Source organism: Carettochelys insculpta, chromosome 8 (assembly GCF_033958435.1).
Source record: "Carettochelys insculpta isolate YL-2023 chromosome 8, ASM3395843v1, whole genome shotgun sequence".
In the NCBI taxonomy this organism is placed as follows: domain Eukaryota; kingdom Metazoa; phylum Chordata; order Testudines; family Carettochelyidae; genus Carettochelys; species Carettochelys insculpta.
The window spans coordinates 33,534,700-33,790,293 of record NC_134144.1 but is presented as its reverse complement, the minus strand read 5'-3'; the positions used below and the strand labels follow the sequence as shown (position 1 = coordinate 33,790,293).

At 43.7% G+C, this 255,594-nt stretch overlaps 2 protein-coding genes across 6 annotated transcripts; both read right to left on the bottom strand.

Annotated features, from left to right (window-relative positions):
• Positions 1-19,450: 19,450 nt before the first annotated feature.
• On the bottom strand, positions 19,451-50,609 carry CHRNA1 (cholinergic receptor nicotinic alpha 1 subunit). 4 transcript variants are annotated; one of them, XM_075002002.1, is made up of 12 exons: positions 50,229-50,609; positions 45,367-45,583; positions 42,623-43,454; positions 36,766-37,001; positions 27,727-27,872; positions 27,579-27,623; positions 27,123-27,232; positions 26,448-26,643; positions 25,063-25,300; positions 23,762-23,985; positions 21,756-21,995; positions 19,451-19,940 (listed from the first exon to the last, which is right to left on the bottom strand). In XM_075002002.1, the coding sequence occupies exons 4-12, from the start codon at positions 36,968-36,970 to the stop codon at positions 19,809-19,811; spliced, it is 1,536 nt and encodes a 511-aa protein (XP_074858103.1). In that variant the 5' UTR covers positions 36,971-37,001; positions 42,623-43,454; positions 45,367-45,583; positions 50,229-50,609; the 3' UTR covers positions 19,451-19,808. The 4 variants fall into 4 exon arrangements, with proteins under 4 accessions (XP_074858103.1, XP_074858104.1, XP_074858106.1 ...); XM_075002003.1 differs by lacking the exon at positions 42,623-43,454; XM_075002005.1 differs by lacking the exons at positions 42,623-43,454; positions 45,367-45,583 and having other exon boundaries at positions 50,229-50,525.
• Positions 50,610-52,967: 2,358 nt separating this feature from the next.
• CHN1 (chimerin 1) lies at positions 52,968-241,030 on the bottom strand. Of its 2 annotated transcripts, none has more exons than XM_075001827.1 (14): positions 240,960-241,030; positions 238,999-239,130; positions 191,902-191,940; positions 185,198-185,253; positions 166,152-166,183; positions 164,852-164,965; positions 126,231-126,519; positions 94,264-94,341; positions 74,745-74,829; positions 62,226-62,399; positions 61,285-61,362; positions 59,986-60,123; positions 57,025-57,130; positions 52,968-53,976 (listed from the first exon to the last, which is right to left on the bottom strand). In XM_075001827.1, the coding sequence occupies exons 2-14, from the start codon at positions 239,015-239,017 to the stop codon at positions 53,805-53,807; spliced, it is 1,380 nt and encodes a 459-aa protein (XP_074857928.1). In that variant the 5' UTR covers positions 239,018-239,130; positions 240,960-241,030; the 3' UTR covers positions 52,968-53,804. The 2 variants fall into 2 exon arrangements, with proteins under 2 accessions (XP_074857928.1, XP_074857927.1); XM_075001826.1 differs by lacking the exon at positions 240,960-241,030 and adding an exon at positions 239,325-239,356.
• Positions 241,031-255,594: the final 14,564 nt, after the last annotated feature.

The window sequence follows — 255,594 nt, the reverse complement described above, 5'->3', positions numbered from 1 at the left end:
TCACCTTAGTAATACTTTTCTGATTTGTCAACCTTGATTACTATTTTTGGTTCTCTGTGCCTTAATACTGATTCTGTTCTGGTATGGCTATGATCTGAAGGAGTGGGTCTGTCCCAGGAAAGCTCGTCACCTGATAACTTATTTTGTGAGTCTTTAAAGTGCTACTGGACTGCTTTTTTTGTCCTGAAAAGCTGGATTTCCTTTGGCCCAGCCCCAGTGATTTGTGGCTATATTTAACTGGCTGTCTGGAAGGGCCAGTCACTCCCCTCTGGCTTCTAACAGGCTGCTGGGGTCCAGGAGCCCACCTCCAGTTAAACACAAGGACCCCGCCCCTTCCCTAACAGGGAGTATCAAGGCAATTCACAGACCAGGGGCATCACACATTACCTCCCACTAAAAATAAATAAAAGCAGTTCACACTTTCCACCCCACACCTTTAATCTTGTTTGCAGATAGTGTTTGTTCTCACAGAATCAGACTCTTAGAATCACAGAGTTGGAAGTGACCTCAGAAGGTCAACAAGTCCAGCCCCCTCCCCCCCAAGCAGGATCAACCCCAACCAAGTCATCCCAGCCATGACTATGTCAAGTTGGGACTTAAAAACCTCTAGGGATGGAGATTCCACCACCTCTCCAGGCATGGCCTTCCAGTGCTTCACCAATCTCCTCCCAAGATATTGTCTACAAACTAGACAAGAAGAAATCAAGTGAAAGGGGGTGCCCTATTGAGGGACCAAGGGGAATAAGAGCCCTTGTTGATTCTTTTTTGAGGAGTATTCCAAAGCCCTTTCATAAGCCCTCTGCTGAGCACAGATGAGCACAGGTTGTTGGGCACCTGCTCAAGGCCATACTGCACCTCTTGTGCACTGCAATAAATCAGGAACAGAAGTTCAAGGGAAGGCATTACATGCAAAAATATGATTCAGACTATACCCTCATGCAGGCCAGGGACACAAACATTACAAATAAAGCATTGCAAAGACAGGCTGTATGAGAACTTTTTCCTGAAGCTCATCACATGTTCTGGCTAGGATTCAAAAGTGATTACCCTTATCCTGTGACTGGGGTCAACATGTAACTCCAGATACCAGAGAATGAGAGAACTAGAAGGAACCTAGAGAAGTCATCAAGTCCAGCCTGCTGCACTCATGAGAGGACCCAGCTGTGATGGGGTTTGGGGTCCCCAAACACTGCACCCTGTCTGCAGGCAGGAGTGACTCTCACTCGGCAGGTAGAACAGGAAGTTTGTTAGTCGACAGATGCACAGCTCAGAACAGAGATGCGAGTACAGCAGGCAGAGACAGTCATTCCAACCTATCATGGGGAGATGAGACTGAAGGGTGCCCCATCGAGGGTGTAGCTGCCCCCACGGCCAGGCTGGCTGCCTTCCAACTCTCTCCACCCAGCTTCTTACTGCTGCCTCCAATTCAAACCCAGCTCAGCTCCTCCCTGCCCTTTGTTCAGGTCAGAGAGGTGTTACCTGCCAGCTTAAGTTACAACTCCAGGGGGGTCATCCTTAGCCACTGTGAGCTGCTCTGCCTGTTATCCAGTCTGACTCTCTCACATGCACCCCCTACTCCATCACACCAGCTTCAGCCCTAATGGATGTGTCTCTAACCTGCTGTCAAAAGATCTCCAGTGATGGAGATTCCACAACCTCCCTAGGCAATTTATTCCACTGCTTAGCCACCCTGATAAGTGTTTCCTAATGGCCAACCTAAGCATCCTGTGGCAGGGTCAGTCTCCTTCCTGAGCCCAGGTCCTCCATTCAGTCCACTAGCCCCACCATATGAACCCCAATACCCTTGCTTGGGGCAGGGGGGCAGTCTGGGGGGAAGCCAGTCCCCACCCACACATTCCAGGTTCCAGCCCAGGGACTCTGAATGACCAGTACCAGCAAGGGCTGACTCCCTTTGCCCTTGCCTCAGCAGCTCCTCTCCCCTGGGCCACTTCCCCAGATGATTCCCCCCCCCAAGTACCTCCTTCTGCTACCGATAGCCATAGGAGCAGGTCCCCTCCTTTGTTTGGTTCCTTCCAGCTGACCAGCTCCTCACAGTCTCTGGTTGAGCTTCAGATCCTCCCCAGGATTGGGCCTCCTCTCCTTTTTTTGTAGTCTCTGGTGTCCTCCAAGTCTCCTTCCCTTTCCTCAGCCACCTTCCAAACTCTCCTAACCACCCTCCTCTTGCCCTGGGTGGAGGGCGGCTCATAAAGATAGCCCTGAGTGGGATCAGCTGGCTTTAATTGATTGAGGACAGCCTACTCCTCAGCTGCTCCCACTTTGATTGTCAGCTCCATCTCTGCTCTGTTTTTACTCCTGTCTTTTCCTCTCCTGGTCCCACCCTGCCACAATCCCTTACTGCAATTTAAGCCTATTGCTTCTTGTCCTATCATCAGAGGTTTTGGAAAATATTTTTTTCTCCCTCCTTGTAAAAACCTTTTAGACACTTGAAAGCTGTTAGGTCCCCTTTGTCTTCTCTTTTTCAGACTAAACAAAGTCCATTACTTCTATCTTCCAGTGTAGGTCATGTTTTCTAGACCTTCAGTCCTTTTTGTTGCTCTTCTCTGGACTTTTTTTTTTTTTTTTTCAGTTTATTGATATCTTTCCTGGAATGTGGCGCCAGAATTAGACAGTACTCCAGCTGAGGTCTAGTCAGCTCAGAGTAGAGCAGAATAATTGCTTTTTGTGTCTCGCTTATAACACTCCTGCTAATACATCACAGAATGATGTTTGCTTTTGTTGCACCAATCACACTGTTGATACAAATTTAGCTTGTAGTTCACTGTGACTCTTAGATCCCTTTCTGCAGGAATCCTTCCCAGACAATCATTTCCCATTCTGTATGTGTGAAACTGATTGTTCCTTCATCCTATTTACCTCAGAACATTTGTCCAAATCATTTTGAATAATAATCTTGTCCTCCCAAACACTTACACCCCCTCCCAGTCTGGCATCGTCTGCAAACTTTATAAATTTACTCTATGTCATTATCTACTCAGGGATGAAAAATGGGATAGAACCGGTCCCAAAACTGATCTCTGCAGAACCCCACTTGTTATGGCCTTCTAGCGTGAGTGTGAACCCTTGATAACTACTCTCTAGGAACAGTTATCCAACCAGTTGTGCACCCACCAAAGAGTAGATCCATCTAGGTTGTATTTCCCTAGTTTGTGAGTGAGAAGGCCGTGCAAGACTGCATCAAATGCCTTACTAATATACGCCATCTGCTACTACTCCCTTATTCATAAAGCTTGTTATCCTGTCAAAGCAAGTTATCAGGCTGATTTGACGTGAATTGTCCTTTTATAAATTCATGCTGACCATAACCTTATTATCTTCTAGATGTTTGCAAATGGATTCCTTAATTGTTTGTGCCTTTTTCTTTCTTGGTAGAGAAGTTAAGCTGACTGGTTTGTAATTCCTTGGGTGGCTGTTCTTTCCCCTCTTATAGATGGGCACTATGTTTAACAATTTCCAGTCTTCCGAAATCTCTCCCATATTCCATGACTTTCCAGAGACAATAGTTAATCTCTTAGATAGCTCCTCAGTCAGTTCCTTGAGGATGCATTTCACCAGATCCCAGCGACCTGACGACATTTAAGTTTCAAGTAATTTTTAACTTGTTCTTTTATGTTAAAATCTGATCAATGCATAATTATACATGGTAAAGCATTTTTGAGGATATTAAAACCCGCAGTTGTATATTTACCTGAAGTTAAGAGGGCTAAAAGTCTCATTTTGAGGAAACGTATTATATCTTATATGCTCTTTGTTTGTAAAGTTTCCTTTCAAGGGTAAATAAGTGATTGGGATGGTGATTGGGGCAAGAAAATTTTTGAAAAGCCTGGTATATTTTATAACTAGAAAGTGGGCAAGCAAGTTTTAAAAAAAAAAGAATGAAAAAGGCTTTAAAACTGAAGAGTGGCATTCCGTACACTCTTCATCAATAACTTCACACATGGCAGTCAAACAGAGAATGAGAATCGAGAAGAGAAAGTTACTCCACTATGTCCAGGTCACAAGGGCAAGCCAACTTTTTCCCTGTTATTATAAATGCATGGGAACTCTGACTGGATCAGACCAGTTGTGTCCAACGCTATGTCTATACTAGAGGGTTTTGTCAACCAAATCCATGGAGCATCCAGATTCCCAAGGCGTTCTGTTGACCGTAAATCGACAGAATGCAGCACTTGTCGACAGTCTTATCCCTCTCCCCATGAGGCACAACGCCACTGTCGAAAGAGATGTGTTGACAGAAAACTGGTCTGGAAGTTTCCAGGGGGCGTCTGTTGACAGACAGGGCTTCCGGGACACTGGACAGCCCTGTCTGCTGTGCTTCTGATCGGTCGCTTTGTCAAGAGAGCGCCTGTGAAGTCCGGCCACTCACTGTCGACGGGGCGAATTGTTCTTGTGATCCGCTCGGCAGTTTGGCCACATCTGTCAACAGAAGTCTTGTCAGAAGGTATCTTCCAACGAAAATTTCTGTCAACAAATCCCTGTATCTAGACATCTCCCAAGCGTTGCCCACACTAGATTCTTTGGCAGTAGGTAGAAAAAAACCCTCCCTAGTAAGGGGCTACAAGATAACCTGCTCCCCATAGTTTCTTCCTAACTCTCAGTTGTTGTGGAGAAGGCAGGGGAGGTAATGGCTTGAAGCAGGAGAGTTTATACCCTCCCACACTGGTGATTTTTTAGATTCCCTCTTCAAACTCTGGATGTACTTGTTCCCCAGATGTGAATCCTGCTGAGCTCTGGACTTCGGTGCTATTATGTGGCAATTAGTTCCTCTGGTTAAGTGAGAGTGCTACCAGCTAATGACCTCAGCCAGTTTAGCATTGCCTTGACCTTCCCAGCATATCTGGGATAGGGCTGGGGGACAGTTCCAGCCCTCCATCCAGGACTCTCTTTCAACCTCAGTCCAGGCGGTCCTATTTCTGTCCCCAGTGCTCCAGAGACAGGTATTTTCCTTGCTTGCCTCTTTTAGCTTCCAGAGCAGGCAGCAGGGGGGAGTACTGCAGCTGTGGGGGCAGCAGAGGGCAGACAGAGAAGCAGACAGCAGAAACAAACATAATTAGCAGTAGGAAGGAGATATGTACTTTTCCTCTTTTCAGCTTTACTCAGCACAGGAGTGCAAGGAGGTCAATTACCTCTCTCCACAGGAGGCCCCACACTGTATTTGGTGTCTTGCCTCAATTAACTTGTTCATGTAGAACTTGAGTTTTGATAGGCAAACAACAGGCTCTTTTTCCTTTAACCATCTTCCTCCAGTTTTCTAGAAAGAAAATTTCTGTTAATGCCTCACGGCCCAGTGCTGAGCACCAGAATGAAACGGCGCTCCAAACACAAGTTCTGGTGGCTTAGTAACTTTGTAGGGTTTATCCTGGGCTTTGCTCTTTAGCTGCTGTGGGTAGAAGGTACTCCCCATGGTTCACTGCCACCCATTTCAACCCAATACAAATTCATCATTCCCACACGCCTTGTTCCTAAAATGAATTTCCATTTATAAACGTTCCTTTGAAACAAGCCCCCTTGCTTCTAACTCAGTGTTTTTCATCTTTTTTAAAATAAAGTATCCCTTTTACAAAAAAAGAATTATAAGTACTCCCAGACTTCTCTTGTGCTCCTCTAAGGGTACGCAGAACACTGGCTGAGAAACGTGTTCCTAAGGTAATCTGAGGTCTTGAAACAAGTGTCATTTAACCTTTCCAGATTAGTAACAGAGAGGGAGCCGTGCTAGTCTATACACTGTCAAAACAAAAAAGCAGTCAAGTAGCACTTTAAAGACTAACAAAATAATTTATTAGTTGAGCTTTCGTGGGACACATGTCCCACGAAAGCTCACCTAATAAATTATTTTGTTAGTCTTTGAAGAGCTACTGGACTGCTTTTTTCTTTCCAGATTACTGTACCCTTTTCAGGAGTCAGATTTCTTTTGCATACCACCAAATCTCATCTCCCTTAAAAACTACTTACCTGCAAAAATTTAAAGCAGGGAAAGCCCGTACTGAACATGCTGGTGTTCGAAGGCAGGGTCCGCACAGCTTGGCAGCGGTTGTGTGGACAGTGTCAAGTCTGCCAGCTGCATGGTGGGCTGGGAAGTCTTGTAAAATGTAAAGCATGGAAAAAAAAATCTTTCTCGGGGGCTCCTCGCAAATCCTTTGCAGCTGGGTGGTTGTGGGGGGCACAGAGAAAGCACCGAGGAGCCCTCCAGCAGCATGATAAGTGGGGAGAGAGCCAGGAGAGTCCACCAGCCACATGGTGTGGGGAAATGGTGAGCCTGCCAGCCACATGGTGTGATAAGGCAGTCCTGGGAAATTTAAATGGCCAGGGAGCAGTGCTACAATGTTAAAGGGACAAACTTCAGTGAAATGTTCTGTGTTTCTTCTAAGTTGCCAAAAAAGATATCAGCCTCCTAACAGTGACAGAGAGAGAAAAAGCAAATACGCTCATACTGTCTGAGCACAAGGCTGGAAAATTTGCAAGAATGCTGTGTGGTGCCAGATGACTTACACCTTGCCACGCCAAGCCACCAGTGCTATCATGGTAGTGGGAATAAATTAGTCTCTCCAGAAACCTTGTGTGAAACATAAAGGAATACCTGGCTGAGACCTTCATGGAACTATCCAGAAAGGGTAAACGCACCATCCCCAGAAATATTAACAAGCTGTTCTACGGGCATAGATCCACCTTACCCCACCCACAACCTGCTTGTAGCAGTTTAAAAATATACTCACCAGAAGAGCCATCTCCAGCATTGGTGGACTCCAGAGCAACAAGCATCAATGAGAGGACTGACTCCAGCATGGGGAAGAGTTCCTGGCTGGCAGGGTCAGCTTCCTCAGGCATCTGCTGACTGGCAGCATCTTCCTCTTCATTGACCTCCACCTCCTCCTCACCCTCTCGGCTCTTGGAGGAGTCCATGCAGTTCTTGGCAACTGCGGTTGGGTCCTTCCCAAGAATGGCATTGAGCTGCTCATAAAAGTGGCATGTTTTGGGAGATGTCCCAGATCGCCCGTTGGCTTCTTTCATCTTCTGATAACTCTGCCTCAGCTCCTTGATTTTGACCTGGCATTGCTGAGCCTCCCTGGCATATCCTTTCACTATCACACCCTAGGAAATCTTCCCCTAAATGTCTGCATAGCTTTTGCTGGTTTGCAGTTTTCTCAGCAAGATTCATCACCCCACATCGACATGAGATCCTGCATCTCCTGATGGCTCCCTCCTGGGGCTGTTCCCTGAGAACTCTGATCAGAACTAGAACCCTGAGAACTCATGATGCTAGATGTGAGGGCTCCTGAGATGTGCTCCTCAGGCGTGCTATCCACACTGGTCAGAAAGAAAATGAATTCAAATCCCTAGGGTTCCTGTGCACTTGGAGAGCAGTGGATGTGAAAGTGGCCAGAACGGACACCTGTGGGGCATTGTGGGGTACCTCTGGCGACCAATAAAATCATTTTAAAGTAATGCTGTTTCCGCACTAGCATTAATTTGACATTTTAAATTCAAATTTGGCGTTACACCACCTAGGAGGGGGTGGGAGAGGACTAGAAGGTCAACCTTAGAGCCCACTAAAATTGACCTAGTGGTATTTGCAGTGAAAATAGTCATATTGTAAAATTGAACTAAGTGCCTTAGAATCGGCTTTATGCTTTAGTGTAAAGAAAACCTAGGACAATATACTAGCTGCTGCCTGTAGTGAGGTCACCTCACCAGCATGCACCTTCTGCTGGTTTCCTCAGTAATCAGGTCTTCCAGCACTAAAGCATCCCCTAATGACTGGTGTCTCACCTCCAGTTATCTGTCTTCTGCATGACTTAGACCCCACATCCCTCCCAGCTCCTGGTGCCCTTTCTTCATAAGACTGTCCTACAACAGTGCCTCAATGTTCTGGGGTCCTCCACTCCCAGGGGACCCCAATCCACTTTGCCTCAGTGATCCCCTGCTAGTTGTCATCTAGCTCCTGTCTCAAGGCAAACTGCAGTCTGAAATGGGCATTCCTCACTGGCAAGAGGGTTTGGCCCTGCTGCCTTGTATCAGGCCTGCAGCCTGGGAGCTGGGTCAGGCCAGAGCTCCCCAGCACTGCTCTCTCTGGCCGTGTCTACACGTGCACGCTACTTCGAAGTAGCGGCGCCAACTTCGAAATAGCGCCCGTCACGGCTACACGTGTTGGGCGCTATTTCGAAGTTGAAATCGACGTTAGGTGGCGAGACGTCGAAGTCGCTAACCCCATGAGGGGATGGGAATAGCGCCCTACTTCGAAGTTGAACGTCGAAGTAGGGCATGTGTAGACGATCTGCGTCCCGCACCATTGAAATAGCGGGGCCCGCCATGGTGGCCATCAGCTGAGGGGTTGAGAGACGCTCTCTTTCCAGCCCCTGTGGGGCTCTATGGTCATCGTGTGCAGCAGCCCTTAGCCCAGGGCTTCTGGCTGCTGCTGCTGCAGCTGGGGATCCATGCTGCATGCACAGGGTCTGCAACCAGTTGTTGGCTCTGTGGATCTTGTGTTGTTTAGTGCAACTGTGTCTGGGAGGGGCCCGTTAAGGGAGCGGCTTGCTGTTGAGTCCGCCCTGTGACCCTGTCTGCAGCTGTTCCTGGCTCCCTTATTTCGATGTGTGCTACTTTGGCGTGTAGACGTTCCCTCGCAGCGCCTATTTCGATGTGGTGCTGCCCAACGTCGAAGTTGAACGTCGACGTTGCCAGCCCTGGAGGACGTGTGGACGTTATTCATCGAAATAGACTATTTCGATGTCGCGTGCACGTGTAGACGTAGCCTCTCAGGTACCCTCTCTAGCTCACCAGGCAGTCACATGCCCCTCTTACTCTGCAGCTAGAACAAGAGTGCATTCAGCTCAGCCCTTGCAGCTTTTTATAAGGCCCAGCCTGGCCCTGATTGGCCAAGGGTGCGCAAGACTTTTCTGGCTTGTCTGTAACCCTCTCCCTTCTGGAGCGGGCTGCAGCATCAGCGCACTGCCCGAAAGAAACTAATTATCCCAGGAAGACTTGTAATAGAGGAATGGAGCAGCTAGTGAGGGATTTGAAGCCAGTGAAGAGAGTGATCTGATGGGAGTGGGGGGCTGAAAATGTATGAAAGGAAAGCTCTCTCCATGGCTGGTTTGAAAGAGGAGACTAGAACTGCAAGGAAAGGCAAAGCAAGGAGAGAAGAAGCAGCAGAGGGATCCTTAATGGACTAGTAAAGGCACTGGAGGGTTTTGCACGCAGGGGTTTGTTATTTTGCCATACATCAGTATGTCTCCTGTGCTGTGTTGAAGAGTAAAGTGCAATTGGTTTAGAAAGTCCTTTGCAAAGTCTATGTGGTCCTTGCTTTCACTGTCACATAGCCCCAAAGAGAGAAATAGTAACCCAGAGGGTCCACAGCTTTGGTGACAAGGCTTGGGAGAGCTGGCTCTAGTTTTGGACTGTGGTCAATTGGACCGTGGCGTCCTTATCTATCAGAATGGGGTGTTAGCTGGAAGAGCTGCATCCCAAGGAGACATCTAAGAGGCCCAGAGCCAGAACCCATTCCTAGACTGAGTACAGCCCTCATCTGTCTATGAGCATGTGGGCTCAGCGACTGAATCCAGGTACAGCAACTGTGTAAGTGTCCACCATGAAGAATTCCTCCAGGGCTGTAAAACCAGGCACAAATGCAGAGGATGCTTAGCAGTCTCAAAGCATATATTTAGGGTTTCAGGATCCCAGTGAGTTACCAAACACTGCTCAGATTCCTGCGGAACCTTATGAGTTGATGATGTATACGTGGCTATCGGGTGACCAAAATTACTCTGGCCTAAGGTCTGGGACTTGGTAGTTTAAATTCTGAACCAATATCAAAAGCAGTGCTAATGTGAGAAACCAATGACAGCTGTAAAGTTGCATATTGTAAAGAGCGCCACATCTGAAAACAAATTCCTTAGTCGTCAAATTCTCTCCCAGGCTGAGAACCAACACGATGCTGATCCGACACATACTTCCCTCTTAAAGTCCAATTATAATCCCCCTCTCCTTGAATCCAGTATTTTCAGTGCTTAATTTCAGTATGCTACTGTGCTGTCTCTTAAATGTGGAAACAGGAACTGCTTAGTCAGCAGCATCACAGGACTCAGATTACCTCTTAGGCAACCATAGCAAAGGGACAAACGCTTACGCTTCAGAGGAATGCTGAGAATGTTTGTGATACTAATATTCTAAAGCAACATGTTGCAACGTGTTCCAATTATCGACACCTGTCTTTTAATGCCTAGTATTGAATACTTCACCACCTGACAGAGCCAGAACCACTTTGGCAGGACCCGGACAAATGCTTTCAGGACCAGTAAGCTTTTCCGATCACTGGTCCCGGAGGAGTGCTCAGAAGGAAACATTTTCAACCTTTGGCGTAGCTGAGCTCATGATCAGGCTTTTAGAGCAGGCTGCTGTCATTTGCCTGCTCCTTCGCCATTGCCATTTCAACTGAGCTGAGGTACAGCTGGTGGGGGGTGGGGGAGTGTTATATAAGGCCTTCAAATTAAGCGTATTTGTCCTGCGCCTATTAAGAGCAGCAGCCCATTCCGATTGCTGCTTTCAGGCACATGCAGCAATGGAAATGTTCCTCTGGAACTCTTTAACAGATGTTTTAAAATGCAGACTGTAGTACACACCCTCACATGGACAGAGTCGTTGGTGGAGAAGATGACAGAGTTAGGGCGTCTGGAAACTTCTGAGGGCAAAATATCCAAGGCCTATTCAAAAACAATCTAAGTGCATGAGGAAAGCGTTACTGGCCATATAGTTAAAAGAGCCTTTGCAAGTAGAAGAGGAATCATACTAAAAATTCAGCTACATTAGGAAAGTTGCAGGGTGGTGCTGACCTGAGGCTATGGAAGAGTAACATCAAGAGCACATGAAGGGGTGTTACAAGCAAAGGATTAAAGGAGACACAGTTTGAAAAGCAAGAGGATGACAGCGGAAAGCGAAAATGGCTCCTCCTCCTTACCCCGCAGATCTGCACACTCTTGAGAGTCAGATAAAACAGTTGCCTACTTTTCTATACCTGTTGTTTGAGAGGTGTTGCATGATAGGTGTGTATGTACCTTGTGTGTAGCTGTTGGAGAGCTCCCCCTCAGCTATACTCCTTGGGGTAGCATGAGCACCTTCTGGTGCCTCCTGTCACCACACCCCCCCTTTGGCTTCAGGATTAGGAAGCAAGGGGAGTAAAAATCCCTTTCCTCCAAATGACATGGGAACTTCCTGTACAGCCTCCGTGAGGAGAAATGAGCTCCTGAAGTAGCATGCTCCCAAGAGAGTGATCTCTGAAGGAAGGGGAAAGGGGTTTTTAAGGAGGCACAGAGGTCAATTAAAGGGTATGTCCTGTACTAAGCTTGGTACCCCACCAGGAACCAGGAATCCAACTCTGGAAAACAAAGGCTCAGCAGATGCAGCTGCAGCCCATGAAAGCTTCTGAACTGATAAATTAAGCTTTAAGGTAACACCAGCCCCCTCACTGTTTTGCTGAAGTGGATTAACTCTGCTATCCCACTGAAGCTATCCTAAACTTATGCTAATATTTAAATACATACAAACATACTAGACTAAAAACTAACCCCACGGGCACTTTAGACACTAGAAGAGGGGAGACTTGCAGACACAAAGACTGGAGCAACAACCGTCGCTGTCAGTAGGAAGGCGCTGAGGAGGGGTCAGTGGCAGAGCAGCCTTTTATATCTGCAGGCAGTGATATGAGGCACCACAGGGTACTCACACTGCCTCAGTGGGTACTGCTGAGGCATGTACACATGTACAGTGGATGGACACGTACAGTTATTCAAGCCACTGTTCACATTAGCTCTGGCCTTAGGCTTCCACAACCTCTTGCTCTGGATGTTAATGCAGAGGAAACAGTGATGCGTGCAGGGATGACGTTAGTCCATAGTATTGGGGTGGCCAACCTGCGGCTCTTGAGCTGCATGTGGCCTTTTGAACAATGAAATGCAGCTCCCGCTTGGAGCCAAACACCAGGACTGCTGCCTGCCGCTCTGCGCCGCAGTGCCGGCTATGAGACGTGCATGGCGACGGCTCCAGTGAGTCCCAGGCATAATATGACTATTTAATGCAAACACACAATGTAATCCTTGCAGAACAATAGCACAGTAATATATTCAAAGTTGTTTTTTTTAAAGGTCAGGGCTAAATTGCACCTCTGGAAGGCCATGAAGTCGCCCAATTCATTTGACAGCAGAATCTGAAGAACATGGGGTTGTACAGGTAGAACCCAGGGCAGCATCTCCTACTGAGGATGATACACAAGGACGGCGTTAAATGTTAAGGGTCCAGGGAGATCTTGCAGGGTTGGGCATTAGGAAACATCAAAAGACCTCAATGAATGGAGCAGGTTAGAGCTGGAAGGGACTGAGACAATATATTCAGCCTCCCCAGAGTTGTTTTTCCAGGCACGCTGTTCAGAGAAGAACTGACTTTAACAAAGAGGTTGACACAGACAGGATGAAAGTTAACAGTACTTTGTTTTGGTCTGCAGATCCTGATGACAAAGCATTTGATATAATAATGCTTAAGACAGGGTAAATCAGAAAGGGCACGATACTAGAAGATCTAGATGAATATGCAAATCTAAAGCCCCAGCTAAAATCCACCCTGCAGGCCTGAGCTGACTGTCAGGACTTGAGTTCAGTGTTAAACTTCTGCTAGCCAGGAAGGATTGGTCAGCTCATTTCCCTGCCTCTGATGGAATATGCTCCTGCTTTCTGGATACAGTGAACTCCTCCCTGCCAAGGATGAGCTACAATAGAAGAGCAAATGTCATGCTTTCAGGATAGATCAGACTGCACAAAATATTTCAAACCAATTTCCTTGCAGAGGAAACTACTCGTTTGAGGGTCTATAGTCCAGTCTGCCTCTTCGGGCAGCACTAACAGGACCCTTTCCTTTAGCCTCAGTTCCCTCTAGAGACTTCTGGGGAACAAAGGATAGCTAATTCCTGTCAAGGTAAATCTTAAGAGAATTGGGGTGCCCCCTTCTTTAGTTAGTGTGAGCAGAAAGTGTTTAATCAAGCACGGAAAAAGAGTTCATTCCCCCCAGCTGCATGTACCCCCATGGCTAGCACCGCTTACGTCTGAGATGAAGCTAACTGTCTGGGGAAGCTGTGCATGCCCCCCACCGGGTTAGTCTGTCACTACGAGCTCTGTGCCCTCTGTCGGTCAAAAGAGCAAACCCTGAGGCAGTGGTACAAGCCACCAAGGGAAGGTATGGAATCACTAATGCCAGTTGCGATGAGCTGGCATTGCTTGTGCTAATATAACTGAAGATGATTGTATGGGGTCCTGGTGATGTTTGCTGCATGTACATATTGTGGTGATAGTCAGGAAATGCACCCAGGCAGGAGGAGGTGTACTCTGGTGCACATTTCTCAGCACACCTTTCAGAGACAATGCAAGAGTTTGCCAGACATGTTTCACCCAGGAATAAATCCTTCCCTGTGTAGGGGTCAAGAGACTTAGTGAGTTTTAAGGAGACTCACATCCTCAAAGCAAGAGCCAACTCTCTGAAACTGAGAACCTATAATCTGCTTTGGGAAGGTCTGGGAGAAATTAGACATGTTGGGTCCCCATCAGGAAGATGGCTTGATCAAGCTGTGATGGGTATATGGATCTTTTGCTGTTTTAAAAGCCTCCTTTTTTAAGTTTAAATGCCTTGTTCGTCCTGTTAAGAACAAACAATGCCTTAAGATGTTGACCGGTCACTGGTTTCTCTGCTGGTCACAAGGTCTTACAGGTACCCAGTTTCATCAGACCTGCTGGATAAGCACTGAACTAGATAGACTGGTTGCTCCACTGCGGTGCATGGTGTACTTTCCCTGAGGACAGGCAAAGGAAAAAGGCCTGAGACCTGTGGAGACCATATTCAGAGACCATGGAAGGTACAGCTAGCACTGTTACCACAGACTCCCAAGACCCTGCCTTCACCTTCAGTGGTGGCTTACAGGGACAAGAGGAGCAATGGTACCAGGGAGCAGGAGAATGTCCAGGTGTGATTTGGGAGTTTCCTTCCCCTTTCTCATCATTTCAGTAGGGAATGGCTGACAATGACAACACTTGGTGGCATACTGCAAACCGCGGGACTCTAGTCCAGACAGCAAACTTATGTAGTTGTGTTTTGGGGCTGTTGCTCTCCAAAACAACTCTCAGCCAGAAAACACTGAGCGTGGAGTTTGATACTGAGCCAGCAGAACTGAATGGACAGTAGGGCCTGGCGAGGAAAACATCGGGAGGGGTGAGCTACGTTTCTGCTTACACAATATTCCTTCTGTACTTGGGAGGGTATGAGATGGATCAGCCTGAGCCCTGGGCTTCCTTTGGCCCAACCAGGAAAAGGTGGTGGTGCAGGTGGTCTGAGCTTGGAAGAAGAAGCTAAGTCTGGGCTGCATCATTCTGGAATGGGGGAGGGCTGTTTGCCCTGCTGGTCAGGAGCTTATGCCAGCATGGGAAGTGGGGAACCAGATGGACAGTTGCTCTGGGTGCCTGGGGAGGGAGCACGGAGCCATACAATTGCAGATGCCCTGACTGTGCTGCTGTCTAGGCCAGCTGTGCACCTCCAAGGTCCAGCCAAGTGCCTGTCCTCCTCCACCGCGCTGCCGTAGTTCCACATTTGTCTAAGCTCTCTGTCCCTGCCAGCCTCCTCAGCTCACATCCCCAGACCTTGCCCCACTCCCCCATTCCAAACCTCTCGTTTGACAGAGATTTACACATTCAACAGGGATGAATTTAGTCCCTAGCACATTGCAAATGTCTATATAATCCAAACACACATTGCAGTTCTTGCAGAACAATAGCACATTACTACTTTCAAAATTGCTTTGTTAAAGTGGCAGCAAATTCTTTAGAATAATTGAGATAGCAACAATACCGCCCCCCCCCCGCCCCCCGGGCCTGCTCTGTTGAATGAGTACTAATTAAATTCAATCCTTTCTCTTTCACTTCTAGCTGTTAATCAGGGGAAATACACTGCCAGGAGAGAAGGTCGTGCCTAATATTGTATAACCAAAACTATATTCGTCCAAGGTTGACTTAAAAGAATGCCTAAAATAGGAAAAATATTTTGGACGTGGCTCTCTCTCACTAAAACAGCAAAACTCCATTCTACCACAAGACGGAGCTGCTGGCTAACTTATCTGAGTAGCAGCACATTGGCTTTGGTATGTCATTGTTACTCAAAATGGTGTATTTTTATTTCACTGTATTTTGACTGAATGTTATATTTAAGGCATCGCTGAAATATATTCTCCAGGGAAACACCTTCCAGTTATGTATAAAGATACTGAGCTGTGTAATGCGACTAAAGCTCCTTACTTATACAAACTTGAGAACACTTCTGAGTTCTCTGTGTATCCACAGACCAAGTACAATCTGTCAAGTGTCAAAGCAAGCTTTCTCACCCTCCCATGCCAATGTGCCTTAATCCTGACCTAGTAGAATAGGCCTAGAATTATAATTCAGTCCAAGGTTTTTTCCATGTCACAGGCCTTAAAGAAATAACTAGTATTGACAGAATTGCAGATTTGAGTAGCACATCACACACATTCTTTGCTTCTTCAACATTAACTTTGTAATCTGCTTGTTTGGGTGGTTTTCCTTGAGAAAACATATTTAAAGGAGAATAAAATTTCACAAAAATACGTACTGTGTGTAAGTTAGAGAACTCCTCCCCCCCCTTCAAATTTTGGAGAGCTCAACTTCATGCCTTACATGAACCAGTTTTCCAAAAGTGCTGAAAACCCACTCTCTGACAATCAGGCCCCTTTAGGGTATTTAAGCTCCCCCAATCCCCTATACCCACCTTGCCTCAGTGACCCACTGCCAGTCTTCGTCTAGGGGGCAAACTGCAGTCTGAAATGGGTGCTGCCTTCTGCTTCCCTGGCTGCCTCTCTAATACCCTCAGGCCTCATCTCAGGCCCTGCTTGGGGCTTACCTGGCCAGAGCTCCCCTGGCTCACCTGGACTTTTCCCCCACTCTACACACAGAGAACACTGGATTCTATGGCACAGAAGTCGAGCGTTTGCATTTAAGGCGTAATCCAGCTCCTGCTGACATGGCATGACACCCACTGACCTCACTGAGAATTGGGTCAGGCCTTCAGGGTGAGGGTTTGCAGTTTGGATTTTCAGAGGAGACCAGGAATTTTGTGGGTTTTGACTTTTGATTGTTTCACCTTAAATACATTAAAGGGGCCCGATTGTCGGAGAGCAGGTTTTCAGCACTTTTGGAAAACGGGGTGCCTATAAGGCGTGAAGTTGAGCTCTCCAGCGTTTGAAGGGGGAAGGGAGTTCTGCAGCTAGCAACACACAACAAGGTCCAAAAGGCACCCTGGCGCCTGAGGCAAGAACGTGCGTGGAGTTAAACTGCGGAGGCAGGGTACTTCAACTCATTCCTGTCTAGCAGTGGGCTCCTGCTATATGAGCCTAGAGAGCATCTGTCAAATGGAATTCAGTGTTCACAACAAAAGGTGCTGGAAATGTGGTGCTGGGGACTGCGTCTTCAAGGGCTAAACTTCCCAGACGCACAATGTGGGTAGGAAGCTGCAAAGCTTTCTATTATGCACAGGCAGTTGAAGCTGCGAGAGTCACAGAACGCAGCTGAGCTCTCACAACCACTGTAAAAACTCAGAGCTCATTCAACACAACGTACTGGCTTTCCCACTTCAGGCACATACAGCACAGCCAGCTATCGAAGCTCCTCCTCACTTACTCCAGTATGTTCCAAGCAGCCCCTCTAGAGCGGAGAGGAGCGTTCAGTTGCCTCGAACCTTCATTCTTTTGCCTTTCGGTTGAAAGCACTAATCAGAGATTTTTTTTGGGGACATGGAGGCCTTGCAGCTGGGGCTCTCAGGAACAGTACTGTGATAGCCATTTGTTTTCAGTCACAAAGGACTGGCATTGAGCATGAGCAGAAAAAGGAGGCTGCATGGCACCTTGGCCTCCTCTGCAAGCTCTGCAACTCACAACCTGGCCCTATCACCACTATTAACACCCCCACCTACAAGGGGAAGCAAATCATGGCCTGATCCCTCTCCTAGGAGCATCCTCGCCCCCAAAAAATTACAAAGCTGGACTTGCACTAGCCACCAATGGACTTGCACTAGCCACCAATGGTAATGAATAAGCCACTACTCAACTGGCCTAGGTTTCAACCAGTGACCTAAAGCTGAGAGGTTCCACAGTCCAGTGCCCTGGACTAACCTGCTCGCTCTTGCTATGGTGATATATTATTCTGACTTCAGTAACACAGGTGGGAGGAACATCAAAACACGTGCTGTGAATGGTTGATCACAAGAGACACTGGATTTCTGTCCCCTGTGCTCACACTGCTTTTGTGTTCATTTGCTGACAACATCCCAGTTAACATATGTACGTTTTAGGCCATCATTAGAGCATGTTCATAGAGAGCAAAGGCTGAGTTCAGAAATATATCTGTAGTCACAACCTACTGGTAAGAATGGCTTTCACCTAGTAAAGGAACAGAAACAATTCCTTGTGACCTGTGTGTTGAGTCAAAACAAATCACTACAGCTGGGATTTTGGATATGGGGAACATTCTATGGGCCAAGAATTTACTGGAGAAATCACAGACACCAAGAGACTAAATTCACATAGGTCACCCCATCAGCCAGTTACATGTTGGAGTATGTCAACACGGAGGATTGGGTGGTGATTGCCAACTTGAGGCAATATACATCAGCTCTGATCAAGATAGTATGCTCAAAACAGAACAGAGTGGTAGCAGTACATATGGCAGAAGGGGCTACTTGCTTTGAGTGAGTGCCTGTGGCCTAAGAGGGATACATACTTCATCACAGAACGCTAGAACTGGATGGGACCTCAAGAGGTCATTGAGTCCAGTTCTCTGGCAGGACCAAACACCATCTAGATGGTCTCCGATATGTGTCTGTCTAACCTGCTCTTAAATATCTCCAGCAATGGAGATTCCACAACCTCCCTAGGTAACTTATTCCAGTGTTAAACCACCCTGACAGTTAGGAAGTTTTTCCTAATGTCTAATCTAAGCCTCCCTTGCTGCAGTTTAAGCCCGTTGCTCCTTGTCCTATCCTCAGCGGCCAAGAAGAACAATTTTTCTCCCTCCTCCTTGTTACCCTCTTTGAGGTACTTGAAAACTGCTCTCATGTCCCCTCTAAATCTTCTGTTTCCTCAACTTTTCTAAACATTTCTACACTTTATTTTTAGTGTATTTGGTCCATCAGTGCTAGTAGGCGTATGTCAGTTCCACCTGGGAGTCACGGCCCCAGCTTGAAGTAGAGAAACATCCTTAAAAAGAAGGCTGAGGTTGGAAGCGGGAGAATGAGCTGCAGGGGAACAGGAGATGTAGGACCAGAAATATGTTATGAACATCCAGTTGTGGACACCAACTAGACACCAACCTGCCACCAAGGGAAACGCTTAAGGAAAACCTAATGGGAAACGGTATTATTGTTTGTCTTTCTGTACGTATGATGCAGAGAATTGTTTGTGCAGGAAGCTCTGTGGCTCATGGGGCCAGGGAAGGAGTCTGTGAGCAAACACTCCACACCTGTTATTTCAGCCAAAGGCGGCCGCAGCCTACTGCCACCCCTTGAGGGTTTCATAATCACCACTGACCCAGCTTCTGGCCTGCTTCCGTCAGCTTACCTTTATTTGGGATAGGGACAGAACCTTCTCTATGGAAAAAGGCGGCACATGCCCTCTGCACAGCTGCTTTACCTGTGACACTTCCCGCAGACGGCTCCAATATTCACTGTAAGCTGAGCACTTGGGCAGCCACCCAGGAGAGATTCCGATGTGGCCCAGCTGATTAGAAGAGCATCCACTGCTGTGCACAGTAGGTAGCATGCAGTTCTATCAGTGGGTACACATGTCTTGGTGCACATAACAAAATTTATTCTGTGCAAGGATGGAAAAAAATTAGCGGGGACGCTGCATGGCTCAGTGGGGACTTGGCAAGCAAGGACTTTGTGTGCAGATCATGTGCCCTGAGCGGAGCTAAATTCGACCAGCCACAACTGAAAGGAAAGTTGCCCCTTTTTGCTGAGCCAAGGAGTTTCCAGGGGCACAAGCACTTCTCACCATCTCCTGTGGTTAAAAACAATCACACTTAACAATGGAATCTTAGAGCTGGCTGCTGGTGGCACCTCTCTTGCTGATGGAAGGGTCATTTGTGACATGGCCAATCAGATTTAAAACCAGCCTGAAAGCTAAGTTTAGATATTGATCTAAAGCATCCATAAAGCATGAAGTAGCTTGGTGTGGAGCTAGTCTGCAGAATCTACGCCACTCTGCACTGGACAGGGAAAGATGGAAGGAAATATTGAGAGAGGCATCAGACACCAACAGGCGCTGAGCACATGGCTATTGCTGATGACCAATAAAGCATGAAGTGAAGAATGGGCTGCAGCTGGGGCAGAGTCTGTCCCTTAGTATGTTTCAAAGTTAAACATTTTATTTATACATTAATGTTTTTATAATTGTTAAAACAGGTCAGAACAGGGTTTACAGCCATTTCCAAAGCACTTTTGTAAGGTCAGAGACACAAATCGTTTTCTTTTGTCACACAAGAGATCACCAGGAAGTTGTTCAGAAATGCAAAGTGTGGAAAACATCATTTTAATATTTCCTTATTTGTCCCCCCAGGGAATTGATTCTTAAATGTGGAACCTTCTGATAGCTGGGAAGAACCCAACAAGTAGAACAGTGAAATATATTAAATGAAAGCCAGTGAGGTGAACAAAGATGTGCTACCCCTGTCCAGGGCGAGTATACGTTTTAGAGTTAATTTTCATCCTTGTTGATTTAATTCAATAAGACGACCAGCAAACACGGCCAACGTTCCAATAATGCAGACCAGCATGAAGATACCCAAGAGAAGATGATCAATTACCATTGCCACAAACTTCCATTCTTCTGCAGCCTGGACGTGAAAAGAAAGAGAAGACAGTAAGAACCTCCGGAAAGCTAGGTGTATGGAAGCATGAGCAAAGGAAAGCTTCTCTCTGGGTTCTAATATTAGTATGGAAGAATACTCACTTTCTTTGAAATAACAACTTAGTGATCTGCAATGCCTATGCTACCCAGACCCGCAGGTTCAAAGTAAGGGATGATTCAACTCTTTAGCATTCCTTTTTATGGAGGCCTTCAGAAGAAAGGTCCTGCGGGTTCTATAGTGATTAAAGAGAGTACTGCTGGTTTTGTCAGAGAAGAGGTTTGCTGTGGTGTTTCTTGCCAAGACTCTTGAGCACCCATCCCCCTTCCATGCAACCCTGCGCATCTGCCAGTGTGGGTCTTTCAGAGCACTAGAAACATTTGGCCACAGGCTTATTCCTGATTGTGAGGAGTTATAAATACCAAAGCTAGCCGGAAAATAAAGATTTTCAAAGTGTCTTCCAATTGGCTTTTAATGCACCTTGTGCTCCTAAATGCCTGAAATGCTTTTGAAAATGAACCTTCAAGGCCCTTTAGGCTGCACAGTGAGCCCAAAAAGCATTATGCCAATTGTGAATGTTCAAAAGCAATCACCCTATTTCCTAAAGGTTTAAGGTCATTCATAGTCCCCATTTTGTCAACCCAGCAACCTTCAGGATGCGACTCCATTTTCTACAGACCCTGGGATTTTTGTGGGGATCCAAACTCACTTCAGAGTTGTGGGGAGGACAGCGGTGCCCCAGCTGACTTTGCCACTACAAGACCCTACGGGCTAGTTGCTCTGAGCTGGCTTGTTTGCTGAACAACTTCTGTGGAAAGACAAGCAGCGTGAGAGCGAGCATAGAATAGCATGCCTTGCGTGGGACTGGGCCCACAGGTATCTCACAATCTAATCCTGCCAGTGACAATGACTCTCTGTGCCACAAGGCTTTCCCTACTTTTCTGCTGAGTTTCCCCATCTGTAAAACTGACTATTAAAGGCTGAAGCTGCTATCACCCATAACGAAATTCCTGCATCCCGATGGTGCGCTTTGGATATGACGGAGAAGTCTCTGGGGTCCCTCAAAATGGTCAGTACTGCATTAAAGTTAACATCCAAATATTAAAAACAACTTGAGACAGAAGTATAACCCAATAACCAGGCAGAAATAGTGGGGTGTAGTATGTATACGTAGCTTGCTCTAGAAGTGGGACAAAGTTAGCTTTTCCTGGGAAGTGCTGTGGAACCTTCATTTGGCTGTATACTGGAAATAGAAAAGCGTGTTCTAAAAGATGCTAATTGTGTGCCCCTCCAACAGGAATTATTTGGAACATTCAGCCCAGAACATTAAAGTGCATCAAAACTGGAATTAACATTTGCAGGTCACATATAAGATCTCTTAGGCAGTGAAATAAAACTGTTTCTATTTGCATGGAATTTTGTTCAGATTTTTTTTTTCCCCTCAGCTGTGAGTGTGCTGCAAGTTGCCTGTTATATTAGGAAAATGTCCTGTATGAAGTACATTAGAAATCTGTTTGGGAATATTGTTAATTCCCTTGAAACCATTCTAACTGCTCATGCTCACTCCTCTCTGAGTCTATGTCGTACACTTAGAAAATCTTAGCACAATTTTTTTTTGAAAGACTCAATTGTCACTTATTTATCATTCTTGACAGATTGCATCAAGGGGGAAATAGAGCACTGTGATAAGGAAGAGATTATATATTGGGGTGTGCTCGTGAGAAATGGAAAATATATTATTCATAGAAAATAATTTGTCTTTTTTTAAAAGGGAGGAATGAATTACACATAAAAATGCCTTACATTACTGGATTCTTGGTCCGATTTCATCGTTTCAGCAATGTATTTGATTCCCTCTATAGCACTTTTCACATCTGGGTTTTTGGTAAGTGGGGAATGGAAGTTGACGGTAGCAGGACATGGTTTTCCAGAGATTTCAGAAATATCAATGTCTTCTGTAAAAATCCTTTTCTCTTGTTTGTTCCTGGAGGGTCGTTTCATTGTTGAAAAAAACATAACATTTGGGATTGTGTCAATAAAGATCTGAAAAAAAATTGTATCAGTTTCAGGAAATCATTTTAGTGACAATGGCATTACAACAAACAAGAGCAGTTGAAAAGATTCTTAACTACTAACTAATCTCCTCAACTGGATTTTCTAGAAGTTTGTTCCATAAAATTATGGCACAGTCCAAGCCTTAGTCACACGTTACTTGTCTGGTATAAATCTGATGCCCTGGGGTTGACTGAAGCATATACAAAGCCTCTTACCCATTTTCAGGAAACAATTTCTTGCTGCAATGTAAAGTGTATACGCTGTTAAGAGGCTACACAAACACACACACACTGTCATTCATTCTCCCACAACTTTCTTTAAATGGGTTGAGAGGTCTTCCTGATCACACAACATGTACAGACTTAACCTTTTGAAGTCCTCATATTCTGCAAGGGATTTTCTGCTCTGCAGGGATTTGATAGAATAATATTTTTAGAAGTTCCATGAAAAAAAAAAAGACAATTTCCACTGCAAAGCACGAGCAGTTTTAAAGAGTCAGGTCCAGGCCCACCGACAGCAATTCCTGGTCTCAGCATGGCTTAGACAATGGGTCTCATTATGTGCACAAGCCACACCCACACAGCCATGATCCACCTTTTGGGAAGCGCTGGGGTGGCAGGCTGCAGGAGGGAGTTTGGCTGTGGGGTGTTAGATCTGGGCTGGGACCTAGGATAGGTGTCTGAAGTACAGGAGGAGGTGAGGGTTCAGGCTCTGGGAGGGAGCTTGGGTGTGGGCTCTAGGCTGGTACAGGAGGTTGGAGTGGGTGAGACAGGAGCTATTACTTCAGGTGGCTTCTGAAAGCCAACCCCTCTGGCAGTAGCTCTTAAGTGGGATGGGGGCTCTAGGGTTTCCTCATGCCACTGCCTTCTGGTGATTGTGATGGGGGCAGCAAGCAGAGACATCCCCCCCAGGGGGCGGCAGGAATGTGCCAACTACTTTGGGCAGTGACATGGCATAAGCGAGGGCAGGAAGCCTGCCTTAGCCCTGCTGTGCTGCTGGCAGTGGCAGCTGGGGGCCTGCAGACCCTTTCAAATCACCTAGACTCCTGGGCAATTGCCCCTTCCCCCCACATCAGTGGGCCTGGCCGGGTTTGTCTGCTTTGGGGCCCATCATACTACGTAGCTTAATGTCAGATCATGCAAGCTGGGTGATGGACAGACTAGCAGGAGTGGCTGGTCTGGATTCCCTTGAGGAAGAACTCGTGGTGACATTTTCACAACTCTGCCATGATTCTTGGTAAGGGTCTTGACCATCATTTTTGCTGGGAAGGGAGATTTCCCTCCCTGCCCAAAGGCTGTGCAGTGATGCTGTTTCGCAGAAGAGTCAGGAGGAAAACATGGACTCTTGATGGGTCCTGGCTATCAATCTCCTGAAGAAAGGGAGTTGTGATGGGAAGTCCCATTTGAGCTCTGTCCACCTGGGCAGGCAGATGGCGGATGGACTCAGGAATCATGCAACCTGATCATCTCTGGATTCGACATAGAGCAATGAAACCAACCTACCTAGTTCAGTCTCTCTGTGGTTACAGCTGCTACTTTGTCTGCCCCACCTGTCTCCCAGGTGGTGGGCTTCTCTGTGATAGGCCACCAACAAGAGACAATTTTGCCATTCAGAGGAGTGATTTTGCAGCCCAGACAGGGAGCCCTGATGCTGCCCATGCAGAGATTTATGTGGAGGGGGCAATTACATAAACCTCACATTTAAATATTCAAAGCCCTGCTGGAGCAGAGGAATTCACAAATAATCCTTCTCACCTTCCTCACCCACTGTGGCATAACGTGGGTACTTGGGGAGCGATGGTGTGTGTTGATTACAATGACGGTAATAATGATTGACGCTATGACAAACACCATGGTAAATAACATGTATTTGCCTATCAAGGGCACGGCACTAGAAGTAGAGGGAATCAGCTCCACAATGACCAGAAGGAAGACAGTCAAAGACAGCAAAACAGAGATGCTCAGAGTCATCTTCTCACCTGCCACACAGAACAAAACAACAACACTGCCATTAGTGCAGTACAGTGCCAGGGGAAGGGAAGGGGAAAAGTGTAATTTTATGTGTTGATTGGTTGCTTATGCATTTTGGATATTTGAATGTATACCTATACACCTGGGCTACTTGTATATCTCTCTGCCTTTCCAGAAATAGCAAATCTGGCTGGCCACTCATGTTCTTGTGCCTTTGTGGAAGGATCAAAAGAGGATCAAATCCCAGCATCAGGGCAGAGTTTGCCACTTGTTGTAAGTGTGTGCATGGGCTGCAGGAGTTAAGGGAGTGAACTCAGTGCTTGTGGCTTTGTGGTGGTATCCTTGCCTCCTTTGGGTGGCTTTTCTGGGGGGCGGAGGGTGGGAGAGCTGGCTGTCTGAACAAGAGAGCATATGGCCTTAAAATCAATAAGTATTTGGGACTTCCTTTAGGACAGGTCACAAGGCTGACTAAACTGGCCCACAAATCACAATGAACATTCATTTTCTTCTATTCAGTCGACTTGCATGATTTTTTTTGAAATATCCTGATAAGGCCTCTTCTAAGAGGGAAATTGAAGAAAATAAGGGGCAAATTCCTGGCATGGGTTAAAAACAAATTAAGCATCAGAAAATGGTTGCAGTGAGCAAGTGCTTTTCTCAGATTGGACAGCAGCCATGCCACAGGCAAGGAAGAGGCCAGGGTTGGATATTATATTAATTCACGCCATCACAGAAGCTAATGATCAAAACAACTGCCTAACCCAACACCCTATAGTATGGTTTCCAGTGCCATCATTTGCTTGTTTGTAATATATATATAAATTTCAAATGTGCAACACCAATCAGCCCAACCTTGATTTGAGGGAAATTAAATGGATGATTTACCCCTGATTTCCAAAGGAGCAGGACCAGGCCTACATAACAGAGTTTAAACTGTTCCACAGCTAGCTTTGCGCTGTCCATCAGTTTAGGGCCTGATCCTGACACATGCTGAGCATCTGCAATCCCACCGATGTAATTGTTAGTTATTGCACCTTTCTTTAAGAATCAGACGCTTATTACAGTAACTGAAAAAATGCACAAACCTGAGTCAGTGGGCAGATAAAACACCAACCCAGTTAAAAACGAAAAGAGCAGACAGGGGATGATGACGTTGACAATGAAGTAGAGAGGCAAGCGCTGCATGAGGAAGTGATAAGTTATATCCAAATATGGGGTATCAGGGCAGCAGGCATAGCATACAAAGTGCTTCCAGCTCCGGTAATCTTTCATCACCCACTCGCCACTCTCCATAAAGTTGCTCATATCCGGGCGATCACTCTCCTAAGAGGATAAATAGCAGATCTCAATATTAGAGCTACTGAGCAATACATTAAAACTTGGCATTGATTCACAGAGAAACCAAATTCAGTGCTGTGCTTCTGGTTTTATAAGCAAACCCACCAGCCCTTCCTTTCAATGTTACTTTTATTTTAACTTTGTGTCTTTTACACTCACATGCTTTACAAAAAGAATCAACTAGAGTCAAGTTAAAGAGAAAAAGGAATCTTCAATGCATAGGTAAAAGAGGAAGGAAGGGGTTCAATGTGGGACTGGTAGGAAATCACAGGTTATATTCAAGCCTTAGAAATAGACAAGCGAGGAGACTGAAGGGGCTCAAGCAGAGGAAGAGGACTGAATTGGCTGGAGGGTGGGCAGCTAGTCAGGGAAGCAAGTGGATACAGAATTTTAAAACCCAAGAGGGCAGTTACAAAGATGATCTAAAGAGGGCACTTAGCAGCAAGGGTGGTACAGGTTACAGAAAAAGAGAGAGAGGGAGAAAGGGACAGACAGACAAAAAAGGAGAAAGAAGGAGAAAGAGACAGACAGACAGACAAAAACAACAGAGAACGAGGAAGGGACAGATAGACAAGAAGGTGCATGACTGAGAGGACTCTGTTCCAGGAGTGAGAATGACAACACTGCTGGTATACATGTAATCAACAGCCTAGTGTCTGTCCCCTAATATGAAGCCCTAATAGTACTACAGCTAACAAAGTCAATGGAGCTGTACCAATTTGAGGAGCTCGCTGTCAGTTTTAGCCATGCCACTGACCATGAAGTCTATGCACTAAACGTGTGCAGAAGCGCTCTAGATCTGTCGTGCTGGATACTTTTTGCAGGCCTAACCTTAGGGCAAGGCGAGCAAGTGGTTGCCTTGGGTCCATGTGTCCAGTGGCTGTGCCCTGCTTTCAACATGTTGCCTTAGGCCTCACGAACTCTGTGGCCAGACCTGAATATTTGCTAGTACAAATTTTCCATCAATTTTTCCATCAATAATTAATAATTGTAGTAATTTAGCATCTGTTTATTTTTCAATCAGAGCAGTTGACAATTTACATTTAAACCTGAGACTTTAAAGAAAAAAAAAAGAATTCAGATTCAAATACACAACGTCTATTGGTAACCCCACTTAAAAGCTGTTTCATACCGGATTTATGACAACCACTGTACCATCGTACGTCCAAGTGCCCAACTTCATACTGCAGTTCTGCTGGTCAAATGGGAAATACGTGACTATAATTTCACAGTAACTTTTAAAAATTGCTGGTGGTGTCCATGTGATCTTGCCTGTGTGTTCTAAAAGAACTTTGGTAAATTGATCAATAGCAAATTCACCATCTGCACTGCAAAAGGAAAAGGAAATGTACAGTGACATAGATGGCATAAATGGCATTATATAAAACAATATCTATCTGAAGGAGACTTGGAAAGCGTACATATTGCGGAAAGGAGTTGCTCTGAGGTAACTGGGTGTAGAATTTGGCTCGTAAGAGTACAAAACTTATGGCTAAAATTCAGACCTGAAGTACCAGGGTGTAACTCCCCTGTAATTAGGGTATGAGGAGGGGTGAGTGCCAAGAATTTGGCCTTGATCTTCAAAGGACGGACAGGTTTTCTGCCCTGACCTGGACATGCTGTTACTGTCAGATCCCGTTTTAGACTTTCTCACCCTCAGTCCTTCTCACTTACTAATCTAAGAGATGCTCATCTCAGCCAATCATTTAGACATATATTGTGTTAAAATAGATACTGAAGAAATACCAAACTGACCATTCGTTCCCTTTTTCAGCTGCCGAGTTTCTGTGCCATTAGAACCACTTACTTGTTATAAAGAACAAGATCGGGGCGCCAGATTATCTCAGATGGAATACGAATTTTTTTCAACCCACCATATTCGTCTGGATTCCATTTTAGATTGACATCTGTCCATTGCTAAAAAAGAATTTTAGCCAGTGAAAACCTCTTATCAGCACGGCTGAATCTAAATCTAATATTCCAAAGATGTACTGATTGTCATACCATTGACACATAGACACAAATGTACTATATCTGTGCTTCTACCAAAGATGCTCTCTTACGTATGTTCAAACAATACATGGATTACCACAACAATTGAAAACACCTGCAGCATAAATCTGCTGTTTAAAACAGTATCAAAGCAAGACATCTGGTCACTTGGAAAGTGTCTTTTCTCAGTAGCTCTCTGTCATTCAAGGGAACTTCCAGGTTCCAGGACTACATAAAGAAATCATCAGTCAGCTCTTCCATCAGAGGTTACCTGCTTCAGACGCACATTGGTGGTTACAATCTGATTTACTTCATCCTTCAAACAACAAACAAAGTTTAGGGGAAAAACTTGGTCAGAAGAAATGTTTGATTAACTTACATAAAACCCTCACAGTTAAGAATCATCATTCATACTGTACCACATTAATGAGCTGAATAAGTTGTAGCCCAACTGTGACCACAACAGCCTCACGATGATCTTCCACAGGGCGCACTACTTTGTTATAGTTCTTGAACAAATCTTCAACGAGACGTGTTTCATGTTCAGAGCATAGGATCAGTCCAGCTACAAACCAGCAAATATATCATCAGTAAGACAGCAATCAAGTATACTGTGATCTTGGTAAGGCTAGCCAACTAATATTAATGCCATGTACCAGTTTACTGAGGGACTCTAACTGTAACAGAGTTTATTTACTATTTCATTGCTTCTTTTTACGCGCAGACCATGTCTGAGGCTGCTTCAGTCATCAAGGATGGTAAGCCACTCTTATTCTGAGTAATATTAACTTGCAAGAGTAAATATCACTTTGAACACATACAGTTCCAACCAGAAGACAAACAAACATCAAGACCTCCCACCACCAAAGTTGGAATCAGGCTTCATGGAATGCCTACCACCTACCTCACCCTTCCTTTTTGGATAGATAAACAAACTGAAGACTCATTGGCAGGCATGTCTTCCATCTTTTTTCTTGGGCTTGTCCCTAATGTGGGAGCTTTAAAGACTATGCAAAAATAAAGTTAACAAGTTTAGCTAAAAGTGCCATCTCATGGCTCATTGTTTTATTTTATTTATGTAAGCGGCTCCAAAGCTTTGCATTCTGGGAGTTGTTTGGGAGTGATTCTCAGCATGGCTGTGCATTTAAAAGACATTAACGCTACGTTCCTGCAATCTGCTCCCTGTGTACATCTGTTGACTAATCCAGCTTCATCTTCCTTTATATCTGACTCTCAAGTGCAACAGTGTGCAAGTCAGTTATTGCAAATCCACATGGAGAAGGAAAACAGGCTTTCCCTCTTAATTAAAAGACTCGTGTGACTTCAGACCAGACAGACCTAGCACATTACCTTTATCTAATGTTCATTCTATTTCCTTTTCCCATATCTTGTTCACTCCCTCTGTGCGAGCAGACACATACAAAAAGAATCTGCTTTAGAGATTATTTTGCTCCATTGGCATACCTTCACGATGACTTCCCATATCATTTTGCTGAGAGTCATAAGGGAACAGTCATCTTGCATTCTTTCTTTCATCTCTTCTCTGGAAAGTGTTTGTGAACATCTCGTTCAGGTCACAGAGAGAGCTATCAGTGGGATGTAAAAAAGGCCCTTGTATATTTTGCAAGCTCCTACCAGTTGGGAGAGGGATATCATGCAATGATAAAGCCCTTTGCTACATTGCTTATATTGTAGAAGCTGCTATTAACTGAGAGTTTTCAATACAAGTTGAACCTCTCTAATCCAGAGTTGTCTCGTCCGTCAACCTCTGTAATCCAGCATGATTTTAGTTAGCTGGATGACTACTTGTCATGGGTATGGCCAAGTTCCCTGTGGTGCCATAAAATTTGTTTTCAACCACCAGTCCTGTCCCTCAGTGCTCTGTGCTGTTATTTAGCTGTAATTTGCCCCCAAATGTCTTCTAAGAGCCGAGTAAGCAGTGGGAGTGTTAATAATGTACAAGACAATATTGACATGACATGGTCCAGCAGATTATCTTGTCCGGCACTGGTCAGGTCCAGAGAGTGCCAGTCAAGAGAGGGTCAACCCATAGCAGTGAATTTTTATGAGTCAGTTCCTTCTAGCATATTGGCTGAGACCACCCAATAAAATCAAGTGTGAAAATAGGTGAGGTGGATTGTGAGGCTGATAAAGTATTAACTAAATCCCACCATCCACAACAGACCAAACTTCGAACTGACTAATACAATATTACAAGGGCATAACACTGTTTTCTTGTACTCATGATTGCAGGTGGCTTCACAAAAGGTGAAACAAGCTCTGCAGAGCCTCCTATCTAGCTTCCAGTGATTCTTCCAGCAGCAGGAATGGGCTCAGGTAGAAGCAGAGTTAAGTCAGAGGTTCACACTTCTGAAAATCCCTTCTCTGAGCTTAGACCCCTGAACAGGTTCTTAGGGAGAAATACTGGCCCGGTGGAAGTCCACAGGAGTGTTACCATTGAATTCAATGCGGCCAGGATTACACTCTGATTCTGACTGATTTAGTCTCAGATCCTGTGAGATAATTGAGCTGGAAATCTAAAAACCCAAACTTAGCTGCTCCTGGTTCACTGCTGCTTTGTACTCAGTGAAGTATTTTTCTCTAACTGACACAACTTTTGCTGGTAAGATGTGTGGGTAGCAAAACATGGAAGTTTACATTGCGTTCTACCACAGACAAACAGCTCCTGTTTCCACTGACCGGAAGGGCAGTTTAGGGTGTCATGTTTCAGACGGTATGTTATGATTCCAGAGGCATATTTAGGTCAAGAATTACACTGGTTTCCATTAACTCAATGAACAAAATCCTTCTTATAGTTCTATTCGAACAGTGCTCGGCAGGAATATAGCCTGTAATATTTAACATAGTAAAAACATTTCAGATGACAAAATACTCAATCTCTTAGGGAGCTGTTTATTTGGAATTATTAATAGGTCCCGGCACAGCACTTGCAGCTGCCAATCAATTCAGTTTCCTTATCAGTTTTCCCCACAAATAAATGAAATGTTTGTTATCGTAGATTTCATTTCCAGCCATATTTGCTCAATATTCCCAAAGATTTTGAAGTCTTTTTAGTTCTATGCAAAGACATGACACGCTTCTGAAAAAAAAGCAAAGGTAGAAGGGAGAATGCAGCCCAAATTTTCGACACTGTGCATAGTGTTATTAAATCATCTGAAGGTTTCTGCAACAGTTCAAATGTGAGTAAGATGGTATCACTGCACTCAGAAACCATTATTTTATTAATCTGGTTTAATTTATATCACCTTTGCAAGTCCACAAAACTTTATTAACACACCCCAACATAATTCACGTTGTACACAAAGAGCAGTGGCCCACATAGTAAGCCATGAACTAAACCCAAAAATGAACCAGCTGTTGAAATGAACGTACCTGAACAAAAGAAGAGGAGGTGTGTGTAGCGGAACTTCATTGCGTGGCCTTTTGTCTCAGCGAGACACACAGATTAGTGGTGATCTCAGCGTCTTCACAGATCTAGCTGAGGAAGGCTCTGCAGCTTTCTGATAGGCAGCTTGGAAAATGTGACTGCTGAGCTATTGTTTTACACCACCTGCTTGTTGGAGAGACAGCTGGGAGCCACTGCACTAGTTCAGAAACAGGAGCACACTATATTTGCCCAGTCAAACATCTCTGATTTACAGTGGGACTATTTTTTTCCCTAAGCATAAAAAACTTCAGCTGCACATAACCCCTTTAACCTGAGTGGTTAGTTGAATTTATCATGTTTCAGCTGGGAGGAGAAAGTGATGATGGGGTCAGATCTTCTTTGATGCAGTCCTGTTCATTTACAAAGAATGTACAAAATCCTGTATCCCTGAACAAGGGTGGGATTCAAACAGCAGGAGACAGTTTCCTTGCTCAGCATTTTTCAAGCCTCTTTTCTCACTTTGCTTTCTCCAAGGGTTAGGCTAAAAAGTGCATCTCTGGCGCTTACTTTTGCTCCACCAAAGCAACACCTAGGCCAGGTCTACACTAAAGGGGAAGGTGGAATTAAGATACACAACTCCAGCTACCTTAAATACATAGCTAGAGCTGACTTACCATCATTTGAGCTTCCACGCAGCCTCCACTTCCCTTACGCGTGGTGAGAAGCAGGAGTACAGACATCGAGTCTACTGTGAGGCTCTAGCAGATGCACTAAATCAAACTCCAAACAGCCACAGCAGCATCAACCTTCTCTGCAGTGAAAAACACACTCCCCAGCTCTCTCTGCTTGCATCCAGCTCCACTGAAAGCCCTCTACCCACTTAGCTCAGGTGCTGATTGGCCTTGCATTTGGCCTGTGTTTTGGCTGGTGGCTCCTGTTGTTTATCTATCTTATTCCAAAAGAAGATTAACCGGAGATTTTTTTTTTCCCCTCAGTGTATTCTGGATTTGGGTTTTTAGCTCCCTCCTGTGTAGCATCACAGAAGGCCATGACTGGGGATGGCCACTGGGCAGAGCAGGCCAAGGGTCTGAGGTAACACTGAGCACTCCTACCCTCAGGTGGTTGCGTGGCTGTTTGGGGCTCACATGCTCAGGATACCCAACTGATTGCCAGATACTGATTTGGGGAGGCATTTTGCCATCTCCGTGTGTGAGTACAGGTCACTCGACAGGATTATTCGTTTGTATCTCACTTAATCATTTCTCTGCCCTTGTGGCGGCCTCAGGCACTGACACATCTCAATCACCTATTACCTGTCTGTGGCACAGTGTTCTTTTGTGGGTCTCATTTACTTTGGGCTCATTTCCCTTGTTGGAGTTAATGTGCTGGTGCTGGGAAGTATTCCCGGCCTGTGATACAGGAAGTCAGAGCTACTAATCTAGTGGTCCCTTTTGGTTTTAAGCTTTAATCCTCCAGCGGCTATTCTCCTCACCAGCCTCAGGGAAGTTTCACCCAACCCCCGGTATAACACTGCACAAAGATACAAGTTCCTGCTATCACTGGAACGTTGATCATGCAGCTTCAGCTATGCACATGTTGTCTGCCCCAGCATTCCTTGCATATCCAAGCCAGGAATTTGTAAGCGGCCCAGAAGATTGGAGCATGCAATGTGGCTTACTTTTCATGAAGCTCTATGAACCTAAAAACAGATTCTTTAGCTGCGGAACAAACGGTGATACATGGGGCAGGTAGCTGCAGCTTACTGGCAGAAAGTCGGGAATCTGTGTTTGAAGAGCGTTGCAAGAGTACAGTAATCCCTCAAAATGCACGATTTTTAAATATGCGTGGCCAGAAATGAAACTTCTATTTGCTGACAGAAGACAGCTAAACCTTGCCCTACTGCCACACCCACTTAGCCTCAGCCTTTAGGGCTCTGAGGCATTGGTCTGCCAGGCCCTCCACACTGCGTCCCAGATCTCAGATGGAGCCATGGACTAAGTTGCTGGTAGAGCCACCCCTACACAAGAACAACAAGAAGTCCTGGGGCACCTTATAGACGAACGGATATTTTGGAGCATAAGCTTTCGTGGGCAACAACCCACTTCGTCAGATGCATGAGTCAAGCATCTGATGAAGCGGGTCTTTGCCCCTGAAAGCTTTTGCTCCAAAATATCTGTTAGTCTATAAGGTGTCACAGGACTTCTTGTTGTTCTCGAAGATACAGACTAACACAGCTACCTCCCTGATACCCTACACGAGCTTCAGCCTTGCAAGTGAATAGAATGGAGATGGGTCTCCTTCAGGCAGGCTCTAAAGCAGAGTTTTAACTTGCCCTTGTCCGAAGTTAGGATTCCATATCTTTCTCTGAATTTGTTAATCACATCAAGACCAAATTCTGCTCTGACCCACACCCAACCCAACACTAACATTATTGAAGTAATAATAATGGTCCTTTCTGCATAAGGTTACCAGCCTAATGCAATCGATGTTAACAAGTTAACTGTTTAGTATGATTGTTAAATGTTTGTGGTGGAATGCTGGGGGATGACAGACTTTGACCAAAGACAAACTAAGAATTCATATACACACTTGCATTTATTCACTTTCTGAACTACAGTGGGAGAGGGAGGAGAAGAAATGGCACAGGTTGAACCTCTCTCCTCTGGCACCCTCGTGACTTGACCACTGCCATATGAGAGAATTTGCTGGACCATGGGAGATCAATATTGCCTATCAAATTACTAACACTTCCACTGCTTACTGGACTCTTAGAAGGCATTTAGGGGTAAATTACAGCTAAATAACAGCACAGAACACTGAGAGCCAGAACTGGTGGCTGTAAACAAACTTTATGGGACCACAGGAAACTTGGCCACACACATGATAAGTGGTGGCGTGGCTAACTAAAATCATGCTGGATTACAGATGTTGCTGGACCAGAATGCCAGATTAGAGAGGTTCAACATGTACAGAAAGATGAGGCTATAAAGGTAGCTTCAACTATGTCATTCGTGCACACGAGAACCAGAAATGAAATTGAAAAAGGAATAAAGATAATTTCAAACAGGGCAGGGAAAAGGGGTTCCTTTGTTTCCAAATCACAAGTATTACATCCAGTGCTTTAACCCAAGTTGCAGTGAATCCTTTCATATCCAGCAGCCCCAGAAGGTTGCCAGATATGCAGATATTCTGGATAATAAAGAGATATTATACCTAGTAATTCAGAACACTAAAGAACAACAGGATTAGATATTAAGAAACAAAAATGTAGACAGACTACTTTATTTACCAACAATGGTAGTGTTGTACACTGTAAACTTTTTGCTGTATTTATTTGGATTTACTTTCACTGTACTGTCCTTATGGAAAACATAACTAAAATTTACTTATGGTTAAAATGCCAGTGACTTGAGAGTTCTGGATGATAGACTGCCAGATATGAAAGACAAAGCAGCAGAAGTACAGACTAACGTGGCCACAGACAACCTCACACCCTTATGAGGATTCTCATCAACAACCACAGTCCATACCGCAGGAACACCAGTCTGGGAACTTTTCCTTGAAACAAGGCCCATTGCCAATTTTATCCACATATCTATTCTGGAGAGACCATGACTGGACCTAACCAGGTTGTTCGCAGAATCATGGGCACATTCTTGTGCTCCTCAACTAACGTCATATATGCCGTCATGTGCCAACAATGCCCAGATGCTTCGTATAGTGACAGACTTCAAACTCTCTTAGACAAAGAATTAAGGGGCATAAAACAGACATAAAAACATTCCTGATTCACAAACCTGTCAGTCAGCACTTTAATGAAGTGGACCATTCTGTTAATGACCTGAAAGTCTGCGTTTTACTGAAGAGGAATTTTCACGGCAGTTTGGAAAGAGAGGCTGCTGAACTCTCTTTTATGTTCAAATCCGACACATTAACACGTGGTTTGAACCAGTATGGGAATTTTCTAGTTCATTATAGGGGCTCTTACGCACACTTGGCTTTATCTAATTCTTGATTCCCCCCCTCTTCTGCACCTCTGCTCTCTGATTTGCTCACCTTGATAACATTTTTCTGATTTGTCAACCTTGATTACTATTTTTGGTTCTCTGTGCCTTAAATACTGAGTCTGTCTGCCCTACTAAATTATCTAATAAATTATTTTGTTAGTCTTTAAAGTGCTACTGGACTGCTTTTTTTGTTTTGACAGTATATAAACTAGCATGGCTTTATCTCTGTTACTACTTGGCTACCTCTCTGTTACTATTCAGATATGAAAGAGTTTACTGTATTTAGTTCACATGGATCTGCAATATAGTCCATCACTTACAGGGTATGTTTGTTTGTGTATATGTGTTTGTGCCTAAAAGGTTTAAGCCACTGACTATACTGTCACAAAGATGACATGGGAAAGAGCTGTGGCGTAACTATAAAAGCTTGCTTACTCCACATGTAATTGTAAACCAAGAACACTTTAACTGTGTTTAATTCAGGGTAATATGCAAAATATAACATTGCTGGGGCTAGTAGATTGTGGCACTAGCTGATAACAGATGGCAGATTGTTTGAAAAGTGATTTGTGCGTTTGCCCATGTGTTTGTTACCAGATTGCCCCTAGTTATATACAGTATGGCATACATTTTCTACTGGGAGCCATTACGTACTCATCTGGCAACTCAGTACTATCACCAGCAGGTGGCAACAGATGGTTAGAAAAGATGCAGTGGGCACATGAAAAGCACTTCAGAGACAGAGAGAAAGCTCTGCTAGTCTATATGTTATCAAAACAAAAAAGCAGTCAAGTAGCTCTTTAAAGACTAACAAAATAATTTATTAGGTGATGAGCTTTCGTGGGACAGACCCACTTCTTCAGACCATAGCCATACCAGAGCAGACACAGAGAACCAAAATAGTAATCAAGGTGGACAAATCAGAAGAAAAATGATCAAGGTGAGCAAATCAGAGAGTAGAGGGGCAGAAAGTGGGGGAGGTCAAGAATCCGATTAAGCCAAGTATGCAAAAGAGCCCGTATAATGACCCAGAAAATTCCCATCCCAGTTCAAACCATGTGTTAATGTGTTGAATTTGAATATAAAAGAGAGTTCAACAGCCTCTCTTTCAAGAGTGTTGTGAAAATTCCTCTTCAGTAAGATGCGAACTTTTAAGTCATTAACAGAGTGGCCCACTCCATTAAAATGTTGGCTGACTGGTTTGTGGATCAGGAGTGTTTTTATGTCTGTTTTGTGCCCATTTAATTCTTTGTCTAAGAGAGTTTGAAGTCTGTCCCATATACAAAACATCTGGGCATTGGTGGCACATGATGGCATATATGATGTTAGTTGAGGAACATGAGAATGTGCCCGTGATTCTTGACTAACCTGGTTAGGTCCAGTGATGGTATCTCCAGAATGGGTATGTGGACAAAGCTGGCAGCAAGCTTTGTTGCAAGGAAAAGTTCCAGGACTGGTGTTTCTGCAGTATAGACTGTGGTTGTGAGTGAGAATCCTCATAAGGTTGGGAGACTTTTTAATGGTATAGGAGTACAATCACCTGGTGCATTCTGAACAGCTTGTTTTGTGGTTTAACCAGATTGTAAAACCATTCGGGCAAGGACCATATCTTGTATGTTTCTACAACAGCAAACAAATTGCTCCCCATCCATAACTAATAAAAATCCTAAGACAGCCACAAGTTCCTTATTAGAGTATTTACAATAACAGTGTTAGGACTGTGCTTTGCCGATGGGATAAGGCACTATGGTGCTCCCAGTTCCCATTGCTATCCCTATGGCTAGCGAGGAAAACAGCACTTAAGTTGTAACAAATGTGCCAGGGCTCAAGCAACTTTTTTTTTAAACTTTCATGATTGATGTGGGAAGCACAGAGATGCCAGGCTATGAACTCCCAACGCTGCATGGGACTAGGGCATGTTCTTTAAGTGCAACAGAATTTGTGCTGCTCTCAGCTTTGCTTTTGCGCAAGGGAGTTCATTTATAAACACAGGGAGGCAGGGTGATTAGAAACAAAAATAACCCCCCCTCCCCCGCCGCCTGAAAAAAGATAGTGTCACTCACCTTCCTGTGACTCCAGTGACCACCATAAGGGTAAGGAGAACCAGGCCCTGAGCTCACCAAACCTCATTTTCCAATGAAGAGCCATGGAGGAGCCACTAACATCTATTCCAGGGTCAGCAACTTCGGCATGGGTGACAAGAATGGCATGCGAGTCGATTTTCATCAGCACACGAGGCGGGAACTCAGCCCCGCTCCTTCTCCCCATGCAGCCAGGAGGTTGCTGCAAGCCATGCCACCTGTGGATTAACAAAAGACAAGCTAATGTTACTAACCACCACTGAAACGGTAAAGCTCTGCATCTTAATTTAGTTATTAATGAAGCTGTTGTAAGTAGGACTCTTAGTGACTTTAAAAAGTATCACTGTCATTTGCACCATACATAGAGGTCAAAAGGTCAACTTTCAGCACTCTGTCTCAGAAAGGTTGCTGACCCCTGATCTAGCCAATGCTAGAGTGGAATTAAATCTGATCAACAGCTCCTTAAACTGGTCGGCAGAAGTAGCTGATGGTTCCACCACTCCCCATCAAGGGAGTGGATTACTCATTAACATACATAGTTATACGTGTGTGTGTGTGTGTGTATTCATATCCTCCTTTAGAAGTAGACTTTGTGCCAAAGCAGAGTTCTTTAAAAAAATGGACTTTTTTTTAAAAAGCACCATTACTTCATGCAAACCAGTTTTTCTTCATCTAACATTGTGACATTTATTGTAACAATGTTGAAGACAATGTCTTTTCCCCAGAATACAATATACAGCTGACATGAGGTGTAAGGAAGAGCCAGAAAGACACTACTACCTACAGCTCTGCAGGAGGGAGGAAAGGATTTGCAAATGCCAGCTTCTCTCTCTCAGAACAGGCAGCAGGTTTCTGATTCTTTGATGTGTGTTTTATGATTGACATATATCCGGTCTTGAGCTAGGTTCTTGGGTTGATATTAATTCTTTGTTTGATGATCATCATTGAGTGTGTTGTTCTGAATCAGAAGTAGGTTAGGAGTGCCTGAAAGGCTCAGCAGCAATTTGTGTGGTAGCATTTGTGTCCTACCCAAAACCAAAGAAACTTGTGGAGGGACAGGTGAATGTCCACATGGAAGTAGGTGTCCCTCATGTTGACAGCCACGACCCAAGATCTATGGGGGAGCAATAGAATAATGGATGCCATCATCTGCTTATAGAATTTTGGACTTTCTAAGAAAAGATATTCAGCACCCGAAGATTGAGAATGTGTTGATGCTTCTTTCTTTGAGGAAGTTTGGGGAGTAGCAGCCTTGTCCTGTGTAGCGAGATGGAACACGGTCTATGGTTCCCTTGAAGAGGAGATTGTCCACGTCCTGTTGGAGAATGTGTTGCTGGAAAGAACCCTCCAGGGGCCATGTGGGAGGAGGTGGGGGAGGGGGCTGATGCACTAGGAATAACAGAAATTCTGTGGAATATCCATGGTAGAAGGCCTCCAGTATCCGACTGTCCAAGGTGTTCTTGTCCCAAAAGTGAACAGCTGAGGCAAGAAGGTTCCCAAAGGCAACATGAAAAACTGTGGTGGCATTGGGGGTGATTCATGGGTCTTGACCAGCATGTCAAAACTGAGGTTTTTGTGTGCTCCTGGAAGAGGGTGGAGGAGGCGGCTGTGGTGGATACGGTCATTGAGACGGTGCCCCTCCTGCTGGCATTGGTAGTGGGCTGGATACTGAGTTGTGCTCACAAAGATTGGCTGCCTCACGGAGCCAGGGTGTATATCTCAAGGGACCATAATGTGGTCCTCAAGTTCTTCTGCACATGGAGGGATTCAGCCAGCTTGTCGTGGAACAGTTTGTTCTCCTCAAAGAGGAGGAGGTGTTTTATCATATTCTGGACCTTTCTGGGGAAACTGGACAGCTGGAGCCATGAGTCCTGGTGTATTACCCTGCATTGTGTGCGTGTGAGACGTGACATAGCAGCTATTTCCACGGCTGATTGGAGGCTCACCTTGGTGACCAGGTTCCCTTTGTCTTCCCCTGCCAGAAACTGCTGTTGTGGTCCAGTGGCAGCTTGCTCCTGAACCCTGCAAGCTGAGTGTAGATACTAAAAGCGTACTTAGCTAGTGGAGTCTGATAGCTCACGATCTGGAACTGCAGTGCCTCTGTAGAATATACTTTCCTCTCCAACAGGTCCATGTGCTTTTCCATCATGTCCAACGGGGTTGCCTTCTGTGAGGATTGGTGTGCCCGCTCTGTTGCTACATGGCTGGCGAAAGAGCTGAGGGGGTGGATGAGAAAAAGAAAATGTGCCCCCTTCTTAGGGACGAAAAGCCTCCTCCCTGCCCAGCGAGGTGTGTGGGCATAAGAGACACCAGCATGCAACACTGTCTGGGCTGGCTGAAGAATGGTTTGGGGCCCTTAAATGGCCCCTGAGCTAGGAGAATATCTCAGAGCTGGTGGCGCTGGGCCGGAACCTCTTCCAGTGGAATGCCCTGGTCTGCTGAGCAAGTCCTGGTATTAACAGTTGTTTTCCAGTGGAGAGAGAGCAGACTAAGCACCTCATCTTGGAAAGAGGAAGCAGGTGGGGGGACCCATCTGTGAGGCTGGCTCTGCAGGGAGATCCAATGGTCTCAGAGCCACATGTGCAGACAGTCACACAGCTTCCTCCATTAAGAGCTTGTGGAGGCAGACCTCCCGAGCTTTCAGGGTTTGGGGCAGGTGGGACTTGCAAATGGAGCAGAGCACTATGAGGCAAGTCTCACCAAGGCCATAAAGACAACGTTAGTGTTCACCACTCATGGAGAGTGAGTGCAGGCAGGATATGCAATTTTTAGAGCTCAGCATCTGGGGTATAGTCACTAAGGGATGTGTAAGTCCCCAAACAGGGAACGAACTTTGCCTAAGTCATCTACAATATCTACTCTAAAACTACGATCTATAACTATCTAGAGCAAATGAAGAGGGGTCACGCTCTTGGGCTACCACTACACTAGCACATTGGTGAGTTAAACTTCTGTTGGTCAGGAGTGTGAAAACAAAACACCTCAGGTCAACGTGCGTGTCACCAGCCAAAGCACCAGTGTGGACAGTGGTTATGCGGTGGGGTGGGTGACCCTCTCCTGCTGACCTAGTTGCGGCTGCCCATTGGCAGTGGTTTAATTATGCTGGTGGCAGACAACAGCTACACAGGGGACCTTACAGCGATGCAGTCCCAGCATTACGGCTGTGCCACTGTTAGGCTGGTAGAGCTCACATAGCTTTGGTAAAAACAAAGAGCGTGAAGAAAGAAGGGTGTTGACTCCGGCCAGGCCGTGGTACGAGGGGACTGGAGATGTGCCAGTGCAGTCCGTCAGTTTCACTCTTGCCTGTGAGCCGAAGGATGTGCTGTACACTTGTGGGCCGAGGGACACAGTTAAGAACCACTTCCAGACTCGGGAGCGTGACTCCCATGCACACCCACACATGGAATACAAATGGGGACTGTCATTTGAGGAAAATGTTCCATTACAAGTGTTATATTGCACAGTATCACTGGTACAATAACGTGGGCAGCTGGCTCTATAGCCAAAATAGCTAAATGGAGGAAGGGACAAGTACACAAAAATGACAAACCCCTTTCTTAACACAACAGCAGAGCAGGGAAAAGTATGGAAAAAGTTACTTGTGTAAATGTGAAGCTGCAGGGGAGGGGAGATGTACTTAATTACTAGTCACCGGTGTCCCTCTGGAAAACGACTTGAGTAAAAATACACATGCAAGTCACATCTATTGTATTTGAGTAGCCAGAAGTAAAAGCAGCTGCACTTTTACTTGAGTAACTTTATGGGTACTTTTTCCACCTGTGCACAACAGACCCAGCAGATAAGCTGCACTGCTCAATGTATGCATGTATTAATGCTCTGCTATATTCTTTTGGGTTTAGTGAAGGGATCCTTAAAGTGAGTGTTGTGATACTGCATTATGCAAATGATGAACCAGCCTTCCAATGTAGATAACCGTAATGACCTTGGACAATCCTATTTGGGTACCTGACACATTTGCTAAATTATAAAGCATCTGATACACACAAAATAGAAGCTCAAAATAAAAAATCCCAGAAACTGTAGTGAGGGGGAAAAAAGAGCTCACTTAACACTCAAAAAGTAAATCCTTCTTGGCTGCCAAGCGTATTTTTGAGAAACAATCCCTAGTTGCCTGAGGAAAAGCATTACTGGTAATTAAAGGATCCCAGAGGCCTGAACACCATTGGCTCCAATCCACTCAGATAAAGCAGATATACTCCTCAAATAGCAGCTTGTCTAACACTGTGAGCCAGATAATATGAGAGAGAGCTGAATCTATCCTTGAGACAAAATATACATGTGAGTAATGCAGAGGCATACAGAAATTAAATAGCGTCCTTAAATTCCTTGGGCAGCCTACTGGTATCTCTCCTGAGATAAACAAATTAGGAGATTCATTACTGTAAAAGTAGAACCAGCAATATTGAGTGGAGCAGTTGATGGATTTACTGTCAGAATACTTCAAAAGCTATGCTCCAGACAAGTGAGTTACAATATAGGGTCTCTGTCAATGTTATCCACATACAGCAAGGAAAGTATTGAGAGAGCAGTTTAATGGAAGGTCTTCTATGATAGGCATTACTGAGCCACAATGTTAATTGCTTAACAGTTAAAATCTTATTCTAGTTTTAGTTTTAATCATAAACTAAAGTGAACCACATTTTGTAATTAGAATGTTACATAATGCAAAGAAACATATTCAGCTCAACCTGGACCTCCAGGCATGTGCCTTACATAACAAGCAGTCCTGTAGCACCTTAAAGACTAACAAATTCATTTATTAGGTCATGCAGTGCCATGGATATGCTATGTGTGAGACCTGTGCATTACGAAACAAGCTCAGGTCCTACTGTTGTAACAATCTCCAGTAGTAACAGAAGATTGAGAAGGGATTCTAAATGTGTGACACAGATGGGATCCCTGGTACATGGGGACAAAGACCTCCTGTATGAACCTCCCAAATCCTGCTTCCCTTCATTCTGCTGCAGGCTGGGCTATCTGTGGTCATGTAAGACAGGTCCGGCTTTGCAGCACAAAGCCCAGTTCAGCTGACTATGAAGGCACTAATTTTATACCATCACTTTTCTGACCATAAGCAAACTTTAAAGATTTGAGCGTGTTAAAATAAAATTTAACAAACACACCCTGGGGCATTGTGTGTGCAGAAAATGAAGATCGGTGGTGGGGGGTAGGTCTACATGGCAGTTATTTTGAAATAACAGCTGTTGTTTTGAAATAACTTTACTAGTGTCTACACAATGCAACCACTATTTCAGCGGTTGGTTTATTTCAAAGTAGCGGTTGGTTTATTTCAAAATAGGTAAACTTTATTCCAAGAGCAATAGCGCCTATTTTGAACTAGCTATTTCAAAATAAGGGCTATTTAGAGCCTATTTCCAAATAAGCCACAGTGCATTCAATGGCTGTATTTTGAGATAGGCTTTATTGTGTGTAGATGTCTTTTCCGGACTACAGGCTGAACTCTCTAATCTGGCATGATTTTAGTTAGCTGGACAGCCATTTATCATGGGCATGGCCAAGTTTCCTGTGGTTCCCTAAAGTTTGTTCGCTGTATAGTAATGTCAATACCATTAATGCTGCCAACATATAGAGTCATAAAACCACAGAGGATAAAACAGGAAAGGTACTCACAGAACACGTAGTATAAGAACCTAAATTGAGCAGAATATTAGAACTGCAAGCTGTCTGCTTGCAAATTCAGGTGCTTCGCTCACTGTACACATTCCAGTATTTGGTCCAGTCTAGATCTAAATGTCTCTAGAAATGGCACTGTCACTGTTGCTCATGAGAGATCTTTCTGCAGTTTGACTTAACTCACCGTCACTAAGTTCCCTTTTTCATGCCATCACTAGTAATTCTTGGCGGTCACCCAATAACGAGTAGGACGTCTTCATGTCACCTTCCTAACGGTGAGTCCATTGATGGCCAATCAGCCCAATTCTGGGGCTGTAGGTCTTATCACAGATGGAGCAAGTGTTGGTAGCTGTTGGAAGGGTGTGGGGCAGTTTTTGGTGCTCTTTTCTTCTTCTCCAGCTTTCCTCATCTGCACTGTGGCAGGACCTCTCCAATTGTGTCACCCCCTCGCAGATTATCGTTCTTCATGGGAGATGGTCTTGAGCAAGGTTCGCCCATGTATCAATACCGATGCTGCACTTTTTCATGTGTGCCTTCAGCATGTCTTTGTATCATTTCTGCTGGCTCCCAATGCTCCTCTGTCATTCCTCCAACTTGGAAAACAGAATCTGCTTTGGGAGGTGCTGATGAGACATCTAAACCACACTATTTGTGAGTTACTAAGTTCATTTTCTTTCTCCGCCTTTATAAATGGACTTACTTGCCCCAATACTATTTTTTGTGACAAAGGACCAGTTTGGCTTCTTTCCCCTTATATGTTCCCTGAACAGTCTTTTTTGGCTTTCTCCTTTCCCATCTCCCGACCTGGATTCTTTTAAAAGCTCAGATCATTAAGCAAGCCTTCGGTAAGTCCATGTATTTCAAAACCTGGCCTGCAGTCCATTAGATTGTTCCAGCAACTTCTTTCTCTTAGGAAGACACAGTCAGTCATGCTGAATTATGTCACCTTAATGTAGTGGTTTTGTAATGTGGACAATGACTTAACTTGCAGGATTTGAAATCCAAAACACAGATCTCTAGGAATTAAAAGGCAATCAAATATTTTAATGATTGTGCTAATACTTCAGTGCCCCTTTCCCTATTACTAATGTAAATTAGAGCCCAGCCATCTGAATGTAAGGTACAGCTTTGTAAACGAAACACTACAAGTATATTTCAAGTGCTGAAAAGCAAGTCACTAACCACCTACTGTACATTTAATACATTTTGACAAAATGTAATGAAAAATAATCACCTTGCTGAAATGATTTTAATTAGCTTTATTATTTAAAAGAGGAAAATCATTTCAAATTAATGGATGAAGCGTGCAAAATTAAATAGAATAAATTCACATATTTCACTGCAGATGACGGTACATTCCAGAATGTGCTTTCTCCTCTGGTGTTTGGGTAACTATGTGCTTCTCAGAAACAATCTGACAGTCTTAATTATGCAGACTCCACAGATCTGAGATTATTTGTAACTAAACATATTCAGAGATTTGATCATCATCAATATTTGCGTCTAGCTGTAGTCACGGTTTGTGATTGAGGGAAAAGAGCGTGTGCTTATTTCAGGACAGAAACAAACACCTGAGCCAGAAGTCCATAGGCACAGTAGACTTCTGACTTACACATAGTTTGCATTATTGTGCAACCCCACGTAAGTCAAATTTCATGTAACTTGGAGGAGCCAGGAAACTGACCAGTGCATCACCACTGATCAGTTTCCTGTCTTCTGTGAGTGGCAGGCAGCCAAGAATCAGGCTGCCCCCACCGACAGGAGCTGGGAAACCTCTCCTGTCAGTGGCAGCTGTCAAGAGTCAGGCTGCCACTCCTGACAGGAGCTGGGAAACTGTTCCTGTTGGGGCAGCAGCCTGACTCTCACCACCCCTGACAGGAGCTGGGAAACCACTCCCGTCAGAGGTGACAGCCCAGGCAGCTGCCGCCAAAGACAGAAGCTGGGAAACTGACCAGCTCAGTAGCGCTGGTCAGTTTCCCTGTTCCTGTGAGAGGCGGGGAGTTGTTGACTGGCTCCCAGCTGCCCACCACTCACAGGAATTGGGAAACTGAGCAGCACAGCAGCTGTGTTTCAGTTTCCCAGCTCCCCTGAGTGGCAGGGCAGCCCAGAGCCAGGTGCCAGCTCCCTGCCACTCAGAGTCATGTTAACCTGACATAGGTGCAACTCGAGAGTGTGTATCTCAGGGTTCTACTGTATAGTGATTTTGGAAAAATAATCTTAATTATGCATTTACTAGATCTAAAGAAAAAAAGCATTCAAGTGGCTCTTTAAAGACTAACAAAATTGCTATGACTGTTTTTTGTTCTGATAGAATACAGACTAACATGGCTAACGCTCTGTCACTAGATCTAAAGAAGGATGTGTACACAAAGGAGACAGGCTGTGTCTACACTAGACACAGAAGTCGACCGCAGATATGCAATTTTAGCTACACCAGTTGCACAGCTAAAAATCAATGTATCTATGCTTGGCTAACTTGTCTGTCTGAATGGGGGAACATCGACAGGAGAGTTTCTCCCATTGACCTTCCTTAGCCCTTGCCAGGACTACAGGGGTTGACCCCGAGAGCTCGATTTCATGCATGTGAGAAATCAAGCCCTTGAAGATCCACCCTGAGCAGGTCAATCTTCCACAGTAGTGGAGATCAGCCCATACTAGAGAACTAACCCTCGCAACACAGTTTAGCATCTTTCCCCTTCTGGGCACAGGTGGTGTTCTAACACTAGTGGGGGGCCTTTAGGAGGAGCTACTGGGCTAATTTTATAGTCACACTTGGCTTTTTGAGGCAATACGAGTCAGTCTCCGAAGTCTGAGCACCAGCCAGGCTAGATAATTCCTATCACCCCAAGGAGGGATAGCATTTCCAGCAGCTGCAGCAACCAGGAATGTGCCCAGGGCAAGCTCAAGACCAGCTAACATGAAACCCACCTGGCTCATTGGCTGTTCATTATGGACACTCCAGTCAACGTCTGAAATTTTGTTTTCTCCAACTCCCTTTGGCTTCAATCCAGTTTTCTTCTGAGCAACTGGCGATGTTGCTGTAGATGTGCCACTGCTTTGGGAGGCTGTTGTGAAAAGTGAGGCATGCAGTCATCCCTGTCAACAGCATCAAGCTGTCAGCAACTTGGACCGGATGAGGGGCGTACTGGAGAAAGCACAGATAACCGAAGGCTGATAAAATTAGCCAAATTACTCATGTTTTCCATGCAGTTCCTGCAATCCGCTTTGAACAGATGGATTTTACACACACAGGAATTCAGAACTGAAGCTTCTTCCACTGTTTTCTCCTTGGTCCAACCACTCAAACTCTACTGAGCCAAAGAATGCAAAGGGTATAGCTGCGCACATGCTTGTGGCATGGGTAGACCAACTTGCCCTGGCTTTAACCAAGCTAATGTGGGTTACAATAGTAATGATGACATAGGCTAGCCACTCAAGGACAATCTGAGACTGTACTGAAGCCCCAGGCCTCTGTGCTGTGGAACCAGGGTTCAGTCTCAGATTGCTGGCTGGCACCCCAGGTAGATTAACGCTCACTTTGCTATGACTGTCTGTGTTAAAGGCACTTGCCACTGCTTCATTTACAGGGCCAACAGACCCAATGTGCCATTACGAGAGGCTTGCCACTGCCCCTGGAAGTGCTCGCAATGCTCCTGCCGCTGGCCATTCTATGCCGGCTGCTGCAAATCGGTTGGCTGGCTGGCTGCTCCGTTGGAAGCTGCTCCTGCAAAAGGCGATGCTGGCCAGGCTGGCTTTGAGAGCATTGAGCATTGGCAGCCTGGTGCAAGCTGTCCGAGTGGAGGGAGGAACCTGCACTCCCCAATCTATAGTTTGTGGCAGTAAAAAACAACTGAAGAGCTCATAAAAGCTGGCAAACATCATTACAATAGGAAAGCTTGAGGCGCCCGGGGGCACCACAGAGCCATAAAGATTAACCCCAAGGTGACCATCCGTCCCGTATAAGGCGGGACATTCCCGTATTTTGGGCACCAAAAAGGCAACCCTGCCTATTTCCCAGGGGGCCCTAAAAAGGCTGGAGCTCTGTCTCGCCTCCCCCAGGCTCGGGGAAGCTGGAGGAGAGCCGGTGGCTGCTGCTACTGCCTCCTCGCCACCTCCTTGAGCTCAGGGGAGCCCGGACGAGGATGGGTGCGGCAGCTGCTGCCTCCTTCCTAGCTCCACGAGCTGCCGTGGGCAGCGAACCCACCCAGGCAGCTGCCGTCCAGTTCCCAGCTCCTTATGCCTTGGGGGGAGCTCAGAGGAGCACAGGCAAGCTGCTGATTCCCTCCTGGCTCCCCAGGGCATGGAGCAGCTGGGGTGGGGGGCAGCCCTTGGCGGCCACAGATAGGGGGGGCACCCCCCATATCGCCCTGTGCCATATTTCGGATAGGGAGATATGGCCCCCCTAATTAACCCATTTATTTGGGCACATGCTTTGGTGGGCTGGACCCCACTTGGCCTGCTAAGTTTCATGGGCTGGAACCTATGACCCAATAAATGGGTTAATCTTTAAGGCACCACAAGACTTCTCGTTGTGTTTGCTGGAACAGACGAGCACAGCTACCCCACTGGGGGGGAAAAAAGGGTCCTGGCACTCAAGAGGATCTAGGACATGGCTTCCCAAACTGGGAGGGGGGTGTTGTATTCCCCTGGGGACATGAAGGAATTCCTTGGGGGGGTGGTGAGGTGATCCAGCCCTCCCCACAGTCATTCCCCCCACCCCAAGAAAGAGCCGGCCCTTGCTGCCTGCTCTCAGCTGCTGCCATTTCACATGGGCAACCCGGCACAGCTGCTATAAAGAGCAGGCAGCCAGCAAAGGCCCACATGGCACTAGCTGCCTCCTGCAAAGGTGAGTAAGCGTGGGCTGGGGAGGGGGCGGGAGGAGGATGTGTTTAGATGAGGGGCTGGCAGTGCCTGGCTTTGGAGGAAGCTCTAGTCTCAGGTCAACGGCAGATACTAGCTCAAGAGGCTCAGGAGACAAAGAGCTCGTGGCAGAAGGGGCTGAGCTGAAGCAAGCGGGGGGCATTGGTGTGATCCAGATGACACGAGCCTTTGCTGAAGGGGAGAAACCAGCTGAAGGGATGGTGCCTGCCACAGTCTCCACACTGGGGACAGGGCACTGGTTAGCCAAGCTTGGCACCATTCAGTCCTTTTACTGGTTAGGTGCTTTCCCTGTTACACTTTAGTGTTTCTGTGGCTGTTTCAGGCTCCCCTCTCCTTAGCAACCCTCCCCAAGCACCACTCGCAACACGGCAGCAGGCCAGACCCGCTGCATAATCACAGGCGCTGAAGCTGCACACTCAGGTTTGGAGGAGGAGGGGGCAGGTCCCTGCCCACGGTGGTCAGCAGTGCAGCCATCTGGTACCACGCCAGTTGCTGGAAGCCTGGCAGCGGACATATGGGCTGGGAGCCTGTCTGGCCATTCCTCAGTCCCTGAGACTACAGACGTCCAGCCTCTCTCTTATCTGACCAGTCCTGGTGACGGCCTGCAGAGGAGATGCCGTAGGTGCATTTTGCTGGTTAGGGCCAGTTGAGGCTTTAGCTCTGTGGTTGGGAGTCCTCCACGTCTCCCCTGCATGTTTTTGCTGGGCCCAGGGGTCTCTACCAATGAGGTATAGCATAAAACTTAGTTCCCCAGCCTACCCCTCGACTCGGTGCCAAGGCTGGGGCAATGCTGTGTGGTGCTGTAGTCCTGCGGCAGTGCACTGCATGAGTCCCAGGAATCTTGGGAGCAAGGGACATGAGTAGCCACATTGAGCTATGGACCAGCAGCCCAATCTCACCTCTGTCCCAGAGCAGTCAGCCACAGGAATGAGCAACCCACAGTCCTGCACCCAGTACAAGATGAGGAGCGAGCAGAAACCTTTCAGCTGACACAGGTTTGCCTGTACTGCTTCTGTTCTCTTGCAGCTGTGCAAGTCAACGTAGAACCTGCTGTGAAGCTTCAGTAGGCCAGATGGTCACTCCAGGAGCTACATGCATTCTCCGGGTGCTACCGTCAGGTTCCTAATATGGAACCCTCTCAACTCCCTCTATTTCAGGGACTCTTGCAGTTCCCCACCCACCACAAGCAATGTGTGCACCACCCTTTCAATTCCCCACCCAAACCAGGCTTCCGTGTGGTCTCTCCCTCCAGCCCAGGACCTCAGGGTGCCCCCAACCTCTCCCTCATGGAAGGGTCTCTGAGCCCTCTCCTTTCACTTCCTTCCTCCCCATTTCCCTTCTTCCTACTCTGAATCCCTGCCCACCCTGTTTCTAGTACTGCACCGCCAATTTCAAACCAACAAAAATCATGACTTTAACCCTGCAAAATCATGATGGGCCTGCAAAAATCATCAGTTTTTTTAAAAAAAGACAATACACTGTTGTTTGGAAAGGGTTTTGCCATCCCATGTATGTGTGGTCACACCCAGATTCACTGGGGAAGGGGAGTGGTGTTTGTGATTGTTTGGAGTCACCCCCAGAGTCACTGGGGAAGGTGATTGGTGTGTGTGTGTGTGAATTCTGATTCACTGGGGAAGGTGATTGGTGTGTGAGAGGGGAGAGGTATCACTCCCAGAGTCACTGGGGAAGGTGATTGGTGGGCGTGTGTGTGTGAATTCTGATTCACTGGGGAAGGTGATTGGTGTGTGAGAGGGGAGAGGTATCACTCCCAGATTCACTGGAGAGGGTGATTGGTGGGCGTGTGTGTGGGGGGGGGGAAGAGGTATTACTCCCAGATTCACTGGGGAAGGTGCTTGGTGGGCGTGTGTGTGTGGGGGGGGAGAGGTCACTCCCAGATTCACTGGGGAGGGTGATTGGTGTGGGGGGGGGGGGGGGAGAGGTCACTCCCAGATTCACTGGGGAGGGTGATTGGTGTGTGTGTGTGGGGTGGGGGGAGAGGTCACTCCCAGATTCACTGGGGAGGGTGCTTGGTGGGCGTGTGTGTGTGGGGGGGGGAGAGGTCACTCCCAGATTCACCGGGGAGGGTGATTGGTGGGTGTGTGTGTGGGGGGGGGAGAGGTATCACTCCCAGATTCACTGGGGAGGGTGATTGGTGTGTGTGTGGGGGGGGTGGGGAGGTCACTCCCAGATTCACTGGGGAGGGTGATTGGTGTGTGTGTGTGGGGGGGGGAGAGGTATCACTCCCAGATTCACTGGGGAGGGTGATTGGTGGGCGTGTGTGTGGGGGGGGGGGCGGGAGAGGTCACTCCCAGATTCACTGGGGAGGGTGATTGGTGTGTGTGTGGGGGGGGGGGAGAGGTCACTCCCAGATTCACTGGGGAGGGTGATTGGTGTGTGTGTGTGGGGGGGAGAGGTCACTCCCAGATTCACTGGGGAGGGTGATTGGTGTGTGTGTGTGGTGGGGAGAGGTATCACTCCCAGATTCACTGGGGAGGGTGATTGGTGTGTGTGTGTGGGGGGGGGAAGTATCACTCCCAGATTCACTGGGGAGGGTGATTGGTGGGCGTGTGTGTGTGGGGGGGCAGGAGAGGTCACTCCCAGATTCACTGGGGAGGGTGATTGGTGGGCGTGTGTGGGGGGGGGGGGGGCGGGAGAGGTCACTCCCAGATTCACTGGGTAGGGTGCTTGGTGGGCGTGTGTGTGGGGGGAGGGGTGTCACTCCTAGATTCACTGGGGACGGTGATTTTGGCCCACACTGCAGGAGCTCTCACTCCCCCATCTTTCCATTCCTTGCTCAAAATTTAATCCTGCCCTTCTCCAAACCACACCTGTTTGCCCACCCATCAGCTGCATCTGCCCTCCTGTCTGCCTTCTGTCAGCTATTCAGCGCACCCCCCACCCCGACTCACCTTGGTTTCTGGGAACACACACCAAGTGGGGGCTGGGGTGGTGTCTGCTCTGCCCCTTCCAGGCTAGGGAGGCAGTGCCAGGTTTTTTCACCCCTCTGTCCCTCCCCGAGATGGGTGCTGCAGTGAAGGCAGGGGCAGAGCCACCTCTTACTCACAGGGGTTACCGGGCTCTTTCTGCTCCCCACCTTCCCCGTTGCAAGGACGGCTTCAGGCTGCTGAGAGAAAGGGGGAAGACCTCTTCCTGCAGCAGCTGTGATTGGTTGCTCTGCCCTAGGAGGTGTGCAAGAAGGGTAGGCAGCCAATCAGAAGGCTCACACCTGCTAGCAAACTGGAGCTTCTTGCCTCATTGCCAAGGTAGCTTTGTCCCCGACTGACAAATATCTGTCACAAGAGAAAAAAGTCCCATGAGTCGACAACATCAATTCCCCACTCCAAACTTCCCAAGTCCCCACTTCCCTCAACATTGTCCATCTCCAAGCCCACTTTCCTCAACACACTCCTCACTGCTCCCCCCTTATGACATAGATCCAAGTCATCTGAGTTTCTTCGTTCTCCTCCACTCACTTCTCCCCATCTCTGCTTCTCCCACCACTGTTCTACCTTTTAGTTCCTGCTGTTTCTCTCTTACCATCCTGTTGCCTCTCTGGGTCCCCTCTCTCCCACATCCCTGCTTCCCTCACTATAAATATTCTCTGTAACGATCTCACCTCCTCCTCCTCCTCTTTTTTTTTTTGGTTAGAGTCCAGCCTACAGATAACGTATGTAGGCAGCATATTAATCTGCTGTCCTTGACACATGGTGGCAGGAACATGGAGCAGCAGAGAGATTGCTCTGTCTGCAGCAGAATGTAGTTTCAATCACCTGCTTTTCTGTGAATCCAGCTCTTCTGGTGTTCTGATTTGTACCAAAATAAATAGGATTGTGCCCACTGGTGCCTAGAACTTTCCCTGCAATTTTGAAACAGGTTGATTGTGGTGGTCCGAAGTTACCTTTGTACGGACTGAGAAATCCCAGTGAGTTTAGCATCAGACTTGGCTTTGGTTTCTCCATAAAATCACATCTGAATTGCAATATCTGACATCCAGGCTACGTCTACACGTGCACCCAACTTCGAAATAGCTTATTTCGATGTTGCGACATCGAAATAGGCTATTTCGATGAATAACGTCTACACGTCCTCCAGGGCTGGCAACGTCGATGTTCAACTTCGACGTTGCTCAGCCCAACATCGAAATAGGCGCAGCGAGGGAACGTCTACACGGCAAAGTAGCACACATCGAAATAAGGGAGCCAGGCACAGCTGCAGACAGGGTCACGGGGCGGACTCAACAGCAAGTCGCTCCCTTAAAGGGCCCCTCCCAGACACACTTTCATTAAACAGTGCAAGATACACAGAGCCAACAACTAGTTGCAGACCCTGTATATGCAGCACGGACCCCCAGCTGCAGCAGCAGCAGCCAGAAGCCCTGGGCTAAGGGCTGCTGCCCACGGTGACCACAGAGCCCCGCAAGGGCTGGAGAGAGAGTATCTCTCAACCCCCCAGCTGATGGCTGCCATGGAGGACCTCGCTATTTCGATGTTGCGGGACGCGGATCGTCTACACGTCCCTACTTCGATGTTGAACGTCGAAGTAGGGCGCTATTCCCATCCGCTCATGGGGTTAGCGACTTCGACGTCTCGCCGCCTAACGTCGATTTCAACTTCGAAATAGCGCCCAACACGTGTAGACGTGACGGGCGCTATTTCGAAGTTACTGCCGCTACTTCGAAGTAGCGTGCACGTGTAGACGCAGCCCCAGAGTGCACTCATTTTGTACTTATGTAAAGCAATGAATAGCAGGTCCAATATATTTCAGGAGGTGAAAACCTGGCGTCACATATTACACATGGACTAATCTGCTCTGCCATACTTTGTGACAAGAGTGAGTCAGAGACCCTACAATGAAAAGAACTGGTTTCTTTGTTTTAGGGCTGTGATTACAATAGCACAGAAAATTCCAACAATGCCAAACAAAATTCATTGGACTTCCAGTGTTACAGAAATTGCGAAAGCTGAGAAGATAGTGCTTGCAAGATTACTAAACTGAACAGGTATGACTTGGGGTGTTTACTCGCTTAGAGATATGCAGTCAGAATCTACACACGCTGTTGGATGGAATAGTATTTCTTTGACACACTCAGGTGTGTTTTTAGAGACTACAGTGTGAATATGTGGAGTGGCTCTATCATAGGGACTGCTGAAAGGCTGATAAGAAGCCATTTGTATGCATTGCTCTGCCCTAGAAAACAGATGAATTATTTATCATTTTTAGTTATTTCCCCTTCACGTGGAGAAGACGTTGCTGAAAGCAGAAGTGCCTGGGTCAGTGTTGAACAATCGAAGCCTGAAGCAAAGACTGTTAGATATATTTGTAAATAAATAATAGCCACCTATATTTGTGTAACTGTAAATTGCAATACTTGCTTGTATACAGGCAAATAACTATAAACATTTTTGGAAAAATTCAACCGAAGCTAGTTATTAATGGCACTGGATGCTTTGCAGTACTTCATTAGTGGTTTGGGTATTTTTAAGAGGTGCTGACGAGCTCTTGCAGAATGTGCTGGATGCTGATTAAAGAATTTTGCAAATAAAATAATCACCAGAGTTCAATGGGAACCTTAACAAGTGTCAGCTCAGACTCCAAACTATTTAGATTTGGAATGTCCTGCTAAAAAAATAAGAGAAATACAAATGGTCTCTTTTCAGCCAAAGGTCATTCAATATGTTATGAATGCAAAATGCCATACATAATTCATATAGCTGAACAAGAGATGAGATATCTAACAGTAAAATTTAATAAATTAATATATGCATGCCAGATAAAATACAAAATTACAATGGAAATAATAATAAATCAAACATTGTACAGTGTTGCAGCTTTTACTGAAGCCACAATAAAAGGCATGGAGAATTACTTAAAGTGACAAAGTACACATTTTGTTTCCGTTAAAAAACAAGTTACTACATGATAAAAAAAAAAAAAAAAAAAAAAAGAGAAACCAGGAAGAAATCACCCAAGAAAGTGGAAACAGAATGATAGGAAATGTCAATGTACAGCCAGAACCCCACTTCACAGAAATCGTTCTTTTTTAGTCTCAGAAACCAATTACATAGAACATAAAAGCAAATTCACAATAGCTTTACACTGAGAAACATGCTGAATTACAATCACAAACTATCCAGGACAAAGATGCTTATAAAATATGCTGCACCAGTTCTCACTTCCTCTGCAGAAAGATCTTCACCAAAACAGGGAGAACAGGAAGCGAATCATGCAATAGAGCTTTAGATTTTTTGTTTTTAAACATGATAAACACCCAGGATTACTAGTACTGCAAAATGTGTTAACCTTTTTTCAACATCAGCTGAGTGGCATGACAGAAGCAACACAAGAGTTCCTTCATTTTTATCCTGTATACATCAAAAGCTCTAGCAAATACGGAATTCAGCTACAAGAGCCAGTTAAATTACATGAAAATATTACTTCCTTCATAGAATACTGTTTCCTTTTTTAGAAAGAACAAAACAAAATATTTAAAATAAAATGTCTTCATTTTTTATAAGCATCTCCACCACCAGTCTCTGGTAACGGATATCATTCAGTGCTGCCATTGCATCTAGTTCTGGTGCTCGCATAAGGGTTGGTCCAAAAACTATGCCAAGGTTCTCTGCATTCATGAGATTTTCCTTTTCATGGAGCGTTACCCTGCAGAGGAGGAAACACAAGGCATCTCATACCAAATATTGGGTGATGACACAGTGCACATAGACATGAAAACTCCAGGGCAAAGTGGAGGAGCAAAAAGGGCATTCTTCGCCGTTTCTGAAAACTCAGTCTAATTCTTGACCTCCCCCCACCACTGTCTGATTTGCTCACCTTGATTATCTTTTTCTGATTTGTCCTCCTTGCTTACTGTTTTTGGTTCTCTGTGCCTTAAATATTGAGTCTGGTCTGGTCTGGCTATGGTCTGAAGAAGTGGGTCTGTCCCACGAAAGCTCACCGAATAAACCATTTTGCTAGTCTTTAAAGTGCTACTTGACTGCTTTTTGTTTTGAGGAGAGGCTGTTTCACAGGTCTTGTGTAACAAGAAACACAGAGGTGCTTTGGGGAGTTTCTGGCATTAGGTAAGTATATGCACGTGTGGTGTAGGAGCTGTACGTTTTCTGACCCACCATTCTTCCCTCATGCACGCAGATAACTGGTGCATCTAACCGGTATAATCTCAGTTTTTGAGTGTGTGTGGGAGACTATCCTACAAACCAGATCCTGGCTGCACAATAATGCTACTTTTGCGGTTTATAAGTGTACTGGGGACCGTTTAGGTGAAGAGGCGAAATTTGGTCTAAAGATCCTCCTTTCAGGATTGTTATAAGATTATTAAGTTAAAATTCACCACAAACGTAGTGTTCCCAGGTACAGGGTTAGGGGAAATCTGATTGGACTCACCACACTCAAACTGTTTCTCTCTCATGCATTCTATTATTTTCACATTTGAATTCATATGATGTATACATGGCAAACACGCACTAGGCCGATGTAGTACATTGGCCTGTATGAGGTGAGACGTGCCCACAGGGACAAACAATGCCCCTCCTTGCACACACAATAGTAGCAGCACCTGAAGGGAGTTCACCAGGGCTGCACTGGAGCCTTTGCAGAGGCCACCTAACAATGGTGCTAAGTCAGAGTGGGGTTATAAACTGCCAGTGCAGCTTTGCCACCATTTGTTACAACTTTCTATTGCTCACTACCTGGAGCCTAGGTTTCACCAAGTGCCTTTTCCAAAGCTCACCATCTGCTAGTGTATTTTCGTTGGGTGGACCACGGAACGTAATCACCATGTATGCAGAAACAGCAGAACATACAGATTATTCTCAGTTAATACATGGCTAAGAGGTGCAGGAACACACAGTAAATGTCTTCCTGACTTCTGGTAACTGGAATAATAATAGTAAACAAAACACTGTCTAGAGACACTAAACTCCTGCTTTGGTTTATGGCAGTTAATTGCCTTTCTCAATAAAACAAATTCAGACATGTAAATGAGTTTTTTCACAGACTGAACAAAGGACTTAACATACATTATTGCTTTACCATAAAACAAGTCTCCATAAGGATTCTCATAAATGACTAAATATCCACTGGTAAGAAGTTCGTAGGTTATAAAAACACTTATGTTCTTTCTCATTGCTGCACTATCTAATCTACCATGCTGAATAAAATCGCTTCAGGCATATACAATTGTCATCAGAATGTGATGCCTTCTTTTTTGATATATTATTCTGGTATTTCTAAAATTCTGCTTCTGGGTTTATTATTCTAAATAAAGGCTCAATGGCTAACTAGCTGAATTTTGCAACAATCCAGTAAGCTAGATTTCCTCTCTTTACAGCCCTTTTCGGTAAGTATATTAAACAACAGAAACTAAAAATAACTGAAATATTTATAAATTTGGGTTGCCCCTTCTGCCTTACATTGAGCAAATGACAGCAATGTAAGAATTTATAAAATGATTTGTTAATCATATTAGCAACAACCCCTGCAACAAAAGGATGTAAAAATTAGCTTTTAAAGTACTTTGCTACTGGTCTTCCATTCCCAAATCTGCACTAATATATTCATCTGAAGTTCCACTGAAATAAGTGGCCACTAATATATGTAGTCCAGAACATGCAAAATCAACACATCCTACAATACAACCATGTTTTCACTAAAAAGGCTTAAAGTAAAACTTTGTATAAGGTAAATAATGATTATTCACATGTTGACAATAACTATGTACCACAAACGAAAATGGACACAGTAGCGAATATACCAATTCGATTTTTTCACTCTGAAGCTTTGTATATCCTTTCACCCCAGAAGGAGACAAGTTTCTTGTTTTGTAGATATTTTGTAGATATTTGTAGTACTGTAGAAATACATGTTAGCGGTATTTGTTTTTTCCTTCCCCCTTCAAAATTACGTCCTCTTTAGTGCCTTAATATCTAAAGGCCAATGGCAGGTAGAAGGTGGGACACAGCACTGTGTTTGTGTCTGTTTAGTGCGTTCTAATCCCCTGCTCTTTTAAGGCAGATACATTTATTTGTTCATTCTGCTACAGCAAATGGCACTGGGGAGACTGTAGTGCTCTGTTTGCCCAAGGCCCAAAATACACCTTGTAATGCTTAGACCAGAGGGGGTTGAACTATGGCCTGTAGGCCAAATCTGGCCCATTGTCCCCTTCAATCCAGTCACCCTAGGGAGTATGGTCAGGACAGTCTTGCTGGGTGTGAGGAACCAGCCCAACTCTTGGGTAGAGTGATGAGTGGGGGAGCTTGTGCTCACCCCCTTTCTCTTGCAGCCTCACCTCCCACAGAGCCTGGGCAGCACGGTGACTGTACTGCCAGACCCAGCGCTCTGGATGGCAGGGCTGCAGTCCCAGCTGGACAGTGTGGCTTCAGCATTGCCAGCTCTGGTGCTCAGGATGGTGTGGTCAGGGGTTGGGGAGCAGGGGTGGGATTGAATGGGGGCAGAGGACCCAGGGGAAGTCAAGAAGGAGCAGAGGGGTCTAGATAGGGGTGCGGAGCAAGCCGCACAAGGCACAGCCGCTCCCAGCTCCACCTCTCTGCCCCTTCATACAATTTACGTACCCAATGCGGCTCTCAGGCCACAATGTTTGCTGAACCCTGGCTTACAAAGACTTGTGTATAGGCTGAAGACTGGCCTTTGTTTCAGATGAATTCATCTCATCTCTTAAAATAAACCACATACCTCTTTAAATGTGCCATGAGATATCTCAAGGTTTCACAATGTGCAGGCGGCAATAGTTTCAATGCTTCATGAAGCGTTTCCAACTGTTCATCAGGATCCGTGGTTTCTGAAATAGAAACATTTAAAATCAGTGCAGACAATGCCTGACTTCCAGCAGAAATGTACAGACACAGCAGGTTTGGGGAGCAACAGGTCTGACAGGAATCCTCATGATCTATCTATAGATTATGACAATGAACTCTGGTATTGCTTTGATCAATTTGCTTCCTTCTTTTCTTGGAAAGTCTCTTCTGGTGTGATGGGGTGATTCTACCACAACAACCTCCATATCCTTCCCAGTGCACTGTTAAGAATAATGCCTGCAGACAAGAACTGTGGTGAGTTGTGACATGTGAAATCCTGGCCTCTAGGAACTGGAGTTAGACCACCAACATGCTCCTCATATATACTGAAAAAAGGTGTCGGGAGGTAACCGTGACTGACTTGGACTAGTTTTGCACTAGTCACTTAGAGGTGAAATCCTGAATGGGATTCTGCCACCAACTTCAATGGACCTGAGCTTTCATCCTGAGAGGTCCTCTCTCTCGTTATCAATCACTTAGCAGGAGTAGGAACTTGTGTCTGTGGGAAGAGATTCACCAAGCCCTACATAAATCTTGTGGTTGTTGGGTAAGCAGACAGAGAGAAATCTTCAACAGTATGAAAGTCTGTTAGGGCAGCCAGGTTCACTTTGATGGAACTGAGGAACAGCCCCTATTTCTTAAGCTGAAGCAGCTTCCTCAGAATGAGAAGACATGGGGCAGATTCAGGAGCAGCAACAGTGGATGAAACTTGTGCAACTCTGGTGAAAACTCTTCAATTATTTCACAGTATATATTGTACCTCCACAGAGCAGCATGACTCGAGTGCCACAAACCACCCTGGGAGCATTCCTTGAGGTGAAGAACGTCCGTGTTGGGATGAGTCAGATGTCAAGTGTCCTAAGAGGTGAAATGGGCAAGAGAACCACCATTGTCTCAACCACGTTGGGGTTCTCTGAATGACTGGACTTTTCCTGCTTGTTTTTGTTTATTACTTTGAGCATGAAAGGCACTGGAGGGAAGGCATAAAACAGTCTGGGTGTCCCCGCCTCCATCCAAGGCAGGAGAATGGCATCTCTTAGTCAATTGTCACCTAAACCTCTCCTCCCTGGCATTTGCTGTTTGTGGTAAGTGGTAAAAAGCTGTAAATCTGAAAACTCCCAAAACTGAAAGATGTGGAATAGAACCCAAGCATCCAACCTCCCATGCTCCCCCACAATATTCTTTGAAGAAACATCTTCTGAGTGTGTCAGCAGTGACATTCTGTACTCCAGACAGATACACTGCTGAAATCCTGACGTGATGCTTTATGCACCAATTGCATAACTTTATGACTTTGGTGCAAAGGGAAAGGGATCTTGACCCTCCTTGCTGACTGACATAGAACAAGCAGGCCACTTTGTCTGTCATGAGTTGGACAGATTTGCTGTCTGATGAGAGGAAGGAAACGCATGCAGACATTTCTGACCATTCTGAGCTCCAGATTGATATGCAGGGTGGTCTCTTGAGATGACTATATTCCTTGTGTGTTCAGGGAGCTGAAGTGCACCCCCGACACCCAACAAAGATGTATCTGTGGTGAGTCATGGTGCTGGTTGGAGGAAAGAGGCCCCCTACTTTGTGACGAATCTTGTACCTATCTAGAGAATGCACTGTGTCTGGTGAGTAAACCATTCTGAGACACCCCTGAAAACAGTGGAGGTGTAACTTCTCATGCTGTGTCATAAAAGTGTTAAGTGGTCAGGAGACCCAGAAGTTGAAGGCAGTTTCTGACTGAGATCTGGGAGCTGTCCTGAATTGTTTTGATGACACTTGATAATGTCCAGAACCTGTCCACGGGAAGACATGTAGTCTGGTGAAGCATATAAGCTGTCACTGAGGACAGAACCTTTGAGAATACTCTGGGAGCAGAGTGGTTGACGGGAAGCTCTCAGTGCAGGAAGCAAATGCCTTTTTGAGGGGAAATCACTAGGACAGCAACGATATCCCCTTTTTTGGAGAAGCTCTGGAGGACGGCTCTCAGGATTTCTCCTTCCTAAATGACATCAGTAGTGGAAAGGGCATTGGAGGCTCTTGGAGACTAATGTCCATGGGAGTCCTGACCTGGCTTCAAAGCAGGATGAAGGGAATGTTCCATCATGAGAAGTCGAAGAGTGACTTCCCAGCTGCACTTCTGCAGCACACGTGGTTTACCCAGAGAGCAAACATACTTAGCATGCCCATCACTGACAAAAATGGCCTCTTTCTTTGAGACAGAGTGTTCCAACCCTGGTGAACTGGCATTCCCTTCACAAGGAGAATTTTCCTCAAGGGAATCTTTATAACCAGAAAATCTATCTTTTGCACATGCTAAATAAATGCTAAACTAACTAGACTAACTAGTAAACAAGAAGCTCCAAAACTATTGTGATAAGAAAGAAATGGATACACTAGTTCTGCCTGCAGCTGAGGCGGTTGAGAAGGAACCGAGGGCACCATTTGCCTGCACAGGTTGATACAGCCACAGTACAGGGAATGAGAAAAACAACAGTACATGTGTGGTCTGAATGGCTGGTATCAATGAAAATCTCCTATTGAGTGTGTCTGGAATGCAAACACATCATGAGCACAGCACCTTTAAGGATACTACTTGAAGAAAAACATATCTTTTATGTGTGATAAAAAGAAAACATTTGAGAGATGTGGAGGAGAAACTGAAATAACAATCACTTAGTACCACATTCATATTATCTATAATCCATACTTAATTCTTCTTTCATCTCAATTTATAGCACTCAAGTGAAGAGCTAAATCAGTACTTAATTAAGAACACATGTCAATAAGCAAAATAAGGAGAGAAAAAGCGGCAATGAAAAACGAGGAAACATTATTTTATACTTACTTGCAGCATCAATAAATTTTGGGTAAGCATCATATGTGATGAGCGGAATTGGCAAATCCCTGAAGTACAGTTTAAGTGCACCAGTGATAATATTGATATCTTCATACATATTCACAGAAATATCTGCTTTTTCCCCATCTGTGTACAGAAATCAGCTGACATTAATGTTTTAAAAATACAAGCATACCTCAAATAATATTAAATGGAAAAATCTAGGCAGTTTAGCAATTAAGATAAGCACAGCCACAGATTCTGGAGTATGCAAACTAGTCATTAGAAACTGTTATTTGACTGTGAATTTCACTGTTTCAGAATAAAGCCTCAACCCTTTTGTACAGAGACAAGTCCTTGTTTACCTCAGTCAGGAAAAAAAGTTATGCAAAAACCTAGGTGATTATTTTAATGGTGGCTGTGTTGTAAGAATGTGTCGCAGATCAACTATATTTGAACATATCACTTTGGCAAAACACATTTGTCAGCACTGAATGGGAAATTAGGAAAGTTTGCAAAAAAGGAAAATGTTTTTAGCACTTAGTTGCTAGGAAAGGCAAGTGCTTACCTTCTCAGAGCAGTGGTGCTATTCATTTTTGAGTTCAATGGACACTGGGCCCAAGCCTGAGAGTGTTCAGCACCCTCAGCCTATCTCGGACCATGACGAAGGCAGGTGTTAACAGGGCTTTCTTTGTGTAGGCTGAGTAGCATGCAGAGGCAAAGGGGGGTGGTTTCTAGTTGAAATTTTTGACTCAGAAAAATAACATATGGGGAGGGAGCTCACCTGATTGCTCCTATGGGGTTCTGAGGGTGGGAATGCCTTACTTCTCTCATTGCTTTTAGTGAAAGAGGAAGGATGTTTAGCTCAAGGGACCCTTACCCATTTTGGAGTGATCATTCAGGCAGAGGGCTTCATGCTGTACTGCTCTTTTAAGGTTATTCTCCATCTGAGTCGTGGTTCCTCCCAGAGGGGAGTTTGGGGGCTTACTAGTAAATCAGGGCAATAACTGAGACCATTCAATACAATCCTACCCAATGACAGAATTCCCAAGAGCCTAGCTATCACAGTCAGACACTGAAAAGTCACAAACTTAGGCAAAGGGAAAAGGGCAGCTTTGGGCAACCACAATTAAAATGGGATTTATAGGTCTTTCCAAGAAGAGGGTACCCTGCCACTTTGCATAATGACCGGCCTCACCATCTGCAGAGCCCAATAGGTAGATGGAGTCTGTGCTGAAGCACCGTTGGGCTGAACAGAACCCTTCACAAAGTGCTGGCAAAAATGACAACAGATACTAAAGCAGATACCTCTGTCAAATGCCATTTTGACATCTTCAATTAGATCACTAAAGCCTGAGACTCTGTATAGTCCTTCAGAATTAAGACCTGTTGAAAAGAATATTTTCACTTGATTAAAATTAATATTAACTTTTTATCTCTCTTAAAAGGGGCTTGTGCCTTATGAGATTCTTCATTTAAGGCAATGAGGCAATAAGGCAAGTTAGGTTTTAAAACCCGTACTAGGATTTTCATTTAGAATACAATTTCACCCGCATCCCTTGAACCCCAACCTTTGTTTCAATAGCATTGTTACGCTCAGTTCCTAATCATTTTGTGTAATCATGCTGATGATAATGATTCCCATGGGTTAAAAAACAGATTAGCCCAATTATGAGCAAATGCTTTTTAACCAGCTAATTGAGATTAACATGCTAGATGTAGAGGAAATATTTTAGAAGTGAAAACATATATTTCAGTAAAGAATGTTGAATTTGGGCTGAGATTGCTAGGAAGATGAAATATGTAATTACTGACTATTCTGTTTTTATTGTGTTAATATTTCTGATTAACACGTCACAAGAAGTACAGGCGCAGTAAGATGCACATGTCAATCAATAAGACAGGAGATCACCCACGGATGGAATTTAGCAACCATGCAGCTATGTCAAAACAATACTGGTTGCTGTGCATTATCAAACATGCATTGCTTCTGTCCAGCTCTTGTGTGTTAATTAGCCGAGTCCCTTGAGACGATAATGTCAGTAGAGATTTTATAAAAAATGACAGGTACTTGCGAATTAACAAATACCACCAAGTATGATATCAACTGTGTAGGATAACTGGCAGTCATAAAATGCCCCATCTGAAATTGTTTTGAGCAATCATAAATTCAACAAAGCCCCAAATGACCCAGATCAATCTAAAGGGATTATCATTAAAGCAACTGAAGTCCATTAACTATGTCTTACCTCTAGATTCAATTTCTCTAATACACATGTCTACTACCATTGGCCTTTTAGTGATGTGTGCTTTTACTAGCGTTGTAAGGTCACAGCTGTACACTTTTTTGACATGCTTCAGATCTGGCTTGCAGTCATTTGGGACCATTTTGGAACACTGCTTATGAACATTTAAACCGCAATCTGTGAGAAAAATGAAAAGATGGTTAACAAAATGTTGGGTGAAAATGTGCTCCAATGTTAATATAATAAAGCATTTATTACTTCTACAAGAGCTGATCCTTAAGATCGCATTCCTGTAAGGACCACTCATGCATAAGCAGTAAAGGGCTGGTGCAAATTCTGAAGAACATTTTCTAGCTGAATCCAGTCCCATTCCAAGATGCAAAAACACACCTTCCCTCTACTACAGGCTTTAACAGAAATCAACCAGTAGAAAATCAAAGGGTACAACTCTCAATTCTCTCTCAAATCGCATAGGTTTTTACAGTCATTTCAGCAGAATCCTACTGGTTCAATCCCAATTACTTTCTGTAGGACTTTTCCCTGGGGGGAGAGATCTATTACTCTGCATTGTTCTTCCACTTCTTCTTCCACTTTACGAGAGACTATTTCATGAGCTAGTCTCTTCCCCCATTCTTTATGTTTCACTAAATCTACACTACAATCCACTTTTAGTTTTTGCAGAGCTACACGCTGCAATCAAAGGCATACTGCCTCCACACTGGTGCGCACCTACACGTGGCAGTGAAAAGACTGGCAGATGGGAGGCAGCTGGCAAAGGCTTCAGCTGTTCCCCCACTTCCAGAGCCTTTTGCCTCTGCAGTGACGGCTCTGGAGCTGGGGAGCAGCTGAAACGAGGTGGAACCTTTCCCTGCTCCTTACCCCCTCGCAGAACCTTTGCCCTTTGGCGAGGAAGAGCTTCAGCAGTGGGGAACATGGCAAAGCTGTTCATTGCTGCTGGAGCCTTTCATTGTAGCGGGGAATGGCTCCACAGCGCGGAGCTGCTGGAATCTTTCCCTGCATAGGAGAAAGGCTCCTGCTGCTGTGATCTGGCAGCTTTGTCCCATCTTTCCTGCCTTCAGACCACTGCTGGAGTCTTTCCCTGCAAAGGAGAAAGGGATCAACAGTGAGAGGCTGTGGGACACTACACACCTAAAACTAGCAGTGCATATGGGAAGGCACAGGTTGGGCCAGCCGGCTTTATACCCACACGCTTCAGGTATGCTTTGACTGGCTTAATCCATGCCTATTTTGCTATTTATGTGCGTGCTATAAAGGCGACACATATGTGTGTATATTATACACTGCCACAGCAATCCTGAAGCAAAGACACACCCTTACGGTGAGACTGTGATAGCTCCTCTTAAACCCTAAGCAGGCAAGGAGAGGAGACCTCCAACCTGCTTCTTGTTACTGTGCAGCATTTGGGGGAGTTTATCATCTCACAGTGGTATTATTTCCTATCCTGATTCATAGACTGGGCTTTTGAAGGAGAAAGCCCAGGGATTTGGCAATTCCAAAATAATCCTATTTAAAGTGAATGTGGGAAGAATTTATTTTAAAAAACAATTCCATGGTTTTATGGTAAACGTTTTACAGATGAAAGTTTTTGGTCATTTTAGAGTACAATTTAATTGAAATCAGATATACAAATAAAACATTCTGTATAAAAAATGAGTTACACACAAACATCAGCATTAATGCTTCATATTTAGGGAAACCAGCAATAATACTACAAGAAATAAGGAGACAGGCTGAGCAGTGCAGTTCCTTTTACATTAATGGACTATTCTCATCCAGGGTTTGAGTCAGTAAGTCTTGTGTGATGATGTAAGACCAGCATTTTGCTTTGTCTAAAGCGTATGCTAATTCCTTTGGACTTCACTGGGGGTGCAGCTATACTAGGAACTAACTTCAAAGTTAACTTCAAAGTTAGGAGCTACTTCAAAGTAGCCTGCAGAGATTCTACATATGTTTTCCCTTACTTTGAAATAGGAAGCCCAACTCTGAAGTCCTTTCTCCATTCCCGGGAACGGAGTAGCGTCCTACTTTGAAGTAGGGTGTGTGTAGACGCTCAACTTCAAAGTTATTTTTTGCAGTGTAGACATGGCCTGGGAGTTTTATCAGAGCTCGACTGTCTTGCAGTAGCAACCCCTGGCTTGCAAGACAATATCTTGAACTTTCATAGGTAACTAGCATGGCAAATGTCACCCAGAGCCAAATCCTACAAAGTGACACGCTGAATTGCCAGAGCATAAAAGCACCAAGCCTACAGTGTTCACTCTCTTAGATCTTCATCGATCACTGTGCTTAAGTCTACCCCTGTAAGCAATTCCCTTGACATGAATTATTCCTTGATCTCAAGGTGACTGACTACTCATAAAGTTATAGTTAAACAAGTGTTAGACTTTGGAAAATCAGGTCCTGAATATTTACAGTATGCCTTCACTGTACCCTCCAAATATTTAGGGTTTATAGAGTTAATAGGGTTTCTATCTGATTATAATTGGTTTTGTTAATATCTCAATCTACAATGAATAGTTTGCAAATGACGTGACTCTCCTCTATATAAAAATAAAAGTCAGTGTTTTTTTTACTTCCAGCCGTGTCATTCATAGGCTATTGCAAAAAGAACTTTGTTTTCTTAACAGGTTTGTAAAGCTAAAGAGTTTTGTCTCTTAGAATTTATTGTGAAGTGCTCAGTCTCATGGTAATAATAAAAGTTCAACATGTCACTTTCAATCAGTCATAATTTATGAACCCGGTCCCAGAAAAAATGACTGCTGAAAAATCTGCTTTGCTCTGTAAAAGTAAGAATAGCTCTTTTCCATGAGGACAGGAAAGTGATTTTGTGATTGAGGCATAGGATGAAGAGGCAGGAATTCTGGGTTCTGCACCTACTACTGCCACAAATTTCTTGTGTGACCACAGGCAAATAATATAAAAGACAACCTCCTCCTCCACATAGACCCTGGCTGAGAAGAACTTGCCCAGTGGGACAGGAGCAAAAGACCCATGCAAGGAAGGTGGCCCTCTACATACTGCTGAGTTTTGTTCTGTTGGCTTTCCACCACTCCAGTACATGGTAGCAGGGCTGGAAAAATTACTAGGGGAGGGGACAGTGGATTGTTCAGCTCCACCAGCCACTCTCTTTCCTGGAGGGAATGGGGCACAAGGGGTTACATCTGGATGAAGCTGTGCAAATTTGCAGTATGAAACAGTTTCTGATTACATGACTGCATACTGGTTTTTTTCCCACAGGAATGCTCTCTTATTCAGTGTACACGATGGATCTGCTCTGAGGATGAATCATCAGGGCTGCCTAGTGCAGGTGGTTGTCTGTAGGACTTTGGCTACATTTATTGCAGAAGATGGAAGGTGGGTGGTGAGTGAGGTAGGGGACTGTAGAAAGAAAAAAGGATGGTTTCCTGGGTAAGGCAGTTGAATACTGCCCTGAAGAACTGGATCCTGCCTCTACCACAGAGTTCCTTTGTGTGGTGCTCGGCAAGAGACTTCTACCAGGCTTTTCAGAGGTGGTTATTATTTGTATGCTACTTATTTGATGGTTGCCCAACTTGAGACTCAAAGCTCTGAGTTCCAGAAGTGCTGAGCACTCTCAGATGCAACTGGGAATTGTGCATTGAACATATGAAGTACAATATAATACTAAATACTCTGAAAAAATCAGACTCTACTGACTCTACTCAGCACTATGGACCTTAATCACTTTGTGATTCAGCTCCACATCTGTACAATGCGGATACCTCCATCACCTCCTCTCACAGGGGTATTTAAAAATAAATTTATTAAATGTTTGTCAAACATTCACATACAGTTGCACGTCTCAGATCTGGTACTCTCTAGTTTGGCAGGACCATGGATGTTCCAGGACAAGAGAGTACTGGGCTAGGAGTATGTAACAGGGCCAGAAACAGAGACTGGTGCATCCCCTGTAGCAGAGCAGAGTGGCAACAGGAGCTCCATGCCTGTCCTGCAGGGTCAGGGGACAGAGCTGGAGTTCCCTGGTTGCCCTGCAGCAGCTGGGGGTGGGGGGACGGGGGGTTGGCAAGGTCTGGAGCCCTGTGATATCCCCGGGGAGCCCGAGCTGGGGCTGCAGGGCTGCAGCAGTGTGGGGACTACAGGGCTGTCTGGGGGAGAAGCCCTGGACCTCCCCTCCCTCCATCAAATTCTCCGACCATGCCAAACAAAGGAGGTGCAACCTGTACTTTAATGAAAATCACAGGAAAAAAACCCATGAAGAAATTAGTGCTTCAGTTTTCAGGGCAGACCTGAATAGAGTGTAGTAACTAAGGTCTGGAATGGCAAACTGAGGAACTCAGGGAAAACAAAATACAAAAAAGCAGCTTATTAAGTGAGCACCATTCATTCTGTGCCCAGAAGGAGGGATGGGTCCTGGGAAAAAAAATGTGATTATGTAACTGAAGACTATTATAAAAATCAAACACGTAAGGGAGGTGAATTAAAAGTGTACGTGCAACTTATAATTCTGGCATTTCCCAACTTTTGAGTTCTTGTCTTTGCAACCCTTATACTATTGTAATACAGTTTTTGTATGCACAATTATCATACGTACTAAAATTGCTGCAAGAGCTACTCAGAGGATACGAATATCCTTAACGATTTAAATATTAAGCAAGAGGAGAACACTTTGCAGAAACAATGTTTATATTCTTAAAGGTCTGTTTCAACTGACATCAGCAAGCTGGAAGGGCTAACTCCCATTTATGGAACTGGGTTTGTCTTGGGAGCACGCATCCACCCACACTGCTGAGAAAATAGATATTTTAGAGCTGCATTAGTGTGAGAACAGGGATAATTAATTTTTAAGTATGGAAAAATGAAAGACACTGAAGTCAATGGAAATATTTCCATTGATTTGGGTCTGCTCTCATTAACACCAGAAACATTTTAAAATTCAGCATTGTTTTTCCACCATTATACTCTTCATTTTTGACACTTCCTTGTTTCTTGTTCATCAGAATACGGATGCACGAGTTGTAAACATTCTTGAGGAATACGTAGTGCTTTAACAGAAGTTTATAAAAGGCAGAGCCTGTTACCATTTTTAGGCTTCGCAAGCTCTCTTCCCCCCGCCCCCATACATAACAAAAGTTTGGGTTTTGGTCCTTATCTGAGAATTTCTGTCAACTTTAAATGCATTTGTTTAGAATAAGAATGTTGCTGCTTCATTTAAAAAAAAGTTGAAACGTAGCAATTTTATCCTTTTATCATGGGGGGGTGGTCCCTTTCTCTGGGTTCACAATACCCGGTGGAGGCAGAATGGTATTGTTTTAGTCAGTAGGCTTTTATGTTCAGGACTTGATGAGAACTGAACTTGAAGATAGTTAGATACCAGTACAAGAATGGCTACCTGTTTGCTTCTTCAAGCAAGATAAGAGGTGTATGAGTAACATAACAGGCTGCTTTCTAACAGAGTACTGCAAAATCCCATAGCAAGCCATTGTTCAAACCTTCTGTATTCAGCTTAAATTTGAGAAGCTAGAACAAAGGGTGCTGTAAAACAATTACAAATGATTAAAACAAATTGTTGTCTTTTTTTAAAATTAATCCCAGAGTACAGCGCACACATCATCGCTGTGCCATCTTAGAATCCTTGCATTTTTAGGGGAGCCGACAGAGCTGAATCCTGAGTTGTATCCAGCACTCACTATTTCCACTGGCTTCACAGGATCAGCACTTCTGGGATCAAGCTCGAAATCCCATTTGTCTTAGCCACCTATATAGTCCCAGTGATTTCAACGGGATGAATAAGATAGTAAGTTTTAGACTGCAGAGTTTGTTTCATGCTTATGGCCAATTTCTACCTTCTCTGATGAACTAAATCCAGAGTAACTCAGTACGCTTCAGGTGATTTAATGCTGAGTTACAGTAAAGTAACAAAGGGTTCAACCCAATTCCTGTGGAGGGCCAAATCTTTCTTTCCATTGACTTCCATGGGAGACGGGTCAGGTCCGAACACGAAAAACTGACCGTTAATTTGTTAAAAGCCCCACAACTTCTCTAAAGTATGTTCTCATCAGTAAAAACAAGAATAAAGGAAAGATTTAAAGACCATGTGCGAAATCAAGGGCCCATCGAGATCAATGGCAAAACTCCCATTGATTTCAATAAGGCTATTGTAGGAGTGGATCATTTAATTGATTGGATTTGTAGTTGAATGTAGGCTCTTTTGTATGTTCTCTTAACCACGAATGGTATCTGCATGAATCTTTCTTTGCTGACCTTCCTTTGTCGTGTTTTCTTCAGGGCTGAGAACCTGTGTACAGTGCAGGAGCAAATGTAGGCTACGTCTACACGTGAACCCTACATCGAAGTAGCCTATTTCGATGTGGCGACATCGAAATAGGCTATTTTGATGAATAACGTCTACACGTCCTCCAGGGCTGGCAACGTCGATGTTCAACATCGACGTTGCGCAGCACCACATCGAAATAGGCCCTGAGAGGGAACGTCTACACGCCAAAGTAGCACACATGGAAATAAGGGTGCCAGGCACAGCTGCAGACAGGGTCACAGGGCAGACTCAACAGCAAGTCACTCCCTTAAAGGGCCCCTCCCAGACACACTTTCACTAAACAGCGCAAGATACACAGAGCTGACAACTAGTTGCAGACCCTGTGCATGCAGCATGGATCCCCAGCTGCAGCAGCAGCAGCAGCCAGAAGCCCTGGCCTACGGGCTGCTGCACACGGTGACCATAGAGCCCTGCAAGGGCTGGAGAGAGAGCGTCTCTCAACCCCCCCAGCTGATGGCCGCCATGGAGGACCCCGCTATTTCGATGTTGCGGGACGCGGATCGTCTACACGTTCCCTACTTCGACGTTCAACTTCGAAGTAGGGCGCTATTCCCATCCCCTCATGGGGTTAGCGACTTCGACTTCTCGCCGCCTAATGTCCATTTCAACTTCGAAATAGCGCCCAACACGTGTAGCCGTGACGGGCGCTATTTCGAAGTTGGCGCCGCTACTTCGAAGTAGCGTGCACGTGTAGACACGGCCGTAATGTGTTGCAATATGAAACTAGCACAATATGGAACTGTGGAAGGGGGGGGGCGGGACTTGGATGAAAACCCCCTTCCAAAAAGACAGATAGAAGTTGCATGTGTACCACCAAAAAAACAGAGGGTGAAGGAAAAGTGGCTTGACTTTGTCTTTAAGGCACAGCTCTGAGTTGTTGAAGGAACGGAGTCTTAACTGAACATAAAACTGAGTTTTAACATTGGAAATAGTGAAAAAAAAAATCTTGTTTCAAGTAATACTACACATCAACAGATTAATTGTGAAAACTTAAATGGCAGCCACCTGGTCTTCACAATTCTCTCACAGGTTTTTTGGTCTATGCGAGAAATTCCTACTGGACCACTGTTCACATCACAAAAATCACCAGCATGAGCACCTTCCTTATTTGGCAGTCTCAGGAGAAAGGTATGACAGTGTTTACCACAGATAGCTATAATCATTCTTCTTTCCATGCCAATCAATACAAGAGGTAGGGACAAACTGCATTGGAGAGATAATTATACTGTATAGGGGGCAGAGAACATAGAAGTTACCCAGGCTATATTCTGGATGGAGATAATGAGATGTGAAAAAGAATTAAGAATTCCTAATTGCTATGACACATTAGCTGGTTAGTATGGCATAATATGTATCATTGCAATTACCTTGGTCCTAGGTGGTTTTTTTTTTTTTTTTAGAAGTACTGCTTGTGGCAGCAAACTCCTTACATTACTTTTCCTTCCTCCTCCTACTTTCTGAAACGGGCGACTTTATCCTTATAAAGGGAACCCAAGAATACCTTGTACCTTGCTAAAAACAGGACTCAAAATGACTGAGTGTTCCCTGCAGTATGCATTTATAACTGGAATAAGTATTGCTTTTGTACAGCTAAGAGATTCATTGTACAATCTGAAATTGTTTTCTTGAAAAAACAACGCAGAAAAGGTACAGAATGCTATAATCAGCACAGTTGTGTCGTTAAGCATCTTCAATAAAAGTATCACACTGATCACAAGTCTCTTTCTGAGATTTACTGCAGTGACAGAGCCCAGGCTGCATGTTGGTAAGATGTATTCCGCTCAATCCCATAATTTTTAATGGGGGCATCTCCTCAGAAATGTGCTGGTTGTTGTGGGATTTGCTGTTTATGGTCTCTCAAGCCACCATCTACACTAGCCAGTACATTTGAAATTTTCAGCCCTCTTTTGAAAGAGAGCGGGGAGCATCCACACACAAAGTGCACCTGTTGGAAAGGAAATCGAAGGAATGCGCCACAGCTTTCAAACTTCCTAACCTGTAGGATAAGAGCTCCCCACTTTCGCAAGGGCCTTTTGAAAGGAAATGTGTCCTCCATGGCACCGGCCAGATGGGATGCGGACACGTGCTGGCCAGTGGCTGCAGGGCTCTACGGTTCATGCGTCTGGCAGCCCTTAAAGCCACACGGACCCAGAAACCCCATAGCGGGAAGCTGACAGTGTGCTGGGAGCAGCCATCACTGGCACTGCACCAGCACACCCCAGGGAGAACCCCCGAATGCTCCTGCAATCAATGTCCAGCAGCCAGCTCCCAGAGGAGCCGCAGGGCCTCCCCTCTGAGCGTGCTTGCAGGGGACCAGCCAGGCTCCAAAAAAGTGAGCCCCCTACTGAAAAGGGCCAGGGCTTAGGGACCTCCTGGGCCTCTGGCAGGAGGAGAAGGTCCGCAAGGAGATGGGGACCAAGCACAGCAATGCAGCTGCTTTTGCCAATCTAGCAGACAGACTGTCCTCCTGGGACACCCTGCCCACACTCCTAAGTCAGGAGCAAGGTTAAGGAGTTGCAGCAGGGCTATGCCTGGGCAAGGAACTCAGCTGGGTGGTCAGGGGCACGGCCTGCATCCTGCCCCTTCCACAGGGAGCTATGGAGCCTTCTGGGGACCAGGGACAGCTCAGCTGATGAGCCCCACCCTGAGGACAAGCAGGAGGCAGGACCCCCAGCCAGCCCCACCTTACTGGGCACGGAGTGGTCCAGCAATGAGGAGGAGCTGGTAATCGACCTCCCTCCAGGTCTTCCTGCTGCACCTCAGATAGCCAGCCATCCCCGGACCTCGGTGGTGGACCCTTTGGTAAGTACCCGACAGGGCACTGGGTGGGGGCTCCACAGCTGCCAGAGGACCACTCACATGCCCAGCAGACCTGGGCTGGACACAGCTCAGCTGGCCATGGCCCTCAGGATGCCGTAACGGCCACCAGAGACACTTACCACCCACTCCCATGGACAGCATCGCAGACTGTTCACGCAGGGAGGGGGTGGGCAGGATCCGACCTTGCAAGGAGGCCACGCCCACGGGGCTGGGGATCCCATCAGTCTCCGTGACTCCCCCAGGGCCACCCTGCCATTGGACTGAGGGCTGCTGCCCAGGGGAGGCTGTGGGTTGTAGGCCACAGAGCAGGGATTCGGGACTCACAGGCTGTCTGTCTCTTCCTTTCCATTCGTACAGCTGCACTGTCAGAGGGCTGAGAGAACCTTGTTCTGTCCGTGTTCCTGGACAGCCCACTGGAAGTGGGGGACGGCGACTGGGCAGCTCCACCAATGTCACCAGGGTGGACCTGTGCCAGGAGGGCCTAGAGGCAAAGCGTGGAGGATGTGCTCCACACTGCCTCTGTCCATCGCCAAGTGGAGGTGGCAGAGAGGCACCTTAGCCTGGAGGAGGCAGAGTTGAACTGGCAGCGGGCAGCCTGGGGCGAGTTAATGGGGACCCTGCAGGACGTGGCGAAAGTTTATGCTCCAAAGTATCTGTTAGTCTAGAAGGTGCCACAGGACTTCTTGTTTTTAAAAGACAAATTAAACCCTCATTTACACCATCAGTTACAGCAGGGCAGCCTTTCCCTTGTACAGGTCGAGCTCACTGGAACAAGGAAACAACACTGGAAGATCTTTTGATGATGCCCAAGGTGGAACAGACTCCAGCTCTCTCATTTTTAGCTGTGTTGGCTCAGGAGAGTGAGACAGGACAAAAAGCAGTACACAATATTTTTCTTCAAATAATTAAGCAAGATGCAACTTTGAATGTGGATTGTATGGTAATCTTTCCCTAGCCATCCACCAGACACACCCAACATCTTTGCTGGAGCCCTTAATCATCCCCATTTCCTCTTCATAACACCCCTGTCTTTGAGGGTTCATTTCCTGTCCAACTTCCATGTGCTGAAAATGATAGAATATGGCCTTCATTCAGAACTCATCTGTCCTGGTGAGAAGGCTTGCTGTTTATATTCACATAAGGCACTTTCTCCCCACCCACAAGCGGTTTAGTATAAGCAGCTGGCTTGGGGGCTGAGAAAACACAAATAGTTACATGCAGCTCAAGTATCTCACCACCATACATCTTGTCATTCCTCAGATAAGGTATGACAGCTATCACAAAGATTATGATCACAGGCTAATTGGCCTTGAGCATTCAAGAAGTGTAGTAATCTCTTAGTGTGCTTTATCTTGCAGTGTGCTTTATTGGTAGTATGAAATGCGATTACACGTTAAAAAAATCACTGTGTTTACTGGGTGCTATTGACATGGTAGGACAGCTTTATCAAACAGAGAATTCCCATTATGGCTGAAATTCTAAAGCCATCCAGCTTACATTTGTTCCTTTCTTATTACAATCATCTTTATACAGAGTCAAAGAGAGAAAAGGAGAAGGCAATGTCATTATTTCCCACATCCATAATACAGTCTAAGAAAAGGAAACCCCAAGGATCTTTTGGAGAAAAATCTGCATTAAAATGTAAAATGTTGTCTAGAGTACATCTTCTAGAACTGGGAGGGACCATGGGAGGTCATCTAGTCCAGTCTCCTGCCCTCTTAGTAGTTATAAAGAAAAACAGTAAAAAGAATAGTACTGTCAGTTCAATTATAAAACCTTTTTTGTTCATTCTACAGAAGTATGCATTTCACATTTATTGTCTTTATTGAACTTCCAGATCAAAGCTACTTCACATAAACTAAAAGCCTGTTATTTTTCCTAACTGCCAGCATTGCAAATTCAATATGAGATCAGAAAAAGAGAGCTGTCTATTTTCTGGCTCATGTATCATCAACTATGAAAAGTCTACTCCGAAAGTTTAGCTGACATCTCTGTTGCCGATACATGAAGCAGAATCAAATAAAGCTCCCTTTCCCAGAGCTGCACTGGCTATACGGATTTAACAAGATCAAAATGAGGGAAAACATTAATCTAATGAGTACACAACTAGAACTCTGAATAAACAGGAGGTAGGACAATTTAATAAGGAAGAGACATTTTCACAGAATATAAACTGCACGTAAACCTTCATTTGTTTCAGTTACTTCAGTAACTAATAATTTAAAACTTTACGGACATTAGAGACTGCTGACAAAAAAAAATCTGCATCCATGACCCAATAAAATATTACAAATCAAACATTTCTTATAAAACATTTTCAAGATTTTTCAGTAATAGCTTTTCTATAAACACATTTGTTTATGTTCAAGTTTCTACCATTTTCATTGATATAAAATTTGTATTATTTGCTTAAGAAAAGATTTCAGAAAGCTTCAGACAGTTAAAAAATACTTAAATTAGCTTGAAAATTCAGTCTCCAGGGCAACAAATGCAGTTCTTCATACATTCACATTTCTTTACACTATTTTTATAAAATTAGTTTCTGGAAAATCATAAGGCATGTTTTAAATAAAGCAACTTGTTCTTCCAATTACTTTGATCTTTTTCTCCTACCAAAATACTTAATTTTTTCCCGTTTCATAAATGTGGACTTATTTTATGTAATCTGTTTAGCTCCATCAGAAAGAGTAAATCGTCAAATGCACGCAGTATCTATTGGTCCAAGAATTTATAACACAGCCTTTGAGTGTTTATATGAAGTAAGGTTTCTATATGCCCCCATTTTAACCATCTTCATTTTTCTTCTTCATAACCCATTAATTTTTTTTTTCAAATTAAGATACAGCATGTGTGTGTAGTAGTGAGAAAACGCACACAAACAAGACTGAGAGTTGGGATTCCTGGGTTCTGTACCCAGCTCCCATTTTAACTCAGTGGGCAACATCTCGCAAATCACTTAATTGCTCTGTGACTCAGTTTATGCATCTGTAAAATCAATTTAAATACCTACTTTACATAGGTGTTGACGTTTAACTGTCTGTAAGCTTCATTAAGAGCCTCAAATTTCTCATGCCCACCCTCCCACCACGCACAGACTCATCCATTACAAAACAAACAACTCATTCAAGCTACTACTTCTACACGCTGATTGATTATTGTTGCCACCTCTGAATGTCTGAAGGATATTTAGATAGGCAATGGTCAATAGAAGCATGTGATACAACTATAACTAAAATGAAAGTGCATTTTTCTACTGATTTTATCCAGAGGCTCAGATCCTGAGTTCACAATTTATTATGACAGAGATAATGTGTCAAAGGTGTTACTGCATCAGGATTGTCTTAAGAAGCAAAGAATGAATCAGTTACCTGCACATTTTACTCCCTGAGCAATGAGGCCCCACATAAAGTTGGCACAATATTCACACCAGTGTGGACCCCTGAACGTGTGAACCTAGAAAACAATAGCAGAAAGAAGACATTAGATTATTTCACAGGCATAACATAAATGTGCATAAATGGGCTATAGTTCCCTTTCTTTTAAGGTAATATTTGGTTTAATTTCTGTTAAATTTATTTTGGGGCTCACCATCAAAACAAAAAATGACAGATACAAAGACAAAGCTGTAAGTGCAAGATTCTAACAGCCTTATGGAAAAATGTGAGCCTTCTATGCCAAGGGCCATCCTCAACAAAGGAGTCCGGTGCTCAGGAAATGGCTTTGCTTCATATGAACAGATCTGTCTCGTCAAGAGATGGAATCCTTAAGCCCCACCTGACCTTTATCCATCCAGCTGAGATGGTTGCATTATGCCAGCAATTGTAAAATAGCAGACAGCCACAGTTTGCTGTGCATCTCCTCCCCTTACCAGCAACACAGGTGGGTTTCAGCAATGCTCATTTGTGCTGTAAATGGAACTGAGCAGCAACTGCTTTTCAGCACAGGAAAGAGTATGTAAGGAATGTGGAGTCCCCTGATTTGGCCTAAATCAGGAAGAGCTCTGCCAGGTAAATATGTTGGTACAACACAGAAAAGAGGACTACACAATCAGAGGTTCCCCGGTTTTGTATAAAGGATTAGCCTTTTCTTCAAAACAATGTTAGATATTGGAAAACCTGCACAAATGTATTTATGAGCAGAATAGAAATTCACTTAAGCAAGAACAAATTCAAAACAAAGGAAGAAGACAATGCTGGTCTCAGCCCAAACTTGCCTGCTTATTCCAGTCCTTCAGCCACAATGACCTGCCTCTGATTTATTTTAGCAGGGCTTCCCACGTGGACAACCACAAGATTCTTAACAGAGAAAATCATTATTTTGAAAACCAATGTAAGGGACTTTGAGTGTTTCTGTACCAGATGATGCACTTAAGTGAAATCAGTAACTGATGATCACAAGCTAATGAAATTTACAGTCAAGAATAATTTAGCCTTATCTCATTCAGCTCTGTTTAGATATTGATGGGGTCATCCAACACATGTACTAAATCATAAGGAAAAGTAATAGAGATGTAGCCATGTTAGCCTGTACTCCAACAAAACAAAACAGCAGAAATGTAGTACTTTAAAGACTAACAAAATGGTTTATTCAGTGATGAGCTTTCGCGGGACAGACTCACTTCTGTCCCACGAAAGCTCATTACCAAATAAATCACTTTGTTGGTCTTTGAAGTGCTACATTTCCTCTGCTTTTGTTTTGTGTTGATCATAAGGGAGTGTATCAAAGAGAATGGTGAACCTTTTTCAGATGTGGATGCCTCAGGTTAAGAATCTAAACGAATACACAAGTGGATATAAATAATGGATCTGAAGTGGCCTAATTTTCAGAGGTGTTGAGTAGCCACAGCACCACTGACTCCAGTGGGGCAGAAATAGATCAGAATGACTCTTCCCTCACACAAGATGAGTATTCAGAGCAGCCCACTGAAGTTTAGATCAACGTTTCAGTTTTAATAAGGTGTTAACAGACTCGGAGAAAGTTGGTACCGAGAAAGAAAAATATGTAACTATTGTATTAGAGGTGTTCAGGTAAATCTAAATGCCTGTCTGAAGACTTATCCCTGAAACGTCACTGTGATTTTTTTACATAGAGTCAGGTTTGTAATGACAAGAAGATTTTTGTGGTACCTTCTTTGGTATTGTTAACCACAGGGTTAAAGTGTGATACCAGTAATCATATTTAACAATACATTACATAATGAGTGGTTCACAAGTATCCCATTGACTTCAGTGGAAGTATCACAGTCCTGCTTTGATATGTAACTAAACACACATTAAAACAAATATTGACATACAATCCATCCCACTAACCTCTTGCCTGACTGACCCTCAGCCTGTGCTTCACCATTCCTGTCTCTGTGTGGTCAAACGCCTCTGGAGGAAGCCCTTTGGACTTCCTCCACTAGCGGCACAAATTCACCGCCTCTTCCTTCAGACAACTTGGCCAACTTCACTGAATTCCTTTTCCATGGCCTCCCTTCTTGAAACCCTACCTCTTCCCCTTTCTCTGCAGAATCTGGTTGACTGCTGCAAAGCCAAGCACAATGTTATTAGTAGCTGTAATAACAATACCCACCACTGACAGAGATTTTTCACACGGTCTCCTTTAAAACATAATGACCCCTGTGATTTCTTCCTGGGGATTTCACTTTCCTCTGAACTTTATTCCTTACAATGCAATCATGCTCTGGTATTCCCCATCCAAAATGCTATATGTTGATGCTACACAGAGACTGAGTTTTTTTCAAAATAAAAATCCTGTCCAAAATGTGATTTTGTTGAAATAAAAATTTTCCAAGGAAAAAGCATGATTTTAATGATTTTCTTTGGATCAACAATTTACTTCAGCATATACAATTATAAACTTGTCATGATTTCTTTTGTCCCCTAAAATGGTTCCGTTGTTGGACTTTTCATTCCAGTTGAGAGTGGAAACTAAATTCCCCACAGGATGACGCTCCAGTTACTGCTGTTTCTCTTTCTTTCTTCCTCCCTCCCTCACCCTCCAAAATTACTGACTCTTTCTATAATTCTATCATGGATCCCTGACAAACTGACTTCTGCCTTCTCCTTTCCATTGCAACTGGCCTTGATGATGATGATGATAATAATCATCATCATCATCCTCATCAAATCTCTGGGCCTCTTTCCCATTCTAACCCCTCTTGACTTGTTTGCTGTTTCTCCCAATTATATCCTACTTCTTGACATCTTATTTTCATGACTCCATCGTCTTCCGGTCTGCCTTCAGCACCTCTTTTGGAGGGCCCTCCTTTTTTCCTGTCCCACTCCTTGTGGGAGAAGAAAAAAAACCGAGCTTTGTCACCTCCTTTTTTACCTTTGCAGTCTTTCCTTTCATACACTTCAATATCCATCCTCTTACTGATGACTCACAAATCTACTTATCTGCTACAGATCTTTCTCCTGCCATCCAGTCCAAGCTGAGGGCTGTCGCTCTGACATCTGCTGCATGAATCTTTGTCAACTTAAACATACGTGGCCTACACCGAACTTCTGATGACACATACTCTCTCCCAATTCTTGGTCACTGGAGACAAAAACAAAATCCACTTTGCCACTCAGGCCCAGCAACTTACAATCAGCTCAGATGTCTCGCTGTTTCTATCCCACACATCTAGCTGTGTCCAAATCCTGCCACCATTTTTTGTACACTACTTCTAAAAAACAAGGTTCTCTGTTTTTACAGTTGAATGTGAATGTTAACTTCCCTGAAAAATAACAGCAGCCCAGATGTCCTAATTTAAGTTATGCCTACTCCCCTATTAAAAACAATTGCCATATGCAGATTTTACTGTCTTTTTACATGTGACAGCAGAATTGAAAATCTGTGGCTCTTCACTCTAAAAAAATCTTGTTTTTATCTTGCTTTTTCAGTGATCTTTCACTGAAGGATAGTTTAGGAAGTTCTTGGAAGACAGATCTGGATTAATTGGTTGTGCCATATTTTTAGTTTATAAAATGTCAGGCTAACCTATAAAATTTGAAAGAAAAACTTAACTGACCAGTTTTAAAAGAACAAACCTACCATAAAAACAGCCTAAGTTCAACCACTGCTCCCTCCCCAAAGGCTGAGAAAATAGGAGAGCCTCCTTATCAGACCAGAGACGAAAACAAGTTTCAGAGTTGCATTTTCTCCATTAGTAAATCTTTACACTTTTATTTTTAGTTCTCCACAGTATAAATAGGGTACATTAGAAAGATGGAACTAATGTTATGGGATGTGGAAAGAGAGTTCGCTTCTGAGGTTTGCAGTATTCTTACTTTTTCTACTGAAAGCCATTTTTCAATCCATAGGAAAAAACTGCGGCATGCCAGAGATTAATAATCATATCTATTTTGGGATTTGATTTATTTTTGTATGGTATTTAATTAGTTTAATTAGAACACAAGGTAGAGCGTGTACCTCCAAGGTCAGACATTTAAAAAGTCCCAATAAATAATTTCATTAAGGGCTCTGATGACAGCATATACCACAAGCATTACATCCTCCAGCAGGTCTCACTTGCAGTGATATTTGAGGTTTTGGTAAAAATTGGTCAGCAACATACTAGTCATAAGAGTTAGCTACCTATATCTTTCTGGGATCCATCTTTCTGCATATTATCTTTTGCCCTTTGAAATTATTAGGCTGCTCTCAAGAGAGCCTCGACTATAATTTGAGAGACAAGAATGAGCCCGCATACAAACAAAATTCATGATTATCTGATAAAACAAGACGACGTGCTCAAAATTAAACAAATTAAGAAACTCTCGCTTTCAGATTTTAGCTAGCAAATTCTTTTAGCAGTTATTTTAAGCAACATTTAGAAAAAGCAAGAGGAATGCAGGAATGCAGTAAAAATGCTTCAGAAAGGTGATGTGATAGAAAAAGATTAATTGGGAGAGCCTCATCAAAGCCAGCACTGAGAAGAACAGAGATTTGGATGTGACAAGTGAGTTATGTACAGCATTTACCACTGAAGCATGTGAACCACAGTCCTAATGACTGTGCCTTGAGATGAAGAAAGTGTTCACCTATTATAAGCTGAAGCCTGTATTCATTGTGCCAGTGCCAGAGGGCATTAGTTTTCAATTCATCTTTGTCAGATGACACACATACTTTTTACATTGCAATGTAGTCTATTGTATGTACATCTCATTTAGATGTCAGTGTAAGAATAACCGTTTGTGACAAAGCCATATACTTAGCAAACACGTCACACATTAATTAAAAAAATAGCAACACAGAACAACACACAAGTGTAATTGTTGGGGCTGCAGTCTCATCAGAGTCATTAGCTAAGTGGACTGAGGTCTGGCCAGTGGTTGGAGGAGAGACCTTCAAGGAAAGGAGGGCTGAATAAGTTAATACTGAACTGATTAAGTAATGTGGCATTCGGGGGTTCTGTTCTGCTGGAGGTGCTGTTCTTCCAGCAAGGCATAAAACCATAGCCACTAACTATTCTGTGACACTGTCCGAGTACTCTGTGCCAGCGAGTCTATGGGTTTGTCTGCACAATACTTTTATTTGGTTCTGTAAATTTTAGTTCACACTGGTGTTGCGCACCAAATGGCCTGTGAGGACCCTGCTGGCAAGCACTGAAAGTTCTCTAGTGTGCCCTCATGTTGTGAAGTCCTACTACACTAAGATACTACAGAACTTCTAGTGTGTGCAGTAGGGTCCTCAGAGCCAGTTAGTTTTACCCTAGTGCAGGGTAAAATTTACGTCCTTCTGGTGCAGACTGAAGCTCTGCGTAAAGCAAACCTGGGGGTGACAATTAGCCCAGCATTCCCACATAAATTCCAATTTCAGCAACTAAATTCTGCCTACTTAAATTTCCCACACAGCTCATATTGAATACAATATTCTTCTATTTTTTACACATAAATGTATTCTATTAAATTTTAAAATATGCCAACCTCAATAATTAACTCAACCTGTAGTATGCTCACTGCCACAGTGGATTTTTCCAAGCATTGCAATATGAGAAGTCAAGCAGCTATAATTTTTGTAAGAAAAGTTCCCTTACATATATCCATAACTCGTCGGACAATGATGTTGTGCAAATGGAAAAGGTCAAGGAAACATGCCAACAAAAGATGAATCATCTCAAGTAGCAATTGGTCCAATATTCCTATATAATCTTTAAATAATGGTTTGTTATTAAATAATACCCCTAGGATGAGGGTCTCAAAGTATTTTAAAATATCAAGTAAGCAAGCCTTTCAAACCCTCTTAGGCAAGTATTACCGTCCCCATTTTTCAGGAGGAGGAGAAGGAGGCAAAGAAAAGTTAAAAGGTTATCAAGGCTGTGAGCAAATCAATAGAAGAACTGTGATTAATATACAGTACAGATATCTTCATTTGACGATATAATAGAAGTGAAGGTGATGCTATACGCTCTCAAAAGTATGCTGATTGGACTTGTGTTAACAATGGTGATAACTTCTCAGAGCTAGTCTTGAACTGTGCCAACAACTTTGTTCAGCACTTCTTGAGAGGAAGTGACAGTTTGAACTAAGTGCACCAGCATTCAAAGAGTTGGCTATAAATAGGACCTCTATCAGGTAAGGGCTTATTGTCTCGAATGTTGAGCCGGGGAACATTCCTCCAGGTCCTCACTCATAGCAAGCCAGGAGCGCTGTCATGTCTTTTTACTTCTTGTTTTGTGCTGATCATGTCAGCAGGAATGTGAACAACTGGGAATTACATTTAAATAGTGCTATAGTAGGCAAATACAGGAAGCAAAAGAAGAGAGAAAAATTTTTTTTTGGCAAATTCAACAAGAACAGTGATATTTCTTTGAGCAACAGAATAGTGGATTCTTCTTTAAATTGATATATAGAATCTGACTCACATAACCCATTTTATCACGCAGTTCACATAATGCAGTTGCAATGGAAAAATATAACAGTTAGAAACAGGAGGTGAAACCCAAGCAGGGCTCTTAGACTGGAAGCTTTGGAGCAAAAGTTATGTCAAATATTCCTCCAAAGTGGCAGATGATAAAGGACTTCACTTTGCTATGTGCTACAGCTAATTTGGAGGAAGGCATTTGATAAGAAGCTATGACACACTATATATGCACCTTGAGGTAAATGCCTAGACTGCCTCATTACAGCCTTCCTAAACTTAGCCATATAAGTGTGCTAATCAGCTCCCAAGGCGATACACATGCAAGGGCATGAAATTTAGAAATAGAGATGTGTGAAGCTGTGTGTGTCTGTGTGCAGTAGTTTGAATAAAACAGGAATATGAAGAAAAAGCTATTTTCATTTTTAAGGAAAAAAGGGCAACTTGAAACTGAGGACTGGCATGTAAAATCAGAAGTAGCAGACTAGTTTTGTGGTGCACAAAGACACTGACATGGAAAAGTTAGGGTACGTGTCCCAGTAACTGAATACTTCTGTTGCACCAAAGCCTAAACATCGGCTAAGAACAAGCTGAGTTTCAAATCAGACAAAGAATCTCTGAGAGCATCCTTGAATCCTTGAGGAACTTTTCGAAAGTTTTCTCCACTTTGGATTTATGAGAAGAGCTATTTTCACCTTTAAATGGTTTTTCAAGTTCTAAATGTCTAAAAAGTAACTTAGATCTTCAGGGGTCTCTTATCTCCGACAATGTGAAGAGAGACAAATTAAGTTTAAAAACACTATAGAGAAACTTAATTTGTTAATGAATGTTAATTTGCACGTACTGACTCCTTTAACAATATGCTAAAATAATTTCAAAAGTTTAGAGCCAGATCCACAATTCATGTAAATCAGTTTAACTATTTCCGTCAATAAAACCAGGTCAAATTACACCCTCTCAGGACCTGGCCCATATTTTCCAAACAATAAGATATGAAACCATATATGGTAGGACAGTAACCCCCACAGTATGCGCGATATTAATTTGTGCTTAGTTCACATTAACTTGAGTTAAGTGCAAACAGAAAGGGCTCCAGCCCTGCAGCTGGGGGAAGCAGGGGAGAAGCCCTGCTACAGTAGCAGTCTGTCCACTGGGTTCCTGCAGCTGGAGCTGTGGGGCTGGAGAGCTTTCTTTTTGCATTTAACTCTTGCTAATGTGAATTAAATGCAAATTGAAATCGCACATACCGGGGGATTACTGTACTAACATACAAGGCGGAACCGGGGAGAAGCCACGCCTGGCTCCCACCAGCTGCTTGGTTCCCCGCTGCCCCCTGCCACTTGTGGGACCTGGAAAACTGACCAGCACCTGGCTGGTCAGTTTCCCAGGTTCTGCTAATGGTGGGGAGACGGTCCCACCTCCCTCAACTTGAGTGAAATTTGAGTTATGTGGAGGTTGCAAGGAACATAACCCCCATGTAACTCAGGGGTCTACTGTATCAGAAGCTATAAAAATGCATTCAATGAACATTTAAAGGGTCAGCCATGAGGGTTTTTTTTTTTTTTTTTTCTGTAGACATAGCAGTTGTACTTCATCTCTCAACTGTAATAAATCTTAGACCAGGTCTATGTGAGAAATTTTTATCAGGATAATATCAGGACAGTGATTCTTCATTACATTCTTACACTAGCAGAAAGCCGGAGCATGACCGCAGTTAAACTAGCAAACAAGTGCTTTTGCTGGCACAGCTTATTTTGTTCAGGGAAGTCTCTTTTGCAGGTATAAGATGTCTCGTCCCTTCTTTGTGTAATTCTTTAAGGCCTGCTCTCCCTTCAGTGAGCCTGTGAAAGCCTGTTGCCTTCAACGTACTGGCAACAGTATTTTGCCCTTCAATGTTTAGTTCTCATGTATGGTATTATGATGACACACGTATCAGACACATGCTAGGGAACCACAGAAAGAGGTTTAATCAGCATCTCTGCTGACAAATTAAATGGAAAATGTGTCTCAGTGGAAAAACATTTTGGTTTTAAAGCGATTATATTAGCATGTACACCAGTAATTTACCATACCCATTATGCAACCAATAGTACAAGCAAGTTAAATTAACCAGTCATGCTCTGACAGACACTAAGGGCTACATCTAGACTAGAGTGAGCTGTTGACAGTAGTTGCTGTCTGAAGATATCATCCAACAAAACTTCTGCTGACAGATCGTGCCCAGACAGTGACGCATATTGACAAACAATCCGCCTGGCCGCTCTTTTGACTGAACTGCCCCCTGAACACCGTCAGACAGATTTGCATGGCCGGCAATCCAGTCCAGGAGACACGCCCTTAAAGGCCCCCCAACAGGCGCCCATTCCCTGCCCATGCTGACACTTGCCTATCTCCACGAGGGACAGCACAGCTGCTACAGCAGGGCTTCCATGCTTGCCAGGAGACACAGTGCTTTCTAGCTAGCCATGGTGCCAGAAGGTGGGGGTTGCAACCTGTGGGGTTGCACTGGCCCCACCCAGAAGGGCTTCAGCACTTGCTGCGCCTCATCACGGCCGTCCTCCTCTTCCTCTGGAGGGCAAGCCTGGCACCAGTTTTCAGGAGCACATTGTTGCTGCCACATGGGCCCGAACCATGGAGGTCATGGGGCGGTGGGAGGACCAGCAGTGGCTCCAGAACTTCCGCACGTGGAAGGACATTTTCCTGGAGCTCTGCACCTGGCTCACCCCCTGCCCTCCAGAGACAGGACGCTCGGCTGCGGCCCACCATTCCTGTGGAGAAGTGGGTTGCCATCACCCTACAGAAGCTTGCCCCTCCCCCAACAACAGCTACTGCCTGGTGGGCAACCAGTTTGGTGAGGGGAAGTCCACTGTTGGGCTCCTATTCATGCAGGTAAGGCACTCTCAGGCTGCAGGCCCTGCACGGAGGAGGGGAGGACAGGAGTGTGGGTGTCCTGCCCAAGGGGGACCCTCGGGAGGTGGGATTGGGTGTGCGAGGGGTGGGAGGGGACCATGTCATCCCACTCTACCACAGCCTGGGGGGGGCTCACATGGGCACTCCCAGAGAGCTTGGGGGAGTGGGGACAAGAAGGGACAACAGACCCCCCCCAGGGCCTAGGGGCTTCCTCCCTCAGTCCTTGACATGTGTTTTCAGTCCCTCTTGTTTGCAGCTCATGATAGCCATCAACATGCTCCTGCTGTGGAGGGTTCTGTCTGTCTGGCAGATGTGGACACTGTTGTGGCCAGATTCGCCACTCTGGGATTCCCCAAATGCTTTGGGGTTATCGACGGGACCCACATCCCGATCTGCGCCCCGGACCACAGTGTGGCCAGGTATATAAACTGAAAGGTGGACTTCTCCATGGTGCTGCAGGCCCTGGTTGACCACTTGGGCCACTTCATAGAAGTCTATGTTGGGTGGTTGGCCCGACCGTCCGACGCCCGTGTGTTCCAGAACTCGCAGCCTGTGCTGGAGGTTGGAGGCGAGCACCTTTGTCCCGCGCCAGGAGCTGGCAGTTGGAGCTGTGCACACGCACACTGTGCATTGTGGGGATACGGCCTACCCCCTCACTCCTTATGAAGCCGTACATTGGCCACCTGGACCCAAGCCAGGAACTCTCTAATGTCCAACTCAGCCAGGCCTGGATGCAGGCCAAATGCGCCTTTGGCCACCTCAAGGCGCATGTTCAGTGCCTCCTCACCCACCTTTAAGTGGCCAGCGCAATGCCCCCCAAGTTCTGGATGAATGTTGTGCCCTGTCCAACATCGTGGAGGCCAAGGGGTCAGCCTTCCTCCTGGGGTACGGGGTGGACACTGGCTGTGGCTACGAGCAGCCAGGCACCGTTCCAATTTGCCAAGCACACTGGGATGGGCTGCAGATCTACGAGGCCCTGAGGGGAAGCTTCTCACTTGGCTCCCAGTGACCTTCAGCTGGGCACCCCCAGTGGAGGCCTCAGGCCCACAGCCCTATCCCGTCCCTACCACGACCTCTCCCATTGCCCCCTCACCCCTCCCTGACACCTGCCCAATAAACATGGACTTGGGAATGCTGGTTGAATAACCTTTCCACTTAAAGAAAGATAAACGATGTGAAAATACACAGCGTAACACAAAACTATTTATAAACAGTGAGAAAACAGTGAACTATATACAGTGTGTGTGAGGCTTAGGATGGGGAATCTTGGGATGGGGTGGGGGAGCCTCTGTCCATGGAGAGGGTGGGGAGCTGCGACCCCATGGGGAATGGGACCCTGAGCAGTGTCGGCCTTGGGAAAGGATCCCCTCCTGCCATAGGTTCTGGGTCCCTGGTGGGGCTGGGTTTGGGCAGGGAGCACAGGAATGTATGGATGCAGTGGGGCTGCAGTAGGGTCTGGGTCAGCAGAGGAAGCGTAGGGAACAGGGCGTGGGCCTGGCCCTCAGCCACTGCTAAAACTCGAGGAAGCCCTGCAGGATGGCCGGCGGGGTTAGAGGTGGGGGGAGTGGTGGTGGCAGGGTCTGCGGCGACAGCAACAGGCAGCTAGGCCAACAGGTCCCACCAGACACCTGGGGCAGCATTGAAGTGGGACATCAGTTGGTCCCAGGACTGTGACTGCCACTCCTGGTCGCCCTGCAGCTGGTACTCCAAGAGGTCCGTGAGCCTCCAGAGGGTGGCAGCCTGGTGAAGGCCCCTCTAGCTGCAGGCCCGCTCTCTTGGTGGGAGGTTGTCAGCTCGCCCTGGTGCTTGCTTGGGGCTGCCTCACTCTGGTGCTGGGGGGTGGGCCTGGCTGGAGCCTGCACAGTGGGGCCTGCCACATGGTGACTCCGTGGTACAAGGGCGACTGTGCTGACTGCGGCACGCCCTCCCTCCCTCCCTCCATTTGACAGGCTAGCCGCCCAGGGGGAGTGTCTGGCCACAGAGGGGTGAGCTGGGCGCAGCCTGGACCTCCCCAGGTTCTCCTCACACATATGCGGCTTGCAGTGGTGCCCACGGGAGCGGGCGCTGACCTGCCAGAACGTGCCTGGGTGCATGCCCATGTGCCAGGACCCGCACCCCTCGGTTGTCTGGGATCAGGCTGGGGCCCGTGTGACTAGCCCACTTCCAGTCGTGGCAGGGGCTGGCCGGGCCCCATCCCCTGGGCTTGTCTGGCCTGCCATGGGTCTGGCAAGAGGCTGGCATCCAGGCCCGGGGGGTGCCTGCTGCGTCTGGGTGAGGCACACCACCTTGCAAACGGTTGCATGTGCTGGGACCGCAGAGTGACGTCCAGCCCGAGCTGGCCTGGTGACACTTGCAGCACGCCTGGTCTGTGCCCACCTCCAATGCTCTGCAGTGTGTGACGCATTGGGCACTTATTAAAGGGACCCTCGCCCAGCTCTGGGGACGTCCCAGAGACGACCTGGCTGGAGGGGCCTGATTCAAGCGCAATGAGCTGGGTGCTGCCACTCACCTTGGACTCCATCTCTGCCTCCGGCTCCAGCAAGGGTTGGGTGCTGGGCTACTCCTCCTCCTTGGGCTCCAGCTCTGGCTGCAGGGGGGGGTGCTCCTCTGCTGTGTCAAGAGGGGCAGGTGGAGGGGATAGGTCATCTGCCCCCAGGAGCGCGTGCAGCTCCCTTTAGGAAGGGGCAGGTCGCAGACCTGGATGTAGTCCTGCTGGAGCTCTTTTACTTTGGCCCACACTTGCCCCCTAGTGCAGGCAGGGTGGTCCTGTGCCGCCAGGACAATGGCCAGTGGGGGCACTGCAGTGCTTGGCTTTGGGGTTAAGGAGGGTGTGTCCCAGGGTGGCTCCTGAGATCCCTCTGGCTGGTCCCCTGAGACGGGGGGGGAGGGTCTCATGGCACCTGTGCCTCTGCCATGCTGCTGGCTGGTGCTGGAGGGAGCCGTGCAATATGCTGTTGCGCCAACACTCAGGTTCCTACCACAGAGTTCCCTGGGCTCCCTGCAGCTTTAAGAATGGCTGGAGGCAGGGACCATGGAGCTCTGCTTCCTGTGGACCAGGTATCCCCCAGCTCACCTGTGCAGTGCCCTGGAGGCCTTTTCTGTTGACAGACATTCCCCCAGAACGTCCAGACTGGCTTTGTGTTGACAGATCTTCCTGATAATACCATCCTTGCTACCATGGATCTAGAGGCTCTCTACACCAATATTCCACATGAAGATGGACTACAAGCGATTGGGAACACTATTCCGGATGTTACCATGGTAAATCTGGAGGCTGACCTATGTAACCTTATTCTCACCAATAACTATTTCCGATTTAGGGACAATTTATACCTCCAAATCAGCGGCACTGCTATGGGCACCTGCATGGCCCCAGAGTATGCTAGTGTTTTTACAGCTGACTTAGAACAATGTTTCCTCAGCTCTCTTCCCCTATTGCCCCTCCTTTACTTATGCTACATTGATGATATCTTTATCATTTGGACCCAGGGTAAAGAGACTCTTAAATTATTCCACAGAGATTTTAGCAATCTGCACCCCACCATCGATCTCCGCCTTGACTATTCCGCACAAGAGATCCATTTCCTGGACACCACAGTACAAATCACTGATGGCCAAATCAATACCACTCTCTACTGGAAACCCAGTGACCACACACTTACCTATGTGCCTCCAGCTTCCATTGGGGACACATCATAGTGAAGCCCATTAGATACAAATGCATCTACTCTAATCCTACTGACAGAGACCAAAGACATCAAGATCTCCTTGTAAAACTAAATTACTCACTGGGAGACATAAAAACAAAAAACAAAACAAAACAAAATACCACAGACTGACAGGGCCAGATGGATACCTAACAAACAGCTACTTCTAGATATGCCCAAGAAGGTCAGTAACAGAACACCACTTGTTATCACCTACAGTTCCCCAACTCAAACCCCTCCAGTGCATTATTGGCAACCTACAACCTATACTGGAACATGATGCTACACTCTCAGAGGCTCTGGGTGAGAGGCTTGTGCTGTCCTACAGAAAACCGCCTAACCTCAGCACAATTCTCACTTGCAAACACACGCCCTACCACAGAAGCACTAATCCTGGAATCTCCCTTGTAACAAACCCCATTGCCAACGCTGGCCACATATTTATTCCAGAAACACCATCACTGAACCTAACCACATCAGTTACAAGATCAGGGGCTCATATTCCTATACATCCACTGATGTTATATATGCCATCACGTGCCAGTAATACCCCTCTGCTATGTATACCAGACAGATGGGACAATCATTTTGCCAAAGAATGAATGGACACAAATCAGACTTTAGGAACATGAATACAGCAAGGTTGCGACATTTGCAAGTTCAATTACTTGGGAACATCACTTCCCTAGGGCTCCGGAGTCAGGAGTGCAGCAGCCATGGCTTCTCCGGGGCTCTGGATGGGGAGTTCTGGCACTCCGTTGCTTCTCCAGGGCTCTGGGCTGGGAGTGCCAGCAGCCGCTCATTCCCCGGGGTTCGGGGCTGAGTGTGCCACCAGCTGCCACTTCTGGCGAATTCTGACGAAGTGGGTCTTTGCCCATGAAAGCTGATGCTCCAAAATATCTGTTAGTCTATAAGTATAAGGTGCCACAGGACTTTTTGTTTTGAAGATACAGACGAACATGGCTACCTCTCCGATACTTGTCATCCAACAACAAAAAAACTCTAACGCCAGATTACAGAGGGAGACATCTGAACCGAAATTTATTCTCAAATTTGACACTTGGGGATTTGGTCTTTATAGAGGTAACAATTCCCTTATGCATTACAAAGACAGCTTCCCCATCTTTGATATCTGTAGTGATCTCAGGCAAGTCAACTTAACTTGACAGACACTTGGAGTAAGTAATTTTCTTCACCACCTTTGCCCCCACTTCCTAGCTGATTTGTCGTTTTTTTTGTTGTTGTTTTCTGCCTCTCTGTTATATACTTATCATGCCAGGTCACTTTCAGCACTATTCCCAGATAGGAAGAATCGGATCTGCTCATCACCTAATAAATTATTTTGCTAGTCTTTAAAGTGTTACATGCCTGCTTTTTTGTCTCTGCTGACAGAGGCGTTCTTCCTCGTGAGGAGCAGGATAATGCTGTCATCCAAAGTCCCTTGTTCTGTCAATTTTTTGTTGACAGAACACCTTGGGAATGTAGATGTTCTGTGGCGTTTGTTGACAAAATACCAGTTTTGTTAACAAAATCCTCTAGTGTAGATGTAGCCTAAGTAGCATAGCAATAAAGGCAACAACATGTCAAATGCCAATGCTGCACAAAAATGTTCTCAAGACATATTTCCTTTTAATTAATCACAAAACAAGACAACACCGACAGAAAAAAAAAAACCACAGGAAAACGTATATACGGTTACCACAATTCCAGCCCTGCTAGGTCATACATAAACTTCTCCTTGCTCCAGTAAAGCTCCAGCAGAAGTACAGAACTAACCTAGGTAGAAAAGTACTTTCACACCTTGAAATATTGACATTTGTGAAATATCTGCAGAATTCTCCTAGCAAGATTCACATTCCTCAAGAATCAAGAGGCCAATGGCATTACCCAAAAAACAAGTCCAGGGAGATCCAAATTATCAGTTCCCCCAGGCCTATGAAGCATCCAGAGGAGGACAAGACCTCCAAGATTAGACAATCTAACTTCCTAGCACTGTAAAATTGTTCCCTACAATATATTTGCTAGTGTTTTGTCCAGTCTGGTTTTAAATCTGCCAAGCGATGGAGCTTCGACTATATTCCCTTGGGAGATGATCCCACAGGCTAACACATCTTGCTGACAGAAAGGTTTCATGCTGTTCATCTTAAGATTTGTCTTTACTTACCTTCTTTCCATGCCTCCTAATTATACTCCCTCTCTCTATGACCCTAAATAATTTTTTCTTTCCTTGTCCTGATGTTTATGTCCCTTAACAACTATTGGAAATTATTATTCTTCCCTAACCTTGGTGGAAAAAACACATCCAACTTTCGCAGCAGGGAGAAGTGGAGTGCTGGTGAATACATCCCAGTCAGGAGACAAATGTTACCATGAAAAGATATGTGGGGGCCATGGAAGAGGAAAAATCTTTGTATTGAACAAGCATTTTAGGAATGGAGGTGATTCAGATGACAGAAAATGGGAGGGATTCTCAAAGCTGGATGCAAGCAGTCATTCCCCCGGAAAGAAATTGCATGTATCTCAAACATAACACATTCAATCTAAAAAGAATATTACATGTTTCTTTATTGCAGATGCACAAGACTAGCCTCAGTTCCATAGTCTCGGCACAGTTCTACTAATCCAATTTGTTCTTCAAACTGTGGTTCGGAATAAGTATGTGACTTAGAGATCATACAGTCCAGAAGCCCAAGTCAGTTTCTACTAAAGTGAGCTTGCCCCGTCCCAACACTGGTTTGTAGTTTGATTCTGCAGCCAGCTCAAGTCCTTCACCTTAATCTTAATTTTATTAATGGATAAGGTCTCAGCTATATTAGAAACAGCATCTCTAGCTACAAACTACCAGGACAGTTGTGCTCTCCAGGGACAGCACAGTTTACATTAATTAGAAGAGAACTTGTAACAGGTGGAGACTAATCAGTCACAGCTGCAGGATCCAACTGTGGAATGTACCTCTAGAAGAGATCAGAAAAATCTAATGTCTGACCACTTTAGGAAATACAGTAGGGTCTCAACATCCGCGAGGGTTCTGTGTTAAGAACCCTCGCAAATACTGAATTTGGCAAATATGGCATCCACGCCCACCTGGAGCCCGGCTGCCGGCGTGCCTGCCCGACACCCTGGGGCAGTGACCGCTCGCGAATACTTGAATTCGCGAACATTAAGTTTGCAAATTGTGAGACCCTACTGTACTGCACAATTGTCCTATTTGGCAAAGCTTTTCCCACTATAACCAGCATAACATCCTCAGCTTCAACTACCCCTCTCTCTTCCTGGCTTCAAATACCAAACAAAAAACAAACACTCAGAACAGGCCTGTCCTTAGCCCCCAAAAGGAAAGAAACTCATTCTATGCTACTGGGTTACAGCACAAAACTGACAAGTAGATTTTAGAAGCTACTGGGTCATGCCCATAATGTGAAATGAATCTAAATACAGAGAGGCCTTTTTATGGTCGATGGAAGGTTGGAATCATACAGATGATTCAACAAATGTCTCTGCTTTGTTTTGCCAAATGAAAAATAATACTGCATGCCAGACTACACAATAAGTGGGACAAATAGACTAAAAGCTAAATACACCAAATAATCAATACGGCCAGATCTAGTTTAAGCCACATTTATCATTTCCATTCACCTTCAAGTCTCACTATTTAATCATTGTTAAATAAAATCCCATTTTAAACATGTTTTTTGTAATTACAATGCTTGCAGTGGCTTATTTTGTTGTTAATAGTAAAGTTTATATAACCAAAACCCTGTTACTGAATGTACATACACAGTGCTACGCAACAGCTCTGACAGGCAGTAAAGAAGCCTTCCAATTCAAGTGTAAGATACGGGAGGAATCTAGAGGGAAAAATAAAACATTTCCAGGACATCTCTATCCTGGCAAAAAGTGATGTTGAGATCCCCTGCCTACCACATGGCTGGGAATAGAAGAGAAGGCTGATCCCAAGTAGTGAAAAGTGTGTGTCCTCTCTTTCCCTGGTTGGAGGATGCAAAGCGAAAAAGCTAGGGAGTGTGTGCGTGTGGCCGGGGGGACAGACTGCATTCAGTGTGGTCCATCGAGTTGCTTTATTTTGTGTAATTTATGGGTTTTGCGTTCAAACACCAAATCCTGCTCTGCGGCAAGGGTTTTACCAATGACATGGTTAGGGTATTTGCTTCCTTTCCCGAGCTGGTAAAACAGCCCACCATTCTGCTATAGTGACCTGACATATTTAGTTAGTGATTTAAAATGTTATATTTATACTTTTAGGATGACAATCTGACTGTCATATTCAGCAACAAGGGAGGGAGCCACACAATCTACCACTCACTGGTGGTATCAGAACTCTGATACAAGTTTGGAGGGTTTGCAGTTTAAAAAAGAAACAAAAATAGGTATTTTTAAAGCCATTGTAAATGGGGATCATGGGCAGCTTTTAGGCTTACCGTTCATGACAATATCCCTTTCATAGGTAAATTTACTGTCATATGCCCTCTGGTATACAAGCTCCTGTTCTTGGGAAGAATTATGTTTCTTTTTGAAATTTGCTTAATGAAAGGTACTTGATTTTAATGCCTTGATGGAAGAAATAGTATTCTTTTAATAGGTGTATTTTCTAGCAGGCGTACATTTAAGGAACAAGCAGTACAATAGTGATAATAAAATAATTTTCCTGATGGAAAGATTTTGAACTATTTACTACTTACAATCACACAGTATGTTAAAGCAGCTAGCATGCATTAAAATTTACAAAGACAACGTTACAAAAAAATCCACTTAAGAAAGGTAGACGAAGAACAATCAAACCAACTGAGTATTTTCAGAACAGAAATATGTACTATTTCATAACAGCAGCTACGAAAGAAAGCAGTGTACAAAATGAAACAACTATAGATCCATCTAGACATATTTATAAATATATAGATAGATCCATTGATAGATACTTTTATGTTTAAGCTTATATACTGCTTTCTTTCTTAGCTACTGTATGAAACAGCACATACTTCTGTTCTGAAAACATTATATAATATATACTGATTTCCCATGTACATGGGAATATGGATACTCATGGCAAATCAGCATCTTTGGGCACCTATGATTATCCTGAAAATCTAAGGCAAAGGTCTTAGTTGCAAGGCAACATTTTAAGTCACCTGTACAACCCAGGTTCTTGCAAAAATATACCATGGATTTAATTGACAAGCAACAGGATTATTCAGTACCAAATGTTCATATTACAAGCTAATTTTCTCTTTTTATATAATATTTTGTATTTTCAATTTTTAACCTATTGAAGGAGTCATGTCCAACAAAATATAGTGATCATAAATGTTTCCAATTTTTGATGGTAGAACTTGAGAGCTAGAAGACAGATTTTAAAACAATCAGATGAAGAGTGTCTGACTATTGGAACTGTAAGCAAAACATATGGAAAATGAAACAGAAATTAAGTGAATGTCATCAGATTTCTTGCTAAAAAGTCAATATTTTCCTCTTGCCCTAATATTTTACAAAACCTGGAGCAGAAACATGCCCCCCCCTGCCCACCGCGGCTACCCTAAAAAAAAAAAATCTGTTTTCCAGGCACTTCTGTTAAGTTAGTATGATAATCACTCAGATCACTTATCCAGTTTTGCATATACAGACAGCTTATTATGTGATGAAATTGGTTGCAAAAAGCTGAATTTCTAAGATTTGACATGATAATTAGCACAAGCATATACACAGTATGTTTATTGTCATGCTTGCCTCTTAATGGATGAAGGAGGAATATATTTACAAAAACACATTAGAACAATAATTAGAAGCTATAAAAAAGTGAAGGCAAATTATATTAAAATGAAGAGTAGGTGCTAGTGTCAGCCACTTTAATAATCCCTTGGTAAACCACACTCTTTTCATCAGAGTCAATACATTAACACAGGAGAAAAGCCAGAAACTAAGGGAAATGGAGACCATCTGCTCAATCCAGATGCAACAGAATATGTTTCTTATATCCAGTGCTATTTACCAGAGACAAACAGAGATAAGATCTGTTTAAGCCTCTAATCAAAGATTGAACAAAGGTATTCTGATGTCTTTGTATCACAAATAAAATTAAGCTAAAATAATAATTAGCAGATAACTTCATTCTATCTCACTGCAACTTTTCTCCCTCTACATATAGAAACAATTTTAATTACCGTAGATACCTGAGGTACAGTAAGTAGGATCTCAACAATTAAATATATTTAAGCATTCCATAATAAAAGCTCAGTTTCACGGCTGATTAGTTTTTAAAAATCTAATTGCTTTAGCTAGCAAGAACATTTTAGCTTAAGTTTTTAAGAAACCATACTGCATACATTTACTTGCATTGTGAAGCTATTCCAGAACTATAAACCATGTTCTGTACTTATAAACTGAAAAAAGTAGGATAATTTCTTACCTTGAAATTGTGTACCTTTTCATATTTTGGAATATGTTCATTTTCTTTCAGGGTTGCTCTTCTGACAAGTGATGTCAACTGTGAATAAGCAAAGAGTTTCAGAGGTTGCCAAATTGTCACAGAAGACTTCTGAGACCCCAGTTTCATTCCCAAGGCTGCTATCAATAAATCTTGTTGATGGGTCTCTTGTTTTGAGTTGTGAACTGCAGGTCTATTAGCTTTTTGCCCTGACCAAGACTCTTTGGATGGCATTTTAAAATTGACAGGAAAGAAAAATAACAAGCTGTATTGATCTGTGCTCTTTGGAGATGAATCAGAATTCAAAAAAAGAGAAAAACACTTCAGAAACCTAAACTGATCTGGAGAAAGACACGTTCATAGTGACAATAATGATGCACTTCTTATTAAAAGGCTGATGTAACTAGGCAGATTCTTCTGGCTTCTGTTTTTACAGGGTTCCTATAGGAGCTTTTAAAACTTAAAGGTCTGAATACCAATAAAACTGGAGTCACTCTTAAAGTAAGAAAGCCCAGAGTCTGTTCATCCATTTAAAATATGTCATTTAGTCAAATAATGCATTTCTAGAAGCTTTCATTCCTACTCAATTCACTGAGGTCCATTTTGAATGAAAGATGCTCACATACTGCATATAATCAGTTTCTAGCAACAGACACTCTGCTAACCTCAGTCTAGCAAGGAGGGGTGGCAGGCTGGGCTCTAGCAGCCAGGGATGGATTAGATTGGTCACATTACAAAGGCACCTAGCCAATGAATAAACAGAAATAGTATTTAAGTACTGTATTTCTTAACTCACCCACTTTACCTCCTCCCATGTAAGACTTACTTGCTGGCTCAAGGAAAAATATCAGCAGGAAGATAATGAGCAATGACTGAGTCATGCATAATTCCAAAATGGCATCTTTTTATCATTTAAAAGCAAAGGAGATGGCAATACATTTTCATGCTAAAAATACTGTGAAAAAGGTAACCCATGAGGGACTAAAGAAACAGCACTCTTTTTTCCTATGCAGGGATGCTGAAAACTGGAACCAAAGTGTATTAATGCTGAGCCTAGCAGTCAGTGCAGACTGTTTCTCATTTATGACACTATTCTCGTGTTTGTTACATAAACGTGTTTAACAACCTTAAGCCTACGGAGTCGAAGTGTCAGCTTTTTCTTCTCTGCAGTGGAGATCTCGCCACTTAAAATGTATCCAACCAGGATTAAACTACCTTTTTTCACCCAAAGATCTGGGACTGGATTTGCTGTTGCCCTGCATGTGCACACGAGCACAAAATGAGTGGAAAGGGGTGTAAAATCTGAGCAGAAGTTTAGTGTTTCACACCCATTTAGAACGGGTGTAAATGATTACAGAATGCTAAGGGCACTGGAGGAGCTGGCTGACACTGGACAATCTGTGGCTGACACTAAGCATTCAGACAACAGGCTAACAGAGAGCCCTGCATGCACAGACATGTCCAGCTTCTCGGGGTGCAATCCTCATTTCCTCTTCCTTACCCATCTAACTCTAACCCAGAAGCATTCCCTTCTCTGCAATAAGAGCGAGAGCTGACCATGTTTTATATCCCACCAGTCTATGTGTGACGCCTCAAATGGGTGTGCAAAGGCTGAGCAGAAGCTGCATGGAGCCAGCAATTGTGAGCTGTGAGAATCTTCAGAAACTTGAGCATGATTTAATGATTTCCCTCCTTGACCAATATCTCCTGCCAGGTTTGGAAAGTATTTGGAAGCTCAAAGCCAGGTTGGTTTAGATGCAGAACAGATGCTTCACCCAATGCTACTCCAAGAACATTGCTTTTGGATAGCCATGAGCCAGTATGCTGGCTACAGACATCCTTTGTAATGCAGCAGTTGGTTCCTAGACCGGCCACATAAAACAGTGCAGTTAAACTCATGCAGGGGATTGGTTAGCCAGGCTCTGAACACTGATGCCTGAATCTCTTGCTGGGATCTGTTCCTGCCATCCCTCTACAGAAAAACAACTGTCCAACTGCTGCTAGGATCGATCAGTTTTAACCATTTCTCTCTACAGTGGTATCTGGCCTCAGTTTTGACATACCTAATATGAATCCACTTCCTGTGCTCTCTTCTCTCAATCCTGGTCTGTAGAGTCACACATAGTGGAATGGATGTGGTGGGAAGGAGATGGTTCCAGGCAAGTAGCAGAGGCTGGGAGCGGCTACGACAGCACATGTGTGGAAACAGGTGGGGAAGGAGATGCTCACACAGGTGTGTGGAAGCTGATTTGGCCATACAACTCACACACACTACTTCCGAGTGCAGAAGTTGTATGATTCATCTCAGCCACACATTTCTGGTTAAGACGACATATCACAATTCCACACTAAATTACCACATCTGGCAGCCTTCACTATTAAGTAATATACAGTTAAAGCCAAAGGGCTGTTCCAGGGACATCTGTTGCAAAGGGCTCCCAGTGACAACCAGCTCAGCAATGAACAGACTTGTTCTAGGAACCAAATATAGCCACTACCACCCAAGCTTCTCTTCATTTCAATCACCCGTTTAAAAAAACCAAAAGCACAGACACTGCTCTGAACATGCACTGACCTAGCAAGAAAATAATATATTTTCCAGCACAATTCCTAGAAGAAATGAGCCAGCCATTCTTTAACAGTAAATTTGCACTCAATTATCAGAACATACTCTTGTTAGTTCTTCTAACACTATAAATAAGTTATTTAAAATTATTTTTCCTTTTTGTCCTTTGACTGTAGCTTAATGCAATTTTTTCCCATGTGTCAATTTCCTTCTTCCTATTTCTAAAGACTAATTTCTTTTCAATTACACATTAGAGTCACATTAGCAGAAATGATTTCTGGGGCCTAGAAAATTAAATCTAGTGAACACCAATAAAAGGTAAACAAAACCATCCAACAGGAAAAACCATCCAACATCACCGCCTCACTGATGTAATTATGAAAAAGGTTTGTAATCTGAAAAGTGGCTTTAAGATAAAGTAGTGTTAGAATTAAAATACATTGAGCTAGAAAAATCTACATATCCTGGGTTAAAAACCTTACATAAATTAGCTTCATGTTGTTGATTACAAGGTATTTTCTTGTGATTACACATCTATAGGTACATATATTGTACATATCTTATATCAGTATTTTTATATTGCATATGCTATATTTTTACATCCAACCAAACTATGTTAAATAAAGTTGCCAAGTCAAGCATTAAATAACTAGGAAAAATAGCATGTGATTATGAAATCAGAGACTTCTATGTATGTACACAAGACTTCAAAATTTAAATTGCACCAGAAACCTTAATTCTGGCTGTTCCTAACTGCATGTTTGGTTTGCAACCTTGGTTTTCTTTCATTGAAGTTTTTGGATGTTACTTCTTAATTTAAAAAAAAATAGAAAAAACAAAAATTCTATTATGTGAAGACATATTGACCCACAGCTTGGCTCATTAGCAGGATTCAGGCCTTTCGACCTCTACAACTATTAGGTTATCATCTTCTACAGCAGGCTAGTTAGGGAATGCTGGAGAGGCTATGAGTCCCTTGTCAGACATGGCTTGATCACCCACCCTTATCCATCCTCCCCTGCTCCCTGCCCAGCTGCCCCAGGACCTGCTGTCTCCAATACAAGCCCCACTGCTTCCCATCCCTTTTCTGCACCTGTAACCCTGTCCCTATCCAAATCTTCTGGCTCCCTGCCTCAGCTGCCCAGCTATACATGCAGTTGCACTGCCGAGGCACTAAGGGAGCTGAGGCTGTGAGGGTGGGGCAGGAACCAGTGACTAGCTGCCCTCAATCTCCATGCTGCCAAGGAGTAGGGCTGGTGCCTCCTTCTTGGAGCTTGGAGGTCAGATTGAAGGTTCTAATGGACTGGATGTAGCCTCTGGGGTCACAGTTAGTCCCCTCCGTACTCGAGTGACTAGATAAGACTCCTTACCAATGGGTTTCACGGATATTTGCGATAGGGAAGTGTTGTTTAATGGTTACAGATCCTGCTGCTCCTGTACCCTTAGTCTGCTTGTCCCCAGCCTCCTCACCAAAACTCCTGACTTTTCTTTCCTTCTGTTCCTACCCTCCTGCCACCTCTCGGCCTCTGGTCTCCCTCTCTTCCTTTCTGCCCCTCCACCAGCCCTTTCGCTCCCTCTGCTCCCATTCATCCCTGTGCTACCGTCCACCTAGTTCCCCAGCTCCTGCCAGGCTCCCCTCTGATGCTATTCTACCTTTCATCCTCTGGTCCCCTCTACCAATATAGCTCCCTCTTTGCTTCTGCAACCATGACCTCTAACTACAGTGCGTCTCTTACCAACAGACAAGCCCCTCTAACCGCTGTAAGGGAACAGTTGTGCTCTTTTTTATTTTATTTGTGAAGTCCTTTGCAAAGTTGTAGTATTTGCTACTCTTGTTTTTCTTGTGACCTGGTTTCTCTTAGTAAGATTTAATTAGGCTACACAGCTTTATTTTTGCTAGTCACAGAAACAGTAAGATCTTAGTTTACAGTGTATCATACACAGAAATGTTTTGTATGGCTTACAATGCTCTCTAATATGTCACTATCCGAGCAACTAGCAACAGACATTATAAAGCTGAACACGGTCACCATATAACTTAATGGGTATCATACATGGTACTTCCAAAACAGTAAGCCAATATATTCAGTATGTGTTGAACAGTGAAGTAAAACTACTCAGTGAGAAATTATGATAATAGCTCCTTCCTGATGTGCACATAAACTCTCCAAAACTGGAAAATGCCAAAATCAAGCTTGTGTGGGCAACCTTTCCTCTCACTCCTTGTTCATTATAACAGAGTATTCAGTATTAGGACCACATGAGTTCTCGTTCAAATACAGTATCAAACCATGTCTTCCAACCTTAGGTACACATACGTAATATCTTGCAGTTTTTGTCATTCTCATCGGTATTTTCACTCCTGTAATTCAATATTCTTTTGTTGGTTTAGACTTTATATATAATAAATTCTGTGTATGCTAAGGAATTTATTTTACCATTAGTCAGCATCTTTATTACATACTTTTTCTTTACAATCAGCAACACAGCCTCTCTTACATGTGTGTCAGGGAATGAGATTTTTAGAGAGACCTGATTCGCTATCCACTTAACCCCTTCTGCTGTTCTCACTAAATAGCTAAGTTAGTCCATGCACATATGTGCAGAAAATCTTTCCTTGCCTGCACAGTTTGTGAGTGTATTTTATTATGGCTCACTAGACATTTTCTGAAGGATAATAAATTAGTCAACTTGGTAAACCAAGCCCCAATTTTCTCCTGTACAACACTTGGCATTTGTCTTTACTGAAGGTTATCTCCATTTCAAGTAACTTATTTCCAGGCAGTTCAATTATAGGCTTGTTCCATAAAGGTTACAAAGCCTTGACTTTGGAATCTGTGACCAGTTTACTTTTTTTCACTGTCCTTGAACATGATTTTTGTGAAACTCAGAATTTCCAGAAATTTTAGCCTGGAAGGTGATATATTTAGAACATTATGAACATCTAAAAACAGGTGTTTAGAATGGAAATGATCATACAACCTCAAATACCAAGAATGTATTTGCTGTTTGTCCTGCCATAGTATCATATCTGAAGTCAGCTCCACAACAGGATTTTGCAGTTTAAAAATAAAACACAATCCTAAACTCTTGTATCAATATGTAATACATCTCTAAATACAACGCATTTCTGCAGAAAGAGCTCTTCAAAAATTAAAATATTTCCAGTTATATTGCATTAAGTGTTGCATCATGTTTACAAAACACTCTGATGATACTGAAACATATTTATTGTGTGTAACTCTGAGTTAACAGCTATATGGAAATGAATTTGCTTTTAGGGCTGGCTGAAAAATGAAAATATTGTGACAAATTTTGGGATGCCAGATATTTTCATTTTAAAGTGACTGAAATGGACCCATTGATCAGTTTTAAAAGATTTGTTCGAAAATTCAATTTTTTTGTAAAAATTTAATTTAAAAAGTGATTGGCATAGTTAACTTTTTTTCAGTCAAATATGTTGTTAATCATGTACATTTTGACACTGTTTTCCACAGATGTTTTAATAAAATTCATAAAACTTGCAACTTTTCATAAAAAATGTAGACATGTCAACATTTTTTCACAATTTTTTAAACAGGCTATTTTTGATTAAAAAAACCCTTACTAAAATATTCAGTTATGCTTTAAAGTTCAGCGTTAATTCTAAATCTCTTTCACATGTAATCCGTCAATTCAAAAATTAACAGACTCAAAACTAAGCTAAAAAACAGGAGATAAGCCATTAAAAATTGTTGTGTAGTCCTTCACTGAGTATAAAGCATGAATTATGGCTTGTGTTATTATTTTATTAATTACAGATGGAGAATATCAATGTAATAATTTAGTAAGAATTTTAGGATCATAATAATAGAAAAGATGGTTAGATTTAGAAATGAAATACATGGTAGAAGTTTTGGTTGAACACAGTTTTCATATACAATAAACACACTTCTAAAATAAAAAATAAAACCTTCACACAGTCAATTTAAAAAAATTGTAACTCCTCAGATGCAGCTTTTCAACCCTCCAATCACCAGAGCTGATGATTCAGCTCTGGGACAGGCTGATTTAGTTTGTTATTACGAACATGATTTGTTATAAATTCACGTAGGCTATGTCTAGATTGCAGAGAACTGTCGGCAAAACATATGCAAATTGTGGAACACATTTGCATATGTCCTGCAGACAGTTCCATCAGGAGAGGCTTTCCTGACATTTGGCCTGGCCACAGGGGGCCAAATGTCGGTAAAATTCCCTCTGCCAACACATCCCCGTCTTCCTTGTGGAATGAAGAAGGGATGTCAGCAGAACGCTCCTGAAGAGGCAGGCTTCTGTTGGAAGACCTCTGGGCCTGCAGTTTAGACATAACCTTAGATACAAGTTATCAAAACTGCCCTTTTGGAAATAAGTTGAAATGACAAGTTGAAAGACTGTCAAAAACAGTCCACCATGACTGTTTATTGATAATTCTAAACCAAAAACCCCTAATATTTGCTGAGCTGGAGAACAACAGACTCAGAAGGGCTGAAAGAGACGTCAAAAGAACATCAATCCAGCCCCTAACACCCAGGCAGGGCCAAGTAAACCTTATACTGTACTGAACAGTAAATGATACCAAAAAGCTCAATATGGCAAACCATTTTCTTCCTATATCATTGGATTACATGATACATAAGAAGTATTACTAATACTTCACAAGCAAGAGACAGAACCAAGGACAGAACAGGCCCACTACTTAATGAAGGGGGGAAAACAATAAGAGAAAATGTGGAAATTGCAAAAGTGCAAAGTGACTTCTTTTGTTTCATTTTTCAACAAAAAATTAATAGGTATTGGAAGTCTGAAATAGTGAATGTCAATTAAAATGAAATAGAACCTGAGGCTAAAATAGGGAAAGAATTTGTTAAAAATTACCTAGACACGTTAGAAGGTTTCAAATTGGCAGGACTAGATGAAATGCACCATGAAATAAACAAAGAGCTGACTGAGGAGATATCTGAGCCATTAGTGATTATCTTAAAAATGCATGGACAAGGGAAGAGATTTTAAAGGACTAGAAGAGGACAAATACACTACCATCTCATAAAAAGGGGAATAAGGACAACAAGGGAATTACTGAACTATCAACTTAACTTCAGTATCCAGAAAGACCATGGAACAAATAATTAAGAAATCCATTTGCTAATGGATTTGTCAAGAACAAATCACGTCAAGCAAACCTAAGAGTTTTCTTTGGCAGAGTGACTCACCTAGTGGATGACGGGAAGCACTAGACATGGTATATCTTTACTTCAGAAGGCTTTTGATACAGTCTTGCACCACTACCCCATAAACAAACTAGGGAAATACAGCCTAGGTGGAACTACCATAATGTGAGTGCATAACTGGTTGGAAAATAATTCTGAGAGAATAGTCACCCATGGCTCACTACCAAGCTAGAAAAGCATATAATTCTTCTTCAGTAACACACATACCTTTAGAAGGCCCTGGGTGACATGCCTGTTCTCTCCTACAGACAACCTCCCAACCTCATGAGGATCCTCACGAACAGCCACAGTCTATACCCCAGGAATACCAGTCCTGGAACCTTTCCCTGCAACAAAACCCGCTGCCAGCTTTGTCCACATATCTTCTCTGGAAATACTATCGCTGGACCTAACCAGGTTACTCACAGAATCACGGGCACTTTCTCATGCTCCTCTACTAACATCATATATGCCATCATGTGCCAACAATGCCCAGATGCTTTGTATATTGGACAGACTTCTAACTCCCTTAGACAAAGGGTCAATGGGCACAAAACAGACATCAAAACACTCCAGATCCACAAACCAGTTAGTCAACATTTTAATGGAATGGGGCATTCTGTCAATGACCTAAAGGTATGTGTGTTACTGAAGAAGAATTATCGCACCGTTCTGGAAAGGGAAACAGCTGAGCTGGCTTTTATATTCAAATTCGGCACATTAACACATGGTTTAAATCGTGATGGGAACTTTCTGAGTCACTATAGGGGCTCGTCTGCATACTTGGCTCAATCTAATTCTTGACCTTCCCCCCCACGCCTCCACTCTCTGATTTGCTCACCTTGATTATCTTTTTCTGATTTGTCCTCCTTGCTTACTGTTTTTGGTTCTCTGTGCCTTAAATACTGAGTCTGTTCTGGTCTGGCTATGGTCTGAAGAAGTGGGTCTGTCCCACAAAAGCTCACCTAATGGACCATTTTGCCAGTCTTTAAAGTGCTACTTGACTGCTTTTTATCTTTCTTAGATGTATTAGAAGGAACTTTGAAAACACGGCTTGAGGACTAATTCTTCCATTCTACTGTGTGCTGATAAGGCCTCAACTGTAGTACGAATACTGTGTGGCAGTTCTGGGCTCCATATTTCAGAGAAGATGTGGACAAAGTCTCTGGAGTCTTTCTTAAAATGAGTTCTAACATATGACAGCAAGACTCAGCAGAGCGTAGATTACTGCTCCTTAATACAGTCATGCTTTTAAGACGTTAATACAAAATCAATACTGTTGCTGCATAGGTGTAGGATTAATAGTAGTAAATAGTAACTTTCTTTTACACATAGTATCGCTCACTCATTCTGTGTATCTAATCGCAGGTCTAAACAAATTCCCCTGAAGACAAAATGCAATTGGTGGGTTGCTACACTAAGAGATTTGGAAATCACTACTATAGGGAATCTTTTCCAATCTTTCAGATATTTTCACAGCTCTTCTCTGATCCTTCTCCAATGTAACAACATCCTTCTTGAACTGGGGACACCAGAACCAGATGCAGTATTCCAATAGCAATTGCACAAATGCCAAATACAGAGATGACACAAGCTCCTTACCACTAACTTAGTATTTCCCGATTTATACATCCAGGGATTGTATAGGCCTTTCGACCACGATGTTGTAGTGGGAGCCTGTGTGTCCAGTATAACAGCAAATCTGCAGAGCAACTGCTTCACAGATTATATTGTGATATCCGTTAGGTATGGCCTACATCGTTTGCCCATGGATATCTGACCTGACATTTGGATGGACTGAGATACACATTCTTTGCTTGCATCCATCTTACCAAGCAGCAGTGAGTTGGCAAGCACCTGTACTGAAAGCATGACCCTTTTCACCATTCCACCAATCTGAGCGATCAGTTACTCAGTTATTCAGGTGACTGGTGATCTGAGATAAGCGAGTAGCTGAACAGTCTTTAGAAACAGGTACATAAGCATCGCCTCAAACACTGCTCCAATAAAAACAAACAGCCTTCAAAATGGAGCAGCTCCTCGCTTTCTTAGGTGAATAACCAAGGGTCCTATATTTATTCTTCATAATCTGGAAGGGCTGATACTGGGAAGAAAACACATTTTCTATGTACTTCACAGCCCAAACTACTATATAGATTCATATATAAGGGTGACCACCACAGTCCCCAAGCACCTTCCAGGAAGCAAAGCGCTAAGCAATGTTTGTTCTACCATCCTGTTCCCCGTGCATGCTTAATGCTAGAAATGGCACGATCAAAGAACTGCACACCTTGTAATTGGACTGGAAGTGGGGATGTCTCTGATTTCCTTCCTGTGGGAGGCAGGATTCATTAAAAACTTGGAATGGCCTGTGAAAAAGCTAGGTCTGAAGCACAGATGAGCATTACTGAGTTGACTTCACCCAGAGCAGAACACGGCTATGAGCTAGGGCTGTTGCTTACGGCATAGGTTGGCTTGTTTCATTACTATATCATACTCCCTTTCCCATTCACATATGTCTCACTCACCTGGTCACAAACAAAGACTATGAGATGTTTGGGTCAGAGACGGCATTTTTATGTACAGTGCCTAGCACAATGGGCACCTGGTCGAGGCTTAGAGGTGCCAGAATAATACAAAACAGTAAATAAACATTGCTTGCAGATACTGTTCTGGAAAGTTCTTACCTGTGGCAACAGCATCCTGAAAGGAGTCAAGGTTGCCACGTGACCTAAATTTACTGCCTTCACTGAGCACAGTTTGTAGCTTCTCGATCTTCATTTTCCATTTTGTCAACTTACTTTTTTGCAGTGAATTTCATTACATTTATTTATCAACAGAAGATTTACCCAGTGCTGCTTGAGCTCTTAACTCAATTTTTGTCTTTCCTCATTTGAATCATTCCTCTGTGGTGGGGTTGGCATGAGGAATTCGGTGTGCAGGCTGCCCTGTGGAGACAGGATTACCCCAGCCCTCTCCCACCTCAGCTGAGGGCCAGGTGAAAAGCACCTCTCCATGGCCATTGCAGCTCCAGTCAGGAGACGGGTGTATGTTCCCCTCCCTTCTCCCCCCCGCCCCCCCGAGGCAGTTCAGGTTCATCTGCCCCTTGTGGCCCTCAGCCAGAGCGAGGAATGCAGCAAACTGTGCACTTTCCCCTTGCTCCCTGATGAAGAGGAACAACCAACAATATCCCCATGTCAATGAGGGGGTTCAGCTCCCCCACTAGTCCTCCCTAAAGGGCAACCATGGGGTTGGAGGCTTGGGGCTGGGCAGCCCGTGGGGGGGAGGGTGCCCCCCAGCCAGCCCCCTTGCACTGATCAGGTGATTCTGTCGCTTTTCTGTATGGTTTTATGAGAAGCAATCCCATTCCAGGCACATCCCAATTTCCTGGCACAATCAAACCCTTACCTATAAGAGGAAGCTGTTTACCCAATTTGGTGGACCTAGCTCTTACATTCAGGAGAAGTTCTTGAACAGACAGACAGACAGACAAACTCTCTCAAACATATAGTAGACTTTCTTTATTCCCTTCTCTTAGCCCTTTGCCTTCTCTTCTCTGTGCAAACCTCCACTACCATGACCAACAGGCGACTGACATTTATTTTAGTGAGGCATTCCTCACTATTTGTTGGGATGCTATTCCTCAGAGCAAATTTTATCCCAGAATGTATTTTGAAGCCATTTACAAACCTCATAATGCAACATGCTCTAGCATAGACAAAACAGGCATAACATAATGAAAAGAGAAAACTGTATTTACAGTAATCTTTCATCGTATGTCCCCTTATCAGAAATATACCACATTTGGTCATCAAAAACAATCAGGGCCATAAAACAAATATACAAATTCCACCATAATTACACCTACTACTAAAAACCTTAGAAGCAAATTATGATCCATTTCTGGAGTGTTCCACAATATGCTAAGCCAGGGGCGAGTGAACTTTTAATGTCAAGCTCCACTCTTTGGCCCTGCAATTATCAGGGTCCCCACAACCTGAGGGAGGAGCACAGGAGGAATGCAGGGGTGGTACATTTGGGAAAGGAGTGTTGGGGGTTCCAGGGGGTTGCCCAAAGGGGAAGGGATGTTCAGGGAGATGACCCAAAGAGGCCATGCAGGGGACTCAGAGGGTGCACCAAAGGGGGAGGGGCACTTGAGGGAGCACACAGGGAGACTCTGGGGGCTCACCTGCATCACCACCTTCAAGGTGCTGCACTAGCTGCTCTACTGGCTGCAGAATTATAGAGCAGGGAGGTTGTGATCCCAGGCTGTGCCATGTGCGACTTGGATGGTGCAACAGCACTATCCGGCCCCTCCCCCCGAGAGCAGCACTCACTCCACATCTGCATCTCAGGAGGTGGGGGGAGAAGTCCCAGGTGCCAGAGCACTGTGGGGCCAGGCTGGCTGCCTTACCAAGCCAGGAGCTTGCTGGCTGCCCCCACTGCCTGACGCAGGGCCTCCCGGCGACACCTCCACACAGTCTAATTGGCCCAGAGGGGTCTGTTGCAGGCAGGATGCCACATTCCCTCAACAGTGGCAGTGGAGGCTGTGGGAAGGGAGGGGGGACAACAGAGGCTGTGGGAGCCAGCACAGGCCACTGGGAAGGCAGTGGAAGCTATGGGGGGGGGAAGGTGGGGCTGATCACACGACACCCTTACAAAATTTCATGCCCCCCATTTTGGTACCCTCATACTAAACCGTTTCCTTTTGTCAAGAACCCCAATAAATCTCAACTGTTTACCAGAAGTAAAATTTCTGATAGCGACAAATTTACATAGACAAATTATTAATTTAAAAACACAGTTTTTTATCTAATCTCCTCCAAAGCCATGTTCTCATAAGCAGTTTTTACATGAAAACCTTATATCTTTTTAATTAAATTTAAATTTAGTGAGAATAATTGTTTGGTCCACAAAGCTCTCTTTGATTTGAGTTAATTTGCAGTATTCATGGAATAGGAGTCTCAAAGCTGGATATAAAGTGTGCAGGCATTATGCATGTTTCTTTTTATCTCGTTAATATTTTCTTACCTCATGCATAATATTTCACATCCACATCAGCCTTCTCATGGCAGTCTGCACTGTGCCCTTTATATTAGCCTTTTTTTTGTTCTGTGTAATAATTCAATCTAGGATGATTCAATATACTTTGTAATTGAAAACTGCAGTTCATTAATTTCTAAACATCCTTTGTATTTCATGCTACATCCATTTTTTTGGCACAGCCAGTAGCCTGAATTCATCCATATTCTCTGGGGTGAGCTATGTTGCTAAGATACATGTGTTGTCACAGTTTTTTCTCTCCAACATACTTTCAGTTCGTGATCACACTTGTTTAGCATAATTAAGACTGAAAACCGCTAAACCCTCTAATGTTTGCTAAAATAATCCCGGATATAATCTCAGCAATTGAGATGAGTTTATAGTTTTAAACATATTTTTATTACAAAATATTCTGAGTTTCAGCATTGGCAGGTAACATTCCTGCAGTTAGTAATGTGATTTCATAACCATTCTGGAGTGCCTTCTTAGTCATCCAGCACTAAATAGTGCTTGAAACCATGGTGAGCCACAATATCTACTACGACCTTACCTCGGCCTTCCTCCTACATTTACTGAGAGCAGAATTCTGCACTGGTGCAGCAAAGCACTCAGTGAACTACAAGACTGGGCTCAAGATTAATTTATGGACAAGGCCAGAGTGCAGAATAAAAATAAACAAACAAATATATAAATAAATAAAAGGTCAGATTGTGCTCAAGTAACAAATCCTATTTGCTTTACATATGCACTCAGTTACACTTATATAACTGGGGGAAAATAACTGACTGTAACTGTGTTACTTCTGATTTAAGGCTGGAGTAAATGACATCAGAGGTTTATTCCAGATCTCCAGCAGTGGAACAACATTCTAAAGTCATCTCAGAAATCAATCCCTTAGGGTCATTACCACCAGTAAAAACTTCTACTATCTAATACACCAAGAGATAAAACAGAGAGGCTGTCCATGTGCTGAACAGTAGGCATGTACTTGTTAAATGTGGGCTCTACTTGAGACACAAGAAGAAAATGGCAAGATAAAAAAAAAAAAGAGGCGGAATAAAGGGAGTTGCTAATTACAGGGAGTTTCTGTACCACCACAGCTAAACAAAGCATTTACATTTGTAAAGTAGGGGAAACAAAGCAAAGACTAAACAAAGAAAGTTTCTCCCTTACAAAAACAACTGGAAAACAAACAAAGATGAAAAATATCTTCTCATGCCTGAAACTTTTAACAGGAGTCAGGTTTTATTACACTGTTCTGATGCCTTTTGTTCTCTTCTCATTCCTGCTCCCACGAAACAATCTTGGCTTTGGTAGCTAGAGCAGCTGGGTGCTTTGGGACCTTATTTGGTGGTTTCTTGGTTTCAAACTATATTACCAGGCACTAGTGAGTCTAAAAGTAGAGTAACCAATATTCTAGACTTGGAAACCCAGTCAGCCTATATCCAATATGAACGGTTCAATTCTTCCCCTCCCCCACATATTAGTCTTCTTTCCCATTCATTACCTCTTTGTCTCCTGTGTTATTCTAATAATTTTTCCTGCTCTGTGAATATTCATGAGAGGGCAGCAAACTCACTCATTTTTCTGGTTGAAGTGATGATCACTATTGATTCCCATTATGAGAGTTAGCAATTCAGAGGATGAAGAAACTATCCTCTTAAAAAGTGAACAACAGCACTTCTGCAACAAACAATAGCTCCTTTTTAAAATTGCATTATTCTGAAAATGGGCTGCCACTAACTCACTTCCCCCTCAAAGATTTGTATGAGATTAGCTAACTGATTTAGGAAAAAGTCAGCATGTACCAGAGTAGATTGTTTCTAACCAATGGTGTTTGTTTGTCTTCTTTTAATTCATCAGCACAAATCTTTCTTAAAACATGACTTTCAGATGTGGCACAGGAAACTTTTCACTTCTTGGTCCTATTGCCAATAAAAAAAATCTGGCATTTCATTAAAAATCTGTGGTAAAACATCTTTGGAAAGAATACTTGGCTCTTCTGAACATCAAGACACATCTATGTTAAAAATCCATGTTTAAAGTACCAATTTATTTTTACAACTCATCTATTAGAATTAAATTACATACCGAACCAAACAGATGTGTCTTCTACTGCTTATTCAACCAACTTATTTCCCCTTGTAATCTTATCCAGACTCTTTTTAATGATCACTTTTCCAGACGGGAAGTAAAAACAAAAATATTCCCCCTAGTCTTTCTTGTTTTTCAATCAACACATTTTAAGTGGTTGAAACTATATAAAATAGATGTGCTTATTATTGTTTTGACTCTAAGCTATAAAAACAGCTTAAGAGAATTAACCCATTGCCCAAACATAAAATATTCAGTAGCTTTTAGCATACAAACTTGCTGAGCAATGCATCTATCTTAAAATCCTCTGTGTATTACAAAATGGGGTTGTCAGTTCAGAAGGCTTTTGTCAGTTTCAAAGCACCAAGTTGCAGGTTTGAATGCCAATAGCATTGGGAATTTGAAGTGAATGAAAAGCTGTCATTTAGCATCTGAAAAAATTTAGCTTCACAAAATATACAAATATACATGATGTTATTTCATTTTACATGCACTGGTATTAAACACGTTGCTACTTGAAGCTGATTCTGAGTCATGGGAATGACTGAACGCAAATGAACCTCACTTCCATATTCACTTTACTAACTGCTTCATGTTAACCTTTCCTGCACTATGAAATCACTCCAAAACACTTCTCACCCAATGAAACATCTGCGACATGATAAAATGCATAACACTTAAGAAACCCTTCTCAACTATGTTTAGTACAGAAACAATATTACCTTTCATCTTCATACTCATCTACTCTTGCAAAGGAAAGAGAAAAGCTGCATGCTCTTTAAATGCTAATACCCCTGACTCAAACACTGAAAACCAAGAACGTACACCCAGGAATAAAGTTTAATGTGGGCATTACACATGGCAATGAACACACGAACCCTGTAGACATGCCAGTTTCTTATTCTGTACTTTGACACAATATCTATCATTAACTGAATGCAGGATATAAGTATATCCAGAATCATTTGATCATCCTGGGCCCCAATCCTGCAAACAGGGAAGTTTGTAGGCAACTTAATGCACATGACTAGACCTACTAAAAGCCAGGAATGCTGGATAATCCAGTCAGCAAGAGTCAGATTTCTCAGTCTCACAGTTCTTACAGTACTCATAAACATCAGGAGACAAACATAGGGAACATTAAAAGCTGCACAGCTCTAAATAACTGGTGTTCACATCTTCAAAGGAGGCTAGGTTTATAAGAGTTTATAACTTTCTAATTCTAACGAGAACATTTATAAAGTCTGGTATCCTTGCAGAGGGACTAAGTGTGACTAGCTTGCAGTAATAAAAGCAAGCACTTCTACGTATCCAGGTAACTAAATTGCTCTCCTGACTTTATTCAAACTCAAAAGAAAGTTTTCAACTATGAGCTTACATTAAGCATTAAGAATTCAATTTTAGAAAAATTAGTTGTGACAGTTAAAAGGGAATAAAAATAGGGCTCAGAACAGAATGGCTAAAACACCTTTACCATTGGGGTACATAATAACTCCAGTTATTACTTCCCAATACATCTAAAATTTTCATTTAGCCATTTCTGTCCAGATCACTAAAAATGGTGACAGCTTTATTTTCTTTCCACTATTACTTCTACCCAGGTACTTTACTCCCCACAGGTTTGCAAGACTGGGGTATTCAATTATGAATGGATAACTGTAATCGCACTGAATTTGCCTGCTTACCATGGCTTATATGACTGAAAGAGGGAACATGACAGACTGATTTTGAGCTCTGCATAGAAGCCTGAAGATGTGGGTACCTATGCAAGATGATTTAAAGGTAACTGGCATAAAAATACTTATTCAATTAGATGAGAAAATATTTCCACATCTTAAGCAGGAAGGAGAAAATGGTTGACAGCTTTGCACGTAAATAGATAGCCTATTAATGTGGTAAAATACAGATGAGGAATCTCTCACTATACAACTGAGGAACAATCTGATGTTAATCCTTAAAACACACAGCATTATAATCTTGGGCTTTGGGTCATGACTGTTTCAGAGAGAAAAAGCCATGAATGCCACCACTTCCTGCACTCCCTGGGTTTTCCTTGAGAGTCTCATATCCAAGTACTGACCTGACCCTGCTTAGTTTATGAGGTTAGACACTGTCACAACTCAAGATGATTATCACCAGCTATACAGTGTTACATTATAAAATCAAAGCAAGAAAACCTAAAAATAACAAAATTATACCTTTATGGTTCCCCTAACTCAAAAAGTCCAGCCTGTCTCCTGTAGAAGTGATTAGTAATAGAAGATAATTAGGACAAGCCAGATGGAAGAAGGAGGGTAAAACAGAAACATCATCTACAGCCCAGGAAAGAGCCTGACAAATAATGAAACTGACAGTTAGCAAATCAGGTACTGAGTGCCACAATCTGAGAATATTTTATGCAAGCAGGCCTATTCCATACGTAAAAATTACCATTAAATGGCACCTTTAAAAACAATGACCTAGAGACCTACTTTGTCCTAGCTAGTACTATTGGATGAATATGGCAAGATGCTGCTCTTAAAAGCCCCTCAAATAACCACTTAGAGGCCCTCTCAAATTATTTCTCCCTGAAGATTTATCTTGGTAACCTATAATTAAAATAAAAAAAGAAACAGTCAAGTAGCACTTTAAAGACTAACAAAATAATTTATTAGGTGATGAGCTTTCGTGGGACAGACCCACTTCTTCAGGCCATAGCCAGACCAGACCAGACTCAACAGTTAAGGCACAGAGAATATTAAAGTGCTATTTGACTGTTTTTTTTGTTTTGATAGTATATAGACTAGCACGGCTTTCTCTCTGTTAATAATTAAAACAGGAGATGAGCTCTTGTGCACAGCTTACAATGCCATTACATTATGGAGTGATGAGCCTCCCATAGGATCTTCTCTCCTTCACATCTCAGGAGATGCAAAGGAGAAAGCTGCTCGCTTAACCCACCAGCACCATTCTCACTCAAACTCCGCCATCGCTGTGCTCTCCTCCACCTCTGTGTGTTTGCAGTGATAAAATTCTCCTCAAGGACAACAAAAGTTTGGCCTTTGGTCAAAGAGACGTACACTTGGAAGGGAGACCCGATCCCGTCTTTTGGACGTGCTTGGGGTTTCAGGATGGGAGATCCCTTAGTGGGTATCAGGAAGCCCATTTCTTCATGGCTGACAGCTGTATTATCTTATAAGCTGGGTGCAGGAGGTGATTCTCAAACCAGCTATTATTTGGGGCAAATAACCTTACTACTTGCCTTCTCCTGCTGCATGATGAGCTTTTCTTAAGCATTATCCTCTGTAACCCTCTGTTCCAGGCAGCGTCCTCATATCTCTGAGCAAGACTCAGGTTAGGGTTATCATCCTGATCACTCATTCTCCTTCCATGGACCCAATGGTTTTGGAGGGAGGGCCTCAAGAGCAGTGCAGGGTCAAGCAGGACAAGACAGGAGAAGAAAGCAACAACAACCCTTCCTTCCCTGCTCCACCTGACAATTAACCTTTGTCTTCACTGCAGATGAATTAGGCTAGTGTGAACCACAAGAATTTGATCTGCAGAAAGCAAGAGGGATATATCAATGCCTCCTTCCTTGGCTTCTCTTGCAGCGAAGACCTGTTCTTCAGCTTTCCCACCAAATCATCCCCTTAAGCATCAGAGATATGTATATATGACACAAATTACTGAATTACTGCTTTGTGGTACACATTCTTAAAAATATACCTTCAAGGAAGGGAACAAAGTAGACTGTGGTCTCTACAGGGAGACAGTATGATGAAGCAAACATGCCTTGTGTTAGAAATACAACTGTAACTGGGCATTTACTAGAGTTTAATGTCTTGTGTAATGTATGCATGCATTTTTAACTTATGTTCTAGAAAGGCAATAATGCATGTAAAGCACAGTAGTTGCTAGCAACTTTAACATCACCTTAAGACATTACTGTGTGAGCATTACATTTGCATTCTTTGGACACGCAAACCCCTTTGTAAGATCTGACAAGTTAATTGGAATGAGGTGAGTGACTGTCTTTTAGTACACATTCTCTTAAAGTGTAGGAACAAACAGTGCCAGCTGAGCACCTAACTGGAGGGCAGGTCCACACTTTGGGAGAAAGTTGACTTAAGACATGCAACTCCAGTTCCATGAATAGCGTACCTTCAGCCAAATTTCTGCAGTGTCCCCACAACAGGAGGTCGACGGGAGAAACTCTCCGGTTGACTTTCCTTACTCCTTACGACCCCGTGGCATATTGGGGTACACTGGACAGTGACAAGCAATTTAGTGTATCCTTACTAGACCTGGTAAATTGACCCTGGGAAGATCCATCTCCAGAGCATCGATCTCTGGTCAAGTGTAGACAAGCCAGAAGTTAGCAAGGCTAAAAGGGAAGCAAGAACTCAGATTGGAAGAAGCAGAAATATTAAGGAAGCGCGGAAGTGCAATGTATTCCACAGCTGCAGATTGGCGAGTGTGACTAACTGATCCTTCCTGAGCAAGACCCACTGGCATTTCAAGGGGAGATGTTCTGCAAAGTTTTGATTATTGTAAGAAAAACATCTTTACATTTCATTTCGCAGTTTTGGCTCTTACAGCATGAACAGTCTGTGTAGTTTTGTTAATGGATCTGCTTTATTACAATGGTAGCATAAAAATAACGTAAGGAGGCAACTGCTTTAAGTTAATATCAATGGAAAATACCTCTTAGCAAGTTGTAGAAAGGATTTCTTACATATTACTTTAAAGTCTTCTTTATATTCTAAAGGTCTAAATGTCCTCACACTGGAAATCACCTATTATTCAACCTAGCCACTTACATCAGGCTTTAAATGATAATAAAATATTCTTAATGGCTGCTTATAATTAGTAGATATCTTGTTTGGGAGTGAATGGGTATTAGCCCTTTAAATGGAATCCCTCCCATAGTGCAGCTAGACGGAAGAGGCAGAGAAGATAAAAGACAATGAGACTATGGCAGCCCAAACAGGGTGAAAGAGATTGTGTAGGAACAGGTGCCTAGAAAGAACGGTCTCTTTTCCTAGAGTGAGGGACATTCTTGTTATTGACAAAGCTGTGGGGTCTTGGAAGCCTCTGTTAGAAGATGCTCTAGGCACAAATTAAATAAATTGAAGTTTTTGTCTTCCATAGAGTTATATTTTATTTATAACATACTAAATTTACAAAATGATTCTCATGGACATCCATCCATTGAGGGAACATTTGTGAGAAAAGTTGACAATCTCATCAAGTTAACCCACAGGATTCTTCAGTGCTCAACATTTTCCTACATACTGGCAGTGCTGTTTTTGTGCCAGTACTTATCGATATGGAGCACCAGCACCTTGGCAGCCCCAGTCGCAGGATTGGCTGAGTTGAGCACCGTCTCCTCTTTTGTATACAAAAAAACCTACTTCTTATTAGAAAGGGAAGCATCTGCCACTGAAGGATATTTGCATTTTTAATGGTAGTTTTGTTGCTACTAGGAAGCAGGGAACTGCAATGGAAAGAGGCTTTAACACCACACCCCACTATCCTCCCATGTCCTCCCAGGAACACTGTCTGGCAAGATTGAAGCAGTATTGGTAGAAAATATTTCTAACAACTTGTAACAATTACGATCTTCCTGTCTCTTGAGAGCATGTCCTGCCCTTGATTATTAAAGTGGTGTGCTGTCTCAGCCCCTACTGGGCTTATCCCTACTTCTGGACATCCAAAACACAAGTGCCAAAGAATGACTTCATTCATCTACAGACCTACACAAAGTGGTCTATGCTTTCACCATGTCTTCAATACAATCTATATGGGATCAACTTAAAAGCAACACGGAAGCTACAATTAGTCCATGCTCTTCACTGATTACAATTCAAATTCCAGGTCACTTTTAAGCTTCTATTTGGTAAAGAACTACCATTCATCAGGGACTGCCTCTTCCCTCCATACTCTTCCACAGAAACTTTCATCAATGATTCTGAGGAATGCTTATGTCTAGATTATAGGCATTTGTCAGCAAAAGCTTGTGTCACAAGCTACCTTATGACAAAACTTCTCTTGACCGATTGCGTCCAGACTTCAAAGCGGATTGAAAGAGCAATCTCCTCTGTTGACAGAGAGCAGCCAGACTGCTTGGCTACTCTACCGGCAAAACGACTACTTGAAACCATATCAGAGAGGGTCACAGGTCACCATTCCCTTTCAGGAGTCCCGGCAAGACATGCCCGCAAAGGGAACCCCATGACACACGTTCCCTGCCTATGCTGCAGGCGTGCCTACTTCCTCGAGGGACAGCACAGCTAGAGCAGGGCCTTGCTTCTTTCTGAGAGAGAGAGCTCATTCCAGGGAGCCATGGTGCCAGAGCAGCCCCCAGTTTTGCACTGGCTCCACACAGCAGTACTTCAGCATCTGCTGAACCTTCTAATGGATGTCAACCTCTTCTTCATGGAGGGCAAGCCTCAGACCACCTGTGAGGACCTTCCTGTGGCTGTTAAGATGGTCACACCTGCACCCCCCCCAGGTGCACTAGCAGATCTGGAGGCACTGCACCAGTTCAGAGTGTTGGAACCAGCTGGTCATGGGGCAGCCCAACGACCAGCAGTAGCTCCAGAACTTCAAAAAGTGGAAAGACACCTTCCTGGAGCTCTGTGCTTGACTTGTCCCTGCCCTCTGGAGACAGGACACCCAGCTGTGGCCCACCATCCCCATGGAGAAGCAGGTCACTGTTGCCTTCTGGAAGCTTGCAGCCCCCAACAGATATCACTTGGTGGGACAACCAGTTGGGCATAGGAAACTCCACTGTCAGGGCCCTTCTCATAAAGGTAAGGCACTCACGGGCTGCCATCCCTGCCTGGGGTGTGTGTACGTGGGGTGTCTTGCCCATGGGGAACCCTCAGGAAGCAGGGTCCGGGTCCAAGGGGGCGGGAAGGCTCCCTCCTTCAGTCCCCAATGTGTGTGTTCAGTCCTCTCCCTCTGCAGGTTGCGATGGCCACCAACACTATCCTGCTGTGGAGGGTTATCTGTATGGGAGATGCGGATGCAGTCGTGGCTAGATTCACCACTCTGGGGTTCCCAAACTGCATCAGGGCTATCATTGTTACCCACATCCCGATCCGCGTTCTGTAGCGTAATGAGCCCAAGTATATCAACTGCAAGGGCTATTTTTTGATGGTGCTGCAGGTTCTGGTCGACCACCGTGGACAGTTCACAGAAATTTACACTGGGTGGGCAGGCCAGGCACACGATGTCCATGTGTGCCGGAAGCTGGAGGTAGACACATTTGTTTCCTGCCATGAGCTGGCAGTTGGGGACGCACAGATGCCACTTTGCATCATGGGGGACACGGCCTCCCCTCTTATGCCCTGGATGATGAAGCCCTATACAGGCCAGCTGTCCTCTAGCCGGGAACTGTTCAATGCCCACCTGCGCTATGTCAGGATGCAGGATGATTGCACCTTTGGCTGCCTCCAGGCACGCTTTAGGTGCCTGCTCAGCCACCTGGATGTGGGGGAGCACAACATCCACCACGTTGTGGCAGCGTGTTGTGCCCTGCACAACATTGTGGAGGGGGAGGCCCTCCTCCCAGGGTGGCGGGGGAGGGGGAGGTCACTGGCTGTGACAGGTGTGCATATGAGCAGCTGGGCACCGCTGCCATCCACTAGGCCCATCATCAGGACAGGGTGCAGATCCATGAGGCTCTGATGGAACCTTGGGCCCACAGATCTATCCTGTTCCCACCACAACCCCTCCCTGATCCCTGCACAATGAAGAGAGATGCAGATGTGGTGAACAATTAAGTGGGTTTTACTCAACAAAAACCTCTTGTGCAAAAAACAAGCAGTGCAATTCAAACCTACTTACAACAAACAGGAGTACAGTGAACTACTTACAGTGAGGGGCGGGGGGGGCGGGTCTGGGACAGAGAGTGGGTGGTATCAGAGCTTGGATGGGGGGCTTGGACAGGGTGAGGGGACCTCAAAACACGGATGGGGAGGCTGAGGACCTCAGTATCCCCTCCCACAGTGCGTTCAGGTCCTCCGTTGGGGGTTGGGTCCAGGGGGAGGTATGGAGAAGGTGGGGCTTCAGCCAAGTCTCGAAGGGCACGGAGGTGGGCATGGCCCTCAGCCACTGGAGTAGGTCCAGCATGCCCTGCAGGATGGCAGGTGGGGGCAGTGCAGCAGGGATAGGGGGATGGGGGCAGGGGCAGTAGCCACAGGTTGCTGGGCCATCATGTCCTGCCAGATGCCTCTGGCAGCATCAAAGCAGGACACGAGCTCGTCTCAGGAGTGGGGTGCAAGAGTGCACTGCGGGTGGTCTGGATGGGAGGAGGGTGCAGGAGATGGGTGTGGGGTCTTGGTGGGAGGGGGCAGGAGCAGGGTGGAGTGGTGGGTTTGTGTGGGAGGGAAGGTATGGGGAGGCGTGGGGTGAGGACCTGGATGGGAGCGGACACAGGAGTGGTTGAGGACATGAGGTCTGGGTGAAAGGGTGCAGCTTACCTAGGCATCATCCTTGGATGCACATGGCTCTGCAACTCCTCCCCTGCTCCCAGATACTGCCTTCTGCTGCTCTGATTGGCCAGAATGCCAGCCAATCACAGCAGCAGGATAAATCCACTGGGCAGCACTGCCGAGACCACTGCTGATACCCCTCCCCTTCTCCTGGCTGGAGGAACGGAAGCAAATGACAGAGGCACAATACAGAGCTGCTCTCTCCACATCCCTTCCACCCAGCCAGCAGAGCCCACAGTCTGGGTCCAGCCCCAGCCCTGGCTGGTGAGGTGTGGGGCTCTGCACCCCTAATCCCACCATGGGCTGGATGCTGGGGAGGGGAGCCCTGAGCCTCGGTGTCTGAATCCATGAAAGCCATGGTTCAGATCCAGACTGTAGGCCACAAGGTTCCCCACCCCAGATGCAAATGAAACATGTACATTTTAGTTTTATTTTCCAAAAACTTAGTTAAGAATTGAGTTAAGGACCCAAGCAACTCCGGGTAATTCTTTTAGCTGTCAATATTTAAAAAAAAAAGTGTTGCTGGAGGGTGGCTACTCTGAGACCTTACGTAACTCCCCTTTTCACTTTTACCTGTTGTGGGACCTCAAGATCCTTCTTCGTAGCCAGTGTAACTATGTTTCTTGTAACTTTTCTCGCAGAAGTATCAGCCATTTTTATGCAAACAATAAAGGCTATTACATTTGACTTGCATCACTCTTAATCAATGTCCCTGCAACCTGAGCACTTGGGTGGCTGCCCAGGAGAGATTCAGGTGCCGCCCAACTGGTGAGCAGAGCTCTTAGAGCCACTCACAGTGGGCAGCATATGTTTCTATTGGTGGTGCACATCGACATATGCTTCAGTGCACATAAAATTTATTCTGCCCGTGGATGGGAAAAGTTAGAGGGAACGCTGCTCAGAACATCCAATTATCTGCAACTGTTTAAACTCGGTACTTCATTTCGAGACAAAGGAAAAGAAACAGCAGAGCTAAACCTTAGACTTCACTTGAATAATATTTTTAAATGCTAACACCTTAGCGAAGTAAAAATATGACTACGTTCATTTAAATCAGTGGGAAATAATTGACAATGACCTTCAAAGAGTTCAATATTTATTAATATCATGGAGCTATCCTCTAACGTGAAGTATTTAACTGAATTAATTGATCTGCTTGCAGGCCACTAACTCTACTGTGTTCTGACTCTTGACTTCCCCCGCTCCTACCGCCCCTCATCTCTTCTGATTTGCCCACCTTGATTACTGTTTTTTGGATTTGTCAACCTTGATAACTATTTTTGGTTCTCTGTGCCTTGAATATTGAGTCTGTTTTGGTAAGGCTATAGATGTGAAGAAGTGGGTCTGTCCCACGAAAGCTCATCTCCTAATAAATTATGTTGTCAGTCTTTGAAGTGCTACTGGATTGCTTTTTTGTTTTCTACTGTGATGATTACCTTCTGAAGGAGGAGTAGTTGTACTGATTTGTCAATTATTCAAGGAGTGAAGTGCAGAGGAGACTATGGCACTGTGGTACAGTGAATTATGGTTATTTTCACACGAGACCACACAGACAGAACCTTGAGTTAGAACACACTTTAAATTACAACAAAAAGTCCTGTGGCACCTTATAGACTAACAGATATTTTGGAGCATACGCTTTCGTGGGCAAAGACCCGCTTCATCAGATGCATCAGTGGATGTGGGTGACTTTGTCCTCACCCACAACTATTTCAGATTTGACGACAAATTATACCTCCAAATCACTGGCACTGCTATGGGCATCTGCATGGCCCCACATTATGCCAACATTTTTATGGCTGACCCAGAACAACGTTTTCACAGTTCTCGTCCCCTAGCGCCCCTCCTCTACCTGCGCTACATTGATGACATCTTCATCATCTGGACCCATGGGAAGGAGGCTCTTGAAGAGTTCCACCGTGATTTCAACAGTTTCCACCCCACCATCAACCTTAGCCTGGACCAGTCCACACAAGAGATTCACTTCCTGGACACTACTGTGCAGATAAGCGATGGTCACATAAATATCACCCTATACCGAATACCCACGGACCGCTATGCTTATCTACATGCCTCCAGCTTCCATCCAGGGCATACTACACAATCCATTGTTTACAGCCAGGCACTAAGGTACAACCGTATTTGTTCTGATCCATCAGACAAAGACAAACATCTATAAGACCTTAACCAAGCTTTCCTCAAACTACAATACCCACCTAAGGAAGTGAGGAAATAGATTGATAGAGCCAGACAGGTACCCAGAAGCCACCTGCTGCAAGACAGGCCTCACAAAGAAAACAAGAGAACACCACTGACCATCACGTACAGCCCCCACCTACGGCCTCTCCAGCGCATCATCAGCGATCTGCAACCCATCCCGAACAATGATCCTTCACTCTCACAGACCTTGGGATGCAGGCCTGTCCTCGCCTACAGGCAGCCTGCCAACCTTAAACAAACCCTCACCAGGCACTACAAATCACAAACCAGTGACTCTAGGCCTGGAACCAGCCCCTGCAACAGTCCTTGCTGCCAACTCTGCTCACATATCTATCAGTGACATCATCACAGGACCTAACAACAACTATACCATCAGGGGCTCTTTTACCTGCACATCTGCTAATATAATATAAGCCATCATGTGCCAGCAATGCCCCACTGAAAGTTACATTGGCCAAACTGGACAGTCTCTCTGTAAAAGAATAAATGGACATAAATCAGACATCAGGAATGGTAACATACAGAAGCCTGTGGGAGAACATTTCAATCTCCCTGGACACTCAGTGGCAGATTTAAAGGTGACAGTCCTGAAACAAAAAAATTTCAGAAATCAAATGGAGAGAGAAATCTCTGAGCTGCAATTTCTTTGCAAATTTGACTCCATTAACCACGGATTAAACAGAGACTGGGAGTGGCTTGCAGCTTACAAAAACAGTTTCCCTGCTCTGGGTGTTGATAGCTCCCCATTAGACACTGACAATGGCTCACATCCCCCTGTCTGATCTGACTTGTTTTTCCCTCTTTTGATAAGTTGATACTGGGCCATTTCTACCTTGCTGAATAGACCTTGTTAACTCTGGCCCTCCCCCTTTACTGGGACCCCCACTCTTTAAATACCCTCTGAAACCACGCCCCCCCCCACACTCATGCATCTGATGAAGCAGGTCTTTGCCCACAGAAACTTATGCTCCAAAATATCTGTTAGTCTATAAGGTGCCACAAGACTTTTTGTTGTTCTCGAAGCTACAGAATAACATGGCTACCTCTCTGACACTTTAAATTGTGTCTTTAGGCTTGTCTCTCTGTGCAAAGGGCCATAACAGCAGCATACCTATGCTGTCTGAACAGCCTATAGCTTATTTATAGAACCCTGCAAATTTGCAGATATCTGCTTTAAAACTCAGGTACCTGCATCCACGTATGTTGGTGCAAGTATCTACAGACTGAGGTGGCAGGTTTGGGTGGAGGAAGGATGCAGGCTCTTGGAGTGAGTTGGGGTGCTGGCTGCAGGCTCTGGACCGGCGTAGGGAATTGGGGGGAGAAGACGAGAGTAGGTTCTGGAAGGCAATTTAGGTGCAGGAGGGATGAGAGTGGAGTTGTGGGGATGCTTGGGTGCAGGTGGGGGTCTGGGTGCTGGTTCTGGGAGGAAATGTGGATGCAGGTGTGGACTGGGGTGCAGGCTGTGGCCTAGGGCAGGGGTCTGGGGTGCAGGCTCTGGGCAGGAATCTGGGGGGTGGAAGGGGAGAGGGAATTTGAGGAGGGCTATGGAGGTGGGGGAAAAGGGTGCAGGCTCTGGAGGGAGTGGGTTGCACAAGGATATGGGGGGCAATGTCTCTGGGGGAGGTGGCAGTCTCCAGGAGCTGCTGTCTTTGCACCCCCACCCCGGCCCTCGTGCACGTCCCCTGTGCGTCCGCTGGCAGCACAGCAGGGTTAGAGCAGCTTTTGGCCAATCACTAACTGCAGCTGCCAGCACTTGCATCCCTACGTCAGGGGGTAGGGGTCACGGGGTCTCTATGTGCTGCATCAGCTGCTGGAGCACCACTCAGAGACCCCACCCTCCCTTCCCCCACTAGGCCTAGGACTCTCCATTTTATTTTGATGCGTGAGACGTGCTTTGTGGCTGCCCTATTTCCTCTGTGCTTTTATGACAGAATGTGAAATTACAAGCCCAGTGGCTGTTCCCAAAACAGGCCGTGTGTGTCCTCGTCCTCCATTTGCTCTTCTGCAAAAATTATTTTTACTCATCATTTGTCTCATTCATGACTGCGGGCAGGCCTGTGTCACACCCCAGTGAGAATGTCCGCAGAGTCTTCAGGTGTGTAGCGATGGTTTGGGTACAAGAACGTCCCTATTTTAGACAAAGCAGCTTTTTCCTCCCTTGTGCCTTGGAGAAAACAAAGTTTTATACCTAGGAGGTGAAAAAGTAGGGAGAAGATATGAAACTGCAGAATTCAGCTTCTGAAGATGCACAGCCATAAAACACAGAGCCCAGCAGAAATTATTTTCTCCTCCATCGACTAGAATAATTCCATTCAGTGAACATTATGATAAGACCCATTCAAATAATAAAAAGAGCATCTTCTGTCATGTTTAACTTTGTACAATTTTTTTTGCATCTGTTGTCAGACTTGTCCAATTCCATTTGATTATATATTTCAGTTTGAGCAACAGGGATTTCTATCACTGAAGACAAAGACAAACTACTCAATTTATTTATAAACACATTACGGACTGAGAACATAGTTGCTTTGTACTCAGTTAAATCATTCTAATTATTATTTATATTAAGGTAAACAATGGGGAAATGTCAGTTATAAACACAGTCTTTAAATAAACAGCAGTAAGTGTTGGCATACTATAAAAATATAATAGTGTATTAAATTTTACACGTACATATTTTTAAGGGGCCCCGGAGGTTTCTAGTGCAGACAACAAATGCTTAGTTTGGTGCAGAAGGCTACGTACTGAAGCTTAACTGTGCTTCTACTACTCTGTCTTCTGCTATTACTATCTAGAAGTACCATTACATAGCAGAGACAAGGTGGGTGAGGTAACATCTTTTAAGGAAGGAAGGGTATTTTATGCTACATCTGGTCACTGATTCTTGTCCCTCACACAAGTGCTGCCGTGGGATGTGAGTGTGGCTGACTGGCTTCTCCCTTGAGGAAGTGGATAGGAAGGAAGGTTGCCATGATATGCTGTATTACCCCTTTTGACCCAAGCAGCTAATCAACCTGTGAGTCCAGGGGATACTCCACAAGGGGCTGGTAACTGATGGAATCCACAACTTGCTGTGATGAAATCTTGTTTATTTACCAGGAATGTGCAAGGTCCTGCTTGTCCAAACATAGGACATGCCACAAATAAAGTAAAAGCTTCTTATTGTACAGGCCCAAGCCAGTTTAGCAAAAATACCCCCCCTCCAGCCCCCAAAAAATCAAACCAAACCACCTTTCAGGCTTTATCCAGGGTCAGACACCATACCCAATGGCTACTACTTGGCTTTTTCATTTTTTGCCTCTATGCCTCAGTTTGTTCTCTCTCTCTCTCTTTACCCTCACACACACACTTTACTAAAAATAACACTCAGGGAACACACTCTCCCCACCCTGTATAAAACTGTGTGAATTCACATAACCCTGTTGTCTTATGTGGGGAGGTTGTGATTAATTTAGCCTGATAACTTTGCTAATGGAGGGGTGTGTTCACACATAGCAATCTTGCAAAGTTTCTTAACTCAGCCTATAATGAGGTTTCAGCTAGCTCAGAATAACTCCATAGGTGGGCAGTCACTCTGTGTTTACTGGTTCAGCTTTCAGTGAGAGTCCTGCAGGAAGTCTAAGGGTGTAGTGGGGGCATTGTCTACACACCCAGCCTCATTTTTGTAGTAACTGTGGCCATGAGTGCCAGGTGAAGTCCACACTGGAATGGCTCCGATGGATAGTATGGGGTTCTACCCCAGTTTGGTAACAGTTTTACGTGGAGCTGCAGTCTCCTTATTTATTCATGCTACAATGTGTGTTCATGTCTCACTACTTACACTGACACTGTAAAATAAAAGCCCATGGCAGCGAATCTCAGAGCCAAGTCAACTGACCAATGCTCACACCAGTAAGGGGGAAGGGTATCAGGATACGTCTATCTTCAGTTAAACACCCACAGATGAACTGTGTCAGCTAGCTCATACTTGCTGGGCACAGGTTGCAGGGCTGTAACACTGCAGTGCAGATGTCAGGGTTGGGCTCTTGGAGCTGGGGCTCTGGGATCCTTTCCCCTCATAGGGCACTAGGCTTTCCAGTGTAGACATAGGTTTGGAGACCAGGCTCTGGTGCACGGGTGAACATCGACACTGCTACTGCTAGTCTTGTAGCACAAACCCAAGCCAGTTGCCCCTGCATCCGAGATTTGCTGGTATGATTTTTGTTTTCTGGTGTGTTTTTCTTTCCTTTTTTGCAGTGTAAACTGACCCATTGTTTCTGTGTCCCCATCAGCAAGGTACCAGAACAAATAATAAGAACAGACTCAAAATCTGGGCTTCCAGCCAAGTAGGGTTGTTAAACATTTTGGAGACAAAGCAAGTTTGGCTGCTTATTAGTTCCAAACAAATGGTGTGGGATGTGGCAATTACATGACTAATCTCTCTAAGACTTTTCATCTAAAATTTCAATTTAAGAGAACTACATAATAGTGCTTCATCTATGCCATGAGAAAAAATATGTACATTTTTACTGGTGGATGTCAGATTTGCAGCATCCCTCTAAGAAAAAGAAAAACTAGTGTCCTTCCATAATAACCTTCTCTACAATCCTTAAACTGCACAAACTTTTCCAGCAAGGCAGAAAATGTTACGACAATTAAACAAAAAAATTCTATTACCTCTTTACAAAATGACTATGAAGACAGCACTTGTCTTGAACAGTGGTATGTGAAGTATGATAAAAGTGGTAAGTATGATCAATGTGGTAAGAGCTGAATTTACCAAAAAACAAAAACCAAAACCCACACAACCACCATGTGAGCTGGTGATTTCCAGAATGTCTGTTCAAAGTTTTGCCCTAAATTAAACCCTTGTGAAAGGAAAGAAACCCCAGTGCAGAAGGCCCACTCAAGACTCTGCAGCAAGCCTTGTGGGGTGTAAGTGGTGTGAGGAACCTTGTGTCAGCCTTCTGCGCTAGGACGAACTTTACCTGTAATTAACAAAAGTTTCTACTAATATTTTACATCCCCCCTTGCTAGAAACTACAGAATTCGGTGTTAATATCTTGATCTTTTGAGCTTCTGAGTCCCCTCAATTCCTACTGAGTTCATTGGAAGTGGAGAAAACCTCTTAATTACTGAACAAAAAGCTTATAAGGTTATTTAGACAGTTTATGCTATTTTACTTGCACCTGTCATTTATAAGGGCAAACGGATATTTCAGAATGTTGACCCTAGCTATTGTTTTGAAACAGTTTTCTTGTTCCCAACAAAGGAAGCCGTAAATAAGATAAATCTACTTTTATGGAATAGGCTTCACTTGGAACTAGAGATAAATTCCGGAGATATGTTCAAATGCATATTGTTTCTCTCTTATACACTGGTGAGTAAACTTTGGCGGTCAGAAATGGTTAAATAGTGCTTTTCAAATGCAGCTCCCACCAAGCACTTCACTAAAGTAGGTAAGCATTAGGATCAATTTTATAAGATATTTGAAGTAATACTGTATTTTAAACATACATTGATTATGGTCTTTCTAAATAAACAGGATGAGATAATTTTTTCCTCTAGTTGTTTATTTTAACAATTATCATTTGTTTAAAATGTATTAATATGAATTTTAAAAGCACAAGTTTCATATCTGCCATGCTAAGAAAGCTACATGGCATCTGTTCTTATGGTCTCCTATACTACATGAAAAAATTCTGCAAGAGTACCAAGTCTTAAATTTATCTTATATTGGTTCTAATATGTTTGTTTTTAAAAAAAATCTCACATTGCAGTTAGCTCTCAGTTCATAATTCAACTTTTTAAAAAGAGAGAACCTTCTTCATTGGTCTGGCTGAGGCCAAAAATAGTTCTTTAAGTTTCTGACAGGCTGAATGTAGTCATGTTTAATTTAACTTGTTAATGAACAAACTTATTTTTAAAGTGGACAAATTTACTATCATTACATGGCTAATGCTGAATAGATTATGGAATACATTTTGCGTTAAAAGGAAACTGTCTATCTAGATTTAGATATCTATCTAAGTATCAGTAGCTCATCTGGAATATCAGATGACTGACATTTGAAATAACAATAATTTCTTAAAAAAACAAAGAACTTTATGATAAAAGTTAATGAATCAGAGGCATTTGCAAAAATGCAAACATTCTCATTTAAAAACTTGGAAACCGTGTTAAAACATCTCAAAATACAATTTACTGTTATTCAAAAATATCTGATGTAACCATTTAGATTAAACTCTTATCGACATACTTAATATTCGTCAGTGAAGCTGAGTTAAAAGTATAAAATAAAAGTCTCATTTAAAAAAGTGTGTTTTAACAGTTGCTTACCCTTTTCTCTGCTATCTCATCTTCTCCTGTAGACTCTTTGCCATCATAGGTATCTCTCAGGGTTGGCATATGTTTTTTGTTTGCTGGCTCTCTGTTTAAGGTTGTATATCCTATGTGTTCATAAATTGGATTTATTGTCATCTTGGCAATATATTCTGCTGCTTTGGTTTCAATATAAAGAGTAATCAATCCATCAGTCACCAGGTCATGGATGGACTCAAAACGTTTCTCCCCAACAAAGTGTTTTCCATCGTAGTAGAGTCTGAAGTTTCTGGTTTGATTTCCAAATCTGCCTCAATGAAATGGGAAAGTATATGTATACATACACGTATATTTTTTCAAGAAAAATTAAGCAAGTGAAACCTTTGCAAACAATACAAATACCCTATCGTTTAGATCTACAGCTACGCTCTGTGGATGGTCTGAACAAGGAATATAAAATTCAACTACTATGTGCAAATCAGAAGGGTGGACTAACAACAACTGTGGACAGACAGCCAAACTAATTTCAGTCCTAAAAGGAGCTATGTGTTCTTTTATCCTGTTCAGACACCTCATTATTCTGCAGGAAAACTGAAAAATACTTGACACTGTTTAGGGATTTCTTTTGTACGGTACCTCTACAGTCTATTACTTGGCTCCCTGATATGAAAAGTTCTCATAATGGAGCCATCTATTACAGGAGATCAATACAAAGATTTGACGCAGTGCTACAGACCTCTACACTCCTGTCCTTTTGTAGGAAGAGGCCATCCAGGGTACAGTTTAGCTTTAGTGCCAATAATTACACTGCATTCGAATACTGCCAGAATCTGAGCAGAGGAGGACAGAATGGCACAAGGGCAAGCTTTCTTTGCTGCTGGCCAAATGCCAAGGACTAACTCCTTAAGCGTTTTTACAAAAGGCCTTCTGTGCTATGCTTCAAGCAAATCTTTGTAATATACAGGAAGCATAAGCCATAAGCTAACTGATGCTAGTAAGTCTACAGCCTGGCTTGAATAATACTTTGATGTAACCTTTTAATAACAATAAATGAATGTGTTGACTTCACCTGACTTCCAGCACCTTTTCAAAAATCTTCCTGAAGGCCTTGAACAATTTGCTTTCTGAAGCCAGCTGCACATGCGTGAAGAGACGCCAGTATGTTCACTTGGCAATTACCAGTGCTTGTCATACGCAGAAGATGGGGGTAAGCAGCTGTTTTCATCACTGACTCCAGTGTCAGCAGGTGCTGCTGTTTGGGGGTATTAGACTTTTTTATGTTATCTAACTGGTCATATCAATTGTAAAAACAAATTTGAAGGAGGCATTTTTATTTCTGAAAATAAAGCTGCATGTTGTTGTTTAAAAACACATGAAACAGAGATTCTCTACTAAAAGTATACCTTTTTTGAATGGAGCCTATCTAAACAGAAGACAGCACAAAACTGTATGATTAGTATCAGGTTTCAGCATATGTATTCTTCAAAAGAAGCAATTAATGTCCTTGAAAAGGTATGCCTTTCAATAACAGAATAGATGTATAATAACCGATTTTCAATTAAAATTAAGCATTTTGGTTTTCAGTTTAAACTTAACACAGGACTGTATATTCAAAAACTGTGATTTAAAGATAAAGCAGAGGTTCTTCTCACAGGAATTCACATCCTATTGACTAATAAGAAGGAATATGAACTGTGTATTAGTAGGTAGAATGTACACAATGGTGAGCCAAATGCTTCTAAGTACAAGAAGCAAAAGAAGAATTCACAAAGTGAAACCAAAAGGCAACACATTTAAAAATGTTAAAAGGAAATATTTTTACACAACATTAACCTGCACAACTCACTGCTACAAGACATTTCTGAGGGCAAGTGCTTAAGCCATTTATACTGATAAAATGCGAACAGCCACAGATACATTAAAATGGATATAATAACCTTTTAGGTATATAAACGTCAAGCCTTGAGGAGTATGCTAACCAATATTTGACAGGTCTTAGGAAAAAAAAATTATCTGTGAGAAGGCTATTTCATGACAGAGTTTCTTCTTTTCTCTAATACACTGATAGTTGGCACTGTCAGAGGGAGAATACTGAACTACAGCATCCATTGGACTTATTTGATTGTTTAGCATTATTTGTTTTGCATCAGAGTATAGTGGCAGCATTCCAGAATTAGGGCACTGGAGTACCAAGAACCAAACAGACTCAGTCTAAAAACAAATCCTATCCCAGAGAGTTCAAAATCTAGGTTATGACACAGTGTAACAGGTGGATGATTCAAACTAGGCACAATGAAATAATGATCAAGTTGAAGTACAGTGAGCAACAGCACCGTCTCACCACATGTACTGACAAGTGGTGGGGTTAACTTCTCCATTATACAAGTATATACTTAGGTGGGGGGACATTGGAGTGGATGGGGGACAAGGGGGTGGGGAGGGGGGATCTGGGGGTGAGGGTAGCTGATGGGAGGCAGAGGGGTGGGGAGGAGGGTCCTGGGGAGGTGAGGAGGTCATCAGGCCACGGGGAGCTTTGGGGACACGTGGTGCCATGGAGGTGCAAGAGGTAGTGGGATTGTTACCCACATTCTGCATGCCCCACTGTCTTGTGGGTTATCCTGGGAAGGAGCAAGGCTAAGGGAGTAAACCCTGACAGAAAATCCGGAGGACAGTCCTAAGGCGGTTCTGTGCCAACTTCTGGCATTGACCCGGCAACTCCTGCAGCTGAGCTGGTACCTGGAGGTACTCCAGCATCGCTTAACCGTGTTGAACCAACACAGGAAGTAACAGATACCGGTTATAAGCTCTTGCTCAATTGGCGTAGAGAACAAGCACCAGGGGTTGCCTTCGACGGTGGGAGAGATCGTTGCATCTCACTGGACAGTCACTGCCCACCTCAAGCTGGGCAGCCCCCAGCCAGTAGGGTACTGTCCCACCACAGTTCACCTGCCTCACTGGGTGTGTGAGGCTTTAGGTTCCCAAACCTGACAAGTGACTGAAATTTGAGCACCAGGCAAACCAATAAGAAAATCAACAAGAAAAGGAAACCATCAAAGTTTTAAGCTTGCTTGCTGGAATGTGAGGACCATGCTGACCGGTTTGACTGAAGAGCTTCAGGACATCAGCAACACCCAAAAGACCGCTGTCATCAATGAGGAACTGAAGAGGCTCCAAGTTTACATTGCTGCTCTGCAAAAGACGCGACTCGCAGATTTGGGATCGCTAAAGGAAAAGGACTACATCTTATTCTGGCAGGGTAAAGCCCATGAAGAACCCCAGGAGCATGGTGTTGGCTTCGCCATCAGAAACACCCTTCTACAAATGGTGGAATTAGTCATGGGCAGATCAGAAAGACTCCTTCAGGTCATACTTCAAACTTGCGCCGGTCCTGTCCACCTGATCAGCGCTAATGCTCCAACCCTGTACGCTGCACCGGAAGTAAAAGACAAGTTCTAGGACGTGCTTAGTGCTGCCATAGTGCAAATACCTGCTTGCGAACAACTGTACATTTTGGGTGACTTCAATGCGAGAGTTGGAGCCGATCGTGACTCATGGCCTTCCTGCTTAGGACACTTCGGTGTGGGAAAAATGAATGAAAATGGATAGCGTCTTCTCGAACTTTGCACGTACCACAATCTGTGCATCACAAACACATTTTTCCAAACCAAGCCACAGCACAGAGTGTCATGGAGACACCCATGCTTGAAACACTGGCATCAACTAGACGTGGTCATCGCTAGACGTTATAACCTCAAAAATGTCCTTCTGACACGCAGCTATCATAAGTGCTGACTGCGATACAGATCACTTGCTAGTTTGCTCCAAACTCAAGGTGAATCCCAAGAAGCTGTACCACTCAAAACCAACTGGAAGGCCCTGCATTGATGCCAGAAAGACAGCAAACTCAGAGAGAGCCGAAAAGTTTAATGTGGGTAAGTGTAAGGTAATGCACATTGGAAAAAATAACCCGAATTACACGAACAACATGATGGGGTCAAATTTAGCTACGACAGATCAAGAAAGGGATCTTGGAGTTATAGTGGATAGTTCTCTGAAGACATCCACGCAGTGTGCAGCGGCAGTTAGTAAAGCAAATAGGATGTTAGGAATTATTAAAAAAGGGATAGATAATAAGACAAAAGATATCATACTTCCCCTATATAAAACTATGGTACGCCCACATCTTGAGTAGTGTGTGCAGATGTGGTCTCCTCACCTCAAAAAAGATATATTGGCATTAGAAAAGGTTCAGAAAAGGGCGACTAAGATGATTAGGGGTTTGGAACGGGTCCCATATGGGGAGAGGCTAGAGAGACTGGGACTTTTCAGTCTGGAAAAGAGGCGATTGAGGGGCGATATGATAGAGGTATATAAAATCATGAATGGTGTGGAGAAAGTGAATATAGAAAAATTATTTACCTTTTCCCATAATACAAGAACTAGGGGACACCAAATGAAATTGATGGGTAGTAGGTTCAAAACTAATAAAAGGAAATTTTTCTTCACACAGCGCACAGTCAACCTGTGGAACTCCTTGCTGGAGGAGGCTGTGAATGCCAGGACTCTATTAGGGTTTAAAAAAGAGCTCAATAAATTTTTGCAGGTTAGGTCCATAAATGGCTATTAGCCGGGGGTAAAGTATGGTGCCCTAGCCTTCAGTACAAGGGCAGGAGATGGATGGCAGGAGATAAATCACTTGATCATTGTCTTCTGTTCTCCTTCTCCGGGGCACCTGGCATTGGCCACTGTCAGCAGATGGGATACTGGGCTGGATGGACCTTTGGTCTGACCCAGTATGGCCATTCTTATGTTCTTAAAGTTCAGAGAGACCCTCGAGGAGAATCTGCACAGCAGCCCTGGGGGTGCCGATGTGACATCCAGATGGCAGCATCTGAGGGATACAATTTACAACACAGCTTTGTCGGTGTTTGGAAGAAGAGCTAGAAACACAAATGACTGGTTCAAAGCTAACACCAATGAGATGATTCCAGACATTGAAAAGAAGCACGCTGCACTTCTGGAGTACAAATGCTCGCCGAGCCAGAGTACCCTGCAAGCACTCAGAGCAGCCAGAAAAACAGTACAGCAGACGGCCAGGCGCTGTGCCAACAACTACTGGCTCGAGCTATGCAGCAGCATCCAGACTAGTGCTGACTTCGGTAATCTCAGGGGAATGTACGAGGGCATCAAGAAGGCATTAGGACCTATCCAGAACAAAATGGCACCTCTGAAATCCAAATCTGGTGAAATCATTGCTGGACAAAGCCAAACAGATGGAGCACTGGGTCGAGCACTACTCTGAACTGTACTCACACGAGAACATTGTGGTTGATACAGCCCTCGATGCCGTCGAGCTCCTACCAGTAATAGACAAACTGGACCAGGAACCAACTGTGGATGAACTTAAGAAAGCCATCGACAGCACTGCAGTAGGAAAGGCCCCGGGACAGGATACTATACCACCAGAGGTAATCAAGTGTGCCACAGACACTCTCCTGGAACCCCTACATGAGCTACTGTGCCTGTGCTGGACAGAGGGGAGAGGTTTCACAGGATATGTGCGATGCTAACATCGTAACCTTGTATAAGAACAAAGGAGACAGAAGCGACTGCAACAATTACCGTGGAATCTCCCTCCTAAGCATCACTGGTAAACTGTTTGCTCGCGTCATCCTCGGCAGACTCCAGAAGATTGCTGAGAAGGTGTATCCCGAATCGCAGTGCGGATTCCGCACGGAGAGATCTACCATTGACATGGTCTTCTCTCTGAGGCAGCTGGAGGAGAAATGCAGGGAGCAGAGGAAGCCAGTCTATATTGCCTTCATCGACCTGACCAAGGCCTTCAACTTAGTCAGCAGGGATGGACTGTTCAAACTGCTCCACAAGGTAGGCTGTCCACCACAGTTACTTAAGATGATCCAGTCTTTCCACGAAGACATGAGGGGAACCATCCAGTATGACGGCACATTATCGGATGTTTTCAGCATCAGCAGCGGCGTCAAACAAGGATGCGTCCTTGCTCTGACATTATTCGGGATCTTCTTCGCGCTCCTCCTGAAACACGCCTTTGGATCTTCAACAGAGGGCATCTTTTTGCACACAAGATCTGATGGGAAACTGTTTAATCTTGCAAGGCTGAAAGCTAAATCTAAGGTGAGGGAAGTCCTCATCAGAGATATGCTGTTCGCAGATGACGCTGCTGCAGTGTCTCACACAGAAGACCAGCTTCAGAAACTGCTGGATCGGTTCTCCAAAGCATGCAAGGACTTCAGGCTTTCCATCAGCCTAAAGAAGACAAATGTACTTGCTCAGGACGTTGCTGAACCTCCATCAATCAGCACTGACAACTATATGTTACAGGTCATCCACGAGTTCGTTTACCTTGGGTCCACCATCACTGACACCCTGTCATTGGAGACTGAGCTAAATAGGAGGATCAGAAAAGCAGCCACAACTCTGTCCAGACTCAGCAAGACAGTGTGGAATAACATCAAGTTGTACACCCACACCAAAATGCAAGTCTACAGAGCCTGCATCCTCAGCACCCTCTTTTACGGCAGTGAGTCTTGGACCCTGTATGCCCGCCAGGAAAAGAGGCTGAACGTCTTCCACTTGCGCTGCCTCAGGCGCATCCTTGGAATATCATGGAAGGACAGAGTGTCCAACACCGCCGTCCTTGAGCAAGCTGGAATCCCAACCATGCACACCCTCCTCAGGCAGCGGCAGCTCAGCTGGCTTGGCCACGTCCACAGGATGAATGATGGAAGGATCCCAAGAGACATCCTGTATGGCGAGCTAGCCTCTGGCAAAAGACCTCACGGACACCCCTAGTTGCGCTACAAAGATGCTTGCAAGAAGGACCTCAGGGAGGCAGACATTGAGCCAGACAGCTGGGAGAAGCTGGCAGACGATCGCAGCAGATGGAGGCAGGAACTACACAAGGGCCTTCAGAAGGGTGAGATGAGGATCAGACAGTTAGCAGAGGAGAAGCGAGCTCACAGAAAGCACATTAAGGACCTGCCAGACACCCATTACACATGCAACAGATGCAGCAAGGACTGTCACTCTCGTGTGGGCCTTCACAGTCACAGTCAATGCTGCAAATGATGATCCCAAATGGAACTACGAAGGGCGCGATCCATAGTCTACGTAGACGGAAGGATGCTACTACTACTACTATTACTACTATGACTATTTAGGGCAATTCATTGGTTTCTCATAATCTCATTTTTACTGTACCACTGAAGAGTTCTGAAAGATTTTATGCAGGGCAAGACAACAACAGAGGCATGGTTAGGCTCCTGCTCTGAAGATAAGTTATGCAACTTATTAAACTATTGATAAGCACAGTGGTTGTAATTCCTAGACCTGATCATGAGATTAATTCCATCAGTGAAATCCTGAACCGCCTCCACTCCTAGAAAGTGAATGGCAAGCAAGGGTGCTCAGCATCCTGCAGCATTGGATCTCATGTGTGTTAACCTCCCATGCTCCCATTACAGTCGGTGGAAATAACACACAGGAAATTCTTTATGGTTTTAGCATTTTCCAGGAAAGGAGGTCAGAACTGAGTCCATTTCAGATATATTCAAGACCCAGAAAACAATTTATTAGGAAGTGAAGAGTTAAGACCAGTGAAGAGCTGTGCAAATCTGTAATGTATGCTCTTGCAGAGTTCAGTACAAGCTGAAGGTTACTCATCAGTCTTCTTGGCTGTCTGCTAAGGAAAGCATTACATTAATTTAATCAAGAGATGATAAAGGCTCAAGTGAGCTTTCTGGGGGCTGCCGTCACTAGGGATATCTGAAGCTTGGCAAGATTCTTCAGATGCGAGAACAAAGCTCTGACAAATACAACAATCAAATACAGAGGAAGGATGGGAGGACGTACTTTAAGGGACTGATCTTTCCATCAAAAACAGTACTTCGAAGCAAGCAACTATGAAGCTATTTTTGTAGTGTAGACATAGCCACTGTGTTGCGGATCTGTTAAGGTTACACAACACATACAACACAACAACTCAAAGGGAAATGGAAAGTTAAGGTTCCTAACATTACATATCCTCTGCGCCTTCACCCAGAGACCTTCATCTTACCACTTGACAATGGTTCATAATCTTAATTCTGCATCAGCAGTGATGTCAGCATTTCAGCATATACTTATGCAAAGTGACCCTTCATTCACAAAACAGACCATACTCTCCCTGCCCTCCACCCACTCACACTTGGGCACAGTTCAAGGGAAATACACATTTTCTTTATGAAGAGCTGAACTTCTCCAAGTTTCTAATCAGCATCAGGTGCATCCTTCTAACTCAGGAGCTCTCTCATAAGCAAGGTACTTCATAAATGGACCTTGTGTGTATTTTCGAAATTCAATCAACAGCACACTAATTTGAAAAGATGTCAAAATAAACAGTGCTTTTAGACACAAGAGGAAGTTAAGTAGCTTCCCCTTATCTGCTTCGCATACATTCCAATCTAAACCATTTCACAGGTATTCCTTCTTTACAGCATGCAGTTCCGGAGATGCATTTTTTCACAACAGTACTAGTTAGGAGACAACAAAACTTTACCATGAAAGAGCATCTGATTCTTTACATGAGGATGATGATGATTATCAAGAAGGTATTTCTGTATCTTCAACAGTCCCAGTTTTTCGTTCCCCTGGCCTTTTTTTTTAATATATATATTTTAATATATATATCCATAATATAATTATTCCAATGAATTACGACATATACTTTTTGGTGCAGGTGCAAACATTCTCAGTTAAAATTTATTTCACAGCTTTCAGACTTGCTTTACCTAGATTTATATCCTGCTTTCAATTTTTGAATGAGGACATGTATTTTAGTGTTTTATCTCATCTATTACATTACTTTCTGGTTCACTTCTACGTTATCACTGAAGGAAGTATATCATAGGTTTTGCGTTTGAATGCCCTGACACTCTCCTTGTAAAAGGAGGCCATAAACTACAGGTATTTTTTGTTCAACAAACAGAAAACAGGACATATGCGACACACTTTCTTTTAGTTAACAGTGGAACACTGAAAGCTTTGCCAAGGAAAAGAATAAAACATGGCCTTTGACATGTCATCAAAACATTCACAATTTATCTATTGCACATTTGTTTGTAAGTTGCTGAACTGAAGATAAAGCACTTTTTAAATTCGAAGTTGCTTGAAAGGTGATTTCTCTGTCTAGTCCTTTCGGCTGCTGCTGGAGCACAGAGGATAACACAATCTGGAAAAGTAGATTGAAGTGTTGGGGCAACTGTGACCATAAATACAGGAGTAAAGAGCCCTTTGCTCTCGAAAAATGTAATGCAGAATTTCAGCTACCTGCTCTTTATGCAGCAGTAACTGGTGAAATATAGGAAGGGTATTTAAAGACTGCAAAACCATCTAGATTTTCAAGGACATTCTTATCCTCTAGAAATACAGATTTTAAACTACAAATTCAATAGGATGAAACCACTCATACAACATCCCAACAGTCATCCACCCCTGCAGTATGCTTCACTGCCCTTACTTAATACATTTGGTTGAATCAAAAATGTACTTGTGTACTGCTCTAGACACATGCACTTGCATGTTTACAAAATACATACAATTACAAATTGGCATCCAGAATTAGTACCACCCCCGCACCCCGGCCCCTAGCCATATCCCTACTGATCCCTATTGTAACCTATCCTCCTCACCTAATTTCACTCCGAATAATTCAAAGCATTTTGGAAAACATACATTTTTGTTTGTATAGATGTAGGATTTGCAGTGGGGCCTGAAGGTTAGCAAACTTGGACTCAGCCTCATCAGAATGGACAACAAAGTGTGCAGCTGATTACTCTTCACTGAACATGGCTTCCTAGCAGCTCCTCCCAGTTGAATCTGGAGACTGTACACTCTAGTGCAGGAGTTTTCAAACTTCCTTGTACCACAACCTCCTTCTGACAACAAAAATGACTCCAGGAGGGGGTGGAGGGTGAAGAAAGCCCAAGCTTCTCTGAACGCCACTGTCCAGCAGGGCCCGTAACCCAACCTATGACACGTAGGCCTGAAGCCCTCGGGCCTCATCTTTACCCCTGGATCCCAGCAAGTCTAATGCCTGCAACTAGATATTCTGAAAGTCATTTAACTGGCTTTGAAATTAGTATCTTATGGGGATGAAAAGTTTACTTGCTCTGATTTTACTGTTACTAATGTTTTATGCCCCTGTGACTTCATTGATTTCATCAGCTTTACACGAACAGTAATGTGTAAAGTCCCAGTGTGCTTTCAATATATATCAGAGAGATTTGTGAAGGTGAAATTAAACCGTTAGGTGCAGACCAATGAGCTGACTACATTACCTTTCAGCAAATGCTGACTTCAAAATCTCCCAAATGTTAAAAATGCAAAAAAACAAGAGTTGAGATGTCAGTTCTCAAGCAGTTATTTGTGCTTAAACTTCCAGACTATTTAAAATACAGTAAATACCCACCTTGCATGCAGGTTGTGTTCCTGGGCCACTACATGTAAGTCATATTTCATGTAAGTCAGGATGGGGACAAAGGAGAGGCAAAGAGCTAGCCCAGAGAGTGGGGCGCCCTGATGCCTTTGGGTCCTCACGGGCTGGGGCTGCAAGTGGCGGACGGGCTCAGCAGCTGAAGCGAAGACGGTGGTGGCTCCATGTGCCCATGGGCTGGCAGAGCAGTGCTGCTCTTGGTGCTCATCCTGCTATACGCACCACACCGGTTGTGCTTCGTGGCTCCATGCACACAGTGCAGGCTGGGGCAGCGAGAGCAGCAGGGTGAGAGCCGTGAGCAGTGCTGCCGCGCCAGCCGGGGGTACACAGAGCTGCCATCATCTTCACTGTGGCTGTGAGCCCCTGAAGTTTTCAGATGGGCAGCAGCAAGCAGAAGGGGGTGTGGATGCAGCAGGACCCAGCAGGAGGGCGCAGAAGCTGGACAGTAATTGTTGATCTCAACTCACATTATTCCAAGAAAGACACAAGTTGAAAGTAGTAGTAGCTGTTGGCATCCTTCAGTCTGCATAGACTATGGATCATGCCCTTTAAAGTTTCAATTGAGGACTTCATTTACAGCGTCTATTGTGACTATGAAAACCCACACGAGAGTGATAGTCCTTGCTGCATCTCTTGCAGATGTAGTGGGTGTCTGGCAAGTCCTTATTGTGCTTTCTGTGCGCTCGCTTCTCCTCTGCTAGCTGTCTGATCCTCATCTTGCCCTTCTGAAGGCCCTTGTGTAACCCCTGCCTCCATCTGTAGTCATAACATGGGACTGGGAGGAAAGGAAGTTTCTCTCTGTGCTTGAAGCAAGGGATCCCAACTATATACACAAAACAATGGTTGTCTAAATTAGCTGTTACCACTTAAGAGATCTTGGCGTCACTGTGGATATTTCTCTGAAAACATCCACTCAATGTGCTGACAGCAGTCAAAAAAGCAAACAGAATGTTGGGAGTCATTAAGAAAGATAGATAATAAGATATTATCTGCAACACTTCCAGCAGCTTCCTTTGGCTGGGAATAGTGATCCGCAGCCAACAGGTGCTGCAAGTGGCACGTGCATGTAAATAAAGCACCAGGCCAGGGGTCAGCAACCTGCAGCTCCGGAGCCGCACGTGGCTCTTTAAGGAGCCGCATGTGGCTCTGCATGCTGCCGTCGCTGACTCCTCTTTCAGCTACCTGCCCTGCCACCACAGAAATAACATAACTAAATTGAATTGGTTTAACAGCCAGCAGGGTGGATGGCCATTAAATCAATTACATTTAGTTCCATTATTTCAGCTCAACAGGGCAGGAAGCCACCTGCGCTACAGGTGGGGGAAGTGAGCAGGAGAGCTGTGGGAGAGAGGCGCCAAGTCTGCCCCTGTTGGAGCCACACAGCCCCACCGAGGAGGCGAGGGGAGCACAAGTGGAAGGAGGCGGTGGCCATAGAGGAGCAGCAGCACCACGTGTATCTGGAGCAGCTCGTTGGCTGAGGCAAGTTAATCCTGAGGTTGGTGCGGGGGGGCAGGCATGGATTTGCGGGAGGAGGGCTGAGGTGGGTAAAGCCTACAGATGGGGGGTGGGCTTGGGGGAGAGGGGTTAAACCTGGGGATGGGGAGCAGGAAGTCTGGGGCTGAAAAAAGTTAAGTGTGGGGATGGGGGGGTGGCTTTGGGGGCTGAGGCAGGTAAAGCCTGGAGACAGGGGTAACAACTTTCTAACGGATACAAATAATTGTGCGTGCGCTGTTCCTAAAATAGAGGTGACAAAAAGTATGGTTTGACGTTATTTATTTGGATTGTCTCATAGTGACATGCATTGAGGTTCCTGAAGTATTGATTTTGTAACTGAATGTGACAAAATGGCTCTTCTCACTACATTGGTTGCAGACCCCTGTGCCAGACGAACCACATCCAGCCCACAGGCCGCTGATTGCCCACCCCCAATATTGTCTCTATATAAATCCATGATACCCCCACATCTTGAATACTGTACGCAGATGTGGTTTCCACATCTCAAAGAGAGATATTTGAATTGAAAAAGATTTAGAAAATGCAACTGAAATGATTAGGGGTATGGAATGGCTTCCAGGAGGAGAGATTAATAAGCCTGGGCCTTTTTAGCCTGGAAAAGAGATGATGAATAAACTCATGACTAGTATGGAAAAAGTAAATAAGGAAGTGCTATTTACTCCTTCTCATAAACACAAGAACTTAAAATTACCAAATGAAATTAATAGGCAGAAGGTTTGAACCTTCTCAATAAAAGGAAGTATTTTGTTCACACAACACGAAGTCAACTTCTGGAACTCCTTGCCATAAAAATGCTTCCAAGGCCAAGACAATAACAAGGGATCGGAAAAAAAATTGATGAACTCATGGAGGACGGGTCCACCAATGGCAATTAAGCAGGATGGTCAGGGATGGTGTCCCCGGACTCTGTTAGGGCTGGGAATGGACAAAAGATCACTTGATGGCTACCTGTTCTGTCCATTTCACCTAGGACACCTGATATCATTCAGTATAGACAGACCCTTTGGTCTGCCCCAGTATAGCTATTTTTAAAAGATAGGAAAGACACTGCTGTCAAAGTCCTCAGGCCCTTTTCCCACCTAGGCCCCCACTGGATAGGCGGTCCCACCAGAGACTTACTAGTAGGGTAAGAGTCTCCAGGAGCAGAGGGGTACATGTGAAGGGGTATCTCTGACTTAGGAGCAGCTGGGGACACATTAGTTCGTTCACTGCTTTGTCTGTTTGGTAATTCCCGTTTGGTTGATTATGTGGTGAATACAGAGGAGCATTAGTTCCCCTCTAGTAAATATACCCCATGCAAAGGAAAGGCTAATGCCTCATCTGGACCTCCTGGCCTTGGCAGCTCTCAGGTAGTCATGGTACACTTTGTTGTCTACTGCTCCTGGGGAAAGGGCTAAAAACCTTAAATTTTTCTTAGAGAAACATTAAGTCTACTGTAGTCCTTTGTTGTCTTACAGTAACATACCTGGAAAAGATATTTATTAGAAATGTTACTAAAATCGATCATCAATAATTTTTGAAAATTCATATTAACTCCATTTTGGTCAAGTTGGAATTATGATTTAAATTATGATTTAAAGTGTCATAACTCCAGAACCCAGTGTCCACCAAATTTCAAAATCTGCATAAAGATTCTATCTTAATCTCAGCCCTAGCTTTCTCATTTTGAGTCCTATATTAACTGTTTCTTCCTGGTAAATTTTAAGATGGTCGGGGCAAAAAAAATCAATCAATCTGAAGTGAAAACTCCATTATTTAAAATTCTTTAAAGTGCAAGTCACCAACAGCATACCGTATACCAAACAATACAATTTACTCTTCGTGCTTTCTTGATTTTGTTCTTGATAAAGTAAAAATGACCAACAATCAAAATATTTAATGAACAACAGGAATGCACTTTTGTTAAAACTGCTTATTTTTTTTTAAAAAAAGGGAACAGTAAGATAAAAACTTTTTATTGTGATAATCAATGAAATTAACAAAATATTAGTATCTATATTAACCAGCAGAGGCTGGGGACAGCTCACAGTGGACAAACTACAGAGTCAAGTAATGTGGATGTAAAAGACAGAAATAAACAGGATATACTATGATTCAAAGCCTGCCCAGAGGGGCTTTTAATGACATTTGTTTTAATACTGGTGGTGCAGGAAGCCAAAATCTTTGTGATAAAGACTTAAAATGCTTTGTTTGTGGATAACATGGAAAAGGGCTTAGGCTATACCTGAGTAATGGAATAATGGTATAATAGTACTTCAATACCTCTCTTCAATCAGAGAGCTCAAAATGCTTTGCTTCCATTTTACAGAGGAAGAAAATGAATTAAGTGGTTTGCCCATGGTTAAACTACAGGCCAGGTTCAGAGCAGAGTAGAATAACCCCCCAGTCTTGTGTCCCATGAGCTGTAGCACACTGTCCCCATGACATCACTAGTATCTGCTGCTATTCTTGTAGGTACTTTTGAGTAAGGGTAGTGAAGAGCTTCTGGTTCTGTATATTTGATGAAATTTAAAACCATACACCTAATTATTTGTATTAAATCTACTACTTATAAGAGATGGGGTATTTTTCCTACTAAATTATAACCTTGCTAAGTTATAATTATAAAGTCCAAAGTCATCCTGTAGTTCTAATGGAAAGAAAAAGGAATTCTTATATTTCTATCCTGAATTTTTATTTACTATTGTTGTGTGCTGTTTGAAAGTGGCTGTTTCCATTTCAGTTCTTTATGAGGTGAAAGCTACACATATTAGTTCATATTTACTGGAGAGCACTTGGGATGAAAGGTATCATGTTTTATATACATATTACTTAAACATTACTGACTGAAAGAAAGAGTCTAGAGTCTTTTCCCACTGTTCCCCTGGAATTGCAAAACCTAGCAGGAGTTAAAAAAGAAAAAAGCTTTGTATTATGAAGTCTCTTTGAATGATTTTTTTTAACTCACTAAATAAATGTAATGATGATAGTATTCAGAGGAACACATTAGATGTCTTAATAGGCCAAAACAGGTGCTGTGCTGATAATCAAACCAGATAAACTGCTGTTTTTATGTACCTCTCACTTATCTTCCCTTGACCCTTGTTACATAATTAAATTGTAGACGAATAGTTTAATTACTGTTTTGTGGTGCTCCATCATCTATAAAAATTTAATTCTCATAGCATGATGCCATTAAAATCGTTGTTGCATTAACAAACAGGAGAGATCAGATGATAAATGCTCATTGTAAAGTAATATGCCCATTAAAATAACCTATCCTATCAGCGATTTTTTATTTTCGGAGGACTCAGTGAAACAGAATGAATTTAAAAGATTTCATCCAGCTCGCACCCTAAAGGTGTATGTATCATGCAGAGGTAGCACACACACACACACACAAATATTTGTTACCAAATATGTTAAAGTCCATTTGGTGATTTATGAATGTTCAAAAATGGCCTTGATTTCCCTCTCTCTAACGCTGGCACCCAGCAGGAACAGTGCCATTTACTTACATCAAACTATCTAAATATAAAACAGGTATAAGTGAGAGGGAAGTTTGGCATTCCTACATTTACTGTTTACTGTACTTTTTGCACTTAAATAATTATTGTTTGATTAAAAACAACTGTGAGATGAAACAATATGGAACTCTCTCTTTTTTGAAAAAAAAAAAAAAAGTTTAAAAGGCATTGACACCTGAAGGATTTCTCTTTTGGATTATGTACAAGCAGTAAGCTTTAAAAATGGTTCTTTAAATGCATATTTATAAAGCAGCCTATTTGCAAAGGCAACAGAAGAAGGCAGCTAAAGGCCAAGCTGGAAGATGTGTGTTTAATTTGCAGCCCTCAAGATACAAGGGTGGGAGAGGGCACAACAGTGCTGATAGGAGCCAGAAAGGAACTAGAGCAGTGAGCTTCTTCAAGAAGAGAACACATCACAGAATATGGGTAACACTTCCTCTGACACTTGAGCTACTGGATTTTTACATGTTTTATATTATTTAAATTACAGAAGTGCAGGGGTGGGAAACCTGTGGCCCATGGTCCAGATCCAGCACACAGCTTGCCCAAGGCTCGGGGTTCTCCTCCTCAGCATACAGCCCATCAAAGCTGCAGAGGGCAGTGCCTGGGAGCAGGGATGTGGGGGGAAAATGGTTGGCAGGAGAGGGATTATTTTGTTCATCATCTGGTCTGTTCATGCCCTCTGAGGAATCTGCTGGAAGACAGGATACTGGGCGAGAGGGACCTTTGGCCTGACCCAGTGCAGCCACTCATATTCTTAAGCTCAGACAGAGATCAAAAATTATGGTATATCTCTTGAGTTCCAGTCCAGTTCCTTGACTATTAGACTTCCTCTCTTGCTGTTGAATGAGTTACAGCAAATAACAGTGGTACAGCAGTGACTGTAGTGAAACATGAACTATGAGCTCAGCAAGAGGCTTTGACATACTCTAGACACACTTAATCCATTCTGGGGCACCGATTAACTAGAAAACAAAACCTACTACAGCAACCAACACATCTCTATAAAAGTGCTGAACTTATAATAGTAGGAAAAAGTCTGTAATTTACAGAACAGCCAAGGATAAATTTGAAACTCTATCCAAAGGAAAACAGAACTGACAACAACAGATGGGAAGAGGAGGGAAGGAGAACAGGAACACAGCAAGAAGACATGGACCATAAGGAAAAAGCATTCCAGTCTGTGGGAGGCCCCAAGTAGCCAGTTAATTAGTCATTAAGGTTAGGAGAGGATTATCATTGTTCCTTACGCTTATAATGAGCCCACCTCAGAAGTTCATGAATTTATACAGGACAGATCAAGTACTGAAATGTTCAACATACAGGCCAAAATCTCATATAGCCCCAAATTAGCTTCCATGCAGTTCCAGAAGTGGAGAGATATGAACCATCCTGGGGTTCAACAGCAGAATTCAATGGAATGAGGAGATAAATTGTACAAAGTGTTTTTTTTACAGGCCAGGATTAAGCGCAGAAATATTTCCAGTAGGTGCAAATTCCAGAGAACACAACCTACCCTGACAATACTCAGTTCCTATGAGCTCACCCTTGGGATAATCATCCAAAGCTTTCCTGCCAAGCAATACATGCAGTTTGTAGAAAACAAGAACTGGGGGGAGCGGAAAGAGACAGGAGGAGATTTTTTAAGATAACTGGAATCCAGGCAAAGAACTGTTCTGAACATAGGGGCCAACTTCACCTCTAGGTGGTGGAAGGACTGCTTGACCCCCTCCACTTCATCTCCCCACCCCATTTTCCCAAGCCCCTGTCCCCTTCTTCCCTCCCCTGCTCCACCCCTTCCTGCCTCCACACTGGAGCATGCACCATCTCCATCCCTCCTAGAACATCATGACTACTGTGGAAAGAGCTGCTTCATGTCAGGCAGTAGGTGCTGTGAGAGAAGGGGTAGAGATCCTCATCTGGTCTACTGGCAGGCAAGAGATGCTGGGGGAAATGGGGCAGGAGTGCAGCTTAGCTGCCAATTTTTCTCAGTGGGTGCTCCAGTCCTAGAACAACCATGGAGTTGACGCGTCTGGTTCTCAAGTAATCGCATTGCAGATCATCTGTCAGCAAATTGGCAGTAAGTGCAAAGAGCAAGGCGTAGGTGTAACATACTCTCAGCAATCTAAATGGCAGACAGCTGCAATTTGTGTCAGCTGGAGCTTCCACGTAGCACTCAAGACTCCAAGAAGAGCATGCTGAATTATTCCTTTCTGGAGATAACAAAGGATATCCCCACCTGAGGAGAAATGCAGTCATGTAACCAGCAGAAGACAGAAGGCAGGTTTCTGGTCACTGCTGGTCTCATGAAAATGGCCATACTGAGTCAAACCAACGGTCTGTCTAACCCAGAATTCTGGCTTCTGACAGCGGCCAATGCCAAGTGCCCCACAGCAAATGATCAGAAGAGGTAATCATCAAGCGATCCATCCTCTGGCACCCATTCCCATTTTCTGGCAAATAAAGTGTTAGCAAAAATAACAAGCTTCTAGCCCTTGATTTATGCACCCCTGACAAATCTGTAAAACAAACTCTTAATTTTAGTAATTGAGTCATTTTACCTTGATCCATATTACTACTGTCAACCAAAGAGAAAAGAGGATCAACTTGAGATTTCCAGGCCAGATTATGTGAAAAATGTAAAATACACTATGACAGAACTGCAAGAACTTTTAGGGAACAGGACAGTACTTTGGCAGTAAGGAGAAGGAAGAAAACAGAAGACGAGAGCACCACAAGGTTAGTGTTTATAAAGCTGTAGAGAAAACAAGCACCCCGGCTAGGTATTAGAGATCTCAAACAAGCATTCACTGGGAACACAGAGAGCTGTACCATGCCACAGATCACCAAAAGCAGGCCGAGTACAGTAACACATACCATGTCTTGGCACAGCTGAACGTAGATGTGCCACCAGAGAGAAACACAAAACCACCCGCTCCTTCAAAGCCCTCCCCAATCATGCATTTGCTGTGACACCTATGAGAAATGAGCAGTCATCTTCTGCGTACATTCCAACCCCCTTCTCTTCACTGCCCCCCACTTCCTTCGGACTATTTCTCCACCTCCAGACAGGCTGTCTGGGGACAGGTCAGGGATTGGTTGTGCCTGGAAAATGGGAAGTGTTGGGAAGGGGCAGAGGGAGGTGAAAGGGAGGAGCTCAGGAGGGACATGGTACTGAGAGGGGCCACTGGGGACAGCTGCAGCACCAAGAGAGAAGCCAGCAGGCCTGGGCTCTGCCATTCTGCCTGATACAAAGATTGGGCAAGTAGTGTTCCTGCCCCAAACCCAGAGCCTGCCTGGCTCTGTGGAGAGCCTACAGGTCATAGAGGGAGCTACTAGAGGAGGGGCAGCCCCCAGACAGGCTGCAGGCCACAAGAGGGGACGTTGGATGGGGGGCAACCCCCGGAGCCTGGCTAGGGGCACCCCCAAAAAGCTCACCCCGCCCAGTCTGCAGACCACGGAGGGGGGGAGCACAGCTGGAAGGGGGATCATCCCACCAAAGCCTGCCCCCCCAACAACCTGCAAGCCATAGGGGAACAGCCCCTCAGAGCCTGCCCACTCCCAGACAGCCTGCAGGCCACAAGGGGACAGCTGGAGTGGGTAGCCCTCTGAAGCCTCCACCCAGCAGTCTGCAGGCTGCTGGGGGCAGCTGGAGATGGGGCAGCCCACCAAAGCCTGTCCTGCTCCCCTCCTCCACTACAACAGTCTACAGGAAACAGAAGGCAGCTGGAGGGGGGATAGCCCTCGGAGCCTGCTCCCCTCAGACAACCAGCAGACCGCAGGGCGGGCTAGCTGAAGGGTGGGGGTGGGAGGGGCTGCTGGAGAAGAAGCTGTCTCCTGCAGCCTGACCCTGCCGTCTGACTGCAGGGGTGCAGCTGGAGGGGGAGCAGCCCCTTGGAGCCTGGCTCCCTCCCAGACAGCCTGCAGGCTACAGGGGGGCAGTTGGAGGGGGCAGGCAACTTCAGCCTGACGCCCATGACAGTCTACAAGCCTTGATCCCCCACCACCTCTGTCTTCAGCCACCCACCCACTGCCCCTCCTCACCCCTGAAACCTTATTCCAGCCTTCAATTTTCTTCACTTTTGAAAAATACGATCATTGAAAAAAATTGTACATTTTTCATATTTTCAAAAAATTACTTCAGTTAAAGATACAAGCAATGCCGGAAACATCTGCAAGCAGCCTAGTAAAGAAGCAAACAGGTCATGCAGAAACAAGAAAGATGCTTGGAATGACATGTATCTAAGGAAATAATTTCAACTAAATGCTAGGTGCAAATTCTTGTCTCCTTGAATAGAGTTTGATCTTTCTATTCACAACTCTGTTTTGCTTTCTAAAATACTCCACTCGAGCATTCAAGAGAAGACCTAACCTTTCAGACTAAGTTATCCACTGGTAACTTAACAAACAGACTTTTTAACTGCATGGTAGAGCAGAAATGATTGAATTTGGTACTCTTCAGAGAAAAAACTCCCTTTAACCAAAGACATTTTTTGTTGCTATGGACCATAGTTAAAATATAATTCAGCCATCTCTGCAAAAGAATTTGATGCTCAGGCTTTAGAGCTAAGTGACTTCCAGTCCTCCCTTCCCTGGATTCAATCCCCCTTATGCTTCCCAGTTAGCTCTCTGACCACTGCAAAGCTATGCAGCCTTGTGTCCTGATCATGCATAGTTATTCACATACTTAAATTTTACTCACATGAGTAATCTCCCTGAAGTCAATGGAAGGTCTTGCAGGATCCCAGACTTGGAATGTCAGGATGTAATTTTAAAACATACTTTTACATTTCAAGATCAAAGTAATTGTTCTCCAAAATCTGAAAGATGTATTTGAAGCAGTGAACACGATATTCATTAGTAAAGTAAAAATGAATTCTCTAATTAATATTGGTGGCAAATCTTTAAATCCTATTCAAAATTTCATGGATTTTTTTTTAACTGTGCAGTGTATTAAAATATACTTCAAATTCCTACACAATAGCTAAAACAAGTGGAAAACCTAAAAACCAGTAAGTTTTTTGACATTTAACTTCCCTCAAGAATTACATCCCAATGCCAACTACTCTTGCATATACCCATATGTAAACAAAACTTGCAATTAATTATCACAACTAAGAGAAATACCTTTTTTTTTTTGGTTTTTTAATAAAAATCAGGCTGCAGAACCTTATTTTCATTTATTCACAATATTGAAACAATAGGACTTGTAGGAACCGAAACCATGGCAACCAACTAAACCTGCTGCAGCAGACATTGGGTAAAAAGAACATACAGTGCGACTGCACTTCAACGCCTACCACAAGTACATTCTCTCCCTATTTCCTTTTTATCCTCATCCCAATTATTAAGCAAGCTTTCAATCACAAAAAGTTACAATGGAGTGATGTCTTATTGTTATCATCATTGGCTCTAGGTTATGGGACTAAGCATGGACTTACTGGTTTGTGAAAATTTAAAAGCAGTTCTAAAACCTCTAGGAATTAATGATTAAGAAATTCCAGATCTTTTCATCCATTTGGAATATCTAATTTCCATTATACTTCATGTCATAACACTTTTATTCTTCCATACAGACTCCAAAATATATGCATAAATATGCTCCTGTTAGTAATATTTGTAAAACACAGGTAAAAATGTATTCACTTTATTATTTTCTTCTGCCCTGTGAATTCACTTCTTGAGACAATAGGGAGAACAAATATATCATAGTGGCTACATCTATACTAGCCCAAAACTTCGAAATGGCCATGTAAATGGCCATTTTGAAGTTTACTAATGAAGCGCTGAAATACATATTCTGCGCCTCATTAGCATGCCAGCAGCCGCGGCACTTCAAAATTGCTGCAGCTCACCACTGCACGGCTCGTCCAGACGGGGCTCCTTTTCGAAAGGACCCCGGCAACTTCGAAATCCCCTTATTCCTAACAGCAGATAGGAATAAGGGGATTTCGAAGTTGCCGGGGTCCTTTCGAAAAGGAGCCCCATCTGGACAAGCCACGTGGCGGTGAGCCGTGGCAATTTCGAAGTGCTGCGGCTGCCGGCATGCTAATGAGGTGCTGAATATGTATTTCAGCGCTTCATTAGTAAACTTCAAAATGGCGATTTGCATGGCCATTTCGAAGTTTTGGGCTAGTGCAGATGTAGCCACTATGATATATTTGTTCTCCCTACTGAAGTGTTTAAACAAAACTGCATTTCATAATAAATGGCTATCAAAAGATACTAGAGCTGGAACAAATAGTGAAAAAGCAAACTAATCACAAATTAGGAAAGTAATCCTCAAGACTAATTAAAATACAGTTCCCCCTATGGAAGTGGAAAGCATATTTCTGTATAGCCTCTATCCTATACGTAACATAGCTAACTGAGGAACTACATGTTTAAGCAATTATTTGGTGTGGGGGGGACTGCTGATCCACTTTCTCAATAAAGCAGGAAATAAATATTTGCTAGAAAACCTAAAACCCATATTTAATCTTGTCTTGTTTTGTCTATTTTACAGCAGTTGTGAGACTTAATTGTGAAGGGGTCTCTGGTTCTTAGATGAAAGATGCTGCTGAAGTGAGATCACTCAGTGTACAGCAGCCACTTGGACCATAAACTAAATCCACACAGGCTAGGTAGGATCACCCCAGAGCCAAGGTGATGCTGTAGAGCTGACATAAGGTAATTCTAAACATCAAGACCCTACAGCAATGAGTTTCAGAGCCCAGGTCTAAAGGCTGGTCTGTCACGGTGGTGCTAAAAAGAGTTGTGCATATGTTCCAGCCAAGGCTCTGAAGCTCAGGGAGGGGAATGGGTCACAGAGCCTGAGCTTCAGCCTGACAGGACTGTCTATTGGCACAGAATAGAAAAAGGAGGCATGCCAGGATGCCCTATACCATACTAGAAGTCCTGCGGCGCCTTATCGACTAACAGATATTTTGGAGCATAAGCTTTTGCAGGCAAAGACCTTTGCCCATGAAAGCTTATGCTCCAAAATATCTGTTAGTCGATAAGGTGCCACAGGACTTCTTGTTGTTTTTGAAGATGCAGACTAACTCAGCTACTCCTCTGCTACTATACCATACTGATTATCGCTTAATATTTTTGCCCCCATTGTTACAGGCCAGACTGAGAGTACTCCTTAGGCTACACTGGGAGCTCAAAAGGAAGAGCAAGAAGAGAGCAACATTGGGATTAGGACAACACAAAGAAGAGCCTTTGTCTATCCCCACTCCCCGCCCCCAGCTTGTATTCTATCCCTTTTGGTTGTACATGAGAACGTGATTTGTGGCTATTGTTCATTCTGTTCCCAAAGAAACACCTTTGCTAAACTGTACAACAGGCATGGACTTATTGGGGTACATGGTGTAACTTGATCAGCTTGATAAATTTTGTGCATGGGATCATATAATGATGTTGCCAGCAACAGTACTGGAGCAGACTTGACACAGTTCTGCTCTTCCCTCTACTTATCTGGAGTGATTTGGAAGGTTGCTCTAGAAAAGCTATGATTTGTACTGCTGACAGCATACTCTCTTTACACTGGGTTCAATTGCTCAGTGGGTAAAAATCTCTAGTGTGAAATGAAGTGAATCTGAACATCTCCTGTCATCCGAGTCTGACAAAGTGTGAATAAGCAGAGGAGTTAGAAACTGACTGAGAAGAGCTGTGGGTGGTCTCCTGCTCTTACCCCCCCTCCCTCTCTCTCTCTCTGCAGGGTAATCTAGTTTCACACATTTAGAAGGAAGGCAATGACTCAGATTAACACAGATGGTACAGTGCCCACCAGACTAACTAAAAGAAATGGGCAGAATTTCTATACACAAGGGACCAGATTTTTTTTTGGTACCACTTGGCACAGGATCCTGGAAAGAATGGGGCCAATGTGATGTGGAGCCATCTCCACGTTCCTCCAATCCTGTCATTGGCCAGAGGCTGTTACACCAAATTTTATACTAGTGAGATTAAGGCCCCTCAAGCAGCTCTGCTTTATGGCCACAAGCCTTAGAGGCCTATGTGGCCTGGGGATTTTCCTTACACAAGGATAATTCTCTGATCGGCCAGAGTTGCTGGTAGTTCAGCAGCTTTGCAGGATAGAAGAGATATAAAGGAGCCAAGAGACCCAAGGCCATGACTTATCTCAGTTAAAATTCTGATTAAAAATTTCTCCAAAAATATTTAAAAATGTATGTTCTGAACCCTGCAAAACGGAAACAACTTTTGATTTTCAACTTTGACAATTCCTAAAAATTTACGCTAAATTTTGCGCAGTTAGAAGGCTGGGTTACCAACCTTCAAACTGCACAAGACCAAACAAGCTTGTCTGGCTCTGACTCTCCACCCATTGCTTCTTCTCCCCCACCCTCAGGGGCAAGAGGTTGGGATGCAGAAGGGGGTGAGGGCTCTGGATGGCGATGCAGGCTATAGGGTGGTGCGGGGGCGGGCAGTGGATTAAGGGGTAGGGATGTGAGAGGGGCTTGAGGTTTGGGTTGTGTGTGTGTCCAGGGATCAGGGATTTAGGGTGCAGGAAGGGGTTCTGGGCTGTGGGGGAGGGGGTTGAAACTGATGGGTTTGGTGGACTCTGGGCTGAGGCATGGAATTGGGAGTGGGAGGGTGTACAGGTTTTTGGGTAACCAGAAATGAGGGGTGCAGGGCACATGGGTGGCTCTGGGTTGAGGCAGGGGGTTGGAGCATTGGATGTGGGCCCTGGGAGGGTGTGGGTGGGGGCTCAGGGCTGGGATCGGGTGCAGGAGGAGGTGTGTAGTGACCGCTCTGGGAGAGAGTTTGGGTGTGGGAAGAGGCTCAAGGCTGGGGCAAGGGATTGGGGTTGGGGAGTGGAACCCAGGCAGCACTTGCCTCAGGTGGCTCCCTGGAAGTGGCGATAAGTCCTTCGGCTCCTAGACAGAGGCATGGCCAAGCACCTTTGCATGGCGCATGCTGCCTCCACCCACAGGAACTACCCCACAGAGTCCACTGGTGGCCAATTCCCAGCCAAAGGGGGCTGTGGAGGCAGTGCTTGGAGCCTCCTCAGCCATCCCTCCCCATAGGAGGGAGAGGAACTTGTTGCTGCTTCCAGGAGTTGGGCAGAGACAGGCAGGGAGCCTGCCAATGTCAACCCCACCGACTGGACTTTTAATTGTCCAGTCAGCACTGCTGACCACAGCTACTGTCCCTTTTCAACCAGACAGTCCACTAAAAACCCAGACACCTGGCAATCCTAACTCTAAACAGCGCTACTCTATGCTAAATGCCCAAAACCTTCATTAAGGTTGCCCAAATAGTATTTTATGCCCTTGCAGAATGTAGAGTGAATAATTTTAAATCACTTAAAACAGAAACGAAGACAAAGTAAATGTCAAACCTGCAATACAACCTCACAGATGCTACAGAATATGTTGGGAAGAGAACACCAGAGTACAGTTGGGTCAAATTGAATATACCGCCTCATTTCCAAGGTAAACAATGGTTTCAGGTCAAGAGTAGTGAGCAGGAGCTACCTACACCTGAGCTATGCTCAAGCAAGGAGTTTACGCCACACAAACCACCCTGGACTTGCTTCACCTTTGTCCTGAGCCCCTTTCTGACATACGACCTTCAGTCTCCCTGGAGACTGTTCTGATATATGGCACCATATTGCTAATGATCCTTACAGCAAGAAGACACCCTTGAGCACCTCTGCTACGACAGTGCAAACATGAGGCATATTTGATCATTCAAGGTGCATATGCTCTTCTCTTCATATCACAGCCCTAGGTATGCCACGCTGTTCCAGCTAATCCCTACACCATTCAGAGCAGGTACTGTTAATTGAGCTAGAGTGGACACAGATAAATGCTGGAACACGACACAAATAATAGCAGGTCTTCTTAGTCCTTCCTTATAGCTTATTGCAGATTCATAGATTTTAGGGCTACAAGGGACTATTAGATCACAGAGATTTACTATGTAACAGAGGCCATAGAATTTCAGCCATTTACTGATGTATTGAGACTCATAAGCCTGTACTTGAAGCCTTCAGGAGCTGGAAACTCCACCACTTCCCTTGGTAATTTGTTAACCTTTGCAAGATCCTTTCTGACGCATTCCCAGAGACTACTGCTGGCTCTAAAGAGAGCAGAGTTAAAGCTGCATTGTGGAGGTGGCATGCATGTTAACTGTGTTCAGTTTTACAGCAGTTTAAATCTGCATTACCTGAACTTATTTCCTGGTTTTCAGGTCTGAAATTTAACCACACCCTGAATTATAGAAGAGCATGAGACATGACTGGGTAACTTCCATGCTGCCTTGAAGTTTGGAGCATTTAACTTAAAACCAAACAAACCAAGCAAACACATGCAGAACAATTTCTTATGACCTCCATGTACCTTTGACAAGCTCTCCCATTCCATTGCTTTGGGCTTGTCAGGAATGATCACACTAGTTGTGGAATGCACTGGCTGCACTTTAGGCTCTTCAATGTCTTTGCATCATCTCCTCATCTTCTGTCTATTCTGCTGAGCATCACAGCCTGGTTCTCCCTCTTAAGAGAAGCAGATGTCCACATAGGACCCACAGTTTGAGGAACTGGGGAGAGGATGCAGACTAATATTATGCAGAAACAGTGTAGAGATAGATATAGTAGGAGATGCATCTCCGAGAACTGGCAGGAACCTTGAGAGGTCATCTAGTCCAGTCCCCTGCTCCCTCTGCAGGACCAAGCGCCATCCCTGGCATCTATTTGCCCCAATCCCTAAATGGTCTCCTCAAGGATTGAGCTCACAACCCCGGTTTAGCAGGCCAATGCTCAAACCACTGAGCTTTCCCCCGCCCAAAAAAAAAAAATTAATACTAATACAGGGGCACACATATCCCATGCAGCTGGAAGGGACCTTGAGAGACCACTGAGTCCAGTCCCCTGCCTGGACCAAGCACCATGCCCAATAATTTTTTTTTCCTTTTAATCTCTTTGCGCCAGACCCCTAAATGGCCTCTTCAAGGATTGAAATCACAACCCTGGGTTTACAAGGCGAATGATCAAATGCCTGAGCTATCCCTCCCATGACTTTTTTTTTTTATATCTATCTGTCCCATATCTCTAAATGGCCCCCTCAAAGGCTGAACTCACAACACTGGGTTTAGCAGGCCAAGGCACAAACCACTGAGCTATCCCTCCCACCCCAGAGACTAACATGGAGTCCGTGGGGACCTTCTTTAAGAGGGAGGGACATGGAGCAGGGCATGAGAGGGGAAGCACTACATGGAGCAGGCTGGCAGTATGGGGTCTGCATGACGTGGGTTCCACTTACCTGTGTAGTACCCCAGGGCTGCACATGGCTCTGCAGCCTCCCACACTGCTCCAAGACACACACCCGCCGCCCCGCTGCTCTGATTGGCTGCATATCCAGGCAGCACAGTGCTGCCATTCCCTGAACTGGTGGAGAGGTACGGGGAGAGGCACACGAGCTATTTCCTGTTCCACCAGGCAGATTCTGTGGGCCTGATCCAACCTGGCTTGCCTGACTTCAGCCTGTGAAGTTCGGGGCTCCACACTCCCGACCCTGCTGTGGGCTGGATACTGGGGAGGGAAACCCCAAGCCTCTGGGTTTGGATCTAGGCAATGTTGCAGGCCAGATATGGATGGAAGGCTGGAGGTTCCTTACCCTGGTTTAAGGCTTGGGACTCAGGAAAGCTGGATTCCGTTCTCACCGTCTTTCTGTAGCACCTTGAGGAAATCATTTAGGACTTGTCTTTACTTACTCTGGGGATCGATCTCCCAGGGTTTGATTTAAAGGCTCTAGTCAGGACCTGCTAAACTGACCACTGATGGCCTCCACTGATCCCAGTGTTTGAAGAGAAAGGGAATTCAACAGGAGTGTCTCTCATGGTTCAACTATAATACGGATGCCACAGAAATTCAACCTAAGGGATATTGATCTCAGCTATGTTATTTTCATAGCTGGAGTTGCACATCTCCAGTCGACTTTCTCTGGTAATGTAGGTCTGGTATTAGTCTATCTGTGCCTCAGTTCCCACCTGTAAACTAGGGATAAAAGCACTTTCCTACCTCACCAGCATGCTGCAAGGATAAACACATTAAAGGCTGCAAGATGTCCAGACACTATGGTGCAGGGAAACCATTTTTTGCATGGATATAGGGTTTTGGGGTTGACAGAGCCAGAGCCCTGAACGTCCCCTACTACACAGCTCTTCTCACCTCACTCTTCCCTGTACTGTTCCAACTCACATACTTCCTCCCACGACTCAGACTCTCTTACTACTGCTCTGACATTGCTCCATCTCCTCCAACATTCCTTTCATCATCCCCTTTGCACTCAGGCTCCCACAACATTCATATTCTAATTGTTCTGAGCCCCCCCTAAATCTGCTGCTGGGAGCCCACCTCCTTCTTGCCACTGCATGGAGGAGCAGTGGGGAGGAGATGGGTCTGTAGGACATTTATGTACCCGCTGGATACCAAGAGGGTCAGGAGAGTAGAAATGCATACCCTGTAAAGATCAGGGTCTAGTTATGAGGAAAGGCTCTTCTCAACTGCCTCTAGCATAGGACGCTCAGAAAGGTGTCAGGTGACACACTGACCTCCATAAGATACTCTCAGCTAAACCAGAGCAATCCATGGTGACAATAGCTCTGAGACATGTGAACTGTTCTATTCATTTGGGTGACCTCCAAATACGGTAAAAAGGATAATTATGACTTTGCTGCTGCCACTCAGAGTGTTTTCTCCTCCAATAAATTCTAAAGACAAGAATGAAAGTGAAGGAGAAAACAAGAACACATTGGCGCAATCCTGAAATCAAATTTATTACTCAAATAGCAGGTTGACACTTCAGTAACGTCCCAGGATTGCCTCTTGGCTCCTGACCAACTCCTGTCCCAACCAATACAATGCAGGCCTCTTTTTTCCCAATTTTGACACTAATAACTCTGACCGAGTTATTAGATACAGACAATGTTCTCTGCCCCAACCTGAGGGCTGTAGTTCAAGTGTTATCTCTGTAAGTTTTTCATTCTTGTTCTTGTCCAGGGAATCTTCATGGGAGCTTTCAGTCTTCTTCTTCCCCATTTTGTCTCCCTAGCCACCTTGTATTCCTGTCAGAGTCCTACTGGCCTCTCAACAGCTTTCCTTTGCTTCCTTATTGACCCTTATAGAAACCAGGTATCACTCAGGAGCAAGAGCCTAGATTTCTGTGATTAAAAAAAGAAAAATAAATAAAAACCCAAAATGCTCTGATAAATAAAACAAAACCCCACATTTTTCCTCCTTTAACATGAAACATTAATCTTGAATTTCCTTAGTCACAACATATATCAGCTGAACCCATTTTTATTGGTATATTTACAATTTTTAGGCAAGTCCAAAGTCTACCATGCTTCCAACAATTATAATAAAATTAACAGAACTGCAATTTGTATTTTTACATATGCCAGATACCTCTGTCTGTATTTTGTATCTTCAGGTATTTTTAATGCACAAAAATGCTGGAAGGTCTCAGTCACAATGCACTATTGTCAAAGGCCCTGCTGTTTCAACCTCTTAATTTCAGTTTGCATTTTCCACTTTCCATATGTTCTACTATTGACTACCTTTAAACACAATCTAAAGCCTCGCTGCATATAGTGCAGAACAGCACATGACCATCAACATGACATTTTTCACTTGCCAAATGCAGTGGCATGGTCTTTAGGGGGTGAATTTTTAAGTTTTCACCACCTTTTCATAACTTTAACTACTCACATCTGCAAATTGAAGTGAAATTTGAGATCCATTAAAATCCAAACCACTACACATCACTGATCCAACCCTATACACCGGAAGCAGTATCCTTCTGTATGTCTAGCTATGTAAATTTAAAGCACATTCAAAAACCAACCATGAGAGAGTAAGCTTGTGCACAATAAGTAAGTGACATTGGCACTTCCAGTAAAATTTAGTTAACAGTTAATGTATGTTTTTATTTTAGTCAGGAAATGTAAAAACTGAAGATTCTCTATAAAAATGCAAAATTTAATGTTTTTCCACATTGAACAGATTTATAGGATCCCTACTCATGAGACTCAGCAGAGTACAGTACTGCCTAGTCTAGGCAATGGTATTCAGACTACAGATCAACAGTTTACAAAGTCACCTCCAGGCTGCAGATGAAACTGACTATTCATTCTGACATTGTAGCAATGGGCAAAAAATTAAGTGGTACCCACCAAATATCTGACGGCTTACAGGCAAAATTATCTTTACCTAGCAAGGTATGCACAGCAAAATTCCCAAAGCTGAAATAAGAGTAGACTACATTAGAGACAGTAAAAGTAACCAGAGTGACAGGGTAAGGATTAGGCTACACACTAGAGCCGTGTCTACACGTGCACGCTACTTCGAAGTAGCGGCACTAACTTCGAAATAGCGCCCGTCATGGCTACACGCGCCGGGCGCTATTTCGAAGCTAACTTCGACGTTAGGCGGCGAGACGTCGAAGTTGCTAACCCCATGAGGGGATAGGAATAGCGCCCTACTTCGACGTTCAACGTCGAAGTAGGGACCGTGTAGTCGTTGCGCGTCCCGCAACTTCGAAATAGCGGGGTCCGCCATGGCGACCATCAGCTGAGGGGTTGAGAGACGCTCTCTCTCCAGCCCCTGCGGGGCTCTATGGTCACCGTGGGCAGCAGCCCTTAGCCCAGGGCTTCTGGCTGCTGCTGCGGCAGCTGGGGATCCATGCTGCAGGCACAGGGTCTGCAACCAGTTGTCGGCTCTGTGTATTTTGTGTTGTTTAGTGCAACTGTGTCTGGGAGGGACCCTTTAAGGGAGCGGCTTGCTGTTGAGTCCGCCCTGTGACCCTGTCTGCAGCTGTGCCTGGCACCCTTATTTCGATGTGTGCTACTTTGGCATGTAGACGTTCCCGCACAGCGCCTATTTCGATGTGGTGCCGTGCAACGTCGAAGTTGAACATCGACGTTGCCAGCCCTGGAGGACGTGTAGACGTTATTCATCGAAATAGCCTATTTCGATGTTGCTACATCGAAATAAGCTATTTCAATGTAGGCTTTACGTGTACACGTAGCCTAGATGTCAGTAAGCGAAGCCCACGTCACACATAGTGCAAACACTGGTATCATATGAATATCTTCTAATAGAGAGAAAAGCTGGAACAAAGATCAAAACTCTTGCCCACAGTTGATGGAAAGAATATGCCAGCTGGTTCCCTCCTTCTAGGAAGGAAAATAAATGTTGGAAGAGTTAGGAACTCCAAGGATAGGAAACACAGTGCTGCCAAAAAGGTCTGAAGCATTCATATTGAGCTATGGCATATGAGATAGAGTCTGTGGGTTCACTTTCACACATTTCAAAGTGAGAGCAACGAACAGGATAATACGGTATCATTTGCTTCAGCAATGGAAAGCAACATCACAAGTCATTTTCCTTGTTAAACCTGGATGGCTAAGTTAATGCTTAAAATCACAGTAAAATAGCATCTGCATGTACAATGTTTAGATTTCAATGCATATGCCCGAAGTCTAGTTTCTTTAAAGTAAGCTAAGTTTAACAGTATGAATATTGCATTTAAACGGTAAGAGAGTATTTTTTGCAAGGTACTTCTAAATGACATTACCTTTACACAAATTGAGCCCAGCCATACCTCAAAAACACTCTTTAAAACTGGCACTTTATGCATATTTTCCCAAGCTGTCAGAAAAACTAAATTTCAAAGGGAGAGCTACCTTTTGCTTTTTTTTCCGTACTAAAAATCAATCAACTACATATACTTTATAGTCCCCATATATTTCTTTCAACAGGCTTTCCTACCTGGAAAAGAATAATGTCAAAATTTGGAGACACCAACATTCCTCCAAGAATCAGAGTTTAAAGCCAGAAGGGTCCACTGTATTACTTAGCCTGACCTCCTCTGTGTCCCAGACCATAATCAATTCTTAGCACCCACACACTAAACCCAACAACCAAAATCTAGTCTCCTGTATTGCAGCCCACAGGAGAATAGATTATTATGTGCCACCAGAAAAAAAGCCGCCAGGACGGAGATACATCAGAACCTTAGGCCTCCATAATAGCAGGGAAATGATTACATGAGACATATTCAGATAGTCCTGGCAAGTTACGAGCACCTACATACTAAACAGAAAAGCCAAAAAAAAAAAAAACTGAACAGATCACTGCCAATCTGTCCTGGAGTAAAATTCTCTCTCAACCCCCACGTAACCTGCATGGGGTTGGACTCAATGATCTCCTGAGGTCTCTTCCAATCCTATGATTCCATAATATTATTGAATTTCTTCCCATTTCTATTATTCCAGTCTTCAAGGTCATCCAATTCCTCTACGTAACGATGAAGCCTCCCAACTGCGTATCATCATGAATTTTCACTAGAACATTTTTTGTTCCAAGGTCATTAACAAAAATGCTGATTAAGACTGGTCCTCAAACCAATCCTTGAGGAACTTCAGTAGAGGCATTCCCAGTCTGATCAGCTTAACACACTGCCCTGTCCCCTTTAACCCATTCCTTATCTATCTGTCAGGGCTTGTACTGATCAACATCTTACCTAATTTAATCAATCATTTCCCAAGTGGTACCATATCAGATGCTTTACTGAAGTCAAATCATGGTGTTTGAGATCTACTGTACTTCCCTCATCTCAAAAAACAGTTTTCTCAATGAAAAAATTACGTTAGGCTGACACAATCTATCTTTGATAAAAACCATGTTACAATACACTCCTGATTTACATGATTTCGACTTATGCGTTTCTTGCAATAATACAAATCGAAATCATGAGTGGTAGGGAGCCATGAACCAGGCAGCAGCCTGGCTCCCTGCTGTCCTCCACTTGTGGGAGCCAGGAAAGTGACCTGCTCTGCTTCCCTGGTCAGTTTTCTGACTCCAGCGAGTGGCAGTGAGCTGGGAACCAGGCAACAGCCTGGCTCCCGGCTCCCCTCGGCTTGCAGGAACCAGCAAAGTGATCAGCACTGCTGTGTAGGTCAGTTTCCTGGCTCCAGCCAGTGGCGGGGAGCTGGGAACCAGGTGGCAGCTTGGCTCCTGGCTCCCCTCTGTTTGCAGGAGCAAGGAAGTGACCAGCACTGCTTCCCTGGTCAGTTTCCTGGCTTCAGCGAGTGGCATGGAGCTGGGAGCCAGGCAGCTCTCTGGTTCCGGGCTCCCCATTCTGCTTGCAGGAACCGGCAAAGTGACTGATGCTGCTGCATGGGTCAGTTTCCTGGCTCCAGCTAGTGACGGGGAGCTGGGAACCAGGTGGCAGCTTGGCTCCTGACTCCCCTCCATTTGCAGGAGCTGGGAAAGTGACCAGCACTGCTTCCCTGGTCAGTTACCTGGCTCCCAGGAGCCGCAGGGAGCTGGGAAAGTGACCAGTGCAGCTGTGCCTTGCTCTGGGTTCCCTGCTGCTCATGGGGACCTGAAGACAGCAGGGTCCCTCCCACACCTGGTCCCAACTTGCACAAAATTTGACTTACATGTGGTTGCCCAGGAATGTAACCTACACGTAAGTCAGAGGTCTACTGTACTGTATATCCTATTTACCATAACACTGTAATTATTCTCTCCTTCACAATTTGTGCTAAAATCCTGTATACTACTGAGGTCACACAAACAAATCTGTAATTGTCTGGATCATGTTTTTACCCTTTTGAAAATATAGATAACAAGCCATTACTCTGGAAAAAATATTACTCATTCTCAAATAAAAGAAGCTACATCAAAAATCATCAAGCAACGTGCCAAGCAACTCAGGACCTGTAAACAAAGGCACTGTGCATTTTGCAGGAGCAGAAACACAATTCAGGGACCGAATCTCTCTTCTTTCTTTTTCTTTGGATCAGCCATTCAAACAACGCGTGCATCAATTTGTTCAGTTACATGGCAGTGACTGGAAGGAGTCATGAGTGCAAGGAAAATAATAATACCATTTTATTCATTTGTGTATCAGTATAAATGTCAACGGCCGTGTCTACACTAGCCCCAAACTTCGAAATGGCCATGTAAATGGCCATTTTGAAGTTTACTAATGAAGAGCTGAAATACATATTCAGAGCCTCATCAGCATGCGGGCAGCTGCAGCACTTCAAAATTGATGCGGCTCGCCACTGCGTGGCTTGTCCCGACGGGGCTCCTTTTCGAAAGGACCCCGCCTACTTCAAAGTCCCCTTATTCCCATCTGCTCACAGGAATAAGGGGACTTTGAAGTAGCCGGGGTCCTTTTGAAAAGGAGCCCCGTCGGGCCGAGCCACATGGCGGCGAGCTGTGTCAATTTCGAAGTGCCGCGGCCGCCCGCATGCTAATGAGACGCTGAATATGTATTTCAGCGCTTCATTAGTAAACTTCGAAATGGCCATTTACATGGCCATTTCGAAGTTTGGGGCTAGTGTAGACATAGCCAATATGTGTTTCTATTAGAATTGTATTATTTCAAAGACAAATATCTTCCCTTGGTCTATTTTTAACATAAACACAGTATTTTTTAGAAAACATTTATCCCAGTATATTGCTATAAGTTATCAATATTTCAACGATATTTCTTTTTTTGCTATACAGCACTTCCATGAATTGCGGCTCTTGCAGACTCCATTATCAGTTTGCCTACAAGAGCAAAGAGGATCAGGAGAGTGAAGGATGGAGCAACATGTACATTGTGTGTTTGTGTTGCATGTTCTCCTTGTCTTCTAACATCAAGGTCCCATTCTATGACCAATGATTATGAAACATGAATATATTTTCCTGCTAGGGGACTTCAGTGCAAGGGTGGGAGCTGAACACAAAGCACAAACCAACTGTCCTGATCAATATAAGAACATAAGAATGGCCATACTGGGTCAGACCAAAGGTCCATCCAGCCCAGTATCCTGTCTGCCGACAGTGGCCAATGCCAGGTGCCCCAGAGAAGGAGAACAGAAGACAATGATCAAGTGATTTATCTTCAGCCATCCATCTCCTGCCCTTTTACTGAAGGCTAGGGTGTGATGGGGTTCTGGGGTCCCCCAAGCTCTGCACCCTGTCCGCAGGCAGGAGAGTCTCTCACTTAGCAGGAGAACAGCGGGTTTATTAGCCGACAGGACACAGCATCGTACAGAGGAGTCAGTACAGCAGGCAGAGACAGCCAGTCCAATTCATGTTGGGGAGAGGAGGCCCCGAGGGGCCCCCAGAGCCGGGGCCTTGCCCCCTCCTTTGTCTCTCTCTCCCTCAGCCCAGACTAACTGCTTCCCAACTCCCAGTTCCAATTCAAACCCCTCAGGCTCCACCTCCTCCTTTGTCTGCAGTACAAAGGTGTTACCTGGTCGTCAGGGTTACCCTCAGCAGGAGCCCCACACCCTCTGTGAGCCACACACACACACACAGGTATCCCCCACTCCATCACATCGGGCACCATACTTTACCCCTGGCTAATAGCCATTTATGGACCTAACCTGCAAAAATTTATCGAGCTCTTTTTTAAACCCTAATAGAGTCCTGGCCTTCACAGCCTCCTCCGGCAAGGAGTTCCACAGGTTGATTGTGCGCTCTGTGAAGAAAAATTTCCTTTTATTAGTTTTGAACCTACTAACCATCAATTGGGATGAATGGAAATGGTCAGAGAGTTTTGGAATTTTGTTCCTATTGACCTCTGTGTAACAAGCTCATTCTTCCAGAGAAAGGCACAACACAAAGTGTCCCAGATCTAGCCACTGGCACCAACTGGATCTTATCACAAGATACACCCAACCTTAACATCATTCTCATTACCCACAGTTATCAAAATGCTGATTATGACACAGACCACCCTCTGGTATGCAGCAAGGTCAGACTTAAATCAAAGAAAATACTCAGCTCTAAAGTAAAAGGATATCCTTGTGTTAATATCAGGGCCATAGTGGACCAGGAAAAGCCACAGCAACATACTACACTAAGCCCACATTCCAGTGTGTTGACACCAGTCATAGAGGTCAAATGCACAGTCCAAAGCAAGTACAAGAGAGACGTAAATGAAAAAAAACCTTTCAAGCACTGAGTGGCAAGAATCAAGGTAAAACAAACTGCTTGACTCTGTGCCAATGATTATTGGCGGCACTTAGTGAAAGCGTTCAATTAGCAGCTGACACAGGCAACATCAGAAACATGTATGACAGAATCAAGAAAGTCTTGGGTCCAACTTTAAAGACGACAGCCCCAGGAGTTACAGGAAAGTCTGTCTCCTTCTCTGTGGCTTTGCAGGGCTTTTTTCAACAGAAATAATGACACTGGGCTCTATGGAGTGACAGGTTTGGAAAGATCATATGGGGGATACACAGGGGGCGGCAACCAAATAGCAAGAAGAGCCATTTTTTTTCAAATTCAGTAAAAAACTCAATAGTTCAAGGGTCACAATGCATGTGACTATGAGATGGCCCTTAATAATGTCAAACCATAGTTTTCTCTAACCCCATGTTAAGAATGGCACACACACAATAATTTGTAATGTGATACATATTTACTGCAGGAGGTTCACAAACATTGTACATATTCTGTTTCCTCACACTTTACATATTTGTGTTTGTACCACTATCTTTCTGACTTTCTCTACCAAACCCACTTTAATTATGCCAATTTTACTTCAGGTTTAATTTCAATTTTTTTTCTTAAAATGTGTGTTGCCCTTCACAACAGGAATGCTGCAAGCTTCCTTTTCCTTTTCAAAATTAAGACTTTATTAGCAACACAATCAAAACACAGAAACGGAACCATATCCCACAATGCATTGCACATATTAAAGGGGGGAGTTATCCAACATTTTGAGATCTCATACCATCTGCTATTTCAATACGAGATGGGCTCATTCTTGGGCTTTTAGATGTTCACTGTTTATCAAAAATAATCAGGAGTTTGGCTTTTTTTTTTTTTTTTTTTTTTTTTTAAACTTTGCAATTATGGCATCAGAAGTCACAAAGGCCGTGTCTACACTAGCCCAAACTTCGAAATGGCCACGCAAATGGCCATTTCAAAGTTTACTAATGAAGCACTGAAATGCATATTCAGCGCTTCATTAGCATGCGGGCGGCCACGGCACTTCGAAATTCAGCTCACGGGAATAAGGGGACTTCGAAGTAGGCGGGGTCCTTTCAAAAAGGAGCCCCGTCGGGACGAGCTGCGCGGAGGCAAGGTGTGTCAATTTCGAAGTGCCGCGGCCACCCGCATGCTAATGAAGCGCTGAATATGCATTTCAGAGCTTCATTAGCAAACTTCGAAATGGCCATTTGCGTGGCCATTTCGAAGTTTGGGGCTAGTGTAGACGTAGCCAAAGAAGTCCTTAAAGAACTGCATTTGGCTCCAGAGCTGCAGGTTTCAGACCCCTGGGAATACATAACCCAGTGTTATACAGGCTTCTTATAGGCTGGCTTACTTAGAGGGGTTGGAAGTGTGGACAGAAACTGAGGCTCCAACACTGAAATATACAGGTCTGGCTAGTAGTCTCACCACTATGCTTCCTGACTGCCCTATTTGGGGTCAGGATGGCATGTTCCCTCCAGACTGGCAACCACCATCATATAGCTGGTATCTAGAAAAAGGTAGGCCCATAATCCATGTTTCGCTACTCCACTCTGCGTAACACAGCATTCAGGACTCAGTTTAATAAGGATCTAATTCAAAAACCTTTCCTTGCACTATATAACACTTGCTCAGCTGAGCTGTCCTATTGAATAGTTCTATCAGCGTCAATGTGAGTAAAGGTTACAGGACCCAAAGCTACTAAAGAAATAAAGAGAAAACACTTTACAATATCTTAGAGTGAAATTAATTAAACTCAGATTTGGGCCAGATTTGATTTCTCTTATGCAATTCAGAATCTTTTCAGCTATACATTATGGCTGTTTCTACACAGGCCACTAATACACGGAGTGAAAGATACTAATGAGGCCCGAACGCAAATTCCCTGCACCTCATTAGCATAACGTCACATGATTTGGAGTCCAGAAGACCGTTCTTCCGGACCCCAAAACACCATGTAGAAGCATGGCCTCCAGGGAGGCTTCCGGAGAAAGGGGAGAAGGGGGGTGCTTCTGGAAGTTTCAGGAAGAAGGGGCCTCGGGAAAAAGCACATCCTTCCGGAAGCGCAGCCCCCTCCCGCCCCTGGGGGCTGCGCTTCTACATGGCGTTTTGGAGTCCAGAAGAACAGTCTTCCAAACTCCAAATCATGTAACGTTATGCTAATGAGGCGCAGGGAATTTGCATCTGTGCCTCATTAGCATCTTTCGCTCTGTGTATTAGCATGCCACTTCCAAAGGAAGTGGCCTGTGTTGAAATGGCCTGTGAGAAAAAGCCTGTGTGACCACTGATATGTAAAAGCTGGTGCAGATCTGGAAAAGCCCATGCCTGCTTTTAATATGAGTAGTCACAAGGTTTACTTGTGTGCTTAAAGTTTGTGCCTAAACTGTCTTTCTGGATCTAGGCCATACTCAGTTAAATCGTGCAGAACTGAAGAGTCAGTTCTTTTCACATACTGTCTACAAGAACAAAAAATAACAAAAGCTTTAAAAGATGTTATAAAGTCATTACGTAACTACTTCAGTTTGGAAACAAACTGAGTTTTTATAATTGCACAGAGGAATTGGGCATGCATTCACACCCAGTTGGCACAACTGTTCCAGGTGAGACACTAGTTCACAGGCCAGCTAAGATGGGCACTCAGACTGCATGAGTAGTATGAGGAGTCACTGGAGGAGAGCCAGCTATCCTCCAGCAACAGATAACCAATCTTGATTCAGAGTTGGCTTAGCGTAGTCACATGAGATCAGAGGGACTTTCTAATTCTTTTCCACCTCCACTCTCAATGTCCAGATGTGGCATCTCTGGACAGAACTGAAGGACAAAGGGAGAAAAGAGGAAAAATCTATAGTAAAATAAAACTAACCATAAAACCGTAAGTCTTATGGTTATCACAGTCTTTAAAATCCAAGATATTAATCTCTCACTGAAAGATTTAAAGTACTTTGAAGATACTGCAACAGTAACCAAGTCACAAAAATACAATGACATTAAATGGTCACCATTGTAAAAAAATATTTCAGGGTATTAAATAATAGTGCATTGTTATACCATAATGATATATTTATAAATAATCTAAAATTTTTATAATAAAATAGTAAGTACCAACCTTAATGCCAAAGTGTAGGTTCCTGGTTGCCGCTGGCTTTCACGAATGAGGTAACTTCCCTCTGCAACACTTAATAATTGGTCAGCATCTTCCCTTGAGATCATGCCATGGAATCTAACAAACAAAGCTCATTTTATTATCAAAGATGTTTTCAAATACATTGATTTTTGATCTTACACCACACTTCGTTCCTTAAAAACAAACAAAAAAAACCTTGGCGTTTTAAAAGAAGCTTTCATAATATCTATGAAAGTAATTAGTAAGAATCTATTCATTATGTTAATTTCTCACTCTGCTTGGCATTTTGCCAGCATGGCTATGTGTGGCTAGGAGGTTTTAGCCTCCAAAATCATTTAATAGATAGCATGGGAATAACATTCTTTCTTCAGTCAGAGCAAGTGCATTCTTTTCATAATGTGAATATCTTACATTAGTTTAACGCATGTCCGTATTACCCACTAGCTTAATGTTCTATGCTGGGATGCTCACACTTATCAGTGCTCAGGGATAGTTCACCAGTTTGTCAGGGCTCAAGGGAGCCACTTACTCCAACTAGTAATTTGCATAAGAAAGTGCACAATTTACATATACTCATACCAAATTAAACACAAACAAAAAATTTGCTTTTATTCTCTGTACTAAACAGAACAACCTTTGCTTCACGCGGTGAAGGGGAGGACAAGGTAATACATATGATAATGTGCATGTTTATAACATATAGTATTTCAAAGGGTCTCAAAGAGATTTTACATACACGTGTGCCCATTGCAGCAGCCTCCTTTTTTGGGGTGGAAAGAGCCAACCACCCACATTATGCACAGCAGCACTACATTTTCCTAGATTAGGCAGAACTGAAGAATACTGTACCCATCTGAAACTGCAGGGGTGCTTGGAGGTGGGCAAAATGCCATACCGAAATTATAATTGGCATGAGCAGTGCAATTAACTGGTGCAAAGTTCCCTGCTGCACATGCACAACGAGCAGACTGGCAGAAACAGGGCAGAGCAGAATTTCACAGTGACCACTCAGGATGTACAAATCAAAAATGTAATGCAAGACCCCTTATGAAGTCCCACATACAGTATGTTGAGCAGCCAAAAATCGTGGGCTATTGCAGAGCACCACTTTGCGAGGCAAAATGCCAAGCAAATTAGCACTGCTAACCCACATTCCTGTGGTGTTAAACATACAGAAGAGATGAAAAAGCCATGGGGTGCCCTTGGAGCACCTTCACTCAACACCCAACACCAGCTGACACCCACTCACATTAGACTCAATTCACAGCAGCACATTACTTACTCTCTTCCATAATATTTGGGTCTGTTCTCTACCTAAGGAAAAATAAAAAGCAACATTTTCAGTATTTGACTTTCAGAAGAGATATCACAATAATGAACACCTTGCACGTAACAACATTTTTAAAAAGAGGGGAGAACATGTGTGTATCTGAAGGGGAAGGACATGACTCACTTGGCACCAGAGTATTTTTCCAATGGTTATAGTGTAAAAACAACAAACAAAGACACCTTGAATGGTGTGTCAAAAACTGCACTCTGAAACAACCTAAACTCAATGTGAGGAAGCACCCCATTTAAATGTTGAAATGGCGAGTCCCAAATCACATGCATGCTGGGGGTTTTCTAAACCACATTAGTAACGTTGCACAATTTTTTAAAATGCTAGATGCCATTGTCTTCTAGGCATACGTATGTGTGATAATCTAGAAACACATTTTTAAAAAAAATCTTCAATTGACAAGTCATCTTCCTGTTGTAAAATTTTTTGTAGTGTTGCTGTGCACTGTAAAACCACTGCTCTGTTTCTCCTTAGGTAGCTCCATTTCAGCAGTAAGTGAAATGTTATTATGTAAGTCTTGCATTTCTTGTGCACCCAGAAATTTCATATAATGTGTAATACCAACAGCACCTAGTGACTTCACCGACGTCAAGACCCTTTTATTCTAGTTACTGTAGAAACACACAGTATCAGACAGTCCCTGCCGCAAAGAGCTGACAATCTACATATGGCACAAAGGCTGTGAGAAAAGGAGTATTATTTTCCTCATTTTACAGAGGAGTCTCTGAGGTTAAGCAATTTACCCATAGTGCTAACTGCAGAGCTGGGAATTGAAACCAGCTCGCTCACGTCCCAGAGCACTGCCTTAACTATTATCCTCTTAGTGAAAGTTATGACATTTTAACTAGGACAGTCATTGATGACCCAGCTATAATCAAGCCTAAAACTGTCACAGTAGATTTCCACTTCAGTGTCAGCCTTGCATCTTTTCAGGGAAATGTCAAGCAAACTAAAATAAATATTTCACCTCGGTTGTTGTTATGGCATTTAAATGGGATTTTAAATGCCTGAGATGTCAAAAATTAAAATATGATACAGTCTATCAACAACAACCCTCCTCACAGGAAATAAAGAGCTATTCTGATCAGTTTAGAAAATTGGTATTCATTATTAAAGAGATCAATGTTTTAAAGTGTGCAATTTTCCTTTATAATCATTGGCACACACATATTAATTTAGATGTGGAAAAAAAACAAGAGCTGACTTATGTAACCACAGCCTTGCAATGTGCTTTATACCTCTGACTAGATTGCACCAGAAAAAGCCTGTACTACTGGAGAAGAAAAATTAGGTCCCTATTCTGCAAAAAAAAGCTTGATTTTAACCATATGTAGCCCCATTAATTTGAGCAGAAATACATGCCTAAAAGTTGCTCGGATCAGGTCCTAATTCCCTTCCTCCTGCCAAGCAAACTACTTCATTCTATACATTAGAAGCAAAATGAAAGGAGACAAGATGAAAGCATTAAACACATACAAACTGGCACTGAAGTTTTGTCAGAACCTTGGAGATTGTCAACACGTCAGACACCACAGCAGCGTATTGATCTAGAGAAGAACCCTGACTTTGTGTCCAGCGATGGAGGCTTTGGACCTCTAAGTTTGGGGGGTTTAAGTATTTTGTAATGCATACTACTTAACCAGGAGCTTAGATTGTATGCTTCCAATATAACTTTCATTTCAATATGAAAATTGAAGACTATAGTCAAGGGATTCTTGAGAACACGTGTTAATGTATTCGTTTTCTATGTATGTGCTCAAAGGAATTTGTCGTCTTGGCTTTGTTCTGTTCTTTCAGATGAGGCAAAAAAGTGAGTCTTACAGAGGAATCCAGGAGTGGCAGGCAGGTGGTAGTCCTACATAAACCATGAGATTTGGTGAATGAGGGCTTACTTCACCTCTTGCTTGCATGTTCGTTCTTTATGACATATTCCCTTTATTTTGCTGAACAACTGTGAAAATACCGTACCTGCAGATCAAGGATCAGGTGTTCTATATCCATCTATTTTGTTATATTCCCTCCAATTAAAGATGGAGATTACACTATATATGCTAGTTGATACCGTACTCCCTGAGCAGCTAATGAACTTGAAAATAGCTTCAAATCACATTCTTGGTACGATTTTTCTCATTTCCAGTATATTACATTTTTGAAATTGCAATGCCATTAAAAAAGGAGAATATTCCAAAGAGGTGTTCTAATTAGGAGGCCGATGAATAGGTATGCATTTTTTTCCAGTAAGACTCACCTGCTCAGTAGTACTCGGGCTTGTCTACATTTGCCCTCAGCTTTGAACGGGGGTGTTGATTGGGGCGATGGGAGATTGCTGGTGGGGTGCTGTGGTGAGTGCACAGCACTTCATTGGGCTGGTTCTCCCCCACAGCAACTTTGAAGTGTTGAACTTCAAAGTGCTGGCATTCATGTAGCTGTGGCCACAGCATTTCAGAATGCCTTTATGCCCCAAAATTTTGGGATGTAAAGGCACTTTGAAGGAGCACAGGCACTTTGAAGTTCCCGCGGCTGCTCACATGCCAGCACTTCGGAGCTGCCTGGTGGGGTGCTGTGTATTCACCGCAGCACTTTATTGGTGGTCTTCTATCGCCCTGATTGTCATGCCCCCTTTGAAGTTGGGGGCAGGTGTGGACAGGCCCTGAGTATTGCTGAGCAGGTGAGTCTTACTGTGCTCAGTGAGGACAGAGAAACAGTAACGGGAAACTTGCAAATGGCTGAGATGCTTAATGACTTCTTTGTTTCGGTCTTCACTGAGAAGTCTGAAGAAGGAATGCCTAACTAGTGAATGCTAGTGGGAAAGGGGCAGGTTTAGAAGATAAAATAAAAAAAGAACAAGTTACAAATCACTTAGGAAAGTTAATGTCTGCAAGTCACCAGGGCCTGATGAAATGCATCCTAGAATACTCAAGGAGTTGCTGGAGGAGGTATCTGAGCCATTAGCTAGCATCTTTGGAAAATCATGGCAGACAGGAGAGATTCCAGAAGACTGGAAAAAGGCAAGTATAGCGCCTGCCTTATAAAAAGGGGAATAAGAACAACGCAGGAAACTACAGACTGGTCAGTTTAACGTCTGTGCCAGGAAAGATAATGGAACAAGTAATTAAGGAAGTCATCTGCAAACACTTGGAAGGTGGTAAGCTGATGGAACAACCAGCATGGATTTGCAAAGAACAAATCATGTCAAACCAATCTGATAGCTTTCTTTGATAGGATAACAAGCCTTGTTGATAAAGGAGAAGCAGTAGATGTGTTATACTTAGATTTTAGTAAGGCATTTGATATGGTCTTGCATGATATTCTTATCAATAAATTAGGCAAATACAACTTAGATGGGGCTACTAACGTGGGTGCAAAATTGGCTGGATAACCGTATTCAGAGAGTAGTTATTAATGGTTCTCCATCCTGCTGGAAAGGTATAACAAGTGGGGTTCTGCAGAGGTCTGTATTGGGACCGGTTCTGTTCATTATCTTGATCAATGATGTAGATATTGGCATAGACAGTATGCTTATTAAGTTTGCAGATGATACCAAGCTAGGAGGGGTTGCAACTGCTTTGGAGGATAGGGTCAAAATTCAGAATGATCTGGACAAATTGGAGAAATGGTCTGAAGTAAACAGGATGAAGTTTAATGAAGAAAAATGCAAAGTGCTCCACTTAGGAAGGAACAATCAGTTTCACACATACAGAATGGGAAGCGACTCTCTAGGAAGGAGTATGGCACAAAGAGATCTAGGGGTCAGAGTGGACCACAGGTTAAATATGAGTCAACAGTGTGCTGCTGTTGCAAAAAAAGCAAACATGATTCTGGGATGCATTAACGGGTGTGTAGTGAACAAGACACGAGAAGTCATTCTTCCGCTCTACTCTGTGCTGGTTAGGCCTCAGTTGGAGTATTGTGTCCAGTCCCAGTTGCAGCATTTCAAGAAAGATGTGGAGAAATTGGAAAGGGTCCAGAAAAGAGCAACAAGAATGATCAAAGGTCTAGAGAACATGACCTATGAAGAAAGGCTGAAAGAATTGGGCTTGTTTAGTTTGGAAAAAAGAAGATTAAGAGGGGACATGACTGCAGTTTTCAGGTATCTAAAAGGGTGTCATAAAGAGGAGGGAGAAAACTTGTTCTTCTTGGCCTCTGAGGAGAGAACAAGAAGCAGTGGGCTAAAACTGCAGAAAGGAAGGTTTAGGTTGGACATTAGGAAAAACTTCCTAACTGTCAGGGTGGTCAAACACTGGAATAAATTGCCTAGGGAGGTTGTGGAATCTCCATCTCTGGAGATGTTTAAGAACAGGTTAGATAAATTTCTATCTGGGATGGTCTAGATGGTACTTGGTCCTGCCATGAGGGCAGGGGGCTGGACTCGATGACCTGTCAAGGTCCCTTCCAGTCCTAGCATTCTATGATTCTATGAAATACCATGCATAAAACTGTGTATAAATAACTTTAATAAATGTTGCTACCTATCCATGGGATTAATGGCCAAACGTAGGCTCCTTACATTGCACCTCAAGGAAATATCCAAATTACAATAAAATTTGAGTGTGTAAACAAGATAAGACCATGAAGTGGTCAAAGATTAGTGCAAAGTATCAAAGAAAATCTCAAGTGGGAGATTAACTGTAAGTTCTCAGACTTGGTGTAGGACTTTACTTTTGTTGGATGGTCAACTGAAAAAAGATATTATTTCTCTCAACCTGGGCCTGGGTGCTCCTACATTCCTTGAATCTGATTGTTACATTCCCTTTTCTTCAATTAGACTGTCTAGACTAGCGCTTTGCGTGCTAAAACTTCAGTTGCTTAGATGTGAAAAAACATCCCCTGACCTACCAAAGATTTAGTACTGAAATACACTTTATTGCCAGAGTTTGCTTCCCTTCAATAAAGCATGACTATACTGCTCATTCCATGGTGCAGCCCTGGCCACAGTGTTACATGGGCAGTATAGACATACCCTTAGACTATAAGCTTCATATGCAGGACTTATCTTTCACTGTGGATTTGAACAGCCTCTACAACGAGAACCCATTCAGGAGTGGAGATAAACTGAACCCACCTAATGTTCATAATTGTCTCTTTATAACCTCCCATGTTCTCTCATTACTCCATCTCATTAGTTGGCACCCAGAACTTTCGTAATTTAGTCGCGGATATTGACATTTAGTTAATCAGAAGTGGAAGCAGTGTTTGACTGTCCCATGATGTTTTGCAAAGTCTCTTTTGATACCACAAGGTTCCTGAAACACTATGGCTACATATATACCAGAAGCATCTGTCTACAGAAGTTACTGTTGGAAGAGATGTCCAGACTAAACTGCTGTCAACAGATCGCATCTACACATAAAAGCGAATCGATCTTCTGATCTGCTCTTACAACAAAAGGGCCCTCCCAGAGCATCTGCACTAAAGCATTGTGTGTGTAGATGCTCTGTGAGTTTTGTCTACAAAACTCTCAAGTGTAGACATAGCCATATGTTCTCTGAGTCATCCGGTATGTCATGTGTGTCATCCTGGTCAATATAGATCAGGGGATAGCTAAAGTTAGCTGCCCAAGTAATTAGACACGTTTGGTAAGTACAACTCCTCTTTCTGCTTTCCAAAATGGAGTTTCATAATGTTTGTCAAGTCTCATGTAAAGGAGCAAAATTATGCCTTCTGAGTTTGGAGGCACTTACTATCTGAGATGAAATATGTATACTGCCATAATAAAATGAAGTAGCCAAGAAAGGATGATTATTTTAATTAAATCTATGCTTGCTGAAAAGGTCAGCTCAGCTGTGCCCCATCTCCACATAATTTTGGGAACACTTAATTGAAAATTTTATTTAACATGAGGTATAAGATGTGTCCCCAACTACTACATTTTTCTAGCATCCAAATAAATGTCAGTGCTCAATTTCCTTAAATTTCAGAAATTTTTCAGAGCCATTTTGAATTGCCTTATCATTACTATAATTATAACAATGATTTGTATAGGGTTGATAAAAGCGGATTCTTGTATTAGTAAAGGTTTTTTACAGGAGGCAATATTTTTGGCCCTTTTTTTCCCTTCAACAAGATGCATCTTTGGGAAGACGAAACACAAAAGAACACATAATGACTTGATAATTTGTTTTAGCCAAAATGAAAACCCCCCAGAAATTTTCAGAAATATTTAAATGAATTATATCATCAAAAAGAAACATTTCACTGCCTTGGGCTGGATTACCAAGAGGATTTAGGCACCATGCACAAGAATGAGGTGGGATAGAGATGCTCAGAAACAGGGACTTGAACCAAAGTCTCCCTCATTCTAGGTTAAGTGGCCAGGGTGATAGCATATTAAAGCGTTGCCAGGCCAGGGGGTGGGTGGTGTGTCTCTGGCTGGTGCTACACTACCATGGTCTGTTTGGAGGGGAATGGTAATGAAGCAACTCGAAGCAAGCTCAGGAGGTGCTGACTTGCATATTCAGTTCCTCCTAAGCATAATGGCGGCCGCATGAACAAGCATCAATTTCCAGACTGACAGTGAAGATGCAGGCAGCTTCAAAATAAGTGCCCCACTTTGACATTCCCTTACTCCGTTCTAGTTCTGCAGGAGTAAGGGAATGTCAAAGTGAGGTGCTTATTTTGAAGCTGCCTGCATCTTCACTGTCAATCTGAACACTGACGTTTGTTCACGCAGCTGCCATTATGATAATGAGGTGCTGAATGTGCATACCTGTGATTCATTAGCTTGCTTTGAGTTGCTTCATTACCATGGCCCCTCCAACAGGACCATGGTAGTGTAGCAGCAGCCTCTGTCTTCTGTTGATGCTCTGCCACTTGTTATAAATAAGTAATTAAATAGTCACTGAAGCAGGGACTAGACTCCAGGTGTCCCTCACCCAGGTGAGTGCCCTAATCACCAGGCTTCAGGGGACTGTAGGATGGACCTTCTCAATCTCTTCTACTGAAGCTGTTCCATTTTTCCACTTTTTATAACATATTTGATCAGTTATTAGTCCAGAAAGAGAACGTGAAAATGACGTAATAGGTTCTGTGACTGAAACGAAATTACTTTTCGATGTGCTGGAAATTCCACAATTTTTTGCTATTTGACCCATACAGAAAGTGCTATATTTTTTGGAATTGCCAGTGAAATGAAAAAGCAGTTATCCCCACAGTTCTAATTAGTAACCCTTGCCCCCACTCCACTTTTTAAAATAAAATCAACATTTAGCCACAGTTACCACTCCGTGGTATGAGAAAAAGCATATTTCCCCTGTACTTACAATGGGAAATAACAGCAGTATCCATGTGGTATTTATTAGCAATGATTATTTGTACTGCATTTTTGTCCAGAGAGCCCAGGAAGGATCCAGACTCCATTGTGCAGACACTAACACCCAAGTTATTATGCTCCTACCTTAGCTTTGTTTCTATTTTTCCCCCTGCACTATGGTATATGGCTAATAAAACTGAAATGGGTGACTACAGAAATGGTGTAGACTTGGCATGTACCTCATACTTGACTGTGTCATTCTGAAAGGTCTTCAAAGCCTTAGATCCCTCAGGGTGAAGCTCATTCATATGAGCTCACCTTTGAGATCAGGTGTAACAGCAACTTACATTAAATACCCTCATTCACTGTGATAAAATTCTTCTTAGGTATCTGCAGAGGCTGCATTGAGACAAGGGTATACAGAGAGACTGCCCAATCAGGCTAGTTAGCAATTAGCATGGGATTAGGATGCAGTCTTGTTATGAGGTGAAAAGGGAAGTGATTTTAATTAACTCAATCTTTTCATTGGCTTGATATCCTTTCACATATGATTATTTTACATTTATTGTGAGGTGCCCTGCTGCGACAGCAAGGAGTGCCCTAAAGATAAATTCTAACTACACACAGACATTCATGTGCACTCACAATGCACACACCCACAGACCAGAGAAGCAACAACAATATGCCTTGGACAATGCACATACACTTGCATTATAATCAGAATGTGAATCAGATGAAGACTTCAAAAATTCTAAAGCATTTACAGAACTGACTCACAATGCTACAGCGTCCAGGGCTGGTTGAATTAAATCAAAAGTGATTTAAATCACAAAATAAAATAAAAAAGTAAAACAAAATAAACAGATATAAATCAAGTTACCAAAAAAACAAAGACTGACTGTATTCATCATCATCATCAACAACCATGGGTTCAGTGCCCGTTGGTGTCAGATGCCTCCCTCATTATTTCCTTCCATTTTCCCTGTCAATTGCGGAGTGGCTTAGTTTCCATAGACTAGCTCTGCATCAATCTACTATACCATCTAACCATTCTCTGTAGGGTCTGCCTCTCCTATTTGAACTGTCCATTATGCTAAATACCAGTGTCTTGATTTTTCATTCGTAGTTCATTCTGCAAGTATGACCAAATAGCTGTAATTTGTGCGTATAACTTTCTGCAGTTGGTTCTCTTTTGGCAGTATCTTCCTAGACAATTCCTCATTGGTCACCTTCTGCATCCATCCTACTCCCAGGATCTCTCTATAACAACTCATCTCGAATACCAACATTGTTCTCTTCAAATATTTTGTTATCACCCATGTCTCACATCTGTACAACATGTTGCTGAATACACACGTTTTCAAGATGCTCAGCTTCGTTCCTAAGCTAATCGCTTTGATTTTCCAGATCTTATCCATAGCCTTCAAACTCATTCTTGCTTTCGCTATTCTAGTCACTATTTCCTTCTTACAGTCCAGATTGTATGTTATATTGCTCCCCAGATACGTGAACTTCTCTACATTCTCTAGTTCAATCCCATCTATACGTATCTTCCTTCCAATTTCCTTATCTCAAATACCATTGTTTTTGTCTTACTGATGTACATAATCAGTCTGCACCACTTCCCTTCCTCGTTCAGCACTTGCACCATTTTCACTAGCTTCACCTCCTCTTTCTCAATGATAACTACATCATCGGCAACCCTCAAGCTGTTAATTCTTTCCCCGTGCACAGATATCCCTTCTACTTCTTCATTGACCTTATCTATTGTTCTTTCTAGATGCATGATGAAGATACTTGGTGATATCGGTTGTCCTTGTCTCATACCTCTACTCTTTCTAAACCAACTTCCGAACGCTCAGCATGTTCTCACCACTGCCTCTACATTGTCACTTATATCCTTCAACAATCATATCACTCTGCTATCCACTCCGTAAGACTCCAACACCGTCCAAGTCACATTCTGAGCTCTACTGTCAAATGCCTTCTGAAAAATTGATGAAGCAAGTGTAGATGTTCTTGTTCCTTTGTCAAGCCTTCTCCGCTATCAATCTTAGTGCCAATATCTGCTGGACTGTACTTCCATCTTTCCCGAACCCCACTTGCTCATCCGTTAGATGTTCTATCTGCAATCTTAGTCTCTTTCTCAGTATGGTCATCAGCACCTTGCCTAGATGACTTTTTAGGGCAACCATTCTGTAGTTCTTGCACTCCATTGTACTTCCTTTCTTATGTATTGTCACTACCACAGATCTTGTCCATTCCTTAGGTGCCTTCCCTTCTTTCCATACTAGTCGGTGTATTTTTTGAATCACATTTTCTCTGCCATATTTGATCATCTCTCCTGTGACCGTATAATTTCCAAGCCTCTTGGTGTTCTTTAGTTGTTTCACTGATCTTTCTACTCCCTCCTTCAAAATATCAGTCTTGCACTCAATGCTCAGCAGAGATCTCTCTTTCAGTTCTTCTATCAGTCTCTCTGAGACACTCGGGTCCGACGTTGCTTTGTATAGATTGGTGCAATATCTCATCCAGCACTGTACAATCTTCTCGCTGTTCACGAGCACATCTTTGTTCTCATCTTTGATCATCATCTGCTTCGCATACCACTTCCTATTGATATTCCTAATCATTTTATATGACTCCCTGGTCTTACATTCGCCATAGTAGCATTCTATATCTTCACACTGCTCCCCTAACCATTTGACCTTATGTTTTCTGGTTGCTTTCCTTACCTCATTGCATTTCACCCTATATTGGATGTTCTGCCCTCTTGGAAGCATTCCTTCTGATCTTCAGCGCTCTCTTCTCTTGCACTAACTTCAGTGTCTCCTGCATAATCCATTTCTTATTGATCTTCTCTTCTTCCGGAAGAGTCTGCTCAATTGCCTCTTCTATCACCGTGGCAATCCCTTCGACTCCCTTATCTAGGTCTTTCTCTGCGGCCACATTCCTAATCTTCTCTTCAAGTGCTGCTGTGTACGGATTCCCTATTCTTCCTCATCTAGCCTTACCACGTCTCTTCTTTTCTTAAAACGTGTCTTACACTTTCTCTTGAGTTTCGTCTTGACGTTTGCAATCACTAGACTGCATTCCAAGTCCATATCCGCTTCTTGAAAAGTTTGGCACTGCTGTACTGATGTTACCCATCTTCTTATCAAAATCATATCTAGCATATTCTTGGACTTCCCCTCATTTGATTTTCGTGTCCACTTCCTACAGTCCTTTTGTTGGAATCTCATGTTGCAGATCACCACCTTGTGCTCCATAGCAAACTGTAGTAGTTTCTTGCCTTCTTTGTTTCTTTCTCCATATCCAGACCTTTCCATGACTCTTTCCCAAACTCCTTTATCTGTTCCGACCTTCTCATTCCAATCTGCTCCAACAATCAACACATCTCTCTTTGATATCTCCTCCAGCGTCTTTGTCAAGTCTGTATAGAATAGCTCAATCTCTTCCTCCGTACTGTCCGATGTGGGTGCATACACCTGAATGACCTAGATGTTGAATGGTTTTGCTTCGAATCTCACTACCATCATTCTTGCACTCACTGGACGGTAGCCTAACAATGCTCCTCTAGCTCTTTTGCTAAGATGGAATCCAATGCCTGTCTCATGCTTCATTTTGTTCCCTGACCAAATGACTTCACAACCATGCATCTCTCCCAATGCCGTCCAACATATCCCCACCAGTCCAAGTATATTGCATCTGTATCTCTCCATCTCCTTCCAAAGCCACACTAATTTTCCAGTTGCCTACACTGTTCAGATGTTCCACATTCCAATTGATACTAGATGTATTAGCTATAATTTTCTTTTGGTAGACAACTTATTGACCCAACCCCGATCACTCACTTGGTGTCGCAGACCTTGGTTATCCGGGTGACGTCCGAGACAGCATCTTTTATCATTTAGTCGTACTGACATCAGATTTCATTTGTATTGTTGTTTCACAGTCAGCGCATTGTCACTCATCTGACCAACCCTCCTCCTTTACCCAGGCTTGGGACTGGTACGGAACCCCTTGATGCATCTTGGCGGAGTCTGACTGTATTAAAGTGTACTTAATTTTGGATTAAGCCCATTGAACTCACTGGAATTTTTTTTTGTTTTGTTTTTTAAGAAAATAAGTATAGAATGTGATTCCCTTGGAAAAGCTGAGTTATGATGAAGCAATACAGGGGCTAGATTTATCGCATCAACATTATGGTCTGTGGCCATAATGTTCCGATACACTCTGTGACAACTGGCAACTCTAGAGTTTTCTCACTGCAGCTTTCTGTATTGTATACTTGAGCAATAGATTCTAAATCTAGTTAACTAATGAAACAAGCCATAAGGATTAGCTAAACTAAACTGTCTATTCTAGCAACATCCAACACATTAAAAAGCTTGGGAATTTATTTGTCAAATCACGCTTACACTAAAAGGCAGAGAGAGAGTCTTGAGGAATGAAGCATTGCAAAGTGAAGTATTTAAGTTACTAACCAACTGATCTACTCGGCGATATCCACATCTTCATCCACATCATTTTCTCCCAATGAGCAGTTTTCCTTATGATGTTTCATCCCTGCAACTAGACCCTGCATCTTCTTGTACTACTCACATTTGACAAATTTTCCTTTTTTTTTTACCCAGGGAATCAATTTCTTCAAAACATTCCCTTATATAGCCTCTAAATACCCAGAAGCCAGGACAGATTTTGGGAATATAGGAAGCTCTGTGTGTGCACTCAATAATATCTTCCCTTTTTCCTTCTAGTCCACTCCACTGTTCCTTTCTACACTACCTTCATCCTTTCCTATATATCATCTGTTTTAAGACAATGTCTTAAACCCCTCTGCCATGCTTGGCCAAGGTTCACCACCACATAACAGAACACAAGCACAGAACAAACCCAGTCCCATCCAGCTTGTGTGTTTCTTTGTACATGTTACTTTTTTGTGTACTGAGAAATAGAAACTGAAAGCCAAGAACTTTGAAGAGGCAAAAGCTAGTAATCAGGCTAGACAGACTAGAGCTATTATTTCATTTTTTGAGACATTTTTATGAGAATGTCTCTGACGAGATCTAATTTTAACTATAATTTTTAACTGAAAGTTGAGTATATTATTGATGATTTTTAAAAAGTCAAAAAATTGAATTTAAATAAAATATTTTTAATTTTAAAAAATCATTTTATCCACCTTGGTGTTATCTGCTGCAGCCGTACTGCCCTCTCAGGTTAAAAAAAAAAAAAGGGGCAGGGGGGCTGATTCCTCAATCCTTTCACCTGGCATTTCCTCAGAGTAACTCCATTGACCTCAGCAAACCAAGTCAGTACTTTAGAATCATCTTCCAGTTACTGGGTTATTTGCTAGTAAAGTCTTTCCACATTATCTCTTGTAGCAGCATGTGCCTTTGCACCTAAAACAAACTATTTATAATGTGATTTCCAATTACTTTTTGGCAAGTACTTTTTTCCTTTAATCATTCTGCTTATTTCAACAAGCGGAATAGCATAATTAATACCATATCAAATTACATATGACTCTCTCCCCTCAACCTCTAACATTCTTTGGACTAGGATTCTCCTCCGAATGTCTATCAACATTACTTATACAGCAGAATTATTCAATTACTTAGAAAAAGATTCCGCTTCCCACCGACTCACTCATGGCTGCTAATAGAAATCCAACTGAGAAAGAGCAGGTCACAAAGCTCAGTTCTATCAGGAAAAGCTTAGACCACAGAGAAAGGTTGAACATTTTTGTACTCTCTGAATACATTCTTACTTCAGCTTTGGCTCAGCTGCACAGTATGTTCAGTACTTATAATGAAAAACACTTGTGGACATGACCCTGAAATCTACCCCTCCACCCTCACCTCACCCCCTAAAAAGCAATGCATTGATGCTACACTACAATTATTTCAATTTTACCTTTATGATGTAAAGATATCTTTAATGATGGTCATAGTTTTGAGCTGCTTACCTGAGAAATACAATTTTTAAAACAGAACAGTTTCATTTAAAGAAAATACCTAAGCCTCTTCATTTTTCAGTTTTAAACTATTTTTACTGAAAATTTCCCAGGCTTTTGAAAAAAATTATTCATTTTTTCTGATTTTTACCCTACTTTTGTATCATTCAAACACGTAACAAATAGCTTTTTATTAGGAAAATACATCGGACTGCCTTATATATATTACATATTATGATAATACGTTAGTCTGTTTATGCAAAGCTGCCTTTTGAAGCAAGCATTGTGTAATAGTCTAGAAAATACACACAATAAACAAACAGCCACACACACAAACTCTAAAACATGTTTTGCCTCTGAACATACTGAAGAATCACACACCTATCACATACACATTCTAAACTGTTAGGCTAAATCTACAGTAAGAGAAATCCTCTAAATAGCCATGTTAATGGCCATTTCGAAGAATACTAATGAGGTGCTGAAATGCATTTTCAGCACCTCATTAGCATGCTGCCTGCTGCGGCACTTCAAAATTGTCACTTTTTGCTCCCAAGCGGCTCGTCCAGATGGGGGTCCTTTTCGAAAGGACCCTCCAACTTCAAAATCACCTTATTTCTCTCTGCTGAAAGCAGCTGAGAGGAATAAGGGGATTTTGAAATGTGCGGAGTCCTTTCGAAAAGGACCCCCACGTAGCTGCGCCGACCCACACACATTCGAAAGTGGTGCTTTCGAAGTTCCTTGACTGGCAGCATGGGAATACTAATGACACACTGAATATTCAATTGAGCACCTCATTAGTATTCTTCGATATGGTCACTAGCATGGTCATTTCGAAGTTTTGGCCAAGTGTGGCCACAGCCTTAGTAGACAAGAGTTTAATGATGTGACATTAAAATGGGATGAAAAATGTTTCAGAATATAAGGAAATATTCAAAAGTGTTAAAACAACAAAAGGGATGAAGTTGAGTTTCCATACTGCAAATGGTGTGGCCTAACAATTAAATTTAAATATTTATGGGTTAATAGTTCGAAGTTTACAATAGTAAACTGATGTTCAAATAAAAACTGTTATTTGGGGATCAGAGACAGATTATTGTCTTAAACTCAGATGTGGCAGCATGTTTTGATGTGTTTTAGTTTTGCAGCATTTATCTACTGAATACCCTTTGCCCCCGATCTTTCCATCCACCAAAATAAAGCCTGATACTTATCCAGAAAAAAACATTAATAGTTTTTGCACTGATTTTCATTGGTTTTTGTTGTTATGGTAATAAATATTGATCAATTTCCCAGAAAAATAAAAACTGAAAAAAGGAGCTCTAAAATACCTTAACCACTACACTTAACAGCTCTCTTTGTGCAAGAAATTGTATCATGTACAAATCTGCTTTGTTCAACTCTAAATTCCAACATGGTTCTGAAAAATTACAGATGTGAATTTGTTATCCCATACTAAAATGTTCTGGAACCAGAACATGTTCCACTCTACAATTTATATTTTGGGACAAAGCTGTTTAAAAACCATTGAAGAGTTATACTAGCTTCTTTGAGTACTTCAGACAGGAGACACAAGAAGCGTATCAGTTTGTTGACATGGAAGGTAGATGTGGGATATAGATGTAGTGTTGCTTTATCTTTATTACAGCAGAGGTTGGTAGGCTGGGCGGGTCCTAGATGGATTTTAAGGGAACAAAGGGAAAGACCTGACTCCTTCAGGTCCAGTAAATATTCAAGAATAGTGGATAGAGGCACTGTGGTATGTGACATTTGATGGTGCTGGCACCATAATACAGAACATCATTTCTGTTTATACAGTTAGGTCTTCTTGTAGGATGAAGCAGTACAATTAAAGAAAAGAATAAAAATTAAAGAGGGTAAAGCTGAATTGGGGAAGAAGTTGAATGGGTGCTGATAATCTTTTCTCTCATTTTTAGGTGAAGGAGTCCGGACTGCTAGGACCTCCACCTACTGTCAAAGATGGTAGATAAGGAATGGAGTGAGCCATGCTATAAGCACGGTCAATGAACATCAATGGCACCAAGAGATGGCTACTGTGCATGCATGGCACAGCCAGACACTGCTAGAAAGAGTCTCTGACTGCCAGTGCAAAGATGCACTGACGCAGAATGGAGCACCCGGAGGCACAGCACTTGAAGAAGAAACACTCATCTCTGTTTAGCCTGATAGACTATAACTACAGGATTAGACCTGCAGACCCCTGCAGGTACTATATTTAAAAAAAACAACAAAAAACTACAAACTTTCTAGAGCCTGGGTTACGAACTGAGGGTGAGCACTGCTCAGTTCCAGCCTGTTTACTCTTAACCTGAACACACGTTGCAGTTTCCCACCTGCACAAAACTTAATACAACTTTAAAACTCATGTGTAAATTCAGGATAATGCTACAATACATACATCTTTGGATGAGAAAATAAAATAAGGGTAAATTGTATTGAAGTGACACTACCAGGATACTGGAAGTTCTCCCCAGAGTGAATTGGCCTGGTCTTGTCTAATTTTAAAAATAATGCAGGTGATGGATCTAATTAGAATTTGGATGAATGACCAGCTGGTGTTCTAGGTTTGCTCGACTACTGCAATGGAAATTGATGCTCAGAATGTTAATGACAGTTTATGGCTTTATATCTTTCATACCTTGCCTTGGCAGCCTAGTGGCATTGCTATTAAGGAGATCTTTGTATGACTCCTGCTTATTATCACTCATTTCCCAGGCCTTTAATGACTAACAGAAGCACCTGCCTGCAGTCAAATTGGCACGTTTGTACTCCTGACAGCTCTATTAAGCTTAACATGGCTAGAACTCCGCTACGTTATTACAGGTAACTCTTCAGTGCAGGAAGAAAAGTCCATGAAACATACAGGTTGTGCACACAAACTGCAGTTATTATTTTTTCTACTATAGGGCTTCTCCATGCAGTTACGGTTGTACTACTCTTGGATACTTCATATTTCTACATTTTAAGAAAAGAAGTTTATCCTAAAAGCTATAAATATCACTAGTAAAGTTGAGACTCTGACTACACAAAAATAAGGACATCTGAAGTTCAGGCTCCCATACTGTCTTGGCACCCTGAGTGGCACCTATTATCACAGTATCCTGACGCATCACAATATAGTCTTTTGTGACTTCATTAAAATAAATAAATGTAATAGTCTACACGATTAGCCTGTCAAGAGTGTTGATATAGTCATAAGGGCTATGTCTACTCTAGAGAGCTTTGTTGACAAAACTCGCAGAGTGTCCACACACAAAATGTGTTTTGTTGACAGTCTGTCAGCAAAACCTGGCACTTCCGCAGACAGCATTCTGCCTCTCCGCAATGAGGAATAACACTGTTGTTGACAGTGGACGCTCCGGGGATAGGGGGTGTCCTTCTGGCAAAAGACAGGGCTTCTGAGTCACCTGGCATCCTTGCCTGCTGTGCTTCTGGTTGGCTGTTTTGTTGAGAGAGCAGCTGGGCAGTCTGGCTACTCCCCATTGACAGACCAGATCTCTTCCAACAGAAACTTCTGTTGACAGATTGCTGTAATGTAGAGGTAGCTAAGATGTACAGTAGGGTCTCAACATTCGCGAGGGTTCCGTGTTGAGAACCTTCACGAATGTTGAATTTCATGAGCAGGGCAGCCTGTCGCAGAGCCCCAGGGAAGCAGCGGCTGCCGGAGCTCCTGCCCGGGGCAGTGGCGGCTGCTGGCGCTCTGTGCTCTGGAGCCCTGGGGGAAGTGGCTGCTCGGCTGCTCGTGTATAATTGAGTTTGCAAATATTAAGTTCATGAATCTTGAGACCCTACTCTATAGAATATACACTGTATGAATTTTACCCACCACTGAAACTCAAGCACCTTTGGGGAAGAAAGCAGCAATTGTTTAGCAACAGTACACAACAGTTTAGGGCAAGGAGTAAAAAAAGCACTAAGCATACAAAATAGAATTGTGTCATATTGAGTCAAAGTATAATATCCCTTACACCTGAATCCCACATTTCACTGGCTGTACTCCCAGGCTCCTGCCATATTGCCAGATTGCTCAGGAGCACTGGTCCCTTCCTACATAGCCAACATTTTCTGGCGCACATACACAGTCACTTCAAAGAAGAGTGAAAAAAATGGAAGAGTCTGTAGGCTAAGTACACCTCAGCAGCTTTTGCTGCAGCAGCTGATGTCTTTCCTCTTCAGCTGAACTGGTCAGAGAGTAGGAAGCAAGTGGAGATTACTGGAAGTAATGCAGGGAAGAAGAATACTAATGACATAGGTAACGTGATGCCCCACCTTAAGGCAGTATTTTGAGTATCTGACACCTTCTGCAGTGTTGGGGGACTGAATGGAATACAGTTGATGTAAAGCAATTTCAACAGGGCCAAAGTTTCACATCACTGGAAGCAGTTTCAAGGAGGGTAATTCTGGATGGTGGACAATGCATACACACATTTTGTATGATCATATCATAAAAAAATCTTATTATGCTGAATACGTGGAAAGGAAAAATAGAAAGGCTGAACTGGAAATAAAAACCGAGTGTAATTATTTCTGGGTGATTAACATCTCAACTTCAATATTAACGTGTAGGCTTCTGCACAAAAATAATACTAAATTAGATGTTGTTTCCTTACAGGCAAACTCATTAACAGTGCAAAATATTTTTAAAATCTAATTTTTCTTGCCGAGACATATTTCATAAAAAAATCTGTCATGCTTGATCAAGATACGGTTATATGAAAGAGCGATCAGCTATAGCTAAACATCGACTGCAAAAAGGCAAGCCTGCCAAGTTAACCATGGTAGACCAGGGTGTTTCATTAAAATGAAGGATTTGACTCCCATTAAATCTCTATTTTTTTATCTTGGAAGTTGACAGACTATTTGGAAGATCTGCAATTGGGCATTTGAAAGAGAGTACAGAGAAACCCCAGTTTAATTCAGTAAAGTAATCCTCTTTGTGATCTAAGCTATAAGCTATTAATGCTCCTGACAGCACTGTGTTCCATTATATTTTATGCTCTGTCAACATAACAAACACATTCCAAAGATTCATTTCCTCTCTCTTGTTGCATGATAAAAATGTTGCAATAAATCTGAACTATTCAATAATCTGCAATGGTTTAGTACGAACAATATTTTGTGCTATCATTTAATGATTCAAACCAACATTTCATCATTCTTAAAATTGACATTGATGTTTCCTAAGTTCCTAGATGCAGTGATAGGAATGTACTGACATGAATGTTCAATATCAGTTTAAGCACTACTATATTCCAAGCTCTACTTTCAAAATAGCTATGAAAGAAGCATTAAAGGGACACTATCACTTTAGGTCCTGATCCCGCAATCTGAGTCAGATGAGCTGACCCTCTGCATGCATGGGCATTCCTCTGTGCTTCGACAGGATTCCACAACTCCAGCATCAGGGCCTTACCTACACATTCTGTCCATTTTAGCTCTTCCTAGTAATGCTTCAGGTAAAAGACTGGGATTAGAGGAAGAATTCATTGTTCTTTCATTTTAAATAGAAAATTATGACAAAAATAATTGCTAAAGTTACTGGGTATACTCAGAGTGCAGATGTACCAGAAAGTCTTTTAAACTCTTGTTTTAAATTAAATAGATTTCCAGTTGATGGTGCCCCTTTAACATCAGAAAAGCAATGTATTTAAGTTGCCCTCTCCACAGTAATTCCATGTAATTGTTGTTTGGAAAGTACAGTGTATGGATGAATCAAGAGTTAGTAGATAATGTAAAGCTTTGAATCATTATGATACCCACCTCAAAAGTGAAGGTAATCCTTCTAGGATGAGGAGCTTCCTGTTGCAACTGATACACTAAGAGAAGGCAGAAATTAAATATATTTCAGTTTTCTGCTTAGTACAGAACAGTTTTTATAAAATTACAAATTTTATGACATTACATTTTGATTTAAAAATACGTATTAAAAGATTTTGTGCAGAAGACTACGTATTCCAAAATATTACAATTGATTCAATACTAATCAGAAGTCACTCACTATTAGAATTCATTTAACTAGTTCGGTGTTTCCCAAATGGTGTTCCAACTAAGGGTTCCTTGAGAAAATGATCAGGGGTTGGCAACCTGCGGCTCTAAGGAGCCATTTGTGGCTCTGGATGCTATCTCCGCTGACTCCTCTGCAGCTCCCTGCCCTGCCACCTCTGAAACAGTACAACTAAATTTAATTAGTTTAACAGCTGGCAGGAAAGTAGGAGGGATATGACCACTAAACCAAATGAATTTAATTCCATGCCCAGTGGTGGCATGGCAGGGAGCCACACGGAGCTCCTCATTTGCAAAGTAGCCAGAGTGTGCGCAATGCGGGCAGGGCAAGGGCTATCCTGAAGTGGAATCAGATGAGTCCTGCAGTTCCTGTGCTAGCCTCACCTTTCATTGGCTGTGACTGACCTCTCCCGTTGCCATAGGTCGGCCAATGAAATCAGGCCCTTGGGACTAGAGTCAGAGGAGCTGCAATGGCTTACATAGGTTTGTCCACCATATTGGGTTAAGTAACAGGAGAAGCTAACTCAGGTGGAGTTTGTTCAGATGGGGTTAGATTGGGGGCCTCTTTGGGTGGATGGGTTAGTCCCAGGGGCCAGTTTGGGGCTCAGAGGAGTTAAGTCATATAAGGCTGTTTTAGGGGTTCAGCAAAATTCTTTCAACTTTAAAAGGGTTCCATGGCCAAACAAAATTGGGAAACACTGAAATAGTTAATTACTGTGTAATATCTGGGCAAAGTGGAAGATGGTTAGATGCAGGCAGAAAAGAACAGAAAATCAATGCAAAATTCATTTTACAATACATCAAAAGACATTGATTTTGGAGCTTTGTTTTTCATCAACAGGATTCACAGTCAGTGATGTAAGTTTCATTTCGTACTGAAGCTATTCCAGACCTTACAGAACTTCAGAGATTTGTAGAACCAGTCCCTCTGTTTTTATGATTACTCACTAACCTTTCTGAGTAAACAAAATGCTATTTGTGGTTATGGTCATTCAGAAGGCAGTTTCCCATAATGTAACCTATTTTAAAATAGCTACAAATACAAAAATGTGTATTTTTGTTGTTATTTTTTAAAGATTGAAAGACCAAGGCATTTTTAAAAGGAAGTTATATAAAAGGTATGCTCAGAACATGCTACTGTTCAGGAAAGAAGGGGCATTCAGCTTCTTCTGAAGTATCTTGATTTGGCAAATCACCTAAAAATAAGACTGACAATATTTATTTTACGTTTACAAAATTCCAGATCTGATTAGATCTCTTTCTGAAATAGCGATTGAAAGATGTAATCCCTTAGAATTAAATTAACTTTCAAACAATAGTATTTGCAAACAACTCCGGCAACATGTGCTGTCACTTCTTTCATGCAACAAGAACATAAATTAGTTTCTTTAATAAGACTCTCTTTCATCCTGATTGGCATTTGACCGTAAGTATTTTTCTGACACATATTCATTAAGATGCTGAGAATATAAGAATCACAATGGAGAAAATGGCTAAGTGCTAGATGACAGGTAGATGTTCGCACTAGAGATCCTTGCTCCAAAAGGAGGGAAAAAGCAACATTTTTATTTCGATTTCATTAAATAACCAATTTCACCACTGTTTAAAAACTGTTTGGCACAGATATTTAAAAGGTGGTGTTCGCAAGCAGTAAAAAAGAGCAATAATGTAAAATCAACAACTTTTCACTGGAAGAACAGCAGAAAGTCTTCCCCATGATGGACTACTTCCAGTCTCCCCTATAAACATGCCATACATGAAGACACTACTCCTTTATCAAAACCCCATACTTGTGGAGAACTAGCTCAGGTATAATATGAAAAATATCAGAAAGAGAGAATGGATAACTTTAGATTTAAAAACATGAGAATGGACAGTCACAAGTCACATGCTTTCTAGAGCACTAAAAAATTTAAGCTGATCATTTCTCGCCTCACATCAGCGTTAGATTTTCTGAAGACAACTACTCCTCAAAGAGCAGTCAAGTAGCACTTTAAAGACTAGCAAAATAGTTTATTGGGTGAGCTTTCGTGGGACAGACCCACTCCTTCAGACCATAGCCAGACCAGAACAGACTCAATATTTAAGACACAGAGAACCAAAAACAGTAAGCAAGGAGGACAAATCAGAAAAAGATAATCAAGGTGAGCAAATCAGAGAGTGGAGGGGTGGGGGGGAAGGTCAAGAATTAGACTGAGCCAAGTATGCAGATGAGCCCCTATAGTGACTCAGAAAGTTCCCATCACGATTTAAACCATGTGTTAATGTGCCCAATTTCAATATAAAAGTCAGCTCGTCCACTTCTCTTTCCAAAACGGTGCGATAATTCCTCTTCAGTAACACACATACCTTTAGGTCATTGACAGAATGCCCCATTCCATTAAAATGCTGACTAACTGGTTTGTGGATCTGGAGTGTTTTGATGTCTGTTTTGTGCCCGTTGACCCTTTGTCTAAAGGAGTTAGAAGTCTGTCCAATATACAAAGCATCTGGGCATTGTTGGCACATGATGGCATATATGATGTTAGTAGAGGAGCATGAGAAAGTGCCCGTGATTCTGTGAGTAACCTGGTTAGGTCCAGTGATGGTATTTCCAGAGAAGATATGTGGACAAAGCTGGCAGCGGGCTTTGTTGCAGGGAAAGTCTTTGAGGAAACTCCTCAAAGACTAAGCATTTTATTCTTCGCAGGTCAGGAATACAGCATGTGGTGTGTCAAATTGTAAAGTGTGCTCTCTATCTTTTTCTCATAACTGCTGCAAGGGGACCAATCTGTCACTTCCTGTTTCCTTGCCATTACCATTGCTAGTGAGCTCAAAATGTGTCTATTCACTCCTCGATAGAGACAGCAACACAAGCAAATGCTATGACTGTGTGCACTTAACTCTGCTTCTGGAAAATTATGAAAAATGTAAGCTGTACCTACAAATGATGTGTGTTGCTTTAGCTATTGGGCAAGCTACCAGTGAAGCTTGAGTAGTGTAAAGGTACGACATTCAGTAAAGATCATGGCATAAAATAAAATGAACAAAAAGTCAGGGTTCATTGAGTTCAGAGAAGGTATAGTACCATGATTTATTATTAATATTTGCAACTGAAAGCAAAGCGTACAGATTATTGTGATAAATAATAGGTGAATGGCTGTTATGATTAATGATGGTTATTATTAAAGCTACAACTTTATTTTTGAACCATCATCGAGATGGCAAAAGCCTGCTTCAAGTCACTTTATGTGTAAGTGCCTTCACATTAAATGACTGGCTTGACATATGGTAAGCCACTGATGTAGTAAGTGTTGATTCAAAGTCACACACAAGGATTGCTTCTAGGTTCACAGGCAGACTGAGAGTTCCAACTGCTGCAATTATGCAACAGCTGCTGAATGGGTCGGAGATTGTTACTCACTCATTTCCTTCACATTCGACTAGCTAAAGAGAAGAATGAAGACAGCTGGGGGGGGGAACCTTTAGCATTTTTACCCCTCCTTGCTGCTTATTCTTCCTTGATTTCAACTAATTTTAAAGTAAGTTTTCAAAGGTTCTGGAAGTTGCTGAAATTTTAAGGCCCACACAGTACTGCTAACTGTCTTTAATTTATCATGAGTCTCACAGTATTAGGTGTTTTATGTAAATGCTCAATGTCTGGAAACTAGTGATTATATAAGAACCTCGGCTTGCTTTATTTCCTCCCCCCCCATGTAAGTGGTTAATAGACTTTATGGCAGCAGTGGGAAGCTTGACATTATTATTGGAGTTCATCTTCAATGCTCGGAAGCCAGATGGCAAACAAAAAGAAACTAACACTAATGTTTTGGGTGTTTTGAGACCTGACTCATAATTCTTGAATGTTTGGGATTGACAATGCTGTCTACTCAGTGCCTGTTGGAACAAAAGCATCCAGGCTCTGCAGATGCATAGGAATAAAGTGAATGTTTCAGAGGGGATGGAAATTCTCTGCATTTAGACTTAGATAATATACTTTAGAGAAGTGGTGTCCAATAAATTAGCCACTCACCCCATCTGGGGCATAGGACACTGCGCTGTGGTGAATACGGGAGTAGCCAACCCATGACTCTTGGTACCTTTAAATGTGGCTCTTCCTGAGAGCCGCAGGCGAGGAGTGCCATCCACCTTCTCTGCACACGTGCCCCACCGATTGGTGGGAAAAGCACATGGCAGTGGGAGTAGCACCAGTGGCAATGCCAGCAGCGGCCCATGCGGCAGCTCCAGTGAGTTGGGGGCACTCAGACTCATAGAACACTAGAACTGGAAGGAACCTCAAGAGGTCATTGAGCCCAGTCCCTTCATTGCAGGACCAAGCACTGTCTAGGCCATCCCTGATATCCAACTAACCTGCTCTTAAATATCTCCAGTGACGGAGATTCCACAACCTCCCTAAGCAATTTATTCTAGCGTTTAACCACCCTGACAGTTAGGAAGTTTTTCCTAATATCCAACCTAAACCTCCCTTGCTGCAGTTTAAGTCCATTGCTCCTTGTCCTATCCCGAATTGAATTAGAATGAGATGGCTGGAGGTGCATGGCTCTGGGGGAGGACACTCAGTAAGCTGGGGAGAAGGGGCTGGGGATGCCTGGCTTTGTGGGAGAGGAAGGGCATTTATTTAGCATGGGGGAGGGATGGGAGTGCCTGGCTCTATAAAGTTTTGAATAACATAATGCAGCAAATATGGAAACCACAGTCATTTTGGTATAAATGCAGTCATTTTGGAATAAATGCATTCTTTTAGATTTTTGAATTTAAGTGCCAATTTGTGGAGGTATCAGAGAGGTGGCCATGTTAGTCTGTATCTGCGAGAACAACAAGAAATCCTGTGGCACCTTATAGACTAACAGATATTTTGGAGCATAAACTTTCGTGGGCAAAGACCCACTTCATCAGATGCATGAGTGGGGTGGGGGGTTTCAGAGGGGTATTTAAAGAGTGGGGTCCCAGTAAAAGGGACGGCCAGAGCTGACAAGGTCTATTCAGCAAGGTGGAAATGGCCCATCATCAGTAGTATGTATCAAAAGAGGAAAAAACGAGTCAGATCAGACAGGCCATTGATACATACTACTGATAATGGGCATTTCCACCTTGCTGAATAGACCTTGTCAGCTCTGGCCCTCCCTTTTACTGGGACCCCACTCTTTAAATACCTTTCTGGAACTCCCCCCTCACTCATGCATCTGATGAAGTGGGTCTTTGCCCCTGAAAGCTTATGCTCCAAAATATCTGTCAGTCTATAAGGTGCCACAGGACAACTTGTGGAGGTGAACACTTTCACTATGTGAAACACTGCTTTCATGTGTCTTGTCAGTGCTGTTGCTACCACATTAAGGGCACTTACACATAAAGGCCACTTACACACACATGGCCTACCAACAATTAATAGGAGGCCCCTTGAGATGCTTGGGGGCCAAAACAAGGGCTTATTCTGTTTCTGCCTAGCGTCAGCTCTAGCTTTGGGACATGATCTAAGGACATCTATCTTCAAAAATATGTCAGAAAATGTAGCCAGACATTTTTAGAACAGTGCTGTGTCTGTGTGTGTTGTGTGGCCAAATACACATGTAGACACACATGGATACACCTGCATTGACAATCTGCTGTTAAATGAAGGCTGATTCTTTGTCCTACCACCTCCCAGACTCATCAAGTCTCATGCCTCCCTCTTATATATCCAGGCAAGGAAGCAGAAGTTACAGGTTGGGGGGCATCCTTACAGCAGTTTGTCTTTTCCTTTCCCCATGCCATCACTTCTTTTGTTCATTCACCTCAGCCTCCTCAAGCCTCAGCTACGATGAGTGTAGAAAGTAAATTCTGCTTCATGGAGGATTAAAATATTTTCAAATCTGGTTTCATCTTGATTAGGAACAACACCCACACACTTTAGCTGTTCTCAGAAGAGAATGGAGCTTTGGCTCTGCGGCAAGCACCCTGTAGCTGCAGACTCAGGACGCTCTGAAGTTCCTGTCCCAGAGCTACCTGCACAGCTGGGTTCCATCACTGAGCACTAGTGAAATGTCCTAATTTTGATAAGTCAGCTAATTCAGACTAAAAACTTTTCCAGCTCTCTCTCGTCTCACCTCCAGTGGTTAAGGCAAATGGGCCTTAAAAGGATCCCATGAGCTAGCAGGGTTTAAAATGCACTAATCTGAGTCACTGAAGCACTAATGTACTACTCCAGCAGGCCAGACCCATGAAAGTAGCCCCATTGACATTAGTGGGAACACTCCTGGGGGCAAGGTTTACTGAGCGCAACCCCAGAATGGCACAGATGCACTTTACCTTTGGGATCAAAGAGTTTGTGTCCCCAAATGAAAATGTTCCCTGCTAGCTTCATATCCTGCACCTTATTTCTTGAGCTCATAGCTTGATAAAAACTGATATTCCAATTGTTATAAAAACATTTGAAATGAAACTTTCTTGTTTCAGCATTTTTAAAAATCTGTTTGACTACTTACAGTAAGATTTCCAGACAGGTGGTCGATATTCATCAGTATCTGAAAGAATAATGACACATTTCTAAATATGATATTAGAAACAAAGTAAATCCATTTCCACAGAAGCGTTAATAAATTCAGTAAGATAACTGTACCAAAAATCTAGCCGCAGTTTATGCTAATATTATTAGCATTTTACAAGCTACAAAAAGCGGGGCAGGGAGGAAAAATGAATGAAAGTGCTAAGAGGTTTCTATTCTTTACTTAGAAATTGGTAAAGGTAGTTTTCAAAAGAAGGTGGAGGAAAAGCTATAGATTACCACATGGCAAGATGGCTAATTTACACAGAATCCTAATGCTACTATAAATATAAGTGCAAAATTGAGAAGAAAAGCCATAATGCTTTCTCTAACTATGCTTCTTTAAAAAAGTTTGTATTAGAAATCACCCATCAGCAGCCAAGCTCCCCCTTTGCCTTCGGCACCTCTTGTCTGCGGTGGCGCTGCTAAACTACTATCCCACCTCCCTCCAGTGCCTTTCACCCACCACAAAACTGCTGTTTCATGCCAATCAGAGGCTCCAGGAGAAAGGAGGAGGAGCAGAAAGACAGTGCACACAGGGGAAGGGTGGAAAGAGGCAGGGGGTGGGGCAGGGAGGTTGCGGAAAAGGGTGGGCCTGTGGCAGAGGGTGTGTGTGGTGGGGGGTGGGGGGGGAGTGTCAAGCACCAGAAGTTGGTGCCTATGACTGGGTGTATCCCTTTAAACAGTTTGTGAGCTCTCTAGTGGAGTTCATTGTATTCAAGGTTTGTTTTAAAATGCGGTGTCACAAGAGGGCCCACATACTAGGTAAAGGAATACTACATTTAATGCAGAGAGGCAGGGGAAGCGGGAGGGGGAAGAACCTGATCCCCATGGAAGGGACAGAAGCTGAGCCAGGCTGTGTGCGGCTCAGTGTTTTAAATGCAGAGCAGCAGAGGAGGTGGGAGTGGGGACAGAAGCTGAGCCATCCTTCATGCCAGTGCAGCCTTTTAAATGCAGAGCACCAGGGTGGAGGGGGAAGAGTCTACCGAGTAACTGATGAAAATTTCGGTGGTTACTCAGAGTTACCTGATAACTCACTCTAACATCTCTAAAACTCATACAGACTTTAATGCTAGCAGGATCAGGCCCTAAATTTGTGAAAGCAAGAGAACTGGAATGCATCAATCAACAGAAGCAGCAGTAACATTGTAACTTTATTCCCCTGAGATCTCTTACTTTTCAGATCTTCTAATTGCATGGATCCTTCTAATCCTCGATTTGCAATCTGATGCATAGCATATAAATTATATCAAAGAACTTTCAAAAAAACTTGCATTTCTTTTATATGGAGTACAACCTCCTGGTAGAAAAAATTACCAGATGATGTAGTAATACCACATCAGCTAGTCTCCAAATGGAAATCCTGAGAACCTAAAAAACTTTAATTATTGTCATGTACTTCGGAGTCTGTCATGAACATAAATTGGTTTTCTAGGTTCCATCTTGTTACTTGCTGACTGACAATAACCTGGGCTGTGTCTACACTTCCAATATTTCAGAAAAGCCTGGTCTCTTTCGAAAGATCCCATGGAGCTTCTACACACAAAGGCTACGTCTACACGTGAAGCCAACATCGAAATAGCTTATTTCGATGTAGCAACATCGAAATAGGCTATTTCGATGAATAACGTCTACACGTCCTCCAGGGCTGGCAACGTCGACGTTCAACTTCGACGTTGCGCGGCACCACATCGAAATAGGCGCTGCGAGGGTACGTCTACACGCCAAAGTAGCACACATCGAAATAAGGGTGCCAGGCACAGCTGCAGACAGGGTCACAGGGCGGACTCAACAGCGAGCCGCTCCCTTAAAGGGCCCCTCCCAGACACAGTTGCACTAAACAACACAAGATACACAGAGCCGACAACTGGCTGCAGACCCTGTGCCTGCAGCATGGATCCCCAGCTGCCGCAGCAGCAGCCAGAAGCCCTGGGCTAAGGGCTGCTGCCCACGGTGACCATAGAGCCCCGCAGGGGCTGGAGAAAGAGCATCTCTCAACCCCCCAGCTGATGGCCGCCATGGAGGACCCAGCAATTTCGATGTTGCGGGACGCAGATCGTCTACACGGTCCCTACTTCGACGTTGAATGTCGAAGTAGGGCGCTATTCCGATCCCCTCATGAGGTTAGCGACTTCGACGTCTCGCTGCCTAATGTCGAAGTTAACTTCGAAATAGCGCCCGACGCGTGTAGCCGCGACGGGCGCTATTTCGAAGTTAGTGCCGCTACTTCTAAGTAGCGTGCACGTGTAGACACAGCTAAAATGTGTTCTTTTGAAAGACAGTAAATGTAAAGAATGCGATGCTTCTTTCAGAGGTTATCTTCCATTTCCGGATCAGGAAGAGCGCCTTCTTCTGCACGAGTCTTTCGAAAAAAAGTGTGTTTAGACACTCCGGGGGCTCTTTTTTCAAAAGAGGAGTCCTCCATGAACCAGCCAGCTGAAGCCAATGCAATCACATCTCTATGCTCCCTGCATCTGATTGCCTTAAAGCTGCAGGGATCCAGAAACCCTGTGGTGCGAAGCTGAGAGCGTGGCTGGAGCAGGAAGGTGAGCTGCTCAGCACGATGTCTTTACAGCAACCCCCGGAGAGGACACGGTCATTTATACTCCACAATGGCCAGCAGCCAGCAGTCCTGAGACACTGAGAGTTCCCCCCAGGGAGCCAGCCAAGGGGTCACAGGAGCTTACCTAGGGCACAAGATGTAGGACCCCCTCCTGGACTGATACCAAGCTCTGGGACCTCCTGGGCCTCTGGCACAACAAGGACATGCTGAGGGAGATGACAGGCAAGAGGCAGAATGCCCTCACCTAAGCCTGGCTGGTCACCGGCTTGGCAGCTCGGGGACACCCCAACTGGAGCCAGGATCAGGTATGCTTGAAAGTAAAAGAACTCAGGCAGGGGTATGTGTGGCCCAAGGACACAGCTGGGCATTCAGAGGCAGGACCCTCCACATGCCCCTTGTACCAGGAGCTCCACAGCTTCCTCAGGGGCAAGGACACCTCCCCAGCTGCACCGTCTTTAACCTCGAGGAGGATGAGCTGGACCCCAACGCAGAGGTGGAGGTACAGCCAGAACCCTCCAGCCAGAACACCCTGCAGGAGCTGAAGCTACCCTCAGACGAAGAGGACTCAAGCAACAGGACACTGGTGATTGCCATGCCCTCAGATTTGTCCAGCCAGGCAGCATCCATCAGGGTGTCCCCAGACCTTTTCAAAGGACCCTCTGGTAAGTACCTGGCATGTTGCACACCTCTGAGTGTGGAGAGGTGGGGCCTGCCTCTGCCACAGCTGGAAGTGGGCAAGCCACAAGGCTGCCATCCCCACTCCAGACACACCACCTGGCTCATGGAAATGACTGCAGGTGTCACTCAATACCCGCTCCCACAGATAGCACTGTGAGCTGCACATGTGGGGAGGAGGGTGGACTGTGCCCAGTGTGCCCCCTACCCATGAGGGAACCCCTCAGTGCCCAGGATCCCCAGGGGTGCTGGGGCCTTCGACAGGGGAACAAGGGGTCTGCCGGGGAGCAGGAGCCCAGTGGGAGTTGGGGGGACAGACTTCAGTGCTGTGGTGCAGGATTTCCATGCTTACAGGCTGGGTGAGCCCTGTTCAGTCCATGGAGCCAAGGAGTCTACCAGTGGCGGAAGAAAGGGACCCCCCCCACCACCACCGGCACCCTGCCAGGCCCATGCCCAAAGGGCCTGGAGGCGCACTGCCTGCACAGCTGCCATCTGCCACATGACCGAAGTGGCACAGCGGAGGCTGTGAGTGCAGGTGGCTGAGCTGGCATGGTGACAGAAGCTCATGAGCCTCCGGGACATCACCAGCATCCTGAGACAGCAGGTGGACTGGTCTCCTGCCCTTGCTGCACCCCCCACCACCTCCCTCTGCACCTAAACCTGCTCCCCCGAGGCCAATTCCCCAGGTGGTGCTGCAGGCCTGCCAGCAATGGGCAATGGATGCGCCCAGCACTTCCTGCCCCGCCAGTCCCTCTTCTCGCCCTGCTGAGCCTGAGCCTGCCAAACCCCTCCCCGTGACTGTATTTCCCTGTGAGCCCAGCCCCTTCCCAGCCCTGGCAGGGACCACGAACCTGGGGTGGGAGGGGATCCCAGAACATCACAGCCTGTAGTCCCCTACCCCTCTGAGGACTAAAGCCCCCCAACTCCCTAACCCAAGCCCCCCCCTCCAAGTACAGATGCCCCCATCCCCATCCCAAACTCTACCACTGTACATAGTTACCCATTGTTCCACAATGTAAATAGCTGTTACCACCCTTTTTATTTTGCTCTAGGTTTCCTATGTTAAACAGTTAATTTTTTCACCAGCTTCTTGTCCCTCATTATTGGGGGAGGGTGGTAAGAGGTGGACGGGTGGGAGAGGTTGTGATGAAGGGAAGGTGGGGGAGTGGATGGGCAAGAGGAGTTGTAGTAATAACAGGGTGGGGCTGCGGGCCGGGGAACCCTGCCTGGGGTTCCCGGTAGGAGTCATTGGGGCCCACAGGCAAAGCTCTCCCACAGGACCTCCATGATCCACATGGTGGGCTTAGTGGTTCGGGGCAACGGCCAGCTGTTCATAGCTAAGGCCGGTGTCAGCCACCCACTCCTGAATGAAGGCCTCGTCCTTGTTCTCCACAATGTTGTGGGGGGCCCAGCATGTCCCCACAACCTGGGGGACATTGCGCAGCCCAATGTTCAGGTGCATGAAGAGGCACCTGAAATGGCCCTTCAGGCACCCAAAAGCACACTCCACCAAGTAACGCGCCTCATTGAGCTGGTTATTGAACAATTCATGGGTGGAGTTTGGGTGGCTGGAGTAAGGCTGCACGGACCAGGACCGCAGGGGTTAGGTCACATCCACCACCATGCACAATGTCATGGTGACGTTCCAGACTGGGAGCTTCCAACAGGAGATGTAGGTCCCCGCTTCCATCCTCCGACAGAGGCTGCAGTTGCGGAAGACCTAGACAGATGTCCATAAAATGTCCATTATGGTCCACCAGTTCCTGCAGCACCACCAAGTGGCCTGCGCTGTGGTCCTGGGCAAGGATGACGATGTGCATGTCATCAAGGGCAGCGAAGCAGTGGGGAAAACCCGGGACAGCAAATCCAGTGATGGCTGTGCCCAGGTCCCCAAAGCAGATGGCCCGCCGCAGCAGCATTGTGTTGATCAGCTTGACGACCTGCACGGGATGGAGAGCGAACGCACTCATGAGTGCATGATGGGGTGCCTGTGGGCCCTGGAAGTTACCCCCGAGCTTCAGCGGGTTCCCCTGATCCTCCCATCCCCCTTCTCTTCCCTCCCTGGAGACATCTGCCCCCCGCCCCACGATGCCTATTGGGGGTGGGGTGGCACATTCCCCAGGAATGAACCTTTCTGCCCCGCTCCCTCCCATCCCTGCCCCCAGTCCCCCTTGCCTGGGAGCCTCCTCCCCATGGGAGGTGTGCAACCCAAGAGTGCCTTACCTCCATGAGCACAGCCTCAACAGTCACCTTGCCCACCATGAACTGGTGTCCCATGGACTGGTAGCTGTCCAGGATGACCTGCTTCTCAGGGGGTATAGCTGGCTGCAAACGGGTGTCCTGGTGTGGGAGGGCAGGGGCCAGACAGTTGCAGAACTCTGGAAATGTCTCCTTTCTCATCCTGAAGTTCTGAAGCCAGTGGGCTTTGTCCCAGTTGCCATCACGAGCCAGTCTCATCACTTGGAGCTGCTGGGGTAGTTCCATACGTGATGGATCACTGGACGTGGAGGCGTGGCCAGGGCCCCAGGGAGTAGGGGTCCATGGCCCCGAGGAGGGGGTCTCTGCCACCAGATGAGCTGGATGGTGGCTGCGATCATCGCGGCCAACAGGCCAACCAGGGTGTGGATGAGATCCCAGCCCGGGAGCTGCTGTGGATCCATGGCTCTCTGGTATGGGCTTCTGGTTCTTGCACCAGCTCTACTGTGCTTTGTCCAGCAAAGGAGGCCTCAGCAGCATTTGCAGGGATGGAGTTTTTGGGAGGGGCCCTTTAAGGGCATGGCTGGGCAGAGCTCCCAGAAGGGCTTGCCAGCCATGCGACCCCATTTGCAGAGTTTCCTGTCTCGTTCGTTCAAAAGGGTAGCCAGGACTGTGTGGCCGCTTTCTTCCGATCCTCTTCTTGTGTGTGGATGCTATCTTTAAAAAGAAGGTTTTCTGGAAAAATCTCTTCCTTCTTTTGAAGGACTGCTGTACTGTAGACATAGCCCATTTTAAGTTATAACATTCTATAAGAAACACAGGTCTAGATTCTGTCATTTATTGCAGCTGCTTTATGCCCTGTCAGGTACCCCCTAATTTTGGTTTTGATTCGGTGGGCTACTGAACTTATAAGATGATGAGCTACCTCAACTCACAGCGCAGTTCATGCTTGTTAGTGGCATTCTGCATATTGCAAGATCTATTAAACACAACGGCCACTTCTACACGGGCAGCTTCTGTCAACAGAAGTCACTGTTGACAGAGAAATCTCGACAGAACCTCTGGACAGACTTCATCTACACACAACTTGCTCTGTCAACAGAGAACTGCCAGACTGCACTTTCCTCTGGTGACAGAACAGCAGAATGGCAGCTCTGCAAACAGGGCTGCCCAGCAACCGGAAGCCCTCTCTGTTGACAGAACTATCTATGTGGTCACTCTGTCAACACAGCAGGAGATGTTATTCCTGAACAGTCGAGTTTTCTGGGGAGAGGTATAACTCTACCAATTAAAGAGCTCACTTCTGTAGACAAACTCTCGACTTAGCACCTTAGCCTTGTAGGTGCTCTGCGAGTTTTATCGACAGACGCCATGTTCTGTCAACAGAAGGTGCCCCTGTAGACATAGTCAACCACACCTGAAAGTAGATGCCAGTGTCTTCTGCTGTACCAAAATCTTTGGTACGCAAATATCTGCTGTCACTGATTGTCTGATTCTGTCTCATTCTTCAAACCTTTCCCATTAACTTCTGTCATCTTGAAGACACAAACAGAAGGTGGTGTCTAAAAGGTGTGTGTTAATTCAAACAAATTGTTTCAGGGAAGTCCTACAGTTCATATTATTCAGGTCAGACTAGTTTACCACAACGGAACATTCAGGCCTTACAATCTACGTATCTGATTATATTTGAGACCTCTTCCGCCTTTCAGGGATCCCACCCCTGAACATGAAGATCTGTGATGTCCAACATGCTAATCATGATCCATATGCGACTATTTAGCCACTTGAGTGTGGCTAGTTGGCTTGTACAATAAATATATTTTCAGAATAATGTGGCTAGTTCACTACAGCAGTAGCCACTATGCGTCAGATGTGGTTGGACGCCATAGTCCTAGGAAATGGAACTTACCTCCTGTGGATATTTACCTTCACCCACTCCCTCACCATTCAGGAACACTTCTAAGCACTCCTAATTCAGAAATGTTTTCTACTTCAATTGCTGTCAGCTATGGATAGCAATGCTACCAAGCTTTCACTTTCCATCGTATTTGTATAGCTGTCCTTTTATGTGGCTTTTTGTGACATTTTACTTACTATACAGGATTGACATATTAATTGCTTGTATCGTGCCTCAAGTACGCTGGTATTAGGACCATTTTTAATAGTGTATTATTAAGTGAACATCTGGTTCAGACAAATGGATCCCCAAAATCCCATTATCCAAATCCCCAAAAGGTCATGCAGATGTGTTATATTGTGGTTGCCTCCTGAGTGTCCCACAAAAGCATAGAGTTCTTCAGCTGTCCAACCTATGTGTGACTGAAAGATCATCACCCATACACACATTAATGGTAACCTATTCCTAATCTTTACCATATGTTAAAGCAGTGTTAGGGGGTACATACTATGAGCGTATGAACTATGAACATATGTAACTATGAACACCATCATCATAATTCTTCGGCACTGTACTTTATGTGGAAAAAAGGCAAAACCTGAGTCTAAAAGTAATGGGCCTTTAGTTCAAGGCAACTATAACTACACTATAAGCTGGCTTTTGCCTCCTGTTGCTATTTTATAAACAACATTTGTATTAGTTTGATTTACAAATAAATGACAAGAATATGGTCCACAATATTTGTATAATATGAGCTGATTGTTAGGAAAATACAACTATGTTAGCTTGCTAAACTGTTTTTGGAGGTACAAATGCCATGTTACCATTACTGCTAAGGGCATTACATTTACAATACTGAGACGCAACACCATTTCTGCTTAAACACAAAAAAAAAAATTGTTAAAGTCAAACAACAACAGAGGTAACTTTCACATAACAATCTATAAAATTCAGAAACTGGAAGCACTGATTTATGTTCTGCAGCTGTGTACAAGTATTTTGTTTAAAAATCTGTCAGCATGGTTTACTGCCTTAACAGTAAAGTGCTACATGATTCCTTTTTGGTTTTGCTTTAACACCATTACAGTTCCCTGAGAACATTCCACATTTGAGAATGAAAAACAAAAAGGTCATTTCTATTGTATTTTTAACTATGTTCACTGACATAAAATAGTGTAGCAACAAGCATAGCACAATGACAATAATGAACAAGAGGTTTTATAATACCCACTTCTGTCTGTAACAGAATGTTGTTGTTATTAGTCCATGATAAAAATTATTCTGATACATACAAAAAAAAAAAGATGAAGTCCCAACACTACACGGACCTATTAAAATTTATTTTAAAAATTTTATCAATATGTACCAAATTTTTAAAAATGGTAAGTATTTTTGGATGCCCACTTTTTCATAGGTAAGTACTTTTTCTTTAAGTTGTCCAGTTGGATATCCAAAAATTAAGACACCCTGATAACTAATTACTTTGAAAATTCAGACTAGACACGTCCTGTTTCTTTAAGTCACAGCTCAGAGATAGAGAATTACAGCGTGCTAGAAAATTAACCCAAAGTTTGAAGTTCCCAACACCACAATAGTATTTTTAAATTAATGATGTAAACTCTACTCTATTAGTCTCTCTAAGGGTAAAAAAAAAAAAAGAAAAACCCCAAAACCAGCAGAAATGTAACACTTTAAAGACTAACAACATGATTTATTTGGTGATGAGCTTTCATGGGACAGACCCACTTCATCAGATCAATCTCATTTTCAATACAGACTGACATTTATAAGTACAGGGGACCAAAAAAAAATTGCAATAAAAATGACAAATCAAGCACATAGGACTGAAGGAGGTGGCAGAGAGATGGGAGATGTTAAGCATCCTTCCTGAGATAATGATGAGTATCACAGGAAGGGAAATAGCCCTTGTAATGCATGAGGTAGTTGGTGTCTCTGTTCACACTACGTGTTAATGTGTTCAATTTGAATATGAATTCCAATTCACAAATTTCTCCCTGTAATCTGTTTTTAAATTCTCTTTGTTCTAGGACACAAATTCTCAGGTGTTAGCAGAATGGCCCACTCCAATGAAGTGTTCACTGACTGGCTTATGTGTTTTTTCTGTTTTTTACTTCTCCTGGTGGGTAATTAAGTTTTGTGAATGCTTGGCAGAGGTCTTGAAGTTTTCAGTCTCTGTCAGTAGGATCAGAGCAGATGCAATTGTATCTAATGGCTTGACTATAAACGATGGACCGCGAGGTGTGCGCTGGATGCAAGTTGGAGACTTTGGTAAGTGTAGCAGGCAGTGGTTTTCTGGTAGAGAGTGGTGTTGATGTGGCCATCAGTGATTTGTACTGTGGTACCAAGGAAATGTATTTCTCGTATGGAAGAGTCAAGGCTGAGATTGATGGTAGGTTGCAGATTTATAAAATTTTTATTTATAAAACTTAATTACCCACCGGGAGAATTAAAAAAAAAAACAAACCCAGATTGACAGGGCCAGACGAATATCCAGAAACCAGCTACCCCAAGATAGGCCCCAGAAGATGAGTAACAGAACACCACTTGTTATCACCTATAGCCCCCAACTCAAACACTCCATTAAAAACCTACAACCTATTCTAGATCATGATGCTACACTCCAGAAGACCCTAGGAGATCAGCCGACTCTTCTATAGACAACCTCCTAACCTAAGAAAGATTCTCTCTAGCAATCACAGGTTACATCACAGGAATACTAATCCTGGAATTTTTCCTTGCAACAAACCCCGCTGCCAGCTTTTTCCATGTATTTATTCTGGGGATAAGATTACTGGAGCTAACCATGTTAGTTACAAGATCAAGGGCACATTCTCATGCACTTCGAGCAACATTATATATGCCATTATGTGCCAACAATGCCCTGCCACTATGTACATTGGACAGACTGGGCAAAACCTTGCCAAAAAATAAACGGACACAGAGCAGACATCAAAAAACTCAATACACATAAGATGGTCAGTGAACACTTCAATGGAGTGGGCCATTCTGTTAAAGACCTGAGAATTTAGAAACAGATTACAGGGAGAAATTTGTGAATTGGAATTCATCTTCAAATTCGACACATTAACACATGGTGTGAACAGAGACACCAACTACCTCATGCATTACAAGGGCTGCTTCCCTTTCTTTGCTGCTTGTAATTATCTCAGGCAGGACACTCACCATGCCCCATCTCTCTGCCACCTACTTCAGTCCTATGTACTTGATTTGTCAGTTTTTACTGTAATTTTTTTTTGGTGCTCTGTACTTATAAACGTCATTCTGTATTGGAAATGAGATTGATCTGATGAAGTGGGTCTGTCCCACGAAAGCTCATCACCAAATAATTAATTTTGTTAGTCTTTAAAGTGCTACATTTCTGCTGTTTTGTTTTGTTGGACTACAGAGACTAACACACCTACCTCTCTGTTACTAGTCTCTCTCGGGTTTTTCTATGGCTTTTATCAGGTGCAATGCCTGAGCTCTGATCTAAAGTTCTCCTAATAAGATTGAACCATTTTCTGCTAATTACACAACTTTTTCTCATGTATTTACTGTTTAATTAATATGAAAATCTGAACGTTGAACCCAGTGCTGCAAATCCTTACTGCTGGCTGCAGTCCTACGGATGACAACTGGACTCCTCAAAGTGCTACACTCATTAGTTAAAAGAGTTTTGAAGATTATGCTCATAGCACACCTTAGTCAATTTGCCACACCAACTGGAACTAGGATCACTAGACCAGCATAGTACTTAGCCACTATTACATAAGGAGCAAGAGGTCCAGTTTTTGAAATGGCAATAACTCAGAAAAAAATTATATATTTCCCTCTCCCAGGCAATTTACAACGTCTACTAAAATCTTGCTGTGATAAAGAAGGAAAATAAAGAACACAGGACATGCAAAGGCTAGGCTACTGAATTATAAAACGGGGTATTCTGAAATCATCTTACCCTAAAGTCACATTGACATCTAATAATGTGATAGCTCAGAACAGACCAGTAAGAAACAGCCATTTTGCCAAAACTGCACAAACTTTTTAGACCCTAAACATTCCAGTCATACATGTTCATAAGGTTAACACAACAGAAGAACATCATTTCACATCGATATAGCCCTTTTCACCCCACTGAGATCTCAAGACATAAGAAAGGGGGAAATATTGAAGAATACATCTGCATATTCAAAGAATGAGGAGGCTCCTCTCTACAGTTCTTGCCCCCTGCATTGGATTCCTGCTACGTAGGACCAAGAGCAGAATCAGACTTTTCCTGGAGATGAGTGTCTTTCAGAACAGATCAGCAGAAGTGTATGTGCCTTGAAGGAAAGGTGTGGTCCTGGTTGAGCACACTAGTTCCAAAGGGAATGTAATTTCTAACCACAACTCAAACCAGAACTGGAGGAACAAAGAGCCCCGAACAGCAGCAGCAGTGGCTCCACCCATTCCCACACATCATGGAGTCACAACCGTGTCAAAGATTCATGCCTTTGCCTTCTCAGTAGCAAAGGGGAAAGTGTCCAGAATTTGTCAACTCACCTGTCTTTGCTGGGCAAAGGAAACCTGGGGCCCTCCAGACAATCCCCAACACCTCCTTAGCCCTTGCAGTGTTCCTTAAACAGTGCTCTGTTCTCTTTTCCAGCCCCAGCTTCCTGCTGATCTCATAGAATCATAGGGTGAGAAGGGGCCTTAGGAGCTCCTCTAGCCCAGCCCCCTGACTACATCAGGATCAACCAGTTTCCCCTCCCACAACCTTCACCCTGTGCTTACTACTGGTTCTGCTCCCCACGGCTACAGCTACACTAGCCGAAACCTTCGAAATTGCCATGCAAATGGCCATTTCAAGGTTTACTAATGAAGCGCTGAAATACATATTCAGCACCTCATTAGCACGCGGGCGGCCGCGGCACTTCGAAATTGACGTGGCTCATCCAGACGGGGCTCCTTTTCGAAAGGACCCCGGTTACTTCGATGTCCCCTTATTCCTATCTGCTCATAGGAATAAGGGGACTTCGAAGTAGCCAGGGTCCTTTTGAAAAGGAGCCCCCTCTGGATGAGCCACGTCAATTTCGAAGTGCCGCGGCCGCCCGCGTGCTAATGAGGTGCTGAATATGTATTTCAGCGCTTCATTAGTAAACTTTGAAATGGCCATTTGCATGGCCATTTCGAAGTTTTTGGCTAGTGTAGACACGGCCCATATGAGCTCATCTTAACTCCACTGCAACCTGCCTATCCTTATACCTAACATGTTCAGCAGGTAGCCCCACCTCACTTCTTTCACAGGCTCAGCTATCCTCTCTTTTCTTCTTTGACTTGGAGATATAAGTGGAAGATTTGCCACTCTATGGTAGGCTGAGAGGCTCTACCCACATAACTGGCAAAGGCAGAATATCCACACAGAGAAAGGAGTAAGCAATAAAAACTCTGTGTTCTCTCCTGAGCCAGAGGACAATTTTGCACACCTCAATAAGGAAGAATTCATTTCATAATGTGATGGAGCAGAGGAAGGCATCTAACAAAAATACTGCAGAAGAAGTCTAACAGTAGGCACAAAATGATAGGCTGACAATGAAATCAGAAAAACATGTTAGCACTGAAAGAATGGACTCCAGTTAGAGGCAGCTATTTATGAGGAATTCATTTATAAACCACAAAATGGCATAAAAACATTTGAGGTTCTTGGACACGTAAGTGGCTCTAATTCTGACATCTAAGTATAATATTTCTTTTGTTCTTTAGCCTCCTTCTTCCCTCACTTGCACATTCTCCTTGTCTCTTTAGATAAAGGTGGCCTAACTTTAACTCTTGCAAAACTAACAGTTTGATCACATGTATCGGAACTGCTGAGACTGCTTGTTTCTGTGTATTCCTTTTATAGAAAGCATAAAAAGTGTACATGTATTTAGAAGACAGAGGAAACGTTTCACCACCCAACTGAACTTCAGTCAGCGCTAGATTGAAGCAACAGCTGTTGTATCTTTTGCCATGCAGCTAAACAATTTAGGCCAGTAAGTGATGTATAGAATATCTAACTAAACCCACACTTAATTTAGAGAAGCAGAATATAATTATGGATAACCCCCTATTCATGTAGGGACTTCAGTTTTACATTTAATATATGTCACCCCCAGCAGTGCAGTGGTCTACATCATCATACTGAAGGAATGGCTTAACACTGACTCATACAACAATGCTACCAGTCGAGTTACCAACAAATCTCCTTGAAACTGGTTTTCATCTGGTGAAATCCCATCGAAATATAGACAAGGCCTTCACTTGCTCCTACTGTGGAGTAACCCAAGTTACATCCAATTAAACTGAATGGAAAATGGAAACCAGCTCATATGGCACTTCTCCACAAATGCCAATAACAATTGCATGAGAACAAGTACTCCCTTGAAAACGATGTCATTTCCTACTGCAAGGAGACAGAGGAGAAAGACCTCACATTTGAAACATCACTAAGTATTATTTCAGAAGGCATTATGGAAGAAGGCACAGCAACTTAGAACAGCAAACTTGTTTCAAAGTGGGCTTCAGAAACACAACGGTATTAACATTTTAGGTTACAGTTTGGCTTTACCCTTGCAATATTTCACCATCGATGATGGGGTATTTAGTCCCAAGTTTTCAAACGTGATTAGTAAATTTGCATGCCTCAGCTTTTGGTTAACCAGCTAGATACACCTCACACTGGCTTGATTTCTGAGAGGGTGAGCATGCCCAAAACTGAAGCACCTAGTCTCTATTCTCTTTTGAAAACCACAGCAGAGCCAATCTTCCTAAGAAAGTAGTGGTAAGAAGGAATATGACAAATGAACACAGTCAGTTTAAGTGTATACTTTTTTTTTTTTTTTTTGGAAACAGACTCTTCAGTCTTGAAGATTTGTTTGTTGATTTGCATCTTCCAGATGTTCATGGGATGTTCAAGATATTACCTGACCTATCATAAAACAGCCAGCATTTATTTAATCATAACATTCTCAAACCAAGAAAACAGCCAAATCAAACAGGATATTTAATTTCTTCTCTGCTTTTAACAATAAGAATGCCAAAAGCATCTCAAAGATGAAACTCAACCCATCGAGAAATGTTCTCAATTGCTGTCAGGCGGGAGAAGGCAGACAGAGCCTTTAAATTCCCAGACAAAAATTAAATTTATTGAAGGTTGTACACAGGAAACATTAATATAGCATAGAGGTCTATGAACTCTACTTTCAAGGTAGACGTGAAAAAAAGTTTCTCTTTGGCTGGTGTGAAGAGTATATTATCTCTTATAATTCTGGGAGACTTGATAAGTTAAAATAAAGCATCCAGTCTATATGAAGTGCCACAAAGGGTCACAAGTCTAGCATGAAGACTTGCCTAAACCAAGAAAGATCATCTTTTCTCCAGCAGGGAATCTGTGGATCATACTCCAGCCAATTCCGGAACCCACTATGAAGTTCACTGTAGCCTAGCTTATGCTTGTCTGACAAATGTAAAAATCTTTTTTAATTCTCCAGACTCAATTTTTTCCAAAGAAGCAAGAACCTCTTTGGCATTCAGTCTCTCTGCCTTCACTATGTATCATAGAGGCACATGAAGATGAAGAGAGAAATGGCCCTCTGATGCAGTAATGCCACAGCTTTGCCTTTCAATAGGGCAGACAGGGCAAATTAGTTCTGTGAGAAACATGGGTTTCTGTTACACAGCTTTAAGAAACTTAAGACTATTCTTTTGTACCTTTCGTTTGATCTCAGAAATTACTATATGGCTTTGCTAATAAAGAAATCCCCACTTTATTTAGACATGACACACATCAATACAAAATTAACACTAGTATTTTAATTCACGAAAGCAAGGATATTAAGCATTGTGGTCCCTGTTGGCATATACAGTAATTGTTATCACTACATGAAGTGACCATACCTCCCCATCTCAAATAAAGAACAGGGATACATTGCAGTGGGGGCGGGGTTTGGCTTCTCAGATGTCTGACCAGCCTGAGCTGTGGATGGGGTTGGGAGCAGAGCAGGCAGAGGGCTGCCGCACAGGATGGCTGGGGAACAGCTAGGAGAGGACTGCAGACAGCTGCTCCCCAGGGGCTGGGAGAAGCCAGGGGACCCCAGACAGGCAAGGGGAGCTTACTGTGCAATCCAGGGACTGGACCCCGCAGGGTGCCTGGGGTGCACAGGTGGGGTGGGGCAGGGTGGTGGCATCACCGCTCCCAGGAAGCCGACAGCAGTGCCGTCCTGCCCAGGAGCAGCAGTCCCATGGCGGGGTGTTGGGGGGGCGCTGGTGCCTTCACAGATCTACCAGAGCCTGGAGGAGAGCCCTGTGCCCCAGCCCCACCCCACGGGCCCAGCCCGGGGCTCCACCGCTTCTGCCTATGCTGCCTGCCGCAATGCCAGCGGGCACTGGGATCCGGGCCCCCCTGCCAGCCTCCAGGCACCCACCAGCTTGGTGGGGCACTGCATACAGGGCAGCACTGGGAACTGCTTATGTTCGGGGGTGGCCAGGGCAGGCACGTCACAACCTGCAGCTGCCCACACAGGAAAGGCCCTGGCTCCAGCAGGGTGCACGTGCGAGGCCCTGGGCACCCTGTCAGCAGGGACCCCGGATAGTGTGTGGTCCTTGCTCTGTGTTGGGCTGGGTGCTGGTCCTCTTGAGACCTCAGCAGCTCGCTGGACTGCCAGGCGGTGCAGAGCTGCAGAAATCAGCCAGGGAGCCCTGTCTCCATAGGCCAGTGCAGTGCCCGGGACCCTCTGCCTCCCCTGCCAGGGACACAGGGCTGGACTCCTGGCTTCCCCTCACCTTGGGGAGCTGAGAAAGAGGCAGTCACCCCCACCCCCAACCCCTGCACCCCAGCATACCTCTGCCTCTGCAGGATCCTCGCTGGCTCCCGCTGCTGTGGCCGAAGCGCACTTGAGTATGTGCTCTCCAGCCAGCAAGTACGCTCGAGTGCCAGCAGGGGGCCGAATACAGGGCTATTAGCCCCTTTGTTAAAATAAATCGGGATGCCCTTCTAGGACCTGAAATACAGGGCTGTCCTGTCAAAAATGGGACATATGGTCACGCTATTACTACAACGATAACACGTTTGTGTCCCTAATGCCTTGGCCGAAGCACATGACTCTATTCAGCTCATGTCTTTCCAGAAAGTCCAATGGGAGAAACCCCTTCTCAGCAGCAATAGGAGAAGGAGGAAGAAGGAAAGATTCGTGCCCTCATCTCCATTTCTGTAATTCTGCATCCCTTACATCTGTCTGCCTGATCAAGCTTTGTGGGTAGAATACAACCACCTATGACTCTTGGCACATTCAGACTCTTTTGCCTCTAGCTTTGGTCTAGTAAGCAACACTTGGCACTCGTAAAGCATTTTTTTATAAACACTGTACATCTACGTCACTCTTGGACTTTTAAAATTAAACCAAGTTTTTGTTATCTGTGCAACAAACTAAAACCAGCTGAATGATTTCTCTTGATATGTTTCATAGAAATTCACATGTGGGATGAGCATAAGGATTTAAACGTAATTTTGGGGGAAGTTATGAGCCAGTGAAAACAGCATCTTAGATTAAAAGTGGCCTTCCAGCTACAACATGGCACTAAATCATATGCACTGCATATAAACATGTTTTTAGAGGAGTCATGCCTCAGTTATTTTTCTTCAGTGCTGCAGTTTACATCTAAGCGTGCCCTAGTTATTACTCTTCTGAACAAATGTTTGCTCTCTAAGCTGGAATACTGCAGTAAAAAGAAGTAGCAGCAATGGTGAGCTAAATGCATGAAGGCTATCTGGGCTATTTCCATTTCCCAACTAAGCTGCACAAGCCATTGCCCTGCATGAAAGAGAAAGGGCACAGCTCTTACATGCTTTGCACAGAAATGAGGCAGCTTAAAGAAGGCCACGCTTTACATCAATGGTTTTCAAACTTCGAGTCAGGACCCTGCACTGAATCACAGCACTAAAGCACTGGGTAACCTTGCTCAGCACCCAGGGACCCTTGTGGCCAGCCAAAGCTGGGTTGCAACCCACACTCGGAAAAGCACTGGGAACTGCCTAACTGTGGTGCCCACACCCAAAGCACCGGCTCTGCATTCAACCACTGGAAGCTGGGGGGTGCAGTGCCAGCAGGAAGGAGTCACACGGAGACACTTGCACACCTCCATGTAGGGGCTGGACCTGGTACTGGCCACTTCTGGGGTGCAGCACGGTTTGACTTGAAGCCTACCTCAGCACCCCTCCTGGGCAGCAGATGAGGAGCCACCAGACATGAGCCCATGCCCCAATCCCCTGCCCAAGCCCAGAGTTCTCTACCCACCCAGAGCCCCCTTCCTGTACCCCAAACCCCTCATCCCTGGCCCCGGCCCAGAGCCTACACTCCGACCCCAGAGCCCTGACTCCCTTCTAACCACCTGCCCCAGCCCAGAGCCCACTCCCACACCCTGAATCTCTCATTCCCGGTCCAACCTCAAAGGCCTCAGTCCCACATTCCAACCCTCTGCCCCAGCTCTGAACCCCCTTCCCACAGTCAGACTCCTCATTCCCAGCTTCACTGAGTGGCAGGCTTCAACAATTTTTTTTTCAACTGGATCACCAGGGGAAAAAAGTTTGAAAATCACTGCATTATGTAACTGAATCAAGCCTCAGAAAATAACATTATCCTTATCTCAGCTTCTATAACCCTTCCACTGGGTTCCAGGTGGATCCTGATCCTGCAGAAAATTGAATGTGCTCAGCTCCCATCAAAGAAAACTGGTAGAATACAGCTCCTCCTAGAGTCAGGCTAAGACTTCTACTTCTTCAGTGAATAACCGAGAGAAGTAATCTCTTTAATATTTCGTGCTTTACCACAATTGCCATCACTGTAAATGAACAGATCAAATTACAGGACTTTGTTTCCAAGTTTTCATTTCTTGATTTCCAATAAAATAAAGGGAACAGAGACTCAAGCTACAATGTCCAACTATTTTGTATATATTTATGCTTTCCCATCCCAACACTACATAGATAATCTGACAGATGAGTACAGGAGTATCTGGAAAAAGGGTTGAAGTGTTTATTATATCAATAAACTACTAAAGACAGTCTTAGAGTCACAAAAAAATTAAAATTAATTTTATTTCCAATCTAATAAGAACTGGATTTCATAGATATTAGGGTCCTCTCTTTCCCCTGCTCTGCAGCTGCAGTGAAAGCACTGCACATAAAAATACAGCTGTGCAGCTATTTTAAAATACTATGTTTTCAAAACCGCTAAAAAATCACTTTGAAAAATGAGTGCTGCAAGGGTAAAAGTGCATTGGAAACACAGAGGTAGAAAGAGGGAGAGTGCCATCTTGTGGACATTTGATGTACATAGACTTTAATCATGCTCTGTTTACAGCACTAAAGGATTTGCAATGATTAAACAGCAGAAGAGCAATTTAAAAAAGTGTCCAGTTTGTGCTTTTCCACTAGTGCATCTATAGAACACTCGCCAATGGCTACGAGATAAGTAGCAGTCTGAGCGTACCAACTACATTCATCCCTCGCTATAGGAGCACAACTGGTTCCCAGCTTTCTGCTCATAGGCGAAAACTCGTAACATGGACACTAAATTCCTATTAAAATACACATAAAAGTCTAATTGGTTCCCAAGGGCTCCTAACTCAGGGAAGGTAGTGGCAGCAGGTGGCGCTGCTTTTGAAGGGTAAGTTAACCTTGGGATGGGGAAGGTTAAAGGCTGTGGGTAGTTTGGGGCCATGAGAGGGAGGGAGGATTAAATTCTGGCAGGGGGTTTAGGCTGCGGGGCCACGGGGGGGTACAGACGGTGGGGGAGGGGGTCTGGCTGCTGCGGTTTGGGACCATGGGGCCAGCGTGGGGGTTGGGGGGAGGGGGGAGGTCAGGCTGCGGGCCCGAGGGTCCGGCAGGGGCATCTATCTGCTGGGCTGGTTACACAGCCACTGCTCGGAGCAGCGGGGCCAGCAGGGGAATCTGGCTGTAGGGCCATGGGGCCAGTTATGCTGCCACAGTAGGGGGCTGTGGGGCCATGCGCGGGGGGGGGGGGGCGGTCTGTATGCAGGGTCAGTTACACTGCTGCGGGGCTGGCTGGCGGGGGGGGTTTGTCCGTGGGGCCAGTTACGCTGCTATGGTATGGGGCCAGCAAGGGGTCAGGCTCCAGGGCTGTGGGGGGTTCAGGCTGTGGGGCCAGCACCAGCAGGGGAATCTGGCTGCAGTGGGTTGGGGCTGAGGGGCTGGCAGGGGCAGGGGGGTCAGACTACCGGGGATTGGAGCCCTGGGGAGCGGGTAATGCTCGTATTAGCAGGGGGAAGGGGGAGTTCACTCATTGAGTGAACTAGTGGAGGTATATGTGTCCCTCGTTTAAGCGAGCACTCGTAAATAAAGTACTCGTTTAATGAGGGATGAGTGAAAAGCAAACACAGCTGTATCTGTTACACTGCTCTGCCTACATCCCCCATTTTCCATATGCTTGGAGTGTATGCTCTTGAGGCAGACACAGTCTTTACTACAATGTTCAGCACAATGGAAGGGCCCAAACCCCTAACCAAGGCCTCTGAGTTTTAATGCAATACAAGTAAAACTCAGGCTTAGTACTCTCAACCAAAAGCAGATTGTATTATACATTAGTTGTATTACAATACTCCCAGAGCTTCTGATCAAAGCTACAGCTCCACTGTGATAGGATCTGCACAATGTCAGTCCCTACTTCAAAGAGTTTACAATCTAAGTAAAACACATGGATGCGGGGGCGGGGAGTGAATAAAGTAACAATCACAGGAGGACAGGAACTAGAATTTCTGTTTGAAGGAAATTTAAAAAAAAATAGCTCCAAATGGGAACAAAAAATAATAGTTCCAAATGGGAACAAAAAGAATAAAAAAAATCGTTCCAAATGGGAACAAAAAGAATAAAAAAAAAAATCATTCCAAATGGGAACAAAAAGCCAGATTTCCCAAGCTTCCACTAGGAACAAAAATTCTGAAAAATCTGATCCGAGCTCATCCAAGTGTTTTAATAACATCAAAACATTTCAGTAAGGTACTTATACCTGGTTTCGTTTTGATTCATTTTGTTTACCCTCTTACATTATATTAAACATACTAGCTAACTTATATTAAATCAATATATAGTAAGACAGCAGATCCCCGACTTATGCTGGGGCTGTGTTCCGCACCCCCGCGTAAGTCAAATTTCCCGCTTAGCGTGGTGGAGCCAGAAAACTGATGAGGGCACCAGTTCTGGTCAGTTTTCTGGCTCCAGCAGGTGGAGGAGAGCCTGGGATCAGGCGGCACCCTGGCGCCCAGGTCCCCTCCACTGGCTGGGAGCCAGGCACAACTTCTCTCCAGCTTCTCCCAGCTGTGAGAACCTCAGGAGAAGCTGCAGCAGTGTGGTTGTCTCCCCTCCAGGCTTCCTCCAGGTGGGAGAAGTGCGGGGACAGAGAGCTGCAGCAGTGCAGCTGTCTATCACCCAACTTCCCCCAGCTGAGGGAGCTGGGGGGGCAGACAGACGCTGCCGTGGGGCTTCCCCCCTGCTTCCCCCACTGGAGCCTTTTCAATTTGCGAGGTAAGGGCACATCGAAATCGCGCATAGCAGGATTACTGCTGTATTTCAATATAATGTAAAAGACAAATGAAATTAGATCTGTCGTCAAAACATTTTCAACTCTTCTGAAACAAACTGAGAAAGCCAAATGATTCCATACCACTAAATATGCCATTGAAAAAAATACATTCTTGCAAAATACTTCGTCAATATATTTTTAATAGTTCTTGTAACAACACATATTGTAGACAGCCAAGCAGCACTAGTGAAAAAACACAGGTTAGACCACTCATGCCTGTAATGCCAGAGTGGTGTTAAAACAAGTCTTTTGCAGGCCAGCTCCATAAAGTCTTAAGGGTCAACAGAGCTGTCTCTCTACATGACACATTAGATTTGCAAGCAAACCTGTTGCTAGTAGGCAGCATGCATAAGTTTCTTGCATATAAAGATTTCAAAAGGTGTGAAGTAATACTAGAAAAACAATATAATTTAAACACGAAGAACATGGTTAGATTTTTCAAACCATCTAACTGAAGCAGCTGTCACTAGGGATGCATGGGGTGCAGTCTTGGTAGGGATTAGAGGTGTTATGGTTAGGAGAGCTTTGGCAATTTAAAGTAAATGTGTCATGGTTCAGATGCCCCTCTTTTCTTCCCTTTTTAAAACAAAGTTCAGGATGGGTTACAGTAAATAGAACTTTCGCCTCTCTGCATCCCCTTTAATGTTTGTCCAAGACACAGACTGTCCACTTTATTTTGTTCCTTGTGTGATCCATTCCTCCTGAGCCTGGAGTGGAAAAAGCAGGCTGTTTGTGCCTAAAGTATGAATACTTAGCTGACCTACTGTTAACTTCACTAGCAACTCCATCAAGCAGTCACAATCTGAAAAGGTTTACAAGAAGACAATTTACTTTTTTTAAATTAATACCAACAGGGAAGACAGAAGAGGTCCTAAAAATTGAGATACATTATGGACAACTGAAGAAGTATTATGCAGTGTTATAATTTTGTTTTAGATTAAATGAATTCTTTCCCCTAAACAGAAAAGACAAACTTGTCCAACTGACATTTACAAGACACCCTAAAAAACAACAACCCCCACTCCCACACTTTCAAACTTCCCAAAATATAATCCTGGCAACCACAGCTCAAGAACCAACTTCACTGAACGGGAGGAAGGTATGTTCTATCACTGGTGGGTTTATTTTGTTGTTTGGTTTTGTTTTTTACCTACATGAATTTGGCGACATCTACACTAGAGAGTTTTGCAGACAAATCTGGGGTTTTGTAGACAAAACTTGGGAAGCATCTTCACACCAAATGTGTTTTGTTGACAGAAACTGTCAGCAAAAAAAACAGTGCAGATGTTCTGGGAGCCCCTTCATCCACAGAACAGATCAAAAGATCGATCCGCTTCTATTTGTAGATGGAATCTGTTGACAGAAGTTTTGTCTGGACATCTCTTCCAACAGTAACTTCTGTAGACAGATGCTTGTAGTGTAGACATAGCCAAAGAAATAAAGGTTTTGCCTTCACCACCCAAAAGAGGGAAGGTTGTTGCATTTTTTGCAGGGTGAGACCACGACGAAAAGGATGAGCAGTGAGATAAACAAGCATTCAACTATCCTGCCATAAAATCTAAGTGCAGACAGAGCACTGTTGGTTCACTGGAAGATAAACTAGGAAAAGTGAGTCATGAGTGCAGCTATAGTGTTGTCCTCACCTGCAGACAAAGGTTTTTATCATTAGACTGTGGTTGCAGCTTGGTCTCTCCTGTTCTCTGCCTTTACAACGGGCTTAACTACAGTCCTTGATCACAATGTAGACTGGGTGAAGTCTGATGGCCAGTGATATGCAAGAGGTCAGACTAGATAATCTAATGGTCTCCTCTGCCTTAAACCGCATAGTTTCGTTATGGTACAAACTAAAGAAAACTTGTCTCTATTTGGATTTCACAGCTAAACAGCATTAGTTGTGCAGTAACACTAGAAAAATAACCCTACACCCTAAACTCTAGACTTATTAGCAATCAAGACAGTGCCTAGGGTGCCAGGAGACTACTAAGAGCACATCCAATTTCAGTCTCTTACTATAGGTGGGGTTCCAGTTTCTAAAATATGCATCAGAAACACAACCCACAAGCTATATGCAAATAGGGGTTTACACTGATACTTTCACTGTCTGCAACAGCCACAATGATAACTCCATTCATGTTATGTCCAAGAAGAATATCCAGTAAACTCTTTCAGATCCCACATTCTATTATCCAGAACTCTCAAATAACTGGCACTATAACCATAAGTAAATTTTAGTTACATTTTCCACAAGTACAATATAGGGAAAGTAAATACAAACAAATACAGCAAATACAGTATAAGTTTACAGTGCACAATACTACTGTTGTTGGCAAATAACATACCCTGCATAAATTTTTCTTTGTTTCCTAATATCTAATCTTGTTTCTCTTTAGTGTTACGCACTGCTAGGGATACTTCTCTATTACCCTGAATATCTGGCAACCTCCCAGTTCCGGGGCTGCTGGATATGAAAGAGTTTACTGTACTGCCAAGTGACATACTTTTGGCCCCTGTAATCTGATCAGGTTGTCATACCATTAAGGATATAACCCTGAGAAGTAATCTGATTACTGTACTGTTCTCCATGGCAATGGCAGGGACAGTTAAGCTGGACAGACATGGTTTTACTTCTAAATTTCAGCTTACTTTCTTTTTAATCAGATGCTTGAACCTTCAGGAACTGAGATGTTTTCCGTGTCAGTTTGAAATTTAAGGCCTCACATGTGTGTGTACATAATGTATCAAAAAATCACCATAATGACCAATTGATTTGAGATCAGCTACAGCAGTGTCCAATGGGAATTCAAAGATCGCCACATTTGCGGTTATTGTCTTTCCACATCTGCCACAGCCCCCCTGCTCTAAATAAATGCTTCCCGTCCCCCAGCACGAGGCTCCCCCTACCCATTCTAATTTAATGCCAGCCACTCACCAGAGCCACCGCCGGATCAGCCATCCGATCCGTGGCTGAAGCCGCCATCACTGCTGCCATGCCCTTCACTCACCAAGCCCTAGGGCACATGTGCAGAGCAGGCAGACTGCACTCCCTGCGTGCGGCTCCAGGACAGGCCACACTTAAAGGTTCCAAGAGCGGCATGGGGCTCCAGAGCCAGATTCGCCACACCGCAGTGTCCTGTTCGCCACATGTGGCGAGTGCTGAACCTACTGGACACCACAGAGCTAGAAGTTCCCTAATCCACTGAATAATATAGATTGACGTAAGCTACCCTATGACTTACCAATATAAAGAACTTCATTATCATTTTACGTTTATCGTGCAACATTGTTTTGCGGTGATTTCAGTTCTACTAAATAAATAAAAGGAGGAAACAATATATTAATTCCTTCCACCATGCTGAGTAATGATGGATTTGAATGTAATGATGTTTTACAGGTCACCTTTAGTGTCACAATTTTCTAAATCTTTTTCCCTACAGCTAGTGTCTCTGTTGCACTAGCAAAGAGTAGTACTATTGCAAGAACTTCACATCATGGGAAAGAGATCAGTAGAGGTATTCTGGTCAGTGAAAAAAACAGTGCTCAGGGGCCTCTCTTGTATCATACAAGTATGTGGTCAGATTAAAGCACAAGATAAATGATTCTCCGGCAAGCAGTGTACCAGCTCTGCTGTGGAGAATGAGAGTTTCTCACTCTGCCCATCTCATCTGTCTGTGGTTCTTGTGTATATTTGTGAATGGGAAGAGCACTCATCAGGATGCATAGCACTTAGGAGGAAAAGATATGTCGCTGCAAGTGGTCGAGAAGTATGGCTAACGTACTTTGTAGAGCTAGCTGGAAAACTCATGCTTGACTGATGCTTGAATACAACCTGGAAGCCTCCCTCCTAAGTTAACTTCCACTTTTCCAAAAAAGTTGAATTCACCCCTTGTTTTTTTTTTTCCCCTCCCCATTTTCAACTAATTTCTCTGCTTCTGTTGTCAGCTGAAAGACAGACAACTCTGAGAGTAAGGTGAACTTAGATTTGGTTCTTTTGTTAAAAGGAGGAAGCATGGAGTTAGAACTGTGGTAGAGTTTTAAACACCACATTTTATGTGATTATTACATTCCAGCTGCACCTGCACATCCTACAAAAGGCTCGGACCCTTTTGCGATGGGCAGCGTACAAACCCATGACGAGCTGTAGTCCTTGCCCTGAAAAACTTGCAATCTAAAGAGAAAAGAGGAACACCAACACCCAGCTCTCACACAGCACTTTTCAATAGTAGATCTCAAAGTACTTTACAAAGGAGATCAGTCTGATTGGCTTCATTTTACACGACAGTGAAGTACAGAGAGGGGAAATGACTTGGCAAAGGTCACTCAATACACCAGGGCAGTCTCAGCAGTCCTAGTCAGTCTAATAAGTTACCAGAAATAAGACCTCTCCATATAAAAAATTCATTCTGCATTTTGAACTCCATTTTTGATCCTTATAAATAACTCCTCCCCAACTGCACTCAGCAGTATGGTCTGTGCTTCAGAAACGCATACAAAACTGTAGCATCTGGTGGATCAAAACCACAGCTTGATATTAAATAGTGCTCTGGCATAGAAAAGTGAATAGAGTTTTCTGGGACATTGCAGCAACAGTGAAGCACACAAAGGTTAGGGAAAGGAAGTTGCCATACTTTGTGACGGTGCCTCTGCGGATGTACTGGCTTGCTATGCAGAATCAGGGTAAAAAATTAACACAACTCCAAATTAAACTGCATTATCTCCTAGACAGGCCCCTCTGTAGTTGCTGCTGCACAGTCATGACAGAAGGGAGGAATAACCCAATACAGCCAGTGTACTTTACATCCAAGAATTAAAATATCAACAGACCAAGCCTGAAAACGAAAACAATCAATATATCTTTAGAAAAATGGTCTTCAGACGTCTCTGTGGAACTCTATGGTTCGTGCAAAGGGGGTGGACAATACCTAGGTCTCTAGTGTGGGACTTAGAAGACCTGGATTCTCTGTCTCACTGTCCCCTGGCATACTGGGCAATGTTAGGCAAATCTTTTTGCATTCCTGTGGCTCAGTTTCCCCATCTGTAAAACGGGTATAAGAGCCATACTGGAAAGCTCTGTGAGCTAACTGTTATTATGGTCAGCTTTGTGAAATATCTAAGTGTAGCGCAGAGGGTTTTACAAAGGGACTTGTACAATGTTTTCACACTACTTTATAAAAAGTGCAATATATGGAAAAATAGAAGTGAGTTAGAGGCTAATTTCTTCTGCTGTTTCTCAGTTTGACCTGGGGGCTTTTTATAACCTGTAGTATTAATAGATATTACAAATAGAGTGCTCTGATGCATCATTAGTTAGCGCTAGTGATGCTCTGGTGCACACTGCAGAGTCAGTCATTAACAATTCTGTTTTAAAGGTTGGTTTAGGCTACTATCTCAGTTCCCAGGTATAAGTGTGCAGACTGAAATGCTCTCAACATGCCACTGGCAGTCATATTAAAGCAATGTAAGAGCTAAAATCATATGTTGAGGTTACTAGAGAGGTAAGCACAGACCCTCAGAGTGGCCTATCAAATTCTGTGTCTATAAAAGCTAACAGACAGGAAGCTTTGTTTTACCTGGTGCCAATAAAAGTAGCAGTGTTTAAAATAAACCCTTATGTCCCCCTGGTTGTTAAGGAATCCTAGTAGTACTTTCAAGGATTCCCATATGAAATCTGCTAAAGCAATGTCAAAGTATGTCTGACTTACAATTCATTAGTATTTTCCATTTCCTTATTTCTAATTTTCATTTGGACATTTACATTTCTCTAATAGTTGACTTGTCACACCATCAAGTGTCTTTTTTATTAAGTAAAAACCTAACCTAATTTCTTCATATACCGTTTGTAGTCAAATTGAACCGTCTTTTTCCTCTGTATTTTTTGTTATTTAAACAACAGTGCAACATTTCAATCCCTGCCCCACCTGATTCTTTCAAGATATAAATGTTGCTTTTAAACAGGAAAAAATACACAATTTTACTTACAGATAGATGACTCCTGCTATTAAAAGGACACGCTAAGAGTCATTATCATAATATTAGAAAGATGTATCTGTTCCCAGGTAAACTGAAAATGGAAATGAGATTCCCTGCTTAGATTATAAATTTGCATTGAATGTGCATTTGTTCATTAGTGTAAAGTTGCTTGTGAGCTACAAACTTTTTTCCCCCTTCTGGGAAGAGGGACTGAGCTTTGTACTAAAACATCAAACACTGAGTTAGATATAAGGATTTTATAAACATAAAAAAATAGAAGATCGAAATTTGGGCCTGCTGAATAATGCCTGTTCACTTTTCACTATGATTCTGGACAGCACTCATATCAGATATTAATCTGACATTGATGACATCTGCATGCACCCTCGCAGGGGAAAATCAGGGACTTAAACTGAAGATGACACTGCAGTGAGAATTCTATGCTTATTGCTACTCTCTATTCGGGATCTCACCAGCCTCCCTGCCCCATAGGAATTAGCCTGGTTAACCCTCTTCTACAGCTCCAGCAGTGGTCATGGTGATCTTTTGCTACATTTTCAAGCTAGTAAGCCATCTGAGTGACAGGGCCCTCGTGTCCAGATGCTGAATGTGCCTTGTATGTTTAATTGACCCCTGTTGCCTGAGGTACCAATAGTTAAGATGTGGGAATCCTGAACAGGCAATCAAGGTACTTCGGAGGAGAAGTTAATTGCCTTCATTTTCACAGTTAGAAATTCCCATTAATAAGTTACCCTGGGGCAGCCACTTCCTGATAAAGGCCCCCTCTTTTTTAAAGCTTATTGCTGGGGAAGGTCACCCACCTAGTGCAGTCTCTCTGACAAGGAAGCAAACAGGCAGGAGAGAGGGAAAGGAAGAAAGCCAAGAGACTGCAGAAAAGAAGGAACAAGGTAAAGAACAGATTATCAGTAAGAAGGAAGCCAGGGGATTCTCTGGCTTGCAAGGCAAAAAAGGAGATTTGATAAAAGGGACCAGAAGAAAATGGACCAAAAAATAAAGAAATGGGACAGAAGCAAACAAAAGACTGAAAGAAAAATATCGGAGGGGTAGCCGTGTCAGTCTGGATCTGTAACAGCAACGAAGGGTCCTGTGGCACCTTATAGACTAACAGAAAACGTTTGAGCATGAGCTTTCGTGAGCACAGACTCACTTCATCAGATGCTGGTCTTGGAAAACTCCAAGACCAGCATCTGATGAAGTGAGTCTGTGCTCATGAAAGCTTAAGCTCAGAACTTTTCTGTTAGTCTACAAGGTGCCACAGGACCCTTCGTTGGTGAAAGAAAAATGACACAGTTGCTACCCACTTAGCCTCAGCTACTTAATTTATACATCATCTCACATTTTATCAGTTCCCCCACACAAGTTCCCACAGATAGAGCTAATTTGGATCAGAGATGAACGGGCATCCAGCATTGACAGGCACGGAAGCATTTTCATCATTTGTGTTAACCACAAAACGAAGGTTCTGATCCCACACGCTACTCTACGTTGGCAGACCCCCACATCTTACAGAACCTCATTGTTGTCCATGGGGCATCCTGGAGGTGCTCAGAACTGCTTGTGGGACCAAAGCCAAGCCTGCTGCTACTAGGGTAATTTGCTACAGGACAGAGAGGTCTGACTCATCAGCTCACCATGGAATGATGCCAGAATTTGAAGTGTTCCAATTTCCTTCCCCCCTCCCCACCACCGACCCCGGTAATTGCTTACATGAAAGACAAGACCATGCTCACATGTCACATCAGTGTTTGCCTGTGGTAAAATAAAATCCTAACCAATGGTTCTCATCAGCCCAAACTGTCACCTTTGCTGCGCCAGAGCTCTGTGACACGATGCAGACCTACTTCAGACTCTCTACTGTACTTTCCACTCTCATGCGGACAACTCTCACCCTGGACTGGAATCTGCAGTGCTGCCCCAGTACACTGCCATATATAGCACCTGAGTTTTGGGAATGGCACTGTGAGATGAAGTATAGTTAACTTAGCTGAACTAAACTACCATATCACTCTCTTTTCATCAGTCATCTTGTACCTTTGTCTGCATTTGTGTAAGGTTCCAGGACCTGCAGCCATGAGCCGCCATGGGTTTTTGAATGCTTTAGTATGCCAAAGATAACCTCCGCTTTAGTTTATTTTTTCAGTGCGTTCACAGCTCCTTTCCTGGAAAAGATGGCCTTGAAAAGTGTAAACTCTCAAGAGGATTAATACCTCATTATTCATTTTTTCTAAAAATCATAAGGTATGTACAACAGCCCTTCCTGGAACTGGGTCTTAAAACTGTAAAATCCACAGCTGTGGATTCCTTGATTTTTGAAGAGGCATCAGATCCGTTTCTCACTACACATGGGAATTCCTTCTGTTTTTCAACAGCTGCACAAGTAACTGCCTTCCTGGCTAGTTGCTGCCTTGTGGCAGCTAACTTAGCCAGTCAGCATGGTTTATGGCCACAAGGTGGAGCAGCTAAGACTAAGCCTATCACTGAGAGCAAGTATCAGAGTGGTAGCAGAGTTAGTCTGTATCTTCAAAAACAAGAAGCCCTGTGGCACCTTATAAACTAACAGGTATTTTGGAGCATAAGCTTTCGTGGGAAAAGACCAACTTTGTCAGATGCAAGGAAATCATAGAATCCTAGGGCTGGAAGGGACCTTAGGACATCATCTAGTCCAGTCCATCTAGTCCAGGATCAACCCTAACTAAATCATCCCAGACAGGACTTTGTCAAGCTGGGGCTTAAAAACCTCTAGAAATGGGAGATTCCACCACTTCCCTAGATAAAGCATTCCAGTGCTTCACCACTCTCCTGGTGGTGAAACAGTTTTTCCTAATATCTAATCTATACCGCTCCCTCTGTAGCTTCAGACCATTGCTCCTTGTTCTGCCATCCATCACTACTGAGAACAGCCTCTCTCCATCCTCTGTAGAGGCCCCCTTCAGGAAGATGAAGGCTGCTATCAAATTGCCCCTCACGCTTCTCTTTTGCAAACTAATTAAGCCCAAGTTCCTCAGCCTCCCCTCAATAGGTCCTGTGTTCCAGCCCCCTAATAATTTTTGTTGCCCTCCGCTGGACCCGCTCCAATGCATCCACATCCTTTCTATCCGGGGGGGCCCAGAACTGGATGCAATACTCCAGATGAGGCTTCACCAATTCCGAATAAAAGGGGAATAATAATTTCTCTAGATCTGCTGGAAATGCTTCTCCTACTGCACCTCAATATGCCGTTAGCCTTCCTGGCTAGAGAGGCATGCTGTTGACCCAAACCCAGCCTCTCATCCACCATAATCTCCAGGTCCTTTTCTGCTGCACTGCTACTTAGCCAGGTGGCACCCAGTCTGTAACAATGCTTGGGATTCTTCCGTCCCAAGTGCAGGACTCTGCACTTCTCCTTGTTGAACCTCATCAGATTTCTTTTGATCCAAGCCTCCAATTTATCTAGGTCACTCTGGACCCTATCTCTACACTCCAATGGATCTACCTGTCCCCCTAGCTCAGTCTCATCCACAGATTTGCTGAGGGTGCAATCTATCCCCTCATCTAGGTCATTAATAAAGATGTTGAACAATACTGGCCCTAGAACCGATCAGTAAGGCACCCCACTTGAAACCACCAACCAGACATTGACCCATTGATCACTACCTGTTGGGCCTGACCATCTAGCCAGCTTTCTATCCATCTAACAGTCCATGTATCCAATCCATACTTCCTTAACTTATGGGCAAGAATGTTACACGAGACTGTATCAAAAGCTTGCTAAAGTCAAGGTATATCACATCCATTGACTACAAATCTATAACAGCTCATGTTTGGAAATAATTATGTATGTCTATGGACTCGCTTTGGGGCTGACATTATAAGTTGTGCTTTTACATATCAATATTTACTCTTCAAAAAGGGTTGTGTCCGATTTTTATCTGAGCTTACCCTCTTACTGAAGAGATTATTTAGTTAAACTCTGAATCAAAGCCATTAGCGTTGTAACGAAAAATGTATTCTCTGTATTTGATAAGATTGTGTTTGTATGTCGTCACATGGGCAGTGGAATCTTTTAGCCCAACATTAACAAGGGCCTCCTTGCCTGTGTTAACACTGTTGCTGTATCCTCCACCTGCATCTGTATTCAGACAAGACAACCTGACCTCTACCCAGATCCTGGTAAGGTTTTGCAGAGTCTGTTGCCTGCAATTCCCACTTACAGAAAACCAGGCTGGGGGACAGAGGACTATTCAGTGTAAAAGGTGCTCACTGATACAATGTCTCATGAAGCAGGTAGGAGAGCTGTAGGAGGACAGGAGCCCTGCACTCACAAGGACTTATGGAGAGTATTCATCTGGAGACACCTGGAATTGAGGAAGCTATCCAGTTACAAAGGACTGCTAACACACTACTGGGAGGGAGGAGATGGTGCCATCACAGGGAGGACGCTGGCAGCTGGTTACTTCTGGCAGCAGGCAGTGCTCCACCTCTCCTAAACCACACACCATGGTTTTGGAGAACAACTATGCTGCCCTGGCAACAAGAGATGAGGAATCACCTTCTCAGGCAGAAGAGAAGAAGCCACGTACCGCAAAGGCTGGAAGGTCTGCAGCCACCACTCGCAAGAGGAAGGTAGGGGTGGTAGTGGTGGTTGAAGATCCTCTTATGAGGTGACGGAGGCACCCATCTGTCACCTTGGCATGACAACCCATGAACGATGCTGCCTGCCAGGGGCCCGTATCCAAGACATTACGAAGGGAACGTCAAGGATCATCCAGCCCTCTGACTGCTATCCCATGCCACTCATCATGTTGGCACTAAGGATACTAAGAGATATGACCCTGAGCCGTTCAGAAGTGACTACAGAGCTCTGGGTGTACATCTGAAGGAGTCTTGAGTACAGACTGTGTTCTCTTTGATACTTTCAGTCATAGGTGGGGCCCAGGCAGAGACAGATGCATCTGGAGGCGAATGCCTGGCTGCAAAGATGGTGTTATCAGGAGGGCTAAGGCCTCCTTGATCACAGGATGCTGCTCCAAGCAGAACTGTTAAGCAGAGGTAGGCTACACCCGTCAAGGAAGGGGAAGAGAGTATTTGGATACAGACCGGCTCACCTAGCGAAGAAGGCTTTGAACTAGGTTTAATAACTAAGTTAAAAACATGGAGACCTTGGAGATACATCTGTAATTGAGGAAAGCCTGGGCTGTAATAGCATGGATAAAAGAGAGATGAGACAGAAGTGGGGTGGGGTTGAAATCAAACCATTATTTTAGTCGCCTGTACGCTAACGTGAGAATTATGTGGAATAATCAGGAAGAATTAAATACTAGTAAGTAAACACAACTATGAAATAACTGGCATCACAGAAATTTGGTGGGATAATACGCATGCCTGGAATATTGGTAGAGGAGGACAGGCAGGGAGAAAAAGAGAAGGAATCTATGCACCTGGACTGGAGTTGAGATGGAAATAGGTCACAGACTTGTTGAGAGACTCCAGGTACGCATAAATGGGGTAAAAACAAAGATGTTGTCATAGTAAGGGTCTACTACAGACCACCTAATCAGGAAGAAGAAGTGGATGAAGCTTTTCTTGAACAAGTAAGAAAAATCATCTGAAACACAGGACTCGGTGGTTATGGGGGACTTCAACTCTCCAAACATCTGTTGTGAAAATAATACAGCAGGGCACAGATAAGCCAACAAGTTCTTGGAATGTATTTGAGACAATTTTTTATATTAGAAGATGAAGAAAACTATCGGGAAGAGGCTGTTCTAGATTTGATTTTAACAAATAGGGAGGAATTGATTGGGAACTTAGAAGCGGAAAGCAGGTTGGGTGAAAGTGATTACGAAATGATAAGAGTTTGAGATTCTAAGGCATGGTAAGAGGAAACACAGCAAAATGAAGACAATGGATTCAAGAAGAAAGACTTTAGCAAACTCAGGGAGTTGGTTCAGTTTTTGCCATCAAGGTTGGTGGTGATTGGACACTGTAGTAAGTACAGGCCTAGTATGAGGCCTTAGGCCTGAACCAAAGTAATGGTCAAAACTTTGCTAACAGAAAGCAAAGTGCAGCTGTGAGCTAACGGAATGCATTGCTCACAGAAGTTGGCAAAAAGAGGGTTGATGTTGCATAAACATATCTACCTAGCATATTGAAATAGGAACACGGTACCAGAACACCTGACCCTGGAACATTCCACAGATAAGGAAGAACAGGCCGACCCATCCCAATGACAGGGGCAGAAGGGAAATATGATGGATAGAGTTGTTTTGTTCAAACCATCAAGTACAAGGTGAGAGGCGGCACCTGATTACGTAGAAGGGTTGTACCACAATACGTCAGGAGTGATGTGTAAGTTGTTTGTACCTGTGTATAAGAATGTAATCCTGGGATGTGGTCTGGGTCCGGCCGAGGGGGTAGTGGAAAGTCCCGCCACTTACTGAGCCGAGTCCATTGACCGTGGGTGCATATTTGTAGTATGCCCTGACTTAGACTAAGAAATCTACAGGGAACTACTATTGTATCCAATACGGCAATAAACCTGGCCGACGTGCCTTCGCACCTTACTAGCCTCTGTGGTCACTGGGGGTTCTCTTCGAGTCTGCTGTGTCAGCTATCTGCAGAGCTGGGGCAGCACACAGAGGGAACACACGCACGCAGCCAAGTGATACCAACATTGGAGAGAGCAGAGCGACATAAGTCACAATCATAGTGACTCTCCATGACTCTCCATGAAAATGAGGTAGCTCAGAAGGTAAAATACGAAAAGAACAAGTTAAAATTAGACAAGTTGTATGTCTTCCAGGCACCAGAGCCTGGTGAAATGAACCCGAGTATAGTAAAGGAGCCAATTGAGGAGATATCTGAACCTTTAGCCATTATCTCTGAAAAGTCATGGAAGACAGGAAAGATTCCAGAAGACTGGAAAAAGGCAAATCCAGTGCCCAGCTCTAAAAATGAAAACAACAACAACAACCCAGGAAACTTCAGAAAAGTCAGCTTAACTTCTGTACCAAGATCATGGAGCAAATAATTAAGGAATCCATTTGCAAACACATAGAAGGTAATAAAGTGATAAGTAATATTCAAAATGGATTTGTAAAGAACACATCATGTTAAGCCAACGTAATAGCTTTCTTTGACAGGCTAACAAGCCTTGTGGATGAAGAGTATACCTAGTAAAACACTTGATACAGCTTTGCATGACCATCTCATTAATAAACTAGTGAAATAAAACCTAATGAAGTTACTATAAGGTGGGTGCACAACTGGTTGAAAAACCATTCCCAGTGTGTAGCTATCAATGGTTCGCTGTCACGTTGGAAGGGCTGAACAAGTGAGGTTCCATTGAGATCAGTTTTGGGACTGGTTCTGTTCAATATTTTCACCAATGATTTAGATAAAGGCACAGAGAGTACACTTACAAAGTTTGCGGATGATAAACTAGAAGCAGTTGCAAATGCTTTGAAGGTTAGGATTTTGATGGGTTGGGTCATGGAGATTCCCTTGAGACTTGTCACTTGGGCTGTGTCTACACTAGTGAGTTCTTCCAAATTATTTTTTCGAAAGACGGGGCTCTTTCGAAAGATCCCACAGAGCGTCTACACACACAAAGCATTCTTTCAAAAGTAAATTGAAGGAACGTGGCACTCCTTTCGAAAGTGCTCTTACTCTCCCATTTCAGGAAGAGTGCCTTCTTTTGAAAGATGTGAGTAGACACTCTGCAGGCCATTTTTTTCAAAAGAGCAGTTCTCATGGCACCTGACTTTTTGATCCCTGGCCTGTTCTTTCAAAAGAGAGGGGGCCTGTGTGGATGCTCCCGTTCAAAAGAGCAGATCACTATTCTGATCTGCTTTTTTGTGCGTGGACACACTCTTTTGAAAGAAGTTATTTCAGAAGAGATCTTCCAGAAAGGTTTCTTTCAGAAGATCTCTGAAGTGAAGACGTAGCCTTGATGGGTTGATCAGCAACCCACTGAGCCTGCCAACCTGTTCTCTGGGGTGCTCCACCACCATTTCCTACTGAGCCAGAAACTCTGATCTCTGCCAGCAAAGGAAGAAGGTTGGAATAACAACCCCAAGAGAGTACCACAGACGCTGAGAACACTTCTGGGAAGACTCAGTCAGTCATAGGGACCTGACATCACACCCCAGTGCACAGACCAGGATTTCCCAATCTATGGGTTAGGACCCAAACCGGGTCAGAGTTACATTTTAAAAGGGTTTCCAGCTGGGCTGAGCTGCTCCACAGGTGGCTATTAGGAAGCCATTCACACCCCTGAAGTGGTTCTCAATTTCTTAATTGGATTAACAGCACTCAGGCAGTTAAGCCCACCAATTACATTGAGAACCATTTCATTGCAGGGCAGAGAACTGCATACCCCAGGAGCAGTGCCCAGCTCAGGTGAGGTGGGGATCTGAGTCCAAGGTTGGGAGGGACAGCAGAGCTGATCAGCTCCCTGGCTTTCAGCCTCTGCAGGAGATGGGGTCCCCACAGACCCCAGCAAGGTTCCCACAGGTGGCATTGCTGGCCAGGGCTCTGCCTCAGCCAGCTTCCAGCCGCGGGGATCCCTGTGCCTCCCCTCGGTCCCTCCAGCCTCTGAGCAGCTCCTAGCCCCTGAGTGTGACTCCCCTAGCCCTGAGTGTGACTCCTTAGCCCCCTTCAGCCTCTGAGTGACTCCTAGCCTTTGTGTGACTCTCCTAGCCCTCTCCAATCCCCTCCAGCCCCTGCATGTGACTCCCTTAGCCCCCTGCAGCCCCTGAGTGACTCCTAGCCCCTGATTGTGACTCCCCTGGCCCCCTCCAGCCCTTGAGCGTGACTCCCCTAGCCCTCTCTAGCTCCTGAGCGTGACTCCCCAAGCCCCTGATTGTTGGGTTTAAGCTGGGGGAAGCAGTTTGGGGATGAGTGTCTTTCTACCACCACAACTCTAACTATAGTAAATGTAATGTTATTTTATTAATATATTTCCCCTTTGCAATGAAATAGCTATTATGAATATATAAACATGAGGGGCACAATTTTATATTCTTGCCTCAGGCGCAAAATTAGCTAGCTATGGCTCTGCTCGCCCCATTCTGACCCCCCATTTTTGAATTGCCTTTCCTGACTTCTCAAGACGGGTCCCCCTCTGGAAAAGGTTGAGAACCGCTGGCACAGACCCAATGAAACCCCCAGCTAAAGCCATCCCACGATGTGTAAACTTTATATATAGTGAGCTCCTAAGATGTTCTCCCCGCTTTATCAATTAAAGAGAAATGCATAATTGTTGTTCTCACCCTCACCCAGTAACAATTATTTACACTGAATTTCTTAAAAATCAGAAGTGACATTAAGTAGGATTTGAGTGGTTGCCAGTGATGACAAATCCAAGTTAAGTTACTACACAAAATAGAACAAAACACGCCAGCTAAGCCCAATACACTAAAAGTAGTTGTTACAAATCATAATTTCTTATCCTATGTCTTACTTCAGGTAAAGTCATTCTCAGGCCAGAGCTGATCATTTTTCCAACCTGGATCTAGCGGCTTCCTTCCATACTTGTCCTTAGAGTTATTTTGTTTCCAGGTATTTTCATGTATTTTCTTGAGGTGGTGAGCTGAAGACCATACTTGTTTGCCTCTCATTCCCTATCTAGAATCTCCCCTGAGGAGGGAGTCATTGTTTAATTCTCCCCAACTGTGAGAGAAAGAACAAAATTCAAGATGGGCTCCAACCACTGTTCCTTACAAGCTGCGCACTTGGGTGGACAACCAGCAGAAATTTAAACGCTGCCTGGCTGATCAGCAGAGCGCTCACAGCCACAAGCTTGTGTTTCTATTGATGGTGCACATCGGCAGATACCTTGGTGCACATAACAAAATGTATTCCGTATATGGAGGGAAAAAATTAAGAGTGAACATTGATCCAATACTACGTGCCCCACTTTGCACAAAGCGTATTTAAGTTATGCATACCCATATTAACACACATTCCCATAAAAATACGGAGACAACGTCACAAGGCTTATATTCAAAATGATCTGGTCAAGCTGGAGAAATTTACTGATGTAAATAAGGTGAATGGAACAATCAGATTCACACATACTAAATATGAAGTGACTGTCTAGGAAAGAGTACTGAAGGAAGGGATCTAGATTTATAGTGGACCACAAGCTAAATATGAGTCAACAGCATGACACTGCTACACAAAAAAGGCAAACATTTTCTCTAGGATGCACTAGGAGGAATGTTGTAAGCAAAACGTGAGAAGTAATACTTATACTTTACTCTGCACTGACCAGGCTTCAACTAGACTAGTGTGTCCAGTTCTGGGAGCCACATTTCAGGAAAGATGTGGACAAACTGGTACAGAGAAGACCAACAAAAATGAGAAAAGGCCTAGAAAACATGATCTGTGAAGAAAGATTAAAATAAATAAGTTTTTTTAGTCTGGAAAGAAGAAGACTGAGATGGGACATAACAATCTTCTAGTACCTAAAAGTCTGTTACAAGGAGGAAGGAGAAAAAAAAATATTTTCCATAACCTCTATGGATAAGACAAAAAAATCAACCAGCTTAAACTGTAGGTTGGATATTGGGAAAAGCTTCCTGTCGGGGTGGTAAAGAACATCCTGGGCAGAAGGCTGCATCACTATAATCTAATCTGACCTCTAGCCCATTGCAGGCCATAGAAACTAAACTTGCCCACTGCTGTAATAAACCCGTGGTTTAATTATGAAATCCTCAAATCATGATTAAAGATTTCAGGTCACTGAGAATCTACCACTTACTCTAGTTTAAACCAGCCAAGGATATGTACCCTGTACTTCAAAGGGGGGTGGGGGGAAAAACTCAAGGTCTCTGTTACTCTGACCAGTGAAAATTCTTTCCAGGCACCCAACATGGCAATCAGTTGGGCCCTAATTATGTCAGCAAAAGCCACCAGCCAGAGCAGATAGGAAAGAATTGACAGTAGTAACTCAGAGCTCTCTCTGTTTAATGTCCCATCCCACAACCAGAGCCACCCCGAGGCATCCATGAAACACGCAGCTGCATAGGGCACCAAAATTGTGGGTGCTCCTATGCAGCTGCTTGTCTGCCTAAGCATGGCTCTATCACCTCAGCCTTCTGTCTGTCTCCTTCCCTCAGCTGCTCTCTCCTGCCAGTGCTCCTCTTGTCCAGTAGTTAGCCACTCATGAGGGCTCCCTCCTACCAGGCTTGGGGCACAGAGGAGCCCAGAGCCCCTGCAACTCTGCTCCAGTCATAGGAAAGTCTCCAAACCCAAGTAGAAGCTGTGCAGGCGAGGAAAACTTGAGCCGCAGGCACCTGGCAGAAACAGGCAGCCCTAGGCCCCCCCCAGCATGAGCTGTGAGGAAGAGCAGACATGCCCCTCCCAAGCTCCAGAAGAAGCTGTGCACAGGGAGGCACCCCCATCTGCATAGGCCTCCATGAAGTATAAGGTCAGACCTGACAACCACTTGGGATATTTGATGCTCACTGTCACAGATGGGCCACATGCCATTATAAGCAATTTTATCATATCGCCCTCTCCAAAAACTCACCAAGTTCAATCTTGAAGCAAGATAGGTTCCCACCCTCCCCGACTGCTCCAGAACGACTGCTCTAGAACGTCACTTCTCTGAGTGTAAGAAATCTTTATCTAATTTTAAGCCAACACTTGCTGATGTCCAATTTACAGCCATCTGTTTTTGTGCCAATATGTGTTTAAGTAGGTCCTCTCCCACCCTGGTATTAATCCCTCTAATGTATTTATATAGAGCAACCATCTCTCCCCTCATCCTTCATTTGGTTAGCGCAAAAAAGCCAAACTCCTTTAGTCTCCTCTTGTATGGCAGGATTTCCATGCACAGGACCATCCCAGTAGTCTCCCTCTGTACTGTTCTGGCTTGAATTCATCTATCTTAAATATGGGATACCAGAAATGCACACTTTCCAGACAGGATCTCATTACTGCCTTGTTTAATGGTAATACACTTCCCTGTCGCTACTGGAAATACCTCTCCTGATGCATCCTGGGACTGCACTTATTTTTTTTTCACAGCTGCAGCTGCATCACACAGGTGGCTCACAGTCATCCTGTGGCAAACCAGTACACTCAGGTCTTTGTTCTCCTCTGTTGCTTCCACAGAAGTTTGTGACAGGCATTAACTTCAGGGATGATAATGTCCTTACATCTTTTACACATAAGCAGGAGCCCTTCTTCATTTAGCTTTGTCAGTTTATTTTTGGTTAACAGAAAGATGAAAATCTATTGCTGAATCAGAGTAGGTCACATCTGGCTCCACCCTCTGAGGCAACATGAGGCATGTCACCTGCTACATGGTAGGAATATCAATGGCCTTCTGCAAAACGGAATCCACCAACTGGACTCAACAAATAATGTAAAGTCTCTCCACAGTGACCCTCCATTTCTGGCTTCAATTGCAAAACCTCCTTTTACTCATGATTGTAGCAGTCTCATCAATCTTCATCAAGTAATCCTGAATTCCGATTATGGCTTTTAAGATTGTTTTCTGACATTAAAGTGATGTCCTGAGTTATCTTTAGTCACTGTGTTAAATCACACTTTTAAGTTCATTAAATTGACAAGACATGACTAAATTTTTTAAGTGTTCATTTACAAAAAGTGTTCAGTTCTTCACATTTTCGGTCAATTGATATCTATGTAACTATTAAGAGATCTGTTCCTAAGCAGGTTCTTCTCTTTTGATCTTTCCAGAGATTGCACTGTCAGAAAAACTCTTTCAAGCTTACTGTCCTCATTTGATTCATTAGATTTGATAAATTAGAGGAGAGAAAAGCCTTTTCTGATTCTCAGTATTAGGACTCACTTTCCATTCCAATCTCAAGCTACTGAGGCTGTAGAGAAGAGGACTACCTACTTTTTCTTCCATAACTTTCCTCATTTGTGTTTTCAGAAGCATTTTTGTTATTAGCGATTTGAAAAAATTAAATATTGTCCTTGTTTATCCTAGAAATAATGTCCTGACATAATTCAATAGATTATAAATCAGCTTAGTTAAATGAGTGAAAACCATCATACAGATGCTCTTTAACAACTCAAACATCATTTAAATCAGTTTGGCTTCTGTCACAATTTTACCAACTTAACCTAAGATTTTTTAAGCAAAGGTTAAATAGGTTTGAGTGCATCTACCTTATAGATTTGTGCCAGTTTAATTGGATTGCTTTAAAATCTATTGAAAGGTGTGCAACATTTCTACTATAGGCAGGGCCTTAATACAATGGGAATAATGTATTTACCCACCTTTTGAAAGTGTTCTGAAATCCTTAGACAAGTAGTATTACAGAAGAGACGAATTTGAATTGCAGTCTTCCTCCTTCAAGCACCCCTGCATGAAACCTTTCTACGTCTTTCTTCCAGTGATCTTTCATGGGGAAGGCATACTATTTGGATTCCTTACCATACTTTGGCCAAGTTGAATGTTACTCAAAAACCTTTTACAAGGCAGCACTGAACTTACTAGTGGAGCTCAACAAATTCATTTTATTCCTAGACAGTGTCTTTGCTTGAATATTTTCATGATAATAAAATGTAAGGATTCTACTAACATATACAAAAAGACACAATTAATTTGTTAAAAAAATCACTCTCTTTAAGATGCTGTACAACTACTATTAGTTTTTCAGAGAAAGCAATCACATGTGAATAGGATTAATAAGAATATATTCAATTATCCTCTTTGGTACAGCAAAACCTATTACAAAGAGCTAGCCTAATACACATAATCTTCTGCTGTAACAGCAAATTAACTTTTTTCCACTCATTTCATTTAAGGTACAGTAAAAGCTGGGTTATCTGGAATTCGGGTAACTGGCATGCTCAATTAACCAGTGCCTGCTCTGCTGGTGGCTGGTGCCAGTTAATTGAGCATGTCATCCTGGGGTTGGCGGCTGTTGGGCCAACTTCAGAACTGGCAGCAGTGACAGCAGAGCCAGGGGTAGGTTGCTGTGCCAAGGGCCATGGCAGTGGAGCTGGGAGCCAGCTGCTAAACCAGTGTTGGTGGCAGTAGCAGCTGGACTGGGGGCCAGCTGTCATGCCGTGGCCCATGGCAGTGGAGGCCAGGGGCAGCAGGACTTGGGGGGCTGGCTGCCACGCTGGGGGCCATGGGGCCGGGTCCCAGCTGTCTTGCTCTCTGTGGCTGAAGTGGGAGTGGCACTGATGGAGCTGGACCAATGGCCCCACTCCACTATACAGAACATTTTAATATCTGGCACCCCCAGCTCTCTGTTTACTGTAGCAATAAATAAAGCTGTGGCTGCAAAATTCAGTCTATTTGGCCAGGCTTGACAAGTAGTTTAGTATTTGGATTTCATTAGTATTTGGACACCTTTGTCAAAGGACAAACATCGCATCTGATTTCCTTCCCCGCACACCCAGTCCTTTTTCTTATACTGGCACCATTGCAAATTCCTTCTCATCTGATGTCTTTATTTCCCAGTTCTTTACAATCTATATTCATCCAGCTTCACCTTAAATAACTTTTCTGGACACTTGAACCAAAGTTCTCTCTCTAACTTCATTTATCCATAGGCACTCTTGTGATGTTTTAACACCACTGAATGTGAGCACTCCACAAGATTAAAGGTGTATCATTTACCCCTTTTATTTCTTAACCTCTCAGGAAACTTTATCTGCCACGATGTTCATGAAAAGCAAAAACAGGAGTACATGCATGAATTGTATTTGGAAACATCTTCATGCTGGAAAAGCTCCCTTGGCCAGTTTAAATAATTTCTTTTATTCACACCAGAAAGCTGATTAGCCATCATGAAAAGCGAATGAATTCCTAGAAATTAAGGGAAATTTACAATCACTGAAATTGAATATAAAAGCATTTCTTTTTCCAAAGTACAATCATTGCTTTCTTTAAATGAAGCTTAGGCCATCCAATCTAACTTTTTATTGAACAGTAGAACTAACAGCTAACAAATTCCTAAAACTCACCCACTATTGGGAGACAATCCATAAAAGGCGTGAATTAATTACATCCATTCTTTTCAACAAGGACACACAAAGCGGGGGCAAGTAAGAAGGGTGCAGTATAAAAAGTTTGCTTGCCCCCTGATTAGACTTAGCTCAAGCTAATTGCAGGGCTGGCTGGGCTCTGGATGTGCACTGCCTGCCATGTCCCATGGCTCTCTGTGCTTCAAGTGCTGGAAGGCGGGGCAGTGATGGAACAGGAAACTCCTTGTCTCTCCCCCACTAATGGGTCTCTGCAGGGCTGGGTTGCCCTAGGAATGTCCACTGGCTGCAGCTGAGGCTGTGAAGCACTGATCCTCTCCCCAAGCCTGGGGCTAGTCTTGTCTGAGTGTCTTGCCACTGACTGGCCAATGGATGGGGATGTGGCAGTTGGGGGGGGGGGGGGGAAGATGGCAGTGGAAGTGCTGGGGAAAGTGGCGTTCAGGGCAGGACTGAGCAGAATCTGGCGCCCCCTGCTGCTGGGGCTGCTGTAATGGGGCTGCACCATGGGGTTGCAGCTGATGACACAGTCAATGGGCTGAGGGAGCAGCAGTAATGAGTACAGCGTGCTGGCCCAAGAGACTTGAGAGTGGCCAGCGGTGTGCTCTCCTGTCCCGCCTGAGCCCAGCTGTGCCCACCTCTGTGGGCTGCTGTTTGTCATGGCTCGGTTCAGAGTTGCTCGCCCCCTGCTGTCTGGGGGGTGTATAAGGTTTTACTGGAGCGTCCTGCTGCCCAGGAGCTCTCCACACCAAATTGGTGACCTGCTCTATGAAGCAATGAGCCAGAGCCCATGAGCCTGCGAGCCAGGAGCACTGTGCATCTGGCTGGACTCTGGTAAAGCGGGCTCAGCCACTGCCCTTCCCTGCATACATAGAAAGCAGCTCAGAGGCCTCAGATGTCCTTGTGGAGGGGCATCTAATGGTGATTATTGCTCTTGCACCTTCTACGAGGCAACCAGGTTGCTTTGGGCAAGGGCTCCTGAACTAAGCTCCTGCTATTAGGCCTTGGCTCTTAGTGTTGGTGGAAGGGAGCGTTCAGAGCTTGCATTGTGGTTGTTGGGCGCCAGTGATGTGGACTGATCTCTACTTCCCTCTTCCCCAGTCTGGAAGTCAATTACAAAACAGCAGAATGGAGACTGAGGGAACCAGTAAAAGACAATTCCCTACTACATCACAATAGTGTGAGGATAAATGCTGCAAAGTTGTGGCGCACTCTCCAGTGGTTTTAGTAAGTCTCTGGTTTATATGCATGTTTATTACAGGCTTCTGTGCATTATAAAAATGCATCTAGGAGACTGCCTGGGGCACTACTTTCCCACCGTCTCTGCCCATCTGGACGGCAGGAGGTTGGAGGTTTGGAGCGTGGGAGGGAGCGGTCAGGGTGGGGATGAGAAGTCTGGGAGGGAGAGGTCAGCAGAGGTGCAGGAGCAGTCGAGGGACACGCGGTCTGAACAACGGTGGTGCAGCTTACCTGTTCGTTCCCGGATGTGCATTCTCTGCTCCACCCCCCTACTCCCAGGCACCACCACTGCTCTGACTGGCCAGAATTCTGGGCAGGCTGCTGAGGCCGCTGCTGCTCTTCCACTCTTCTCCCACCTGCTCCTCCTCCCTGCCCGCAGCAGAGCCCATGGTCTGGATCTGGACTGCAGCTTGCTCGATCTGGCCTGCAAGGCTTCAGGCTCCAAAACCTCCGCTCCACCACAGGCCAGATGCTATGGAGAGGCGCCCAAAGCATTGGGGACCAGATACTGACAAGCCTTGGTCCGGATCTGGACCACAGGCTGGGGGTTCCCTACCCTGGTGTAAATCCACCATTAAGCATATCACTTGGTGGTTGTCTACAAGGAAAATTATATAGAAATAAGCTAAGGACTTGTCTACACTTGCTGCTTAAAGTGCAAAAAGTCCTCTTTTTGTGTAAAACCTGTGCAAGCATCTACACTTACTTGCCAATTACTTTTTGCATTGAAACTCAGATGTTTCACCCAACAGAAAACCACCTCCACGAGTGCAGTACAGTTCTTACTGGTGACACTTTTATAATCATGTACAAGTAAAGATAGGTTCTCCCTGTCTACACAGCTTTTAGCCTCCAGAGGATATCCTACAGTGCCTAAGTGATCCCTCTGGTCAGCAGCTTTGATCCTCTGGCATGAGGTAAACAGCCATCCGCCCACTCTCTGAAAAGCCCTGGGAACTTTGAAACTCATTTTCCTGTTTTCTTGGCAAGTATACTTATCTGGCCACATGACAAAGGTTGCTCCATGCCAATCCCTGCTTGGAGCAATGCTGAGCTACTGGAGCTGATCAGTGCTGGGGAGAAAAGGCACTGCAATCACCCTCTCCTCCCTCCCCGCCCCCAGCTTCCAACCAGACCTATCCTAAAAAATAGAGAGCTGCATTGTGACATAAATGCCCTCAGGGTGCTGCTCCCATCACAATGGACATGCTGCATATGTCAACCCAATCTGACGGTGTCAAAGTGAGAACAGAAGATAGCACTTTTCTTTTACTGCTTCCCTATCACTAGCAAAACAGACAGTGCAAAAAGTCCAAAAGTGTAAATATAACCTAAGGTGTGAAGTTAAACCTGTAGAATTGTGCATATGGACATCTGTACTCCACTTTAAAAGGTCCTTTTTCAGTTTAGTTTATGTTGCTTTTAAAGTGGTTTAAGTTAAACCAGTACAAATCACTTTTATTTTGGAATAAGCTGGTCAACTTTTCCCAGTTTAACTGTATTGGTTTAATTTTACCAGTATAACTGTTTCAACTTTCCATTCTCAAGAAATGCTAAGTCTTCTTTCCATTTTGTACTATTTATAACAAGCCCAACCTTTTTGTACACTTGTATAATGTATGCTTGTAAAACAGAAAGTATTTGACACATAATATAATCAGTTATTTAAATAGAAGAAGAAACACTATTAAAAGTGCATGTGAAAAGTGCATAAACAAGTTTTGTTTACATAAACAAATGCCAGCAAATGCAAAACTTTGTGTCTCTCAACAACCGTACTGCAGCAACAATGCACGTATTTTGAGCATTTACATACATTTTCACTCACATACCTACATTGACAATTGCAATGATGATTTTTTTTTCCATTCCTCAAAGGAATAATTTTCATGTATCATTTTGTATTAGGCTGATGCACAATTGCAGACAAGTTACTCCAGCTGAGGATATGAAGGAGTCTTCAACTGGTGCAAGATGTTATTGAAAACGAGACATAACACAGTGAACTGAGAAGTCCTCACTTTACATTTCTTCATTGTTAGTTTCAGTGGCACTGGTAGCATCTAAAAACTCACACTAGATTAATTTAACCTTTTTCTATGTACTATCAAGTCGATCTATTTTGTGATTTACATTGTTATTTAAAAATAAGAAGAGCAGCATCACATCAACTACATAGAATGCATACATGAACTAAAAAGAGAAGGAAAAATCAACTTGTAGATAATTGACTAGAAAGCGCTTTTTTTGTTATGATTGTGATGGAACTACCCACATAACTTCTCACTAACTTAAGTAATAGATGTATAATGTGGCTCTATTTTCTATTGAGTGTGAAAATTGTTTAATGTTATTAATATTTATGAATAATTGAAATTTGTCAAGTACTGTTAACCTCCTACACCTGCATCTAGAGTAGTATTAGCATATAAACAACAAATTGCTGTGGGATCCCTATAGCCTGCACTGGCAAAGGAGTGGACTTCAGCCACAGTCCTGCAAGTGGCACCAGGAAAAACCCCTGTGCTCATTCTGATGCCCCCTAAAGTCTACTCAGTGGGACTCTGAGTAGGCACAGTGGTCCACCATGAGGACTCAACAACAAGATCAGGGTCTACAGTCTGATCCATTTTCAGCTGTTTTATTTTAGTCTTGGGCATCCTAAAAGGCTGAAATAGGAAATATAAATTCACATGATAACACTGTAGCTAAATGCAATACTATCTGAAGAAAACTGTTCTGTACACATGCTGCGTTTGGTATTCAGAGAGTACAATACACTAGAATAATCACAGTCACAAAGGGTGAAAAACCAAGTCTGACATTTGTAAGACTTCACTCTAACCTCAGAGTAATAAAATAAATCTAAACAAATTATTTACACCAGGAGTAAAAAAACATTAAAAACACACTTCAGTAAATGGTAATTATGTAAAATTACTTACTAGAAAACATTTCTGAATTAAGAGGCATAAAGGAGTTGTCTATGAGAGCAATGAAACTGGTTCCAATTAATTACGGTACTATTAATCATGTTATTTGTGCTTCCTTTTTATTACTGATTTTAGCACAATTAGGTAAATAGATTCTGTCACCCAATACCTTTTTAAATTACACAGTAACAAGCACAATAAAGCTTAATAATCTTATTAAAGAGAAATCTGTTCAAAAGTTAAAACTGCAGTCCTTACAATTTTCCAACACATTGGCTAGTATAAAAATATTCCAAGTCAACATTCATAACCTCTAGAAACTGTTTTCTTCCTTGAATTTGTATTATTATTAAATATAATTATAGAAACACATCTAAGCGTTATGGGCAATTAAGCATTATGCAGCAATATTCCCAAAAGAACAAGGGTTGTCTCATTAGCTAATTTATCATTTTGCTATACAATTCCTCTTGCTGTCAGAGCACTTTTTAAAGCAGCACAACTTTTATTTATCTTGCCATTCAAATATTCTTTCAACACAATGTGCTTGCAATTTGCCTCTCCTGGTGAACGCTAACCTTGTGCACGGCAGAGCAGTAATAGCTGTTGGGCTATAAAGAACTAAGTCCAGAGGGTTTCTTTTTTCTTTTGCAAAATCATAAACTTGCTAGCAATAACCAGGTGCCATGAAACCAGACGGCTCTGTAGATGCAGCTCCCAACAACTGTGGCGAGCTATTACTCCACAAGCCTGAAATGAACTGAAGGAGCACACGCCCTTAGGCTCTGCCTAGAGAGGAAACAATGGGAGAGACCAGCCTTATCTTACAAGCCATCATCTCTGCGCCAGGCAGCCCAGAACGACTGTAGAGCTACAGATATACCTGCCCCCCGCCCCACCCCTGCTGTCTCCTGCTGAGCCACGGAGCCCTAAGTGGACAGCCGGCTTTGTTACTTACCAAACAAGGTTAGGGCCATTGTAAAGGTGCTGCGAGTGGCAGGCTCACGTCAGGGCTGGTCAGAGCGCACGGCGCGGGCATTGGCTCGCCAGCTCTCCCACCAGCTGGGCGCCGAGGGGCAGGCGGAGAACCCTGCAATAAAAGTTACACGGGGTTGGCTGAAGCCCAGCAGGGGCGGCGCGCGCCGGAGGCAGCCGGGTTACAAGGCGACGGGGCTGCCGAGCTGGTCTCCCGGCTCAGAGGCAGGGGCTGCTGCCGCCGCGGCGCGGAATGCATGGCTGTGATAGACAGCGCCAGGCTGGGCTCTCCCGCCTCCCGCCACTCACACTGCAGCCGTCAGGCGCCCGGCGCCATCTTGCTTCACCACATGACCAGCCCCTCCGCCTGCCTCCCAGGCCGGGCTGTGGATGACTGCGTGAGTTCCCATAGCAACGGGGATTTCAAGTGCTACCCCATCCCCAGCCTCCAAGCGAGCCCTGATAGCCTGAGCTGCGCCCAGCTGGGGTGGGGGTGGGAACTGATTTCTTGGGGAGGACAGGGGCTAAAGGGGGACAACTTCCCCCTCTCCCAGACTGCCCTTTGGCTCCAAGCGTGCAGCAGCTGCAGGCAGGGAGTAGTAGAGTGACCACTTGACCCATAGCAAATATGGGACACTGGCCTCCATGGATGGGGGGGGAGGGCTGCCGTTCCATGTCAGGGCTCCTCAGGGATGTTGGGGGGCAGCTGTGCCACAGCAAGCCCCCAGGGATGGAGGCTCTGCAGCCTCCTGATGGGGGAGAGTGGAGGATGGGGGATCTAGACCCCCTCTCAGCAGGGGTCTCCACAACAAAATCAGTAACAAAGGAAAACGATTAGATAATGGTTATATTCCATTTTTAATTTGGTTTTATTTTAGTTTTAAGAGTGTGGGAGAAAAAAACCTGCATGTAGGGGATGAGTATTAGAGAGGTAGCAAATTTAGCATGTGTCTTCAAAAACAACAAGAACTTCTGTGGTACCTTACGGATTAACAGATATTTTGGAGCATAAGCTTTCATGGCCAAAGAGCCACTTCGTCAGATGCACGAGTGGTGGGGTTCAGAAGCAGGTCTTTGCCCACGAAAGCTTATGCTCCAAAATATCTGTTAGTCGATAAGGTGTGTCAGGACTTCTTGTTGTTTGTGCATGTAAAGGAGTTTGCCTCCCATGAAGTATGTGTAGAAGAGTGATCAAGTGTAAAGAAGAGGCCCAGGGTACAGCTAGGGAGAGTGCTAAGAGAATGCACATTGTAGGACTTGGGGGGAGGTGGGGCTGCAGAGTACCTGTTGTGCTGGTCATTTTGTATTGCTGTTCCTAGAAGTTTGGGACTCCTTGTGAACTGCAAAATTGTTTGACCCAGATCCTAGTTTTAGGTCCTGATCCTGTAGAAAGTTACACCTGAAGCATTCAGTTATGTCAGCAGGAGTTAGATGTCAGAAATATATGCTTATGCATAACCTTTACAGATCTGGAACCTTAATATGCCTTTTTCGGGAACAGGAAACGTGAAGAGAACTCCAGCAACACATTTACCCTCTAATTAAGTTTTACCTCTTTTATACTCATTTATTCTTTCTTGATATGTTCACAATAATATGCCATGGATATAGTTAGTGGGGAAGAGTGGAGAAAAACAAAGACCATTTACACCTTAAGAAATACAGTTATGCACTACTTCATGTACCCTCCTTACAGCAACTTTAAATAGCTGTCCTGCATTGAATTAGGAGCATTTTCATTCACATTACAGCTTCTTGCTCTATGACTTTCATTAACTTCCCTGTATCTTAGCCTCCACCTGTAAAATGGGCTTTGTGCCTTGCCTCACGGGGATACTCTATGATGATTGATACTGGTATAATATTTTAAGAATGGACCACATTTTCAAAAGTGCCCGTGTCATGTTGGAGCCCAGCATCATTTTTCAAGATTGAGGTACTTACAAATTTAAATCTCGCTGAAAGTCATAATAGACTGGCACACATTTCTTCAGCACTCACAGTGCCAAATGAAGCTGGAAGGAAAAAACAGAATAGTCTTGTAAAAAAATAAAATAGGAATTACTGAAGCTTATTAAAATTTCAACCAGCCCTATATATCAGGTGAAAAAAAACCTGCCTTTTTCTTCCACTGTGCTTAAAGAATGTGCAAATTTTTTGTGCCAAAGATCTTATTGTAAAGAGTTGGATTGTTAAACTGTTTCTCATGTATTTCCTGGAATTAAATATCCAGCCTTTACTCCAATTTCCTTGAATTAAATAACCAGCTTTTACTCTTCTACTATATGGAAATGTTTCCTGTTATTTAAAAACTACTTATTTACATGAGCAATATGTTTCCTATTTAGAGAAGTAACACTTTTGTTGTTATTATCAATGCTAGAATTGTTTGGATTAATAAGATTCAGCTAATCATTCTTTTCACCCAGTCTGATGTTGTCTTTGCTATTATTATTGTTCTGGCTGAGGTTTAGGACACGAGTGGCAAACCTTTGGCTTTTGAGCACCACTGTAAATGTGGGGAGGGCTGGCAGTGATGGGCTCTGGGGAAGGGAGAGGGCTTTCATTTAGAGTGGGGAGGGGGAAGGCATTCAGTTAGAACAGGAAGCCTGGGGGTGCTTGGCTCTGGGGGGATGGGGAAGGCAATGAGTCACATATTACATATTTGTGTTATATAGCTATATTAATTTTTATAAGTCTGTATGTATAGATTGATATATAGATATATAAAATATAAATACAAATAAATATATAATACATGGCTCTTTGCACTCTATCCACTGCTGTTTTGGCTCTTCGCCTCTAACTGCTTGGCCACCCCGGTTTAGGAAGTGTGTCAGTCATCTCCCAATTACTCATTATGGTGTTGTCTTTGCCAGAAAGTATTCTGAGGCTGACCTGAGCTTTCAATTCAGCATGATGTACTTAAATTATAGCTCAGATGACTTACTGGGGCAGACCCTTATTCTGGCTTCCATCTTAACAGCCAACAGAAAACAAAGGATCCACAACAGCCCCTTGGAAAATATGCTGAATGTAGGGTTAACATATACAATCTGGTGCTGCCCATCTTGTCTGCATCTCCTGGTGCAGTGACTTGCTGGGGATGCAAAGGGAAGTGGCCATAGTGCATGCCAGCAGAGGCAGCCTTAGGGTACAGCAGTGCCTGGAACAGGCAAAGGTGTGAAGGTACTATAAAGCTATCTCAACTCCCAGCGGCCTATCTTCTGGGAGGAAGCGGGGAGCAGCTCAGAAAGAATCTGGTCCGTAGTTAAAGCAAACATTGTTCCTTCCCCCACACCCTGGTGGTCTGAACGAAACTGAAATTAACATGGAAGTTTGATTAACAATACCATTATCTTAAAATTACATTAACACCTTATCATGCCAAGACATCTCAGAGCACCAAGAACAATAATTTAAAAGAACTCTGTGAAGCATACTTCAGGCAAACTCTAAAAAGTCCTGAGCACCTACTATTGCCACTGCACACGATGGGAATATAAGATGCTTGCAACAATCAGGATCAGGCCCTTTTGAGAGCAGCTCAAGCTGTACATTTGCTCTTTACAGCAGAGAATAGTCAGCCTAGGACCCAATATGCATCGATGCAAATTTTGGTTTTGGTTCAAAATTTGACACACACTCCTTTTAAGTTTTACAAAACTGTTTGCTTTTCTTAACATTAACTCTTATGAAAACAAAATGAGGTGCTAAATGTTTATATATCTTGAGAATTTTGTTCCAGTGGTAACGATCTGAAGAAAAGGAAGTCTGAGTCTAAAACATACCCTGGCATATTTGTTTATGACAAATATTTAACACTTTATTTGCCACTGAGATCAACAGTAAAGGGCAATAATTGACATACTCTCTTGCTATGTCTACACTAAAGAGTTTTGTCAACAGAACACCTGTTTTGTTGACAAAATTCATGGAGCACCCACACTAAAAATGTGTTCTGTCGACAGTAAATTGACAGAACACAGCTGTTTTGTCAACAGCCTTCTGCCTCTCCCCCCACAAGGCAGAATGCCTTTCTTGACAAAATTTGTTGACAAAAAAAGCCATGTGGATGCTCTGGGGGGCCCTCTGTCAACAGACGGGTCTTCAGCATCACCAGGCAGTCCTGTCTGCTGTGCTTCTGGTCAGCCATTCTACTGAGAGAGCGGCTGGGCAGTCTGGCTGCTGTTGACAGAGCAGATTGCTTTTTCAATCTGCGTTGCTGTCTGTCTACAATGTGTGAACAGAAGTTTTGTCAGAAGATATCTTGCTTTGGAACAGGAATGGATTATTGGATCTTATGGGCATTCTGTTTCTAACATATGATTTAGAAGAGATAGTTACTGAAGGTCAATAAGCAAATATTTGATATAATTGATTAAATTAGATTTAGAGCGAGGCCCTGTAAATCCTTATTCCTAAGATTGAGTCTTTATATGTCAGGCTCCTAGTAAGCAAGCAAGCACTAAAATTAATATTCAAATATATTTATACATACCTAATACTTCCTTCTTCTTCTTGGACTGAACCGTTGATCCACAGATCTCACCACCTATGATGGCGTTGGTGAGCAACTAAAGCTATCGTTGATCAGCCGAGCCAATTACAGATGTCACATTAAAAAAACACCAGCTATGGGTGTTGTATGTTCTTTTGGATCCTATGCTTTTCCTGGATATGCTGACTCAAAGCAATTAAGAATGATTTGCCACCAAAACAATTAGTCCTGAACTATAGTTTCCAGATCACTGGGAGATATGCCACATGACTTCACGTTGGCCTTTAAGATATCTTTATAGCATTCATACTGACAACCAGTAAAGCACTTTCAATGAGCAAGTTGGCCATAGAAGACCATCTTTTTTTTATCTGTTCATGGTCATTCCATAGGTATTTGGACAGTTTTCCAAAGGCAGTGCTGACTTTTGCTAATCAATCAGATACATCATGATCCATGTTTATGGTAGAGGACTATACACTTCCGAAGTAGCAGAACTTGTCAACAGCCTGAAGGACTTTACCAGCAGCAGTGATCACTGAGTGCTGGGCACGTTCCAAACAGGCTGAAGCGTAACTTTTTTCTTCTTGAGGCTCATTGTGAGTCCAAAACAGTGAGCAGAAGTAACAAAGCAATCAGAAAGCCCCTGTGCATCCGTCACTGAATGAGCCAACAATCTACAGTTATTAGCAAGCAGAAAGTCATGGATAGTTGTAGTAACCACTTTAGTGCAAGCCTGAAGTCTCTGGAGATTGAATACTGCCATCTGTTTGGAACTGAACAGGTATGCCTAACTTGCAGTCCTTAAAAGCAACTAACAGCATCATTGAACTAACAGCATCATTGAAAAGTAGACGTTGATCAGCAGAGGAGCAAGGACACATCCTTCCTTTGTAGCTTTTGATGTTCCAAAGGATGCTGATATCTCTCCATTTTTAAGGACCCGACCAAGCATGCCATCATGCAAAAACCAAAAAATGTTGATAAATTTTTCAAGACAGCTAATTCATCCAGGTATTTTCCAGAGCCCATTTTTGTTCACCGTTTTGAATGCCTTGGTCAAGTCAATGAAAATCACAGACAGGTCCTGATGTTACATTCTACATTTCTCTTGTGTCTCTCTGGCTGTAAATATGTCAGCAGTGCCTTGACCAGCACAAAATCCCCACTGGCTTTCAGGAATAATGCCATTTTTGAACACATGCAGACCAGGATCTCACCAGCTATAGAGAGCAGAGAGATGCCCTGATGGTCATCACAACACGCATGGTCACCTTTTCTCTTGTACATGTGTACAATCTGGGCATCTTTGAAGTCCTGGGGGACTAGCTCCTTTTCCCAAATGGTGCTAAATAAATGGGTTAGATGGTACATCAGCTGGCCACCAGCAGCTTCATAAATTTCTGATGGAATTGCATCACTGCCAAGTGTCTTTCCAGATTTAATCTGTTTAACAGCTTTTTTAAGCTCAGCAAGAGTTAATTATATGACCAGCTGTAAATCATTAGCCCACTGAAGAATTTCTTCAAGAATGCTGCCCTCTAAAGTTGGTCTGGTTTAATACTTTATGAAAATGTTCAGCCCAACAGTCAAGGAGTTTAGTACTGTGGTTAAAGTGAAGCCATCAGCAGAGCACACTGGTGTAAAGCCAGCAATGTTTGGCCCATAGACTACCTTCAGCCCATCATAGAATGTTTTAAAATCATGTCTGTTGGCCGCATCATGGAGTTTACCTGCTCAATATTTCCACCAGTCCTCTTTCATTTGCCCTAATTTGACATGTGCCTACTACTTAGCTCAAATACATACTCATTTCCTGGAGGCATTCTCTTTATTGTTGATCCAAGCCAGGTGTGCCACATACATCTTATCAAGAAGGGCTTGGGCATCTCCATCCTTGTCATCAAACCAGTCCATGTGCCTATATTTTTGGAAACCGAGGATCTCAACAGCAGTTCTGCAGGTTGTTTCTTTGATGTTAATCCAGTCATCCTCAATAGTGGTGACCATTCTGGTCTCTCATTGCTGATGACGAAGGAAGCATCAACACTGCATTGAAACAGTGCTTGTGTCTTGGTAATTTCAAGTTTACCTACATCCTGCTTTTTGGCATACAGTAGTATGATGATGTTTTGGTGGAAAAAGGTTCAAGGAGACAACACTGAATACCATGTTGCTTTGTATTTGTTCACCTGTTGGAAAAATGTGCTTGCAATAGCAAGCTCATGCTGTGCACAAGTTGGAAGAAGAGTGCCATTTGAGTTCTCACTTCCAATACCATGATGTGCAAGCACCTTTGGCCACGTAGTGTAGTCCTGACCAATGCTAGCATTAAAATCACCAAGTATACAAAGCTTGGATTTAAAAGGTATTGAAGAGATCACTGAGTTCAGGCTAAGGCAGAAAGCCGCCTTTTCATCATCTGCGGCAGTCAAAGGGGGTGCATATGCACTAACAAGTACAAGGTATTGTCCCTGCCTCACTCTAAGATTTGCAGTCATAAGGTGAGGATGGATAGCATGTGGCTCAGATTCAAGCTGTGGGACTAGTGGTGTCCTGATGGTGAAGCCAACTCCTGCTTGCCTTGGAGGACCCTCAGGGTAACGCACATAGTAATATGAACAGCCTGCTCCAACCTCTGTGAACTGGCTGGTACCAGAAATAAGGGTTTCGCTTAAAGCTGCAACATCAATTTTATAACATGCAAGTTCTCTGCTGTTCTGTGTTCATGTTTGATCATTACGATCAAGAAGTGTGCAAACGTTCCAGGATGCAAAACATACTTTCTGTTTAGTCATGAATTTTCCATTGTGACAGCAAAAATTAGATATCCAGTCAGTCCTGGTTAACCGACGGGGAGCAGTTGGAAAAAGCTGTGTTTGGGAATTTTCTTCTCTCCCAGTCTGGTCTCAAAGAAAGCAGCACTGTCCCTAAAGAGGGCTGCTTTGACTTCTTGACAGGATACAGGAGCTGCTGTTGTTCCAGTTCAGCAGACAGATGACCATCACACCTGCACTACCTACATGCAGGTTTGTGACTAAATGCTTCGAGTGGTATCCTCCACCTGCATTCGATGTCACTTGCCCATTGCTGTGGCACTTTCATCAAGAGGTAAATCTTTAGCATCAAGAGAGAGAAATCCATCCATATGTGAAGGTAGAGTGAGGCTGGCTTGTGAGTTCCAACCCCACTCTCACTTCTCACACCAACCATCATGCACAGGCACAAGAACTGCAGAATGTATGCTGGAAGGAGGTAGTGCAGGTTTCCAATCAGAGTTACCTTCTACACTGATGTGCCTCAAAAGGCTTAGTGAGCTCAGTCTGCACAGTTTGGAATCTGACTTTCCCTTTTCCTAGGTAGTGTTGGTCCTCGGTGCCTTATTCCATATTATTTGGTGCAACCCCTTGAGGTCACTCCGTGGAGGGCTTCCTCAATTCTCTACCCTGGGGATGTGCCTCAACACTGTAATACCCCAGAATGAGGATATCTAAGACTACATGATGTATTGTTAAGGCATCATTATGTTACTATATCAAAACTGCTGCTGGCATGTTAGGGCAAGTTTCCAAAATTTGTGAGCTTATATCTTTTTTTGGCTGTTTTATGTAGTTATAGAAATAGAAAGGTTTATAGTGGTAGCCTACATTATATGCTGCTTTGTGTTAAACTCAGTGTTTTGGATTGTTTAATTGAGATGATTTTTCATTGAACATCATACTTCATATATTTAAAAAAAAAACGCCACAAATCAGGGTCCATAACTTGACTCCACAGAAATGTCCTTATCAGCAAAAGATCAATCAAGGTTTTGCTTCCATCACTAACGTACATAACCAAATGACAATCTTTTTTGGCTATAATCCATTGGTTGGCTAGATATGACTAGTAGCACCTACCTTTCCTTATTAATTTTCCTAAATCCATTTCATACCCCCTGTGGGTTTTTTGCCTGTACATTCATTCAGATTACCCAGCACAAACATCAGTTCCTCACACAATTTCTAGGATTATACAAGGCAAAATGCATTCCAGGATACTAAAGTGAAGGTGCAGGCCATGAACCACTTTCCCAACAGAGCTTGCTAAAAGTGGTTGTTAAAATCTTGCCCAAAACATGAGAAGGTGTATTATCCCTTGGGTATGTACCAGAACCACTGGGATCAAGTCCCAGCTTTATCAGTCGCATACTATGTGACCTCAGAGGGGTAGCTGTGTTAGTCTGTAGCTTCACAAATAAAAAAGCAGTCCTATAGGACCTTAAAGATTAACAAATTTATTAGGTTGTGAGCTTTCATAAGTATACCCACTTCATAAGTATACCCATAAGTAAGACCCACTTCTTCAGATAATTGGAGTACACACTTAGAATCTAGGGTTTACACAGGGAAGGTGGGGTGGGCAAAGGGAGGAGGAAGGAAAAAAAAAGGCTGGGGTTACCAGTCATTTGTAGGACCGTCATTCTCAGTCATTGAGAAGACACAACTCACCTACTTCACAGAGATGCTATAACAGTTCTTAGTATTTGTAAAATGCTCTAAAGTCTCCAAAGGAATGATGCTACACAAATGAAAAATATTGTTATTCTCTGTTCTGCTTGCTTTCTTTCAGCTAGTTTCTTGCCATATTTCTCACCTCTCCTTCTTAATAGTAAGCATTTACTGCTGCTCTGCTCTGTTCATAGGATGTACTGTTGGGATCTGTTCTTCATTTTATATTTGCATTTCTACCAAGTCCTGGATTTTGCACCCAGTTACAACAATGGCCTGATTGCTACTCTTTTCTCCTTCTGTCCTTTACCTGGCCTAAGATTCTGTTGCGAAATCAGTTCTACTTACCAGATACTTATTCTTCAAATCTTAAATAATTCACTCATGATGGATGAGATTTTAAAAATGTATCACTAACTATGATGAAGATTTATACACAATTTTAAAATAAAATTTCAAGCTTGTAAGTATAATATTGCTTGAATAAGATAAACAGATAAATTAAAGCTGTCCAAAATTAATGGAAAAGAGAATAGATAAGGACATTGTGAAATGTTAACTGATTAATAGGTTTAGCATCGTACCAGAGAGAGAGCTCCTATATGACTAGGTGTCTTAACAGCAAGAAAACAACTCTGTAGTTACATTGTCATGTGTAGAATTTAATTTAGCTTTCAACATGTAATCTCAAAGTCTCTGCACCAGAGAAGAGGGAACGAACAACAATAAAGGCATCATTGAATATGTTCAGCATTCATGCTATCTACAATGGAACATTCACTTGCTGGAAAACAATATGGCAGTTTGCACATCATTTATTTAGTGCATTGCCTTTCGAACAATTCAATTTATTTAAAAAAACCATGAAAGTTAAATAATTATGCTAATCATGCTTTCTAGTAAAACAAATGTTTGCATAAATTATATTTTAGTGATTTCAGTGTAACATCAGGCCTGCTGTCACACAGATGTATGAATGTATTTAACAGTTTAACCAATCTTTACATGACTGGGACAGCAGACCTGCCAGAACCACCTTCATCACAGTACCCACCAGTTATATGCAGTAGCACCATAAATTTACACAGCACTTTACACATTCCCTGCCTCAAAGAGCATTCTTGGAACTGGGCTGTAGCATACTGTCATGACAAATGTGGTCAATGTTTTACTAGATCTGTGCCAGTTTGTTTTTTTATCGTAATCAACCTGGGACGGTGGTGGTGAAGGCACTGTCATTGGGGGAATACTTTGGTTGTATGTGTTCTGACAGCTAATATCTTGACTGCCTGTGGATATTTAAGGCTCCTGGAATGTTTCACAGTAAGGCCAGTTCTATACTAGAGGATAAATTTGAATTAAGATACACAATTCCAGCTAAATTAATCGTGTAGCTGGAGTCAATGTACCTTGATTCAAACATTGGTGCTGTCCCTGCAGCAGAAGGTTGCCAGGAGAAATGCTCCTGTTGACTTCGCTTGCTTCCCATGCCTGCAAGGAGTACTGGAGTCAACAAGAGCGCCTTCAAGGTTAGATTTAGCACATCCCTATTAAATGTGCAAAGTCAAGACCTCCATGCTGTCAATCTGGACGTATGTGTAGACATGTCCTAGACTAAGATTTTCAAAGCTTAAAGATAAGCTCCTGATTTTGCTGCTGTGTACTCAGGAGCACCCACTGATTTCCAGAACCCTTTTGGGCTCATTTCTAATTCTGTTCAGTATATTGTCTTTTTAGCGTGATGCCTTGTCAAACTCAACCCAACCAACAAAGAACAACAGTTAGGCCCCTTGTTCTCTGTATCTCTAACTGCAGGTCTCATGGTTCTAGCTTTAGTTCTGACCTTGCATTGATGCACATCACTAGGCTGTATTTCCTGTTGGCATTAACAATAAAGTTCCAGTCTTTGGGGTTAGAGACTGACCTGTTCATATCAAGGAGAATTTGACTCATTCAGAGAATTTGACTCATTCATTTTAAGCAGTGGGGTTTAATTCCCTTATTTAACTTGGCTCATTTAATTAACTGTTCCAGTCTGAAGTGAAGGCCTGAAAAGTGGGGAACATACCCAAGTTGTCCTTACATGTTAAGAATTCTAATGGACTGTAATTAGCAAGGCTTTTGAAAGATAAACTCTTCCCCTTCTAGAATGCCTAAGGGAGCTAACTGAAACGCAAACATTTAATTCTTGGCATCTGGTTTTCTATAAATGAAAAAGAAACAGGAAGGAAAAAAACCACACAATGCCCAGTAATGTCTAGATATATTGGTGGGGTGCACAATTTTAAGCCAGTTATCATCTCTGTCTTACAACTCCAACTCCTGCTCTCTCTGCCTGCATGGGAGGCTTACACGATGCACCTACGATACAGCTGTCTGTTTTTATTAGCAGCCTCAGACATTGTGGCCTTGAAGGCTGCAGCCACCACACTCTCAGAATGCCCCACCATGATAAGGAGGAGAAAGAAGAGGAGGGCAATATATTCAGGAAGATCCTGCAAGCCAGTGCTGTATCAGACCACAAATAAGGGAGCTGGAAGGCCACCATAACAGATGCCTTAAAGACAGGGCAGGTAAGAGAAAGGCCCAGGTATCTGAGCAGAAGTAGTATGAGATGCCCCACTCATTGTAGTCCTTGGAAAAGTCTGTTGTAGCAGCTCCCTCTCCCACATCCCTCACCATACTGCTTGGCATCATGGTGTACATACTTATCCCTACCACTCCATGCCAGAGGGCCAAAAAGCAGACTCGCAAACACTCGAAACCACAGTTGGTATGTACATTGCCACAATGAACTACATTTATGCACTGAAATAGACATGATTGCTGCCTTTTCAATTCCAATATTAATTCATGGTAAGCGTTTGTATTACATTCCCTGTCGGATTCTTTTCCCCACATGGATTAAATGGGGTGGGGGAAACCAGCACAGAAAAACAATTTCTATTTTTTGGTGAACAAAAGTATCTTTATTTAGTTTTTACACACACACACCCAGAATGCACAGTGATACTCAAAGCACACCATACTTGTAAATTCACTGCGAACATGCCAAATTCTAAGCAGCACCCAAAGTTTCAGGCCCTTAGAACACTTCTGTGGGTGACAATTAAAGTGCTCTTTCACAGAACTCTTGTAGTGACCCTGGTGTCATTCTGTTCAAACTGAGCAGCAGACACTCCGTCTCTGCCCTCCACCCTGGTTGCAGCTTTCCCCACTTTGCCTCACAGACCCTATGCAAGACCCAATAGGCAGCTGTAACTATTGGAATATTTTTGTGACCTTGTACTCCATAATCTTTATGGAAATATGCTGTGAACATGATGTAATAGTTATCTGCTTTATGCAAAATACTTTGTGTAACGTATAATTGGAACAGCTGTAATTTGCCAGTCCTGAGAACACCCCTGCTTGCCATACAAGAGGACTGCTGGAAACAGAAGGAGGGAAGGATCAGGCCCAGGCTGAGAGGTGTTCTAGTCTGTGGAAAAGGATGATTAGAACTATGGTTAGGGTAAGGTGTTGCATGTAACAAGTTTCTCAGTATATTAGGCTTAGCTGGCATGTTTTATTTTGCTTGGTAATTTACTTTGATCTGCCTGTTGCTTGCAACCACTTAAATCTTACTTTGTATAATTAATATCACTTTTGTTTGTTAAAAAAACCCTTGCAAACAATTGTTAAAGCAGGGAGGACAAACAGCTGTGCCCTCTCGCTCTTTCATTGAAAAAGGGGGCAAACATTTTGTGAGTCTGCTTATAGCTTGCTCTGTATAAAACTTGACACAGAGTAAGTCTGATATATTGAGGGGTCTGGTCCCATTTGGGCTGTGCACCTGGGTGCTGTGGCAATTCCATTTGATGGAGCCTTCCCAGAGCTGTGGTGATCTTGGTACTTGAATTTCTCTTGTGGGTGGTGACCCCATCTCTGTGCTATTTTTCAGCGAGGCAAGAGGGCCTGGCTCAGCAGGACAGAGTGGTGGGGTGGGGTAACCCAAAGAGCAGGTAGGCAGGTTCAGTGGTATATCAGCACATCAACTGAGTCGCAAAGGGATCTCTGTGACCAACCCTGTCATAACTTTTTCTCACTGAGGTCTGATATAGTGTGAAAATACTGTGAGTATTCCTTTAGTCTAACACTGGCATGGGCAATAAGCCGCCCACAGGCCAGATGCAGCTCACTAGGGTCAGCCCTGGCACCCTGCTTGCCCTTTATTTATTCATCTGCATGTCTGCTCACAGCTCCCATTGATTGCGGATCATTGTTTTCTGCCAATGGGAGCTGTGACAAGCAATGCAGACAGAGACATATCACAGATATTATGCCTGGGCAAAATGCAATTTGTAGCAGTTGTATGCCAACATAATTTGCATCCACCAAAGCTTGTAACGTAGACATGACCTAAGTGGATATAAAAATAAATGCCATTAAATTGATGCAAACTGAGCTGTGTGGGTTGACAAGGTTTTGGAAAGTGATCATTTTATCCAGTTGTGTTGCAACTCATGCCTGTAAATTATCTTATGGAAAAAACATTTCAGTTAGTTTCCTTTGTCTTTAATCAGTGTCTTTGACATGAAAGTTTCTAATTAAAAGATGAGTTGCTGCAAAATGTAGAATATCTGAAATATATCTCTTTTCAAGAAAAAGTATAGAGCAGTGTTCAAAATATTTTTTCATTTACCACTAGATGGCATTTTGTTCCTGGGAAATCAAAGAAATCCTTGATTAGGATTTACATGCAATAGGAAGCAAGAAATAATGGGAAATGAAAATAGTTAATTCAGTTACTAATTTAGTCTCAATCTTCTTTGTCAAGAAAGAGGCCATTAATGAAAGCTCAATTACACTCCTAAATTTATGAGGTCTTCCATTCCATTGTCATGGGAAAAAACATCTTCGGTCGCTGTCAGGTACAGTGCTGAGCACATTGTCAGTACATAATAATGTATTTCCAGGATGGGTGGGGGAGGTGCCCCTGCCTTTTTTTTAATTAAAAGACAAATTTAAGCCCTTTCCTGCTGCTGAATATATCCAGAAAATTTAGCAAACATACACTGCTCCAGAAATTGTTATATGTAGCATTCGTGATGTCACTTCGATGTCAGTTAAATATTCAGTGTAAAGAACAGCATAGAAGAGGCATTTATATCTTGCAGCAAAGGAGTTAAATGTTTGTTTGTAAATTGTTATACCTTATATTGGACCATTTTAATTTTAACACGCGATTTGTGAAATGGTGACATGAAAATTATTCACACGCAGAGCCAGATTTTGAACAGAGGTGAAGCTGGAAGCAGGGGCTGAGGGTGATAGGTCATTTATAGTGGCCTCTTCAGTTACACCTATTACCTTGAAAAGGCCCCAGTCATAGACCTGAAGTCACTGGGCTTTGTGCATTGCCCTCTCTTCCTGCCCCATTAGCTCCACACCACTTCATGCAATGTTCCAATCTCTGCATATGCTTTAGAGTAGAATAGGTCCCCACCGCAGGATGTAAGCATTACAGGTCTCCCTTGAACACCTCAAAACACACGTATTTCAACTACCCTGCCAGCAGGAAGCTTGACCTTGCTGGGTAACCCCAAATGGCCAATAATGGGTGCTTCAGTGCCTCTTGATATAGTCAAATATTAAACTAATCACAGCAAGATTTTCCCCAATTCTGAGGTGAAATGGGAGGAGGAAGAGTGAACTGTAAGAAGGAGAGATTTATATGCAGATAGTTTTAGTCACAGAAGAAGCTAAAAGCCTCAAGGGATGTCTCTGCACACAAGTTTACAGCAATGAGGGCAAACTAAATTCTTAAATAAGAACCAGCTGTAGCAAATTTCACCAACTAATCAGAGCATCACCACACTGTCCATGGAAACAGTAACAAGAAAGTGTATAAAAAAGCAACTATTTGCTAGAGACAACTGCCCATTCACATATTTCCTATCAGGATTGCATGGCAGGAGAGATGTGGCTTCCACACGGTTGCTGGGATGTGCACTAGGGCGTCTGCAAGGAAGATCTAAGGGTATGTCTACTCTACCAAGTTTTGTTGCCAATAACTGCCTTCTGGTGACAAAATAGTGAGCGCATTTACAGTTCAATGTGACTTTTGTTAGGAGAAACATGCACTTTTGGCAACAAAAATCCCTTTATGAGAAACTCCCCTCCTGTTATCATTGACAAAGAGCCAGCGTAGATACTGCTGTTTTGTAGATGGAACTGGCCTCCACCAGTATCCCACAATGCCTGCCCTGATGGCTTTGCTCAGTGTTTTTATCTCCGCCGCCCTGCAGGCACGCACCCCTCCTTTTTCAAAGTATCTCCCAGTGGAGTCAGGCTGCTCCATTTGGGGAGCAAAGAACAAATCATTGAAATGCTTCTCAGCCCAAGCAGACTGCTGGGGGCAGGGGAGGACAGATTGCTTAAGGATGTCAAAACAGCACAGCAAAGGAGATTCACAGAGCTATTCCTGATGCTCTTCCCAGCAGTCGAGGATACCGTGGGAAAAGTCAGTGTTACACTGAGATTTCTTTTTTTCCAGATAACCCCTTTTTTTCTGGACCACCCCCACCCCTCGAAATAGTAACTCCACCAAAACAAACAACTTTTGCTGACCCCCCTTTCAATTTAGAAATTGAACATCGAAATAAGTTATTTCGGAAAAACCCTGCAGTGTAGACATAACTTATTCCAAAAAGCACTACATAACTAGGGGCTTGTCTACACTGGAGTTTTGCAAGCTTTGTAATACAAGTTTTTCTGCTATAATTATATAGGTGCAAATATACTGAAACCTGACATCCACACCACTTTGTTTCAGCTACTTAACTAATGCTATCAATGTATGCTTTTTTGAAATAAACACAAAGCATTCTGGGCAGATGTCCTATGGTGCAATGTTTCTCTGACAGACTCAATACATTCTGGGATTTTTCTTTCAGTGCATTGTGAGATGCCCATTGGAACCTACAGGAATTCCAGAACTTGAGGACAAACTCTCATCATTCCTTTCCTGGTTTCCCACATACTTGTCTGGTTTGAGGAGACGGCACCATTTTCAAACTGCTTTCACCCAGCATGGAGGGAGCACCACTGGGCACTGAAGTTCTGAATGCACTGAATACCAACAGGGTTCTCCAAATGTATTCAGAATCATAAAAATGAGGGGCTTTGGATGAGCAGTTGGCCAACCCCTAATCTACCACTGAGAAGATACTATGCTAGTGACACCCTTCCTTCAACAGGCACACTCATCCAGGCATAAAGCACTCTGGTATAGAAGCAGGAAACCAGCTGAAAGTGATCTAGTTAGTAAAACTAGTGAAACATTTTGTCTTGCATTATGGTTTAAGTTTTTTTTTTCTTTTCAGTTTAACTTAATCCTGTTCTCTTCATTCTCTTTGAAGCACCTGACATTGGCCACTGTTGAAAAACAGGATACTGGGTTAGATGGTCCATTGGTCTGATCCACTACGGTCATTCTAACTCAGAGCCAAATTAGAGCTGCAGGTTAAGCTAACTGTATCCTGCTGTTGCTCAGGGCACAAGCAAAAGAAGGGTCACAGTGTATAGCAATTTGCTGCAGAAAATG

Excerpts from the sequence above, each read along its gene's own strand:
- CHRNA1 (XM_075002002.1), bottom strand. The coding sequence starts at position 36,970 with ATGGGGAGAAGGAGCGGGGCTGAGTTCCCGCCTCGTGTGCTGATGAAA. Across the intron at positions 27,233-27,578 it reads CCAATGTGCGTCTGAAGCAG|CAATGGACAGATGTCAATCT; the intron begins GTAACCTCTGAT and ends ATTCTTTTTTAG. Across the intron at positions 26,644-27,122 it reads GATCTTGTTCTTTATAACAA|TGCAGATGGTGAATTTGCTA; the intron begins GTAAGTGGTTCT and ends TTCCTTTTGCAG.
- CHN1 (XM_075001827.1), bottom strand. Across the intron at positions 166,184-185,197 it reads GGATTACCTTCACTTTTGAG|GTAGAGAACAGACCCAAATA; the intron begins GTGGGTATCATA and ends ATTTTTCCTTAG. Across the intron at positions 74,830-94,263 it reads AAAAGGTACACAATTTCAAG|GTTCACACGTTCAGGGGTCC; the intron begins GTAAGAAATTAT and ends ATTGTTTTCTAG.